Below are 278,948 nucleotides of genomic sequence, written 5' to 3'. Positions count from 1 at the left end.
ACTGTAATACGTTTTACACATTGAGCACTTTGACTCTCCTCTGTTAGGTCATCCTGCCCAACAGTATCCAATGTAATATACCTGTTGTTGAGGGGAGATGGCCACAGAGGTACCCTGCACTGGCTCCTTAACCCCTTTCCCCTTCCTGACTGTCACCCAGTTTCCTGTGTCCCGCACTTTGGGTATAACTACCTCTCTCTATATATCCTATCTATCACCCCTTCAGCCTCCCGAATGATCTGGAGTTTTATCAAGTTCCAACTCCAATTCCTTAACACTATTTGTTAGAAGCTGCAGCTGGATGCACCTCTCACAGTCATAGTCGTCAGGGACACTGTAGATCTCCCTAACTTCCCACATCCCACAAGAGGAGCATTTCATGATCCTGCCTGGCATCTCTACTATCCCTAGCCAAGCAGGTATAAAGAAGAGAAGGAAAAAAAAGTGAACTTTTCTTTCCTTTGCTTTCTCTGAGTGAAGCCTCTCTTCACTGAAGCCCTGAAGAGTTAAAACCTCAAGGTTACCACTCTAACTATGCCCACTCAGTCAACAGCCACTGTGCTTGCCCCTTGCTACTTTTAATTTGCTCTTCCTCATCAGTCCCAGAAGCCGATTGGTTGTTATTACACGTTGATTGATGTAGCTGATGTTATTACATGTGGAATTGAATTAAAGTTAGCAGGGAATCTTAATGAACTCATTCCTAGAGCATCCTATCCATCTGAAATTTTGACAGGTACATGTGGTTATTTTAAAGTGTTCTGAAAGAACTGGTGATTTATTCCATTAGCACAGCACATAATTTCAATATTGAAGAACATTTTTTGAAAAGGCAGAGTGAGATGAAGTTACTAGCCTAGAAATTCGTCCCCAGTTAATCACATTAAACACACACAATATTTTCACAGCAGTGAATGTTTCTCTACATCTGAAATTCATACTGTTGAAGACAATATACTCCATCGTGGACATGTCTCTTTGTTAGCTGTTGAATTTTAGGCTTAAGAGAATACCCACTTTCTTTACTGCACTCCCCAAACATCAAACTTGCTACTTCAGAAAGATTTGCATTTACAAACGTTTCACAATCACAGGATGTCTTAAGTGCTCTACAGCCAATACATTTAAAAGTATAATCAGTGTTTAAGAATAGAGGGAGTGAGCGAGGCCTCCGGCGGTCAGGGTCAACTATGGTTGTTGTGTCCTAGCTGTCCAAATACACAAGTCAGGGCAGTACGGTTGTTGCCCATGGAGTAAGCTCCCCCCTCTCCATGCATCTGATGAACCCAAAGGAATGGTAGAGACTGCTACAATTTGGTACCATCAGCATCACAGGAGTTGCCAGTCAGCGTTGAACTCAATGTAGGGACTTCAGCTCTAGATTTTTTCCCCTCGGGGTTTAGTCCAGAAGCCTTCCCCATGAGTGGGTATAGCAAGTCAGCAGAGGTTTGAAAGCAGAGTTTTCCTTCTCCTAGATGAGTTGCCAGCCACGGCTGACGAGCCCCGTCTGCCAGTGGAAAAAGTGCATACAGCACAATTCATAAAGATCAAGACGTGATATACTTTTTTTTTTGTCTCCCCAGACTTGAGCAGTTCTGGCAAGATGTACGGTGGAGAGCATTCTGACTGGCTGCATCACTGTCTGGTATGGGGGCAGGGGAGCACCTGCACAGGATCGAAGCAAGCCATAGAGAGTTGTAAAATTAGTCAGCTCCATTACAGGTGCTAGCCTTTGTAGTATCCAAGACATTTACAAGGAGCGATGCCTCAAAAAATGTGGTGTTCATCATTAAGGACACCTACTACCCGTACATTCCCCCTTCTCATTTTTACCGTTAGGAGGGAGGTACAGAAACCTGAAGGCACACACTCAGCAATTTAGAAACAGCTTCTTTCCTTAACAATCCAGTTCCTGAATGGATATTGAGACTACCTCACCACTATTTTGTTTCTGTTTTTGCTCTGTTTGTTTAATTTAACTGTTTGAACTACTGTAATTCACCGTCTTTTTCTATATTATTATGTATCGCATTGTACTGCTGCCACAAAGTTAACAAATTTCAAAACATATGCTGGTGAATTTAAACCTGATTCTAAATGTATTGCTCCTGAACTAACGGCTTGCTGATGGTTTTAAAAATCAGTTAGAATACAACAAAACAGTAAATTATTTATTAGATTGCATTTATTTGTCACTTGTACATTGAAACATACATTGAAAAATGTGTGATTTGTGTCAAATCAAATCGGCAAAGATTGTGCTGGTCAGCCCGCAGGTTTCTTCATAGCATATACATAGCGTATTCCAAAATAGCATGCCCTCAACTTATTAACCATAACCCATGCATCTTTGGAATGTGGAAGAAAACCAGAGCACCCGAAGGAAACCAACACAGTCACGGAGAAAACATAAAATCCTTACCAACTGTAGCGAGAATTGAACCCTGATCTTATAGTTGGTTGGTGTAAAGAGTTGAAATAACCGCTGTGCTGCTGTGCTGCCCATTTTCACATGTACTGAGGTATAGTGAGAATTAGTGCTTAGCACGCCACGTCTTGCTCTAATTTCATTACAACATAGGATGGTTTTGGGGTCAGCAGGCCACACCAGGCAACGATTCACCGTCAAGAGAAAATCTGCAGATGCTGGAAATCCGAGCAACACACGCGAAGGCCTGGAGGAATTCAGCAGGCCAGGCAGCGTCTATGGGAAAAAAAGTACAGTCGACGTTTCGGGCCAAAACCCATCGGCAGGACTCAAGCAATGATTTCCTCCATTGAAGGACGTCAGTAAACCAGTTGTTACTTCATGGCAATCTGGTAGTATTTAATATGTAAACACGAGGAATTCTGCAGATGCTGGAAATTCAAGCAACACACATCAAAGTTGCTGGTGAACGCTAATGCCCCACCTCCCCCTCGTACCCCATCTGTTATTTATTTATATACACACATTCTCTCTCTCTCTCCTTTTTCTCCCTCTGTCCCTCTGAATATACCCCTTGCCCAACCTCTGGTCCCCGCCCCCCCCCCCGGTCTTTCTCCCCGGACCTCCTGTTCTAAGATCCTCTCATATCCCCTTTGCCAATCACCTGTCCAGCTCTTGGCTCCATCCCTCCCCCTCCTGTCTTCTCCTATCATTTTGGATCTCCCCCTCCCCCTCCCACTTTCAAATCTCTTACTAGCTCTTCCTTCAGTTAGTCCTGACGAAGGGTCTCGGCCTGAAACGTCGACTGTACCTCTTCCTAGAGATGCTGCCTGGCCTGCTGCGTTCACCAGCAAATTTGATGTATTTAGTGTGTCATTGCTAAACCTGTTTGATGTTTACTTCTAAATCCTGCTAATAATCTGGATATTAAATCCAATTCCCACTGGGGGATTTGAAATCTGGTGAGATTATTAGTTCAGGACCCTGAATTACTAGTCTGGTAATTTAACCATATCACAACCATTCCATCATTCAGTGCTAAACACAAGAGATTCTGCAGATGCTGGAAATCCAAAGCAACACACACAAAATGCTGAATGAACTCAGTAGGCCAGGCAGCATTTATGGAAAGGAATAAGCAATTGATGTTCCAGGCCGAGACCCTTCAGAATCAGAATCAGGTTTAATATCGCCGGGATATGTTGTGATGTTTGTCGTTTTTGTGGCGGTAGTACTTTGCAATATATAATAAAAACTGTGAGTTACAGTAAATATATTAAATGGTTAAAATTAAATAAGTAATCTGAAAAGGTAGTGAGGTAGTGTTCATGGGTTCAATGTCCATCCAGAATAGCCAGAGTCATAGTCATAGTTATACTTTATTGATCCCGAGGGAAACTGGGTTTCGTTACAGTTGCACCAACCAAGAATAGAGTATAAATATAGCCACATAAAACCATAAATAATTAAATAGTAATATGTAAATTATGCCAGGAAGTAAGTCCAGGACCAGCCTATTGGCTCAGGGTGTCTGACCCTCCAAGGGAGGAGTTGTAAAGTTTGATGGCCACAGGCAGGAATGACTTCCTATGACGCTCAGTGTTGCATCTCGGTGGAATGAGTCTCTGGTTGAATGTACTCCTGTGCCCAACCAGTACATTATGTAGTGGATGGGAGACATTGTCCAAGATGGCATGCAACTTGGACAGCATCCTCTTTTCAGACACCACCGTCAGAGAGTCCAGTTCCATCCCCACAACATCACTCGCCTTACGAATGAGTTTGTTGATTCTGTTGGTGTTTGCTACCCTCAGCCTGCTGCCCCAGCACACAACAGCAAACATGATAGCACTGGCCACCACGGACTTGTAGAACATCCTCAGCATCGTCCAACAGATGGTTAAAGGACCTCAGTCTCCTCAGGAAATAGAGACGGCTCCGACCCTTCTTGTAGACAGCCTCAGTGTTCTTTGACCAGTCCAGTTTATTGTCAATTCGTATCCCCAGGTATTTGTAATCCTCCACCATGTCCACACTGACCCCCTGGATGGAAACAGGGGTCACCAGTGCCTTAGCCTTCCTCAGGTCCACCACCAACTCCTTAGTCTTTTTCACATTAAGCTGCAGATAATTCTGCTCACACCATGTGACAAAGTTTCCTACCGTAGCCCTGTACTCAACCTCATCTCCCTTGCTGATGCATCCAACTATGGCAGAGTCATCAGAAAACTTCTGAAGGTGACAAGACTCTGTGAAGTAGTTGAAGTCCGAGGTGTAAATGGTGAAGAGAAAGGGAGACAAGACAGTCCCCTGTGGAGCCCCAGTGCTGCTGATCACTCTGTCGGACACACAGTGTTGCAAGCACACGTACTGTGGTCTGTGTGCTGATGGCAGAGGGGAAGAAGCTGTTCTTGAATCACTGACTGGGTGCTTTCAGGCTCCTGTACCACCTGCCTGATGGTAGCATTGAGAAGTGAGCATGTCCTGGGTGATGAGGGTCCCTAATGCATCGCTCCTTGAAGGTGTCTTGGATGCTACGGAGGCTAGAGCCCATGATGGGGCTGACTGAGTTCACAACTTTCTGCAGCTTATTTCGATCCTGCGCAATAGCAACCCCCACTCCAACAACCCCCCCCCCCCGCATACCAGACGGTGATGCAGCCAGTTAGAATGGCAGTCAGGACTGGAAAGGAAGGGGGAAGAATAAGAAAGTGGGGAGAGGGGAAGTTAAAAAAGTGGTAGGTGAACCCAGGATTGCGAGGGAGGGGTTGAAGTAAAGCACTGGGAGGTGGAAAAAGTAAAGGGCTGGAGAAGAGGAAATCTGATAGGAGAGGCGGCTGGACCATGGGAGAAAGAGAAGGACAGGAGGCATCGGGAGAAAGCAATAGTGAAAGTGAACCTGGGCCTTAGCACTCAGATCTGCAGCTGCATCTTCAACTTCCTCACAGACAGGACCCAGGCTGTAAAAATAGGGGACAAGCTCTCCTCTACAATCACTCTGAGCACCGGTGCCCCACAAGGCTGTGTACTCAGCCCCCTGCTGTACTCACTGTACACCCGTGATTGTGTGGCCAAGTTTCCATCAAACTCAATATATAAGTTTGCTGATGACACAACAATTGTAGGCCGTATCTCGGGTAATGATGAGTTTGAGTACAGAGAAGAAATTAAGAACCTGGTGGTATGGTGCGAAGACAATAACCTATCCCTCAATGTCAGCAAGACGAATGAATTGGTTGTTGACTTCAGAAGGAGTAGCGGACCGCACGACCCAATTTACATCGGTGGTGCGCAAGTGGAACAGGTCAAAAGCTTTAAGTTCCTTGGGGTCAATATCACAAATGACCTGACTTGGTCCAACCAAGTAGAGGCCACTGCCAAGAAGGCCCACCAGCACTTTTACTTCCTGAGAAAAGTAAAGAAATTTGGCCTGTCCCCTAAAACCTTCACTAATTTTTATAGATGCACTGTAGAAAGCATTCTTCTAGGGTGCATCACAACCTGGTATAGAAGTTGTCCTGTCCAAGACCGGAAGAAGCTGCAGAAGATCATGAACACGGCGAAGCACATCACACAAACCAATCTTCCGTCCGTGGACTCACTTTACACCGCACGCTGTCGGAGCAGTGGTGATGGGATAATCAAGGACACGACCCACCCAGCCAACACATTTTTTGTCTCTCTTCCCTCCGGGAGAAGGCTCAGGAGCTTGAAGACTCGTACGGCCAGATTTGGGAACAGCTTCTTTCCAACTGTGATAAGACTGCTGACCCGGATCTGGGCTGTACCCTCCAAATGTCCGGACCTGCCTCTCGGTTTATTTGCACTAGCTTACTTTCCATTTTCTATTTATGATTTATAATTTAAATTTTTAATATTTACTATCGATTTGTAATCCAGGGAGTAGGAAGCACAGAATCAAATATCGTTGTGATGATCGTACGTTCTAGTATCAATTGTTTGGTGACAATAAAGTATAAAGTAAAGTATAGTTGGGTGAGGAGAAGAGAAAAGGTAAGGGGAGGGCCAGAGTGGGGAATTGAAAACAAGGGAAGGGGGCGGAGGAAAAAATATCAGAAGTTAAAAAAATCAATGTTCAATTTGATGCTGTTTGGTGCAAAGTAAAAATTCTCAAAGAGAAAAATCCTCCAAAATAGTACTACCATTTGTTTTAGATATTCATTTGAGAAGGCAGAGGGATACCAGTTTAATACTTAAAGATGCTTCCACCCACATTTATTATTTCTTTTATACTTGGTTTCCTCTCAAGACTTCTACATTTTGAGACATGACCTAGTACTTCTAAAACTGCCTTCACTATTTCTTCTAAATGTTTAAGAAGTGACAATATTTTTGGGAATGACTATCCTTATAACTCAAGTTACTAAAATGTACAATGTTTTAAAACTTGTTAATATTTCAAAAAGTTTTTGAGAAACAGCACTGTACATGTTATTTTCAGTCACTTATATTCCAAAATTATCTCTTATAAGACTTTACAAGCAAAAATAAAATAGCAATGAGCATCCAGCGTGAAATTGTTGATGAATTAATAGGTTCATGAATATAGCTGACACCCAAGGTGAAGAATCATTGTCTCTGCTGCTGACACAGAAGCCAGCTGCTGAGGTTGGTGAAAATTTTGCAATTATGTCGAGCAATATTGCAACTGGTAAATGTCCCTTCCCGAGTACACCACCAGTAACTTATTGATGCATATACAAGTTGCTTGAACTGACTGGGCGAGAAGACTCCAGATTTATTTTTCAACAGGACTATTTTTGTCATGAACTTCAGTGCCTTCAGTGTTCTAAATGGAAGGCACCTTAAGAGTCAATTGCTATCAATATGTATGTGCTCCAGATACCAGTTATAAAAAGAGATAGGAGATAAGCAAGTGGTGCTGCTGGAGCTGACAGTCCCATGGGAAGATAGCTTGGAAGAGGCCTTTGAAAGGAAGCTCTCCAAGTACACAGGACTGGTCAGCAACTGTCAGCAGGCTGGATGGAGAGCGAGGTGTCTCCCAGTGGAGGTTGGTTGTAGGGGATTCGTAGCCTGTTCTTTAGTTAGAGCCTTCAGCATTTTGGGCATTGAGGGAGAGAGGAAGAGGAGAGCCATCCGCAGTACTACCGATGCGGCAGAGAGGGCCTCAAGATGGCTGTGGCTCAAAAGAGGGGAGCCATGGAGTCATAAGTAGCTAGCCATCTGGACACAAGCTGGGGTCTGATCAGCCCCGGCTGGGTCACCTGGAGGAGGTTGTATGATATTGAAAGACCCAAAACACCCGATGATTCCAGGAACATCACTGAAGATCGTCCAGAAGCATCAATAGATGTATGGACACAGTAATCTATGCATTTTAGCCCAATCATGAAGCTATTTAATATTCCATGCATTTTAATGTGCAGCAAGATGCTTTAGTATTCCTAACGAGTTCATGAGGAGACCTCTGAGAGGACCACAACCCTGTCGATGGGTTTTGAGGCTTTCATGTCTCAATGACCTAGAGAGCGATGTTGGCTGGAGTCAGGGTTTTATGCTTTGGCACCCATGCCAATCAGATCAAAGGGTAGAGACTAGATTACAAGTGGTCCACTGGTCCTCCAGTTTCGAGAGTCCAGCACAAGGCTAACAACCCTGACTGCTTAAAAAAAGTTGTTATGGAAACAGCAATGAAGAATCCTACATCTGAGTGTGACGGTATTCCTGAGTCTCCATCCAGGACTTGCTTGGCTGACAGTAGTGAAAACCGAGAGGAAGCTACCGACATGATGAAGGAAGCCTTGAACACCACCAGAGATGGAGGCCCTTCACTGCCGCCCTAAACGCCAGCGGTGTAATGGGTAGTAAGTAAATCATAAGGAGAGGCGTTCATTGTTAGTTTGTCCTGACTGAAAGTCAAAGGCTTGTTCTGCAAAAAAAATAATGATACTGAAAATTACAGAGAACCACCTTTGTCTAGATGATTAATTTGATGTTCTTCCTGAATGTTGGATAAAGCCCAGTCCGTCAAAGAATAAACCCTCCTCACCAGTGAGCACATCTACAAGAAGCACTGCAAAGAAAGCAGCATCCATCATCAAAGAACCCCACATCCAAGGCCATGCCCTCTTCTCACTGCTGTATCAGGAAGGAGGTCCAGGACCTTTACATCCCACACCACCAGGAATAGTTATTACTCTTCAACCTTCAGGCTCCTGAAGCAACGTGGATAACTTCACTCACCTCAATTCTGAACTGATTCTACAACCTATGGACTTACTTTCAAGGACTTCGCAAGTCATGCTCTCAGTATTAGTTATTTACTATTATTTATTTATTTATTTATTATTATTTGTTTTTATATACGCACAGTTTTTCTTCTTTTGCACATTGTTTGTTGGTCAGTCTTTCGTTGTTCCTATTGTATTTCTTTGTTTTACAGAGAATGCCTGCAAGAAAATGAATCTCAGGGTGTCGTATTCATACTTTGATATTAAATGTTCTTTGAACTTTGAATATCTGTTTCGAATTCAATGTAATTCTGTAAATACTCAGTATATCAGTCAGTAGATGTACAGGAAGAAACATCTGATATTTCTGGTGGATGACCTTCGAATACTGATGAAGGGTCTTCACAATAAACTTGAACTTCCTCTCTCTACCCCACCCCCATAGGTTCTTAAGCATTTGCTGTTCCCATTTTACATAGAACATAGAATAATACAGCACAGTACAGGCCCTTCAGCCCACAATGCTGTGCCGACCCTCAAACCTTGCCTCCCATATAACCCCCTACCTTAAATTCCTCTTTATACCTGACTAGTAGTCTCTTAAATTTCACTGATGTATCTGCCTCCACCACTGACTCAGGCAGTGCATTCCACGCACCAACCACTCTCTGAGTAAAAAAACCTTCCTCTAATATCCCCCTTGAACTTCCCACCCCTTACCTTAAAGCCATGTCCTCTTGTATTGAGCAGTGGTGCCCTGGGGAAGAGGTACTGGCTGTCCACTCTATCTATTCCTCTTATTATCTTGTACACCTCTATCATGTCTCCTCTCATCCTCCTTCTCTCAATTTTGGATTATTGTCCATTTTATTTTGTGCAGCTTCCTTTTATCAATTCTGGTGAGACATGGCCTCTGTTTCCCTTCAAAGATCTGTTTTATATTTAAGGGCTTCTGGCACTGATATCAGTTTCAAAGTACATTTGCATGTATGCAGTATACAACCTGAAGTTTGTCCTGTTCTCAGACATCCACAAAGCAAAGAAACCCCATGGAAAGATATAAACATCAGAGCCCCAAAGCACCCCTTCCATTTGCACAGGCATTGACCTCCCCTCACCCCCCACCCCCCACCCCCCACCCCCAGCCATGCCGGAAGCACCAACACTCCCCACCACGCAAGCAGCAGCAGAAACGCCAACGAGTCCATTGATCCAGAGTCCATCAAGCTACAGGTCATAAGCCAGCACTTCAGTACTTCAGACCGGCCCTCTCCCTCTCCAGTGAGGAAGAGACAGGCTGCTCCTACAATAACGAGAACGGAGATCAGCACCCTGTTGTTCCGATGTTACAACCTTCAGCGTCGCTTCTCCAAGCCCACCCATACCTCCCCCCCCCTCCCACGCCCCACCGTCTCGAGGACCAACAGGCTGTCACTCTCCATCAAAAGAGAGAGAGGGGAATTACTCGAGTACAGATTTACTCTTCTACTTTGGAGAAATAACTTTGCAGGAAGTGTAATTCTTGTGTTGACTTGTGGAATGCATGATAAACATTGCAGAATTTGATACATCCCTCTGTTGTCTGAAAAACCATCAAACTCAAACTACAGCAACACACATCAAAGTTGCTGGTGAACGCAGCAGGCCAGGCAGCATCTGTAGGAAGAAGTGCAGTCGACGTTTTAGGCCGAGACCCTTCATCAGGACTAACTGAAGGAAGAGTGAGTAAGGGATTTGAAACAACACACATCAAAGTTGCTGGTGAACGCAGCAGGCCATATATTTACCATTACAGACGGCGAAGAAAGTGTCCCGAAGGTGTGGAAGGGTCTGGGATAGGGACACCAAGTACCTCCTCATGGGATTTGAAAGTCGGAGGGGGAGGGGGAGATCCAAAATGATAGGAGAAGACAGGAGGGGGAGGGATAGAGCCGAGAGCTGGACAGGTGATAGGCAAAAGGGGATACGAGAGGATCATGGGACAGGAGATCCAGGAAGAAAGACAAGGGGGGGGACCCAGAGGATGGGCAAGGGGTATATTCAGAGGGACAGAGGGAGAAAAAGGAGAGTGAGAGAAAGAATGTGTGCATAAAAAAAAAGTAACAGATGGGATACAAGGGGGAGGTGGGGCCTTAGCGGAAGTTAGAGAAGTCGATGTTCATGCCATCAGGCTGGAGGCTACCCAGACGGAATATAAAGTGTTGTTCCTCCAACCTGAGTGTGGCTTCATCTTTACAGTAGAGGAGGCCGTGGATAGACATGTCAGAATGGGAATGGGATGTGGAATTAAAATGTGTGGCCACTGGGAGATCCTGCTTTCTCTGGTGGACAGAGCGTAGATGTTCAGCAAAGCGGTCTCCCAGTCTGCGTCGGGTCTCGCCAATATATAAAAGGCCACATCGGGAGCACCGGACGCAGTATATCACCCCAGTCGACTCACAGGTGAAGTGTTGCCTCACCTGGAAGGAGTGTTTGGGGCCCTGAATGGTGGTAAGGGAGGAAGTGTAAGGGCATGTGTAGCACTTGTTCCGCTTACACGGATAAGTACCAGGAGGGAGATCAGTGGGGAGGGATGGGGGTGACGAATGGACAAGGGAGTTGCGTAGGGAGCGATCCCTGTGGAATGCAGAGAGAGGGGGGGAGGGAAAGATGTGCTTAGTGGTGGGATCCCGTTGGAGGTGGCGGAAGTTACGGAGAATAATATGTTTGACCCGGAGGCTGGTGGGGTGGTAGGTGAGGACCAGGGGAACCCTATTCCTAGTGGGGTGGCGGGAGGATGGAGTGAGAGCAGATGTACGTGAAATGGGGGAGATGCGTTTAAGAGCAGAGTTGATAGTGGAGGAAGGGAAGCCCCTTTCTTTAAAAAAGGAAGACATCTTCCTCGTCCTAGAATGAAAAGCCTCATCCTGAGAGCAGATGCGGTGGAGACGGAGGAATTGCGAGAAGGGGATGGCGTTTTTGCAAGAGACAGGGTGAGAAGAGGAATAGTCCAGATAGCTGTGAGAGTCAGTAGGCTTATAGTAGACATCAGTGGATAAGCTGTCTCCAGAGACAGAGACAGAAAGATCTAGAAAGGGGAGGGAGGTGTCGGAAATGGACCAGGTAAACTTGAGGGCAGGATGAAAGTTGGAGGCAAAGTTAATAAAGTCAACGAGTTCTGCATGCATGCAGGAAGCAGCGCCAATGCAGTCATCGATGTAGTAAAGGAAAAGTGGGGGACAGATACCAGAATAGGCACGGAACATAGATTGTTCCACAAACCCAACAAAAAGGCAGGCATAGCTAGGACCCATACGGGTGCCCATAGCTACACCTTTACTCGAACTATCCATTTTGCAAGTATTTCAAATTGTTATGTATACGACAAAGTCACTTTTAAGAAGTAATTTGTGGTTATAAAGCGCCTTTCACACATCCAAGATGTCCCAGAGAACCTTGTGTTTGATGAATTAATTTTGAAGTGAGTGGTGTCGTAAAGACAAATACAGCAGAAATTTACATACAAATAGATCCACACACAGGAAAGGAAAGAAGTTAAATTTGTTTGCAACAAAGATGTTGCTGGGACTTATGGAAATGAGTTATAAGGAAAGGTTGAATAGATTAGGACTTTATTCACTGGAGTGCAGAAGAATGAGCGGAGATCTTACAAAGGTATACAAAACTATGAGGGGTACTGACAGAGTGATGGCACGCGAGTGTTTTCCCCTCAGGTTGGGCGAGACTAGAACTGGAGGTGAAAGGTGAATCCTTTAAGGGGGAATTTCTGAGGGGAAAACTCCTTCCCTCAGAGGGTGGTGTGGCTGTGGAATGAATTGCCAGTGGAAGTTTGGATAGGTACATGAATGGGAGGGGCTTGGAGGGATATGGTCCAGGTGCAAGTAGATGGGACTCAGCTGATCAGGCAGCATGGATTGGGTGGGCCAAAAGGCCTGTGTCTGTGCTGAAGCACTCTATGACTCTATGTAGATAATTGAAGGATGAATGCTGGCCAGGCCTTCAAAATAATTGATTTTCTATTCCTTCAAATCGTAACATAGAATCCTTCACAAATGTGACAGATTAATTTTCTGGCCAATCATTTCCAATAATTCATAATTACTCTACCTCCAGTCATATGCTTCATTATTAACTAGTGGCATTTTCATCCCCTTTCATTTAGCTCTATTACCACCTCTTCTTCCACCCTCTGATGACTGCACCCTTTTGTTCTCTCTGCTTGGTTGCCTCTCTGACTGGAGACCTGTGACTAGTGGAGTGCCACATGGATCGGTGCAGGGTCCATCGTTGTTGGTCATCTATATCAATGATCTGGATGATAATGTGGTTAACTGGATCAGAAAATGTGTGGATGACTCCAAGACTGGGTTTGCAGTGGACAGCAAGGAACGTTATCAGGGCTCGCAGAGGGATCTGGATCAGCTGGAAAAATGGGCTGGAAAGTGGCAGATGGGATTTAATGCAGACACGTGCAAGGTGTTGCACGCCCACTGGACCAACCAGGGTAGGTCTTACACATTTACTGTTGTGTTCATCACTGCTCTCTACATCCCCCTGAGTGTGAACACCAAGAACGCATTGGGCGAGCTTCACAGTTCTCTGCAAAACAAATATCCTGATAATTGCAGGATAATTCAATCGTGTTAACCTGCAGGATATTTGACCCAAATTCCACCAACATGTCACCATGGCCACTAGGGGAATAAACAGACTGGCCCATGTCTATACAAGTAGATGCAGTGCTTACAGAGTGACTCCATACTCACATCTTGGCCTCTGGGACCACATCTCCATATTGTCATCCCAGCATACCGACCTCTGCGGAAAATAGAGAAACTAGTCAAGAGATCCCTCACTGTACGGCCAAAGGAGGGAGGCAAACATTATGCCTTAGGGCTGTTTTGACAACTGGCAGATGTTCAAGGAGGCTATCACAAATGGAGTGAAGACAGACCACGAGGAATACGTCTCATCTGTCATCGGCTAACATCAGTAAATGTGTTTAAGACGTTGGTACCTCAAGAACGGCTATCTCACGGCCCGACCAGAAGCCGTGGCTCAATGCAGAAGAGTGCTCCCTACTAAAAGCCCAAGACGCTCCCGGTGACAGAACAGCTCTTAGAGCAGCCGGGAAAAGCCTCATCTTCGGCACCAAGAGGGCAGAGACTGCCTCTGCACAAGAAGTTCAAGAACACCTGTCTGATATTGGTACCCAGCGTACGTGGATGAGCATGAAGGGTATTACTGACTAAGCAAGGAAAAAGAGCGTTGACTGTACCAGTAATGCCTCCCTCTCTGAAGCTCTCAACAACTTTTACGCAGCCTTCGAGGCATGCACCACAACATAAGCCTCCTCACTCCCTCTGTCTGTAACAGCAGCAGACATGATAAGGACTCTGCAGAGAGTCAACACACCCCCACCCCCGGTAAGGAGGATGGGCCAACCAACATCCCATGCCGAGTATTCGGGGAGTATGCACACCAGCTCGCTGACGGCTTCAACACTTCAACACCCAAGCTACTGCCCCCACATGTTTCAAATCAGCCACCACCATCCCTGTACCAAAGAACTCTGCACCATCGGAACTAAATAACTACAGCCTGGTGGCATTGAGACCAGTCATCATGAAGTGCTTTGAATGGTTGATAATGGCACATAACAAAAATTCCATTCCTGCCACACTGGACACTCACCAATCTGCTTACCGACAGAACTGCTCTACAACAGATGCCATAGCTTCTGTCGTACTCCTGGCCCTGACACACCTAGAAAACAAGGACATTTACGTCAGAATGCTTTTTTCTGGATTTCAGTTCGGCATTCAACACTATTGTCCCATAGACCTTGGTAAACAAAGTCCAACTCCTTGGTCTATATACACCATCTGGGTGTTGGACTTCCTAATGAACAGACCTCAGATAGTCAGGATACACAACCACTCCTCCCTTCCTATCATCCTAAACATGGGTGCTCCCCCAGGGCTGTTGGCTGGACACTCTGCTTACACACGTCTGCACGGCCAAACGCACAAGCAAGCACATTGTGAAGGTCGCTGACGACGCTACAGTGGTGAGGCTCATCACCAATAATGATGAGATGACTTACAGAGCTCAAGGCCTGTTGCCAGGCCAACAACCTCTTCCTCAATGTCAGCAAGACATCGACTTCAGGAGAACCTACACCACTCACACTCCTCTTTACATCAGCAACACAGCAGTGGAAACAGCAAGCAGTTTCAAACTCCTGGGAGCACACTTCACACACAACCTCTCATGGTCCCAGAACACATCCGACACAGACAAAAGAGCTCACCAGTGTCTCTACTTTCTGAGGAGACTGAAGAGAGCTGGACCTTGCACATCAATACTCATGTCATTCTACAGATGCACAGTAGAGTGCATTCTAACAAGCTGCATCACTGCTTGGTAAGAAACTGCACTGTGGCAGACAGGAAACCTCTACAATGGGTAGTCAAACTGCCCAATGCATCACTGGCACCAGCCTATCTACAATCAAGGACATATATACAGAAACGTGCTGGTAAGGACTCAGTAACCCTCCCAGCCTGCTCATGAACCGTGGATCCCACACCCCTTATCTGTTGGAACTATTCCAGAGCCTATTTCATTGCATTTAGGCAGAAATCAATCATTTAGCTAATTTATAGTGGAAATTAAAGAGTCTGGTCCTGGTGTGGGCACTGCACAGTTTCCTCCCGTTAGGGAGGAAGCTAGCATTCACGCCAGCCCTAGACTCAAAAACACAGTTACTTTCCCCAAGCAGTAAGGCCGATCAACATCTCCACCCATTAACTCCACCACTATTTTATTATTTCCCATCAGTCACCTTGTGCACAGCCTAGCATCACCCCATGGAGAAGCAATAATGTATACAGCCTGTCTTATGTATTTATATTTATTGTGGGTGATTTTTATGATTATTATTTTATTCTTTATCTTTTGCACTCTCCTTTTTTAAATGCTGCATCAGATCTGGAGTAACAATTATTTCATTTTCCTTGCACTTGTGTGCAGGAAGTGACATTAAACAATCTTGAATATATTCTGCTAGAGCCCCAAGTCATCGATGTAGAACTGCTACGGCCCTAGCATTAATCCCTATGACAACCCACTTGCCAGAGCTTCCCAACTCAAAATGTGATCCTTTAAATCCAGCTTTGTTTTCTATCCCTTGACCAAACTCAATCTATGCTGATTTATGAGGTAGTGCAGACTAATTTTATTTAATTGCATATGTCATTGTATCAAAAGTCTCTTGAAATTCCACATCAATTCGTTTGGCTTATTTATTCAATCGTCACAACCTCAAAAAAAACCTCCAAGTTTGTCAGATATGATTTCTCTTGCACAGATCCAGCTTAGTTTGTAATTTTCTAAGCTATTACCATTTCTTTCATAATCAATTCTAGCCTTTCCCCTGCTATTAACATCATGCTAATTGGTTCAGCGTTTTTTCCCCACATCCCTTATCTGTTGAAACCATTCCAGAACCCGTTTCAATGCATTTAGGCAGAAATCAATCATTTAGCTCATTTATGTTACTAGTTTGAGGACTCTAAAATGTATAGTGGAAATTAAAGAATCCATTGTGAAAAGGTGAGGTGCATCACTGAAACTGAGCTAATAAAGTATTCTCTGGGCAACAAGATATATGGAAGTGAAATTTAGACTTTGAATACAAATAAGATAACACCTGGCGGCACTTGAATTATCTTGGGTAGATGCAGGGCGAAAAATGAATTAGGGGGATGATTAATGGATGAGTCCTTGAAATAATACAGAAAGGGAGACGTGAAGCTAGGTTAATGATGATGATTGCATATGGGGATTATTTGAGAATTGCAAAAGTTCGGTAGTATAAGGGTCAAGGATAAGTGAATGGTAATGAACCAAGAATCAAGTGTGCAAGATAAGGGGGTATGGTTCAATCCACTTCTGCAAAGGAGAATAGGGGTGGAGGACACTGGGTATCAATGTCCAAAGCAAACAAGGAAAGGTGTGATCGTATTATGTCTCTTGATTCGTAGTCAAGATTGTGAAGTTTCTCATCCTCGGTGCAGTTGGACAGTTCTGGTGGTGACAGACCTGAACATTACTCCACGATCATAGCCCAGGAATCCGGATGCTCTGAACATGTTACCATCCTACTCAGATCCATCAGATTAATGATCATCTCATGACGAATAGAAGTAACAACTTCAAAACAGATAAATCAAAAACTTAGTGTAGATTTAAAACAGTTATTCTCAATAATAATAAAATTCCTGTTCATTAACAGATAAAGATCAACAGACCCATCTTTATTCAGACAATAATTAAATTGCTTTCCTGGCTTCGTTTCTACAATATTATTAAGCCATAGGTCATGAAACCACAAAGACTCCCACCATCCAGTCCATGCCCTCTTCTTGCTGCTACCATCAGGTACAGAGGAGGTACAGAAGCCTCAGATCCACACCACAGGGTTCAGGAACACTACTTTAACTTTATTCACCACTTCTCTTCACTGATTGTATGACTTACAGACTCACTTTCAAGGACTCTTGTTCTTTCAAGAACAACTCATGTTCTTGGTATTGATTTTATTTGCACAATTTATCTTCATTTACGTTTTGGTTGTTTGCCAATCTTTTTTTATGTGTAATTTTTCATAAATTTCTATTTCGTTTTTTTTCCTGTAAATGCCTGGAAGAAAATAAATCTCAAGGTAGTGTATGGAAAAATATACATGCGTAGATAACAAATTTACTTTGAACTTTGAACACAAGTGAAGCTAAAAGAAACTGATGAACTCTATAACATCTGGTTGATGTTCTCCAGAAGTTTGTTCTTTTGAGCATTTGCAGTTCTAAATTGCATAAATACTGGTCAATGGAATTCTTCTGTATACTCTTTAATAGATCTTAAGTCTTTTGTATACATTAAGGTCATTCTGTTAAGGCAGAAGATCTCTATTAAGGGTAGTTTCTCTTCCTCTGTCTAGTTAGACAATGCTGGTAGTGACAGACCTGAACATCACATCCACTATCAAAACCCAGGATTTCAGATGCTCTGATACATATCACCTACCCGACTCAATGGATTGATGAACATCTCATCTTTCCTCAGTTCATCCTAGTATGGAACCAACACAACCCAACCCTAGAAGCTCCAGAAGGAGAACTCCTACCCATGTCACAAATGGAGGCAGAGTGAGATTCCTGGGTGACCTCAGTGCCAGCCTGGGTGGACACAATCATCTGGAAATGCATGGTTGACAAGGAGGGAATATGAAACTTCCAGTTGTGGTCTTCTGCTGACAGAGTATTTTGGAACATGCTCATTTCCTAATCAAAGACCTCAAAGCAATACCCCAACGTGGGCACTAAGACCAGTCAGATTATATCATTATAAGAGTCACCACAAGGAAGTCTAAACCACTTAGTCCTTCCAAAATCCCACGACTCCATCAGTTGAGTGGGACTGTGGAGCACCCATCTCAAATGTAGCTGTCCTCAGAATTTCTATCATACATGTGAATGGCTTGTCTACCAGGATCTTAATCAACAGATCCAGAACAGACACAGTCTCAATGTGGAATGGTACCATGTCATTGCTTATACAAATCACAAATCCCTCCTGCTGCAGAGGATAACTGCAAAACCAACCCAGTTGCACAATCACATCCCCTGACAATAAAGGTCCACCAAGAAATCCAGGGAAATGTGGACTAGTTTACCTTGGGAGTTACCTCTCAATGAGACCAGAACAACAATGATGAAATTTATCATCACCTATAGCACAAAGGCTCAACACCATCCAGGACAAAGAAGCCTATTTGATTGGCACACATTCAGTTGCCTTAAATATTCGTTCCTCCACCACCAGCACGAAGAGACTGCAATACGTATCATCTACTGTGTGCATGCCAATTACTGATAGTGATGCTCAGTAGGTCAAGCCTGACCATTTGGGCTTCTCTAGCATTTTTTTGTTTGCTCCAGTGGGGCGGCACGGTAGAATAGTGGTTAGCACAGCACTTTACAATACAGGCAACCCGGGTTCAATTCCCACCTTTGCCTATAAGGAGTTTGTATGTTCTCCCTGTGACCGAGTGGGTTTCCTCCCAGTGTTCCAGTTTTCTTCCACAGTCCAAAGATGTACTGGTTGGTAAGTTATTTGGTCATTGTAAATTAGCTAGCATTAAATTGGGGGATTGCTGGGCGGCATGCCTTGAAGGGCCTATTCTGCAATGTATCTCAATAAATAAATAAATCTACAGTACTTTCAGTTCCTTGTGGCTATATTGTAAATACTTTCCCTTGACTATTCAGACATTGGCTTCCAAACCCATGACATTGACTATCATAAGAGTGCAGAAGCATGGGAAAGCATCACTTGCAAGCTCCCCTTCAAGTCACACACTGCACTATTGTGAAAATATAATAGCTGGTACTGAATTCTCAGACTTCCCACCCAAACTCGTTGTGGGAGTATGTACACCCAAAGGACTACAGCATAAAAGATGGTGGTTCACCACCTTCTCAAGGGCAGAACTGAAGTGGAAGCAAGTCATCCTGGAGCCCCCAAGGACCAACTAAAACGAACGCGGTGTTCAAATCACAAAGCACCTGAAGTACATTAAAAGGGATTTGAATAATCTGAAGTTGTTGCATTGTCCTGTTCGCCTTACTTGCACTAAATTCCTGTCCTTCAGTTGACCTTGCAGTGCAGAATAAAAATTTGCTGCCTGCGACAGGCATCTCATCACACATGCGGCTGGAGTTGTGTCTGCAGAGGAACTGTTGAAGCTGGAAATGACTGCATGATAAAAACTCGCACATTACAAATGTCGTATTAAATCACTCTTAGCAAGTGGTAATGAGGAATGAAAAATCATTCCATGAGGAGGTAATTCCAACTGAAATGAAGAATTATTCTTTCTTTAAAATATGTTTCATTTTTAGAGTACTAAACTGCACATTAAGCAATACAGAATATGTAAATGAGAAGAACTGACAAGGGAATAACCCAAACATAAGCTTCAGATGATGTAATAAGACGCAAGTCTGAATGTCAAACAACATGCAATCTTCTCTGGAAATGGAATTAATTGTTGTTATGCACTGTTTTGCTCAGCATGGTTAGAAGGCTTGAAATGTATCAGATTGAACATAAATACCACAAGGCAATAATAACTACATTCTTTGTTGAATGAAGTCTATCTGTAGAGGAATACCGTGTAATTTGTGCATGAGACAAAGGGTAATAAGGTTGATGTTATTGCTCATAGGGAAGGGTACTGTTAAATCCACTGTAGTGTTACAAGATTATGCTTTAAGGCAGCAATCGATTTAACATGAAAAGTGAGGAAATATTGAAAAAGTCAGAATGCTATTAGATCTCATTAAAGTTTAGTAGTAACCTTAACCCCCAAACTGTAGTATTGCCTTTGACAACTTTCTACTTTTGACAAAGGTTTGTTAGAGGAATCTCAACCAAAAGATTAAAGTACTGCAAACTGTTTCTGTTCACACAGTTTTTTGGCCCATACTTTCACTATTGTATTTAAATAATTCCTAGTGAAAAAAAGGACTATAGTTGATCATATTTATGGAATTTTTTTTAAATGGTCCCATTGTCCCTATGAATGACACCGTAGCATAGTGGCTCGCACACTGCCTTACAGTAAAGATGACCCAGGTTCATTTCCTTCTGGTGCCTTTAAGGGGTTTGTATCCGTGACAGTGTGAGTTTTCTCTGGGTGCTTTGATTTCCTCCCACAGATCAAAGATGTACCTGTTGATAGGTTAATTGGTCATTGTAAATTGTCGCATGATTAGGCTTGGATCAAATCGAGGAATTGTCAGGTGACGTGGCTTGACGGGCTGGAAGGGCCTATTCCATGCTGAATCTCAATCAATCAATCAATAAATAAAACAACCATAACAATGCATAAAGCACCCAAGAAGGGTTTTGATTTGCTAAGGCAACATTTGATTCCATGGTTTATTACCTTCTGCTCTTCACTTGTACAGGAGTGCATGTTATGAATATCTGTGTCATTGGCAAGTTACCCCTGTGATGGATTTTTCAAGTAAGGCACTTAGTTATTCATTGCCATTTGATATTTAAGATTAAATAGATAGATTTCAAGTTTCATTGTTCAATTTCTCAAGAAAGAAGTAATGCATTTTAACAAGTATCGGTGACTCATCTCTTGTAGTGTACAGTTTAATTCTACTCAACTGGGAATTAGATCAGATGTGTAGGTCCAGAGTATCACAGTGTCCTCCACATTTATAATGAGCTGGTAATGTGATTATTGCCATCTGGACAGAAATACAATTAGGGATTTATTTACTAAATGACAACAAACCAGAATTTATTGTAAAATTAAATGCCGTTGAGGCTGAGAGACTTGTAGGGAAGCACAAGGGCACCACCAGCAAAGCTGCTCTGTCACGGTTCAAGTTCAAGTTCAAGCTTGACTTCCAGTGCTGCCTGTATGGAGTTTGCACGTTCTTCTTGTGATCATCTCGATTATCGAGCACAACTGCCCCCCACACCCCACACACACACACCCACATCCAAAGACTTGCAAAGTCTGTCACGAGCCTTGTGGCCCATCAGGCCGGTGCTTGTGTGAAGCGACTGAGAATACAAGACTCCCCCACCACCCCAGATAGGACACCAGTCTATCGCGAGGTTAACCCCCAGCATTTTTGCCGGTACCCATTCTCAGCTGGGTAGACTGGAGCAGTGTGTGGTTAAGTGCCTTACTCAAGGACACACACGCCGCCTCAGCCGAGGCTCGAACCCACGACCTTCAGAACACAAGTCCAACGCCTTAACCACTTGGCCACGCGCCGCAAAGACTTGTAAGCTGATAGGTTAATAGGCTGTGTAAGTCAACCTAGTATGTAAGTGAGTCGTAGAATTGTGTGGGAGTGGGTTGAAAATAGGGAGTACATGGGAATGAGCGGAAAATAGAATGGGAATAGCATTAAACAGAATTAGCATAGGATGAGTGTTGGGTGCTTGAGGGTCAGCATGAATCTGTTTTTAGTCGAAGGTGCCACATAATTCAACAGGAAGCAATGTTAGTGTAACAGCCAATGCTGGGATACGCTTTGTCTCCTCTACTCTTTGCTGAGCTACACCTCACGTGTATTCCAGTTGTCAAGTCATCACAATGCCCAAGAAACAAATTCCTATGGATGACCAATCACTCTGACTCTGTTAGGAGTGGCTCATCCCTACCTCCCAGCTGCAGTAGCTTTGTGCCACTGCCAAATATTTTAAGTGGGAAAAGCTCCCGAGAGGTAGACATTTAAAGTACAAGTGTAGACCGTGATGGAGCCATGGAGCAATAGAGTACAGATACAGACAACTTTGCGGTATCAAATCTCTGTTGAAACTCGCCAGTTGTCAATATTTTACAAGATTGTGAGGACAATGTGCAGACAGGCGAGGATTCTCCCTTCGCCACAGTGTTAGCGAACATTCAGGTGACAAGACTCCTACTATGGTCCTGTTTCTTTCGTCATGCAGTCGGAGCCTTTGAGAGTTCATGTCTCTCAAAGCATTTGGGAAGAAGAACCTCAATTTTTCAACAAGTCCCTGGAATATGTCACAAACCGCACAATCCCTACTTAGCCACTCTTCCATCCCTGTTAATATGGTCATGTTGGTTCCGCTTTCCACAGGTATTGCTACATTTGAAGGATAGCTACGCTGGCAGGTTACAAAAGGATATTGACTGGATGTAGAGCTGGGCTGAAAAGTGGCAGATGAAGTTCAATCAGGAAAAGTATAAAGTGATTCACTTTGGAAGGTCTAACTTGAAGGCAGAGTACAAGGTTAATGACAGGATATTTAAGTGTGAATGAATAGAGGGATCTTGGGGATTCACATCCATAGATCCCTCAAATTGCCATGCAACTTGATTGCGTGGTTTAAAAGACATGTGGAGTGTTGGCCTTCATTAGTTGGGCCATTGAGTTCAAGAGCTGGGAAGTAATGTTGCAGCTCCACCAAACTCTAGTTAGCATGCTTGGAATGTTGTGTTCAGTTTTAGTCTCCACGTTAAAAGGAAGAGATTAGGAAGCCTTAGAGAGCGTGCAGAGGAGATACACTAGGATGTTGCCTGGATTAGAGAAAGTTTTTATGAAGATAGCTCACTTTTTGCGGACGTAGACATAGACTGTTTTCACAAGGCAGAAATAACTAACGGAAGAGAGCAAACTTTAAGAGTTTGGAAGAAAGTATTAATGGGGATGTCAGAGTTTTTTTCCTGCACACAGAGAGTGGTACTTGGTACATGTTGCCAGGGATGGTGGTAGATGTAGATGGATTAGAGATGTTTAACAAACTCTTAGATGGGCACATGAATGAAAGAAAAATGGAGATCTATGTGGGAGGGAAGTGTTATATTAATCTTGGAGTACATTGAAGACTTGGCATAACATCATGGGCTGAAGGGCCTATACTGTTCTATGTTCTATTGCATTGTTCCTGCATTCAGAAAGTCATTTGTACTCAATACTCTAAAGTCCATATCGTTCACACTTCCCCTCTCTAACTTATCCAGATTAATGAGATACAGTACAAATACACATTTGGTAATGTTAACAATTGGGACTGTCAATTAATCACAGTTGACATACATGATAAACCAATCACAATACAATGTAGTATGGAACTAATGGAACTATTGATCGGTGATGCTTAGATATCTGAATCACTCACTGGCAATTCCACCATAGTAACTGAAGAATTCAAACTCTAATAAATCCTGGAATTAAAAAACAACATCACTAACATTGATCATGAAACCACTGGACTGTCAATAAATCTTTCCTGCTTCAGCTTTCTCAGGGTTTTTCCGTCTCCTTTACACAATCTGATCCATATACAATATCAAAGTGTCTGGCCCTTAACTACATCGCAATTGGAGACTGGAGATAGACACTGGTATTTCCAATAACAACCATATTTCATTTCATTGGCTTTGTATCTGTACTCGGCACAATGACAATAAAGTTGAATCTAATCTAATCTAACCTAATTATGTAAATGAATAAAAACAATCAAAACATTTTTTTCATTGGGTTAAGTATATGCTTTATCAAAATAACTTACTTTCTATAGTTTCCTGTCCTGGAAACCAAATCCATCCTGAGCTTCACTAAGAATGTTTTGCAAGCACCTGAAACCACAGTAACCCAATAATGTGCCATTGCTTCATTGGACCATTCAAAAAGAAAAAAAACATTTTCATGGGTAATTCAGATTACAAAGGCCAGCTATGTCAAATTGGTTCATTGAAAAGGGAAAAGCATTTCTATTCAGTATATTTAAATTGAAGGTAAAGTGTCTTCCACCTTTTGATTTTCAAGTTAAATTATTTTTATTTCACTGATAATTTACTTGATTGTTCGGCAATCTTGCACAGGTTATGGCACCTACTTTCGTTAAAATATCTCTTTGATTATGAATAGTTCAGAGACAGCTGTTCTTTAAAAGATCCATTTAAGAATATTCTGATATGCAACCTGCAACAGATCTGTTTTCAAGTTAAAAGTTCAAAAGTAAATTTATCACCAAAGTATGCATTTGTCACCATATACATTCATTTTCTTGCAGGCATACTCAATAAATCCGATAGCCATAACAAAATCAAAGAAAGACCACGCCAACCGGGCAAACAACCAATGTGTAAAGGACAAACAGTGCAAATACAAAAAGAAATAAATAATAATAATAAATAAACAAACAGTAAATATTGAGAACATGAGATGAAGCATCCTTGAAAGTAAGTCCATAGTTTGTGGGAATAGTTCAGTGATGGGCAAGTGAAGTTCAGAGAAGTTATACGCTTTGATTCAAGAGCCTGATGATTGAGGGATAATAACTGTTCCTGAACCTCATGGTGTGAGTCCTGAGACTCCTGTACCTCCTTCTTGATGACAGCAGTGAGAAGACGGCATGGCCTGGGTGGTGGGGGTCCCTGATGGTGAATGCCACTTTCCTGCTACACGCCCAGTGCAGTTGTGCTCAATGGTGGGGAGTGCTTTACCCATGATGGACTGGGCCATATCCATTACCTTTTGTAGGATTTTCCATGCAAGGGCATTGGTGCTTTCACAGCAGGTTGTGATGCAGCCAGTCAATATACTCTCCACCACACATCTATAGAAGCTCTTCAAAGTTATAGATGTCATGCTGAATCTTTGAATACTTCTAATGATGTAGAGGCACTGCTGTGCTTTCCTCATAATTGCACTTATGTGCTGGGCCCAGGACAGGTCCTCTGAAATGAGAACACTGAGGAATTTAAAGTTGCTGACCCTCTCCACCTCTGATCCTTCGTTGATGGACTTCCAATTTCCTCCTCCTGAAGTCAATAATCAGCTCCTTGGTCTTGCTGACGTTGAGTGAGAGGCTGTTCTTGCGGCACCACTCAGGCAGGTTTTCAACCTCCTTCCTATATGCTGATTCGCCACCTCCTTTGATCCAGCTACAGAAGGACCATTAAAATTTGCCATTTATATTTATTTTAAATCAACTGGATTCAAAATTGAATATTACACCATTTCTTCCATAATTCAAAGAGACTGAGAGAAGTTGGCTTTAACTGTCACATGTACATTGAAACATCGAAACATACCATGAAATCTGCCGTTTGCATCAAATGAAATCACACAGATTGTGCTGGGCAGCCCGCAGATGTTGGCATGCTTCTAGTACCAACATAGCATCTCCACAACTTACTAAACCTAACTCTACGCCTTGTGTCTTGACCAGGGCAAGACATAAATCATGATCAGTCCCTGCACAAAATTACTCAAGTCATCTTTGGTACCTTTGCCAATCACCTTAAATCTGCCCTTTGGAACCTGTTTATCTTCTCTTAAACCTGACACCATTTTAAATACCTCCATCAATTCTCCACTTAACCTCCTCTGCAGCAGGGGAAAAAGAAGCAAGCCTTTCTAACCTTGTACCATCAGTGTCTGGAATCATTCTGGTGAATCCTTTCTGATTAACCCTTCTGCACCCTCGTTAAAGCCTTCAAATGTACCAAAATTATTAGGTCAAATGAAGATGCTCTACAGATTTAGCATAATTCTGCTGATTTTGTTTTACTTGAAGGGCTGTTTATAAAACACTTTGTTAATCTGTCTCGTCCTCTTACATAGATTTGTACACAAGTATTACTTACTTACTACTCATTACACCACTGGCATTTGCTGCAGCAATGGAGGTCCTTCATTTCTGTCTGTACTTGACCACTCAGATGCTAAAATGGCTAGCACAAGAGGGCACGGTTTTAAGGTGCTTGGAAGTTGGTACAGAGGAGATGTCAGGAGTAAGTTTTTTACACAGAGAATGGTGAGAGTGTGGAATAGGCTGCCGGCGATGGTGGTGGAGGCAGATCTGATAGGGTCTTTTAAAAGACTCCTGGATAGGTACATAGAGCTTAGAAAAACAGTGGGCTATGGGTAACTCTAGGTAATTTCTCAGGTAAGGACATGTTCAGCACAGCTTTGTGGGCTGAAAGGCCTGTATTGTGCTAAAGGTTTTCTACGTTTCTGTGTTTCTATACAGAAGGACTTTTTCTTGCTTCTTCCAGAACAATTTTGCTTTACCATTTGGTGTTGTTAGCCTGAGGACTGGTGGACCACTCTTAGTCTGGCTTCTACCCTTTGACCTGTTTGGCATGGGTGACCCTACCAAGAACCAAAGCATAAAGCCCTATCTCTAGCCAGCATATCTCTCTGGGTCATTGAGGTACACAAGCCTCCAAACCACGACAAGGATGTGGTCCTCTCGGAGTACAAAACACATACAAAAAATGCTGATATGAGGAATTTGATATAAAACAGAAGAAGTTGGAAATGCCCAGCAGGTTGGGTAGCATCTGTGGATGGTGATGTGGAGTTACCATTTCATGTCAATAATGTTCTTTCTCTGGAGATGCTGGCTGATCTTCTGGGTATTTCTGGAATTGTGTCTTTCTTCTTCTTCTTCTTCTTCTTCTTCTTCAGCCTATCACCCCTACTGGGGCACAGGCCATCAACAGCAGCTGGCCAGAGTCCTCTGGCCTGGGCCAGTCTTTCACGTCCAGGTGTAGCCCATCTATACATCTCTCAGGCAAAGATCCTTCCTCACGCAGATATGAGGTCTTTGGAGTTACAGGTGGCATTTCTGTAGCAGTGGGTTTTTACAAAATAGGGTTGCTAGCCCCTTGCCCAACCCTTCTCCTTTTGCAGCTGGGTTCGGGACCATCAATGGCAGAGTTATTTTGTCTTTATTGGTTCACAGATACTTCTATATTTTTCTGTTCTTGCACCCTTTTTAAAAATGTGCCATTTAGTTAATGATGATGCTTCTGCCTGCATACCCACCCATTCTCTATCTAAAATCCTCTTAAATGCCGCTATCTGCTTCCACCACTACTCCTAGCAGGAAAATAACACTCTGTTAAAAAAAACTTGTCCGGCACATCTCTTCTAATCTACGCCTCCCACTTTAAAGATATGCCCTACAGAATTTTACATTTCTAACCTGTGAAAACCCTTCTGACTGTCTACACTGTCTATGCCTCTCATAAAATTCCATCAGGTCTCTGCTCAGTATCTAGTGTTCCAAAGAAAGATACCAAGTTGGTCTAACCTCTCCTAAAATAAACTAGTAGCATCATGGTAAACCTCTTCTGTCTACACCATTGCAAAACCTTCACAACCTTCTTACCATGAGGCAACTAGAACTTTGCAGTAAACTACAACCAAAATATGCCCAAACAAAGTTTTTTGTACCTGCAACATGACTCCCTGACTCTTATACTCAATGCCCCAACCATTGAAGGCAAGCATACCATGTGCCTTCCTTATCAAACTACCTACTTGTGTTTCCACTTTCAAGGAGCTATAAAATTGGACCCCAATATCAATGCATTAATCTTGGACCCCAGTATCAATGCATTAATCTTGGACCCCAATGTCAATGCATTAATCTTGGACCCCAATGTCAATGCATTAATCTTGGACCCCAATGTCAATGCATTACAATGAATTTGGACGTGATATATCAATGCTGTAAAGGTCCTGCTATTTACTGTATACCATCCTCTTACATTTGCTTGGATTAAACTCCATCCGTTCTTTCTCCACCAATATCTGTAACTGATCTTTATGTCCAGGTTTATAAAATCCAACTTCACTTGCAATTAGCTAAGCCTGTGTCATAAGTTTTTGTGCTCATCCACTAGAATCATCTACTAAAGGAAATACTTAGATCCTATATATTTTTCAATTGCCTTTCGTGTTTAATTATATAGGTTTAGTTTTAGCACCTGACAATATAATCCAAAAGTGTGTCACTCAAGAATATTTAGTTTCACATGGCACCCCCTTCGTAAATTCCACTTCCTTAATCAAATTTTGAATGCCCCTTCACATCATCTCGTTTTCTGTTCTGTGCCTATTTGGGTTGTATACATCACACAAAACCTGTAAAATATTTAAAATTACCAGACTAAACTTGCACGCTATGTAGAAACTGAAGCAATCTCATTCTAAGTTTCAAAGTAACTTTATTTTCAAAGTACATATATGTCACCATATACTACCCTGAGATTCATTTTCTTGCAGGCATTCAAAGAAATGCAATAGAGTCAATGGAAAACTTCACACAAAACAAGATGGACGAATGACTAATTTGCAAAAGACAACAAATTGTACAGGAAGTAAAACAAAATAATTATAACAATAATCAATCAATAAGCATCCATTAGTCTCATGAGACCATGGATTTGCGCCTTGCAAGGTTGTATGGAAGACCAGCAGTTGCCCATGCTGCAAGTCTCCCCTCTCCACACCACCGATGTTGTCCAAGGGAAGGGCATTAGGACCCATACAGCTTGGCATCAGTGTCGTCCCAGTGTCGTCGCAGAGCAATGTGTGGTTAAGTGCCTTGCTCAAGGACACAACACGTTGCCTCAGCCAAGGCTCGAACTAGTGACCTTCAGATCACTAGACGAATGCCTTAACCACTTGGCCACGCGCCAACACTAATTATAACAAATAACTAAGTAACAAACAGTACTGAAAATATGAGTTGTAGAATCCTTGAAAGTGAGTCAATATGTTGTGGAATCAGTTCAGTGCTGGGGTGAGTGAAGGTATTCATGCTGGTTCAGAAGCCTGATGGTTGTAGGGTAATTACTGCTCCTGAACTTGGTGGTGTTAGACCTAAGGCTCTGGTGCCTCTTTCCTGATGGCAGCAAAGAGAAGCAAGCATATCCTGGATGGTGGGGGTCCTTAATGATGCTGCTTTCTTGCTGTAGAGCTCCAGTGCCACTGCTACACTGGCCAGGTTCCCATTAACTGGCCACTAGGCCTCCATTTTCATTAATCCAAGCCTTTCCTGTGGTTGCTTGTGAAACCATACATAAGAAGGATTTGCTTCTATTTTACAAAGAGATTAGATTAGATTCAACTTTATTGTCATTGTGCCGAGTACAGATACAAAGCCAATGAAGTGCAGTTAGCATCTGACCAGAAATGCAAAGAATAGTGTTATTTACAAAATAACTGCAAATAAAAAGTAAGTGTTACAGCACACAAATATAAAAGTACTGAGACAGTACAATACGGGTGCAATACTGCTTAGCGCTGTGATGTGAGGTTCAGCAGGGTCACAGCCTCAGGGAGGAAGCTCTTCCTGTGTCTGCTGGTGCGGGAGCGGAGGCTCCTGTAGCGCCTACCGGATGGGAGGAGAGTAAAAAGTCCATGGTTAGAGTGAGATGCATCCTTGATAATGCTTTTCGCCCTGCCCAGGCAGCGTTTGTGGTAGATATTTTCAATGGTGGGCAATTGGGTGCCGATAATCCGCTGGGCAGTTTTCATCACACGCTGGAGTGCTTTTCAGTCCGATATGGAACAATTGCCATACCACACTGAGATGCAGTTTTTTTGAGTATGCCCTCAATGGTACAGTGGTAAAAGTCCGTCAGTATCCTGGGACAGAGGTGAGCTTTCTTGATACTCCACAGGAAATAAAGGCACTGTTGCGCCTTTTTGATCAGGATGGAGGAGTTCAGGGACCAGGTGAGATCCTCGGAAATGTGGACACCAGGGAATTTGAAGCTTGACTACAGCTCCGTTGATGTAGATGGGGATGTGAGTGTGGCTCCTAGCATGCCTGAAGTCCACAATGATCTCCTTGGTCTTCTGGGTGTTAAGGGCCAGGTTGTTGTCGGCATACCATGTGGCCAGGTTCTGGACCTGGCATTAGACTTCAAGAAACAGTCATGCAAAATAATTTTAACTTGCAGTAATTTAGCTACGCAATGCTCAATTATTTTAATCTGATGTCTTCAACACAGGTAAAAATATTTGTCACACTAATACATACAGCAATTACCACATTAGCATCTTGAATAACAAAACTGGCAGGATGTTTCTGAGAATAAACATAGAACAATTCCCATTAAAAGTTGGAGATAATTTTATCACAGTCAACATCTCTGGCAGGTATATAATTGTAACTTAAGTGTTGAACTTCTCACCTTTTCCAAACCCCCACTCCCACAGCACATTAACCACAAGGCTACATCCCACCCACATACTTTGCTCCATTCGCTTCGCCCAGACAGAATCAGAATTTTTCTCTCAGTGTGAGAAATATTTTATCCATCTTTATCCCATGAGTACATAGAGACTAAAGACAGCAAAACACAAAATAATGTTTAGTGTGCCTCGTGTTTTTAAGTGAGGTGCAGTGGAGAAAGGGAGACCAAAATATTAAACCATAAATACAGATCCAAGAACAAACTGACAGCTTAATACTTCAGAAGTCGACCTTATCTTAATGCTTCTGCAACGCACAAGACACTGGAGGAACTCAGCAGGTCAGGTAGCTTCTATGGAGAGAAATGGAGAGTCAATATCTTGGGTTGAGATCCTTCATCTGGACTGGAGTTCCTCCAGAATTTTGTGTATGTTGCTCCAGGTACAAGCACCTGCAGTCCTTTGTGTCTCTGAAAGAGTACTTATGTAAAGTCTTGCCCTTAAACATCGACTGTTCATTCCTCTCCATAGATGCTGCCTAACCTGCTGAGTTCCATCAGCATTTTGTGCATGTTGCTCCAGGTAGATCTGCTGCTTCTGTAATATTAGCTCAGATTTTGTCTTTTTCGAGATGCTGCTCCTTCTGCTGGGTATTTCCAGTATTCTCCTTTTGATTTTAGGTTTCATTTAGAGCTCTGTCTTACTTTTCACAGTTGTATGTTATGAGCCCCGCAGGCCCCTGTAGCTTGTCCTAAAACTTTGAGCTTTCAGGGTTCTCAAGCATCTGTATTTGCTAATTGTTATCTTAACTAGAGCCATGAAGCCCTTGTGTGTTGGGTTTAATCTTGTCAAGTTAATAGTACGGCCTTTTCCTCATTCTATGATTATTTAAAGAGGATTCCTGTTTAGTGCCTGAGCAGAATACTTGTGTTGAAGAGAATGATTTGCCTCATGGTGTTACTCCGTCATTCCTCTGAGATACTGTTCATATTCCTATGTCTAGCCTCTTACTTTCATGTCTTCGTAGGGATTGTGCTGCCCTCCACTCCTGGGGCTGAGTCATTGTCAGTGGTTCCCATGACTGAGACCACCTTCCGTCACACCTGGGTTGAGTTGATGGCACAAGTACCGTGACAAAGAGAGCCTGTCATTCCTCCACGCTTGGGTCCAGCCCTGTAAGCACACTGTGAAAGTCGTCTCTGCTTCTGCACCTGCCTTTCCTCTCTTAAACCTCCCTTGATAACAGATTTACAAGATGATTCTAGAAACTGGACATCCCTGACTTTACCCTGTTGAGGAGATTCACTTTATCATACTAATCACACTCCCAGCCTCACTGCAACTTCAAACTCTCTCTTCTCTCCTCTTTTGAAGATCTGATGAAAGATACCTGAATTATTTTTTGTTCCATAGATAATGCCTGGTCTGCTTTTTCTGGCCACTTCTGTTTTTATTTGTAGCATATGCAGTTTTTTTAAAAAATGTATCTTCAGAGAGAGATGTAGACAGACAGAAACCTACAACCAAGGAACATGTATAACAAATAGGGGCTGGCCTTGTTAAAGACATTGAAAGTTAAAGGCAGTTTTGTAAGAAAGGCGATCAATCCTGTTTGTTTCTCCCCAGATGTTGAGTGTCCTGCTGGGAATTTCCAATATTTCCTGTTTCTCTCTGAGGAATAAATCGAGAAAACAGTTCTACGCATGAAGGATGATGGCAACCTGGAGATCATCTAAAAACAGCATGGTACTAAATCAATTGTTAATTTTACATCCAAGGTTAATCAATTTAGTTATCCAAAGATATATAGTTAATAGACAGCTTGACTGAGTGGGGTTGCAGATTAGTGGAGATCTTAGTGTCACAGAGTCATAGAAGAGTACAGCATAGAAACAGGCCCTTCAGCCCATCTTATTAAATGATGGACAGTCTTGAGGCAAAACCTCTCCCTAATCCCTTTTCTTTCTTATATCTTCAATCTTGATATTGATTTCTGAACTCTCAACCACTGCACAATGGAGTGGACTGCCAGACTGAGTGGTAGCATAGCGGCTAGCAGAATGATTTATAGCGACAGTGATGGGGTTTCAATTCCCTGTAAGGAGTTTGAACATTCTCCCCGTGACCGCGTGTGTTTCCTCCAATTACGCAAGTATCCTCCCATGTTCCAAAGGTGTATGGGTTAGGGTTAATAAGTTGCAGGCCTGCTATGTTGGCACTGGAAGCCTGGGGAAATTTGAAGGATGCCCCCTGCACATCTTTGGATTGTGTTGGTTATTGACGCAAACAATACATTTCGCTATATGCTTCAATCTACATGGTATTTTTTTGGTTGCATTTTTCCCACCTATCCTTGGTTGCAAACATGTCAGGAATTTGAAACATAGTATGAATTCCACTTTGAGACCGAGGGACACAACTGATAACTTAGTAGTTACCCCCAATTACTCAGCAAGTAAATGTATTGGCTGGAGTATTGACAAACTAAAACTAGAAAATACCAAGTTTGATTCTAGTTGTTTTATCATTTATTTTCCTTTATCAGCTTATTTAATATACATGCTGGTTATTAATAAGCTGAATAAATACAAAATGTCTGAAATACTACCTTGAGCTTGTGATTGCATGATCTGTACCTGATATTTGGCCTTGAATATTTTTGAGTGTAAATATGAGAAAGGGGACTTAAGTACAATGGATAGCAATTAAAAAGCCAGGTTACCCTGAATTATACTCATATTGTGCATTTTCTTACAACATAGAAAGAGGACATGCAAGCTATCTGTGCCTATTTTTAGAGTATTTCCTGTTGTGCTTATTATGAGGGATAGTGCAGAGCACACCAAGATGCCCGCATGCAGGAAACTCAACTATACATATCCCTGCTTGTACAGTATGCGAACTCCTCCCATGTAATAGTGGCCAACTACATGGCAGAGGTATAACACAATTAACTACCACTACATTCCCAACAGTCCCAGTCCTTGACATGGCCTAAGTTCATATAAATGCAACTAAAAGGTACTTTACCCACCTCCCTCCCCCACCCCGTTGGATCCTGATATTTTTGCAGTTCAAATGTTCTTCAGTAGTTAAGAATGAGACCTGAAACTTGTTGCTTACAATCTTTTATTAACTGATACAAGAGTAAGGAATAGAATGCAAGAAACATGGTGAGAGACAAAGACAACAATGGACGAAAGTAATGTGTCTTCTCATACTGGACTACTGATGATAGAAATTCCATTGATAACATTAACCAATAAAATAGCCAAATTCAATTAATGTGACACCCACTGCTGAAACCAAGACATTTCTAGAAAGCACAGAGGCAACTGTAACCACTGGAAAACTCACAAAACAGACAAGTGTACAACATATGCAGTCAGTGGCCACTTTATTAGGTACAGGAGTTGAACCCTGTGTGTTCTCCTGCAGCTGTAGTCCACCCGCTTCAAAGTTCGACACGTTGTGCCTGCAAAACTGCTACTCACTGGATGTTTTGTTTTTTGCACCTTTCTCTAAAAATGCTAGAGACTACCACATGAAAATCCCAAGAGACCAGGAGTTTCTGAGAGATACTCGAACCACCCTTTCTGACACCATCATTCCATGGTCAAAGATCACATTTCTTCTCCCATTCTTACGTTGGCCTGTAAAGCAACTGAACTTCTTGGTCATTTCTGCATGCTTTTTATGTATTGAGTTACTGCCACATGATTGACTGATTAGATATTTGCAATAATAAGCAGGTGCACTGGTGTATCTAATAAAGTGGCCACTTAATGTAATTTAGAAATATTAGATTGGGCAAAGACATCCACAGGAAAGCCTCTAAACAGTATTTCATGGCATCTGGTGGAGTTGAATGTTTTTCATGCTTATTGCTTTTGTTGCTGCTAAACCTGTTGGTTGATGATAAGTTAATGGATAGATTGGAAATAGCTAATCTAATCCTTTAGACCTCCAAACAGGTAATAGAACATAGCACACGAATTCTGCCCACACTGTTGCAATGGACCAATTAAATTAGTAATCAAATGGCTAACTTAACTATACTCTTCTGCCCACATAATGTCCAATCCTTCCATTTTCCACAAATGTAAGTGCGTATATAAATGTATCTTAAAAGTCTGTAATGTTTCTGTCTCTACAACCACCTGCAAGTAGTGCATTCCATGCATCCATCACTCTCTTAGTGAAAAACTTGCCTCTCACATCTCCGTTGAAATTCTTCTCTCTCACTTTACCCTCTGATATTATATATTTTAACCCCTGGAAAAAGATATTGACTGTCTACTGTATCTATGCAGTCATAATTTTATAAACCCTCTATCAAATCTCCCCTCAGCCTCCACTGCTCCAGAGAAAACAACCCAAGTTTGTCCAACCTCTTGCTAAAGCACATGTCCTCTAATCCAGGTGGCGTTCTGGTCGTAGGTAAAAGCAGCAAGACTTCTGAGAAGAAAATTGCCTTGAATGCCTAGTAAAACCATTTGGAAGCACCACTGTTGAAGCTTTAGTTATGGGAAAAGTTTATTTTTCTATTATTGTCTTTTCTAATGTTGTCAATGAGGTACCTATTGCAGAATATTAGATTGGTGAGCTTGGATTGGATAAGCATAATAAAAGTATGAAAAATCTTGCTGAAGCAATAGATAAGAGATTCAAGATCGATATGCTCAATTTCTATGCTCAAATCAGTTACAGAAAGGAGGAGGCAAAAAATTGATTTTTATTGCTATCATTGAAATTGATCTAATATTTGAAAGGGAAAGCAAGTTTGAAAGGCTGGTTTAAGTTTTAAGGAAATTGCATCTGTTAGGGTAAAGAATATGGCATAAGGGGTGAACAAAAACAATGTTACGGTGAAATGCAATAAAGAATTTTAAAAGAATCTTAGGAAAGAAATTAGAAAAGCTAAAAGAAGATACGAGGCTGCTTTGGCAAATAAGGTGAAAATAAATCCAAAGGGTTTCTACAGTTATATTAATAGCAAAAGGATAGTGAGGGATAAAATTGGTCCCTTAGAGAATCAGAGTGGACAGCTATGTGTGGAACCAAAAAAGATGGGGGAGATTTTGAACAATTTCTTTTCTTCGGTATTCACTAAGGAGAAGAATATTGAATTGTGTAAGGTAAGGGAAACAGGTAGGGAAGTTATGGAAACTATGATGATTAAAGAAGAGGAAGTACTGGCGCTTTTAAGGAATATAAAACTGGATAAGTCTCCGGGTCCTGACAGGATATTCTCTAGGACCTTGAGGGAAATTAGTGTAGAAATAGCAGGGGCTCTGACATTAATATTTCAAATGTCATTAGAAATGGGGATGGTGCCGAAGGATTGGTATATTGCTTATGTTGTTCCATTGTTTAAAAAGGGTTCTAAGAGTAAACCTAGCAATCACCAGCCTGTGAGTTTGACGTCAGTGGTGGGTAAATTGATAGAAAGTATTCTTAGAGATGGTATATATAATCATCTGGATAGACAGGGTCTGATTAGGAACAGTCATCATGGATTTGTACGTGGAAGGTCATGTTTGACAAATCATATTGAATTTTTTGAAGAGGTTACTCGGAAAGTTGACGAGGGTAAATTGGTGAATGTTGTCTATATGGACTTCAGTAAGGCCTTTGACAAGGTTCCACACAGAAGGTTAGTTAGGAAGGTTCAGTCATTAGGTATTAATATTGAAGTTGTAAAATGGATTCAGCAGTGGCTGGATGGGAGACACCAGAGAGTAGTGGTGGATAACTGTTTGTCAGATTGGAGGCCAGTGTCTAGTGGTGTGCCTCAGGGATCTGTACTGGGTCCAATGTTGTTTGTCATATACATTAATGATCTGGATGATGGGGTTATAAATTGGATTAGTAAGTATGCAGATGATACTAAGATAGGTGGAGTTGTGGGTAATGAAGTAGGTTTTCAAAACTTGCAGAGAGATTTAGGCCAGTTAGAAGAGTGGGCTGAAAGATGGCAGATGGAGTTTAATGCTGATAAATGTGAGGTGCTACATTTTGGTAGGACTAATCAAAATAGGACATACATAGTAAATGGTAGGGCATTGAAGAATGCAGTAGAACAGAGGGATCTAGGAATAATGGTGCATAGTTCCCTGAAGGTGGAATCTCATGTGGATAGGGTGGTAAAGAAAGCTTTTGGTATGCTGGCCATTATAAATCAGAGCATTGAGTATAGGAGTTGGGATGTAATGTTAAAATTGTACAAGGCATTGGTGAGGCCAAATTTGGAGTGTTGTGTACAGTTCTGGTCACCGAATTATAGGAAAGATGTCAACAAAATAGAGAGACTACAGAGAAGATTTACTAGAATGTTACCTGGATTTCAGCACCTAAGTTACAGAGAAAGATTGAACAAGTTGGGTCTTTATTCTTTGGAGTGTAGAAGGTTGAAGGGGGACTTAATAGAGATATTTAAAATTATGAGGGGGATAGATAGAGTTGATGTGAATAGGCTTTTTCCACTGAAAGTAGGGGAGATTCAAACATGAGGACATGAGTTGAGAGTTAAGGGGCAAAAGTTTAGAGGTAACATGAGGAGGAACTTCTTTACTCAGAGAGTGGTAGCTGTGTGGAACGAGCTTCCAGCAGAAGTTGTAGAGGCAGGTTCGATATTGTCATTTAAAGTTAAATTGGATAGATATATGGACAGGAAAGGAATGGAGGGTTATGGGCTGAGTGCAAGTTGGTGGGACTAAGTGAGAGTAAGCGTTCGCCATGGACTAGAAGGGCCGAGATGGCCTGTTTCCGTGCTGTAATTGTTATATGGTTATATGGTTATATGGAAAATAACTATGATAAGCATTAAGCAATATTTTAAATATCAACATAGCATTTCACCATATAAACAAAATTAACAAGCTTGGGCTTTGTTGCCTTGAGTGTCTTGCACAAGGTTGCGGAGCACTCAATCTATCTTATTGTATAACACCACATTTTCGTTGTTTTAGTTCAAATAACTGCTAAAGTTAATGTGATTATAATTTTACAGAAGGAATTCTGAATGTTCATCTATAAGTCATTTTGAAATAACCTTATTGCCATCCAGACCAATCTGTGTTCATTTTTTTTTAAGTAGAAATGTGAGAAATAGAAAGGGAAAAATTGGCCCCAGATTTTATTTTCCTCTGTTCCCAGCAGGGAAACTTAGCTGTTGAAATTTCTTTCAAATCTGTAAAATTGATTATGTACAGCTCTGAGTAAAATAGTTGAAGTTTTATAAAGTGTTTCATAGAATACTTAGAACAGTTGATAACTATTTTCTGTAGTTAAGGAAACATTCCAAAAGGTGCTAGCAATTGGATATTGCTTCAAAATATTCTGTGTAACCCTAACCACAGATGGAATTTTATTAAGAGTCTGAAGATGGAGTAGACTCAAACTGGTAAGAATTTGGAACTTCAAAATTTTATTTCACATGTACTTAGCTATGAAATGTCTCTTCAGCCCTCCTCCAGCTTACCTAGAATCAGGCTGATAATAATCCTTTTCTTGATCCAATTTCTCATGGGGAGAAGCTTTAAAGAGAAATTTATGAGAGCACACTTTAATACAGTGCTAATGTGCTTTTATGTGGAAATATTGTCTTCCAATCCAATTTCTAGGCCATTGTCTTCCACTTTGAAAGAAGTATGAATAAACTTCAGATCCATCTGTAACGTGTTTAGCAAGAATGTTCCCAACCTTTTTTTATACCATGGACTCTTACCATTAATCTAGAGATCTGTGGATCCTAGGTTGGGAACCCTTGGTTTAGACCATTTAAAGTATTGGTTTGGAATATAGAACATTACAACATAGTACAGGCCCTTTGACCCACGATGTTGTGCTGACCATTTAACCTACTTCAAAATCAATCTAACCCTTCCCTCCCACAATATCCTCCATTTTATTTCATCCACACACCTATCAAAGTGCCCCTAAAGTACCTGTGTCCACCACAATCTCTGGCAGGGCGTTCCATGCACCCACCATTCTCTGTGTAAACACTTACTTTTGACATACCGCCCCACTCCCTCACACTTTCCTCCAAACACCTTAAAAATATGGATCTTGGTATTAGCCATTCCTGCTCTGGGGAATAAAGTCTCTGGCGATCCAATCTATCTATGCCTTCTATCATCTTATACATTTGTATCAAGTCACCTCTCAGCCTCCTATGATTTTGTCTATTAGTCACTCTGTCTTATATGTTCTAACCAACGTTCTCTTGTGATTTACATATTGTTTTTTTTATATTATATCTTCTGATTCCCTTTACTTGATTTCCCTGTGCTTTTCAATAACTGCAAAGGTGGATAGTTCCAGAAAATCACAGAAAGTGCAGATGCTGGTAATTGGAATGAAAAAAGAGGAAATGTTGAAAACACTCAGGAAAGAACCTGAGCTAACAGTTGGAGACAAAGATTGAAGGAAGGTAAAGATAAAATCAGAAATTTTAGGTAGCAGAGAAGGACGGATAGGACAAAGGGAATTTCTGTGGTAGATTGAGGCCGTGGTTGCCATAGAAATGAGTTCTACCTCTGCCATTATGGCTGTTCTACTGGATACCAAGGGGCAGTGGAATTTCTCATCAAATTTACATGCATGTTTGGAAGTGCACTTTGTATCTGTCAGGCACTTTGTTGTACTGTGATAATAGGGAACAGGAAAATGATGTTTACCCTGCTTCCTGGCATTAATAGATGAGGGAACTGAAGCACCTTGCTCTCATTACAAGGATATTTGTCTGTAATTCATGCCATGTATTTAAATTCTATAGATGAAACCTGGATTCTCAATTTTAATCACTGCGGAGGGCAAATTGTTTCCTCTCTAGCTTATAGAATATGTAATTTCAAATTGACAATCAGAAAAAAATGGTTTAAAGAAAATCAGAAAACATGAAAATATTCAAATGTCTCAGCCGTATTGAGAAATCCCCAGGTCTTAGACAAAGTGTTGAAACACAAAAACCTCTGCCGGCCCTCACACCAGAAGCAGATCTGTCTCAGAATCCACATTAAAGGTGTTAACAAAGATGGTCTGTCTGCCACTCTACAGCATGTCAGCACATAGCAGTTCAGCAGAGGATTTTCAAGAGGCATAAAAAGAGAGATTTCTAAGAGAAAGCCACAACAGGACTAACACAATGCTCCAGTGCATATGTCTGAAGACTTATGAAGGTCACAAGAACAGCAGCCATCCTTGGAGGATTAATGTCAGCTACTGTAGCTTCAATGTGACCTAGTGCAATTCCTGCCTTGAAGTTATGGCTGATTTTTTCTTTCACAATGGCACGTGGGGTAATTACTTTACAACCCAGTATTTTGTTTTGTAACATAAACACAGTATGGCAATCGAATGAAATGTCTAATTTGTGAAGGGTGCCACAAACAAAAATAAATGAATACTTGAATGTTCTATTCACAATGATATAGATTAAAAAACGTAACAAGATTAGTGAGATGCTTCCTATCAATTCAAGTTGGTGAATACAGTGTTTCTCAAGGTGTTGGATGTAGTTGCAGTTCTGAGCAGAACCACTGGTATTCAGCCATCTCATACTGCACTTCCTCAAATGTGGACATCTCAGATGCACTAAGTAACAGTAATCTGCCAAAAAATAAAATAGGATCACAAGAAACTAAGATGATAGAAATCAGTAAGACAAATAGAAAACACAGGAAATACTCAATACTCAGGCAGTATTCATGGAGGGGGAAATCACGAGTTATCAAGCTCCACATCTGGTGTCCATGTGGAATCTAAGATCTGAGCCAGGGATTCAATGATTCCAAGGCATTATACTGGAAATGAGGAAGAACTCGTTATTCGGAACCAGCAAAGGGTCAGTCCTGACAATGGATCAAAAACAACAGGAATTCTGCAGCGGAACCAGTGCTACACATGCCCTTACACTTCCTCCCTTACCACCATTCAGGGCCCCAGACAGTCCTTCCAGGTGAGGCGACACTTCACCTGTGAGTCAGCTGGGGTGATATACTGCGTCCGGTGCTCCCGATGTGGCCTTCTATATATTTGCGAGACCCGACGCAGACTGGGAGACCGCTTTGCTGAACACCTACGCTCTGTCCGCCAGAGAAAGCAGGATCTCCCAGCGGCCACACATTTTAATTCCACATCCCATTCCCATTCTGACATGTCTATCCACGGCCTCCTCTACTGTAAAGATGAAACCACACTCAGGTTGGAGGAACAACACCTTTTATTCCGTCTGGGTAGCCTCCAACCTGATGGCATGAACATCGACTTCTCTAACTTCCGCTAATGCCCCACCTCCCCCTCGTACCCCATCCGTTATTTATTTTTATACACACATTCTTTCTCTCACTCTCCTTTTTCTCCCTCTGTCCCTCTGACTATACCCTTTGCCCATCCTCTGGTTCCCCCCGCCTTGTCTTTCTCCCCGGACCTCCTGTCCTATGATCCTCTCATATCCCTTTTGCCAATCACCTGTCCAGCTCTTGGCTCCATCCCTCCCCCTCCTGTCTTCTCCTATCATTTTGGATCTCCCCTCCCCCTCCCACTTTCAAATCTCTTACTAACTCTTCCTTCAGTTAGTCCTGACGAAGGGTCTCGGTCTGAAACGTCGACTGTATCTCTTCCTAGAGATGCTGCCTGGCCTGCTGCGTTCACCAGCAACTTTGATGAATGGATCAAAAAGCCCATTTATCTCACTGGGAATTTAAGCATGTAGATTAGGAAATCAAGAGGATTTTTCCCCCAATTGTCATGTTGTTGTTTAATGCTGTCAATTAGTACAAAGTTTTTTTTGTTTTAATTAACTTTATTTTTCTTTTTTAAAATCAGAAATTATCCTGAATCATGTAATCCAAGTTTAATAACTTTTAAATATCTTTGAATATTAGTTATGACAAAAGGCAAATATTGCTTCCAACTTTGATGTTCATTAATCATATTCATGAGAGAGCTGAGATCAAAGATGCAATCATTCACCACCCTGAAGCTAGGTCACTACTGTGATCTCACTGTTGGCTTTGAGGCTGCTGATATCAGTCCTCTACACATCACCCATGTAAGTATGGGGGGCGGGAAGGGGGAGTGTGCAGGGGCACAACTATGGGTGCCAAGCCATTTTCCATACGATTCAGCCAATTGGCTCATCTGTAGGATATTACATCTTGCAGTGCAAATTTCCTTAATTATGAGGTCGTTCAGTTGGATTGTGTGGTTTGAACACAGGAGTTTCTGGCTCATGGACAAGGGAGTGATCATATGAATGAAATGGATGATTTGTGGCTAATGTTCTGCAATTGTTTCATTGGAAATTTGGGGTTTTTATCTGTCTAGATGTTGATAAAGTCATGTCATTGCCATATACACAAGTACAAACACTTGCAACTACATCACAGACACTTAGCATCATATAAGCAGCATTCACAGAAAACATATAAATTAAACATAAAGGATGCATAATTTTTACAAGAGAGAACACAATTAGAACAAGAGAAGTTGGACGCTTGATGTCACAGTTTACCTCGTTGTGATTTTGCACCTGCACTGCTCTTTTTCAGTAGCTTTATTCTGTATTGTCATTGCTTTACCCTATTCCAGCTCAATGCACCGTGTAATGATTTGATCTGTCTGAGCTGTATATAAGAAAAACCTTTCATTGTATCGCAGTGTATGTGACAATAATAAACCAACAGCAATATCAATAACAGAGAATTGCCATGATTAGCATTTTTTGGTTGGTTTAGGAACCAAATGGTTGAAGGGAAGTAGCCACTCTTCAATCTGGTGGTGTGTGTCTTCAGGATTCTGTACCTCCTGCACGATGCTAGTTGCAGAAAGATACCATGACTCAGATGATATGGATCTTTGATAGATGTTGCCATTTTGAGGCAATGCCTCCTATAGATACGGGTATGTAGAGTTTCAATACTCAATGTCTCCACATTGCAAGTAACATAGGCTCATTCATATTACAATTTCCTGCTGCTGAATTGTCATTTCAGACAAATTTTGGTGACTAACAACCAAGTGCTGGGGAGGGATGCACCAGTGGTGTATTGCGGAAAGCCTACTACACTCTACAGCTTTTAATGTTCCTGGGCATTCGAATTGCATGGTACATTCAATAGTACATCTGTAGAAGTTGCTTATGTAATGAACCATATTTATAAGACATATTGACCAGAAGTCTGCTCCTTATGCACCAGAATATGATTTAGGAAAATTAAGTTAACCTGTCCTGAAGAATAGTCTCGGCCCGAAATGTCGACAGTTTACTCTTTTCCATAGATGTTGCCTGACCTGCTGAGTTATTCCAGAATTTTGTGTGTATTGCTTTAAGTTAATTTATTTGTCCATAGGTACATCTGTCATTTAATAAGAATACAACCAAGAAATGATTCAAAGTTCAAAGTATATTTATTATCTCATGGGCAGTCATGAAACAAAGAAGAACCATCTAACTAACCTGCTCAAAGAAAAACATCAAACACCCCTAACCCCTGAGGAAAATAATTTGCACGAACAGCAACAAAAATAAATAATCAAAAACAGAATATAAAACTCAAAAGGCATATTTCAGTACAGTTCTGAATTGTACTGAAATGATTCTTCCAATAATGTATGGTTAGTTGACCATAAGTATTAAAATCTGCTTTTGAGAAATTATTTGGACCTTTGCAGCAAAAATTTGAATGAATTATGCTGTTTAAAGTCAAACAGGGATGGCATGGTAATTTTTTTGTGCCTGTTTCATATTTAAGATCTATGAAATGTCAGTTGACTTCCTTAATTATGAGACAACATTGTTATAAATTGCTGGATCATAGCAATCATTACAGTTGTGAGCGATGAGCAGTTAGTTAGTGATAACACACAGTTAATCTATTTCAAGTCACCCAAGAATGTCAAGGTGAACAAAGCAATGAAACACGCAATTGATGTGTTAATCTCCATCTTTCATTATTTGTTGAAGTTCAGATTTGTCTGTCTGTGATTATACTAAATGACAAAAAGAACAATTATTAGATTGAAATTATGAGATATGGATTTATTAATTAATGTGTTATACATGTTAAAATGTTAAAATGGCCGAAATTTAACAAAGTGATTTCAAATTAGTGCACAGACATTTATTTACATACTGTTTGGTTTCAGTCCTACACAAAAGTTATATACACCTGCAATATTAATACTGGGAATGAAATTTTATAAAGTTCTGTTTATAAGTATGAACTGAACATAATTATAACCTACACTCAGTGGCTACTTTATTAGATGCCTGTTGTACCAAATAAAGTGGCTACTGATTGTATGTTTGTGCTTTCAGAGATACTCTTCTGCACACCACTGTTGTAACACATGGTTATCTGAGTCACAGTCGCCTTCCTGTTAGCTTGAACCAGTCTGGCTATTCTCCTTTAACCTCCCTCATTAACAAGGTTTCTTTGCCACAGAATTGCTGCCCACTGGACTTTTCTTTTGTTTTATTCATCATCCTCTGTAAACTCTAGAGAATGTTGTGTGTGAAAATCTCAGGAGATCAGCAATGTCCGAGTAACTCAAACCATCCCATCTGGCACCAACAATCATTCCACGGTCAAAGTCTCTTAGATCACATTTCTTCTCCATTCTGATGTGTGTTCTTGAATAACAATTGAACCTCTTGACCATGTCTGCATGCTCTTATGCATTTAGTTACCATCACGTGATTGGCTTATTAGATGTTTGCATTAACGAGCAGGTGTACCTAAAAAACTGCCCTCTGATAGGATGTAGCGAGGCGATACATTTCAGATTGTACATTCACGTAGTTTATTACAAAGCAATACAAAGTTTATGATATCAATGACTTCAAATATTTGTTGACTTATTTCAGATTTGAATTTCATTCATTGTGAGTCGACAGTCATGGTACAAGCTACTTTCAGATTAGAATGAACAAGACAAAGGAAGTGGAAGGTGTGACAAAATTCAATATGGAGGTATACAATGGATGTTGAGCAAGACTAGTTATTTTTGATGTATATTAATGACATGTTGTTTGACACAGTCTGCAGATGACACAGAACTTGAATAGTCCAAAGTTCAAAGAAAATTTATTATCTAAGTACATATACTGTATGTCACCATATACAAACCTGAGATTCATTTTCTTGGAGGCATACTCAATAAATCCATACTAGAATAATAACCATAATAGAATCAATAAAATATCACACCAACTTGGGCATTCAACCTGTGTGCAAAAGACACAAGTTGTGCAAGTATAAAAAGAAAGAAATAATAATAATAAATTAACAATAAATACCGAGAACATGAGATGAGGAGTCCATAGGTTATGGGAACATTTGAATGATGGGGCAAGTGAATTTGAGTGAATTACCACCTTTGGTTCAAAAGTTTGATGATTGAGGGGGTAATGACTATTCCTGAAGTTGAGAGTGTGAGTCCTGAGGTTCCTGTACCACCTTCCTGATGGCAGCAATGAGAAGAGAGCATGCACTGGGTGGTGGAGCTCTCTGGCGATGGATGCTGCTTTCCAGTGACAATATTTGGTGTAGATGTGTTCAATGGTGGGGAGGGCCTTACCTATGATTGACTGGAAGTATCCATTACTTTTTGAAGGATTTTCCAATTAAGGGCATACCAGACCGTGATGCAGCCAGTCAATATACTCTCCACTGCACATCTATAGAAGTTTGTCAAAGTTTTAGATGTCACGCTGAATCTTTTCAAACTCCCAAGGAAGTAGAGGTGCTGCTGTGCTTCCTTTGTAATTGGTGATAAACAATGAGGGAAAAAGCAATATAAACTTCAGGAGGACATGGATAACGGGTGCACACATAGCAATGAATTACTTGAGCCTAGAAGAGCTAAGCCTTTATATGAACTGAGTAGTTAAGATATGGAATCCACCTGTTAGGAGGGGTGGTGGATAAAGATTCAATAGTAAACTTCATAAAACAAAAATACATACAGAAGAAAAGGAGGAAAGAATGGGAGAAATGGCTTGAATTGGATAGTGTTTTGTATGAGTCAGCACAGATTCAATACACCACACGGCTTCCCTGGCACTCTGGAGTGGTTTGATGCTTGCCTTTCAAAGAAAATTAATAAAACTAGGACTTGTCATTAAGCATTTTTGCACACGTACTCCTTGTGATATATGTGACCTACCCCGGGGCTAAAGTCTCAGGCTCACCTTGTGTTGTCAGTCTAATACATCCCAAGAGGTCGTCTGAAGAACTGGCACAGGTGTGATTAAAAACAAATGTTTTGTGAGGCTTACAATACATTGCTTTGAATTTTTTTTTGACTTCCAATGTTTTGAACTGAGCCCGACTGTAATGAAGGAACAAATCCCTATTGAGAGCGATCTCACTTACTGAACCATATGTTGAAGGTACTGAAGACAAGAGCTGGATTATCATCAGTTTAATTTTATCTTTTCTTTTATATTAACTACTGTATACTATCCCAAATTAGGGACATGTCTGTTCCAGCATGCAAAGTCAGCCCCAGCGGGGCGGGTGGATGAGATCTACAGTGAGATCCAATGGCCAGGGATGCTCCGTGGAGATCAAAGGGCATGACAAGGCATTGAAGATGCCATGGTCATCCACTGCAACCAAGGAAGACCCCAGTTTGTGCTACTTGCTCATACCACTGGACTCAGACGTCTGAGGTCAAGAGAGTGCAACTGCCCCAGTGCAACGGTTTTTCCACTCGAAAAGCTGTCCCGCACATTTTCCCTGTCATTATCGACGTGACAGACAGCCACCAGTGTCCCAAATATAGCAGCTGTTGCAGAGTAGTTACCACCGATGACTGAAGTAAATTAGAATTGGTGAGAATTCAATGTAATCTGGTGATATCTAGATTGTAACCCAACAGAGCAGATCATCAAACAGTTATGGAAATTCCCTTGTGTTTAATCTTATTTCTTCACTGGAGAGGCCATTCAGGCACATTCTAAAGATATTGAAAGTATTAATTCACTGTCTTGATTTAGGTCTGTTGATGTTCAGAAGCCTATGAGAAATGGGTTCTGCAGTTTAAATAGACAATAGACAATAGGTGCAGGAGTAGGCCATTCGGCCCTTTGAGCCAGCACCGCCATTCACTGTGATCATGGCTGATCATCCACAATCAGTATCCAGTTCCTGCCTTATCCCCATAACCTTTGATTCCACTATCTTTAAGAGCTCTATCCATCTCTTTCTTGAAAGCATCCAGAGGCTTAGCCTCCACTGCCTTCTGGGGCAGAGCATTCCACATATCCACCACTCTCTGGGTGAAAAACTTTTTCCTCAACTCCGTTCTAAATGGCCTGCCCCTTATTCTTAAACTGTGGCCTCTGGTTCTGGACTCCCCCATCAGTAGGAACATGCTTCCTGCCTCCAGCGTATCCAATCCCTTAATAATCTTTGTTTCAATCAGATCCCTTCTCATCCTTCTAAATTCCAGTGTATACAAGCCCAGTCGCTCCAATCTTTCAACATATGACAGTCCTGCCATCCCGGGAATTAATCTTGTGAACCTATGCTGCACTCCCTCAATAGCAAGAATGCCCTTCCTCAAATTTAGAGACCAAAACTGCACACAATACTTCAGGTGTGGTCTCACCAGGGCCCTGTAAACTAGGAAAACAAGTTTCAACGTGACGGCGTCAATGTCTGGGTAGTGTCCAACTTGACGGCATGAAAATCGATTTCTTGAACTTCCAGTAATGGCCCCCACCACCAAGCCCACCAGTCCCCATCCTCTTTTCCTTATCTCGTTGTCTGCCCATTTCCTCCTCCTGGTGCTCCTCCCCCTTTTCTTTCTTCCATGGCCTTCTATCCCCACCTATCAGAGTCCCCTTTCTCCAGCCCTGTAGCTCTTTTACCAATCAACTTCTCAGTTATTTTCTTCATCCCACCCCCTCGTTTTACCTATCACCTTGTGTTTCTCTTTCCCCTCCCCCTCCTTTTAAATCTCCTCATCTTTTTTTCTCCAGTGCTGCCGAAGGGTCCACTTCTTCTCCATAGATGCTGCCTGGCCTGCTAATTTCCTCCAGCATTTTGTGCGTGTGGCAAGTTTCAACAGTGTGTTGTGGATCAGACTGACATGGTCACTGCTTAGAGGCAAACACCCTGAGGTAACAAAACAGCAGCAGCGTTCACATGGTGACCAGGACAGAGGCCACAGAGAGAGGGAAGGAGTCACCAAATTTAGTGAAAGGGATATCGACAATCGGTATAAGACAAGACACTGGCCATGGTTAGCATTCATACTGTATGGTAGAAGATGCTTCCAGTTGGCTCCTCAAGGTATGAGCTACAGAAAATATTAGCTTTATTTGTGAGATGTATATCCAAGCATACAGTGAAATGCACGATTTGCATCAAATCAAATCAGCGAGAACGGTGCTCGGGCAGCCCACAAATGTCGCCATGTTTCTGGTGCTAACACACTAACACTTATTATGTCTTTGGAACATGGTAGGAAACCAAAGCGCCCAGAGTAAACCAACTCGTGTCGGGGAGAACGTATAAACTCCTTAGAGAATTACACCATGATCAGTGATCACTGAAGCTGTGAAGCAATTGTGCTAACTGCTATGCCTTACAAACCATGTAAAGCAGTTGAGACAAGCCACCAGATCAAGGATTCATTTATTGTGTCCTACCATTCCGGTGACTGAGCCAGTGGCCTATGAGGGATCATTATATTTCATCTGCATCCCTGCCTGGTTATTGGTAACCATTATAGTGCAGAGAGGGCCACCTAGTTAACACAGGAATCTATAAATCTGAGTGGTCTTTGTGAGAGTGCCTCTCTGTCGGGGAAAGAGTTGGCTCCTCTCTGTCAGGGAGTTCCTTCTATTGTGCATGAAAAATGCTGGCACCTCTGTTCAGCTGGGAGCCGAGGCTGAGGACATTGAGCAGAGACATTTCCCAGTAACCCCTCTTCTTTCCCATAACTCCTGCTGCTCTGAGGTTTTGCCTCTTGTTCCAAAGACTCTGAGTCCATCATTACTCTTCCCTCCACACTGGCTACTCTGTTTTGTTGGGTAGGCTCCACCAGGCTGAGATCACCACGCCCGGCCGCCACACACTGCAGGGCACCCACAACCTGGTGCAGGTAACTTTTGATGACCATTGCTGTTTCCTGCAATGATTGTGGGGTCGGCTTGTCTCATGCTGTTTCGACACTCAGCTGCTGTGGAGGGATGGCAAATTGGCGAATGACTCCAGGGAAATAAAGAGTAGCCCTTGACAATAGGATGGGGGGGGGGGATTATGAGCATGATGGACTCCTCTGTCATAAAGAAATTTGAGAAAAGTGATTGTGAACATTACAAATGAATATTAAACCTTCACTTACAGTAGAAGACCCCAGTCATTTAATAATGTTATGTTGGTGGTTTTCTTCCTGGAATAAATTTATTAGTGATGATCTCAGTTATTGATTGAGCTCAAGCCATAGATGTCCTCGTTAGTTCAGGAGCACTGACTGATATTGCTGCGTTTCAGTAGATGACTGTAAAAGATCTCAAAACAACATTGGAAGTCCATCAAAATTACGTTGGTTGGTTTATCTTTATATTACTGTTTACCAAGCAAAGGACTCGTTGACTGTGTAAAACAGCTGGTCATGCTGAAGGCACAAAATCTGATTCGTTGCAGTTTTCCTGTCTCTGTTTCTTCAGAAGAGGGAATCCCAACCTATTTTATGTCATGGACCCTTAACGTTAACCGAGGGGTCCGTGGACTCCAGGTTGGGAACTCTCACATTAAAACAAAAGCTGTGGAAATCTAATTGAACTGTATTCAAAAAGAAGGTTTCTTCTTTTTAAGGACAAAGTTAAAATTTCTCTAGGCTAACCTTGCTCCTCAGTAGGCTTGATATGGTAGTGGTTCGCCTAATACTCTGGGAATAATTCCAAAATCTTGATGAATAGCTTTATTATAAAAACTAAACATAATGCCTACTGGGCTTGTGTGCTTCAGTGAGTTTAGTAGGAAAGGATAACTATTAAAAAAGGTTCAGTAAGGACACTGCTAGGGGCATTCATCTGAAAAGTGTGTCACCTTGGAAGTTTCTGTATTTCATTTTTGTTTAAAAAAGTATGTACATTTGTACCTGCCAGCAATCTCCTAAATTGGACAAAGACAAAAAAACCTGCAAATGCTGGAAATCCGAGGAAAATGCCAGAGGAACTCAGCAGACCTGGCAGCATCTATGGAAAAGAGTAAACAGTCGACATTTCAGTCCTGATGGAGAGTCTTGGCCCGAAACATCGATTGTTTACTCCTCATTTTGAATGACCGGTTTAAAGCAAAATTGCTACTGATTCTACCATCATTGACTTTTTTGTTCATGTACTAAGCCAGGAAGTTTAATTTCTTATGGCATCTCAGTGAACAATAGGCTGGAACCAATCCCACTGGGAAATGTGGAATGAAGCTCCATAATGTGTGGGGATGATGGTGACATCTCTGCATCCATATTACCCAAAAGGGTTCAGATCTCGACCACACGTGGAGACGTTTCCATGACAAAGTTGATGCCGACATGCAGAAATGAGTTAGTGGATATAAGGCAACATCTTCTTGGTCTCACTGCAGAACCAGGGGACCATGGATGCCATACATTCCCCTTTGCAAGGATTTGTTAGTAAAATTCTTTACAGGGAGTGCAAATGAATGCCTTGCCAAGTTTTTCTTCTGATCCTGATTAAAGTAGAAACTCTTTCTCTTTTACACAGGAGCATTTTGACACTCTGGAAGTATGGCATCCGACCACCAGGGAGTAGGGTGACGTGCGCATTCAACAGAGCCATGTCACAAGTCAGCATATCACCATTCCAACTGAGTTGTGAGATGCTATTCATAGTGGATTTTTGGTCTCGGGGGAACCACAAACAGCAGCTGGCTGATGTCCACGAGCATAGAGCAATCTGTGTGACAGCAGGTCGCTCTCCTGCATGAGCAGAGATTCCATACATGGGCAGGTTGCGTCCCACCGCAGTGTTCCAGCACCAAAAAGAGAGCACGCACAGATTTACCTTTCTTCTTCAGGAGCAGATACGCTCCTCTCAACAGTTCACCACCCTGACACTCATCTCTCTCTCTCTCACACACACACACACACACACACACACACATCACCATAGGCTCAGCCCTGCGAGGTACAAAGAGAGCTGACAGGAGACTATCTGTACTGTAACTGTCATTCCAATGAATGGCTCCCTGAACCTGTAACTGAACTGCCTTGAGAACACTCAGGTGTATTCCCTGGTGAAAGTCACCTTGCTTAAAGCATAGTCTTTGCACAAAATGTACTTTCCTTGTGTCAACTCCGCTTCGCAGATCTAAAGATTGATTGAGCTCTTGGCTAAGTTCAGCTGCGTAGAATGCACAAAAATGAACTGTGTCAGCAAGTGTTTGTGCCAGTTTCCTGAGGAGCACTATTTCCACCTGGAAATGATCACTGGGAAAACCTAAACAGGGGCAAATGACAATTCACACATAAACTGTGGGACATAGGAGCAGAATTAGGCCATTTAGCCGATTGAGATTACTCCGCCATTCCATCATAGTTGAAATCTAATCCCTCTCAATCCAATTCTCCTGCCTTCTCACCGTAACCTTTGATACGCTTACAAATCAAGGACCTATCAACCTCTGCTTTAAATAGGATGTAACTACAACTACAGGTATAATTGGATCGTATTTTTAGGTGCCCAGAAACAAACGAAGAATATCCCAAGAACTGAGACATACTTAGGAAGGGACATATTTTGCTGGAGGGCTTGCAGAATTATTTGAAAGGTGATATGTTTGACATTTCAGATTTTTAGGCGTGCTGATTTTTTAGGTTACACTGGCCAAATATTAGCAGATGATTTTTACATCCTAGTGTTTGTTTTCCACTCCAGAAGGTAATGAACTGTGGCCGTTTGTTTAAGTTGTGCATCTCCTATGATTTAGGACTAATGGCTCTGAAATTTTAACATTGGAATCAGTGAATGAGATTATGTTTTTTTCTCTTTCTCAGATGTTCTTGTACTGAAGGATGTCCGCTGGGGAAGTCGAACCCCAGTGTCTGTGAGACCAGGCCCAAGTCATCTATGGAGGCTGAAGATGGCCTGTCCTGGAGTTGGAGGACAGTGTGTGTACATGAGTGGGTGGGAGGGAGGAACGGGCTTGTTTTGTTGTTGTTGTCTTGTCAGTGTTGTGTTCTGTATTGTTCTGCTGAGCATTGTGGACAGGTGATGCTGGTACCAGACAGAAACACTTGTGGGCTGTCTCCAGCACACCCTTGGGTTTGTTGGCTTTTAACACAAGTGACACATTTCAGGAGGAAATCTGCAGATGCTGGAAATTCAAGCAACACACATAAAAAATGCTGGTGAACGCAGCAGGCCAGGCAGCATCTATAGGAAGAGGTACAGTCGACGTTTCGGGCCGAGACCCTTCGTCAGGACTAACTGAAAGAAGAGATAGTAAGAGATTTGAAAGTGGGAGGGGGAGGGGGAGATCCGAAATGATAGGAGAAGACAGGAGGGGGAGGGAGGGAGCTAAGACCTGGAAAGTTCCACGTCCCATTCCCATTCTGATATGTCTATCTACGGCCTCCTCTACTGTCAAGATGAAGCCACACTCTGGTTGGAGGAACAACATCTTATATTCCATCTGGGTAGCCTCCAACCTGATGGCATGAACACTGACTTCAGTAACTTCCATTAATGCCCCACCTCCCCCCCGTACCCCATCCCTTATTTACTTACTTATTAATTATTATCTTTTTTTTCTCTCTTTTTTTCTCCCTCTGTCTCTCTCACTATAACTCCTTGCCCAGCCTCTGGGCTCCCCTCCCCCTTTCTTTCTCCCTAGGCCTCCCATCCCATGATCCTCTCCCTTCTCCAGCCTCATTTCCCTTTTGCCAATCTACTTTCCAGCTCTTGGCTCCATCCCTCCCCCTCCTGTCTTCTCCAATCATTTTGGATCTCCCCCTCCCCCTCCCCCTTTCAAATCTCTTACTAGCTCTTCCTTCAGTTAGTCCTGACGAAGGGTCTCGGCCCGAAACGTCGACTGCACCTCTTCCTATAGATGCTGCCTGGCTTGCTGCGTTCACCAGCAATTTTTTATGCGTGTGACTTGATACATTTCAACTATATGTTTGGATGTACAAGTACATAGATACCTAGAAAAGTACAGCACAGGAAAAGACCTTTCAGCCCACAATATTGTGCCAAACCAGCTAAAAAGCAAATCAAAAACACCCAAATACTAATCCCTCCTACATGTCCATATCCCTCCAACTTCCTTACATCTATGTGCCTATCTAAACATCACTTAAAAGCTTCCAATGTACTTGCCTCTACCACCATACCAGGCAATGCATTCCAAGCATCCAGCACTCCCTGAGTAAAAAACATCCCCCTCACATTCCCCCTTGAACCTACCCCCTCTCACCTTCGATGCAAGCCCTCCTGTATTATACACTTCAACCATAGGAAACAGAAATTCCCTGTCTGCTCTGTCTCTGCCTCTCACAATCTTATAAACTTCTATCAGATCCCCCCTCAGCCTCCAATGCCCCAGGGAAAACAACCAAAGTGTGTCCAGCCTCTCATGATGGCACATGCCCTCTAAACCAGGCAGCATCCTGGTAAACCTAATTTTCACCCTCCCCAAGGCCTCAATGTGATAAATAGATTTGAATCTTGCATCTTGAAAGTCAATCAAATGCACCTTTCAACAGGCGGCGAATGCAGAATGGTTTGGGCAACACTCACAACACGCTGGAGGAACTCAGCAGGTCGGGCAGCATCCGTGGAAACGATTGAGTCCTGACGAAGGGTTCCAGCCCGAAACGTTGACTGATCGTTTCCATGGATGCCGCCCGACCTGCTGAGTTCCTCCAGCGTGTTGTGAGTGTTGCTTTGACCCCGGCATCTGCAGATTATTTTGTGTTGCAGAATGATTTGGTACTTTCGATGTTCCCATATCTTAAGTGAGGTGAAACCAATACAGATCAGAAAGGAACAAAATGGATTTTTGAATAAAACAATCCTCATGCTGTTCACCATATTCTGCGACATGGTAACGGACTGACTTGCTACAGTATTAAGAAGCACATCTGTGGATAATCATTGCAACATTAGGCCATCTAGCCCATCAAGCCCATTCCATCTTTGTCAGATGGCTGATCTGAACTTCAACTTTATTCACCTGAATTTTTATCCAACAAGTATCTATAGCTTTCAGTGTAAACAAAGAATCATCTGTGTGGACACAGTTTAGATCACACCATGTCACCTTTCCCCAGTGCAGAAATCCCTGAAGAGGAAATTCTTCAAGTGCGAAGCCCTTATACAATTGTCCGTCTGGAACATGCTTGGGGATCTCAGCAGGGAGGAGAGAGTGCACCTAACTGGACAAATGCTGGAACAAACAAAAAGTTTCTTTGATAAACTTTATCTGTCATATCGAGAAAAAACCCTTTTATGTCAAATCAAATCAGCCAGCATTCTGCTGCGCAGTCTGCAAGTGTCACCACACTTCTGACATCAACAAAGCAAGTTCACAGCTCACTAACCCTAACCATATCTCTGTGAAATGTGGAGGGAAACTGAAGCCCCTGGAGGAAACCCATCGGTCACGGGGGAGAAGGTACAGTTCCAAACAGGTAGCCTAGATGTAATCTTTAAGGTCTTACCCTGCAGCTTATTCCAACTTACTAGTGATCTAGCTCCTCCATAAGCTGCCCTGGTGGGGAAGAGATCTTCACCACCTCCTGGAATACACCTTTGTTCAAAAGATCTTCAGAGGTGCACTGAAACCTGCTCCAGTTCGTTCCTACAGTTCAGTATACTTGACCCTTCGATCCGCAGGGTGATGCTGCTAAAAAAAGCATGAACTCAGTGAAAAAGGAACTTGTAGTCCTCACAAAACCTCCGGGTCTTCTCGTGAAAGGAACCACGTGTTACCTAAGCCTTACTGATCTGCATGCTTCAAGATCAGGAGAATCTAAAGCGGGGGGGGGGGGGGTAACCCACATGAAGAATCTCATGGAATCATAGAATTATAGAAACACTCACAACACGCTGGAGGAACTCAGCAGGTCGGGCAGCAGCCGTGGAAACGATCAGTCGACGTTTCGGGCCGGAACCCTTCGTCAGGACTGAAGAGGGAAGGGGCGGAGGCCCTATAAAGAAGGTGGGGGGAGGGTGGGAAGGAGAAGGCTGGTAGGTTCCAGGTGAAAAACCAGTAAGGGAAGCAGGGAGGTGACAGGTAGGAAAGGTGAAGAAGGAATAGGGGAAAACACAATGGGTAGTAGAAGGAGGCGGAATCATGAGGGAGGTGATAGGCAGCTAAGGGAGGGGGCAGAGTAAAATAGGGATAGGGGAAGCGAGGGGGAGGGACATGATTACCCTCCATACTCAATGCCTGCAAGGATATTGCTCAAGTCCTTCAGTTTTAAAGCAATGGGATTATATTATGTAAGAATTGGACAGCATTGACTGTGAAAAGTGTCAATTTTTGTCTGTTGCCACAAAAGCTAATTTACATATATTCTGTGAAATTTTCATTGAAATAGAATATTTCATTTTATGAAAAATCAAACTGAATTTTCTTCCATCTCCATGCCAGACAAAAAAAATGCAAATTATACAATACATTCAAGATTATATCAACATACAGTACTGTGCAAAAGTCTTATATATATATATATATACTGTATATGTGTGTGTGTGTGTGTGTATATGTATGTGTATATATATATATATAGACACACACACACACACACACACACGTATATGACTTGCTAGGGTGCCTCAGACTTTTGCACAGTACTATAGCTCTGAAAAATAATTCTCCTCCTTTCTCCTTAGTCCTTTGTCAACTATGTTACATTTGAAATAATGGCAGAAATTGGTGGAGATACTGATCAAATCAACAGCATTGGTTGAGTTTAAGTCACAGATAACCTTTCATCAGAACCTTAAATCTGAGTTTCGTTGTTACCAACTATCAAGCAAGTTGAAGGAGTTCCTTCCTGTTTCCTCTCATGGAAATTTTCAGGTTGTTGGCAGGGTTTAGAATCTGGGGTGTGAATAACTGAGCTTTCTAAGTGCTGTTTAGAAAGTGCCAATATAAATGATTGGGTTCTGATGCTAGTGATGAAGTACATGAATGAGTAAATTACCAAAAGCTGACTCATAAATTGAGAAGATAACAAGCTATTCCCTTCCCCAACCATATCACCAAATCATTCAGGAACATCAAATAAGCATGGGAGTTGGAGGTTGAAGGTTTGGGAGAGGGACCAATGGCCTAGAAATTTGAATTATGAAGACATAGAAATGTATGGACCAACTGCAGGTAAATAGAGTTAACATGGATGGAGGCTTGATTGTTGACTGTGAGCCCCTGAGAATATTTTTGTTCTCTATGACTCTAAAGTTGGATGCTCTGTCTTGGAACTTTTCGCTGTTGCATGCTTGAATATAACTTCTTTTCTGGAGAGGAATATGATCACAGTGATTTCTAGGCTGAATCACACCACTCTATAAAGTCACGATTCTGGCCACCAACAACCGGTACGCAGATGACACACTTTCCGAGACAGGCACATCTAATAGTGTCATTCCCTATACAATGCTCCTTTCAGGCACGGCATGACATTCATCCACCTGATGCATCTCATTCAGGTAAATCCCATTATAAAGGTACAACACAATAGGAGCCCTACAGCCCAACTCTTTAACCTACTTCAAGATCAGTTTAATCCTTCCTTCCCACAAAGCTCTCCATTTTTTGTTCATCCATGTGCCTATCTTAGAAGCTTATAAGTGTCCCTAACGTATCTGCCTCTACCACCACCTTGGCAGCACATTCCATACACCCTGTGCAAAAAAACCCTACCTCTGACAACTCCCTATAATTTCCTCAAAACATCTTTAAGTTATGTCCCCTTCCATTAGCCTTGGGGAAAAAGTCTCTGTTTGTCCACTCCATCTATGCTTCTTATCCCCTTACATACATCTAGCAAGTCAACTCTCATTCTCCTCTCCTCTCATTCTCCTTTGTTAATATCCTTTCCTTGAGCTTTCCACCATCCACCTTCCTGTTTTAACCACATCCACGAAGCACCAACCGCGGACAAGTTCTCCCATGTTTATAATCTCTCTTTCCTGGCCTTAATCTTCTTGAACTAGCTACTCTCCTCTTGGGCTGCAATCTCTGGACTGTGTGGCAGTGATGCCTTAAGACTTGGGACAAATGCATTTTCCAGTGACATTCCTAATTGCCATTAGAACCTCACTCAAGAGTGACTTGCTGAACATCTGCACCAAATGATAATTTTCTAGGACAGTATTTTTCTATGAGATAGGGGTGAAAAATACTTTAATTCTTGATAGAACAGTTTGCTTTGGTAAAATCAACTTGCTACTCATACTGCAATAAACTTTGGATCGAGTGATCATAAGTCCATTAGTTTTCAGATAACTATGAAAAAGCATATGTCTCGTCTTTGTGTTGAGATTCTATACTAGAGAAAGACCAAATTTGATACTATCAGAAAGGATATATCAACTGTGGATTGGGACAGGATGTTGTCTGGCAAAGACAATCTTGGTAATGGGGAGGCCTTTATGGGAGAAGACAGAGAGTGGTAGTAGATGGTTGCCTCTCTGACTGGAGACCTGTGATTAGTTGGGTACCACAGGGGTCGGTGCTGGGTCTGTCGCTTGTCATCTATATCAACGATCTGGATGATAACGTGGTAAACTGGATCAGCAAATTTATGGATGACACCAAGACTGAGGGTGGCAGGCAGAGAGGTAAGATACCAAAGTTTGCAGTGGTACCTGAACCAGCTGGAAAAATGGCAGGTGGAATTTAATGCAAATAAATGTGAGGTGTTTCACTTTGGGAGGAAAAACCAGGGTAGAATTTACAAAGTGAACCGCAGTGCAATATGGAGTGCTGTAGAACAGAGGGATCTGGGAATACAGGTCTATAATTCCTTGAAAGTGGTGTCACAGGTAGATAGGGTTGTAAAGAGAGCTTTTGGCACAATGGCCTACATAAATCAAATAACTGAATATAGGAGATGGGACGTCATGTTGATGTTGTATAGGACATCGGTGAAGCCTAATCTGGTGTGCTGTTCTGGTCACTCATCTACAGGAAGGTTATCAATAAGAGTGAAAGAGTGCAGAGAATATTTACAAGAATGTTGCTGGGACTGAGGAACCCAGTTACAGAGAAAGCGACTAGGTTTGTACTCTATTTTCTGGACTGTAGGAGAATGAGGGGAGATTTGGTAGAGCTACATTAAATAACGAGTAGTAGGGTACATGCAAGCAGGCTTTTCCCACTGATGTTGGGTGAGACTAAAACTAGAGGTCATGGGTTAAGGGTGAAAGGTGAAATATTTAAGGGGAACATGAGGATGAACTCCTTCACTCAGAGGGTGGCGAGAGTGTGGAACGAGCTGCCGATGTTATGCAGTTTCAATTTCAACATTTAAGAGTAGTTTGCATAAATATATGGACGCGAGATGTGTTAGGGGCTATGTTCCAGGGACAGGTCAATGGGACTAGGGAGAATAATAGTTTGGCATGGACTAGATGGGCCAAAGGGGCTGTTTGAGTGCTGTAGTGCCCTATGACTCTACACAATCTGCTGAAAGGAGCACAGCAGATTGAGCAGCATCCATGAGGAAGGAGCGAACTTCTGATGTTTCAGATCACAATCCAGGGATTTGGCACAAAACATGGACAACTTCTTGGCTCCCGCAGATGTTGCTCAAACCACTGGGTTGCCTCAGCTGTTTGTTGCTCCAGATTCTAGGACCTCCAGTCTCTTTTCTCCAGACTACTATTTATACTGTTTGGCTAAATGTTTCGTGGCCGATAAAGTCGTGCATGCATGCTCACTTACTCTCCAGCTAAGTATAATCAACCTTTCCAAGGATTAAAATACACATTTACTTCAAACTGTTTACATGCAAATATCTTGCTTCCCTCCATCCCATTAGTTCACGGCTGAAGACGTTTACTGAAGAAATTAAGGTGTATATTAAAATTGAGCTGGAAAAAAATGAATACTAATAAAGTAGTGCATGTTGTTACACTTTATTTTTCTTTGGAATTCTCAATGGGCTTTTAATGAGTGGTTTAATCCAGTACTATTATAATCGTAACACCATTGACATACTGTACTTCAGGCACACACCAATCAGCAGTAGGAATCTGCGCCAACACATTGAGCCAAGCATTTATGGAAGGAGAAATGATACATTATTCCAGTCAAACAACAATCATATGTTAACACAAAAGCTTTTGAGGGTAATATCCACATATTTGTGAATGTAAAATGTTTGTGATACAGATACAGCAAATAATTGGAAGTTCGTTAGAAAAACTACATTACCATGTATGATAAAACAATTCAGGAGCTAAAGTTTGACCCAGAGTCGTATGCATATTTCATAGCAATCTGCTTTACTGTCATACTTATTTCCAGGGAAACTCCTGTAGTTCAAGTTCTAAAGGATTATTTATATTCTACTATATTGCTTTTTGTGGTTACCACATTTCTAATAATACAATAGTGAATATGCTTCAAAAAATACTTCACAGACTGTACAATGCTAGTGGACGTCCTGAGGTCATGTTGAATGATAATTAGATGCAAGCCTTTATTGCATAAGATCAAATTTCCAACATATCTACCTATTTATTTACTTAGTTATACAGCACGGAACAGGCCTTTCTGGTACAATGAGCCACACTGCCCAGCAACTCACCTATTTAACCCTAGCCTAATCACAGGGCAATTTACAGTGACCAATCGACCTGCTAACCCTTGTGTCTGTGGACGGTGGGAGGAAACCGCAGCACCCGGAGGAATCCACACGCTCACGGGAAGAACGTACAAAATTTCTTACAGAGGACCCCAGGATTGAACTCACTGCTGCCCCATGCTGTAATAGTGTTGAGCAAACCATTACGTTACCATAGCACCCCAATGGCCTATTACATTACATGCTTTATCTATTTGTGTAATTATTATATTCCAATTAAAAAAAGGAAATTAACATATCATTTTTTTATGTAAATGATAAGATCCATAAGATTTAAATCAGTTAAATCCTGGGTATGAAGGTGTTACTTATCACCAAAGATATAACTATATAATAATTAATGAGCTGAAACAAGTTTTCCTTTCAGCATTTTCTTAATAATTGTAATTTTCTCCTCTCTAAAGATTATAACCTTATTTTTACCAATCATTTGGGAGGACAATATAGATTAACTACGTTGCTGCAATTTGCTGTCAATACCATTGTAGTCAGCAAGGAGTAAGGTAGCTTTATAAAATATTGATTGGCTCTGTTGATTTTCTGTTAATAGTCTCTGCTGTAATGCCATGCTCTATTTAGTCAGAAAGAAACAAAGCTATCCTATAAACAATTATGCTAAGTAAGTAAGACTTACAACATTAGAAGACTGAAAGTTAACTATTCTTCTCCTAAAACTTGGCACCACGGTGGTGTAGTGGTTAATAGAACACTATTACAACTCGGGGTGTTCCAGAGGTTGTAACTCTGGTGCCATTCTGTAAGGAGTCTCTGTACATCCTCTCTGTGGAATGCTTGGGTTTCCCCCGACTGCACCGGTTTCCTCCCACAGTCCAAAACAGGTAGGTTAATTGGTCGTTGTAAATCGCCCTGTAATTAGGTTAGGGTTAATTGGGGTTGGCAAGGCAATGTGGCTCGAAGGTCAGGAGGGCCTACTCCACACTGTATCACCAAATAAATTGAAATAACATTGAACTCCTGAGGCATCTTTTAAAACTAGATTCATTACAAAGGCAGTTTCAGAGTGGGAACTGTTGCTTTAAAGTACAGGTCCTTTGTTTATCAGCAGCTTTCATTCCCTGATCCACAAGCAACATCAACTCAGCTGTTATTATGTTGTAGAATGTAAGGAATAGCTGTGGGTGTCAAGATTTTCCAGATTCTGAGACTTTGCTGGCACCACAACTAGGGCATAATAACATTGTCAGGAATGGGAAAAGCCTGTTTGGTCCAACACTTTGGATAAAACTTAATATTAAAAGCAACGTTGATGATTAGACTGAATGGGAGAACCCTATGGTAGTGTAGCAGTCAGCTCAATGCAATTATAGCTTGGGACATTACGAAGTTCAGAGTTCAATTCCAGCTCTGTCTGTAAAGACTTTGTACATTGTCCCCATGAACCACGTGGGTTTCCTCCGAGTGTTCTGGTTTCCTCCCACAGCCCAAAAGTCTACCAGCTAGTACGTTAATTGATCATCGTAACTCTCCTGTGATTGTAATAGTATTAAATAAGTGGACACGTTGGGCTGGAAAAGTCTGTTCCACCTTGTATCTCTAAAAAGAATAACAATAAATTAAATAATCATATTCTGCTATGACTCTGATATTAGGACCACAGCTCCTTTGGATTTCAATTAATGACAATGTTATGTTTAGAAAGGACAAAAATAACAAACTTTGTCATCTTCAGGAAAATATGCTTCCTTCTATTACACCACAGCAAAATTAAAAGAATAAAACATGCATACAAACACTGGATCAAATTCAGCAATGTTAACCAAACTAAATAATTACAAGACACCCAGTTAGAAGTGTGGTTCAGGTAGACCTTTCATAAACAGAATACTGAGGAGGCAGGAAACCTGAACTAAAAGCAGAACCATGCTGGAGATACTCAGCAGGTCTGACTGTGTCTATGAAGAGTAAAACATTAACACTACATTTCCCCCCCATGCTACTGCTTAACTTGTGGAGTATTTCCGACACTTTTGCCTCTATTTGAGCTTCTGTTAAGTAAGTACTTGCAACTGGTGCAGTTTTACCGCCTTGGAAACATAAAATACAGCCTTGAAAGATGAGGCATCTTTCCTGCAAACTAGATTCACCACATTCGATACATCTACGTCACTGACAATAGTTTAAAGCGGACTTCGTTAAAGAAGCTTTACCACGAGGTCCTGATGCAGTTTTTGTCTCAATTCTGATTTTGCTAGGCACTAACGCAGTCCATAGAAATGAAAGAGAAATTCAACACCGAGAAGCAAGACGAACACCTGGCATTTTATGTGCAGAGAAATTTGAGAAAAATAAATTACTCGTATGTTTTTCATTTCTGCCAAAGATTGGAAAACTCTGACTAAGGGATGTAAATTTACTGGAACCAAAGGACCATAAGTTTATACATTATTTTACAATTGAAACATAGAGCACTAAAGAATTGCATTTTTATATTTTAGGCATTGATAATATAGATAAGCAAACTCTTTCAAACTTCCTTAGATTTATGTTACAGACAACTCACTACTTGACATAGTATAGATAATATTGGACACCTGTATGGCCAACTTAATAAGTGCAAGAAAATACATTCTATTCAGTACACATATTCAATAACAAAAATGCAAGTCTTACAATGTCCCAACCTGCATTCTTCGCTGCGAGGGAGAGAATTAATTTTATTGAATGTCAGTGCAACTCCTGAGCAGGCTTTAATATTGAATGCTGCACAATTACAAAACAATAGATCACAGAGCACACAGGGGAAGCACAGAACCTGCAAAAAACACTTGTCACGGAGGAATTGCCAGTTTAAAACATTTAATAAAACCTCTATCATCTTATGTACCTGAAGTACATATATGGTGCTATATATGGATTAACATTGTAAGGCTAAGTAGTTGCAATAGGTGATTAAAAAGCCTGTTCTCCTGAAACAATTAATACAATATTAACATCCATCTGCTATTTAGTCAGGTAAGGAATTTGCTTTCAGCATACTTGCATAAAAGCAGATTGACTGCATTAAAATGAAATTGAAATTTCGCAAGGTCAAAAATGAAGTCATCAGTTTGAAGTATTTGTACCTCAAAAGATCCATTCAACCAATTGGTAAATAAAAATGAATACATTTTAAAATTTAAATAGAAATGTTCGGTGAGATAGCAGCTGCAGATACTCATGGTCCACATTTAGGAGGAAAAATTCAAAGTGCGGTCTATTGCTAAGGTAAATGAGGTGATAATCATACATTAGTGCAGTCAAGAATTCAATATTCTGGGTATAAAATAAAAGCTTCTTGGTACTTTGGCATTCTAAGCTTGGATAAGATTGCCAGTGATATATTAATTTTCACATGTATAAAACCTCTTCTACATAAAATAAATCAAATTGGTTAATATATATTTGAATTATTATACAAATAAATTTACTTTAAGTTGGAAATAATTTTTATCTTTATTCTATGATTTTTGAACTTGATAATGATAGAATTCAAAGTCAGATTGTGTAAGATTTGTAAATGAATGTCCATTAAAATGATCACTGGCTAATTTACAAATATTAGAAATTGTAAATTCAATAATAATGGTGTGCTATTTCATTCATAATTTTTATGACAAGAATTTACATTAATTTCACTGCAAGTGAAGCCTTGGTTATTTGAACTGTTTTCCACACAGGGTATGAATAATTACAACAAAATGTATAGCTTTAAACCTATTCATTGGGATCCCTTTCATTGTTTACAATGAAACATCATACACTCTTTCATATCATACACATTAGCTGCCTATTGATTTAACATTAATTTCTTAAGGTTTCATCTCAAGCCAGTTCATGTTGTTGAGAGCTATGACTGAAGAGCATTCTATTTATAATACATACAGTTTATGATCAATAATGTTATAGCTGGCAGCACATTATAGATTACTGAGGACAGTACCATAATGACTTTACTGGACAATCTGTAAATGTGACTTTTCCCAGTACTATAGAGAAGCACCAGAAAAGTGATCTACACTTTCACATTTATTGCATAAAGGCTGCTAAAAATCTATTATGCTACCAACAATTTACTATTCTAAAAAAAACAAATTATGTTAAAGCTTATCTTTCATTTTCAGGCATTGGGCAAACTTTGCCCAACTTTGTTTATACATTCAACAAAGATACCTACCAGTTACATTTTCTTTCTACCCTAAAGATATGGCTGCAATGATTATAGACTCCTTAGTTGTGTGAGAAAAGCTAATATGATAGCTTCGATAAAAAATACAGCTTAATTCTTCGTAAAGGCCTTAAATAGCGCAGTTGGATTATAAGTTACAATTCTTCAGAATATGAACTCAATCAGAAACCAGAAATATCTAAATACTTCCCAAAAAGTTTTAGTTTCATGGTGTTAATGTGGGAAGAAGTTGTTTCTCTTCTGTTACAGTAAATTGATTTTGGATTCCATGTGTTTTTCAAGTTCAAGTTTAGTAAATATTTGCACCATGTAATGCAATTATTATAAGAGTGTAATGGAATGCAATTGGATATCTAAATGCAAAACGTTTGAATCAAAAATACAACTCAAAATTATATGTTTGTCTGGTTGCAATTTTTTATGGATGAACTATTATGATGTTTATTCTGTCGAAGAAAATAACTGAACAAGCAATACCTTGGATTGCTTGGATTGGATCTTACATCATCCCAAAGAGGTAAAGCAACACACCGACCTATGATCTAACGGCTTCGGATGGTTGTTGGGGTATTGGAAATAAAACAGATCTCCATGGTTACAGTTGTGCTCTGCATTTAAATGTATAGAACAGTTGTTAATGTTGTACAAATAGTGCTATGCTAGCAACGAGCTTCATGGGAAGTATTCGTGAACTAAGTCAACACTCTTATTGCAGAGAGGTGTGCCTTTTCACCATATATACAAAATGGATGACTCCACTAACTTGTTCAGTTGTTACTATTGCATGTTAGAGAAAGGGAATATACCAAGTTATTGTTCTAACTTGTTCATTCTGCCACTTGTACACTAAACAATCACTTGAACCTGAATGGATTGTTGGGTGTTGTTATTACACCATGCACTAATTCAATAAGGAAAATATCAGTTACTTATCAAGTGCATTTTACTAATCAAAAACCACCAGTGCAATTTTCCATGCAGTTTCATTTGGAACTGCTTTTGGTCCTAATAATACACACATTTAATCATTTCCGTTTACAGTAACATCAGCCTTTTTGTCTTCACATAGGAACCCATCAACTCTCAAGGCTTTATATATATTCAAAAGTGTCAACAGAAACTTAATAGTTGATTTAATGTCCTATAGCCTGCTGTGCATCAGTAGATTGCCAATATTGACTGCTTCTGCTACATTGTACAAGGAAAGCCATAACTCCTTTGTTAATATTAAAATTAAATATGCTTTAGCACAGATATCTCCAAAAAGGCTAAAGTTTGTCTGCTTTGCCGCTTTATGGCAGCAACAATTTCCTAAGACATTAAAATGTATTGGGGTAACTACTGATGCCTAATCTTACAACAGCACATAAAGAAGCAACACTGTAACACCAAGTGCCATAAGACATTATTCTGAAAACAAAAGAATCACTAATGCCTCTAACACAGACAAATTGTTAAAAGAAATTAAAGCCGGTAACTATATCAAAGAACTTTGCGTTTATGTACACTTGTCATATATTTGACTTTGAAACACTTGCACAGACTTGGAGTTTCTGTACGATAGGAATAAGGTGTGGAGTGTGCAATTAGTTTAAGATGAGCAGTAACCAGCAGCAATTCTTTTCTGGACCACATAACTACCTGTGAATTCTTCTGACACTATAAACCTCTTACTACCACCAAAAAAAAAGTATGGTGCCTCAAATATCACAAGTTGGAGGAAAGCCTTGATTTGCCTGTGTCCGTATCTGTAACACATACAACTGAATCTTTCTTGGGAATACTTGAGTCCTGTTGTGCACCTGCTGTCCCAGTTTGGAATAGTGCACCTGTGGACATTTGGTGAGTCAGGGTCATCCTTGGCGGGACAGGTCCTCGGACTGATCCTTGGAGACTTCCTGTGGTGGTTGGTTGCACAGGTATCTGACCTCCCATTGACGATGTTGATTCTCTGGTCGATTGTGGTGGACTTGAGGTTATTGACTGGGAAATATTATGAGGCAGCGAAGGTTGCGAAGCTGACAGCGGTCTTGCCTCTTGGGATAAGCTGCCTGTATGCAACGCTTGTGTACTCTTATGAGTGGCACGACGTTGAGTTGGGCTGGGGACTGTTTGCTGCGTTAGTGATAGCTGTGATCCAGATTGTACCTGTGATCCGTATTGGAAAGTTCGATTCGTTAATGGACTTTGGTTTGGAGGACTGGAGACAGCAGAAGGATAAGGACATGGAGAAACAGAAACCCCTTGTTGCTGTGCCTGCAGTGGTTGACCAGGGGACACTGAAAGTGGGCTTGCTGCACTCTGAACAGGCTGCAACCGTCTGACTGTCCTGGGTGATTGCACACCTACAGATCCAATAAAAAGCCCTGTAGATGGAGGACAGAAGCTCATAGCTACAGCCTGCTGGAGAGTAGCAATTGCCGAATTGTTGGCAAGATGACCTTGAGAATTAAACATGGCTCCTCCATGAAATGGAGGAGTATGAGACATGGCAAGAGGCCTTTGAAGTTCCACTTGCTGAACCATCTCTCTGTCATACTTCACAATCTCCTGAATGATCTCATTCTCGCGATTGTTGAAGACACCCGAGTTTAAATCATGCTGAACTTTGTGCAGCAAAAGAGAGTTTTTCTTCCCTGTGGAGAAATAAGAAGTTACATTTTAGAACATTTTGACGAGGTTAAGTATGGAATAAACAGCTTGCTCTGAAACAGCCCCTTCCACTCTGCTGCCAAAGAAGTAGCCAGTTTGCACAGAGCAAATTGCCTCAGAGAGCAGAGTGATAGTGGTCAGCGGGAGGGAGGAGAAGGGCTTGTGCTGCTGCTGTTGTTTTGTTTCACCGCTGTTATTTTGCTGTTGTTGCCATTACTTGTGTTCTTCTGCTGAACACTGCGGGCTGGCTATGCTGGTGGCGGGAACGTGTGGCGACACCTGCGGGCTGCCCCCAGGGCGTCATCAGGTGTGTTGGTTGTTTCTCTTTGGAGCGAAGGAAGGCGAGAGGTGACTTGATAGAGGTGTGCACAGTGAAAGGAGGCATAGATATAGTGGACAGCCAGAAAATGTTTCCCAGGGCAGAAATGGATATAACCAGGGGGTCCGTAATTTTCAGGTGATTGGAGGAAAGTACAGGGGAGATGTCAGTGTTGGTTTTTTTTTACACAGAGAGTGGTGAGTGCGTGGAACACACTGTCAGGGGTGAGAGTAGAGGCAGATACCTTGGGGGCATTTAAGAAACTCTAAGATATGCACATGGACGATAGGAAAATGGAAAGCTATGAACAGACTGCATTTGAACTTTATGCTTCGTGACAGAATTTCTTGGCACCGTTAGGTAAGATTTTCATTTTTGTATAAATTCAGAAGCAAGCGAAAATGTGAAGGCATCTAAGTAAATTGGCAAATGCATTAATGTTTTCTGTCTTGCTTCCTAACATTACATTAAGAAAATATTTCATGCTCTCCCCTGTCAGTTCCACGCAGAGGAGTGTTAATATTCACTACCTGGCATGTTATTTGAGTAACATCAAGGCATTGACAGCTCATCTTGCTGACAATTGAAGCACTTCATCCTGTCATTCAGAATCACAGAGACATCTCTGCCCATTATCTTTGTGAGATGATTCATATTTGCCTAATTTGCTATATATCCTGACAAAGTTCTCTCCTCTTTTACCCTTAATCAATATTTTGGGAAGATACTGTCAGTCAGTAATAGGTACCCTACATTAGACTTTCAAGACCACGATATAAGCCAATCTTATGTTATAACTTGTCAACAATATTAGAAAACTGAAGGAAATTATGACAGATTTCCTGGGAAAATATAATGTTAGGGTACAAAATCATAAAAAAGAGGTTGTTAAACTATAGGTTTCTCTACAGCTGAAAACATTCCCATTCAAAATCCCTTCAAATGATTTCCCCCTCTTCTGCTGATGAAAATATAGCAAAGTAGTATAAGATTTAAATTATACAAAATGGTGGAGGATTTCACCAGGTCAGACAGCATCTATGGAGAGGAATAAAAAGTCAATAGTTTGGGCTGAGACCCTTCATCAGGACCCGAAACATTGACTGTTTATTCCTCTCCATAGATGCTGCCTGACCTGCTGAGTTCCTCCAGCATTTTGTGTGTGTTTCTCTGGATTTCCAGCCTCTGCTGAATCTCATGTTTATAAATTGCAAACGCTTTTGTTTCATTTTAAATGTTACTGAAACATACAAAATTCATAAGGCGTGACAAAGGAGATGCAAAATAGTTCTGTTTTCTCTGTCTGAGGTGCATAGGACGAGAGGTCACAAGCTCAGAGTAAGCGCCTGCCATTCAAGAGATGGATAAAAAGATCTTTTTTTTTTAACCAACAGATAGAGAAACTTTGGACCTGTTAGGATGGGAAACAGCTTCTTCCCCCAGGCCGTGAGTCTACTGAACTCCCTGCCATCACCCAAGACTCATCACATAGGAAGTGCTAGCAGCGTATACTGTTTACTTTATCAAAGTTCAAAGTTCAAAGTAAATTTATTATCAAAAGTACATATATGTCACCATATACAATCCTGAGATTCATTTTCCTATGGGCATACTCAGCAAATCTATAGAATAGTAACTATAACAGAATCATGTCAGAGTGCAGAACTTGTGATGTAAGTGCACCTTATTATTTGTTAATTTATTTGTGGGTAATATTACCTTACATGTTGCATATGAGTTATATGTACTGTGTTGTGTACCTTAGCCTGGAGGAACATTGTTTTATTAGGTGGTGTAAATGTGCACGGTTGAATGACAATAATCTTGAACTTGAACCTTTCCTGCCCAAAGGATTGCCTCAGCCAAGAGTATCTAATCTGGAAATGCCAACTAGACGGCCTGTTAACTTGACGAATAATTGTTCTTACAGTCCTTCCCTAAGAAATAATAGGATAAAGAGGGTCACCCTGACAATAATAAATTTAATCCTTCTATTTATTATCGTACTCTGATTGAGAAGATGCAGAACCTGGGCCTCTGTACCTCCCTCTGTAATTGGATCCTCGACTTCCTAACCGGAAGACTACAGTCTGTGCGGATTGGTGATAACATATCCTCCTCGCTGATGATCAACACTGGTGCCCCTCAGGGGTGTGTGCTTAGCCCACTGCTCTATTCTCTATACACACATGACTGTGTGGCTAGGCATAGCTCAAATACCATCTGTAAATTTGCTGATGATACATCCATTGTTGGTACAATCTCAGGTGGTGACGAGAGGGCGTACAGGAGTGAGATATGCCAACTAGTGGAGTGGTGCCGCAGCAACAACCTGGCACTCAATGTCAGTAAGGCAAAAGAACTTATTGTGGACTTCAGGAAGGGTAAGACGAAGGAATACATACCAATCCTCATAGAGGGATCAGAAGTGGAGAGAGTGAGCATCTTCAAGTTGCTGGGTGTCAAGATCACTGAGGAACTAACATATTGATGTAGCCATAAAGAAGGCAAGACAATGGCTATATTTTATTCAGAGTTTGAAGTGATTTGGCATGTCAGCAAATACACTCAAAAACTTCTATAGTTGTACCTTGGAGAGCATTCTGACAGGCTGCATCACTGTCTGGTATGAAGGGGCTGCTGCACAGGACCGAAAGAAGCTGCAGAAGGTTGTAAATCTAGTCAGCTCAATCTTGGGTACTAGCCTACAAAGTACCCAGGACATCTTTAGGGAGCGGTGTCTCAGAAAGGCAGCATCCATTATTAAGGACCTCCAGCACCCAGGGCATGTCCTTTTCTCACTGTTACCATCAGGTAGGAGATACAGAGGCCTGAAGGCACACACTCAGCGATTCAGAAACAGCTTCTTCCCCTCTGCCATCTGATTCCTGAATGGACATTGAAGCTTTGGACACTACCTCACTTTTTTAATATACTATATTTCTGTTTTTGCACATTTTAAAATAATCTATTCAAAATATGTAATTTACTTGTTTATTTATTATGTTTTATTTTATTTATTATTACTATTTTTTTCTGTCTCTGCCAGATTACGTATTGCATTGAACTGCTGCTACTAAGTTAACAAATTTCACATTATATGCTGGTGACAATAAACCTGATTCTGATTCTGATAAGTTTTTCTTATTTCAAATTTATTTGGTCCAAAACACAAATTTATCCTCTTACTTAATCTCAAATATAAACTCCAATGCTTCAAGTCAAAGTATGTAAATGTTTACAGTACTGTGCAAAAGGCTTATGCACATAGATATAGCTAAGGTGCCTAAGAGTATGGACAGTACTGCATTTGTCAATGTGGAGCAGATAGGGAGTCTGTACTCTGGCGGGAGCAAAGGATGTTGGGAATGGCGACGGTAGACCGCCACAGGAGGGATGTGGAAAAAGGTGTCCGAGAAGGAGTGCCGGGGGCGGGGGGTGGGTGGCGCAGGTGAAGACACACCCAACCTTGAGACACCAGGCAAGGTCATTTGATTCCAAACAATTTTTTTTTGATCACTACAGTATGTCTCTCTGGCGCTTCCCACTTCCCCCACCCTCTCCCTTCCCCTTTTCCCAACCACGATTCCCCTCTCCCTGCCCCCTTCCCACTCTCAGTCCACAATAGAGACCCATATCAGAATCAGGTTTATCATCACTCACATATATCATGAAAATTGTCTTCTTCTGTGGCAGCAGTACAGTGCAATACATAAAATTACTACAGTACTGTGCAAAAATCTTAGGCACCCTAGCAATATATATGTGCCTAAGACTTTTGCACAGTACTCTATGTAGTCATTTATAGGAAATGATAGAAATTCAATATAATTTATGAGAAACAATAAAAAAATAAAGACTGACAAACAACAAAGGTGCAAATAACAGAAGTAACACTGAGAACATGCATTGTAGAGTCCTTGAAAGTGAGTCCATAGGTAGTGGAATCAGTTCATAATTGAGGTGGGTGACACTATCCATGCCAGTTCGGAGCCTGATGGTTGAATGTTTAGTACGTTATCAAAGCTGATGTTTTATAAAATGTGGTTAGCGATCGCCATACGTGACAATTCAATCTAATGAAGTCAGAAACTTCAAATTGAAAGTAATCAACTGGTTAAAAGGGGAACTATTATTTTTTTTTTAATTGGCAAGGTGCTTGGGGTCGGATTGGTTGTGAGAAAGTGAGCAAGACTAAGAAAGCCGCTCTGAACTACCACAGTATTGTGTTGCACTAACAGTGGCAGACCTTCATTTAATAAACGGATCAACAAATTCATTTCAAAGTTCGAAGTAAATCCATTATCAAAGTACCTATATGTTACCATATACCACCCTGAGATCCATTTTCTTGCAGGCATTCACAGTAGAACAAAGAAATGCAATACAATCAACAAAAAATGAAATTGTTTTAGTAGATGTCATAAACGCAAATAAAATAATAGAGAAATACAGAAACGTGGAAAGGAACAAATACTGGCTGCAGGCTGTAAGTAAAGAATACAATGTCTTAATTTGCTTGTTGTTTTGCAGTTGCTCCTGGGAGTAGAAATGTCCATCAGGGTTAGGTAAATCAATAGGATTGTGGACATCGGCACCTGTGGGTTGTCCCTACTGTTATTAAAGGGCTCCATGCTCAACACAGCTGCTAGGTACTGGCTTTGTCTTCACAACAGTCTAAAAGGCACGGTTGTATTTAAACCCACAGCCTTTGTCATTTCATCTAAGTTTACCTTCCCCAACACTGACAGAAAGAGCAGCAAATTGTCATTAGTTACATCGATACCTTATGGTAGAGAAAATTATTTCCACGTGTGCAAATTCGAACACTCTAAAAAGCTAGAGGTTTAGCAAGTTTAACACTCCATAATTAGTGAACAAATTGGATACTTTTCTGTGTGAATCATTCCATACTATGGTGGTGCAAGTATTATATAAAAGCAAGTCATTGTTTTACAATTACGTAGAAGTTTAGATGTGAGACCTTCATGAGAATCACACCCTAGTCGTGGTTTGGAGGCTTGCGTGCCTCATGACCCGGAGAGCTATGTTGGCTGGAGTCAGCACTTCATGATTTGGGTCTTGGCGGGGTCACCTATGCCAAACAGGTCAAAGGGTAAAGGGTAGACTAAGAGTGGTCCACCGGTCCTCCAGGTTTGGGGGGTCAGCTCGGGGCTAACAACCTTAACTGGTCAAGCAAAATTGTTAAAGAAGCAGCAATGAAGAATCCTTCTACGTCTGAGTGTGATGATATTCTTGGACTTGCATGACTGACAGTAGTGAAAACTGACAGGAAGCTACTGACATGATGAAGGAAGCCCTGAACACCACCAGGGATGGAGGACCTTCATTGCTGCCCTAAACGCCAGCAGTGTAACAGGCAGTAAGTAAGTAAAATCAATGTGAAAATGAAAACCTTGGAAATGCTTCTCAGAATATCTTGATATAAGTCCAAGAATATGTAACTGGTCATATGTTAAAAAGGAAAATTGAAGCTAATTGCAAAAAGGATTGCATCAACAATAGTCAATTCAAAAAAGTGACAAGTTTTCTATGAGGTACTATTTAGTTAATTGAAGTTTGAATTCATGCTATATAATAATAGCAATTATGTTTATAAATATGTATGAAAGTCTTTTCTATTTTAGTCATGCATATGTGCACAGCCTGGTGACTGTGCTATATTTGGAGGATCTTCCTCATCTACATGTCTCATCAGCTTCTTCTGTCTGGATACTATCAATCAATACAGGTCATTCCAAAGGTTGGTTGTCAGAATCTATGCAAATGGCCAAATGAAGAAGTGTGATCTCCTCGCAGGAGTGAAAGCAAGAACTTTCAAAGAATAGCGAAAGGCTATCAATAACTGTTGAGTAAAAGGGTGCCAACAGGTCACTGCTATGAGTTACCCATAAATCAAAGCATCAATCTCATCTTAGATAAATCAAGGCCCATGTCAGTAACCACAGGCCAACATGGAGAAGGATTTTTGCTTCAGTTAAGGAGCTTAGAGATGATATACCTTGATATTTACATGATGTACAGATGCTACCAAATAAATATTGAAGTTCACTAATCATTGTTATATGGAATCAACTTCTATGCACCAAGGTCCCACACAAATCCCAATTGCCCAGTTAGTTTACTTTCACTTCAGGGAGAAATGTTGATTGGATCGCCAGAAGAATTCAACTCTACTTTTAAAGGGTTATTATTAACATTTCATTCCAAAGATGGAACTTTGACGAAGCACCGTCACTTGTCCTCATTAACCTGAATTGTTCTGGATTGTGGCTGGAGAGCTAAATCGGAACCAAGCCAACATCTTATTAGCTATCAACAGACAAATATAAGAAAGAGTGATTTCATCCACAAAAGTACGGTCTTTACATATAAGGTAGAAATATTTTACGTGAAATCTAATCCCTTTAAGTCAGTATTTCCCAACCTTTTTTATGCTATGGACCAATACTATTAAGCAAGGGGTCCGTGGACCCCAGATTTAGAAACCCTGTTTTAAATAAAGGTGAAATACATGGTGATAAAATCACCTCTCCCCTCAAAATAGTAATTTTATCTAGTTAACATTTTATTGTTCACTGTTAGGAAGGTGAGATCTGGAGAGTAAATTAGTAATCTTCCATCCTTGGACTCACTTTACACCGCACGCTGTCAGAGCAGTGCTGCCAAGATAATCAAGGACACGACCCACCCAGCCAACACACTTTTCGTCCCTCTTCCCTCCGGGAGAAAGCTCAGGGGCTTGAAGACGCGTACATCCAGATTTGGGAACAGCTTCTTTCCAACTGTGATAAAACTGCTGAACGGATCCTGACCTGGATCTGGGCCGTACCCTCCAAATATCCGGATCTGCCTCTCAGGTTTTTTGCACTACCTTACTTTCCATTTTTCTATTTTCTATTTATGATTTATAATTTAAATTTTTAATATTTACTATTTTTTTTACTATTTTCAATATTTTGAATATTTAATATTTGTAATCCAGGGAGCGGAAAGCGCAGAATCAAATATCGCTGTGATGATTGTACATTCTAGTATCAATTGTTTGGTGACAATACAGGAAAGGAATGCAGGGTTATGGGCTGAGTGCAGGTCGATGGGACTAGGATAGGGTAAGAGTTCGGCACAGACTAGAAGGGCCGAGATGGCCTGTTTCCATGCTGTAATTGTTATATGACTATATGGTTATAATAAAGTATAAAGTATAATCAAATGGGCTAGCAAGTCATAATCTACCTTTTGGCTAATCAATGAATATAAACATTCAGTTTTCAACAGACCTTTGCAATCTTATATGAAATATCCAGTTGTAATACTTGTATGATACCATCATACAGTATAATATTCATTGGTATAGCAAAGTTAATTTGTTGTTTAAACATTCATTGGAAGATGATGTGATTTAAGAAGGTGATGTCCTTGTAAATAGTTTTTTTTCTCTATGACGACTAACTGTTGCTAGGATACAAAGAATTTTAAAGGGCATAGTTGAGAATATATATTCAACAAAACCAAGTGGTGATTTTTTTTTACCTACAATGTAAAATCAAAGTTGATATCTTCATGAGCAATTATTTGTAGAAGATTAGAAAGAAGACATTGAACAGACGCAGGGATTTGATACCATACCTATTCTGTCCAGTCTGTCGATGGCAACTGTCTCAAAGGCTCGACGCATCATTGGGTACTCTTCTAACACCTCATTAAAATGATCCACCGAGAGAGAATACAAACGACAATAGGTATCAGCCCGTACACTGGCAGTTCGCCTGCCTCTCGTCAACAAACAGATTTCTGCAAATTAGAAAAGAATTGAGCACAGTTGTAGCTCGGGGAAGCAACCATAACTGAGCTGATGCCCTATTTCATGTGATGAAGATGTTACAACAGTATTTTTGTTCACAGTTTGTTTTCACTCGCTATTAATTATTGCTGGTTATGTGTTTTGGGGGGACTTTCATCCCCTCAAGTCTGTACCCCATTCAATATAGCATGGTTTATCTATATATTGTTCCCACCTTGACCTAATGAGAGAAAATAACTTCAAATGGAACATTCTCACATTTCACTGTCAACAGGATGTCTTGATTAAAAGTGGATTCATTCTCACAGTCATTAGTGATCACTGGTTCTAGAAGACACTTTCAGTGATAGTGTAGGAGGCAGAGTATTAACACCATTATACAGAGTGTTTAAAGTTGCAGATCAAGAAACAATTGCTAGACACTGTAATTATCATTCTGTTAATCATCAGTGACAAATTCCTATTCCAAAGTAGAACTTTGCTTAACAAATTAATTGACTGAACAGTAATCTGTAAATATGTATCAGTAAATATTTCAATCATGCAAAATAATCACGTGATTTTTGAAATGACAAATGTAGAAAAGGAGAATTTATACTGGGTAGTTTCATTTTATTTCATCTCAAATGCTCCAAGAAATTTGAAGGAGCAGTGTTAATTCTTTGAGAAATTATTTTAATATATTTGTAACGACACACACTTCTCAACTGTTAACACAGTAGTTTCTCAGCTATGTTATTTATTGATTGATTGATTGACTGATTGAAATACAGTACAGAATAGGCCCTTATGGCCATTTGAGACGTGCCACCAAGCAATCCTCCCATTTAATCCTAGCCAAATCATGAGACAACAACCAATTAACCTACCAACCAGCATTGTCTTTGGACTGTGGGAGGAAACTGAAGCATTTGGAGGAAACCCACGTGGTCACAGGCAGCAGTGGGAATTGAACCCGGGTCACTGGTACTGCAATGCGTGCTAACCACATGCCACCAACAAATCAACAAGTTTTTTTTACATTTGTTGATTTTTAAATATATCAAAGTCATTAAAATATGAGGGTGAGCTGTAAAGTACATGGAATATTAAAACCTAGCTAATGGTCAAAATTCAAAAGTTCTAAGTAAATTTATTATCGATGTACGTGTACCATACACAATCTTGAGATCCATTTTCTTGCAGGCACCAACAGAAACATAAAGGAATACAATAGAATCCATGAAAAATGTGGAGCATTCTGAACAATATCCTGGAAATAATATCAAAATTGTGAGACTAGCTAAAATAAAACAGTTCTTAACAAAAAGTGATATATCATTGCTGAGAAATTGGACTGCACTTCTAAAACATCACTGGGTGTAATGCTAATGGCTGAGCAAATCTCTTTTAATTAATTGCAAAATTGGTTAAAAATAAGAGAGCAACCAAAGATTTGTTGAATCATGACCTGTGTGGGATCCAGTGGGATCAATATTACCGAGATACATTTTCTGCCTCTTTGTTACTGATGTTCAGTGATGGTCATCATCCCCCTAAAGGCACACTCTCCATGACGGGCAGACGCCAGTGACCCACGGGATGCCAAAAAGGTGGGGTGTGGGGGGGGGGGGAGAGACTTGTTGCAAGCCTTCCCATTTCCATGTTTATTCTCCACAAAGCATATGTTAGACTGGACACAGACTGATTACATTGGAGTTTGTCTGGGCGTTCTCCGGTGAATATTGGATATGTTTTGAGAAGTCAACAGGGTTGCCCTTTATGTGGTGCCTTAATGAAGAATATAACGCTCCTTGTTTTCTAGTCATTGTTAAATGAGTGATGCAACTTCTGGTAATTTCTTCCCCCTCCTCCATCTCTCCTTTTCCAAACCTCGTTCTGGTTCCCCTATCATTCCTCCTATTCTCCGTGCCTGCCCATCATCTCCCTCTGGTGCCCCTCCTCCTTCCCTTTCCTCTGTGGTCCACTCCTCCCCTAGCAGATTCCTTCTTCTTCAGTCCCTTACCTCTTCCACATCACCTTCCGGTTTCTTACTTCAATCCCCCTCTGACCCACCCACCTTCAACCTCAGCTGATCTCGCCTATCACCTGCCAGCTCGTGCTCCTTCCCCTCCTCTCACCTTCTTATTCTGGCTTCTGCCCTCGTCCTTTCCAGTCTTGATGAAGTCTCGGCCTGAAGAGTTGACTGTACATTTTCTATCCATTGATGCTGTCTGATATGCTGAGTTCCTCCATATTTTGTGGATGTTGCTCAAGATTCCCAGCAAATGCAGAATCTCTTGTGTTTATGCGGCTATTTGAGCTGCTGCCTCACATCTCCCCGGTAACCTGTTTCAATCCTAACCTGTAGTGCTGTCGCTGTGGAAGTTCTCCCTGCGACTGCACAGGTTTCCACAAGTGCTCCCAAAGATGTAACTTGGTCCATTGCTGTTATATACTGAGGTACAGTGAAAAACCTTGTTTTGCTATCCATACAGATTATCTCAACACGTCAGTACATTGAGGTCGTGCAAGGGAAAAGCAATAGCATCGTGCTCTTGTGTTACAAAGAAAGTGCAAGCATAGTAAGGTGCAAGGTGCAAGGCCATGATCAAGTAGATTGTGAGGTCAAGAATCCATCTTTTAAATTTCCTGCAAGATGGTGGTGCACACAGATGCAGCTGCTTCTATGCAGCCAAGCAAAAGTGTTACTGTATTTTTTAAACACATTTGTTATGATTGCAAGACCCTGTTGGACATGAAGAATTTAAAGATCTGCAGGTCTACTTCACCAGCGAGTTACTCTTTGACAGAAAAACTGAAGGAGCTGGACTTGGTGCGGACCATGTTGCTGCCTATGACAAAGAGGTGCTGGTGAATGAGGGAAGTGTGTAGTCAAACAGCGCGATTGGCTGAGTCGCTTTACTTGTGATCGCAAGATCCTGTTGGATGTTAGAAATGTGGAAAGCTGCAGGTCCGGCTCACTGGTTTATTGATGAGTCCGATGGTGTGGGAGCTGTGTGGCGAGGATGTGGCCTCTGTCATAGCGAGGACCAGGCCTCAAGCCACAGCGTCGCCTGTTTGCAGCCTTCCAGGAGAGAGATGTCAGAGTCAGTGCCAGTAGCTGTGTGACATCAGTGCTGCTCTCCAGTGTTCGCTCAGCAGAAGGCAAGTTGCATTGTGTTCCACTGCAGACTGCTGTAACATTCATGGACTCAGGAACTAAGACAATAATTTAATTTTGTGACCGCATTTTACTGCTATTTTATATGTGCTATACGTGGCTTGTGCTGTGTATGCCTGTTGGTACTGTGTTTTGCACCTTGGTCCCAGAGTAACATTGTTTTGTTTGGCTGCATTAATGGGTGAAAGGCAATTAAACAAACCTACTTGAACTTATCTTATGCAAGAGGACGATTCAATAGTCTTACAACAGCAGGGCTGAAGATATGATACATGCTTTCGTGGTTTTGTACATTCTGCATGATGACAGGTGGGAGAAGATATCACAGCTAGGGTAGGTAGGGTCTTTGATGATGTTTACTGAGGCAGTGAGAAATGTTGACAGAAATGTAGGCAGATGTGCAGGTTGGTGGGTAAAACAACACTGCCTTTTATTGTTGAATGGATAGATTCTGGGGATGCGCTGATGGAAATGTGGAGAGAATAGAATGGTTTAGATAGGAGTTATGTAAAAATGTGTGCTTGAAGGTCAGCAGGGACTAGATGGGCTGAGTGGCTTGTTCCTCTGCAATCTGACTTCATGTCAAAGATAGAGCTATTTCCTAGACATAAGAGTTCTGATATATTTTGGAAGGGGTAGAAATATTTTTTGCACTTCAACTACCATATGACTATAAGAGCATAAAGTATAGGAGCAAAATTAGGCCATGCGGCCCATCGAGTCTGCTCCAATATTCCATCATGGCTGATTTATTATCTCTCTCAACTCCATTCTTCTGCCTTCTTCCTGTAACCTCTGACACCCTTACTAATCGAGAAACTATCATCCACCACTTTAAATATACCTAATGACTTGGCCTCAACAGCCATCTGCAGATTCATCACTCTCTGACTAAATAAATTCCCCCTCATCTCTGTTCTAAATGAATGCCCTTCTATTCTGAGGTTGTGTCCTAGGCTCCACCACTATAAGAAACATTCTCTCCACATCAACTCTATCTGTGCCTTTCAAATTTCAATAGCTTTCGTGAGATCACCCTTCATTTTTTGGAACGCCAGCAAATTATCTTCAACGAATGCACATTTGAAGCAGAGAAAACGTTGAATGTTTGTGAATCACCATCAGATATTCCTGGTCTAGTTCTGGGGTTGACGTTTCTTCATATGGAAATGATCGCAAACATGATTTATACTGTACGTTAAAATTAGGTTTTCATTCAACTTCAAGACAAATTTACTGAAAAAAATAATGTTTTATATTGTACGTTTAAATGGACAAAATTTATTAACTCGTGATAATACTTTGTACTTACTGCATGCTCTCTAATTATCTGGCTTGGAAGCACTTATATAGAAAAACAGATAAATAAATGGCCTGCAATTCTAACCTAGCAAGTTAACAATTCTTGACTCTTCATTAACTATCGGTAGTTGGAACTGAAGAAGTCTAACTTCATACTTTGGATTTACAAGCAGTGCTAATATTCTTTCAGGGAGGTACAAGAGAAGGATAGGTGAGATATATTATTTGCCAAACATACTGCGGGTGAGAACACTGTTTCAGTACAGTGAAAGGGGAAAAATCTAGTTACACTGTCCCACAATCAGATTTCCTTTCATACTTTATTGAGTAGGAAGGGTGTTTCTTGATTAGTAAGGGAGTCAAAAGTTACGGGGAGAAGGAAGGAGAATGGAGTTCAGAAGGAAAATAAATCAGCCACGATTGAATGGCAGAGCAGATTTGATGGGCCAAACAGCCTAATTCTGCTCCTATGAATTATGGTCTTTCTTCCTTATAAAATGGGAGGTCTACCTATGCCATATTCATAAAATCATAAGGCATAGCAGTAGGAATAGGCCATTTGGTCCATCGAGTCTACTCCACTATTCTATCATGGCTGATTTATTTTCCCTCTCAACCTTTCTCCCTGTAACCTTTGATGCCTTTACTAATCAAGAACCTATTAACCTCTGCTTTAAGTACTCCCAAAGACTTGGCCTCTGCAGGCATCCGTGACAATGAATTCCACAGATTTACTACCCTCTGGGTGAAGACATCCCTCCCCACATCCTTCTAATTTGACACTGCACCAGCATTCCCTCTAGTTTCTTTTTACAACTGGCTGGACCAACCATTGCTTTAAGAAGGAAATACTTACATGGTCTAAAAACTGTGCAGAACTTTAATAAAACTATGGGAGCCTTGCATCTGATCTTTATCTGCGTTGTATTCTGTGTTGCGTGTTTATTATGGTAACTAGTGACATGAGTAGGGACATGGTAAAAGTGAAGGAATAAGTCACGAACTTGAACTTTGTTCATTGCAGTTTGTAGTAGCTGGGGACCAGCGGACATTATATCTTTTGCTGACCCTTGAATAATAGTCAATTATGCTTAGCTTACACCTGGGTACGCTTAAGTTTCATCACTTCAAGATTGTCTGTTTACCAAATGCTAATAAAGGACTGAATACATATCGTCAACTTTTGGAACAATAATTAATGGAGTGAGGATGAGTCATGCAAGTATAACAAATCTGTAGGGTTGCCAGCAGTGGCAATTACTTTGGTTTTGGTTCTGCTGCTACAAAAGCGTTATATACAAGAGAATTCCACCTGTGCAGCAACGAAGTCTATGTGCACGGGAGCATTTCAGTTACTGTGTGGCCACGCACCCATGCATCTTAGGGGGAACCATGTTGTTCACAACCTCCTTCAATCCCATTGCACCCCCCCTATTTTCCCTGTAACCAATTTTCCTCGAAGTGTCTCCAATGTCTCCCTCATTCTCCCTACCACCCACCTACACTAGGGGTGATTTACAATAACCAGTTAAAGCCTCTGGGACAAGGGGAAACCCACGTGGTCACAAGACAAATGTGCAAACTCCATGGAAGTTCAAGTTTAAGATTGTGCCCTGGTCGCTGGGACAGTGAGGCATCAGCACTGATTGCTGTGGGATGAATTGTGCAAGGTGTCATATCAGTAAAAGTCTCAAAGGATTATGCAGATCAGTCAGACTGTGGCCAAATGTCACAGGATGCTTTTTCCTGTAATCCGCCCCCACAGTTTCCATTGCAGGATTTCACAATCCCAGAATCTGCTCAAATCTATACTGTGCCATATTTTCCCTGTTTTCCAGGTCAGACCTATTTCTAGACGCTGTGCATCTCCCTTATAAAACATGTGGTTTAGTTTGAACCAGAGATAGCCACACAAGATATGGTCCCCTTCTGATCCCAGAAAACCATTGCGGTCAGTATTGGGCTGGATGTAGAAATCATTAGAATGAATGAGAAAGCACAGCAATCATGGATGTGATTTAATTGTATAGCTAAATCCTGCACCTATTTTGGTCAGGCTGTCGAGTGTAAGTCTCAGCATGTCCTAGCCAAAAGCAAGTGTTTTCAGAACTGCTTTTTTACTTCCAAGTGAACATGTAGAGAACTGTTGATGTGTAATGCTAATTATCTTTATGACCTATTTTGTCCTTTGCAGATTAAGTTTATTTTCAGTGATGTTTTCATCACAGTCCACACTTACAGGCTGTTAATATTGAATCAACAATTATTTTGAGAGCACTTTGAACAAAATTAGCTTGAAGCATCTGGAGTCACAAGAGCCTCCTGAATTGAGAAGGTCTCTGGCAAAGCTTAAAAGGCCACTAATCCTCAACTGAAGCAAAATAAAAAACTTGAACAATTTAATATGGGAACCACAATTGCTGCAGAAAAACAAAACTCAGAAAGATATTTTATAAGATTAAAATCAATTCTGAAGAACAGCAAAATTGGGGCAAAAGTCTTTTCACTCCCCATGCCCAAATCAAAATGTGTTTGCAGTTGAGGGCATAAAATGTCAAGAAGGTATGGAGTATCGTTAAGTATCAGCCAAAATTATGCAGGGTAGTACAGATTGATGTTATCTAGTTTACAGATGTCCAGCTAATACCTTCTGGGTTTGTGAGTCTGCAAGTCCACTTGGCAATTTTGAGGCTGAGGTCTGAGAGTCCAGGAGTCAACTGGAGGCCTGGAAGTGGCCTGTCCTGGGATTGGAGAACTGTCTGTGCATGGAAGGAATGGGGCTTGTTCTGGTGGAGTTGTTTTTTTTGCTGTTGTTGCTGTTGTTGTGACTTGTGTTGTTCCGCTGAGCATGGTTGGCATGCCACGTTGGCGCCAGTGCGTGCGGCGGCACTTGTAGACCGATCTCAGCACATCCTTAGCTTGCATTGGTTGTTAATGCAAGCGACACCTTTCACTGTATGTTTTGATGTACATGTGATAAATAAATGAATCTGAATCTAAATCAAAACTGCCAACTTTATGATGTGAAGCTTGCAGGAGTAAAGTTTCTCTTTCTTGCTTAATAATATATTCAGTAGTCTTCACTCAATTCAAGTGCTTGGCAATCCATTTAGATTAGTGTAACATCCAGTGATATAAAGCTAATTATCCCACTGTTTAAAGGTCTGGGAGCAGCCAAGCATCAGCCTGGAAGTCCCTAGTTAGGACTGTCAGAACAACTGAAAGGATCACAGGGGTCTCTCTACCATCCATTGGGGACATTTATCGGGAGCACTGCATACACAGGGCCCTTAGTATTATCAAGGATCCCACCCATCCATCCAGCACCCTCTTTGACTTTCTATCATCAGGCAGGAGACTCCGATGCATAAAGACATTAATGGTCAGAAAGGTTAAAAAGCCTCTTCACTCAGGCTATTAGATTTCAGAGCTCCCTGTCATATCACATTTGAAGTGTCACCAGATAATTTGTACTGTACTCTACAATATTTAATTTATACACTTTACTTTGTCTATGTGTAATTCATTTGTTGAGTTAATTCTTACTTTTTGAAGCTACTGTGAGCTATACGTGTGTTATATGTACGACTGTGCTTTACATCATGGTCCATAAAAATGTTGTCTCTGTATATAGTTAAATAACAATAAACTTGATTTGACTTGACAATTAGGGTACTTGGCAATTGATTTCTGTTAACTTCCAGTGATAAAAGCCTAACTATCACACTGTTTTCTCCTTTTAAAAAGAAACATTCAAGAAACACTAGAGACCGAGGAGACTAAGATCTGGAGTGAAAAGCAAACTGCTGGAGGAACTCAGCAGGTCAAGCAGGTTCTGTGAAGGATAACATTTTGGGCTCTGCTGCAGGGTCACGTTCCAACATGTCAATCGTCCCTTTGCCTCCACAGATGCTGCAGCTCAAGCAGTTTTTGCTTGTTTTGGATGCTTACATCCCTTCTCTCTACTTTTTGTCCAGATTTTTCATATTCATTGTTACTAAATCCCATCTAACCTTATTTAGCTTATCAGCATACTCAAATCCCATTCAATTTTGTCAGCTGGCCATATAATAGCAATCTAATCCACGATTCACAGCCAGTGACTAGTGCCGTTCCTCAGGGGTCTATGTTGGGACCACTTCATTTACATTACATGTCAATTCTTTAGATGACAGAACTGATTGCTTTGTGGCCAAGTTTGTGGACGATATGAAGATAGTGGAGGGGAAGGTAGTGTTGAGAAAGTAAAAGGGCTACAGGAGGACATAGATTAGGAGAATGGGCAAAGAAGTGGCAGATGGAATACAGTATCGGGAAGTGTATAGTTATAGACCATAAGACCATAGGACATTGGAGCAGAATTAGGCCATCATGGCGGATCCTTTTTTTCTCCACTCCTCAGCCTTACTCCCCAGTCTTCTCCCCGTAACCTTTGATGCCATGACCTATCAAAAACCTATCAATCTCTGCCTTAATTATACCCAACAACCTGGCCTCCACAGCTGCCTACAGTAACAAGTTCCACAAATTCACCACACTGTGGTGAAAGAAATTTCTCCGCATCTCTGTTTTAAATGGATGCCCCTTTATCCTAAGGCTGTGCCCTCTTGTCCATGGGAAACATCCATTGCACATCTACTCTGTCTAGGCCTTTCAACACTCAAAAGGTTTCAATGAGATCTCCCCTCATCCTTCTAAATTCCAGCAAGTACAGGCCCAGAGCTATCAAACATTCTTCATATGATAACCCTTTCATTCCCAGGATCATCATTATGAATCTTTTCTGAAACCTCTCCAATGCCAGCACATCTTTTCTTAGATAAGGTGCTCAAAACTGTTCAGAATTCTCAAGGTGAGGCCTCAACATCACATCCCTGCTCTTATATTGCATTTGCCTTCATCACCATTGACTCAGCCTTTCGGGTGTTCTGCACAAGGACTCCCAAGTCCCTTTGCATCTCAGATTTTTGGATTTTCTCCCCATTTCGAAAATAGTCTACACATTTATTTCTACTACCAAAGTGCATGACCATGTATTTTCCAACATTGTATTTCATTTGCCATTTTCTTGCCCATTCTCCTAATCTGTCTAAGTCCTTCTGCAGTCTTCCTGTTTCCTCAACACTACCTGCCCCTCCAACAATCTTCGTATCATCTGCAAAGTTGGCAACGAAGCCATCTATTCTATCATCTGAATTATTGATATACAATTATTTTTGAAAGATCATTACTAATGCCTCCACAATCTCTACTGTTACCTCTTTCAGAACCCTAGGGTGCAGTTCATCTGGTCTGGATGACTTATGTACCCTTAGGTCTTTCAGCTTTTTGAGCACCTTCTCCCTTGCAATAGTAACTGCACTCGCTTCTCTTCCTTCACACCCTTCAATACCTGATACACTGCTAATGTCTTCCACAGTGGAGACAGATGCAAAATACTCATTTTGTTCATCTGCCATCTCCTTGTCCTCCATTATTATTTCTCTGGTCTCATTTTCTAAAGGCCCTAGATCCACTCTCAGCATTCTTTAATTTTATATACTTGAAAAAGCTTTTTCTATCCACCTTGATATTGTTTGCTAGCTTGCTTCCATATTTCATTTCTTCTCTCCCAATGATTCTTTTAATTGCTTGCTGTGGGTTTTTAAAAGCATCCCAATCTTCTATCTTCTCACTAAGTTTTGTTGTTGTTTGCCCTCTCTTTTGCATTTACATTAGCTTTGATTTTCCTTGTCAGCCACAGTTATACTATTTTGCCATTTGAGTATTTCTTTGTTTTTGGAATACTTCTTTCCTGCACCTTCCTCATCTTTCCCAGAAGATGTCAGCATCTCCTTCCAATTTACTTTGGCCACCTCCTCTCTCATACCATTATAATTTCCTTTACTCCACTGAAATACTGCTAAGTCAGACTTTACTTTCTCCCTATCAAATTTCAGGTTGAACTCAATCATATTGTGATCACTGCCTCCTAAGGGTTCCTTTACCTTGAGCTGCCTAATCACCTCCAGCTCGCTACATAACACGCAATCCAGTATTGCTTATGTACTTTGGTAGAAGAAATAAAAGTGTAAACTATTTTCCAAATGCAGAGGAAATTCAAAAATCCAAGGTGCAAAGGGACTTGGGAGTCCTTGTGCAGGATTCTCTAACGGTTAATTTACAGGTGGAGTCAGTGGTGGGGAAGGCAAATGTGATGTTAACATTCTTTTCGAGAAGACTAGAATACAAAAGCAAGGATGTAATGTTGAGGATTTATAAGGCACGGGTGAGGCCTCACTTGGGGTACTGTGGGAAGCTTTGGGCCCCTTAACTAAGAGAGGATGTATTGACAATGGAGAGGGTTCAGAGGATGTTCACGAGAATGATCCTGAATGAAAGGGTTACTATACGAAGACCGATTGATGGCTCTGGGCCTGCACTCTCTGGAATTCAGAAGAATGAGGGCAGATCTCATTGAAACCTATCAAAGGTTTTAAGGCCTCAATAGAGTGGATGTGGAGAGGATGTTTCCTATGATGGGAGAGTCTAAGACTAGAGGACACAGCCTCAAAATAGAGGGACATCATTTAGAACAGAGATGAAGAGGAATATCCTTTGCCAGAGAGTGGTGAATCTGTGGAATTCATTGCCACAGGTGGCTGTGGAGGCCAAGTCATTGGGGATATTTCAGGCAGAGTTTGATAGATTCTTGATTAGTCAGGGCATGAAGGGTTAAGAGGAGGAGACAGGAGACTGAGGCTGAGAGGGAATTAGATCAGCCATGATGAAATGGCAGAGCAGATTCAATGGGTCAAATAGCCTAATTCTGCTCCAATATCTTATGGTCTTATGGTCAATCAACCATTTGGCTCACAGTCATGTTTACAAACAATACATAGAAAATGCTGGAAACAAAAAGCTGGCCAGGCAGCATCTATGGAAAACAGTACAGTCGACATTTCAGGCTGAGACTCTTCGGCAGGACTGGAGAAAAAAAAGATGAGGAATAGATTTAAAAGGTGGCGGTCTCGGCCTAAAACATTGAGTGTACTTTTTTCCATAGATGCTGTCTGGCCTGCTGAGTTCTTCTGGCATTTTATGTGCATTGCTTGGATTTCCAACATCTGCAGATTTTCTCTTGCTCGTATTTACAAACAACAATGTTTATTATAAATACATTAAAATTGTTCAATTGCAGTCACTGTCAAGACATTAATCTCTATATGTTCAAATTTTGTCTCATTGTTTAATATTTATGAATTGCATTTTGTCACATATTACATGATCAGTTGTTCAAACCTGGCCAGGAAAAAAAAATCCCTCTTTGAGCAACGCACACAAGATGCTGGAGGAACTCAGCAGGTCAGGCAGCAGCTATGGAAATGAATAAACAGCCAATGTTTTAAGCCAAAACTGTTCATCAAGACTTCATGAATCCTGATGAAGAGCCTTGGCCCAAAATGTCAACTGTTGAATCCTAATGACGAGTCGCAACCCAAAACGTTGACTATTCATTCACTTCCATAGATGTTGCCCGGCCTGCTGAGTTCCTCCAGCATTTTTCTGTGTGTTGCTCAGAATTCCAGCATCTGCATATCTCCTCATATCTGCAAAATCTCCTGTGTTTATCCCTTTTAGGCCTTGTTAATGAAAGAAAAACTAAAACATCCTGTGTATGGAAAGCAAATTTCTCTACCACACTTCCCTTTTACCTGAGCAATGCTAATCTCACCCATTGTTGTTAACAAATTTTAATGATCACTGTTGTTGCTGTTACCAAGGGACAAAGAAACCATTACTTGAATCACTTGTTAGCTGCTAAGCTGTTGCTTATGAGGGTATATTTTGTTCTGGGACATAATATTTCAAAGACGTGTTAACTAGATGATCTGATTGCCATATTTTTGAGATAAAGAAATCAATAATGATAATTACTACTTATTTACAGATAACAGGCCTGCTTTAATTTTCCCACAATTGCATAGTTGTGGGTCAGATGGCACAGTGGATGAATTTTTGAGTAATTTTATAATTGACCAACATTAGAAAATTGTCTGAACCAGAATGTGAACAATGATATCACTCTAGTGTCATAGGACACATTTGACAACCCTTGAATGATCTTGGTTTAAAGTAATACACACAAATGCTGAAGGAACTCAGCAGGCCAGGCAACATCTATGGCAAAGAGTAAACAGTCAACGTTTCAAGCCAAGGCCCTTCGTTAATCCTGATGAAGAGTTCACTCTTCCATAGATGCTGCCTGGTCTGCTGAGTTCCTCCAGTACTGTGTATGTATTACTTTGGTTTCCAGCATCTGCAGACTTTCCCTTGTATGGAATTTGGTTTAAAGTTAGACACAGACCTCCAAAATATGAACCATCTGACAGTTTCATTTCCTTGTTGCCCTTTGTGTGGACGCTGACCACCCCGTGTTGGATAAAATACATCTTTTTTCCAATGGTCCCCTCACGAATTATGTAATCTCCGGGCTGAAACACTTCGAACTTTAGCTTGGTCAGCATTGCCGTGACAAAAATTGGATCCGCGTTGGCAAAGAGTGGCATGGAGGCCACCAGTTTCCTGCAGTTGAAGTTCACTATTTCCTGCATTTGAAAACAAGAAAATAGCAAGTGAGTCTTTCTGCTTTCATCTTCAGAATAATTACACAAAAAGACCTCTGCCTGACAAACCTGCGTGCAGAATTGCCTCACTGGCAACCATATCCTTTAACTCATGTTCACGTTAATGAGCAAAGTTGATCCCTGATGTGATGCCAGTTTCACACCTGGCAGCCATCCTAATTAGTCTCCAGTCATCTACTGAAGAGACTGCTACAGAAAGCTACAGATTAGAGCGACGGGTGATCTTGCTTTAATCAAGTGGCTCATCCGCTGCTGTTGAAAACATTATTTTTTTAAAAAGCCATAGAGGCATAGAGTCATACAGCATGGAAACAGGCCATTCTGCCCAAATGGTCCATGCTGACCAAGATGCTCCATCCAAGCTAGTCCCATTTGCTCTTCATCTTCCAAACCTTTCCAATCCATTTATCTTCCCATCTGTCTCTTAAATGTTGTACCTGCCTTGACCACTTCCTCTGGCAGCTCATTCCACTCTTTATGTAAAAACTGTTAGCCCTCTCGTTCCTATTTATAATTTTAAATGTATGTTTTATACATGCATAATATAATATTTGAACACCAGCATGTTATATGCTTTAATTTTTTGAATTCATTTCAAAGATGGTTAACTGCTATAATACGTTATGCTATTAATTGAATATTGCGTGTTCTCATTGCTACATCAAGAAGGAGGTACGGGAGCCTGAACGATTCAAGAACCTCTTCTTCCCCTCTGCCATCAGATTTCTGAATGGACATTGACCACATGAACACTACCTCACTACTCTGTTGTTTCTACTTTTGCTTCACTTATTTAATTTAACTATTTAATATATATTCTTACCGTAATTCACATTTTTTCTCTCTATTATTATCTATTGCATTGCGTTGCTGCCACAAAGACAACAAATTTCACGCTGTATGCTGGTGATACTTAACCTGATTCTGATTCTGATGCAAACAAGTTTAAGGAAAAAGTCACCCATATCACTTGTTTATATTAGATAGAGCCGACATTCAAAAGTGCTCAGTGTCCCTAATAATGAGCACTTCGATCATTTTGTATTTAGCCATAGAGAATATGTATATAAAAACTCATGCATATTCAGAAGCTGATGTCCATATTAAAAATAGTTAATATTCCTGAGATTCCTGGGCAGGAAATTCTGGGGCTCGGGCCCAGTCAAAATCCCTGCTCTTCATCTCCACCATATCAATCAGGTTCAGATCAAACACCTGAATGAAGGAAAAACATGTCACCATTTATTCGATGATTTGGCACAGCTGTTCATTGGACCACACAGCAGCAGATCTTTGAGCACCTCATGTTAATGTTTTGATGTTTAATCTGTGAGCATACCTGTATATTTTCATTCTTAATTTATATAGCATTATAAATAACAGGTGATGTATAATCCTGTACAAATACAGCTCATCCTTGTTAATTTTAATCTTAATAACTACATCCAAATAGGATTTGCTGGAGTTAATATGCCTCGGATGTTATTGAGATTAATTTTCTAAATATCTGATATGAAAACACTCAAAAAGCTTTCAACCAAATGAAGTTTAATTTCAATGCTGCTGAGATACACCCTAGGTTGTATTGGGACATATCATTAGTGATGTAACCTGAGGTCATCGGGGGTTTCAGGTCTTTCAACATCAGACACTCTCTCTCAGGTGACCCAGCCAGGGTTGACCAGGCTCTGTGATTTATGTGATTTATTGCATTGGTGGAAATAAAAAGCATTCAGATGAATGCACAACATCGAGCACAAATACATCAGCCATGATAGAATGGCAGTTTGTCTTGATGGACCGAATGCCCTTATTCTGCTCCTATGTCCTGTGGTCATTTCCTCCTCTTTGGAATGTGATGCTGAGGATTTATAAGGCATTGGTCAGACCACAACTGGAGTATTGTCTGCAGTCCACATACAAGGAAGAATGTGCTGGCATTGGAAAGGGTCCAGAGGAGGTTTACAAGAATGATCCCAGATATTAAAGGGTTAATCTATGAAGAGTGTTTGATGGCTCTGAGCCTATAATCACTAGAGCTTAGAAGAATGAGTGGGGGATCTCATTGAAACTTATTGAATACAGATGAGTAGAAGTCTGGTGAGCTGCTGTTGGCTGTCAATGCCTCAGTAGAGGTGAGGGGTGTAACTAACAAACTAGAGTGGATGTGGAGAGTCTGCTTCCAATAATGGGAGAGTCTAGGACTACAGGGCACAGCCTCAGAATAGTAGGACAGACATGAAGAGGAATTTTTTTAAAACAGATGCGGGTGAATATGTAGAATTGGTTGTGACTGATGGCTGTGGAGGTCAAGTCATTAGGTGTATTTAAAGTCAAGGTTGATTAGTTCTCTATTGGTAAGGACATCAAAGGTTACAGGGAGAAGGCACGAGAATGGGGTTGAGAGGGATAATAAATCAGCCATGATGGAATGGTGCAGCAGACTTGATGGGCCAAATGGGCTAATTCTACTGCTATATCTTATAGAAATATAGAAAAACATACATAAACCTACGGCACATTACAGGCCCTTTGGCCCACAATGCTGTGCCGAACTTATGAAATGTTGGTTATTCTTTGGTGCATTTCCATCATTTTCTGTCTTCCAGTAATTACAAATCTTCATCACTTGTGCTTATTGTTTTCTGATTTTAAAACTTTATCCTCTCATTATGATTGCTCATTCGGTTGGTATTAGTCAGAATCCAGCAGGGCTGACTCACCCTCTGGGTCAGGTGAAAAGAGTACCACACTGTGGGAACTAACAGAGAGCAGGGCTCCCTGGGGAAAGTCAAGGTGAGGTCTTGTTGTATTATCATAAAAGCATTCCTGACTGTCAGAACTGCCTTACACATACAACCACTATGGATGACTTCCTTTCTAAACTTAAGACCATTTGGCCCATCAGCTATGCCCTGTCATTTCATCATGGCTCATCTATTTCTCCCTCAGCCTCAATCTCCTGCCTTCTTCGTATATACCTTCATGTCCTGACTATCAACCTCTGTCTTAAATACACTCAATGACTTGGCCTCCACACCAGCCTTTGGGAGCAAAATCCACAGATTCACCACTCTCTAACTAAAAATATCCCTCCTCATCTCTATTCTAAAAGAACATCCCTCAATTCTGAGGCTGTCCCCTCTGAGACTCTCCCACTATAGAAAACATCCTCTCTACCTCCACTCTACCGAGGCCTTTCAACATTTGATAGGTTTCAACAAGGCCAGTCATCATTCTTCTGAATTCCAGTGAGTACAGGTCCAGAGCCACTATACACTCTTCATATGACAAGCATTTCAATCCTGGAATCATTTTTATGAACCTCCTTTGAACTGTCTCCAACATCAGCACATCCTTTCTTAGATAAGGGGCCCAAAACTGCACACACCACTCCAAGTGAGACCCCAACAGAGCCTTATAAAGTCTCACCTTGCTTTTATATTCGAGTCCTCTCAAAGTGAGTGCTTAACTTGTCAGAGTTTCATGCGATATACTGAGTTGAATATACACCTAATACATACTAAAATAGTTACCAATCATTTAAAAGGTTAATAAAAATCAAAATATATGACATGCTGACAAATTTTAACTTACTTCTCTGAGTGGTTCGTTTAGTTCCCCCAGTATGTTATCTTCATCAAACATTTTCCCCTGGTATCGATGTTCATAATAGTCGTGAATCTTTTGCCGGAAGTCCGCAGGTAACTTGTGAAAAGACATGTACTGTTCCACTTGCTTGTACTGTACAGAAAGAAAGCCTGTCATTGGATACAGCATAGTTTCAGTCAAGCTGAAAATAGTGCTAACTGGGAATGTAAAATTATTGAGCACAAAACACTCTTACTTGGGGACGGGTATGTATTAAACAAGATGAATCTATGATAAAAATGATTTGCAACCAACAAGTGTATAATAAGCAATTTACTCCATTATACCTTGGAGAATTTAAATCTAGGTCAGTATTCTATATTAATGGCAAACTATAATATTCAAATGTACATTGTAAGTAATCATTTTAAGATCGGAATAAAGTGAACACACTTACTTTTAAGCACTTAGACTAGTGGTTCATTATTCATCTCTGAGTATTCTGCATCTGTTAACTTGATCTTATTTTACGCGACTCTAACTTTTGAATATTGTAATTTATAACAGAGTCATGTAAAATAAGTTCAAGTGAAAAGGTGATGGTATTCAGACACCAGTGTGAACATTAAGTTTTAAATACTGTAATTTATAATAATGTTCATACTGTTGTCGAATACCATTTCCCTCTGTCTTCTATTACCAAGACAATTTTGGACCTAGTTTTACAAACTCAAGAGAATCTGCAGATGCTGGAACTCCAAAGACCATTCTTCAGGACTGGTAAGCTATTGAGTCCTGATGAAGGGTCTCAGCCTAAAACGTCGACTGTTCACTCTTTTCCATAGATGCTGCCTGGCCTGCTATGTTCCTCCAGCATTTTGTCTGTGTTGCTTTGGATCTAGTTTGTCAACTTGCCCCAGATCCCATAGGTCCTAACCTTTTCAACCAGTCTCACTTGTGGGCCCTTGTCAAAAGCCTTATTAAGTTTATATAATTCACATCCACTGCCCTACCCTCATCAATACATTATGGTACCTCCTCAAAGACCTGAATCAATTTGGTCAGGATGGATCTGCCCGATTAGTCACTAGCCTTCCAAGTAATCGTTAATCCTTTTCCTATAATATTTTTCTAGTGCTTTCTCCACCACTATTGGTAGGCTGGCAGGTAAATAGTTACCAGGCTTTTTCCTTGCTTCTTTTCTTGAATGTTTGCTGTCCTCCAGAAACCAGGTACCTCACCTGCGTCCAGTGAATATTTAAAAATCTCAGTCAGAGCCACAGCAAACTCCTCCAAGGATTCCAATCCAGTGGTAGCTTGGGATAAATCTCACTCAAATCCCCTAAGGAATTGAGTACTAAGGTATTTATGGAATCCTGTACTGGACTTTCACCTATTCCTTCACTGAATTCTCCAAATAATCCTAATTCTCCAAATTCTCCTGAATCTATTTCTTTTTTGAATATAGTGAAAGTATTCATTTAGGACTCACCCATCCCAACTGGCTCCATTTACAGTTAGCTCATACTCAAAGTTCAAAATACATTTTTTTATCAAAGTATGTATAGGTTGCCATATGCCACCCTGAGTCATTTAATGATCGTATTTTTCACTTAGTAATCTTTTGCCCTTAATATACTCATAGAATAATTCTGAATTTACCTTAATTCTGTCCGCCAGAGATTTTTTTTGCAACCCCTCTTCACCTTCCTGCTGGTATTTACCATCTTTGCTATAGATTTCAGCAGATGACAAGATATTGCCCATGGGGCAATAGTGCCACATTCAAATAATATCATAAAATGACTGACCCAACAAAAAGGGTAACATTCCTAGTCATGCCAGCAGTGAGAAATCTTGCCTCTACCACCAGCCTCATACATAGCTTTTTTCATTAATAACTTTTTTTCACACCCACCTTGTCAGCTGGAATAATGATTCTGATCATAATATACACACCACAAGTCAACAAAGATGAGAAAAATGGACAGGGACCTAAAAGTAATCATTAAGCTTATTTCATGTTAAATGAAGGACTATTTACAGAAGTATCATGTCTCATATCACAAATTCAAAACTGGTTATTGCGCCAGACATTTCATTCTTCCATCATTTCAGCAGAAAGGTTTAAGTTCTGAACTTTGCAATTTCTGAATTACAGGAACAGCAACGTTCCTGTAAAGGAGCAGAATAACGTTAGCCATTTTGCTTATTGAGACTCCTTCACCTTTCAATCATGGCTCCATTCTCCTACCTTTTCCCCTAGCCCTTAACCCACTTACCAACCAATAAACTATCAACCTCTGTCTTAAATACACTCAATAACCCGACCTCCAAAACCATCTGTGACAATTAATTCCACAGATTCACTGAAGAAATTTCTCCTTATCTCAGTTTTAATGGGAAATTCTCTAATCCTGAGACTGTGACCTTGGGTCTTTTTAACAACATGACAGTAACTTGTAGATAAGTTACTTAGTGAATAGAAATCCATAAAACTGGTGGATTAGTTTGAACCAAGTTGCATGTGCCCACCTGAATAAATGGTAACATCTACATAATTTAATTTAATTTCAATATAATTTAATTTAGAGATACAGCACAGTAACATGCTCTTCCAGCCCAATGAGTCCACACTGCACAATTACATCCATATGACCAATTAACCTATGTGGGAGGAAACCGGAGAACCTGAGGGAACCAACATGGACATGAGAAAATCTGCAGATTGTGGACATCCTCTCTTCTGGTTTCACCTATCCCCACCACCTTGTATTTCTTCCTCTCCTCCTCCCACCTTCTGAATCTGAATCTTTTTTTCCAGTCCCTGATGAAGGGTCTCAGCCTGAAACATCGACTGTTTACTCTTTTTGGTAGATGCTCCCTGGCCTACTGGAAACCAACATGGTCACAGACAGAACGTACAAACTCTTTACTGACAGTGGCGGGAAATGAACCAAGGTAGCTGGTGCTGTAACAGTGTAACGCTAACTGCGTTTGGTGCTGTAACAGTGTAACGCTAACTGCGTTTGGTGCTGTAATAGTGTAACGCTAACTGCGTTTGGTGCTGTAATAGTGTAATGCTAACTGCTACGCAATTAGCGTTACACTATTTGACAGTAACACTCACAAAACGCTGGAGGAACTCGACAGCTCAGGCAGCATCAATGGAAAAGAATAGACCCTCCATCAGGACTAAACAATTGGAATTGAGATTGACTGGTTGGCATCTTAAAATAAATTTATGTTTACCTTCTAGAGAAACAGCCTTTACAAGCATTCTGATTTTCTCACACTTGGTACCTTATGGCAGGTAGAAAATTAAAAATTATTTCCTATTTACATTAATTAGCTTGGATGTGAAAATTACATTTGGATCATCTTGAGGTGATAATAATGTGTATTTTTTGTTCTGTCCTTTCCGAAATGTCACTATCTATTCCATATTATAAAAAGGAATCTTGTTTGAACAAAGACTTTGGTTTGGTTCATTGCAATGGGCTATTTTTATACCCATTAAACTTCACTGAAACAAATTTATTGTCAAATACATTCTTCACGCAAATAAAGAGGCTAAGCCAGAAGGCAAGTTGGGCCATAAGAAAATGCATTTAAGATAATACAAAGGACTTGGTCACCAGTCCTAATTAATTGCTGTGACATTCGCTGTTTGCATAATAATATGCCCACTATTTGAACCTGATAAATTCAGCCTGTTGACATTAGAATAGATGAGATTAAAGGCATGAGCTCAAGTGGGCCTGAGGCCAAAATCGGATTGGCAACAATCCTAAATGGAAAAGCGGGCTCGAGGGGCCACATGGTTTATCTTTGCTCCTATTTCCAAATTGGTAACAGGTTTATTATCACAGACATATGCTGTAAAACTTGTTGTGTAGTGGCAGCACTGCAGTGCAAAATACAAAAAAGATACCATAAATTACAATAAAACCATAAGATTTAGGAGCAGAAGTAGGCCATTCGGCCCATCGAGTCTGCTCTGCCATTCAATCAAGGGCTGACCCACTTCATCCAGTCATCCCCACTCCCCTGCTTTCACCCCATACCCTTTGATGTCCTGGCTAATCTATCTCTGCCTCAAATACACCCAATGATTTAGCCTCCACAGCCACTCGCGGCAATATATTAAAAATTAAATCAAGTAAGTAGTACAGAAAAAGTGCAAAAGTACTGAGTTATTTTTCATGGGTTCGTTGTTGTTCAGAAATCTGATGGTGAAGGGAAAGAACTGTTCCTAAAATGTTGAGTGTGTGTCTTCAGGGTCCTGTACCTCCTCACTGATGGTGGTAAAGAGAAGAGAGCATGTCCTGGCTGCTAGGCGTTCGCAATGGCGGATGTCACTTTTCAAGGCATTGCCTTTTGAAGATGTCCTCCATGGTGGGAAGGCTAGTGTCCACGATGGAGCTGGCTGAGCTTACAACCCTCTGCAGCTTTTTCTGATCCCGTACAATGGCCCCTCCATGCCAGGCGGTGATGCAACCAGTTAGAATGCTCTCTATGGTACATCTGTAGAAATTTGCTAGAGTCTTTGGTGACATACCAAATCTCCTCAAACTCCTAAAGCCAGTGGATTGCTTTCTTCTGTGTTTTATTCCTCTTTAAATTACACACTTGTTCCTATCTGGGCAGGATATGAAGAGCCAGGCCTGGTCCAGAACTAGATACCCAAAAGACAATGTTCGCCCCACAGACTTTTTGAGCCTACAGTTTTTCAGTCAGGTCAATGCTCAAGTTCCTGTTGAGGAAGATGTTGCATGGTTCTCCTGTCTTGAACTTGTAGTCCAGACACAGCTGTAAAGTTTGTGTTGAGTATTGCCACAACAGATCTATAACAGGTGCGATCTCTTTGGTTCTTCATGTGGACTTGATCACCTGGACAATATTAATGCTTATGTCAGGACACTCTTTATTGACTACAACTCAGCGTCTAACACAATCATCCCTGCAGTACTGATCAAAAAGCTCCAAAACCTGGGCCTCTCTACTTCTCTCTGCAACTGGATCCTCAACTTCCTCAACAGAAAACCACAGTCTGTGCGATTGGAAATAACATCTTCACCTATGGAGGGCGGAGCTTAGGAGGGATGGTGGCGCCTAACGGCCACTCCTTTCCTTGCATCTTCGGAAACAGCTCTATTTCTACCTTTAATATCTTTATTTTTCCCTTTCAGAATTCCTTTGAAGACCCTGACCTGGAGTTACATGTAGGCTTTGTTTTTTTGCAGGAATGGGACCTGTTCTTCGGGTTCCACGGCTGGCTGTTATTCGACATGTCAAGGGTTTGGCCTGAGAATCACGATCGTGTTTGGAAGCCTAAGATCTTGAGGCTCGGGAGACAGACGGATGGAGGGTCGGTGTCACGGCAGCCAGGACATGCACTCTTTTCATTGCTACCATCAGGGAGGAGGTATTCTTGAATCGTTGAGTGTGTGCCCTCAGATCCTCAGAGTCTGATCCAGACTCAATGATTCAGGATTAGCTTCTTCCCCTCTGCCCTCAGATTTCTGAATGAACGTTGAAACCATGAGCACTACCTCACTACTTTTTTTTCTCTCTTTTTGCAGTAATTATTTAATTTATCTTTTTTAATATATTTTCTGTAATTTACAGTGTTTTAATATTATGTATCACACTGTACTGCTGCTGCAAAACAACAAATTTCACAACATATGCTAGTGATATTAAACCTGATTCTTATTCTACATTCGGGCAGAACACCTGCAGTATAATTCCATTTTACGGGCATGGCCACATCAGATCCTGCCCACAAATTAAAATGACAGTTCCAACAAAGCCATTCCCACAGCTCCACCAGAACGGTTCAACTTGTTAATGCACCGAATACTTCTCATAGTTGAAGATGTATAAAAACGTCCAAAAATGACAAACTCAAATGACAAACTAATTAAGAGTAGGTTAGTGGAAAATAAGCAGAATGGGGAATAAATTATTTATGGCAGCAGAAGGGACTTGCAATCAGAATACAACCTGGATCTCGAGCTGCAAGAGGGCAACATGACCAGCTCCATTGTGTCTGTACCTCACTCAGCATTAACAATAATAAACCTCTTGGACAAAACTCTGAAGGTGAGGAGTTGAGAATACTTTTTAACTATAAGGACAGTCAGCCTTCCATGTTGTCACCTTCTCAGCTTCTTCTTGTTTTGCCAGGCCAGCCATAGATAACCCTCCTCAGATTATCCTCATCGCCCCTGTCCTCTTGCTTTTCCATATACCCACTTCTGGCCTTTTTCCTTCTAAACCTTACACGTTTGTGTTTGGGATGTTTAAGTGAAATGCAGGATTAAAACCTTTTACTTTCCCTGAAATCCTTTAGCAGGAGTCAAATTTGGGGCCGGGCCAAGACTAGTTTCTAAATTTTCAAAGCTCTGATATATGGAGTTTAGCTCCAATTAAGATTGTTACAAATATTTAAACATATAAAACTTTTTTTCATTCGTTGTGTCCCGTGTCATTTGACGTGGGCAATCACGGTCTTTCAATGACTATGATTGTCCTTAGCAAATTCTTCTACAAAAGTGGTTTGCTATTGGATTCTTCTGTGCAGATTCTTCACAAGACGGGTGACCCCAGCCGTTATCGGTACTCTTCAGAAAGTGCCTGCCTGCATCAAGTGGTCGCATAACCAGAACTTGTGATAGGCACCAGCTGCTCATACACATACAACCATCCGCCATCTGCTCCCATGGCTACGAGTGACGCTGATCAGGGGGCTAAGCAGGTGCTACACCTTGCCCAAGGGTGACCTTCAGACTAGCAGAGGGAAGGAGCACCTTGCACCTCCTTCCACCACACCACATTATAAGATATTTTGAACTTAAAAATAATTATGAGAACCATATTAGAGTACTACTAACTAATTAAAACCATTAAATCAATGTAAAAATCAATAACAATATATAAACTGTATTTATCCTTTCCTAACTAACAATCAGGAAATCCCATTCAAGTTCACAATGATTCTAATCCTATGACAGCTTTCGGCTTTGCTGTTGGACCCTGCTTGGAAACCAGCAACAGAATGGAGTGACAGGTGTACTGACACTTATCACTCAGCTCCTCTCAGCCTTACAGCAGACATGCACGAGCCAAGATGTACATAGCCAGAAGCAGCACAATGCCAGTAATTCCCACAGGCAGCTCAATCTGGCCCTTAGTTTTGGACTTGGAAACTGATTATAATGTATTCTTGCCCAGGCCTCCCTAATATATTGCTCTACATTAGTAATTACTCAGAACCAGTACTGCAATCTACAGCAATTATTGGCAAGGGGAGCCTCTGACGTGTTCTTGGCACAATATTCAGTACTACAGTATGTTGAAGCGTCAGTTTTGACACATCAAGTGCCTGGAACCATTTTACTCTTTTTAAGTGCTGGCAATAGCTCTAGCTTTTCATTGCAGATGATAACATTAGTTTCCAGCATGGCATAACTGGTCAATAAATGTTTTTTTAAAATTTTGTCGAAAAATACATTGTGCATAACAACTCTCTTGTTTGCTGCTCCCGAGGGAAGGACTCTGTGTTTGAATGGTCTCTCTGTCTCTCCCTCAATGCTGTTGGAGGGTGGTGATGAAGTTCTGAGCCTGCAGTTTGCAGATTGGACTGTAGTCTGATAGGATCCTTGATTTTGTGTTTTTATATGTTGTGTTTTCGCTCGTTCTTTCTTATTGCTGTTTGCACGATTTGATTTTTTTCCACATGGGTGTTGATTTTCTTATTGCTGTTTGCACGATTTGTCTTTTTTTCACGTGTGTTGTTGATGTTATTGTTGCCGTTTGCACAATTTGTTTTTTTTTTGCATGTGGGGAGGGGATGATGTTGTGGCTGCTGTTTGTGTAATTTGTTTTTTGCGTGTGTGTGTGTGTGTGTGTGTGTGTGCGTGTGTGTGTGTATGTGTGCGTGTGTGTGCGTGTGTGTGTGTGTGTGTGTGCACGTGTGTGTGTGCGTGCGCGTGTGTGTGTGCGTGTGTGTGTGTGTGCGTGTGTGCGTGTGCGTGTGTGCGTGTGCGTGTGTGCGTGCGCGTGTGCGTGTGTGTGTGTGTGTGTGTGTGTGTGTGTGTGTGTGGGGCGGGGGGTGATGTTTTTCTTTGAATGGATTCCAGGGTTTTCTTTTTTTCATGGTTGTCTGTGGAGAAGACAAATCTCAGGGTTGTATACTGCATATATACTTAGATCATTAATATACTTTGAACTTTGTAATGCAAACACACACCAACAAAAGCACAATATTATTAGCAGAGGGAAACATGTAACGGACACACCTAGTGGCCACTTTATTAGGTACACCTATACAGACTACAGTGTCAGTTTTGTGCATAGTGGTTGATTCAAAAACTAATAATGCACAAGTTTGTGATCTTGAGCCTATTTATTATCACTGACATATGTTATGATTTTTTGATTTGTGGTAGCACTACAGTGCAATACATTAAAAAAATTACCAAAAAGCGTGAGCAAAAAGAGAGGTAGTTCATGGTCCATTCAGAAATCTTTTGCTGGAAGGGAAACTGTTCCTAAAACATTGTGTGTGTTTCTCCGTGATGGTAGAATTGAGAAGAGGGCACATCCTGGATGTCGAGACTCCTTAATGACGGCTACCACTTTCTTGAGGCACTGCCTACTTAAAGATGTCCTCAGTGGTGGGGAGTGAACTGCCTATGATGGTGCAGAGTTTACCTCACTCTGCAGCCTTCTCCGATCCTGTGCATTGATGCCTCAGTTCCAGACAATGATTCAGAATGCTCTTCAGGGAGTCTTTGAGACATAGCAAAAGAATGAAATGTAACCACCATTTAATTCAAACAGTGGTTCTGTTTGTAAGGCATTTTAAAAGCAGATAATATAAAATGAGCCATCCTTTTATTCCAGGACCCACAAGTAAGAATCCAGTTTAGGCCAGAGGGAAGAAGGTTTTAATTGTTTGTTCTATCACTGACAGCAGAGAATTATTCATGGTGTTCTGACTAATGTTATCACCAATGATAATTATTAAAACAGATTATCTAGTTTTAAAAATGACTTTTTGTCAGATCTTGCTGAGTGAAATTGATTGTCACACTGTCTTTCAGTACAATAGTGACTGAAAGTATTTCATTGGACGTAGAAAGCTTTTGGATGTCTAGAAGTCATAAATAAAATGAGAAAATGCTGGGAGGGCTCAATAGACCAGGCAAAGCAAATCGAGTTAACGTTTCAGACCGGGAACTTTCCATTGGAATAGATGAGTTCCAAGGAATGATCTATTACCTATTAACTTTCTGCACAGATCCTGCAAGCCCTCCTGCATATTTCCAGCAATTTATTTTGATTTCAGATGCACCGCCAGTATTTTGCTTTTGTCTTGAAGTCACATATAGGGGACCAGATCAATGTACACTTATTTATCTATTCTGTACCTGGCTATTACATTATGGCTTTAAGCAATTGCAAATACATGTACAAACGTATATATCGGGGGCTGGGTGTGCTCCCCTGCACAACGTTTTGCGGTACAGGCATCCTGGTTCAATTCCTGCTGCTGCTGCTTCCCAAGTCCAAAGACCTACTGGTTGATGAGTTAATTGGTCAGTGTAAATTGTCCTGTTATTAGGCTAGGATCATTGAGCAGCTTGAAGATCTGGAAAGGTCTGTTCCGTGCTGTATGTCAATAGATACTGTAGAACATTTTAACAATATTCACCATCTGAACGATAGATCAATAAAATAACTGAATTTTTAGCTTCATGCTGAATTAATTGCATTCACTGACTCCTTTAATTTTGCTTCATGATTTTATGTGAAGAGATTATAAACTAATGTAAAACAACAGAGATTTATAATCCTCCCTGTGGTATATGCAGGGTCCAATCAGAACTGGTTTGATTCAGTAAACAAGGAGAAGCTGGTTGGAGAGATTAGGATTTTGCTGAGTTTATTATATAAAATCGCAGGCAGGATATCGTAGGAGGAGAATATCACGACTACTTTTCCTGATTGCAAAGGACCAACTTTCTTTGCACTGGCTGCCACAGTGGATTGTGAACAACTGCTCCCTGAGTAGCTTTCATCTCAAATTGATAGATGGAAGCAATGGCATTGTTCAACATAATAGGCAGAAATAAATCACCACTGTCTTGGGTACAGAGATGGCTGAAAGTAAAAATAGCTTTAAATAAGATTTCTCCAGATTTATATTCCGTGCTTTTAACGGTAAACAGATGGCTATTTTCTGCATTGCACTCATTCCAGCTCAATAAACAAGCCCCAAAACACATTAACTGTCTTCTAGCATACATGAGAGGAATGCCTAAATGTCACAGTCACAGAAAGTCCATGAAGTCAAAATTGGAAGCTCTATTACACATTTTCACAAGTTAGTTGATGCTTAATATTTTGGATTTCCATTTGGATGTTCGCAGATACAAGAGATCCTGCAGATGCTGATAATCTTGAGCAAAGCACACACAAAGTGCTGGAGCAACTCAGCAAGTCAGGCAGCATCTATAGAGGGGAATAATAGTCATATAGTCATAGTCATACTTTATTGATCCCGGGGGAAATTGGTTTTCGTTACAGTTGCATGATAAATAATTAAATAGTAATAAAACCATAAATAATTAAATAGCAATATGTAAATTATGCCAGGAAATATGTCCAGGACCAGCCTATTGCTTCAGGGTGTCTGACCCTCCCAGGGAGGAGTTGTAAAGTTTGATGGCCATAGGCAGGAATGACTTCCTATGACGCTCTGTGCTGCGTCTCGGTGGAATGAGTCTCTGGCTGAATGTACTCCTGTGCCCAACCAGTACATTACGTAGTGGATGGGAGACATTGTCCAAGATGGCATGCAACTTGGACAGCATCCTCTTTTCAGACACCACCGTCAGAGAGTCCAGTTCCATCCCCATAATATCACTGGCCTTACGAATGAGTTTATTGGTGTCTGCTACCCTCAGCCTGCTGCCCCAGCACACAACAGCAAACATGATCGCACTGGCCACCACAGACTCGTAGAACATCCTCAGCATCATCCGGCAGATGTTAATGGACCTCAGTCTCCTCAGGAAATAGAGATGGCTCTGACCCTTCTTGTAGGCAGCCTCAGTGTTCTTTGACCAGTCCAGTTTATTGTCAATTCGTATCCCCAGGTATTTGTAATCCTCCACCATGTCCACACGAACTCCCTGGATGGTACATTCTGGGCTGAGACCCCTCATCAGGACTGGAAAGGGGGCAGAAGCCAGAATAAGAAGGTGGGGGAAGAGGGAGTGGGGGAGGTCAAGCTGGCAGGTCATAGGTGAGATCAGTTGAGGGGGAAGATGGGTGGGTGTGGAAGGGGGACGTTAGGAGAAGCTAGGAGATGATAGCTGTAAGATGTAAAGGCCAGAAGAAACAGAAACCTGATAGGAGAGGAGAGTGGACCATGGAATGAAGGGAACAAGGGTGGAGAACCAGAGGGAAATGATGGGCTGGTCATGAAGACAGGGAGGAAAAGAGGTGAGAGGGTAACCACAATGAGAGATGGGAGGATAGGGGGCAAAACAGAGAAGAGTAATTACTGTAAATTTGAGAAACTGATATTCATAACATCAATTTGGAGGCTAGCCAGATGGAATACAAGCAGTTTGCTCCTCTAGTAACAGTGGACAACACACATTAAGAAGAAAACCCTGTCCAACAAAAGAGTGCAGATTTATTGGAATTCTACCTGGATTCCAGGGAAGAAGTTATATAAAGAGATTAAGTAAAGAAAGTTTGCTTACTATTTCCATGGTCCACTTTCCTTTCTCATCATATGCCCCCTTCTCCAGCCCTTTACTTCTTCCACCTATCATCTCCCAGTTTTTCACTTCATTACCCCTGCCCGCCCACCCACCTGGATATTATCCCACTGTCAAAGTCACTTAGGTACATTTCTTCCCCATTCTGATGTTTGGTCTGAACAACAACTGAATCGCTTGACCATGTCTACACGCTTTTATGCATTCATTTGTTACCACATGATTGGCTGATTAGATATTTGCATAATTGAGTAAGTGTACAGGTGAATAAGTTTAATAGAGGGAAAATGTTTCAATTGAATAGTTTAGAACACTGGGCTGAATATAAAAATTAGACCCATGCCATTATTATTAAACAGTGAATTACAAAATGTTATTCACTTCCATAGGGTGGTGGGGTGGACATACTTCTCTACCAAAGGAGGTGTAAGACTCTCCTTCCTTCTGCTAGCTTGCAGGTCACCAATGGGGCAAGGTGTAGCACTTGCTTAGCCCCCAACGCCCCAATCAGGGTCATGTAAAGCCGTGGAAACAAGTGGTGGATGGTTACAAGAGCAGCTGGAGCATATCACAAATTCTGGTTACGTGATCGTGGACACCAGGCAGACCATCTCTGAAGAGTATTGATAATGGCTGGGGTCATCCATCTTAAAAAGACACTGCCCAGAATGGGCAATGGCAAACTACTTCTGTAGAAAGATTTGCCAAGAACAATCATGATCATGGAAAGACCACGATTATCTATGCCATAAAACGCAGCACATGATGATGTTCACTTATATGATTTTAAAATGTTAATTAAATCATTCATGATTACTATTATATTTGATCCATCAAATGGTAGTAAGAGAGTTTTATGTGAAATAGTACAACCGTGGCTGACAAGGGAAGACAAAGCCATTGTAAAAGCAAAAGAAAGGGCATACAACAAAGCTAAAATTAGTGGGAAGATACAAGCCAGCAAATAATGTCAAAGTGGATAGTAGAAGTTTTTTAAGTATGTTAAAAATAAAAGAGAAATGAGAGTGGATATAGGACCGCCAGAAAATGAGGCAGGAGAGATAATAACGGTGGACGGGGAGATGGCTGCTGCTCTAAATGACTATTTTGCGTCAGTCTTCACTGTGGAAGACACTAGCAGTATGTCTGATGTTGTAGTGTGTGGAGGAAGAGAAGTGGGTGCAGTTACTGATACAAGAGAGAAGGTGCTCAAAAAGCTGAAAGTCTCTTGAACTCAATCCTCTGACTAATGCAGGTCAATATATCATCCATCGTCTTAACCACACAATCAACTTGCATTGCATTTCCATTTTTACACGGTCAACGGTTCTACACTTATCTGCATTATATTCCATCTACCTATCCTTATCAGTTCACACAGCCTGTCCACATCCTCTGAAGCCTCTCTACCTTAAGCTATTATCTCTAGTTCTGATCTCAACGGACCAATGGGGAAAAAGCCTACATGTATATACCCTTGCTATAAGACCATAAAACATAGGAGCAGAGCTAGGCCATTTGGTCCATTGAGTCTGTTTCACCTTTCCATCATGGCTGATTTATTTTCCCTCTCAACCCCATTCTCCAGCCTTCTCCCCGTAACCTTTGAAGCCCTTACTAATCAGAACCTATCAACCTTGGCTTTAAACATATCCAGTGACTTGGCCTCTACAGCTGTCCGTGGCAAAGACTACCACAGATTCACCACCCTTTGGCTAAAGAACTTCCTCCTTACCTCTGTTCTAAAAGGATGTCCTTGTATTCCGAGCATGAACCACCAGGCCACGGTACTGTTCCTTCCTTTATCGTTAACCAAACTTGGTCAAACTAAAGCTTTGCACTGGAGTAGTGCAAAGTTTATTCCTTCATACTCTGGGTATAAAGGCCCAAATTCTATTAGCCTTTGTTATTATTGTCCTCACTTGTGCATGGCTTTTGGAAAGCATGCACCCCAAGCCTATTGGATGAGAAATGGACATTTACGTAGTTACTATGTTACATCAATTTGTTTAAAATTGGATTGGGTGAAAACAGGTAGACAGTTCTATAATCTAAGATGACATTTTTGGCAGTCACTTTATTTAGAGCAAATAAACAGTGCTATAATTGACTTGCAGAGAGCAATTTCACTAGAAGGGACACCATGCGCCTGCTCTAATGAAGAAATGGTTATCTTAACGCACTGTGCACTCTTGAAAATTGAACAGATTGTCTGTGATTCAACCATTAAGGAGAACACTGATGTCCTATTCGCCTATCAAATATAGACGTTTAAAGTAAATCCCCAAGATTTGTTTTCTTGTGGGCATACTCAGTAAATCCAAGAAACATAATAGAATCATTGAAACAGGATGGACAAACAACCGCTGTGCAAAAGACAACAAACTGCAAATACAAAAGAAAGAAAATAAATAAATAAGCAATATATATTGAGAACCTGAGATGAGGAGTCCTTGAAAGTGAATCCATAGGTTATGGGAGCCGTTCAGCGATAGAGCGAGTGAAGTTATCTCCACTGGTTCAAGAGCCTGATTGATGAGGTTTAATAACTGTTCCTGAACCTGGTGGTGTGGGTGCTGAGGCTCCTGTGTATTCTTCCTGATTGCAGCAGCGAGAAGAGAGCATGGCCTGGGTGCTGGGGGTCCCTGATGATGGATGCTGTTTTCTTGCAACCGTGCTCCATGTAGATGTGCTCAGTAGTGGGAAGGGCTTTATCCATGATGGACTGGTCCGTACCCACTAGATTTTGTGGGATATTCCGTTCAAGGACATTGGTGTTTGCATAGCAGGCCATGATGCAATGAGTCAACATACTCTCCACCACACATCTATAGAAGTCTGTCGAAGTTTTAGATGTCATGCCAAATCTTCACAAACTTCTAAGGCGGCAGAGGTGCTGCCGTGCTTCCTTCATAATTGCAATTATGTGCTTGTCCCAGGACAGGTCTTCTGAAATGATAACATTGATAAAGTTGCTGAGCCTCTCCACCTCTGATTCCCCAATGAGGACTGGCTCGTGGACCTCCAGCTTCCTTCTCCTGAAATCAATAGTCAGCTCCTTGGTCTTGCTGACACTGAGTGAGAGGTTGTGGTTGTGGCACCACTCAGCCAGATTTCAGTTTCCCTCCTATATGCTGATTCGTCACCGCCTTTGGTTCGGCTAATGACAGCGGTGTTGTCGGCAAACTTAAATATGACATTGGAGCTGTGCTTGGCCTCGCAGTCAAAAGTATAAAGTGAGTAGAGCCGGCGGCTAAGCACACAGCCTTGTAGGGCACCTGATTGTGGAGGAGATGTTGTTGCTAATCTAAACTAACTGGGCACTACAAGTTAGAAAATTGTGGATCCAGTTGCACAAGGAGATATTGAGGTCAAGTTCTTGAAGCTTATTGATTAGTTTCGAGGGGATGATAGTATTGAATGCCCAGCTGTAGTTGACGAAGAGCATCCTGATGTATGCACCTTTGCTATCCAGGTGTTCCGGGGTTGAGTGAAGAGCCGATGAAGGGATATTTGCCGTGGACTTGTGACAGTAGGCAAATTGGAGCAGATCTAAGCACTACATCAATATGTTCCATCGCCAGCCTCCCAAAGCACTTCCTCACAGTGGATGGAAGTGCTACTGGATGATAGGTCATTGAGGCAGATTACCTCATTCTTCTTAGGCAATGATATAACTGAACCCTGGTCGAAACAGGTGGGTATCTCAGACTGCCGAAGTGAGAGGTTAAAGATCTCAGTGAGGGTCTATTTCAGGAACACAAAATACTCTGCAGATGCAGGGGTCAAAGCAACATTCACAACACACTGGAGGAACTCAGCAGGTCAGACAGCATCCGTGGAAACGATCAGTCAACGTTTCGGGCCGGAACCCTTCGTCAGGACTGAAGAGGGAAGGGGCAGAGTCCCAATAAAGAAGGTGGGGGGAGGGTGGGAAGGAGAAGGCTGGTAGGTTCCAGGTGAAAAACCAGTAAGGGGAAAGATAAAGGGGTGGGGGAGGGGAAGCAGGGAGGTTCTAGGCAGGAAAGGTGAAGAAGGAATAGGGGAAAACACAATGGGTAGGAGAAGGAGGTGGAACCATGAGGGAGGTGATAGACAGCTGGGGGAGGGGGCAGAGTGAAATAGGGATAGGGGAAGGGAGGGGGAGGGAATTACCGGAAGTTGGAGAATTCAATGTTCATACCAAGGGGCTGGAGACTACCTAGACGGTATATGAGGTCTTGCACCTCCAACCTGAGTTTAGCCTCATCATGGCAGTAGGGGAGACCATGTATGGACATATCCAAATGGGAGTGTGAAATTTCAGGAATATTGAAAGGCCAAGATAGAGTGGACATGGAGAGGATGTTTCCTATAGTGAGTGAGTCTAGGACCAGAGAGCACAGCCTCATAACTGAGGGATGTTCATTTTGAACAGAGATGAGGAGGAATTTCTTTAGCCAAGGAGTGGTAAGTCTGTGCCATTCATTGTTACAGACATTTGTGGAGGCCACAACATTGAGTATATTTAAAACAGAGGTCAATAGGTTCTTAATTAGCAAGGGCATCAAAGGGTACCGACAGAAAGCAGGAGAGTAGGGTTGAGAGAGATAATAAATCATTCACGATGGAATGGCAGAGCAAACTCAGTGGGCCAAATGGCCTAATTCTGCTCCTATGTCTTATGGTTTTATATTTAAAGCAGAGGCTAACAGGCTCTTGATTAGTGAGGGTGTTAAAGGTTATGAGGAGAAGGCAGAAAATGTGATTAAGAGGGATAATAAATCAGCCAAGAGGGAATGGCGAAGCAGACTTGATAAGTCAAGTGGCCTACTTCTTCTCCTATGTCAAATCATTTTATGGTGTGTCCATTTGTAAAGCTATTCTTGTAGCATTTCTTGAAAAAAATATCAAACAAAGTTTGTTAGCTTGTTCGAAGGCTACTGTCACTTTAGAACTAAACCTAACAAATATTCTCCACCTATCAACAATTCCTGATACAATCTATTACATTTGAGTTTATAATTAGGTCTCTGTCAAGTGCCAAATAACTTCTGCAAAATAAATAGTACAGAGAGAAAAAATATCTATTGCGACAGTTTTATTTACCATTGATAGACTATTATTCATTGTTCAAGAAGAAGACAACACTGAGCTGCTGCAGTTCTTCTCCCTCAATTCATAGATTTAGAATCAGCAAGGGTGAAGACTGATTCCCACAGCTATCTTGACTGTACCTCTCTGGAATCAGAATCAGAACCAGGATTTAGAACCAGCAAGGGTGAAGACTGATTCCCACAGCCATCTTGACTGTACCTCTCTGGAATCAGAATCAGAACCAGGATTTAGAACCAGCAAGGGTGAAGACTGATTCCCACAGCTATCTTGACTGTACCTCTCTGAAATCAGAATCAGAACCAGGTTTAATATCTCCAGAATAAGTTGTGAAATTTGTTATCTTTGTGGCAGCGGCACATTGCAATACATAATAATAGTGAAAAAGAACAGTGAGTTACAGTAAGTGTGTGTGTGTGTGTGTGTGTGTGTGTGTGTGTGTGCGTGTGTGTGTATAAAATAGTTAAACTAAATACGTAGTGCAAAAATAGAAATAACCAAGTAGTGAGGTAGTGTTCATGGGTTCAATATCCATTCAGAAATCAGAGGGAAGGAAGCTGTTCCTGAATTGATGAGTGTGTGCCTTCACATTTCTGTACCTCCTCCCTGATGGTAACAATGAAAACAAGGCATGACCTGGGTGATGGGGGTCCTTATGAGGCATCATTCCTCGAAGATGTCCTGGATTTCCAGCGTCTGCAGACTTTCTCGTATTAAGGATGAAGACCTGATGGTTTCCTCCCAAGTTACATGAAGGGAACCTGAAGGTGGGGGCATTTCTTGTGTCTGGAATCCTTGTCCTTCATGATAGCAGAGGTCATTGTTTACTCAGCTCAAAGCAATGTGGGTGAGTAACTGCTGCCATTTTGTAGGTGGTATACACTGCAGCCACTGGACATCAATGGTAAAGAGAATGGACGTTCATAGAGGTTGATGGCATGCTGATCAAGTTGCTTTGTCCTGGACATCGTTGAGATCTTTGAGAAATGGGAATGCATTTATCCAGGCAAGTGAAGAGCATTCCACAATGTTCCTACCTTTTAGATGGTGGAAAGGCCATGGATTTTCAGGGGATAAATACATTCACTACAGGATACACAGCCTCTGACAAGCTTATGTAGTCATGGATATTTACTAAGCTTTTCCAGTTGAATTTCTGATCAATATTGGCTTCTGGTACAGTATATCCATGATGGATGGTAATGTCACTGAACATCATGCAAGTGGTTAGACTTTTTCTTGTTAGAGAACACCAATTCTTGGCACATATTTGTTGAGAATGTTACTTGCTATTTATCAGTGCAAGTCCAGATCTTGCTGCATGAGATGTTTCATTTTCTTTTAAGACACAGAGACTTGAAAATTGTGGAAACATCAGTGAAAATAAATAGATAGATAGATAGACAGAAAGATAAATAAGTCTCTCCCTCTGACATTATAATGGAAGGAAGTTCATCGAAGCTGCAGCTGAGATTGGTTTGACTCATCACGAATTGTTTAAACCCCGGAACTTTACAAGTTGTTTTCTTGCTTTCTGTTAACATGATGTTATTCTACCAGTAACGTTTAGCTCAGGTTACATAATCTGGTTGTAGAGATATTCTTGCAGCATTTTAAAACATGAATTAAAATTTGTTAGCTTGTTCAAAAACTGGTGTACCTTTGGAAGCAATCTTATCAACATTATCTGCAACAATGTGTTGTATTTTGGTTTATCATCATCTCTCTATCAATTGCCAAATAAATTCTGCAATAAATAAATAGTACAGAGAAAAAAAAATCCATTGTTCAAAGGTTCAAAGGTTCATTTTATTATCAAAGTATGTATACAGAATACAACTCAGAGATTTGTCTTCTCCAGATAGCTATGAAATACAGTAAAACCAAGGAAGCCATTGACATCAACCACACCTCCTCGCATGAAACAGAATAAGAAATAAAACTCACAATCCCCAAACCCTCAACCCCTCCCTCACACAAAAATTAACAGATCACCCACCCAGAAAACGGCATATAGAACATCAAACCCCTAATACTTAAGACCCTCCCACACAGAAAAAATGCTGTCCTCTCTTGCGTACAAAAAAACTAACAACCACAGCCATGCTCCTTTGTGCAATGTATGGCTGTAGTTTTGAAGTGTGGTCCCCCCTTTATGGTCATTGGTTTGAGTTTTAACAGGGTTCATTGATACCTCACCCATTTGAATGTCAAGAGAAGGCCCTCTTATCTCACCTCTGGGACTCAACTCGTTGGCCTAAAGCTGTGATGAGATTTAGAGCCGTGCGGTCCAGAGGAAACCGAATCTGGGCATTACGGAATAGGTTATTGGTGAGTAATAGTCATTTGAAAAGTAATGTCAACAACAGCTTCGATCACGTATCATTGAGAGGCTTTGGGGGCTTTGCTATTTCTTGCATGGTGGTGCTGAAGCAAGTGGGGGAGGGGGAGTGGTTAGGGTTGATGCCTTTGCTGCTGTATGTGCATGGCAGGGATTTTTGGAGTTCTAACGTTTTCTGCCATTGATTCTTTTGTTTTTTTTCTGTTTTGTGGATGTCTGTGAAGAGTAAGATTTCCAGATTGCATACCGTATACATTCTCTAATATTAAATTGAACCATTTGATTTGAGATTGAACAGACTGGATTTGATACACTTTCTATAAACAGAACATACTTTAGCAATTGTGGAGTGCCAGTATTATAATTACATTGGAATAGCTTTGCACGTGGCACAGGTTTTCTGAATTATAGCCTGTTGTTTAGTTGTGTAGCCTTTACCACATCCAAAGCACTTAGCAGTTTCTTGATTTTATGTGGAATTAATTGAATTTATTGAAGATCCTCTGTGAGCCTGTGGATTTTCTCAGCAAGCCTAACTGAAAATGCTGCAACCTTTCCTTTAAAACAGGGGTTCCCAACCAGGAGTCCACAGACCCCTCGGTTAATGATAAGGCTCCATGACATAAAAAAGATGGAGGACCGAAAGAAGCTGCAGAAGGTTGTAAATCTAATCAGCCCCATCTTGGGTACTAGCCTACAAAGTACCCAGGACATCTTTAAGGACCTCCAGCACCCAGGGCATGCCCTTTTCTCACTGTTACCATCAGGTAGGAGACACAGAAGCCTGAAGGTACACACTCAGCGATTCAGGAACAGCTTCTTCCTCTCTGCCATCTGATTCATGAATGGACTTTGAAGCTTTGAACACTACCTCACTTTTTAAAAATATAGTATTTCTGCTTTTGCACATTTTTAATAATCTATTCAATATGTGTAATTTACTTGTTTATTATTATGTTTTATTTTATTTATTATTACTATTTTTTTTTCTGTCTCTGCTAGATTATGTATTGCATTGAACTGTTGCTGCTAAGTTAACAAATTTCACGTCACATGCCGGTGATAATAAACCTAATTCTGATTCTGATTTAATACCAATATGCTTCAAGACTCAGCCAGCTGGGTCAGTGACAATACCAAATCACTCTTTGTGATGGGCACTCAGTCCCCCAAATGGAGCTGGACTAACTAATTAGCTTTGGGAGGACTATGCAGAGTAATCAGGAGGAGAATTCCTTCACCACTCTTGACAAACTATGGTGAGATTTCATGGGGTCTGGAGCCATTGTTTGGGACTGCAAAGATGATTCCCTCCTGGCTGTATATCATAACACTGCCACCTCAGATGTGTCAGTCCTGCCAGTGAGACAAGACGTACCCGAAATTGTGATGGAGGATGTGTAGAAATATGAGAGAGTATCGATGAAGGGGTTCAGCTCTAAATGTCGCTTTTTATTCCTCTCTTTAATGCTGTGGGACCTCCAGAGCTCCTGCAGCACTTTGAATATGTTACTCACAGTTTCCATTCTGCATAGAGTCTCTTACGTTTATATTTCTCTCAGTATGAAACCTGTGGTTGTCAAGATTAACCTACCCGAAGAACCGGACACTAGAATTTGAATGTTTGCAAGAAGAAATTAGCAGAGTGTTCTGGATTGGGAGAGAGCATCCATGTCCAAATTTAGATTAGATTAGATTAGATTATGAGGACACGCAGTCCTCTTTTATTGTCATTTAGTAATGCATGCATTAAGAAATGATACAATATTCCTCCGGTGTGATATCACAGAAACACAAGGCAGACCAAGACTGAAAAACTGACGAGAACCACATAATTATAACATATAGTTACAACAGTGCAAGCAATACCATAACTTGAAGAACAGGCCATGGGCAGGGTAAAAAAAGTTCAAAGTCTCTCGAAAGTCCCACATCTCACGCAGAGGGGAGAAGAAAGAAAACTCTCCCTGCCATGCCTGACCACAGTTCGACTCTGAGTCGTCCGAAAACTTCGAGCCTCCGACCAGCCCTCTGACACCGAGCACCGAGCACCATCTCTGCCGAGCACTTCGACTCCAACCCTGGCTGCCAGCAGCAGGCAAAGCCGAAGATTTGGGGCCTTCCCTCCGGAGATTCTCGATAGCACAGTAGCAGCGGCAGCAAACCGGGCATTTCAGAAGTTTCTCCAGATGTACCTCCGTGCTTCAAACGGCTGTCTCCATCAAATCAGAATTGTGCACGGCCGCTATTTAACAAATACGATATCATTTCACCGGAGAGGCTGCGTGCACTACATCATGTCGCCATCTTCTCCTCCCGCCAAATTTGATGTCTAGGTTGAGGCTAGATGTCCATCTAATTTAATTCCTTCTCTGTTTAATCACTATAGTACCGGTACATCTTGGGTGGCAGGGTGGAGATCTCTCTCTCTCTCTCTGGCTACCCATCCCATAGGATGAAGGATGATGATGGTTCCTTTCAGTCAGTTAGTGGGGCGGTACCCCACTCCTCAAAAAGGAACAGTGTGTGCGTGAGTGGATTTTAGGTGAGTAGGGGGTTGCACAGGTCCAGACCCACCCTCTCGACATCCCCTCCCGGATCCAGCGGCATGGTGGGGTCCAAGACGGCTGGGGGATGTTCTGTGGCAGTGAATGGCCAGACCAAGCTTCGATGCAAGGGATGCCCTTTCCACGCTTCACGGCACGTGTTTGCTAGATGGCCGTTGACCCTGCGAGAGGGTTCATCCACCTTTTGACAGGTCTTGTCTTACATCCTGCAGGGTGTCTAGCCACCCTCCTCACCAGGCAAGCCTGGTGGGGGAGCCGGTTTAGTCGCCGACCACCCGACCATGCGACAGGTAGTACTGGGTTACATGGTACCAGTAGCACTCAGACCAGTGACCTGACCAAGACAGAGTGGAGATATGTCTCTACCAAAGGAGGTCTAATGCGCTCCTTTCCTCTGCTAGCCTACAGGTCACCCTTAGGCAAGGTATAACACCTGCTTAGCCCACTGATCAGGGTACATGAAGCCAAGGGATCAGGTGGAGAATAGTCATATGAGCAGCTGGTGCATATCACAAGTCCTGGTTATGCAACCACTGAGGCCAGGCAGATAGTCTCTGAAGAGTATTGATAATGGCTGGGCTCACCCATCTTGTAAAGACAGAAAAATGTAATGGCAAACCACTTCTGTAAAAAAAATTTGCCAAGTGCAATCATGGTCATGAGATCATGATCGCCTATGTCAAATGACATGACACATAATGATGATAATGATGACTGGCACAACAAAATGGCTTACCAAGCTATCCCTTAAGGGTTAATCACACATGGTAAGAGTTCAGTCACATACAAGCCTGATCAGATTTTAGGTGACAGATTTTCTCTCCTTAAAGACATTAATGTATTTTTTTAAATAACCAGGTGATAGCTGTTACAGTTGACATTACTTAGTGTAGTGGGTTCTTCTGTCAAGTTCTCTACCAATATCTGAATTTTTAAATTCCATGGGGACCTGAAGGTATTTGAACTCAGGACTCTGGATTGATAGTCTTGGTCTTTGGATTACTAGTCAAGTAAATGAACTGCTGCACTATCATCCAACTGATTCAAGATTTGGATCTATTTTTCCTTTATAGAGATACAGCGTGGAATAGGCTCTTCTGACCTTCAAGGCACGCTGCCCAGCAGCTACCTATTTCACCCTAACCTAATCACAGAACAATTTATATTGCCCATTTAACCTACCAATCTTTGGACTGTGGGAGGAAACCAGAGCACCCAGAGGAAACCCACGTGATCATGGGGAGAACGTACAAACTCCTTGCAGGCAGCGGTGGGAACTGAACCTGAGTCATCTGTACTGTAAAGCGTTCTGCTAACCACTCCACTTCTGTGCTGCCCTAGATTAACAATTTAACAATAGAAACACAGTTGCACGAGCCTTGTCATTGTGCAATGTGCAATGGCCAAAAATAGAGATAAAAATTAAGGAACTAACCATAACAAAAGGCAGATGACAGAAATTAAAAAGAAAATGCCAGAAACTCTGAGCAGTTCAGTCTGCACCAGCTAAGGAACTGTTCTGCAGTAAGTGTATAATATACATCTCATTGAGCAACGGCAGGGTAAACAAAAACAAGGTGAATCAGGACAAAAGCATCAACTAACCATTTTTTATTTTAACATATCTAGCAATAATTTAAGTAATGCGTTTCTATTGTGGGAAAAGCAGCTATTTTCAGTGTCTCACTTGCAAGCCAAATTTACTTAACAAATAATGTTAGTCCCAGTAACACTGACTATTTTAAAATGTGTGATACATTGGACGATGCACCTCAACAATCAGGGTTAAATTCACTGGAATAAAATTGCAAACAGTTCCCGATGAGTACCACTGCATGTGGAAATATTCCGTGCACGTGGTCGGAACTGTCCACAGTGTGTGCTTTGCAATTCAAAACCATCAAGACATCCTACAAGAGCAAACCACTGAAACATAAAATGAAGCCTTCTCTTCGGATTAGTGGGTAAAGATGTGAAGAGATGCATATTGGCTGTGAGCACAGTGTGAACCTGTGGGTTAGCTAAAAACAATACAGCCCATCCCAGGATTATGAACACCTGTACATAAAACCAAGCACTTAGGAGATCAGCAGGGTAGGTGGGGATGGTTTTGCCAGCTGCTGCAAAGTAACAGTCATTTTTGTTGGGTGGGAATAGGGAATTCCCTCATGTCTTCTCCCTGTCGCCTCTCCCAAGCCACAACAATTGGATCAAGTTGAGCAGAGCAGAGAGCACTGAGCAGACTCACTCACTAACTCAGAATCAGTGAAGGCAGCTGACCGCTGCCCCTCCCACACCTGCTCTCTCTCCTAATACCGCTGTTTCTGTGATCCTCTCCTACACATGGTTTCTGTTCATTCCTGATTTACAAGAAATGTGGATCATGATCAGATTACAGGAATAGAACCTTGTAACCCAGTGACTACCTATACACAGACTATTGTTATTACAAGAATAGGGATTTGTATCATTATCAACAGATGTTTATCATTTATATGATACATCATGTCACATTACCCAAAAGTATATTATATTCTTTATAGAAATAACACCGTGTACCTCAAGGCATTAATGGGGCATGTAATCTGAAAATAAGCAGCATGTAAGAGTCTTCACTATCATTTGGAAATGTAGTTTTGGCAACAATAAAGCATAATCTAGTCACAGTGGTCTATTGAGCAAATTTACTAAACATATGGAAGCTGTCAAAGATTAATTTGAATCTAAAAAATAAATCTGCATAAAGCTGTGGAGGTAGCCCATGAAAGATGCCTGCATAACGATGCAGTTCCAGCCTCTGATGAGCTGAGAGGCCAAAAACATCTTGAATCCTTTTCGACTGCAAAGAGACAATGGGAGACTCAACCTTGCCTTATCATCACTGTACCTCCTTCCTGTTGGTAGCAATGAGAACAAGGCATGTCATTCCGTTTTATCTATTGGCTATCTATCATGTTACTTCCACTCCTTTAAATAACTTGTATATCAACAGAAATAACCGAATTCAAATCTCCAACATAAGAGTACTTCACATAGAGCAGGGATTCCCAACCCGAGGTCCACAGTCGCCTTGCTTAAAGGTATTGGTCCAGGGCATGTAAAAGTTTGGGAATTCCTGACAAAGACGGATGATTATGTTCATGTAACATTTTATCATTCAAGTGATATCATGAATGATGTTTTAAGACGCATGATCATTAAGAATAAAATTTACAGTACTGTGCAAAAGTCTTATGCACCTATATATGTAGCTAGGGTGACTAAGATTTTTGCACAGCACTGTCGTAATTTTATATATTGCACTATACTGTGACTGCAAAAACAAACCAAACTTCATGACATATGTGAGTGATGATAAACCTGATTCTGATATGAGTCTCTATTGCGGACAGAGAGTGGGAAGGGGGCAGGGAGAGGAGAATCATGGTTGACAAAAGGGGAAGGGAGAGGGGAGGAAGCAGGAAGAACTTGGGAGACATTCTGTAGTGATCAATAAACCAATTGTTTGGAATCAAATTACCTTAGCTAGTGTCTCAGGGCTGGGTGTGTCTGCATCCACGCCACCCCTTGCCCCTGGCACTCCTCAGCCACCTGTCCGACACCCCTCCTGTGGTACTCCACCCTCGCCATTCACAACATCCTTTTGCTCCCGTCAGACTTACAAACTCATCCTCCGCTCCATGTTGTGCAAAAGTCTTAGGCACCCTACTTACATATTTCACACAGCGCTCCAAATTTTTTAGAAGATCATCCAAATTAAATGTCTCAAGAAAACAAAGGAAACAATTGTTCAAAAAGAAAGTGTACGTATTGCAAGAAAAAATATGAATCTATGATAATAAGGCTCAAGCACTCTATTAGTACTTATTGTACTCCATTACTCAGTAATGCCCAGTGTTCTGGGTAGAAATCAAATAGTGTATTTCTTGTCAGAGCATGGAGAACAGTCTGAAAGTAAACAGGATGTGAGTCACAAATTGAAGACTTAATAGTGGAAAAAATAAGACGCACCACAGCTTGAGTTTTGCAATTAAGTGTCAGTCATGGTTCAGTGGTAGCTCACTGCCCTCAAAGGTTGCAATGGTAAGCACCACCCCTGAGATCTCACCATATAATTCAAGTTGAGGCTTCAGCAAAATAATGAGAGAGAATTCTGCATTTCTGGGGCCTTTTTTAAAGATGAGATGTACAGCAAAGACTACATCCCACCAATATTAGGATGCAGGGAAAATCTCACAGCACTACTTTGGAGAACAGCTCGGGTTCGATATCTGTGTCTCGCCTCATACTCTACATCGGCTTATCTCTTCATTAGCATTTTGATTTTTGTGGGACCTTAATGTGCCACCGAATTCCTTACATTGCAACAGCAATTCAGATGTATTTATTGTCTGCAGCCCATTTTGGAATTCCCTTGAGAAACGTAAAACAATCAAGTCCTTCTGTCTTATTAAGAAGCATTCGACATACAGTAGGAGCAGAATTGGGCCATTCAGCCCATTGAGTCTGCTTCTGCATTTGATCATGACTGATTTATTTTCCCTCTCAACCCTGTTCTCCTGCCTTCTCCCCATAACATTTGATGCCCTTAATAATTAAGTATCTATCAACCTCAATTTTAAGTATACCCAATGACTTGGTGTCCACAGCCATCTGTGGCAATTAATTCCACGGCTTCGTCACCCTGTGGCTCAAGAACTTCCATTCTAATTCTGCTCTAAAGGAACGTCCCTCTATTCCAGGGGTTCCCGACCTTTTTTTGTGCCATGGAACCCTACCATTAAGCAAGGGGTCCGTGGAACCCAGGTTGGGAACACCTGCTGTGTTCTCTGATCCAAGACTCTCCCACTATTGGAAACATCCTCTGCACTTCACTCTGTCTATGTTTTCCAATATTTGGTAGGTTTCAATGGGATTCCCACCTCCCCCATTCTTCTTAACTCCACTGAGTACAGGTCCAGAGCTATCAAACACCTGATAAGTGGTCAAGAAATGTCATAGTAGAGAGGGTCAAAAATCAAGAGATAACATTCTATTTTATTACCTGGGAAGTCCTGTGGGGAGGCAATGCTGGGAGCAGGAAAGGCTTGGCTACAAAGTATTCTGAAGTATCAGTGATATTTCCACATCACTCAGCAACATGCATGAAGAACAGATATTTGGCTGAGGTGTACGAGAATGAAATGTTGCCAAATCCAGTGGGAATTGAGATGACAGAAAGCAATTGTACTCAGTTGTGAAGCTGCAAAAATAGAGCAACGTAAGTTTTATATTTACATTTAGATTTAGCGATACAGCGTGGAAGCAGGCCTTCCCAGCCCAACAGGCCGGAGCTGCCCATGTGACCTATTAACCTACAAACCTGTATATCTTTGCAGAGCAGCGAGATTCCCCGATGGTTGTCGCATACTTGTCGATTGCCCTTCCTCTTGTAGAGGTGTACGGTGGATGCATCTTTAAGTTCCTGAGGAATGGATCCTTGCTTCCAAAAAGACTGAACAACTTGGTGAGCTGCTCTATAAGTACAGGACCACCGGCTTTGTAGATCTCTGCAAGTATGGCGTCTGCCCCTGGGGCTTTGCCACTGGATAGCTGGCTGACAACTTTCATGACTTCAGCTACTACTGGTGGGTCATCCATGGCGCTGTTGATGTCGAACTGGGGAATCCTATCTATCATCTCATCCTTAATAGATGACGGCCGGTTGAGGACGGCTTCAAAGCGTTCATCCCATCTCTGCAGGATCGGAGCCTTCTCTGTAATGAGAGTTGTACCATCTATACTCAGGAGGGGGGAACTCCCGAGAGACTGAGGTCTGTAGAGAGTGTTGAGGGCTTCATAGAATCGTTTCAAGTTGTTTCTGTCAGCGTATCCCTGTATTTCATCTGCCTTGGTGCTCAGCCAGGCATCTTGCATTTTACGCAGTTTATTCTGAACTATCCTGCGAGCACTGGTAAAGGCGTTTCTCTTGGCAGCTGATGATGGGTCGTTCTGATGGGCACGATGAAGGCGATGCTTCTCAACAAGTAGAGCCTGTATCTTCTCATCATTCTCATCAAACATAGACTGCGCTCCACTGTATGGGAACGCCGAGAAATCAGTCCAGCAACAAAACTGAAGGTCTACAGAGCCGTGGTACTCACTACCCTCCTGTATGCCTGTGAAATGAGGACTGTGTATCGAAGGCATGCAAGGCAGCTCAACCATTTCCACATGACTTGTCTTCACAGAATATTAGGCATCAGATGGCAAGACAAAGCACCAAACACTGAAGTTCACTCTAGAGCAAGTCTACCATCAGTCCACACACTGCCGATGAGAGCACAGACCCGGTGGGCAGGTCATGTCATCCGCATGCTGGACGAGCGCATACCCATGCAGCTCCTTTTTGGGGAACTCTCTGCTGGAAGACATTCACATGGAGGGCAGAAGAAATGTTACAAAGACACACTAAAGATCTCCCTGAAGTCGCTTGACATAGACACGACCACCTGGGAAACGCTGGCACAAAACCGCCCTACCTGACGCGGCCTCATCCACAAGGGCTGTCAAGCTTACAAAGCAAGGCGCGTTGCTGAAGCACAACATGAGCGCGAGCTGCGCAAGATCAGACCCACCAGCGCAACAACTGCAGTGCCTACACATGTCTGCCCAACATGTGCCAGGACATTCTGTGCCCAAATTGGCCTGACCAGTCATCTTTGGACACACAACATCCAGTCTCAAAGTGACTAATGGTGTTAAGGTCTTCATCGACGACGACAATGGACGAACAACAACATCTTTGGAATGTGGGAGGAAACCCACAGGAGAACATACAAACTCCTTAAAGACAGTGGCAGAATTAAACCTGATTTGCTGGTGCTGTAGTAGCAATATGCTAAACGCTATGCCACTGTGTATTTACCCAATGGCAAATATTCTCTGTAATGGGAAAATATTCTGTGAGCCTGATTTAATTGTCACCACTCCCGTACATGACCACATCAGCAAGGCCACATATGAAGTTATGTGAAACAGTTGTGAATTTTCAGAGATTAGATGTTATCATGAATCAAAGTAAAATGCAAATGGAAAGTACAGAAGTTTCTAGAAATTTGAAATAAAAACAAAAATTGATCTTAGTTATCAGCAGGTTAGACAGCATCTGTGAAGAGACATAGCAATCACGTTCCCATGGTAACCAACATAATAATCAAATGTGAATATTATTGAGAACTATTTTATCAATCTCCAATAGAATTTTGGAGCCTTCTACGTCCATTCAATGAGGAAGTTGCAACCTCAATCTGAAAGACAATATTCTGAGAATGAAATCTCAGTGTAAATGACAAAGGTTCAGGAACAGTTACTGCCCTTCAACCATCAGGCTCTTGAACCAAAGGGGGTAACTTCACTCAACTTCACTTGCCCTATCATTGAAATGTTCCCACAATCAATGGACTTACTTTCAAGGACTCTTCCTCTCATGTTTTTTTAAAATATTTATTGCTTACTTATTATTATTATTATTATTATTATTATTATTGCTGTTGTTTCTTCTTTTTATATTTGCACAAATTATTGTCTTCAGCACTGGGATTGGGCAGTCTTTCATTGATTCTGTTATAGTTATTATTCTTTAGATTTGCTTAGTATGCACACAAGAAAATGAATTCACAGCATTGTATATGGTGACATATATGTACTTAGATAATAAAATTTACTTTGTACTTTAAAAACGCAAACATGAGGGATTCTGCAGATGCTGGAAATTCAAGCAACACACATCAAAGTTGCTGGTGAACGCAGCAGGCCAGGCAGCATCTCTAGGAGGAGGTACAGTCGATGTTTCAGGCCAAGACCCTTCATCCCTTTGACCCTTCCTGACAAAGGGTCTCGGCCTGAAACGTCGACTGTACCTCCTCCTAGAGATGCTGCCTGGCCTGCTGTGTTCACCAGCAACTTAGATGTGTGTTACTTTGTACTTTGTTCTTCTATAGAGTTCTAATTGTGTTTTAGATAGAAGGTTGCTGAGGCTTTACAATTGATGGTACAGTCCTATATTGTTACTTCTTTTAAATTATTGTGCTTAGTTTACCCTGGGATTAGAGTCCACAAATTTCACCACTCAGGTGAAGCAAGGTTGCTACCAACACAGCTGCAGTAGATGTCCAGGAGCAAGAGTAGTCATTCCTACTTCTAGAGATTTCTCTCTCAGTCAATTATCTCACAAGTGATTCATATATTTCCTACCTCAGCATTAAATCCTTCAAATGTCCTACCCAACAAAAAATACCCATGTCAGTCCCAAATGATCAAACATTCACTGGGGATTCTACGTTTTTTACAGTAATACTGTCAGAGTGTTCCCTGATTTCCCTTCCAATGGACTATCTCGAATTTTCCTTCATTTTGTCTTCCGTTCACCCACCAGAGGAAGTCAATTATATAAACAGAATGTTCTAGAAACACTCAACAGATCAAGCAGCACATGTGGAGAGACAAACAAAGGTACTTGCATAAGAAATTTGATAATCTATTGTTATGAACCTTATTAAATCCAACAATCATTCTTAAACCTTGATCAGATTATCCTTTAGTATTCTATGGAGGAGAAACAAGCCAAACATATTCACCCTGAACTCATAATTTAACCCACTTTACCCCAAGATCATTTTGAAAAATCCTTCAATCAAGGACTAAAACATCCTACTGAGGTACAACACCTAAATTAGACATTACTCCTGATGAGGTCTGACCACAGATTTCTTCCCCCTCTTTTCATTCAACCCACTTATGGTTTAAAACAATTCATCAGTCTTTTTGATCATTTGGTTGCACTTGATTTAAAATATTTACCTCAATACTGTTGGAAAACCTAAAACAATTAGTTCCAAACAACACCCAATTTGATTGATATAGCAGACTAATGTAAATATAAAGAGATTCACTTTATTTGTCACGTATGCACCAAAATATCACACCATACAGTAAAAAGCATTGTTTGGGTCAACAACTAACGTACTTTGAGATGTGCTGTGGGAAGTCTGCAAGTGTTGCCCTATCTCCAGGCCAACACAGCATGCCCACAACTTACTAACCCTGACTCACACGTCTTTGGAATGCAGGAGGAAACAACAGCACCCTTAGGAAACCTATGCATATCCTTTTAAGACAGGGGTTCCCAGACCCCTGGGTTAGTGGTAGGCATCCTTGGCATAAAGAAAGGTTGGGAGCCCTGCTTTAAGAAAACAGTTTGATAAGATTTGTCAAGATGCTGCATATCATCACAGGTCAGTTATACTTGTGAAACTGGCAATTTCAGTCTTGTCTGTAAATTGAATCTCCTTCCTTTCTTGATATTTACTTTTATTTCATTTTTCATGAAGTTGTAAAATGGTTGTGATTCCCTTTATTTCTGGCCAGGGTTAAAATGGACACAGGTGAGACAACGAGGAATTTGTTTCAAAGTTCAAAGTGAATTTATTATCAATGTACGTATATGTACATATGTACAATAGTTGTGTTTTACTATTTATTGTTATGTTTATTATTTAGTGTTGCGTTTGTTCTGCTATGATGGCACTGCTCCTGGGAAACGCTGTCTCATTCTGCCCTGCAGAGCTGATGTACGGTTAGAATGACAATAAAGTTTTTTGAATCTTTGAATCTTGAATGTCACCATATACTAGACTGAGATTCATTTTCTTGCAGGCATTCACAGAACAAAGACATAAAATAGAAACAATGAAAAACAAAGCATGAAGACTCACAAACAGCCAATGTGCAAACAAAGACAAACTGCAAACATGAGAAAAATAATAAGTACAAAGATACATACATACATGATTCCAAGAACTTGAAAGTGGGTCTGTAGGTTGTGGAATCAGTTCAGAATTAAGGTGAGTGAAGTTATCCACATTGGTTCAGGAACAAGATGGTTGAAGAGTAATAAAACCTAGTGGCATAGGACATAAGGCTCCTGTACCTCCTTTCTGATGGCAGCAGCAAGAAGAGAGCATGACTTAGACGGCAAGGATGTTGGTAATTGATGCTACTTTCTTGTGGCAGGTCTCCTTGTTGATGTGCTCAATGGTGCTATCCACTGCTATTTGTAGGCTTTTCCATTCTTGGGCTTTGGTGTTTTCATACAAAGCATGATGCAACCAGTCAGGATACAAGAAAATTCTTTCTTTTCAAATCTTTTTATTATTATTATCCAAAATTAACAAGAGTACATCGAAGTAAGCAACACTTACAATGTCTCAAGTAAAAAAAAAAATTATTTTAAAGATTGAAACATTTTGGTGATTTAAAAAAAGAGAAAAAAAACTCTACTAAGCAAGAAAAAGTGAGAAAAAAAAACCGATTAGGTGTTCAACCCCGGAGCCATGTGTCACAACAAAAAGCTTCTAGAGATAAACATCAAACCACCAGCAAGGAAAAAAAATGTACCAAAAATTTACAATTAGATCGTGGAGGAAATCTATCAATTAACTCAAATGATAATAACGAGCAAATGAATCCATTCTTTTCTCAAAATCAAACATAGGTTCAAAGGTTCGACTTCTAATTTTCTCCAAACTAAGACATAGCATCACTTGAGAGAACCATTGTGACAAAGTGGGAGCCGATGAGGGTATGAGAAAATTATTCTTATTGCAAGCCTGAAGGAGTCGCAGTGTCTTATACAGTAAAAAAATAGATGAACTGGATAGAAAGGAACTGCTCTTTGCTATAGTGCCTCATTTTCCTCAAATGACCAAAGTAATCTGCCAATGAGGGCATTACCAGTTTGTTGAATGTTTTAATTCATTCATCAGAATTGTGATTAGTGCATTTTATATTGTGTAGCTTACTGTAAACTGGTGAAAATATTCAATAAAAAGGCAGATAGTATAGCCTGTACCAGAAAGGGCAATGACATTGAGTAATTTACTTTGGTATGTCACAAAGCCATCTGCCTCTCTCTCAGCTATTGATTTTATATTGAACTAGTGCTAATCAGTCTTGAATTTAATGAAACACAGTCTAGAAGGGTAATAAGATAAAATATTCTTCATCTATTATACCACATCACTTTCAAACAGCTGAACAGTTGCCATTGTTTCATTATTGAGAATTATTTACTTATGCAAAAATAAACAATATTCTGCACACCTTGCATGATCCTTGAACTACTCTGTCAAATAATCTACTTGCAAACTGGTGTATATGAGCAAGACTTGGGCTTTCTCTCAAGCACATAACCCAAGGAACTGCTGCACTGGAAGAACTTCCTGATTTCAAATAAAAGAAGGAATTCCAATTTGGCAGGATTGACAGTTTAACGATTCAGGGACAGCTTCTTCCCCTTTGCCATTCAACTTCAGAATGGACATTGAACCCATGAACACTAACTCATTACTTTCTTATTTCTATTATTGCACTACTTATTTAACTATTTAACATATATTTTTACTGCATTTCCTGTTTTTATTATTATGTATTGCATTGTACTGCTGCCGCAAAGTCAAATTTCACGACATATGCTGGTGATATTAAACCAGATTCTGATTCTGATAATGGAATGTAAAATGAAGCACTGGCAGTCCTTGCCAGTTTTGAGTGGGAATTATTCTCAAAAAGAAAAATAAATTCCTAATTTACCGTCCCAGAGGTTAAACTAACATGCATCCTTCAAGCTGATTTCATATTCATTATGCACATTTGAGTTTGTTTAAAAAAGCTATAAAAGAAGCCTCAGTTCCTTAGCAACTCAAGAAATATATAAACTTTGATTTTCTATGAATTGTTTGAATTCAGTATCCCTAGCAGTAGGACTACTGAGGGAAGTAAAATTGAATGTGGCTAGAGGAATTATATACTATATTGCACATTATCAACCAGGCTGCTTATGAATAACACCCAGAATCCTATACACATCAATGTAAGTTTTTGTGTGTTTAAATCTGTTAAGGTTATGAAAAAACTATGACATTTTTTCAATAATGCATTTTTTCATAGTTAAGTCTTCACTTTATATTGCATTTTCTTTCAAATGAAAACCCTGAGGAGATATGATTATTGGGAAGGACCAATCAAAAGAAAACTAATGTCCATGAATACAGACACACTGCAAGTATGATTATTCAGTCTCCATGTCTTGAGATACTATTAGGTATTTCATATGTTCATCTTGCACAACCAATTTCAGAAGCAGTTCTTGAATAAGCTCCAGTACTGTGCAAAAGTCTTACCGAGCTAGATTTTTTTTACATGATTTCTGATGGTATGCCCCGATCTCAACATCATCAAGGCTGTCTGGGATTACCTGCAGAGGCAGACGCAAGCTGGACAGACAAAGTTTTCAGGAATACTGTGGCAAGTTCTCCAAGATGCTTTGAACAATCTACCAGCCGATTTTCTTATACAACTGCACGACAGCGTACCTAAAGAGAATTGATGCGGTTTTAAAGGCAAAGGGCAGCCACACCAAATATTGATTTGATTTAGATTTTTACTGCTTACTGTTCTTCATAGTAATTTGTTAATATTTAGAAAGTTTTCAAGCTTCTTCACTTTATAGAATTGTTTTTTACATGCACCAAAGACTTTTGTTTTGCACAGTACTGTAAATCAGCAATAAAACACCATCTGCCCAGATATCAAGTTTTGTTGTCCAAAATAAATACAGGAAAATGTACTTCCTGAAATTTTACCCCATGATTATTTGACCCATACAGTTAGTCACTAAAATCTACATTATCGCCCATCATTCCACCTCTGGCTAGGGTTCTAAACTCAGCTAGCTCCATCATAGGCAACAGCCTCCCCACATCACGGACATCTTTAAAAGGTGATACCTCAAGAAGGTGGCATCCACCCTTGAGGAACCCACCACTCAGGACATATACGCCATCTTCTCATTACTACCATCAGGAAGGAGAAGACACACATACTCAACATTTTAGGAACATCTTCTTCCCCTCTGCCATCAGATTTCTGAATGGTCCATGTAGAAGCCATGCGTCTATTCTCTACCTGAACCCGTGAACATGAGTACTATTTTGCTCTCTTTTTGCACTACAAATTTCTTTTTTATATTTGTTATTGTGAGTTATAGTAATTTTTTGCTTCAAAATTTATCGCCCTTTCTCTCAGAAAGTCCCCTGAGCTGTTTGCTTTGTTTCTTCTTTTTTTACAAAAAATAATTCATTATAAATTCAAACCACTGCTGCCTATCCTGCACATGTAGGCACCTCCCAGTCTCCACCCAGCTAGTTTCTACCTTATCATCTGCAGCCCGTTAAAACCCAGCTCTCAGCCACTGTCCTTGTTCATTCACTGAACCAGCTGATTTCAACCAGTTGCTCCTAGCCTTCAGTTACCTTGTTGCCTGTTGTGTTTAGTGCTGTCTCTCGTTTTGTGGCCCCTTGCGACTTGTATTTTGCAGTCTATTATTAAAGCTATCAGTGAACGCTAAATGGTCTCTGTCGCTCTGCTTTTGTCTTAATCCTTCTCTTCATTTCCTGACAGCTGCAGTACAATTGTAAAGTCACATTACAAGTAAAAAGACAAATCATGACCTATACGTTCCTATCCTCACTCAGGGTGGCATTTATCCCCTGCGGTGCCCAATGGTCTCAAAATACCTCTAGTTTGCTTCCTCGCGGGTCTAAGTGAATTAATTGGAAGCAATTATTCATTCATTTTGGGATCTCTAGTTAGGCATGGAGGTAGCCCTCAATAAGGAATTCAAATAGCATTATAAATTGTGACAACAGTGAAAGAACAGCTTCTGACTATTATCTGGAAAGATTCATGTTAGATTGGATCATTGGACACTCTCAAACTTCCGGCATACTGCTAGTGTCTTCCACAGTGAAGAGTGATGCAGAATACCTATTCAGTTCATCTGCCATTTCCTTGTACCCAATACTACCTCTTCAATATCCTTTTCCAGCAGTCCAATATCTACTCTCAACTCTCTTTTACTTTATATATATATATATATATATATCTGATAAAACTTTTGGTATCCTCTTGATAATGTTGCTAACTTATTTTCATATTTCATCTTTTCCCTCCTTATGACTTTTTAGTTGCCTTCTGTTAGTTTTTGAAAGCTTCCCAATCCTCTAACTTTCCACTAATTTTTGTTCTCTCTTTTACTTTATATCGATTTGACTTCCCTTGTCAGCCATGGTTATGTCATCCTGCCTTTAGAGTACTTCTTCTCCTTTGGGATGTATCTATGCTGCACTTTCCAAATTGCACCAGTAACTCCAGCCATTGCTGCTCTACTGTCAGCCCTGCTAGTGTCCCTTCCAATTAACTTTGGCCAGCTCCTCTCTCATGCCTTTGTAATTCTCTTTATTCCACTGTAATACTGATATATTTGACTTTAGCTTCACCCTCTCAAATTGCAGGATGAATTCTATCATATTATGATCACTGCCTTCAAATGGTTCCTTTACCTTAAGCTCCCTAATCAAGTCTGGTTCATTACACAACATCCAATCCAGAGTAGCTGATCCCCTATTGGGCTCAACCACAAGCTGCTCTAAAAAGTCATCTCATAGGGATTCTACAAATTCTTTCTCTTGGCATCCAAAATCAGCACTAACTTCATTTTCCCAATCTACCTGCATATTGAAATCCCCCATGAATATTATAACATTGCCCTTTTGACATGCCTTTTCTATGTCCTGCTGTAATTTGTTCAGACGCTTATCGGGGTCTCCTTACCCTTTCTGTTTTCCTTAACTCTACCCCCACAATTCTACATCTTCTGATTCTGTGTCACCTCTTTCTAAGGATTTGATTTCATTTTTTTTTATCTCCAAGCCACATCTCCTCCTCTGGCTACCTGCCAGTCCTTTCGACACAAGTTGTATCCTTGGACGTTAGGCTCCCAAATATAATCTTCTTTCAGCCACGATTCAGAGATGCTCTCAACATCATAGCTGCCAATCTTTAACTGTGCTACAAGATCATCTAGTTTATTCCGTATACTGTGTGCACTCAAATATAACACCTTCGGTCTTGTAATTCAGCACCCTTTCCGTTTTTGTCTCCCTGTTAATCTGCAACTCATCCCACTGACTGCAATTTTGCCCTTTCATCTGCCTGTCCTTTCTGACAGTCTCACTACATACTGCCTCTGTTTGTATACCAGCTGCCCCATCCTCAGCCCTATCACTCAGTTTCACATACCCCTGCTAAATTGTTTTAAACCCTCCTTAACTGTTCTGTTAAATCTGCCTGCAAAGATGTTGGTCTCCCTCGGGTTCAGGTGTAACCTGTCCTTTTTGTTCAGGTCGTACCTTCCGCAGAAAAAATCCCAATGATCCTAAAATATGACATGTAGCCTCTTGCATCAGTTTCTCAGCCATGTATTCATCTGCCAAATCATCTTATTCTTACCCCCACTGGCACGTGGGACAGGCAGCAATCCACAGTTTACTACCCTGGAAGTCCTGCCCAATTCCCTAAGTTCTCTCTTCAGAAACTTCTTCATTTTCTTACCTATGTCATTGGAGCCAATATGTACCAAGACTTCTGGCTGCTCATCCTCCCCCTTTACAATGCTGTGGACCTGATACAAGACATTCCTGACCCTAGCGAGGCAATATACCATCCGGGTGTCCCTATAGTCTCCACAGAGTCTTGTCTCTACTCCTCTAACTATGGAATACCCTATCAATACTACAGTGTTCTTCTCCCCCTTCCCTTACGAGCCACAGTTCCAGACTCAGGGCCAGAGACCTGGTCGCTGTGGCTCTCCCTTGGTAGATCATCCCCCTAAACATTATCCAAAATGGTAAACTTATTATTGGGGGAACTCTGTACTGGCTGCCCATTTCCTTCCCCTCTCCTGACAGTCACCCAGGTACCTGTGTCCTGCAAATTAGGGGTGACCTGATCCCTGTAGCTCCTATCTGTCACCCCTTCAGTTTCCCGTATGAGCCAAAGATCATCAAGCTGCAGCTCCAGTTCCTCAACATGTTCTACGAAGAACTGCAGTTCAGTGCACCTGTTGTTATCTGGGAGGCTGGAGGTCACCCAGAATTCACACACCTCATACGACAACACAACACAGGCCCTGGGGCCATTGTCATTGCTCTAACTCTGCACTAACAACCAAAGAATGAAGAAGAATCTTACTGGCCATGCCTATTTTCGCCAAAGCCTCCCCACTCTGAAGCTGGTCCACTCCAACGATGGCCGCTCTGCGTGTCCTGCCCTTGCTTTGATTGGGCCGCTGGTAAAAGCCTGTGAACACTACTTTTCAAATCTCTTTCACGGACCTTTGAGTTGCCTCTTCTCTGGCTCCTCATTCAATTGGGCCACCAGAAAACCACCAAAAGCCCCCAGACACTCCTTTTTAAATCTCAGTCACAGATCTGTGAATCGCCTCCTTTCCCACTTCCAATTGAATTGGGCTTCTGGAAAAAAGTGCCCTTCTTTTCTGCTATTAATGTTGCTGATGACATTCCCATGGCACTTTAGACCATTTTCCTGCTGATGGTAGCTTATTGTGTTAAACTTGTTACCTCTTGCCAGCACTTCGTCATTGGAAAACAATGACTTTCACAAAAGGATAGCTGTGATATTGTTACAAAAATAATGCAACCAGAAATAACCCACAATTAACTCAAAGGGATATAAGTCTTTAAATTATGTCAATGAAAGCCAGTCTGAGAGAGATGATACAATACAGGGTTCTGATTATGACATAAACTGCTCCCAACTAACTGGTCAGTCAATATAAAATTCCCTTGTTTACACCATATTACTAAACAAACCTCATAAGCTCATAACATACTCAATCCACGTAAAACACTGTTATTAAATCATGTCTTTTGTAATTTAAGGCTTGAGTGAGGTAACTGCTTGGTAAATTTCTTGTCCTTCATTCTTCATTCTTTGTCTGTTAGTGCAGAGTTAGAACAGTGAGAACGGCTTCAGGGGCTGTGTTGTGTTCTTTGTGTGAGATGTGGGAATTATATGAAATGAACAAAATTTTTTTTCTTCGGTTTGAGTTAACTGCCAAGCCAGTTCATTAAAAAAAACATTTGAACATTGGTTTATAATTCCTGTATTTCAGTTTTAAGCTCAATTTAGTTTTGAAAAGCCAGGAAAGCATAATTTTCTTGCCTGTTGCTATTGTTGACAGCGGAGCTTTTGGTTCTCAAATACACCAAGAGGTCCAAACTGAAGTTTTTGGCAGCAAAGCTTTTGTATGACTCTTTAGTAATGTTCCCTCTGATTTTTTTTTACAACTGTGCAGACCAACCATTGCTCTGAGCAGGATTTTTTCTACATGGCCTGAAAAATGTGCGGCACTTTAAATATATTTTTGTAATATGTATACTATGAATATTTAGAGCGCAACTTGTAAAATCACATACTTTTGAAGTCATTTGAAGGGTATAACAAAATACAGAACAACAGAGAAAATCTTTCACGTTTTAATAAACATTTCCTAGCTGCGTCTAAATTCCAGCTGCGCAGCAACAAAAGGGAGTATTTCAATTACTGCACAGCTTAGAGGGAACAGTGCTCTTCAGATGTACTACTACTGCATAAATAAGCTTCAATCAGCAGGAAAATTTTAACTACTGTTTTAATATATGCTTCCTGTAACCTGACTATTGTTAGAGCTCCATTACTGTACTCTTCTTGTAATTTATATACTCCTCTTGTACTCTCACTTCTTTCTCTGGAGGCCAGCTTTAAAGCCTAGAAGCTTAAGCTTCTGAAACTGACAGCGAAAGCTTTTGAAGTACAAAAGAAGCCAAACAAGAGAAAATCTTGGGATGCTGGAAATCAAAGCAGCAAACACAAAATCCTGGAGGAACTCAGCAGGCCAGTCAACATCTATGGAAAAAAGTACAATCGATGTTTTGGGCCAAGACCTTTCAGTAGGACTGTCCCAGACCTGCCGAAGGGTCTCATCCCGAAATGTCGACTGTACTTTTTTCCATAGATGCTGCCTGGCCTGCTGAGTTCCTCCAGCACTTTGTGTGTGTGTGTTGCTACGATTAGAAGCCACTTTTTTAGGTACACCTGTACACCTGCTCATTAATGCAAATATCTCATCAGCCAATCATGTGAGAGCAACTCAATGCATAAAAGCACGCAGACATGGTCAAGAGGTTCAGCTGCTATCCAAACCAAACAGTATAATGGGGCTAAAGCGTGATATAAGTGACTTTGTTGGTTTGAGTAAATCAGAAACCGATGATCTCCTAGGATTTTCTTGCACAATAATCCCTAGAGTTTACAGAGAGTGGTGTGAAAAACACAACAATCCACTGAGCAGCAGTTCTGTGGGTGAAAATGCCTTGTTATTTTTATCCTTACCTTCTTAAGTTATTGTGTGTTATGCGTACTACTGTGCTTTACACCCTGGTTCTGAGAAACGTTTTGTTTCTATATATGGTTATAAGTGTTCTATACATGTATATAGTTCAATTACAATAAACTTGACTTGACTTGAGGTCAATGGCCAGGCTGTTTCAAGCTGACAGGAAGGCAACAGTAATTCAAATAACTATGCATTACAATAGTGGTGTGCCAAAGAGCATCACTGAATGCACAACACGTCGAACCTTGAGGTGGATGGGCTACAGCAGCAGATGACCACGAACGTACGCTCAGTGCCCACTTTGTTCGGTACCTGAGATACCTAATAAAGTGGCCACTGAGAGTAGTTAACATGCAGATTGACAAACTGATAATCCGCTGCAGTTTAAGACCAGGGTTCGCTCATGCAGTATCTCAAGGTATGCTTGTGGCCAGCCGTGATACCTGATCCTTGAGACTGCAGGCCCTTAAGCAAAGTAGAACAGAAAATAAAGCTGAAATTTTTGGAATTATTCAACACATCACCTAGCATCCGTAGAAAGATTTTAAAAAGTTAACATCACTGATAAAATGTTATCAACCTGAAGGATTGATATATCAGCTCCTTCAGCTGACAGATCTCCCAACAACCGGTTCAGTTTTAATTAGTGATATTGGTATTGGAATTGGTTTAACATTTCACATAATCTGAGATAACGCGAAAAGCTTGTGCTGAATTCTGTTTTGTACAGGACCGTCAATGCACTGTACAGTTGTCACAAAACAACACACTTCATGACATATGTCAGTGATAGTAAACCTCATTCTCATTCTGTTCACACAGATCAAATCATTAAGTAGTTCATTGAGGCGGAACAAGGTAAAATACTAACAGTGCCGAATAAAGGGTCAAGGCTACTGAAGAATTGCAGTGCAGTTAAACAATAATGTGCAAGATCACAGATAGGTAGATTGAGGTCAATAGTCCACCTTATTGTACTAGGGACCCATTTAGTAATCTTATTACAGCTGTGCAGAAGCTGGCGGTACATGCTTTCAGGCGCTTGTAGCTTCTGCATGGTAGGAGAGGGGAAAAGAGAGAATGCTGGGGTGGGTGGGGTTTTTGAGAATGCTGGCTGTTTTACTGAGGCAGTGAGAGCTCTCAACATAGTCCATAGAGATGAGACTGGTTTCCGTGATGTTCTGAGTAGTCCTCAAATCTCTGCAGATTCTTGTGGTCACAGCCAGAGCTGTTTACCATACCAAGCCATGATGCATCTGTTCTATGGTGTATCAATAACATTTGGTGAGGGTCAAAGGGGCCATGCCATATTTCCTTGGCTTCCTGAGTTAATACAGAATTTATCTTGTTGCCTTTGACGCTCACCATTTTTATCCATGCACCTTACAATGTTCAAAGTTTAACTTTGAACTTTAGAAAGCATCCCAAGACTATGATTTCCTGGTCTGCTTCACTGTTGTTACGCCATTCCTTGGGCAAATTGTATTGACTATGGCCATCATTTCTAGAATGTACTGTACCTGTCAGTGATCCATCATCCTAACTGAAGTTAGCTGCTGTATGCTCCTCCATAAACACCCTGTGAGCCCAGGACTTTACAAGAGATCCACAAAGCCAAGTCTGCCATCTTGTTCTGGTGTTTGAGTCTAGTGTCGGGGTACAGTTATAATGGTAAGCCCTCCCCACTATTGAAAACATTGACATGGAGTGCTGCAAACAATCAGCATCCATCATCAAAGACCCCCATCTTCCACCCATGCTCTCTTCTCGCTACTAGCATCGGTCAGAAGGTACAGGAGTCTTAGCTTCCATACTGCCAGGTCCAGGAACAGTTCTTATACTCTATAGTATTTATTGACCATAGTACTTTAGGCTTTAGTACTTCTTGACTATAGTACTTATTGACTACAACCTTCAGTCTCCTGTACCGATGTGAATAATTTCACTGATCATAGCTCTGAACTAATTCTACAACCTACAGACTCACTTTCAATGACTTTTTACATCTCATGATCTCAGTATTATCTTTCCATGACCATGATTGTTCTTGGCAATTTTTTGTGCAGAAGTGATTTGCAATTGCCTTCTGCTGGGCAGTGTCTTTACAAAACGAGTGACCACAGCCATTATCAATACTCTTCAGAGATTGTCTGCCTGGTGTCAGTGGTCACATAACCAGGACTTGTGATATGCACTAGCTGCTCATACGACCATTCACCATCTGTTCTCATGACTTCACATGACCCTAACTGGGGGTCAAATCACTTCTCAATCACTTGCTGTTTGCCATACTCTATCTTCGTAGAAGATGACAGCTATATTGTCCTATAGTTCAAAAAGTACTTTATTGACTAAAAGGTGCTTTGGATGATCTAGTGAATGATAAAAATGGAGCTGCTCATTGCTTGAGTCAGTTTCAAAGGAGAGAATCTTAGAATCTCATATCCCAATGATTTCTAGAGAGTTGGGGTATGTTGGTCAGGCCCGCATTAGGAGGCTTAGATAAATTCGAGTTACTTTCTTTCTAATGTAAACTACTTTGCCAAAATATTTTTAGTTATTTATGTTTTAATTAACTGTGATACTTAATTTCATTGTACAGTCATTTTTATTAAATTATTTGTATCATTTTAAATTTTAATTTTAATACAGAAACATTTAAAGCCAGCAGCGGCTTTCTAGGAGGGGTATTTCAAGGCCGAGGCCTCTTCTCTGCCTCTAAATCCACATCATGTGATGCACTCACTGTGCACAGCTCCACACTGGATTTTAAGTTGCAAGAAGCCAGCAAGAGCCTGCATCTGACCTTGGTGAGGGTGGTATAGAATACCATAGTGACTCCAGGCAGTGGAGCTGGTCTATAGTCATATTTTATTGATCCCGGGGGAAATTGGTTTTCGTTACAGTTGCACCATAAATAATTAAATAGTAATAAAACCATAAATAATTAAATAGTAATATGTAAATTATGCCAGGAAATGTCCAGGACCAGCCTATTGGCTCAGGGTGTCTCACCTTCCAAGGGAGGAGTTGTAAAGTTTGATGGCCACAGGCAGGAATGACTTCCTATGACGCTCTGTGTTGCATCTCGGTGGAATGAGTCTCTGGCTGAATGTACTCCTGTGCTCACCCAGTACATTATGTAGTGGATGGGAGACATTGTCCAAGATGGCATGCAACTTAGACAGCATCCTCTTTTCAGATACCACCACAATCCAACACCTTTACTTTTAGGCAAATCCAGTTACTCTGAGGGCCAATGCAAGATGATGGCAGCAATAGAAGGGCATAAATCTATTTTCTTAAAGAACAGTGCCACATAGAAAGCCAATGCCATTCTGTCATCATTCTCTTCAGATTACAGAGGCTTATTTGTATAGTATGGATAGTAAATGATAATCCTAGAAAAAAGTATAATCAATCAGAGGTGAGAAATGACATTATAGGCACATTGTATTTTAAAAATTACAAAATTTGGATGTGGGTTAATTTGCAGGTTGAGTTGGTAGTAAAGAAGCCAAATGCAATGTTAGCATTTATTTTGAGAGGACTAAATTATAAGCACAGGGATGTAATGATGATGCTTTTTAAGATATCAGTCAAACCACACCAAGAGTATTGTGAGCATTTTTGGGCCCCTTATCTAAGAAAGGATGTCCAGAGGAGGTTCATGAGAATTATCCCAGGAATGAACAGGTTAACATATTAAGATCATTTGATGGCTCTACCTGTACTTACAGGAGTTCAGAAGAATGGGGGGGGGGGGCGGGTATCTCGTTGAAACCTATCAAATAATGAAAGGCCTAGATAGAGTGGACATGGAGAGGTTGTTTCCTGTAGTGGGGGACCACAGGGAACAGCCTCAGAATACAAGGACATCTCTTTAGAACAGAACTGAGAAGACATTTCTTTAGCCAGATGTTGGTGAAGTCACCGGGTATATTTAAAGTGGAGGCTGATGGGTTCTTCATTGGTAATGGCATGGAAGGTTATGGGGAGAAGGCAGGAGAACAGGGTTGAGGGGGAAAAGAAGTCAGCCATGATGGAATGGTGGAACAGACTTGATGGGCCTAACGGCTAAATTCTTCTCCTATGTCTCGTGGTCATTCCTGAATAAGATGGACTCCCCACTGCTGAATAGATTAGATTTTTATAGTGAATAATTTATTTGCTATGTTTTGTGGCAACATTAATTCCTGAAAGATTGGTTTGCATCCCTCCCAACAGAAGACACCATCCTATTTTCAAACCCAAATAAAAAACTACACTTTAACACACTATGCACTATCAACTCTGCTCTTAAACACATCTCCCCCATTTCACGTACATCGGCTCTCACTCCATCCTCCGGCCACCCCACTAGCAATAGGGTTCCCCTGGTCCTCACCTACCACCCCATCAGCCTCCGGGTCCAACATATTATTCTCCATAACCTCCGCCACCTCCAACGGGATCCCACCACTAAGCACATCTTTCCCTCCCCCCCCTCTCTGCATTCCGCAGGGATCGCTCCCTACGCAACTCCCTTGTCCATTCGTCCCCCCCATCCCTCCCCACTGATCTCCCTCCTGGCATTTATCCGTGTAAGCGGAACAAGTGCTACACATGCCCTTACACTTCCTCCCTTACCACCATTCAGGGCCCCAAACAGTCCTTCCAGGTGAGGCAACACTTCACCTGTGAGTCGGCTGGGGTGATATACTGCGTCCGGTGCTCCCGATGTGGCCTTTTATATATTGGCGAGACCCGACGCAGACTGGGAGACCGCTTTGCTGAACACCTACGCTCTGTCCGCCAGAGAAAGCAGGATCTCCCAGTGGCCACACATTTTAATTCCACATCCCATTCCCATTCTGACATGTCTATCCACGGCCTCCTCTACTGTAAAGATGAAGCCACACTCAGGTTGGAGGAACAACACCTTATATTCCGTCTGGGTAGCCTCCAACCTGATGGCATGAACATTGACTTCTCTAACTTCCGCTAATGCCCCACATCCCCCTCGTACCCCATCTGTTACTTATTTTTAAACACACATTCTTTCTCTCACTCTCCTTTTTCTCCCTCTGTCCCTCTGAATATACCCCTTGCCCATCCTCTGGGTCCCCCCCCCCCGTCTTTCTTCCCGGACCTCCTGTCCCATGATCCGCTCGTATCCCTTTTGCCAATCACCTGTCCAGCTCTTGGCTCTATCCCTCCCCCTCCTGTCTTCTCCTATCATTTTGGATCTCCCCCTCCCCCTCCAACTTTCAAATCCCTTACTCACTCTTCCTTCAGTTAGTCCTGACGAAGGGTCTCGGCCTGAAATGTCGACTGCACCTCTTCCTAGAGATGCTGCCTGGCCTGCTGCGTTCACCAGCAACTTTTATGTGTGTTACTTTAACACACTTCAGATCACCAAAATAACTCCACAGCCAATGAAGTACGTTTTTTTTCCCAGATACAAGTCAATGCAGTAATCCATCAAATTTCAACAAACAGGAGAGAAAAAAGTTGAGCAGATAATTCACTTCAGTGATGCTAGTTGACCAAGTCATCAACTGAGCTACTCCACAGCTGGTACAATAGGATCCTTTCCATTCAGCTGACATAGCAGTCTAGACCACAAAAGACGGCTTCATCCAAAAGAGAGCCATTCTGACAGTGCTGAATCCTCAGTACCAAAACACTATTTCCTCAGATCTCTGGAACAGGAACTTAATGTTCCACCACTTAGCTAAACTTGATACATCAGCAATCCAGTATTGAAAAACAGAGTATAATAACCTTGGTGACTACATAAAAACTCTTTGAGGATCTTCTTGATCAATGACAGTACTGAAAGCCACCTTATTATCCAACTACTGTACAAACTCAAATTAACTTATTTATACATTTTATAAATGCTATATTAAATAAAGAAATTCATTAAATCCATCTATTCTCTGCCAAGAAGAGAGTCAATATTAAATTCAGCTGGGTGACATCCATTTAAAAAAATCTGGAAGCAAAATGCAATTATTTTTGGAGGTTTGTTCTGGTGGATTTTATTGAGTTAGCTGAAATGTGATCGCGAGTTAGATTCAGCTGTTTACAATATTTCTTGGCAGACAAACATGGCATTGAGAGTACAATTAAACTATTGGACCAGGCAAAGGAGTGAAGTTCTCATTGGATGCCAAGTGAAGGGCAGATGCAATGACACCTGGTGAATCAAATAGACTCAGTTAATAAAGAGATGCTGGATAATCTCTTTCATTTGTGATTCAGCAACTTTAAAATTTTGACTTTGAAAAAGAATTGAGTTAAGCTTCCCTTCATATTATATCTGTCTCTTTGCTTTTTGACCCTCCTGTCCTGATGACAGATTTGACAAGAACATAAAGAAAATACCTGCAGGTTCATGGAATCTGTTCTCTTTTTAATAAGATCTTGGCAGAACCTGACTATTTTAGAATACCATTATCATATCCTCCTACAGAAAATCTATCATTCAAGTCTTGAAAATACTTAGCATTTAAGTCCTCTGATGAAGAGAATTCCAGATTCTAATTAAAACAATTTCTCTTCACTTCTGGACTAAACACCTGCCCTCATACTTTGAGACTATGCCTCCTTGCTGTCACTGCTCCAGCTTAATAAACCTATATCTCAGCATCTTTCCCAACAATCCCTCACAGAAAGTCCTGGTTAAGTTTTTAAGTTTTCAACATCCAACAATAGCCAAGTGTCTTAATCGTCTTTGTTGTAATTGGGCCAATGGAAGCCTTTTTAATGTTTGAAAAGACTTTTAAAAAGAACCCTATGAGCCCCCCCTCCCCAGTTCCACATGGTGACAGAAGGCATTGCAGTCAAGAACAACGTGGCAATCATCTCATATACACCACATAGATGTTATGGCTGAGAAAGCATGCCAGCACCTCTAGTCCCTCAGGAGGCTAAACAAATGTGACGTGTCCCCGTCAACCCTCACCAGTTTTTACAGATGCACCGTAGAAAACATCTACCTGGATGCATCACAGCTTGGTATGGCAATTACTCTAACACAGGACTGCAAGACATTCCAGAGAGTTGTGAATGCAGCCCAGGGCATCACGCAAACCGGCCTCCCTTCCATGGACACGATACTTCCTGCTGCCTCGAGAAAGCAGCCAACATACTCAGGGACACTCACACCTCAGACATTTTCTCTCCTCCTCCTTTCCTTTGGGCAGAAGATATCAAAGCTTGAGAACATGTACTGTATCTGATTCTTCCCCTGTGGTCTTTGAATATCAGAATTGCCGTTGGATTGTAACCAACTCATCAACCTTTCATAGTTATGTAGCCTCCCCTGGCCACCCTCAGGGTTGCTCGGCTCGCTGTCGTCTAGGGAAGCCTCAGTCCCGCCAAACTGGGTAATAGTTTGTGTGGATGCTGTGTGAGGTACCCCACCCCACCCAAATAACAGACAATACACCAGATGCAATTAAATGATATACAGTTTATAGATATTACTGGAACTATATAATTAAGAGAGAATAGAATATAAAAGGAATATAAAAGGCGCCACACTTATCAAAGTTCAATCTCTTCGTGCACAAAACAGTTGGAGCTCAAGGGCCTTCTTCTTCACCCTGCGACCCCTTGGACCACCTCGACCGGCCGCCTGGGACCAACAACGGTGGTCGACCAGACACTCCACACGAGTCCATCTCCATCTCCTCACCAAATGCCCTCCTTGGGGTCCGACCCCGTTAGCAGACATCACAGAACATCGTCCATCCTCTGTCTTGCTCTCCCGCCTTCTGCCCCAAAACCCCGCGCATACAGTATCTTCAAATACACCAAAACCATAACAATTATCCCAATTGGTTCATAGCAGCCTCTTATCACCCTCTAAACCAAAACAAGCTGCTAGCGCAAACTTTCTCAGCGTTTAACACAACAAAGCCGCATTCCCCACATTAATATAACAAAGACGCCATTTTAGTTAGCCTCTGCAGTAACATAGAAGTCGAAACTCCCTTACAGTTATAATACACTCAAACTTTATCTCGATCAAAACATTTTATTTTGCCAATGATCAGACATTACATATTTATTAAATTTGTATACCTGTATATGTATTTTATTTGCGGCATATGCTCTGTTTTAATACATTTTAGAAGAGTTCTGGTTTGTGTGTTGTATGAACCTTGTTTTAACCCACACAAAGGGTTCATACCAACTCCAGACACACACATAAAAATGCTGGAGGAACTCAACAGGTCCAGTAGCATCTATGGATATGATTAAACCGTTGACATTTCAGGCCGAGACCCTTCTTCGGGACTGGAAAGGAAGGCGAAGATACCGGAATAAAAAGGTGGGGGAAAGGAAGGAAGACTAGCAAGAAGGTGATAGGTGAAGCCAGGTTGATAGGAAAGGCAAAGGGCTAGAAAAGAAGGAATCTGATAGGAGAGGAAAGTGGACCAGTGGGGAAGGGGAAGAAGGAGGAGTAGCAGGGTGAGGTGACAGGCAGGTGAGAAGAGGTAAGAAGCCAGAGAGGAGAATACAAGAGGGAAGGGGGAAGGAAGTAAAAATTATCAGAAGGAGAAATTGATGTTCATACTATCAGGTTGGAGGCTACCTAGATGGAATATGAGGTGTTGCTCCTCCTCCCTGAGGGCAGCCTCATTGTGTCAAAACAGGAGGCCATGGGCTGACATGTCAGAACAGGAAAAAGGATAGATATTAAAATGGTTGGCCACCGCAAAATTCTCCTTTTGGTGAATGGAATGGCGTTGCTCAGCAAAGTGGTTCCCCAATTTATGTCGGGTCTTACCAATGTACATAGAGAAGGCCACATCGGGAGCACCGGACACAATAAGCAACCCCAACAGGTTCACAGGTGAAGTGCTGCCTTACCTGACAGGACTGTTTGGGCCCTGAATTGGAGGTAAGGGAGGAGGTAAATGGGCAGGTGTAGCATTTCTGTCACTTGCAGGGATATGTGACAGGAGGGAGATTAGTGGGGAGTGACAAATGGGCAAGAGAATCACAGAGGAAGCAATCCCTATGAAAAATGGAGAGTGGGGGGGGGGGAGGTAAAGGTGTGTTTGGTGGATCCAAACACTTAAGCGACAGTGAAAGAAACAGTTGCCTACATTACACATTTCTCTTACTCTATCCTGCCAAGCAGAACTAAATGGTTAATGTTCATTGGTGATGATGTAAATTAAATTCCTTTAGTTTACAAAGTACCCAAATCATCCAAGAAAATCTCTGCTCACATTTCATACATGGTTACATTTCAAGTGGTGTCACGCTGAAATTACTGATTATTACATCTGCAGGGGAGCCCTGCTGATTTAGTCTAGTCTCAGTGCATATTCTGTCTTCAGACTTTTACAACATACAAACCAGTCTGCAGCTTGCTAATTGTGTAATATGAATATTCCATTTAATATCAATGACCTTTCTCTTTGTCTGAAAGACTGACATACCTTATTTTCATGCCTATATGCCTGCTCTCCACCTGCTACAGGTAGGATTTCCCAATGGTCAACCATGTTAATTCCACTGCCCATTTCCCTTTAGGTATGTTGGTCCACGGCATCCTCTATTGCCAAGATGAGCCTCCAACCTGACAGCATGGAACATCGATTTCTCCAATTTATGGTAATTTCTTTCCTCTCCCCCTTCTCTACTTTTACAGTCCCAATTCTGACTCCTTTCTTACTCCTTCTCGTCTCCTCATCTGCCTATCACCACCTCTCTGGCGCCCTTCCTCTTTCCATTTCTCCCATTGTCCACTCTCCTCTCCTATTAGATTTCTTCTTCTTCAGCCCTTTACCTTTTCCACTTCCATGCTTGTCACTTCACCCCCCTCCCCCACCCACGAACCTTCCCCCTCACCTAGCTTCACCTATCACCTTCCAAATTGTACAGTTTTCACTCCCTGCCTTCTTTTGCTGGCTTCTTCCCCCTTTCTACCCTGATCTGATGAAGGATCTCACCCTGAAACATTGACTTTTTATTGCTCACCGTAGATGCTGCCTAATCTGCTAAGTTCCTCCAGCAGTTTTGCGTGTGTTGCCTATATTTCTTTCTTATTCACTTTATTAAGAGCACTCAAAAGGTTAGTCCAGAGGCTATTCTCTCTGTAATTTCCATGATCTGAATGCCTTCAACTGGACTCAGTGTCTAGAAATGAATGAAAGAATCCTCATTGCAGAATTCCAAATTAGTAAAACGTCTACTTGGGTGATTAAGAATGTAATTTTGTCAACTTCTATTAATTCCTAATGTAGATATTTCAGAATTCACTTGGTTGAAGACCTTTCTTGAGTCGTTGGTAATTCCAAAATTCTCCTGACTTGTAGACCATTCGCATTGCTTTATAGTTAAATGTTCAGTTTTCTCTATTATACATACACTAATGTTTCTCTTATTCACCTATATCAAAGTCAATATTAAACAAGTTTTGATACATTAATCATCTTACTTTAGGAGTTAAATTCTAACATTTCTTAATTTCATTCCATCATATAGTTTACCCGGATCATTTTGTAAGCTACTCTCTTGAGTTTTAATTGTTCCTCTCTAGCACTCCAGTATCATATGTTAACATGAAACCTTTGCATTCAATTCAAGTCATGAGTGAAAATGCTTCCAGTGATACCTCTGCTCCAACATAAAAATGGTCACCAAGTATTGTCTGTCTGATTTTCAAACTATTTTACATCCATTTTCAATCTTGTTAAGGGACTGGTATTCATGCAAGATTCAAAGTAAATTTATTATCAAAGTATGCATACGTCAGCATATACTGTCCTGAGATTCATTTTCTTGCGGGCATTTGCCGTTAACAGAAACACAATAGAATCAATGAAAAACCGCATACAACAAAGACGGACAAACAACCAATACGCAAAAGACAACAAATTGTGTAAATACAAAAATAAGAAATAAAAATAATAAGTAATAAATAAGCAATAAATATCAAGAACATGAGTTGTAGTGTTTTTTGAAAGTAAGTAAGTGGTTTCTGGTCATCTCATTACATTACAGGAAGGATGTGGATGCTATAGAGAGAGTGCAGAGGAGGTTTACAAGGATGTTGCCTGGATTGAAGAGCATGCCTTATGAAAATAGGTTGAGTGAACTTGGTCTTTTCTCCTTGGAGCGACAGATGACCGATAGAGGTGTATAAGATGATGAGAGGCTTTGAGCGTGTGGATGACCTGAGGCCTTTTTTCCCAGGGCTGAAATAGCTAACACAAGGGGGCATGGTTTTAAGGTGCTTGGAAATAGGTACCGGGGGGATGTCAGGGGGAAGTTTTTCACACAAAGAGTGGTGGATGTGGGGAATGGACTGCCAGTGAAAGTGGTGGAAGCGGATACAATAGGGTCTTCTAAGAGACTTTTAGTTAGGTACATAGAGCTTAGAAAAATAGAGGGCTATGTGCCAGAGAAATTCTAGGCAGCTTCTAGAGTAGGTTACATGGTTGGCACAACATTGTGGGCTGAAAGGTCTGTAATATGCTGTAGATTTTCTGTTTCTATGTTCATTGTTGTGGTGAATGAAATTATACCCTCTGGGTTCAGGAGCCTGATAGTTCTGTAGTGATAACTGTCCCTGAACCTACTGGTGTGGAACATGAAATTCAAGATGCTTCTCATATTGAAGTCAGACAGGATCTACAAGCTGACAAACTCTGTTCACCGCTAGGTATCCATTTACTTATCATGACATAGAAAGTCATTCAGCCTGATGAATGCCAGCTTCCAGCAGGGTAATCCCATCAGTCCTATTTCTCTCTTTACCTCTGTTACCCTGCAACTTATTTTCTTTCATCTGCCCACCAAGTTCCTCTTTCTCATTCAAAGTACATTTATTATGTATACATTATGCAACCCTGAGATTCATCTCCTTACAGGCAGCACAAAACAAAGAAACCTCAGGAGAACTCATTAAAAAAGACCAGTCCACTGAGAAAGAGAGAAAAAGAAACAAATCATGCAAACAATAAAAGCAAATAACTTCAGAACTGAAGTTTTATGAAAGAGACAAAGCCAGACATCATCGGCATCAGAGCAGGCCACAGGCTCAGTTCAGCACAGAGATGTGATTCCCTTCCCACTTACCCTATACTAAAAGGCAATAGCCACAATTTGGAATGTTGAGCAGAAAGTGAGGGGAGCCTTTGCAATCACAGAGAGAATGTGTAAACACCTTTCATACAGCCCACAAAGGTCAAGATAAAATCCTTGTCTCTGGAGCAGTCAAGTGGTAGCAGTAACTGCTACAACGTTATACCACTCAATTACTAAGTTATCATTAAAATAATCTTCCAAAGTACAAGACTCTCAGTCATTGCTTATGCATAATACATTGGTAATGGTGAGTTTAACAGAAGACGGTGGCACAACCTCATTACACACCAATGAAAATGTGTGATGATTGATGCTGTTTCATCAAGGCTAACTCTGCTCTCAGCTTATAATAGGCAGAAGAAATGTACATATGTATTGTATCAAATGTGGATAGTTCATAGTGGGGACCTCCAAGCTAGGCAAGTCAAGGTGCTTTAAAGAATTATATTGCATCAATATTTTCAACTTTGGCAGAGATCATTTTGACTGATCTTCATCTATGCACTCAGCAGACTTAAAGGAAATAAATAATCTTCCTAAAGGACAAAACTCACTCTCTACCTTTTCGGCAGGGGTTCCCAACCTGAGGTCCATGGACATCCTGGTTAATGGCAATGCTCCATGGCGTAAAAAGGGTTGGGAACCCCTGGTTTATTGGATTGTGTTAGTTGAGGTAAGGCAAGGGTTAACATAATGCCTGGGTAAGGATAAATTGCAAATAGAGTGCAGACAGCCCAGGTAAGAAAGGTCTTTGAAGAGCATAGCTTCTCTTTATGGAGCAGATTCCCAGAGCCATTTCCGCTTACTTGCGATGAGACAGGAAAATAATGAAAGAATATGAAATGCACAGGTAAACGAAGGGACAAGTGCTTTACTAACTTCAAAGTATCATTGGTTGTTAGCTTGTAGTTTCTATTGACTTTTACACTCCTATGTTGAATGGTGATTGATCTTGCAAGTAAGGAATTCAAACATACCTTGTTTACCAAATAGTTAATATCTATAAAAATAATGAAGGCATCCGTTAGACTTGCGAGACCATGGATCAGCGCCTGGAAAGTCTTCACTCTCCAGGGCGCAGGCCTGGGCAAGGTTGTATGGAAGACCAGCAGTTGCCCATGCTGCAAGTCTCCCCTCTCCACGATACCAATGTTGTTCATACAGCTTGGCACCAGTGTCATCGCAGAGCAATGTGTGATTAAGTGCCTTGCTCATGGACACAACACGTTGCCTCGGCTGGGGCTCGAACTCACAACCTTCGGGTCACTAGTCCAATGCCTTAACCACTTGCCCAACATCTATAACAGCCACTCAATTCTGTATAAAAATGGCTATTTTTCTGTTCTGACTTCAGATCAGTGTGGGTGACAGGGGCCATGCTGTTCTCCTTGTGCACAAGTAAAATAAAGTATAATTGAGGAATGAGTGCAAGTTTTCAGAGTCCAGTTAGTTGGCAACAACGTTATGTTATGCTGTTCCATGTGTAGTATTAAGCGGACATTACCATTAGTTGAGCTGCTTTGTATAATTATCCTACCTTTTCTTGGTACTGGCGGCGCGATGAATCCAAGGACTGGATGAGCGCAGTCGCATGACCAATAAACATGGCGTAGCAGGTGGCGCCCACTATCATGCTGAGCATGGTCAACCAGATGTCGGACATGCTTTTGGGAGCTTGGCGGCCGTACCCTATACAGAGCATGTGGCTCATTGCTTTAAAGAGCGCAAAGGAATAGAGCTCACTCCAGGAATCATTCTGTCGAGGAAAGAGTCAGGAAAATAGGCAATCAAAATAAAAGCATTTGAAAACATATATTAACTACAATGCGCCAAAATTTAAACATTTAATTACAATGATTACCAAGAAAAATCACAGCACAAAATTTCCAGCCCGTTCATGCTGTGGAGAGTACCTTAGGTTGTATTTTGTGCGTGATTACAACTGCACTTCGTTTTCAGTTGTCTTTAAGTCTTCAGCAGATTGGCCAGAACATGTCCCACTTCCTGATGTAAACATCAACCCATTCTTGGTATCATCATGTGTTCACTTATTGGTTCAAGAACAACTATCCATCTTGCCTTCCTACCCTCTCCACTGCCTATTATGAAATGTCACATTGTCCACCTTTACTAGCCTTCCCTCAACCCTTAAACTCAACATTGGCCACCCGCCCCGTTTGGCCTTGGGTCATCTAAGTTGCCGCTGATCTCACTACTATGAAATTTGGGGCTTTGCCCACTCATCTCAGACTACCTTGTGGCAGCCATCACTGCTATTTGACATTATCACTCCCCAACATCTTGAACGTCCTCTGATATCAAGATGAAAACTCCTGACGTTATCTGGATCTTTTGATAATCTGAGTCACTCATGGTATAAATTGAAGCACTGAAGGTTTAATCTGAAGCAGTTGTTTTTTTTTTGAAGAAGTCTCTCAGGAAAACTAAAACCACTTAATCAACAAATCACAATAACATTGTACATCAAATGCAGAAATAAATTGCAAAGGACATTGCATATTTTATCATATGTAAGTACAGATTGTTTTAACAATGACCTGGAGTAACTTGCTTTTTTTTAAGATGCTAGGGTAAAATAACATAATGAATAACACAAACATTTTTGAAATTAAGCTCTTTAAAGCTTTATGTCTAAGAGGCTTACAGTGACTTAATAGCATGAATTTCACAGCTTTAATGATATGAAAAGTGGAAAAACTCTCAGCACTGTTGACACAACGTGTAATGGATAACAACCTCTGGATTATGGACATGGCCAATGAAATGCACAAATCTAAAGGCCGTTCTCAGAGCTGCCCTGTTCCTACACAGCGTATGTTTGCTGCTGCCTTCTATAAGGTAGCAAATGACTTCACTTGAAAAGGCATACACAGTTTATCCTCACAGTAAAATTTCACAGAAATTCTGTCCTTCCCAGTACGGAGTCTAAATGAATATTGTAAGGGCATACTGAGTGACAATTACTGATTACCAAAGTTTTTGATCCCAAACAAATTAATTTTATGTAGGTGTATCATGGTTGCCTTGCATAAAACTTTAGAAGTTCAAAAAAGTGCACGGTATATTTTATTATCAAACTACATTTATGCAATCCTATACAGCCCTGAGATTCATTTTCTTGTGGGCATACTCAGCAAATGTATAGAGTAGTAACTATAACAGGATCCATGACAGATCTACCAGAGTGCAAGAGAAAGCAAACTGTGCAAAGGCAAATATAAATAAGTAGCAATAAATATTGAGAACATGATATAATGAGAAAAAGAGCCCTTGCATGTGAGATTGTTGGTTGCAGGAACATTTCAATGATGGGGCAGGTTAAGTTGAGTGTAGTTATCCCTTTATTCAAAAGCCTAGTGGTTGGCGGGTATTAAGTACTCTTGAACCTCGTGGTGCCAGTCCTGAGGCTCTTGTATCTTCTACCTGTTGGCAGCAGTGAGAAGAGACCGTGACCTAGGTGGCGGAGATCTCTGATGATGGATGCTGCTTTTCTATGCCAGTGTTTTATGTGGATATGCTCAGTGGTTGGGAGGGTTTTACCTGTGATGCACTCGGCTGAATCCAATACATTTGGTAGTTAATTTTAGAAGGATAAATATTTTTATTTTGTAGTTTTATCATATTTCTGTTTCTATCTATTCTATTGGATAACTGCATATCCCTGGACCTATATTGTACTCAACGGGGTTCAGAAGGATGAGTGTTGATCTCAAAGAAACATACCAGACAGTAAAAGGTCTAGATACAGTGAAGGGGACGTTTCATTAATAGGAGAGTTTAGGATTCAAAGCATAGCCTCAGAATAAAGGACCATCCCTTTATAACTGATATGAGGAGAAATTTCTTCAGTCAAAGGGTGGGAATCTGTGGAATTTGTTGCCATAGATCTCTGTGGAGATCAAGTTATTGGGTACATTTTAGGCAGATACTGCTTGGTTCTTGAGTTTACAAATTATGAGGAGCCAGCAGGAGAACAGGGTTGAAGAAGATCAGCCATGATTGCACAGACTTGGAGGGCCAATTGGCCTAATTCTAAAATGGTTTTATGTTTTAATCTTTGCTTTTGTAACATGTTTAAAACACCAATTAAACATTGTGATTACACTGAACAACAAAGATTTTGCTTCCTGAATATTTCTGGGTGTACCTTATAGATTTTGGGCTGCTGATCATGAAAACCACCATGAAATTTCCCTAACACACACCAGTTTTTTGAAATTGCCTATATATTTTTTTACTTCAATTCATAATTCAAGTCAATTAAAATGTTGCCCACAATGTAAACTGAAATGTTTTCTATTTTGTGCAGGTATGCCTGGGCATGCTTAGGGAGGGTGAATGCTACATGGCAGGACAGGTTTTAGAAAGACTATAAATTTCCATGAAGGATTTTGATATTTGAGACAGATGTTTCCCAGAATAACTGATGCCAAGATGAAGGAAGGTATATTTGCTGGTCCACAAATCAAACAGGACATCAATGATAGGCAATTTGAAGAACTTCTCGTGGGACCACAAAATCACATGGAGGGCATTCAAGGGTGTTGCTGAAAACCTTCCTGGCAGCTACAGGGCACCAAGTTACGTGCAGCTGGTTGACAACATGATTCAAGCATACAAAACCATGTTTTACCAGGATATTGTGGTCATGGAGAAATGGTATTAGGGCAACTGGAATCCATCAATGCTGACAGATTATTGATGAACACTTAAGTGAGAAGCCTCAGACACTGAATACAAATGGAAATTATCAACAAACATTTTAGCTGTTGTTAACCTAAGTTCAACTATTGGAAAGCGTCAGCACCATTATGTGATTAAATGCATTATATTCAATAAAAGTTAATTTCTTGTTTCTCCAAATTCCTATGTGATACAAATAGTCTGAAATTATATTTATGTTCAACTTCAAGCAGTCCATCATAAACAAAATAAAATTTCTGAGGAAGCAAAGCTTTCAAAAAAAATTACTGAGTGCAATTTTCCTAGTCTGTGCAAATCCTTCAATATGACAAGCTGTTTAATTAGTCTGAAGGGATCACTGGTTCTGCATACCAGATATCTCTTTGAACTAATACTAGGCATCAGGAAAAAATAGATCACGGAACAGAAATTCAAGTGAGTAGCTTTCTCCAAAATCATTGCAAAAGGCACCACTGATTGCAAAGTGTGGGCTTTGGTTTAATTTTTGATGATCTAAATTGAAAATGTCTTTTAAAATTATGTTTGATATTAACTACTCAATGGCTTTATTGAATCAGATAGAAATAGTTTAAATGAAAATGCAGAAAAGCTCTGTAAGGGAATAAAATAAGTGAAAAGATTAATGCATTTTAGTTAGCCTTACAGTTAAAACTCTACGGACTGCACTCAGTGGCCATTTTATTACGACCACCTGAATCTGCTCATAAATGCAAATATCTAATCATCCAATCATATAGTATATCAATGCATAAAACATGCAGACATGGTCAAGAGGTTCAGTTGTTGTTCAGACCGAAGATCAGGATGGGAAGAAATGTGATTTAATTGACTTTGATCATGGAATAATAGTTGGCGCCAGGCTGGCTGGTTTGAGTATCTCAGAAACTGCTGATCTCCTGAGGTTTAGAGGTGCAGAGGGACTTAAGAGTCCTTGTGCAAAACTCCCAGAAGGTTAATTTACAGGTTGAGCCTGTGGTAAAGAAGGCAAATGCAATGTTGGCATTTATTTCAAGGGAAATAGAATATAAAAGCAAGGAGATGATGCTGAAGCTTTATAAGACACTAGTCAGGATGTATTATCAACAGTTTTGGGCCCCATATCTTAGAAAGGATGTGTTGTCATTGGAGAGAGTCCAGCAGAGGTTCATGAGGATGATTCCAGGAATGAAGGGGTTAACATATGAGGAGCGTTTGGCAGCTTTGGGCCTGTACTCACTGAATTTAGAAGAATGCAGGGGGATCTTATTGAAACCTACCAAATGTTAAGAGGACTAGGTAAGGTGGATGTGGAAAGGATGTTTCCTACTGTGGGGGTATCCAGAACGAGAGGGAACAGCCTCAAGTTTGAGGGGCAACCTTTTAGAACAGAGGTTAGGGGGAATTTTTTTGCCGTAGAGTAGAGAATCTGTGGAATGCTTTGCCATGGACTGCGGTGGAGGCCAAGTCCGCGGGTATATTTAAAGCGGAAATTGATAGTTTCCTGATCTGTCAGGGCATAAAACGATATGGCAAGAAGGCAGGTATGGTGTTGAGTGGAATCCAGGATCAGCCATGATGGAATGGCAGAGCAGACTTGATGGGCTATTTCTACTCCTGTGTCTTCTGGCTTTCGTGCACAACTGTCTCTCGAGTTTACAGAGAATGGAGCAAAAAAAAACAAAAAGCATCCAGTGAGTGGCAGTTCTGCAGGTGAAATTGCCTTGTTAATGAGGGAGGTCAGAGGAGAAAGGCCAGACTGGTTCAAGCTGACAGCAAGGCGACAGTAACTCAAATAACCATTACGACAGTGGTGTGCTGAGGGGCATCTCTGAATGCTCAACACGTCGGACGTTGAAGTGAATGGGCTACGGCAGCAGAAGACCATTGTGAGCATTGAAGGCTGGAGTATACAATGATAATCACACTGATAGAATAATTTAGGCTGCAGCCATTATGAAAAATGCTCTGAATGACTTTATAAACAGGAAATGAGTCTGGGCAATATACTTATGGTATCATGGGAGTATTACTGATAGGTGCCACTCATGCTTGCAATACATTTAATTTATGCATTATTCTGAAAAGGCATGCAACATTTCTATGGAATATATAATTAATTTTTATTTTACAGTTATCAAATTAAAACCCTCTTCTGCTTGCATGTATTAAAATTTGTAGGACAAGACAAAAAGCATTACATGTGATTGACTTCTCAATCTGCAACAATCTCTCAGTCAAATGGGATAGACGGTGGGACTTCAAAATGGAGGTAGAAATAGGAAAATGATCCAGTTCTTGGATCTTGGAATCAGAATCACTGACAGTTGTTGTGTGGCAGCAGTAGAGTGCAAGACATAAAAGTTACCACATAGTATATAAAAAAGTAAATTGTACAAGCAAGGATTAGTGAGCTAATGTTCATAGGTTCATGGACCGGTCAGAAATCTGATGGCAGAGGGGAAAAATCTGTTCCTAAAATGTTGTAGTGTAACTTTAAAGTTAAAACTATGAGGTAGAGATTATCTTCACTATAATGTGAGTACTGTGACCCTAAACAAGGAAATTTTTTTTTTAAAATACAGTGACTAGAAACCTGAAATAAAAGTAGAAAATCCTGGAAAACCTCTACAGGACAGGCAGCCTCTGCAGAAAGAGTAACAGAAATTTCAAGTCAAGAACCCCTTACTGGTTTCCCCTTAATTCTGTTTCTTGTTTCGCGAGTGCTAGCTGAATTGATGAGTGGTTCCATTAATTTTAAAAATAACAAAAGTCTGAGGATAACATAATATTCATAATACTCAGTCTAATTTACTGGCAATTCTTTAAATAGCTTAGGAGTCGCAGATATCCTTAAAGCAATGTTGGAGTGGTGAAATCCAACCTGAGCCCGACAACAAAAAAAAACAGGGTGGCCCGGTGGCATTGTGGTTAGCGTAACACTCTACAGCACCAGAACCAGGTTCAATACCAGCCACTGCCTGTAAAGAGGTTGTACGTTCTCCCCATGACCGCATGGGTTTCCTCCGAGTGCTCTGATTTACTCCCACATTCCAAAGACCTACAGGTTTGGGTTAGTAAGTTGGAGGCAAGTTATGTTGGTGCTGGAAGCTTGTCGGCAGTTGTGGACCGTGTTGGTCTTTGATGCAAATAACACATTTCACTATATGTTTGGCTGTGCATGTCACAAGTAAAGCTAATCTTTAAATCCTTAAGTCTTTAAAAATCCAAAAAGAGTTCATGGAAAGAACTATTGATATTTAATGGTGCCAAGACTACTTTAGACTCCAAAGAAATAAAAGTAGTATGACTGATGGGTTCTTCTGATACTGGATGGAATATACAAGCAACATACTCTAAAGTGGATTAAGCAAGAAACTGCAGTTGCTGGAACTTAAAGCAACAAACAATCAGCTGGAAGGTGGAGGAAAGGAACTGATAATACTTCAGACTGAAATCTTTCATCAGGACTGAGAGTGGAGAGGTGAGAAGAAGGGAGATGGCAAGAAAGGAGTCTGAGGCAATTAGTGGACTGAGGAGGGGTGGGAGATGATAGGTGTTGTGTAATTAATATTTCAGTAACACTTTAGTAATATTGTAAATATATTGTTTGATTAAGCATTCTCATTCATTTAAGTAATTCATTATGGGTTATATGTAAAAAAATGTGAATTACACACATAATAATCAGGGGTAGCAGCCAGTGCTTGGGACAAGATGACACTGAGCTGTGATGTCCATTGATGTCATAGCTCAGACTTCGTTTTTCTTGTGGGGAAGGTTCTGGGGATAGCATGGGTCATTAGGGGTCAAATTAGGGCTTATGGACAGGGATGAGGGAGAATGCAAGAGCTGGTGTTCGGAGTCCTGGTAGGAATGCTTCAGTGATCCCAAAGGTCAGGTCAACAGCCACTGAGGAGACCAGTCATTACCAGGTCAGCGAACCCCAAGTTGGAGTTCTGTACGGGCAGGAGTCACGAGGGCTGCTGACTGGGATTGGACATCCATGTGAGTCCGGATCTAGAGGCCCAAATGTCAGCCCCGTGTTTGGCAAGTTCTGGGGTTGATACCTGGAAGTTGGGAAAGTTGGGAGGGGAAATAGAAGGTCGAAATTCAGAACTCAGCGAGTCCAGATCTTGAAAGCCCATAGGTCGAAGACCAAAGTCAACGAGTTCAGGGATAAAGGTCCGAAGGGCAAGTCTGCAAGTCTGAGCCAGGTACTGAAGGTTGGAAGCCAGGCAACTGTGAGACCTGGGCCAAGGTCTGGAGGCCCAGAGGCAGCTGGTCTTGTGGTTGGAGGCCTACTTGTGTGTGTGAGGGGATAGATGGCTGGAAGGGTTGGAAAGGGGCTTGTTTTATTTTTGTTTTGTTCAGTTGCACTTTTGCAGCTTGTGTTGTTCTGCTGAACATTGTGTGTATGCTATGCTTGCTCCTAGCACGTCCTTAGGGTTGTGTTGGGGTGTTAACATAAATGACATACTTTTCTGCATATTTTGATGTACATCTGATAAATAAGTAAACAAACTAACAAATAAGTAATTCTGAATCAGAATCAGGAACACAAAATGCTACCAGTATTGGACTTTGACAAGTAAAGGGGGTGAGAACACGAACCAACAGGGGAAAGATGAATACAAATTGAATCAGAACTTGATAGAGGAGAGGCCAGGTTTCTTTTGCATTTTAAATAACCCCACTGTCTGACACGAGGGGTTGCTTTGCCCTTCTGCCCTAGGCCTTTGAGGAGAAGTAGAAAATCCTCAGAGATGAATGAAGCTGAAAGCCAGCTGTCAGCGTTTTCAGCTTAGCCAGAAAGAAGCCTCCAACCACAGCCCCTCCGAGTTGATCATTATTTTGTTGTAATTGGCTTTGATCTTGTGCTCAGGCAAACGTGGGAGTAGTGTAAGCGGGTGAATAATGGTTAGCATGGGATCAAGGTCCTGATTCAATTCCACATCTCCCTGCCACTCCATGAAAGACACAAGCCAACATTTAGAAATTACCCATCAGCTGATTCATCAATGATCTCCACAGGGACATCCTAATCATGGAAAATAATGGAAATCAAAAGTAAGAGCAAACGAGAGTAGACAGAATTGCTGATGTTAGGAACCAGGGTAGTTAGAACTCAGAAGGAACTCTTTCTAACTATTATGCCCATACAAGAAGAGGCAAATTTATATTTAATGTAATGTTACATGAAGTCTGAGCTGCAGTAGAGCATAACATCTGATTAAATTACTCTAATGATGCTAGGCTAAGTATCCTCAACCTTCACAGCATGGGTAAGGATGAATTATCTTCTTATTAGATAAGGCAAAACATCCTGTAAAGAAAATATGGATTGGTGGTGGACACGGGTTTGATTTCAACAGCTAAGAGAAGTTTGGATGGGTACATCGATGGGAGAGGGTATGGAGGACTCTGGGCCGGGTGCAGATCGATAGGATTAGCCATAATAATAGATCGGCATGAGCCAGATGGGCCAAAGGGTCTGTTTTTGTGTCGTGCTGTTCTATGACTCTATCTCTCCAATTGCAGTCTAACCACTGTAGCTGTTTAAGCCACAATGTACAAGCAAACTGATCTGCTTTCTAAGGTGATATTCTCTTTTCGAGAACACATCATACATGAAAGATTGTTGGAAGTCATAGGTCTGCACAAGAAGTATAGCAAGTACATACACTCAGAGCCACTTAATTAGGTATGCTTGTACCCCTGTGCATTATTGCAAATATCTAATCAGCCAATCATGTGGCAGCAACTCAACGCATAAAGCATGCAGACATGGTCAAAAGGTTCATTTGTTGTTCAGACCAAACATCAGAATGGGGAAGAAATGTGATCTAAGTGACTTTGACCATGGAGTGATTGTTGGTGCCAGATAGGGCGGTTTGAGTATCTTAGAAATAGTAGCTAATCTCCTGGGATTTTCACGCATCACAGTCTCTAGTGTTTACAGAGAATAGTGTGAAAAACAAAAAAAAAATCCAGTGAACAGCAGCTCTGTGGGTGAAACTGCCTTGTTAATGAGAGAGGTCAGAGGAAAATGGCCAAACTGGTTCAAGTTGAAAGGAAGGTGACGATAACTCAAATAACCACGCAGTACCACAGTGGTGTGTCGTGGGTTCGAGTCTCGGCCAAGGCAGCGTGATGTGTCTTTGAGCAAGGCACTTAACCACACACTGCTCCAGTCCACCCAGCTGAAAATGGGTACCGGCAAATGCTGGGGGTTAACCTCGCGATAGATTGGCGTCCTATCCGGGGGGGGGGGGGAGTCTTGTACTCTCAGTCGCTTCACGTCACAGAAACCGGCATAAGCACCGGCCTGATGGGCCACAAGGCTCGGGGCAGACTTTAACTTTTAACCAACCACAGTGGTGTGCAGAAGAACATCTCTGAATGTGCAACATATCGAACCTTGGAGTGGATGGGTACAGCAGTAGAAGACCATGAACATACAGTGCCCACTCTATTAGGTACGTCCTGTAGCTTATAAAGTGGCCACTCAGTGTATTTTCAAACATTAATTTGACAGAAAATGAGTTACGTACATATGATAGAAATGAATTACATTATTGAAATTAGGTAGAGCTTAAGAACATAAGAAACAGGAGCAGGAATAGGCCATTTGGCCCATTGAGTCTGCTCTGTCATTCAATAAGATCATGACTGATCTGGCCATGGACTCACGTCCACCCTACCTGCCTTTTCCCCATAACCCTTTATTCCACTACCATGCAAAAATCCATCCAACCTTATATTAACAATGAGAAGAACTGATTGTACTACTGGTTACTAGCTGCAGAGCACAAGTCAGTGCATTCAGTACATCTGTAGATGCCAGTACAACTCCTGAGTACAAAGTGGTGCGTCTGAACTTAACCTAATTTTTTTTTTATTAATCAAAATAAATATTCATAAGAAACAAATTTACAAGAATAAATCATGGAATGCCTTTTCATTCTTACATTGCTGGCCAACCCTTTAAGCAGTGTACTATTACATTCCTTAAAGGCAATAGGACTGGTGCCACTCATGTGGCCCCCTGGGATGGTATACTATTGTAATGATTAAGGGGCTTCCTCTGCCAACCTGGCCCCTGCCTCTCCCTCTCCAGCAATGGAGGAGCCTTTACTGGGCCCTTCCTACCAAGCCCTTAACTCTACCTAGTTTTATTTCTCAAAATCAACTTTACTCATAATTTTTAAACTATTTACAAGACTAAACAATGCCTTTTCATTCTTACTTTCACAGTCAACACATTAAGAAATATTTTATTACATTCCTTAAAACCATTAAGACTGTTAACACTCCACCTATTTTTTTTTTGCCCTGACATCCTTGGCATCAACCCTCTCTTCCTTCTCTCTAAAATCCTGAAGTCCCTGATTGTAATTACACCAGTGACGTGAAATGTCTATCCCTGCCTCTGGAGTTCCATCTATGTTTCCATGATGTGGCTGTGCTGAATTTTGCTCAACTCATTAAGTGTCTTGAGAGGCCACTTCACTTAATTACCCTGACTCAGCACTGGGTTTGCTAACACCCCGAGTGTGGGGCTAGATAAAGTCTGGCCCCTCAGCCTTACACTGACCATGCTGGTGTAGCTTATACGACCACATTCACTTGAATGGAGTTACTGACCTTCAGAAGATAATTTGTTGCTTGAGTTTCCTTCATTTCAATAATATTAGTATTTATTTACATTCTAAATGGGTGCAACCACCCCCTCCCTCAAGGATATCTTCTAGAGGTGGCGCCTTAAGAAGGTGGCATCCATCACAAAGGACCCTCACCATTTGGGACATGATCTCTTCTTGTTACCGCCATCAGGGAGGGGGCACACGATTCTGATAACCCACACTCAACACTTCAGAAAGAGCCTCTACCCCTCCGCCTGCAGATTTCCGAACAGTCCAAGAACCCATGAACATGACCTCATTATTCCTTTTTATTTTGCTCTATCTACTTATTTTTGTAATTTATGGGGTTTGCTTTGTCTTTGCACTGTACTACTCCTGCAAAACACTAGATTTCATGTCATTTGTCAGTGATTAAGAAATGAGACTCTGATTCTACTATGTGGTTTAAATAAATTTACTTCTTTAATTATTTTTAAAATCTTTTGAATTACGTTAACTTTCAGAAATAATTTAAATGTATTGCAACTGTTTCTAAATAAAGAAATTATAGGATATGTCAGACCCAAGGTGGTCCTTTGGTCCTGGCGTTAATGTCAACATTTCTCTCCACATGAAACACTTGGATTTAGTTTCCAGATGTCTTTCCAAAAAATCTATCTACACTTCCTAAAATATTTCCTGTAGTTTGCTTAAAGATCAGTTTTGTAAATTGTATTTATTTTTCATAAGTATGTGCTCCCCCACCACCACTCTCCCACATCTCTAGACTAAGGCTAATACATTATAATGTACTAACCATAACCGGTTGTAGTCATAGAGTCATAGGTTATGGATATGGACTCCTTGATCATGCAAACCAAGATTGTCATCTATGTTAGTCCCAATATCCCTCTAGTCCTTTTCTACCATGTACCTGTCCAAGTACATTTTATAAGCTGTTAATGTAGCTGTCTTAATTACTTCCTCTATGCAGCTTATTCTTTATACTTCTAAGCCTCTTAGATTCCTATTAAACCTCTCTCCTCTCTCTGTCTACGTATGCCCTCTCATTCTTCATTCCCCAGTCCTGAGAAAATGTCTGTGTGCATTGAACCCATGATTAAAAATCAGTTTTTGTGAAATAAAGATTTTAGTTTCTTAAATCTTTGCATGTGCCCAACATAATGAGTGAAATTGAAAATGGAGAAAAATATTTGTAGACATATTTCTAATGTCTAATTCCTTGGAAGTAATAACATGAAGCAGAAGTGTAAGGCGTGTACAGGCTGATTTGTGGCGGCAGGGCCCAGGCCCAAGAGCAGAAATGAGCCAATGTTTGGCCATTGCTGGAGCAGACTTAGAGCAGATATGATGGAGCAGAAGCGAGTGGAGGCAAGGCTGAGTTGAGGCGGCAGATCTGGGAGCAAGGAAAGACCCAAGGTTTGATCGATTTAAGTGCTGGGTCAAATTGGAAAGGTCAGGTACAGGCTGAATCGAGGCGCCAGAGCCCCGGTCCGAGAGCGTAACAAAGCAGCAGGGCCAAGGGTGCGAGACAAAGGAAAGACCTGAGGCCATTTAAGCACCAGGCCAGATTGTAAAGGTCAGAGTGTGGGCTAGAAACGAGGAACAGGCTGGTCCAGCTCACTGCTCTATGAGATTTACTCATCTCTGCGCTAAACTGAGGCTGTGGCCTGCAACTAACGAGCTATTGGCTCAGCTGCAGTGATGACTGGCTTCGTTGATATGGACTCACTTTTATAAACTTCAGTTGTTTGCTTGGTTTTGCTGTTTGCACAATTTATTCTTGTCCGCACATTGAGTGTTTGACGGTCTTTTTTTAATGAGTTCTTTTGGGATTCTTTGTTTTGTGGCTGCCTGTAAGGAGACAAATCTCAAAGTTGTATATAGTATACATACTTTGATAATAAATGTACTTTGAACTTTGTTGGTGAAACAATAAATTCCAGATAACTCAATGATGCCTCACATTAAAGGATACTAATTTTGTACTTACCACCATGTTATTTAAAGACACCCAACAATCACTCGGAAAGTCTTGAAGCAATGGCACAAGAAACTGCAGGCATCCATCCCAATGGCACAGGAGCAGCATCATTCCAATAAGATTAAATATTCTCATCACTGCACTGGCAAGGTCATAAGTCATGTGGAAGATCTTTTGACAAGAGAGGGAAAAAAAAGCGTAGTTATAATTACATTCTTTGCTCTTATCTACTGTACCTTTTCATCATGAGAAATAATTGGGAAATAGAATGCAAATGTGAAAATCTGACAAACTGACATCCATAAACTAACTAAAATTAAGAGGCGGCAATTATCATCCAAGCCCTGCAATTATTTATCTGTTTAAATTAATGTGTGTTCTATTCATGGAAATAATAATAAGCATTTCTTGGTTTCAACAAAATCAGGTTCTAGAACATTACACAAAATAAAAAGCTTAGCAGATTCCATGCACAATCATTTGATAATATTACATGAATGGGGTGAAGAAATGATAGTCAATAAATCGATAATATGTTTCTAATTACAATTCAATGAAGTTCTGTCTAATCTATGATTTAGAAATGATGCAGAACTAATATTAATCTATTACATTCATTGCAATGATAATTCTAAATTGTTATAAAATTAGTGTTAGGTTTGCCTCTTAAATATCTTAGCATGGAGAAGAATGCAATTCTTACAAAATCCTACAAAAAGTGGTAGGTTTGGCCCAGTACATCATGAGTAAAGCCCGCCCATCCATTGAGCACATCCTCATGAAATGCCATAGGAAAGCAGCATCCATCATCAAAGACCCTCACCATCCAGGCCATGCTCTTTTTTTGCCGCTGCTATCAGGTAGAAGGTTCAAGAACCTCAGGACTCAGACCACCAGGTTCAAGAACAGTTACTACCCCTCAACCAGCAAGCTCTTGAACAAAAGAGAAAAACTACATTCATCTACTGAGAAGTTTCCAAAGAAATTATCTCACTTTTATCTTGTTATTCTATGCTCTCATTATTTATTACTATTTGCATTTGCATAGTTTGTTGTCTTCTATGCTCTATCCTGTTTATAGTTACTGTTCTATAGATTTGCTGAATATACCCGCAGGAAAAAGAATCTCAGGGTTGTATGTGGTGAGATGTATGTACTCTGGCAATAAAAAAAAATACTTCGGGCTTTGTACCTTGAATTGGTTTAGCGTCATTAGTTCAAGTATAAAACAGTAGATCAGTAAGTAGATAGATAGATAACAGAAAAGATACATACAGATATCTTGCCTAATATTAGTAAACTGGTAGATTCTTATGTATTGATTTTTCCATGATAATTACTCGGTCATGATCATGATCACCCATGTCATATGATACAGCACATAATGAACAATTATTTGTATAACCATAAGACATAAGACATAAGAGCAGAATTAGGATATTTGGTTCATTGAGTCTGCTCCACCATTCAATCATGCCTGACTTATTTTCTCTCTCAACCATTAAATGCAGTTCTCCATGTAAGTTGTTTATGTGCATCAGTTTGCTTTGCAGTTTAATTAGAATCAATTTTTCCTCTAATGATTTCCAGCAGATCTCTCACTATGATATATCTTTATACTATCAAAAATATCTAAGTGAGTGTTCCAGTGTTAAAATAACATCGCAAGTAAAATTAATCAAATGTATAAAATGTGCTTATTTTATACTGCAGTTATGAACAGATACTTTCACATGAGGGACAGATATCATTCAGAGAACAATATTCAAATTAGGAAATGCAACCAGTCCAGGAATTAAATGAAAGTATTTATATTTTCTGGTACATTGACAACATTATCCAAACAATCCTAAAATTTATTATTTGACCTCATTTCGAATTCAATAACCCTTTTATTGGTTTTGGTTGTGAATAGATACATCACTTTCTATATTAACCAACATAATCTCACCTCAACACAAGCCACCAGTAGGCAGCCGACACGTTATTGTAATTTGGCAGATCTGAGCAGGCACAACGTCAGGCAGGCCGACGACTAAGTTAGCTGATGGGAAGGGAGGTGTGATACGAGAACAGAGATTTTAAAGCAATGGAAGTCTAGCATAGCAATGAACACTTCTCATTACCACAAATATCATTTCAAAAGCTTCATCATGAGGACTCATTTACAGGATCTTCTTCAAAAAATTGGCATATCCTTGTTGCTTAGCTTTCCAGAAAGTTGTAATCAGGAGACACAAGACACTGCAGATCGTAGAATCCATAGCACTGGTTAGGTCAATTGGTCATTGTAAATCATCCTGTGATTAGGCCAGGTTAAGTAGGTGGGATTCTGGGTGGCGTGGCTCATTGGGCCAGAAGGGTTTGTTCCACACTGTATCTCTAAATAAATAAGTAAATCCCAGAACACCCTGTGGGACTAACTTTACCAGGAGCACTGCAGCGTTTGAGAAGACTGCTCACCATTACTATCCAAAGATCAGTTACGAAAGGGCAGCAAATGTCAGCCTTGCTATTCTGCCCATATCCTGGAAATAAATAAATAGGAAAATAGTTCCTTGTTTGCCAATCGCATAACTGGCCTTGACATTTTCATTAATCTTCAAAATACAACTCAGCTGATATTAGCATATAAATGATGAATGGAAGCTAATGAAATTAATTTGAGCACTATTTAAAGCTAATTATTTTAAACAATTTCAATCTCTCTGTTAAAATATTAAAGAAGGTTCTACAGTATTATTTGAAGGTAGATAAGAATGAAGGTTTGCGTGTGATTTCCCAGATCAGCCAAGTTCACATTTGAACAAGATGGTGCTGGCAATATATGGAGACGTTTTGTAGGCAGCTCACAAAATCGCTGGATATTCTTCAGCATACTGTTTGCCTTCTAAACCATGTTCACTGCAATCTGCAGCCTGTAACTTTCCCTTAAGAATTGTGCTTCTGAACTGTCTAAGTGAACTAGTGATTTTATGACCTCCTGAAGGATCCAGCGAACTTGATTCTTTGGAATGCAGTTACTGCACCCTTGAAGTGGATGAAAATCAGCCACAGCTGGAGGAGTGCTGGGATGGGCATCAAGCTGGATTAAAGCATCGAAGCCTGAGAGCGGAAATGAATCCTTGTTTAGCCCATTACTCCATGCCATCCAGTATCATCCGCCCCCCCCCCCAGTGCCTTTCCCATCTGCCTGCGTTTGACCCATTTCCCCTCTCTTCTCTCTACTACCATTGGGAAGAAGCCGCATGAGTCTTGGGTCCCATGCCCCTCAAGCTCGGAGCAATTGCTGCCGTACAACCATCAGGCACGTGGACCGGCGCGAATGGTTCACTCGCCTCGCCTCAGCACTGAGCTAAGTCTGCAGCCTTTGGATTCGCTTTCAAGGGCTCTGCAGCTTGCTCTCAGTGTCATATGATTACTTCTTTATCATTTGCAAGATTTGTCCACGTTTGCACATTGGATCTTTGTCGGTCTTTGTTAGGTGTGGTTTTCCATAGATTCTATTGTATTTCTTTATTTTCCTGCGGGTGCCTACAAGGAAATGAATCTCAAAGTTGTACACACTATACACACTTTAATAATAGATTTACTTTCAACTTTGAGGATGTAAATTATTTCTGCAGCATCTGAGATGACAACTGACAGCCATCGAGTAAACAGTTACTAGCAACAGGGAACACTGGTGATGAGCTTGATAGAAATTCTGTATCTAACCATCTGTGCTCAATGTAAAATGCTTCCTGTCATGCCATCCATTCCCCAGCAACAACAATCACACCCAGAGTCTCAGAATCAAGATCACATCACACTGATTACATTAATTGTATCAATAGAAAGGCATAATTTTGCTATATCAATATAAAACATACTAGCCAATTTTGAGTACAGAGATAACAGCACTTTACACACAAATGTGAAAAAAATGGGCCCCCAGCTACAGAGGGACAGGAGTTCACAATAGCTCTGCTAAGCACTGCACAGGATCAAAGTGCAAACTTGTCAATCACTATAATGGTTAAAAATGACCGTTGTTATTCTTTGCATCATTTTTATAAAAACACTACATTTTTTTTCATGGCACTCTACCTGGCAGCAGTAACAGAGATGTAAAATGCAGAGATAATGTGCATGTGGGGTGGAATCTCAGCAGGACTGGAAACTGAAAAGAACTGAGGCGGAGGGCGTTACAGAGACTGGAGTGGGGAGAATTGGTGGACGATAGGATGTGGATTTGAAGCTCGGCTCACTGCTGCCATCAGTCAGCTGTCAGGCAATGCCTGATGAAGGTGTCATGTTTCTCAGAGAATACATTGATGCAATTACAGAGAACTGATTGAAAAGAAAACAATAGCTGAATTCTTTTTGCGCGCCCGAAATGACGCAATGCCTTGATCAAGGCAGTGATACTCCAACAGTGGTTTTGATCACGGATTAATCAGTTCAACCTTCAGGCCAAATCTACAAGAAGAGCTTTGCATATTGTTACGAACATACCACATACTGTTAAAGCTGTAGGTGTGCTCAGATTCTCAAAACGCTTTGTAAAGATGAAGATTAGCTTTATTTGTCACATGTACACCATAACATCAAAACATATAGTGAAATACATCGTTTGCGTCAATGACCAACACATAAGAATATGTGCTGGAGGCAGCCAGCAAGTTTCGCTGCGCTTTCTGTACCGAAATAGCATGCCCACAATGGCTAACCTTTACCCATCTGTACATTTTTGGTTTGTGTGAGGAAACTGGAGCACCCAGAGGAAACCCATGCAGTCATGGGGAGAACATATTAACTCCTTACCGACAGCTGCAAGAACTGAGTGCCGTAAAGCATAATGCTAGCTGCTGAGCTTAAATATTAAGGAGCTTCATATAGATTCAAGATTGCTTATTTTAGTTCTTTTGCACGAATGTACAGGAGAATGAAATGATTGTCAGTCCAGATCCGATGCAGCATTAAAGTAAATCACAATAAGTATAAAGAATACAATAAAAACACAATAAATATAAATATTAAAGCAATTTTCTAAAATGCAATGTACAAGTAAGTGTTATACAGTATACTGAACATAGACAGATTTTATGTACTGAAATGATGCCAGCTGAAGTATATATAGTGGTCATGGGTGGTGGTGGGGTGGGTTAATGGGTTGTAGTAATAAAGACTCAAAATTTAAATATTTTAAAAGTCAATTAAACTAATGTAAATAAATGCTAAAAACATAACTACCATCCCTTCACCAGGAGTCGTTGTGTCTCCTTCATTTTTTGGGGAAATGCATTCCTATTTTCACGTTTAAACTGGGACAGCCCCAGCGGGGATATTCCCCAGTCTGAAAGTCTGGGACTCTGTGGAAGGTCACACTCTACAGTACTTCTGGAGTCCTCGAGAAGTCTAGAGGGCAGATGCAGGAGGTTATAAGATGCCAGCATGAATCATGGCCAGCACCAGCTCTAGGAACTGGTACTTCAAGAGGCACACCCTCGTAGGTTGGGGATTTAGTGCTAGTGTTGGGGCTCACTGTGCACCATTTTTATTCCAGCAATTGATTTTATTGACTTATAACTATATAACAATTACAGCATGGAAACAGGCCATCTCGGCCCTTCTAGTCCATGCTGAACGCTTACTTTTACCTAGTCCCACCGACCTGCACTCAGCCCATAACCCCCCATTCCTTTCCTGTCCATATAGCTATCCGATTTTACCTTAAATGACAATATTGAACCTGCCTCAACCACTCCTGCTGGAAGCTCGTTCCACACAGCTACCACTCTCTGAGTAAAGAAGTTCCCCCTCATGTTACCCCTAAACTTTTGCCCCCTAACTCTCAACTCATGTCCTCTTGTTTGAATCTCCCCCACTCTCAATGGAAAAAGCCTATCCACGTCAACTCTATCTATCACCCTCATAATTTTAAATACCTCTATTAAGTCCCCCCACAACCTTCTATGCGCCAAAGAATAAAGACCCAACTTGTTCAACCTTTCTCTGTAACTTAGGTGCTGAAATCCAGGTAACATTCTAGTAAATCTTCTCTGTACTCTCTCTATCTTGTTGACATCTTTCCTATAATTCAGTGACCAGAACTGTATACTTGTTTGCCAAGAGTGAACATCATTGGCAATACCTGCATTTATTGCATATCCCCAAATGTCCCCAAACAAAGGAAGTGGTTAACAGTCAACCTGGAAATATACATTGACTAGGCAAGGTAAGAACAGAAGATCGTCTTCCCTGAGGTCATTATTGAATTTTGCTACTGTTGTGTATTTAGCATTTCACTAATATTTGAGTAATATTGGAAATATATTGCTCGATTTAGCATTGTTGTTTACATAATTCCTTACGGGATATATGTAAAAGTATGTGATTAGTATACGTCATTACACCACCTCATCATAAATGCGCGCCTCGATAAAGAACCAGGTATACACATTTATCCACAGAACTCCCGCGTTTTTCTTTTTAGAGTTACAAAACATAACAGTGGCGATGAGTACGAACAAAACTGAACCCAAGGTAATTGTTGTCTCAGGTCTATGGCCTGTTAAAGTACAGCGAGACGTCTGAGTTTTTAAAAAGTGCAGCACTTACTTTGGGAAGAGACAGAGATAGTCGAGTTAAAAAAGAAAGCAAAAAAAGATGAAATTCACAGGTTCATAAACAATAATATTCATAATTTTTTTAAAAAGCAGAAATAGCTGGCTACATCAGAAAGATTGACACATTTGATTGCACAAGAGATAACTGATTGATGTACAGTATACTGATAGAATAGTGCAGTACTTTGAAGCAAATGAAATAGCCAATGGAAAGAAAGTGCCAGTTTTGCTGAATGCACTAGGTGGAAAGTTTTACAGTTTGCTTAGAAGTTTGACTGCTTCAACCAAACCAGCTGAAATGAGCTTTGCTGATATTGTGAAAGCAATGCAGGAACGTCTGTTGATTGCAGAATGCTTTAGGTTTCATAAGTGGAATTAAAAGGAAGGGGAGTCTATTTCAGCCTATGTGGCTGAACTGAAAAAGTTGTCTGAGCATTGTCAGTTCGGTGATGGGCTTAATGAGGCACTGAGAGATCACTTAGTTTATGAAATCTTACAAGAAAGCATTCACAAATGGCTTCAACCTGAAGCACAACTCACATGTAAAAGAGCATTTTAAATCACTATATCAAGAGTAGAAAGAGACGTAATTGAATTGCAGTCAGGAATGAAAGTGAGAGTGAGCAAAATTGCAACATCTAAACGGAAATCTGCTTGGACAAATAAATGGTTTTACTGTTGTATCACATACACCACAGCATTGCAGTTCTAGTGGCAAAACTTGCAGAAAATGCAACAGAGTAAGACACATACAAACAGCATGTCAGGCAGACAAAAATAAATGGAGTGCACAGGGAAGAGAAAAAGATAAAAAGTCAAGTTGCCATTTCAAAAAGAGCACTAATCAGCATGCAGTTGATGAAAAATTTGATCATGATGAGAGTGACAGTACTGAATAGCCTGTGATTTACTATGTGAAAACTAACAGGAGACAAGCAATATGGCTTACAGCAGAAGTGAACGGCAAATTAATTAACATGGAATTGGACACCGACTTGGCTGTTTCAGCCATTGCACAAAATGAGTTTGAATGGCATTTCAAAGACACCGAACTGAAGCCTTCAGATATCCAGCTAAGGACTTATACTGGAGAAAAGATAACTCCTCTGGAAATGAAACTTGTAACAGTGAAATACAATAACCAAGAACCCACATTGGGCTTTTACGTGGTAAAAACAGGAGGGCCAGCAATGTTGGGCTCAGATAACTACAACTTATTTGGAGAACAATCCGCCATTTGCACGCCACATCCCCTGCAAAAGAGTCAACTAAAAGACAATGAAGGAAGGTGCTGGATGATACCACAGCAAAGTTCAAGTATGGCACTGGAAAACTCAAACACATCAAGTGTAAAATAGCGTTACATGCATATACCACACCCGAGTTTTACAAAGCGCATTCAGTTCTTTATACCATCCGTGATAAAGTAGCCAGCAAGCTACAGCCCATGGAGGCTCAAGGAATTCTCTCCAAGGTTGAGTGGAGCTAAAAGGTAATGCCAGTGGTCACAGTAATGAGGAAGAATGGACCTGTTAGGACCTGCAATGATTTTAAAGTCAACATGAGCCCAGTATCGAAAATCAATCTATATCCTCTGCCCAGTACAGAGAATATCTTTGCAAACCTTTCTGGAGAAAAACACTACAGCAAATTGGACTTAGCTGAGGCTTACCTACAGTTGGAGATGGAAGAAGAGTCCAGAACTTTTCTCACCACAAACACTCACAATGGGCTTTATCACTATAATAGGCTTATTTTTGGCGTAGCATCTGTACCTGCACTCTGGCAAAAAAGCTTTGGACCAGGTGTTGCAAGGCTGTCCAGGTAATCAATGTTACCTGGATGACATCACTGTTAACAGTAAGGGCGACAAGAAACATCTCCAAATCTCAAGACAGTGTTAAAAAGATTAGAAGATTAATGGCTCAGCGCATAATAAAACACGAGTGAACTCTTTAAACCAAGCATTACTTTTTGTTGTCGCACCATCAACAGGCAAGGATTGCACAAGTCCTTCTGGTTAATATAGGTACAGTCATTGCACATGTGATGGAAATGAACACCACACAGCCTTTGCATCATTTTCCCTTACAGCTGCAGATAAAAATTACACACAGAGAGGCTCTGAATCTGGTTTGGGGTGTAAAATGTTTCAACCGGTACCTGTAAGGGAGAGAGTTTACCCTCATTACTGATCATCAACCACTATTTTCAATCCACAGTAGGGTGTTTTACTAACAGCACAAGCACAAATGCAGAGATGGGCTTTGTTTCTTGGAGGACACAATTACAATATCGAATTCAAGAGGACGACTAATCACGGAAATGCTAATGGATTGTCCAATTTACCCTTGGGAAAGGAACTACCTGAAAAATTTCCAAAAGACGACACTCTTCTTGATGTATTCTCCCTAACACAAATTGGAAGTCTCCCTATTATAGCAGAGATGATCCAAAGAAAACCAGAAAAGACTACACACTGCCTCAGATCTACATTGCCATGCAAAATGCTGGAGCGTCCAGCAGAAACTCCAGTTCCTCCATTTTTACCAGTACCAGGTTGAACTTGACCTTGACCTTGATGGGGGTTTCCTTATGTGAGGATTGAGAGTTGTTGTACCATCCAAGCTGAGAGCTAAAGTGTTGGAGGAGTGAAATGCCAGTCATCTTGGTGTGATCAGAATGAAAGTGTTGGCTCAAAGCTTTGTCTGGTGGCCTGGGAAAGATCAGCAGATTGGGCAGCTTGCCATGCACTCTTTGAGATGCCAACACATCTAGAAAATGCCAAGGGCAGTGCCTCTCCATCCCTGGGAACGGCCTGCATTGCCCTGGCAGAGGATTCTCTGCCTGGAGAAGGTATGGACAAGGGAAGCACAGGAGCACTTACAGGACCGGTTTGAATCACTGGACTGGACTGTATTCAGGGATTCATCTTCAAATCTGGATAAGTACGCCACAAGCTGTTGCCAACTTCATTAAAATGTGTGAGCATGTGAGTGTGCCTATGAAAAGTTGCCGTACATTCCCAAACCAAAAGCCATGGATGAACCAGAAGATTCTTCACCTGCTGAGGGGTACATCTGTGGCACTTAAATCTGGAGACCCAGGTCTGTACAAGAAATGCAAGTATAACCTGTCATCCAGCTATGACAAGAGTGAAGAAACAATTCTGAGTAGGGTTGGAGGTGAAATCAGATGCACATCAACTTTGGTAGAGTTTGCAGGACTTTACTTCCTACAAAGTGAAACCCAATAGCATGAACGGCAGCTATGCTTCTCTACCAGACAAGCTTGTCACCTTTTATGCTCACTTTGAAAGGAAAAATATAACTACAGCTGTGAAGATCCCTGCTACACCCGGTGACCCTGTGATCTCTGTCTCGGAGGCCAATGTCAGGCTGTCCTTTAGGAGGGTGAACCCTCACAAGGCAGCAGGCCCCAATGGAGTCCCGATGGAGAGTAAGTTTTTTATGCAGAGAGTGGTGAGGGCGTGGAATGTGCTGCTGGCGGCGGTGGTGGAGGCGGAAACGATAGGGTCTTTTAAGAGACTCCTGAACAGGTACATGGAGCATAGGAAAATAGAGGGCTATGGGTAAAGCCTAGGTAGTTCTAAGGTAGGGACATGTTCAGCACAGCTTTGTGGGCTGAAGGGCCTATATTGTGCTGTATGTTTTCTATGTTTCTATGAAAGATGTTACAGAAATTTGTAAAAGTTAGTCAGCTCCATCTTGCGTACTAGCCTCTGTAGTATCCAATACATCTTCAAGGAGTGGTGCCTTAGATAGGCAGCATTCACTATTAAGTAACCCCATCACCCAGGACATGCCCTCTTCTCATTGTTGCTATCAGCAGGTACAGAAACCTAATGGACACACTCAGTGATTCAGAAACAGCTTCTTCCCCTCTCCCATATTCATAAATATTCCTAAATATTCATAAATGGATATCGAATCTATGAACACTACCTTATTTTCATTATTTCTGTTATTGTACTATTTTTAATTTAACTATTTAATATACTTGTTTGTATATATACTTACTGTGATTGATTTACTTACTTACTTATTTATTTTTTTCTTTCTATATTATCAGACCCCATGAAATCTTATTGGATTCAACCAATTACTCTCCTATTCTTATAACTCCAGCAAGTATAAACCAAATCCATCCATTTTTTTCTTATATGGTGACCCATTCCAAGTATCAATCTGGCAAATCTGCTTTGAGCTGTTTCCATTCCAGGTATCAGGCTGGTAAACTTTCTTAGAGCTGCTTTCAATGCATTAGACCATATATCCATAAGACATCAGAGCAGACTAGACCATTTGGCCCATCTAGACATTCTCACCATGAACACTTTGGTTTCCTCCGGAAGCTCTGGTTTCCTCCGACAATCCAAATGAAACCCCTTTTTTCTGGGCGTCTCTGGAAACGCAACTCGTTAGCCCCTCGCTGACAGCCACTGAACTCTGCGGCGAGGAAAACACCTTTTCTCAGGCTCGGTACGTCTAGGGTGTACACGACTTAGGTCCCATCAGACACGTGAGATTGGGCTGTCTCGCCCACCTAAACCCCGGTTTGTGTGAATACTGTGTGATGTATTGCCCCCTCCCCTCTGCAATCGCAGGTCGGCAAGAAACAATAGATCAGACACTGCATACAATTATAAAGGAAGTATATTTATGAACTTTAACTTAACCAAAGAGATATTAAAGGAAAAAAAAGCAAAAAAAAACAAAGAGGGACCATGTTAATTAAACAGCCAAATGTGCACATAAGTAGGAGCTCATCTTGAAGTTGTCTGTAACTCATGCACTGGTCCCTCGGTCTGCACAAATTCACACACCGGCTTCCGAATGTCACTCAAATTCCATCATGAACAAACGGGCTCTCCCACAGGAGTATTGGCCCTTCCTCTTTGAAGCCATCCATCTGCACAAAGCAATGGGGACAGCATCTTCAGCCACCTTCCCTCCTGTCTTCCCCCAGCTCCTGGCAAAAAGACCTCGACCCACACCAGTGACCCTCACAAAATCCTCTCTTTCCAGCATTCTCTAGAACTTTCTCCCCATTCCACCATCCTGATTGGCAGACACCATATTCCTAAGTTGAACAAAGCCCCTGATCTCAGCTCAAACCTGAACAGGCTGAAAGCAGAACAGACTGCTCTTACAGAACTGTTAAAATGAAATACCTGCAGCACAGCGTAAAAATCTTAACCAGGGCATTACACAAAGATGTACCGGTTAGTAGGTCAATTGTCCATTGTAAATTTTCCTGTGATTAGGCTAGGGTTAAATAGGTGGGTTGCTGGGCAGTGGGGCTCGTTAGGCCAGAAGTGCTTATTCTGCACTGCCTATAAATAAATAAAAGACTGGGCAAACTTTTATTGAATGGTGGAGCAGGCCTGAGGGGCCAATTAGCTGACTTTTTCCTTGCAAGAATCTGCAACAAGACCCTTCGTCTGGTTCAGGAGGAATGCCGTGTTCCTGGTGAATTCATTATCCCCCTCAACATCATTCTCCTGCCTTCTCCCCATAACCTTTGACACCCTTACTAATCCAGAAACTATCAACTGCCACTTTAAATATACCCAATGACTTGGCCTCCATAGCCATCTGTGGCAAATAATTACTTCTTTCCTTAAATAAGAAAATCAGCAGTCCTGATGTTGTGTTACCAAATATCCTGTATAAATGAAGAGCAGATTCATTAATTTTTGATTCCATTTTCCAAACCCTACATGATAATTCTTGTCAGTTCTAATGCTGTACCTGCATATTAGCCTTCTGTGATTCATTTACCAAGAAACCTAGAGTCCACTGTATTTCAGAACTCTGCAACCTCTTGCCATTTACATAAGATGCTTTTTTTTTATTTAATGGAAGAGAAAGTATAATTCAAATGATCAATTATATCAAATATCTTAGAAAAGGGAATAAGGAAAAAGTTGTGACATGTTTTTTCTAATTACAACAGCAATTCTTTAATGCATACTTACAGGCTGCAAACCTATTTTTAGACCAATGTTTCATGAAAATTTTGTTGTGCCCATAAGTCAGTGTGACATTTTGGTACCTGACTCATTATTTAACATTAGTTGCTATACGAGAACAGGTACCTAATTTCTCTGTGTGCTCCTTTCACAGAGACTGAATGCACAATTTTATTAGGCATAGCATACAGAGGACATATTCCAGCAGGGGCTGGGGGAAAGCAGTTTATAATTGGGAAGCTAACCTTGAAACTGACCCGAAAAAGTAAACACCTTAGTGAATTTAAAAACACAAATATGAGGAAATCTGCAGATGCTAGAAATTAAAGCAACACACATAAAAAATGCTGGTGAATGCAGCAGGCCAGGCAGCAGCCATAGGAAGAGGTACAGTCAACGTTTCAGGCCGAGACGTCAGCTGTACCTCTTCCTATAGATGCTGCCTGGCCTGCTGCGTTCACCAGCATTTTTTATGTGTGTTACCTTAGTGAATTTCTCAATTTTAAAACTAAGAACTATAATTAACTTATTTCCCATTTACAGTTAAGTGCAAGATCACGGGATCACATGCTCTCTGACGATCCAGGTACAATTCAAACATGGCAATGGTTCACCCACTGTTACCACAAAGGAAGTATACAAAGCCGATGTGTCACCCTCCAATAACAATTTGTCTTCCATAGCATGGCTACTTTGGCAAAACATCCATCATTCTTCTTAATACACACTGATGAAGAACTTCATAAGAGACAGTATGACAAAAGAACAAAAACTTTGTCTAAGAGAGGTACCAACAGAGGAGACTGGTGTCAAGGATTTGAAGGAAAGATAAATCTACGATATGGTAAAATGCATTGTTTGTGCCAATGGCCACCACAGCATGAAGACGTGCTGGGGGTAGTCCACAGGTTTTGCCGTGCTTCTGACACTAGAACAGCATGCCCACAACCTGCTAATGCGTACATCCTTTGAAATGTGGGTGGGAGCCAGAGCACCCGAGCAAAACCCACGCCATCACAAGCAGAACATACAAACTCCTTACAGACAGCAACGGGAACTGAACCCCGATCTTCCGATTGCTGGTGCTGTAAGGTGTTACATTACCATGACACCATGAGGAAACATTCAGAGGAGAGGACATTGTACATGCCTGCCAAAGCTCCAGTAGGTTAATTTTGGGAATGATCATTAAGCCTTATTACCCTTCAGCCTCCAGACTCCTGAACCAGTGTAAGTAACCTCAACTCTGAACTGATTCCACGACTGGTATTGGGAGGTCACGGTAGTGTAGTGGTTAGCACAGCACTTTACAGTACCAGAGAGCCGCTTTCAATTTCTGCCGCAGCCTGTAAGGGATTGCTGGGCAGTGCAGCTCAAAGGGCCAGAGGGCCTGTTCTGCACTGTATCTCAATCAATCAATCAATATAAAATAAAAGACCTATGGACTCACTTTCAAGGAATCCACAACTCATGCTCTCAGTATTGTTTGTTTGTTTATTTATTGGTATTCGCACAGTTTATCTTCTTTTGTACATTGCTTTCTTATCAGACTTTGTGGTACTCTTTCACTGATTATATTATATTACTTTGATCGACTGTGAATGCCTGCAAGAAAATGAACCTCAAGATGACATACAGTACGTAGTTTGAAAAAAGAATTACTTTAAACTTTGGACTTGAACATAAGCTAGAATTTGAAGTTGCACATATTTAAGAGTGTTATAGTGTTGGAGCAGTTGGAAAGCCAAGGTAACAGAGGGGGTTGAAAACAAGATTGTTGGCTTTAAAACTGAGCTGTTATTGAACCAGGACTCCACTTAGGGTCAAAATATTGGATGAAAGTTTGGACACTGGCAGTAGAATTTTGGATGGTAAACCTAAAGCCAAGCAAACTCATGGAGAGTGCAATGAAGGACGTTATCAATGTATCCACTGGAATGGACAGGTCTAGAAGGAGGAAGTGCATAGAAGAATCAAACCAAAAATCAAGCAGAAAAAGAAAATAGTTGGCTTGAGTCTGTTTATTCATTTATCAGGATAATAAAAAGGTGACAAATGAAAATGAGACAGGAAACTGGTACAGATATCATTCTTCTCTCCAGGTACACTTCATCCTGATTTATATCTCACTGAATAAATAATTATCCTGGCAGTTTGTTTAAGATGCCATCTTCCCCTCTTCTGTTACTCATTATTGCTTTTGCCCAGTTATTTAATGATTCACCTTACGTTAAAGGTCCACTATATACAGTGATCACTAACATATCACAAAAAACAAAAAGGGAAAATCCAGTTCCTATTATTTTTGATGGAAGAATGGTCAGGGAAACTAAAATGGATCCACAAAGATGAAACAAATAATTGGACAAGTCTCGATCAGTAACACAACAGTAACCAATACCCAATGGTCCCAAAAAGGACCTGATACAAATGATCTTCTTTCCGCTATCTGCTACCAGAATGGGTTTAACTCCAGATCCCAAAAAAAGGAAATGAATGATAACCAAAACAAAATTCTTGTGAAAATTCTTGGACTGACAAGAGTTGGACTAGTAGCGATGGCACTGAAGAATGATACAAAGAAGGTATAACAGCAGCTATATTTCATTAGGAGTTTGAGGGGATTTCTTATGTCACCAAAGACCCTAACAAATTTCTATAGATGTACCTTGGAAAGCATTCTAAGTGTTTGCATCACCATCTGGTATGGAAGGGCCATGGTGCAGGATCAAGGGGTTGGAAACTCATCCAGCTACATCACGGGCAATAGCCTCCGAACATCAAGGTTATCTTCAGAAGGCGATGCTCAAAAAGATGACATACATCATTAAGCACCCCCGTCACCAAGAATATGCTCTCTACTTATTAGAAACATCAGCAAGGAGGTACAGGAGCCTAAAGGCACACACTCAATTTTTTTGGAACAGCTTCTTCCACTCCTCGATCAGATTTCTGAATGGAAAGTGAACCAACCGATAAACACTACCTCACTATTTTTGCTCCCTTTTTGAGTACTACTTACTTAATTATTTTTTTTATTTATTGCTTACTGTAATTTATAGCATTTTTAATGTATTGTGCTGTATTGCTGCCACAAAACACAAATATAATGACATGCATCAGTGATACTAAACTCCATTCTGATTCTGGATGGTCAAGAGAGGTTCAAACAATCAAGAGAAAATAAAATAATATTGCCTGGATAAGAGGAGGGAGAGATCTCTTCCACAGAGAGAATTCAAGGAAAGAAGAAATAGATGGAGAGCAGGTCAATGTTGCAGAAGATAGGGAGGCAATAATAAAATTGTGACCTACTCTGAACCAAATAACTGAAGCCATCAGAGAAAGGAATTTATTTTTGCCATCAACAGCATGAAACCATGATTGCCTATATCATACAACATGACACATAATGATGACTCAACAGCATTATGAAGACAGGGTGACTTTGGAGAATCTGTCAATATGTGTGACGATACTGTATGATGTTCTTAATTGTGTATTACTGTGTACATGTTTTTCATTCGTTATGTGCCGTGTAGCATGATGTGAGCGATCATGACCAAGATTGTTCTTGGCAAATTCTTCTCCTGAAGTGGTTTGCCTTTTCCTTCTTCTGGGCAGTGGCTGTACTAGATGTGTGACCTCTGCTATTATCAATACTCTTCAGAGATTGTCCGCTTGATGACAAAGGTTGCATAACCAGGACTTGTGATAAATGCCAACTGCTCATACGACCATACCCTACCTGCTCCCATGGATTCACGTGACCCTGATTTGGGGGGGGTGGTGGTGGTGGCTAAACAGGTGCTACACCTTGCCCGATAGTGATTTGCAGGCTAGCAGAGGGAAGCCGCACCTTACACCTCCTTTGGTAGAGATGTATCTCCACCCCATCACATGTACCACCTCAAATCAATCAGCAAAACTTTATAGAGTTTTCCGTGTTCCCCCACAACATTACTCATCACATACCATATGTTACCTCAAGAAGACCCTACAACGATACATCCATTACAGGCACTGGGAATGAAAGTGTAGTTTGTTTACCCCTCATTTCAATAAAACTGATTCTGGCAAAGTTTTCCGGCAAGTTTTCTACTGCCAGCTCTTCAGGTTGAGATGGCTGAGAGCGTCCAGTTCCTAGAAATGAATATCACCTGTTCTGGGCCAATCATGTAAACATCACAGCCTTGAAAGCTCACCAACATTTCTACTTCATAAGGAAGCTAAAGAAATTTGGCATACAGTATCCCCATCAACTCTCAGCAATTCTTATCAATGCACCATTGAAAACATCCTATCTGGCTGAACAATAGCTTGATTTTGCAACTGTTCTGCTCAGCATCTCACAGAAACCAACCTCCCCTCTGTGGCCTCCATCTATACTTCTCACTACTTCAGTAAAACAACCAGCATAATCAAAGACCTCAGCCACCCTGGACATTCCCTCTTCTCTTCTCTTCCATCTGGCAGAAGATACAAAAGCCTGAAAGCCCAGACCACCAAGCTCAAAGACAGTTTCCACCCGGTTCATATAAGACTATTGGTTAGTTCCCTAGTAAGATAAGGTGAATTCTTGAACTCACAATCTACCTTATTATGACCTTGTACCTTATCATCTACCTGCACTATATGTTCTCTGATGCTGTTACACTTTATTCTGCATGTTATTGTTTTACCTTGTTCTTCCTCAATGCACTGTATAATTATTAAATCTGTATAAACTGTATGCAAGACAAGCTTTTCACTGCATCTCAGTACGTGTGACAATAATAAACCAATTCCAATTCATTGTTAAGATCTGGGCTTGGCAGAAAGATAGATTGAGCTTGATGCGTGTATTTAGTTTCAATATCAAGATACCTGACAAGTATTTTCTTCAGTTAAGCAATGCCTCTATTTAAAGTCTTTTAGAAGTAATGAGTACAAGGTCGTTTATATTGATTATTTTAACATGAAGCCTAGATGAGATGCTAGTTCTCATCCACGGTTTATATAGTGACAAATATTACACATAGTGGAAATTGAAAATCACAATTAAGACCATAAAGCAAAGGAGGAGAATTAAGCTGGTTGGCCCATTGAATCTGCTCTGCCATTCCATCATAGCTGGTTTATTAACCCTCTCAACCCCATTTCCCTGCCTTTTCCCCTTAACCTTTAATGCCCTGATTAATCAAGAATCTATCAGCCTCTGCTTTAAATATATTCAATGACCTGCCCTCCACAGATATCCATGGCAATGAATTCCACAGATTCACCACACTCTAGCTAAAGAAATTCCTCCTCACCTTTGAAGCTGTGCCCTCTGGTCTTAGATTCACTATCTCCACATCCACTCTATCTAGCCCTTTCAATATTCGATAGGTTTCAATGAGATCCCCCTCATTCTTCTAAATTCCAGTGAGAACAGGCTCCTCACCCATTAACTCTTTCATTCCTGGAATAATTCTCATGAACCTCCTCTGGACCCTCTCCAATACCAGCACATCTTTTCTTAGATAAGGGGCCCAAAATTTCTCTCAATACTCCAAGTGAGGTCTGACCAATCCCTAATAAAACCTCAGCATTACATCCTTGTTAATATTTTTTGGTCCTCTCAAAATGAATACTGAGAATACATTTGTCTTCCTTACCGCTGACTCAACCTGCAAGTTAACCTTTAGCTAATCCTGCACAAGAACTCCCAATCCTCTGATTTTTAAAAAAAATTTCTGCCCTTACTAATCAAGAACCTATCAACCTCCACTTTAAATATACACACTGTACTGGCCTCCACAGCTGTCTGTGGCAACGAATTCCACACCCGGCTAAAGAAATTTCTTCTCATCTCTGTTCTAAATGGATATCCTTCTATCCTGAGGCTATGCCTTCTGGTCCTAGACTTCCCCACTCTTGAAAACTTTAGGAAAATTAGGCCTGTGTCTGGAAGAGTAATTATAAAGTTAAACTATTTGAAATGGGTGCAGTCCAATTATCATCAGAAAATGGGATTTGTACATCCTTTTGTGAGATATAAAAGCACACATATTACTTTTATTTCCACACTCAGCAAAATGACACTCGGCCTAAACATCAGTGGAGCTGGCAGGGAATCAGACCAGGTACCCTCTACATTGCTGTCACCCTAGTGTCTGACATACATTAGTAATTATTTCAGGTGTAAATGTGCATGGATCATCCTGAAATATCAGCCTTGGTGTGGCTTCAGAGCCAAAAATTAACACAAGCCCTGATCTGGGTCTTAAAATACACTGCAATGCTAAGGAGAGAGGTCTGTTTCAATGAACAGGTCTTTGATTAAGATGCAAATCCAAAGTTCTTTCAACTCCATCAGGTGCATGTAATGGATCTTGTGGCTTTATTGGGAAATAGTCATAGTCATAGTCATAGTCATACTTTATTGATCCCGGGGGAAATTGGTTTTCGTTACAGTTGCACCATAAATAATTAAATAGTAACATGTAAATTATGCCAGGAAATAAGTCCAGGACCAGCCCATTGGCTCAGAGTGTCTGACCCTCCAAGGGAGGAGTTGTAAAGTTTGATGGCCACAGGCAGGAATGACTTCCTATGATGCTCTGTGTTGCATCTCGGTGGAATGAGACTCTGGCTGAATGTACTCCTGCACCCAACCAGTACATTATGTAGTGGATGGGAGACATTGACCAAGATGGCATGCAACTTAGACAGCATCCTCTTTTCAGACACCACCGTCAGAGAGTCCCGTTCCATCCCCACAACATCACTGGCCTTACGAATGAGTTTGTTGACTCTGTTGGTGTCTGCTACCCTCAGCCTGCTGCCCCAGCGCACAACAGCAAACATGATCGCACTGGCAACCACAGACTCGTAGAAATAATAGGAGGATTTACCTGTTCTATTGGCAAACTATTTATTCCTCCATCAAAAATGGATAGTTTATCTAATGGCTGTTTGTGAGGCCCTGCTAGATGCAAATTTGTTGTCGTGTTTGCTTATATTGCAAGGGGCTATATGTCAAAGTAATTCATTTTCTGTAGGTTCTTTTGGAGTATCCTGCATTTTGAAAGACTTGACAAGTTGTTTCTTTTTCATTATATCATCTATATAAGAAAAAAAACATTATAATGCAAACAAATTAAAAGAGTTTTAATAAAAATACCAGTTATCTAATTTTACCAAATGGCAATAACATTTATTTTTGGGAAGTATTTTTTTGACTGAAAATTAACATAATTTTTCTGCTGAATGGTATTTCTGGATTATATTCCACTCCAATCAGGCCACGATGCAGCAAAGTCAATGCCATCCTATGTGCTTGCAACAAAGGTATTCTGTCCCTCCTTATCCTTTTTTTTGATCTGATGTGGCCTTTGGCAATAGGTGGCCACACATCATCCTCCTCCAATGCCATTCCATTATCAACTACCTGGCTGGACCCTGTCATAGCAAGGGAATTATCTGTCGTGGCTTCTCTTTCTACAACAAAGATCCCCAGAATCTATTCTTGGTCACTAATTTCACATCCAGATGTCTTCACTCAGCTTCATCTTTCAAGGGCTGCACTGACCAATACCAGAGCACATGTAGTTAAGTTGAGTGGAGGAAAGTTTAGTGTACACGTCAGATATAGCTTACTTTACACATGATGTGGTAGGTGCCTGGAACACACTGCCAGGGATGGTGGTGGTAGAGGTTGATACAATAGGGACATTTAAAAGACACTTAAGTAGGCACCTGGATGTAAGAAATATGGAGAGTTACAGGCTGTGTAGGAGGCATTGGTTAGATTGGTCATGGAGTAGGTTTATATATGTAAGTCTGCACAAGATTGTGGGCCGAAGGGCCTGTGCTGTGTTGTACCATGTTCCATGTTCATTGTTCCAAAGCCAACCGGAAGTATTGTAGCTTCTGATGGCATCTAGATCTACTTCATCACTACCTCTATTGGCCTTTCTAAAGCCTCCTGTCTAATTGTCAATCTATTTGTCCATCGTCACATACTGGACGAGTACAAATTTCCTCCAATTAAGTTTCTGGGATAATAACAAACTGATAAAAGCAGTTCAAATAGGCTAAAACTAGAGGGCATAAGTCAAGTTTGAAAGGTCAAATTTCTAAGGGGATTGTGAGGGGGAACTTCTTCAGTCAGAGGGTGGTGAAAGTGTGGAATGAACTGCTGGCAGAAGTGGTGAATAGCAGTTCGATTGTAACATTTAAGAGTAGTTTGGCAAGTATGTGGATGGCAGGATTTGAGACAGGTCAACAGGATTAGTCAGAACAACAGTTGAGCACAGACTAGATGGGCCAAAGGGCCTGTTTCTGTGCTGTCGTGATTTATGACTCAATGACTTGAAATAGATTTTAGGTAATTATATATTTTGATACATTGAAGAAGGCTTTCTAAAGTAAAGATATTCATATATTTCACCATTGTTTTCAAATTTCTGTGTACCTTTGTTCTCATTATCTCTAACCATGCAACTATCTGAAGTATCCAGATTCATTCAGACCTAGTCTCCAGGTGGCAAATGAATTTATTTGCTCTGCTGTTGGTGACAAGAGTTCGGTGACGGCCCGAATGCTGAGGTAGAGACACAGACATGGACTGAATAGTTCACTGAGCTTTAATAAGAACAGTACTGAACTAAATAAAATAATAAACTCTCAGCCAACAGGCTGCTAACTAAAAACTCTGAAGTAAACTAAACATGAACACTGTCACTGAGGCTCGAAAGCAGTAACCTTGAACTCGATTGAGGTCGTTTTTTTAACATCTGTCAAAATCACTAATCTTCTTTTCCGGTGCAGGGAATAAGGGAAGGAGAGACTGTTGTCGCTGTGCTTCGATCAAGACTTGACAAGGCTGAAGCAGAAGGAGGAGAGTTGAATACCAATGCAACGCATGCCTTCTCACGAGTGTGATTACTGCCTTCTTTCAGCTGCCCGCCTGTGACAGCGTCCAGACCCTATGGCAGTGACTGCAGTTGTTACAGCGACCCCTCCCTAGGTGCAGCTCCCAAGGTGCCAGAGGGCTGTGCCTGCTGCAAATCCCGGATGACAGACTTGTCAATCTGGAACCCAAGAATGTTCCTCTAGACCATAACCCCACCCCACACCCAAATCAGCGAGGTACTGGATGCTACCTCTCACCCAGCAAGATGCCAGGAGGTGCTGCATTGAATAGAGCAGGGACCCATCCATCAAGTGGGAAGGAGGGAGAAGGGGTGACTTGACCAAGTGGGGGAGGAAGTCACCAGCTTGAGCTGGGAAACATGGAACACTGGGTGAACCTTCATGGATGACGGTAGGTGCAGCCGACAGGAGGCTCTGTTGACAGCCTTCTCCGTAACAAATGGCCCCACGTAGCCTGGGATCAACTGGCGGCTCACTACTCTCAATGGGAGATGTCTGGATGCCAGCCAGACTTTCCCCGACTTGAAAGGTCTCACCTGTTGGCGGAAGCGATCAGCCTGCCGAGGATATTGTTTCTGGGTGCGCTGCAGAAAATCCTTGGCCCATCTCCACATGTGCTTACAGAGCTCATCGTGCAGAGAACATCTGGACAGCAAAGATGCATACATCAGGATGCTCTTTATTGACTACAGTTTGGCATTCAATACTATCACCCCCTCAAAACCAATCAATAGGCTTCAAGACCTTGGCCTCAATATCTCTTTGCAATTGAATCCTTGACTTCCTCACTTGCAAGCCCCAGTCAGTTCAGATTGGTAACACCTTCTTCTCCACAATCTCCATCAGCACAGGTACACCGTAAGGCAGTGTGCTTATCCCCCTGCTCTACTCACTTTACACTTATGACAGTGTGGCTAAGTGTAGCTCCAAAGCCAGATTTAGTTTGCTGACGGTACCACTGTCATAGGCCGAATCAAAGATGGTGATGAATCAGCATACAGTAAGGAAATTGAAAATCTGTCTGAGTGGAGCCACAACAACAACCTCTTACTCAGTGTCAACAAGACCAAGGAGCTGATTATTGACACCAGGAGGAAATCAGAGGCCTGTGAGTCAGTTCTCATCAGGGGATCAGAGGCGGAGGGGATCAACAAATTTAAATTCCTTGGTGTTATCATTTCAGAGGACCTGTCATGGACCCAGCAAGTAAATGCAGTTCCGAAGAAAGCACGGCAGGATCTCTACTTAGAAGATGTGATGATTCAGCATGGCATCTATAACGTTGACAAACTTTTATTTATTGAGTGTTGGAGAGTATACTGAATGGCTGAATCACAGCCTAGTATGGGAACACCAATGCCCTTGAACAGAAAATCTAACAAAAAATAGTGGACACAGCCCATTCCAGCATGGGTAAAGCCCTCTCCACCATCGAGCACATCTACACGGAGCATTGTCGCAGGAAAGCAGCATCCATCTTCTTGCTGGCATGAGCTCGGTGATGGCGCAAGTGCAGAGGGAGAGACAGACACAGAGTGAACATTTCACTAGCCTTTAATAAGCACTGTACTGAACTTAAAGAAAAGAATAAATGCCACTGTAGTGCAGTAGTTGGCGGGAAACTATTATAGGCATCCGTTGGTCTCATGAGACCATGGATATGCGCCTTGGAAGGTTTCCAGGGCGCAGGCCTGGGCAAGTTTGTATGGAAGACCAGCAGTTGCCCATGCTGCAAGTCTCCCCTCTCCACGCCACCGATGTTAACCAAGGGAAGGGCATTAGGATCCACACAACTTGGCAATGGTGTCGTCGCAGAGCAATGTGTGGTTAAGTGCCTTGCTCAAGGACACAACATGCTGCCTCAGCCAAGACTCGTACTAGCGACCTTCAGATCACTAGACTAACGCCTCAACCACCTGGCCACGCGCCAACACATGAAACTATTAGAGCTCGCGATATTGGAGTTCTATTTTGACATTATCTATAAAGAGTCTGTATGTCCTCTCCATGGAATGCATGGGTTTTCTTCAAGCACACTGGTTTCCTCCCACAATCCAAAGACGTACCGGTAGGTTAATTGGTTATTTTATACTGCCCCACGACTAGGCTAAGGTTAAGTCGGGTGTTATTGGGCGGCATGGCTCAAAGGGCAGAGAGGACCTACTCTGTGCTGTATCTCAATAGATAAATAGGCTAACAGGGCTGCTAGGTAAAAAACTCTCAAATTAGCTAAACACTAATGCCATCACTGCGGCTCGAAAGCAATAGCCTTGAACTAAATTAATACAGCGTCTATCGAAGTCACTAATCTTCTTTCCCAGAACATGGCAGGTTGCTTTATTATCGCTGCATTATGATCAAGACTTGACAAGGCTGAAGCAAAAGGAAGAGAAAAATACCAATACAAAGAAATCCTAATAGGCTGGAAAGCGTTCATCCTCACGTTCGTGATTGCCACCTTCTTTCAGCTGTCCATCTGGACTCGGCGGCAGTACCCTCAATTGTGACAATTGGCAGCTGTCATCTCAGTAGCTAGTTTATAAAGCTCTGGAATTCTTTAACCTTACCATCTCTCTTATAGGGTAATGCTTAAAATCTTTCCAATGGACCAAGCAAGCATTTGATCATTTGCCTTTGTATCAATTTATGTGGGTTCCTGCCAAACTTTATAAAAGTCCAGTGAAGCTTTTTTTTTTGTTTTGATACATCAATGACAATCTGTAATTGCGAGTTGTAATTGTCTTGAAAATTGATTTCTATGCATCACATTTTATTGTGTATTTGTGGTAAACCATATATATATATATGTTGTAACTGGGTTACATGTCTGGACACGACCCTCTGCTGACTGCTCCTGTGGCTCCTCCCACAGAGCCCTGAAAAAAGGTGATTGCGCCATTGCTCCTCCTCTCAGTCCAGGGGCAGATACTCAGCATAGTCGAGGTCCCATTTTACTGTTAATAAAGCCTTTCAGTATTTACTCTATTTCCAGTCTTTTGGAGTAATTGATAGTGCATCAGTATTGACCTAGAATTTACAGTCAGCAGAGAAGTATTGGTGCTTAAACCTAATTGCAGGAAACTGCCTACAAAGATACAGCAAAATCTGTGACATGGAATGTGTTGGTGTGGTGAAGATCAGCGAGAGGAGTTCCCTGCTAACCTGCTACTTATCATTTCATCAAGTTGACTGAGCAAAATAAATCACTTTAAAGATTAATTACAGGTAGCAAACATGGAAGAACATATTTATATTTTACATAAATTTTTAAACATTCCATAAAAGCTGTAGAAAGACAAGAACATACATGTAAGACTAAAATAAAATCTGAAATATTATAAGCAAACATTACTAAAATTTTTAGAAATATGAAGAGCATTATATTTTTAAATACCTAAGTATAGAAATACATACACAAAACATTACATTAATCAACCGAGTATGCAAAGCAATAAAAGCTTGGTATAGTACCTATAACTAATTTACACTTTGTAATAATATTTTCAAGACAATTTACATAAAACTAGTTCAGAAATACCTGAATCTCTCACCAATCCAATGCAACTATTTTTTCTTGATTGTAGTGGTGATGGTTTTAAAACAATTTTACTGTGAAAGGTGTAGATTGCATCTTTGGGATTTCCACTTCAATTCATGTACAAAAATCTCAAAGATGTCATTGCATCGCTTCAGAATTAGAAACAGGTTTAATATCACTGGCACATGTTGTGAACTTGTTGTTTTGTGGCAGCAGTTCATTGCATGCATAATAAAAAATAGCAAATTATAATAAGAAAAAATGTGTAAACATGTAAATTAAATATATAGTGCAAAAAGGGAGCAAAAATAGTGAGGTAGTGTACATGGATTTGTTGTCCATTCAGAAATCTGATTGTGGAGGGGAAGAATCTGTTCCGAAAATATTGAATGTGTTCCTACACTACAGGCTCATGTACCTCCTCCTTGATGATAGCAATGAGAAGAGGTTATTTTCTGGATGATGGGTGTCCTCTATAATGGCTGCCACCTTTTTCAAGCATGACCTTTAGAAGATGTCCTTGATGCTGGGGAGGCTACCAACCATGATGGAGCGGGCTAAGTTTACAACCCTCTGCAGCTATTTCACAATAACTGCAATCACATAGTTTCAGTAATTTCTTGAGCTGTTTTCCACCACATACTTATCGCGTGACAAGAAAGTTCTTGGAATGTAAATAAGTATTAGACATGTAACTTAGTTATACATGCATTTCACTTTAATTATATAGATTTATCAGCATTGGTATTTCACATAGAAAATCTTTGCTTGCAATAATAAATATTTCTACAGAACTATATCTAAGGGATATATTTTGGTGAGGAGATTGCCTTAAATGAAAATAGAGGTGACTAAATGTGTAAAAAAAATGAAGAAAAATCAACAGATTTATTTGTCTTTTATTATCAATAAACTCAAAGACCAAGTCTTGACTAGTTGACAAATTCACAAAGTTGACTTAGATAGTCTATATGGAAGCAAATCGGTTCCAGTTCTGCATTTCAGGAAAGGATTTGGAACGGATTCTGGACTAAGAAATATTTGCCATTCCTTCACAGTTTGCATGAGTCAAATCTCTTAACAGCCAACTCTCTAATTAACAACAGCAGGAGAGCAGTTTCAATACTTGGGATGCAATGATCAAAACTCACCTCAACACAAACTCTTCAATAAATGCTGGCTTCATCTGTGATCCCCACATTCATTAAATGGGTAAAATAATAAATTATGTTGCTATGTTTTCAATAAACATCAATAGCCTCAATCACCTGATGACTCTTTAATACCATTGCGCTTCAGAGTAAAATTTAATCCATCAATAAAGTGGTAGAATTCAATATAAAATTCCTCTATAAGTAAAACCTCTTTAATTGTCCTCAACTCCCTCTGCAAAATCTTCAAAGTAGTATTTAGAAAAATATCAAACTAATAGGTTCGACAAAACAATATAGTGCTCTTCAGTTGAAAATAGTTGTGTAGGTATTGGATGCAAAATCCTAATTAAAGGATGTATTACATATTTACAATTAAAAACCAACATTGCAATTCCTGCAATTTGCAATTTCCAGAAGTCTGGTCAATCTAATTTGAAATGTAATTATGAATTACTGCTAAATTTGCGATTATACTACTGTTCCATCTCTGAGATTATGTTTTCCATTACAGCTAAGCTCACTGACGTCAATTCTAGGCCTGTGCTGATCTTTGGCTGAGTTTGACAAGTTACACATAGACAATAAATTGAAGGACAACTTCCTTATATCTATTGGATATTGAAACATTTAGCCATATTTCTGATTTGTGTTTTTTAGAAAACAGTTAGACCATGGTCTGGCCTATCTCTATTGATTGCCTCAAACGGTAATGGAAAGCTTCATCTGTTGTGAAATCAGCTACCTGTGTTCTTTGGAAATAGGTACAGCTGTATTAGTTAAATAATAAAGTAATTCAACTCATTCAGAATGCACTGCTAGACTTTTACCTAAAACCAGGAAACATATCACTCCCATCCTACCTACTCAGCATTGGCTTCCTGCATCTTTTAGATTTAATTTTAAAATTCTCTTACTTGATGTTAAAGCTCTTAATGGGACCGAAGTACATCACAGAATCATTTTCATTTCATAATCCTGCTCGACCTCTCAGATTTTCCTCCACCAGTCCATTAAACTTAAACACTCTCCCTCGGAAGATAATTGGCAAGTCAGCTTTTTGGAATGACAGTCCTAAACAGTGGAAATGAATACTTAAAACTAGAAAGGATGCAGACTCAGTTGACACTTTAAACACCTGCTCAAAACCTATTTATTTAACCTTGCCTTTTGTCCTGAATTTTCATGTTTATTTGTTTTGTTCTTATTTTTTATTCTATTTTATTTTCATTTCACTTTATCCCATTGTAAAGCCCTTTGAACTACATCATCTGTATGAAAAATGTTCTACAAATACATTATTTTTTTTTCTCAGCTCAAGCTGGTAAAGCTGAGGTACAGGCATAGCCAAGCACTCTCATTTCTCAATTGTTAGGAACTTTCGGATTATTCTAGTGGGGTTCAGTATTGTAGCTTTCTGAAGATTTACATAAATATTGCTATGTAGGCCTAATTGTTTAATACTATTATGTAGAGACTTTGGGGTAATGCCAGTTGTAGATATTACTATTGATGTTATAATATCATATATTATTATTATTATTAGCTGCACTGAAAGAGGCCACCTTACCAATAAGACTAGGATAAACAGGCTGAGAGGCAGCTTTCTTGATTCCTAAGTCAATATTGAAATCAAACATATAGGTCTGTAATGAGGGTTGTATATCATTCCAAGGTTCTGACCTAGCTGGTCTTGAGTGTTCAGTTATAAGCACTAAGACTAAGATAATTGGAAGCTAAAGAAATCAAGGCATTTGGGAACTGAGTGAGAAAATGGATTTGATGCATAGGATCGGTCATGATTTTAAAAGGGAGGAAGATAAAGAAGTAAAACAAGATCTTGTGATTTCTCTACAGCACTGTTGTAGATGTACAAGTATCATATACATGTGTCAGGGTGCTCAGTCATCCTTCTGGAACTTGGCACCATCTGCTAAAGTCCCACTGCATATCATCCCACGCAACTTGATAGGATCATCTATTCTTCAGTGATATCTCAGGTGACCATATTTCATAATACGTATTAACCAAATGCAAAACAAAATATCCTAGGATTTCTGTAATTAAGAGTTACAATTACTTAAATATCAATTTTCCACACAATGATACATGCTATGCAATTTTTAATAATGGAAGACAATTATTAATATTATATTTCTTATATGGACAGACAGAGATGGAGAACCTTAATTGCTGCCTTAAACGGCAGCGGTGTAACAGGAAGTAAGCAATTTCTTATATATAAAAAAAATCACTGGGTGAATGTACCAATATTTCTTCCACAGCTCCTCCCCCAACTATATCTTCTGATTTTTACAAAATGAACATTTTAATGTCTAAGTGTCAGCTACTACTTCAATCTACAATAAAAAATAAACAGCTCCTGTTTAGACAGTTAACGATTTTCTATTATGACTCAATAAAACACAACGAGAAGATGAAGAAATTAAATTGATATGGATAATCCATCTTTCATTTATTTTCTATGTTTCTAGATGAATAAGTATAATTGTCAACAAATGTTCTGTGGTGTTTCCCACTACAGGTCATATGTCTTCAACTCCCTTTTCAAATTTTTGTAGATATTAAATGGACAATGGGTCAGATTTTGAGGGTGCTTCTCCCAACTTTGAAGACCAATCTTGCTGATTTGAAGCTTCAAAGTTCCAAGTTTGACACCTAAAAATGTCAGAGTAATTATTAATGTTTAAATGTCTCTGCCATTCACAGACATTTAAACCTATTAATATTGAAATAATTAAAAATACAAGATATATTTCAATAAATTATTTTTAAAACATTTGAAACCAATATAAGTAATTAAAGACATTAAAAGAAATTATTTAAAAAATAACTTTCTTTTCCCTTTGAAGAGAAATGGACAATGCATCAGGTCAAGACCCTTCACCAGTACTGATTGCTTGAAATCAAATGGCCGTGCTTGGTGTATCAAGGCTGGGTGTGTCTACACCCATGCCAACCCCTCCCCTGTCACTCCTTCTCTGCCATGTTACACACCCCTCCCATGGTGCTCCATCCTTGCCATTCTCGACGTCCTTTGCCCCCGCCAGATTTACAAACTCACTCTCTGCTCCACGTTGACACACACAGTACTGCACTGAAGTCTCCAGCATCCTGGCTATATTTATGTGCCCAAGGACTATGGCACAGTACTGTATGTAATCATGCCCAAACAATGTAGGTTGGTAACCTCATTTGAGGGGGGGAGTATTGAGCAGGCAATTAGGTATGAGCTCTCCTCCCATTTGCTTCAATTAAAGTTTTGTTCCCCACTGGAAGTCTTCAACTTAGTAGCTGATCTGAAATAAGTTACTTCTGTCAGTGCACCAGGCTCTTAGCTCTGACCTATACAATCAGCCTCAGTGTTTTTGTTCATGTCTCTGGAGTAGGACTTGAAATAACAACCTTCTGACTAGGAAGTAAAAGTGATAACCAGCTGAGCCTACTGATTCATTGCATTCATAGCCAATTCAAATAAAGGTGAATGTACCTTACTTAAAAAAATTTTGACTTAATATTTTTAATTATTTCTAGGTATTTTGTATGTTTTATAATACATAGTTTTAAATGTTGATAATTTTATATTTTTAAATGTTCCAAGTTTTTAAATGTCTCAAAGCATCAGAAGGGTTTAAAATTGTTAAAGGTAATGTCAGGTTTGCAAAAAAAGATGAGCTCCATTCCGGCTTTGCCTTCTGTTGGCCAGAGGCAATTTAGAGCTGTTATTTAATTTATTTACTTAATAAATGGGTCAGCCTTCCCTTGATACAACGCAAATGGAATTAGGTGCAAATGGAATTCTATAGGAATACACTTATACCTCAGATATCCTAAGAAGTCAAATGAGTCATTCAGCAGACCGAACAGTGGGCTGCATTTTCAGTCAGACTTTTACTCATAATCGGGAAATTTGATTTACTGTGATAATATTATAACTTTGACGTACAGGCTACTGGTGAGATCACACTTGTAGTATTATGCACAGTTTTAATTTCCCACCTATAGGAAGGATGTCATTAAGCTGGAAAGGATGCATAAAGGATTCACAAGGATATTACTTGAACTGGAGGAATTAAGTTACAAGAGGAAGCTACAGTAGATCAGCTGGGAATATTTTTCCCTAAAGCACGAAGGTCATAAGAGGATATAGAAGAAGAATGGGGTTGAGTGGGAAAGTAGATCAGCCATTATGAAATGACGATAGTCGATGGGCCAAATGGCCTAATTCTGCTCCTATATCTTATCGTCTAACATACGATAAATATTATGTTATTCTGTAAATCAGAGGTTCCCAGCCTTTTTTACACCATGGACTAATAATATTAAGCAAGGAGTCCATGGACCCCAGGTTGGGAAACCCTGCAGTGTCAATCCAACTTGATGAAAGTAAATAATTCAAAAAGTTGTTATAAATAATGTCACAACTTCCTAAATCAGTGGCTTTGCACTTCAACCTGTATTGACACGTATTTTTATCTACACAAATGCTGCTTAAACAGTGATTTAAATTTTTAATATCTATTTCCAGGATACGGCTCTTGGGCTGTATTCCCTGGAGTTCAGAATGAGGGGGAATCTCTTAGAAACATTCCAAATATTAAAAGGCCTGAAAAAATTGGATATGGCAAAGTTATTTCCCATGGTAGAGGATTCTAGGACAAGAGGGCACGACTGCAGGATTGAAGGACATCCTTTTAGAACTGAGATGCGGAGAAATTACTTTAGCCAAAGGGTGGTAAATCTGTGGAATTTATTGCCACAAGCGGTGGTGGAGGCCAAGTTATTGGGTATATTTAAGGCAGAGATAGATAGGTTCTTGATTAGCCAGGGCATCATATTGTATGGGGTGAAGGCAGGGGAGTGGAGATGATTGGAAGAATTGGATCAGCCCATGATTGAATGGTGGAGCAGACTCGATGGGCCGAATGGCCTACTTCTGCTCCTATATCTTATGGTCTACACAACCCTATATATCTTAATGTTTAATCCTTATTGTTTCTAAAGTGCTTTGCAGTTTTGGCACATTACGTCTAAATTCTGAGCCTTCTTCCTATGGAGTCCCATGTGCCTCCCTTGATTTTCCATCCACTGTACCAAAACTTTCCTAACCTTTAATGATCATCTTCACCTTTAATCTCAGTTTACAAATGGAAGCTGTGGCACAGGGAACATGGAACAAACATAACTTTGCATACTGTGCTAGTATTCTACCAACTGCTAATTCTCGACATTTGCTAAACAACTCCTAATTTAACTTAGAATTCAAGAAACATTCATAATTAACTTGAAGAAATAACGAGAAATTCTGCAGATGCTGGAAATCGGAAGCAACACACACAAGCTAATAAAGGAACTCAGCAGGCCAGGCAGCATCAATGGAAATGAATAAACAGCCGACGTTTTGGGACCAAGTAGCCGACAAAATCAATGTGTTGCCAAGAACACAAACCAATAGTCTTCTCATAGTATTCATGTGATTATAAAAAATATAGTAATATAGCTCAGAAGATCTTCATTTAGGTCTTTTTTCCCCTTTTTTCAAGGAAATCTATGCTGACCTTAAGCATAAACATAAAGGAAATAAAATTACATTACAAGGAAAATGTAAAAATAGAATGGTTTTGTTACTAGTTGACAGAGTAAATCATGAATATTGAAATGAATTGTAAATGTGAGGGGAGGAGAAGACGGCGGCGTGACGCAGCGCGCGCGGCCGCTCCGGAATGCCATCTGTATTTGCTAAATAGGGTACCGTGCACAATCCTGATTTGATGGAGACAGACGTGAGAAGCACCGAGGAACATCTGGAGAAACTTCTGAAACGCCCACTTCACTGCCGTTGCTACTGTGAGATTGAGAGTCTCCGGAGGGGAAGGCCCCAAATCCTCGGCTTTGCCTGTTGCCGGGGACGGGGTCGAAGTGCTCGGCAGAGATGGTGCTCGGTGTCAGAGAGCTGGTCGGAGGCTCGAAGTTTTCAGACGGATTCAAGAGTCGGCAGTGGTCAGGTGCTTCCAGGGTGCTGCATCGGCAATTTTGTGGCGCTGGAGGTTCATGGCAGGGAGAGCTTTTCTTCCTTCTACCGTCTGCGTGAGATGATAGGACTTTTGAGAGACTTTGAGACTTTTTTTTACTGTGCCCATGGTCTGTCTGTTCTTTATCAAATTACGGTATTGCTTTGCACTGTTGTAACTATATGTTATAATTATGTGGTTTTTGTCAATTTTTCAGTCTTGGTCTGTCTTGTGTTTCTGTGATATCATACACATTGTATCACTTCTTAACGCATGCTTCTTAATAAATGACAATAAAAGAGGACTGCGTGTCCTCATAATCAAAAAAAATGCAATTAAAAATCTCTACATCGTGAGCACAAGTACTTGCTAAAGAAAATTCTAAAGTTGTCTCCATGGTTTTTATGGCTTACCTCATAGTGCTTTGCATATAGTGTCGGATACAGCTAGATTCAGAAATACTGCATTGGTTAGGAAATATCTATGAGCGTACTGTATGATATAAGGAAAGGTGATGCATAACAGAAATTTAAGACATTATTAAAATAACACTCATTTACATAGCACTTTTCAAAATCTGAAAATCACAAATTGTTTTAAAGCAAGCATTGTATATATTTCTTTAAATATTGTCACTTTTGTAATGTAGGAAACAGTAGTACAAGTACTTAGAGCAAGGTCTCACATAATGCATGGAAGAGATGATCTGATCATTTGATTTAGTGAGATTGTGTTAACAGAAAGTACTTTTCTGAAACGTCTGATCTTCTCTCAATTTTGCAGAATCTTTTCTATCCATTTGAGATGGAAAAATGTCTCACTTTAATTTGAAAGATGATATTTTCAACTATGCAACACTCTACAAAGTTTAAAATCTACAGTACATTATATATTCAAGTTTCTAGACTACACTTAAAGCAATAACATTTTAAGGAATAACCAAGAGTTATTATTTCTTTAATTCATATATTAACACTCTCTTTTGCCTTTTAACTTAAACCTTCCTGCCTCCCACTCTATTACAGGTCTTTCCATTTATTTTTTCTGCCCTCTGTTGTTTTGTTTGCATCTAAAACTTCTTCATCTTCTGAAACATTAATATTGTTCCACACTGACCTGCTAAATATTTCAACATTTGCTTTTCATGCCACTAACCTTGTATCCCTTAACACAAGAATGCTGGAAATGCAAAGCAACACACACAAAATGCTGGAGGAACTCAGCAAGTCAGACAGCATCCGTGGAAATTAATGAACAGTCGATGCTTCGGGACTTCAGGAAGGGGGGAGACGCCAGAATAAGAAGATGGGGGGAGGGGGAGGCAGTAGGTGAAGCCAGGTGGGTAGGAAGGGTAAAGAGCTGGAGAGGAAGGAATCAGATAGGAGAGGAGAGTGGACCATAGGAGAAAGAGAAGGAGTAGGAGACCCTGGGGCTGGGGGGGAGGTTATAAGCAGGTGAAAAGAGGAAAGAGGTCAGGATGGGAAATAGAAGAAGAGGAGAGGGGAGGGAGTTTCTTTAGCAGAAGAAGAAATTAATATTCTTACAATCAGGTTGGAGGCTACCCAGTTGGAGAATAAGGTTTTGCTCTTTCACCCTGAGAGCAGTCTCATCGTGGCACAAGATGACTGACATCTCTGAACATGAATGTTTGGCCACAAGGGAGTTCTGCTTTCCGCAGATGGAGCAGAGGTGCTTGGCAAAGTGATCCCTGAGTTTCACAACGGGACTCACTAATGTAGAGGAGGCTGCATTGGGAGCACCTGGCACAATAGACAACACCAGCAGATTCACAGGTGAAGTGTTGCCTCACCTAGAAGGACTGTTTGGGACCCTGAATGGAGGTGAGGAAGGAGGTGAATGGGCAGGTGTAGCATTTTGACTGTTTGCAGAGATAAGTGCTGGGAGAGAGATAAGTGAGGAGGGACAAATTGTCAAGGGAATCACGAAGGGAGCTATCCAGGTGGAAAGCAGGGAGAGGGAGGGTAAAGATATGTTTGCTTGTAGTTAGTTCATGATTGCTGCTGCCCTCATCCACATCTCCTCCATTCCCAGAACATCTCTGCTCACCCTATCTTCCCACCACCTTAACAGTGATAGTTCCTCTTGTCCTTACCTACCAGCCCATGAGCCTCTGCATCCAACACATCATTCCCACCATTTATAAATGGATCCTACCACCAAAAGTATCTTTACTCCCCCCCCCCCAACTCTCCACTTTCCACAGGGATCACTCCCTCCATGATTCCTTTGTCCATTTGTCCTACCCCACTAATCTCTCTCTCAGCACGTATCCCTGCAAGCGGCCAAAATGCTACACCTGCCCATTCACCTCCTCCCACACCTCCATTCAGGGCCCCAAACAGTCCTGCCAGGTGAGGCAACACTTCACCTGTGAAACTGCTGGGGTTATCTATTGTGTCCAGTGATCCTCCTCTACATCAGTGAGAATCTTCATAAATTGGGGAATCACTTCGTTGAGCACCTCTGCTCCATCCGCCATAAGCAGAACTTCCCAGTGGAATTTTAATTCTAATTCCTATCCCAAAATGTCGGTCCATGGCCTCCTCTTGTGCCATGATGAGTCCACCTTTAGAATAGAAGAGCAACGTCTTATATTTCATCTGCGTAGCCTCCAAACTGATGGAATGAATATTGACCTCTCCTTCTGGGTAAAAAATAATTCCCTCCCCTTCCTCTCTTCTACTATTTCCCATTCTGGTGTCTTCTTCTTCTCACCGCCCACCCTGGGTCCCCTCCTCCGTCCCTTTCTCCTATAGTCCACTTTCCACTCCTATCAGATTCCTTCCTCTCCAGCCATTTACCTTTCCCACCCACCTGGCTTCAGCTATCACCTTCTAGCTACCCTCCTTCCCCTCCCCCCAACTTTTTATTCTGGCGTCTTTCCATTCCTTTTCTGTCCTGAAGAAGGGTCTGGGCCCAAAATGTTGACAGTTTATTCATTTCCATAGATACTGCCTGACTTGCAGAGTTCTGCCAGCATTTTGTGTGTGTTGGTTTGGATTCCTTAGTCACAAAGGCCAAGCAATAATTCAGCATTTGCTCTTTTTATGAATTTTGTATTTATTAGGTCAATTATGCAAAAAGTTCATGCATATTTCTAAATGATTTCTAAACACACTGCATTGATGAAAACCTGGAAAGATGCACTACTTACCGAGGAAGCGTGGGAAAAGAGCTGGGCTGCTGGTCAGATTGAAGCTAAGGGGCTTCAGGGTCCCTATGCCCACCATCCTACTGGCTAATGTGCAAGCCATAGAGAACAAGGCAGATGATCTTAAAGGGAGACTCACTTACTGTAGGGAGATGCAGAACTGCTGTGTATTCTGTTTCACCAAGACCTGGCTCTCCCCTGCCACCCCCGACTGTGCCATCCGACCGGAGTGATTTTCGATCCATTGGATGGACCGCATGGCGTCTTTGGACAAGACGAGGGGAGGTGGTGTCTGCCTACTGATCAACACTGCCTGGTGCTCGGACACAGTGGCACTGACAAGCTCCTGCAGCCCGGACCTGGACCACCTGTCGGTGAAGTGTCGTCCTTACTATCTGCCACGGGAATTCACCTTGGTCATACTGACAGCAGTCTATACTCCCCCCCCCCCAGGCGGACGTGGAGTGTGTTCTGAACATACTGTACGCCAACATCAGTGAACTTGAGACCAGGTAGCCGGAGGCTTTGCTCATTACATCCGGGGACTTTAACCAGGCCAACCTCAGAAAGGCACCAAAGTTATACCAACATGTCTCCTGCCCCACTAGAGGCCCAAATATACTTGACCACTACTACACAGCAGTCAATGATGCCTACCATTCCGTCCCACGACCTCACTTCGGAAAATCAGACCATCAGGCCGTACTCCTCTCCCAGCTTACAAACAGAAACTGAAGCGGGAGGTCATGGTGTCAAAAGTAGTGTCGCGTTGGACGGAGGAAACGGATGAGGTCCTCCATGACTGCTTTGAATCGGTGGACTGGTTAGTATTCAAGGACTTGGCAGCTAACCTCGATGAGTATGCCTCAGCTGTCACAGACTTTATTTGGAAATGCATGGAGGACTGTGTGTCTTGCAAGACGATCGGGTATTCCCTAACCGAAAACCTTGGATGAATTATGAGGTCAAGTCCCTTTTAAAGGCTAGAGTTGCGGCTTTTAGGTCCGGGGATAGCAGTCGCTACACGGAATCCGGGCGCGAACTCCGGAAAGCCATTAAGGGCGCCAAGAGGCAAAATCGAGCCAAGTTGGAAGCCCAGGCTAACCAAAGGGATGCCAGTAGACTATGGCAGGGTCTAAATGAGATCACTGGGCGCAAAGAAAAGGCTGGGAATATCAATAACTGTGGCGCTTCTCTTCCTGATGAACTTAACGTATTCTACGCAAGATTCGAACAGAAGAGAAGCGTCCCGCTCCCTCCGGATGAACCGGACCTGGTGGAATCCAGATTCATCGTCACTGAGGAGGACGTTAGAAGGGCCTTCCTGAAGATAAATCCAAGGAAGGCGACAGGCCCAGATGGCGTCCAGGACGGGTTCTCCGGGCCTGTGCAAGCGAGCTAGCTGGAGTGTTTGCTGACACCTTCAAATGCTCCTTGCTTCAGTCTAAGATCCCCTCGTGTTTTAAGAAGGCAGCGATAATCCCAGTGCCGAAGAAGAGCAAAGTAGCATGCCTGAATGATTATTGACCTGTGGCTCTGGCATGAATTGCTATGAAGTGCTTCGAGAGATTGGTTATGGCACACATCAACCACTGTACCGGTCAACCTCGATGCTTTGCAATTCCCCTACCGGAGCAACAGGTCAACGGCAGATGCCATCTCTCTGGCCCTACATTCCTCCTTAGAACACTTGGAGAATAAAGACTCATACGTAAGGCTCCTTTTCATTGACTACTGCTCTGCCTTTAATACCATCATTCCAAATAAACTAATTCCTAAGCTCCGGAATCTGAGCCTTAGCACTCAGATCTGCAGCTGGATCTTCAACTCCCTCACAGACAGGACCCAGGCTGTAAAAATAGGGGACAAGCTCTCCTCTACAATCACTCTGAGCACTGGTGCCCCACAAGGCTGTGTACTCAGCCCCCTGCTGTACTCACTGTACACCCATGATTGTGTAGCCAAGTTTCCATCAAACTCAATATATAAGTTTGCCAATGACACAACAATTGTAGGCCATATCTCGGGTAATGATGAGCTTGAGTACAGAGAGGAAATTAAGAACCTGGTGGCATGGTGCGAAGACAATAACCTATCTCTCAACGTCAGCAAGACAAAGGAATTGGTTGTTGACTTCAGAAGGAGTAGCGGACCGCACGACCTAATTTACATCAGTGGTGCGCAAGTGGGACAGGTCAAAAGATTTAAGTTCCTCGGGGTCAATATCACAAATGACCTGAATTGGTCCAACCAAGCAGAGTTCACTGCCAAGAAGGCCCACCAGCGCCTTTGCTTCCTGAGAAAAATTTGGCCTGTACCCTAAAACCCTCACTAATTTTTTATAGAAGCACCGTAGAAAGCATTCTTTTAGGGTGCATCACAACCTGATATGGAAGTTGTCCTGTCCAAGACCGAAAGAAGCTGCAGAAGATCGTGAACACGGCGCAGCACATCACACAAACCAATCTTCCGTCTGTGGACTCACTTTACACTGCACGCTGTCGGAGCAGTGCTGCCAGGATAATCAAGGACATGACCCACTCAGCCAACACACTTTTCGTCCCTCTTCCCTCCGGGAGAAGGCTCAGGAGCTTGAAGACTCATACGGCCAGATTTGGGAACAGCTTCTTTCCAACTGTGATAAGACTGCTGAACGGATCCTAATCCGGATCTGGGCCGTACCCTCCAAATATCCAGACCTGCCTCTCAGTTTTTATTTGCACTACCTTACTTCCCAGTTTTTCTATTTCCTATTTATGATTTATAATTTAAATTTTTAATATTTACTAATTTTAACTATTTTTAATATTTGTAATCCAGGGAGTGGGAAGCACAGAATCAAATATCGCTGTGATGATTGTACGTTTTAGTACCAATTGTTTGGCGACAATAAAGTATAAAGTATAAAGTATGACTGTATGGGCAGATTTGTAATGAGCAGTCACCAGTGTTGAGTAACAAAGTACCCCACCAAAATGTAGTTATGCGTTGGGCTTACGTAGATTTGGTTTCCTCCCTGCTAACACATGCATTTTTTAATGTCTACTGTAATGGCAACTTGAACAAACCAATGCCACTGCTGGAGACACACAGGTAGTTATCCTTGTATGACATGTCATCCAATCAATTCAGTAATAATGTTCCAAAAAGTCAAAGAAGTATATTCGATCCTTTATTACCAACTAGCAAAACATACAGTGTAGAAATGATGAAACTTATGAAACTAAAACTAGTGTTACTAAATGCACTTAAGTAGATTTAAGCAGTCAGCAAAAGATGTCCAGCAGTCCCAACACTAAACTACTGAGAACAAAGCTTTACTACGTAACGAAAACCTTTGCTTTTACCACACCCCGACCCAAATGACTAGTTGCCATAATAAACATACTGAACGTGCATCACAGAATACCAAGCAGATAGAAAACAGATGCATGACTCCTACATCCTATAATGAAAAGTTTGTACTATTCAATTTCCAACCCATCAACCTTAAGTTACGGTAGCTGTAGTTATGTATGAAAACTGAAACATCAGCTGTAGTTATGTACGAAAACTGTAAAATCAGCTGTAGTTATGTATGAAAACTGAAACATATGAGCTGCAGCTATGTATGAAAACTGAAACATATGAGCTGTAGGTATGTACGAAAACTGGAACATACGAACTAAAGTTATGTTTGAAAACCGGAACATATGAGCTGTATGAAAAGATATGTATGAAAACTGGAACATATGAGCTGAAAAGAATTCAATAGAAAATAGTCTTACCTCCTCCCATTGATGGATGTACCTAATTAGTCTTGAGAGCCTCAGTAATCGTAGAAGGCTGAGAATTTTTGTAAAACGTACAATCCGTAGAGCTCGGGCTGTTTTATAAACTTCTGAGTCAATTCCTTTTTCTACTATCAAAAATATATAATCCACAGGGATTGAGGAGATAAAGTCGACAATAAACCAGCTTTTTAAATAGGTCTTCTTAATTTTCTGTGGATCCAGTATGATCTCAGTGTTATCTTCTATAACAATTCCAGTCCTGAAGTTTAAGACTAAATCCATAAGGAAAAAGGTGTCAGACACAACATTAAAGATAATCCAAGGAGTTGTGGTTTCTTCCTTGAAAAAAGTGATTCCTACTGGGATAATTATGAGATTTCCAACCATAAACAACAACATTGTGAAATCCCAGTAAAACCTGTAAAAGAGAAATAAAAATATAATCAAAAGCCTTAAAAAATCAAACCATGGTATCCTTTTAAAATCTGAACATTAGGAATAGAAAATCTGTAAATATTCATTTGAGAATCATTGAATCTCATAACTTCAACTTTTAAACAACTAATGATAACAATCATATTTTAGAAAATCTATAATTCCACCATATTAATAAAAATCAAATTCTATAACCATCCTTTTGGTAATGGAAATAAATGAGTCGATATTATATACAGTTTGATTTCCACTTTAACCTCATTAAGCTACTTGGTCGATCATTCCAAAATATGTTACTCTTCAAATAAAAAATATCTTATGCTGAAGTCATTGTTTAATTTTCCTTCCCCTTATTTTAAACTTGAATCTCATGTCCTATTGGCCTGACTGACAGAATAATATTTGATCTAATTTGTTTTTGTCATTTAATATTTTCAGAAACACATGAGATCTCACTCTAACCATCTTTTCTCTGAACTGCTGAGGTCAAGGTTCTCAAATATTCTATTTGGCATCGTCTTGTTACTCCTCACTAGCTTCTCTCAAGGACACATCCCTTACAGACTGTAGTGAAAGAATTGTGTACTATACTTTAAATGAAGTCTGTGCTTTTTATTATTAAACCTCACCATAACCTCTTTGGATTTAAGTGCATGATGTTCAATCTTTGTTCCAGATGGAATATTTGCATTGCTGGTATTAAATTTCATTTACTACTTGGCCTTTATAATCACACAGTAAATCTCATTCCTTCCATAAACTCTCCATTTTGAGTAGAAATTTAAAAAGCTCACACATATTTCTGCACTCTAGCCATTTATATCGGTGAGAAACAATATTGATTAGTAATAGCAAATTATTTGGACTATGTTACTAAATTTTAAGAAAGGAAATATGTCTTCTCACTGTATCTCATTCAATCATCTTCCTTTATGATGCTGGAGTAAAGAGTTATAGGTATTGTGGAAGCAACCATTTTCTACCAAACCCTTTGCTATGACAACATGTGATTTTACCTGTGATATGAATAATGGCAAAGACTGCCCACATTCTAGAAGACATCTAACTAAAATTGTCTGCGGGAAAATGAATCTCACAGTTGTAATGGTGACATGTATGTACTTTAATAATAAAATTTACCTTTTAAGAATTCTAAATCACTGTCACAAAGAGAATTGAGATACACCATTAGGTGTAAAAGATTATTCTATAAAAATTAGTGGATTGAATACATCTACCTTGATAAGTTAACCTGGCATAAAATAATTATCACAGACTGAATGCAATAAATCCAGAACATCATTTTCAAAACATGATTATGCTTTAGAAAGTTCATTTGTTGCTTTAATAAAGATACCCAGTTTAAGTGGCATACATAGATTCTCCTCTGAATAAAGGATTTGTGAATGCAGATGAATAATCACCTGCAAGGCCACGTTATTTCATTAACACCAGTTCTACAGGTAGAACTGTGTTGATATCTGTGAAATAATACTTACTCTCTTCAGTTTATTACTTTAAATAATTTATTAAAAACCTCAATTCACTCAATTTGTGAGACACTTAAAGCAACTCAACATAGAAAACAAGCCCTCAGTCCATGCAACCAAGTTCCATAAAACCATAAGTCATAGAAAAATAATTAGACCATTCAGTTCATTGAGGCTTTCCATCATGGCTGATTAATTATTCATCTCAACCCTTCTCCCTGTAACCTTTGATGTCCTGACTAATCAAGAACCTATCAACCTCCACTTTAAATATACCAAATGACTTGCTGTCTGTGGCAATGAATTCCATAGGTTCTCCACTCTCAGGCTAAGGGAATTTCTCATCACCTCTTGTATTCCAGACATCCCACCTCTCCCGGAAGTTCCAGGAATTTCCCGTATATTAATAGCAGCTCCCTGACGCCTGCAAATTATATACAATATCCCGGAAATGAGAGGGAGAGGGAGAGCGGGAGCGGAAATGAGCATCCTGATTGGTCTCTCTTTGTGCTAAGTAAACCTATCAGTTTTCTCTCTGGGCGAGCTTTACAGTCAAACTCTGTCTCTCCATCAGTTCAGTTTAGTGTCCTGCACCGCCATGGCAGAGTGTTTCAAAAAAAGAAAATATAAAACGCACTTCTCCCCAGACTACACTAAAGTGTACCCCTGCCTAATAGGGGTCAAAATAATGACAGTGTTGCTCGCTGCACTGTTTGCAACAGTGACTTTTCTATTGCCCATGGTGGGTTAGGACTGTAAAAGACGTGTTGAGGTGAGTTTAACAGGTGTCATTCGTTCATTAGCATAGCTAACGTTATTTAAACTAGCTGGCTAACTGCTAAGGAGCTACTCTATTGATGTCCTATGTGATGAGGCCAAACTCCCTGTAGACGTGCTTAAAGTTGTAATAGAATTAAAAACGACTCCATGATAAATACGTACATATTTTAATGTCACATTTTCTGCATATACCCAGTTTACAGATTACAGATTGATTTACAGATTAGACAGTCACTAAACAAAGTATTACATAATCAGGGACCACAATATATTAGGGAGGCTAATCGCAGGGAAGGCTACTCAAGTATTTCACAGTCCTTTTCAGCAGAGCCACATCACAGTACAAGGAAAGTTTGCAAAAGAAATAGAAAAGCTATTTGCATTAGCATTGAGATTGCCAACAAAATACTCGACAAAGAATATATATATATATATGTGTGTGTGTGTGTGTGTGTGTGTGTAAAATAGTTTCAATATGTGTCAAATAAATTGTTGTGTTCTTTCATAATCAAATGTTCTGTATACATGCGCCCTTGCAGGTTGATGGGGGCGGGGGGGGGGTGCGTGGATGCTACCTCCCTGAAATGGTGGTGCTACCTCCCTGAAATGAGTTTTTGCAGGGTGGGATGTCTGGTATTCTGAGGCTGTTTTCTCTGGACATAGACTCCCCCACTATTGGAAACACCCCCACAACATCCACTCTGCTGAGACCTTTCAATTATCAATAGGTTTCAATGAGATTCTCTCCTTATTCTCCTAAACTCCAACTTGTACAGGCCCAGAGCCATCAAATGCTCCTCATATGTTGATCTTCTCTTTCCTGGAATCATTCTCATGAACCTCCTCTGAACCTTCTCCACCAGTACATTCTTTCTTAGATAAGGTGCCCAAAACTACTCACAATACTCCAAATGTGGTCAAGCTACTGCCTTATAAAACCTCAGCATTACATCGTTTTCTAAATGAATGAATCCCACTTGTCTGCTTTTAGTTAATATCCAGATAAATCTTTCTTATCCACACTACTGCTAAGATTACCCATGTAAACAATTTCCTTTAATGACTATCAATGCCTTAATTTCTATGGTAATTGTTCACCAGCTGTTACACCAACTATTTTTCATTAACTAAGTACTGCAGTCTAAACTTCTTTTACATCTATTCCATTGTTTCAACAGAAAATTAAATCTATTTTACTTCTTACTAGGAAAGCTTACTAGTTCTCTCTATCACAAACAAGAGAAAATCTGCAGATGCTGGAAATCCAAGCAACAGACAGAAAATGGTGATGGTGAAGGAGTTCAGCAGGCCAGGTAGCATCTGTAGAAAAGAGTACAGTCAAAGTTTTGGGCCGAGACCTTCAGTGGGACTCTTTTCTATAGGTACTGCATGGCCTGCTGAGTTCCTCCACCATTTTGCGTGTGTTGCTTTAGTTTCTCTCTATGTAAGATTATTCTTAAATAAATAACAGATGTTATAAAATATTAGTCTGAACAAAATACTTCTCACGTTTTACATCCACTTGTTTTTGGGATTGAAAATTATTTATAAAAAACAGCATGAGCAGAAATGTTCAGTTGTGCCTGTCAGTGGATTGTGTGTCACCCGACTGAATTAGTCATTGTGATGATTTTATTGTATTACTTTTGTCAAGGCCAAGTAAGATAAATTATTGGTGGGAATTTTATGCCCTTAACACTTTTAACAATGTTAAAAAACTAAGGTAAGTATACAATTCTGATTACATAGAAGTTTATTAGAAATGTGAACTTGTCTAAAACATCTAAATGACAGACTCAGAGTATTAGCATAAGGGCTTAATGTGGCAATGTTCTTTTGCAACATATCCAAAGCCAATACATCTATTTTATGAAACTAACATTAGTATATAGACTCAGGGGCTACTTTATTAGTGACACCTGTACACCTGTTCATTAATGTAAATATCTAATCAGCCAATTATGTGGCAGCAACTCAATGTATCAAAGCATGCAGACATGGTCAAGAGGTTTAGTTGCTGTTCAGATCAAGCAGAAGAATGAGGAAGAAGTATGATCGATATGACTGACCATGGAATGATTGTTGGTGCCAGATGGGGTGGTTTGTGTATCTAAGAAACTGCTGAACTTCTAGGATTTTCACACACAGTAGAATCTAGAGTTTACAGAGAATGGCGTAAAAAAACAAAAAAAAAATCCAGTGAGTGGTAATTCTGTGGGCAAAAATACAACAGAGTTCAGAGAAGAATGGCTGGACTGGTTCAGGCTGACAGGTAAACAACTGTAACTTAAATAACCATGTGTTACAACAGTGGTGTGCAGAAGAGTATCTCTGAATGCACAACCCATCAAACCTTGAAGTGGATGGGCTACAGCAGTAGAAGACCACAAGCATACACTCAGTGACCACTTTATTAGCTATAGGATTATTAATATTACTATATTTATTTAAGAATAATGTCTTGTCTTATTATCTGGGACTGATAACAAATGAACTCTGTCTTCCCTTAACTGAATCACATAACTTGAACAGGAGAGGTGGTGTTCCATCAATTTGTAGAGCAGTCATATGAGATTTGTCTTAAAACTCATATTTAAAAAATCATTTGCATTGTTGGCAAGTATTGAATTCCAATAATATCAATAACATGATTGGCTCCTAGAGCACTAAAACACAATATGAAGAAAACAAATATATGGCAAATTAGAGAAACAGCATTTAAAAGAAGAGAACAAAAAGAATGGGAACATGAACATGGAAATTGGGTAAAGGTATAAATCTAGAATAATGGAGAACATCATAGCAACTACTTGAAACCAAACTAAAAGTCTAAGTGAGGGAGTATTGCACTGTATGACGCAATTTCTACTCACCCCCTCCCTATGCTGCCAAGGAGGCAAACTGGTGACTATATTCTTTTATTTTAACCATCAGCTGATGCCATGCGCCACCCACTAACCGCCGCCCAAGCCAATGTTACAAATTACCTTAATCCAAAGTGAAGGTGCACAGCACAAGTACAATATAGACAGACAACAATAGATGCAAAGGTCCTACAAACCTTATAGGATGAGGGTTCAGCCAGATGAATGAAGAGTAGACAGTGGGTTCATAAAGCAGACCAAGAATATCTCAAATGTAATTTAGAAAGAGCATTATATATTCCGCTAGTCTTGCGAGACCATGGATCTGCGCCTGGAAAGTCTTCACTCTCCAGAGTGCAGGCCTGGGCAAGGTTGTATGGAAGACCAGCAGTTGCCCATGCCGCAAGTCTCCCCTCTCCATAACATCGATGTTGTCCAAGGGAAGGGCATTAGGACCCATACAGCTTGGCACCAGTGTAGCTGCAGAGCACTGTGTGATTAAGTGCCTTGCTCAAGGACACAACACGCTGCCTCGTCTGGGGCTCGAACTCACGACCTTCAGATTACTAGTCGAATCCCTTAACCACTTGGCCACGTGCCCACGAGATATATTACTCTTATACTATCAGAATGATCATGTCATATCACATTTAGTTTAGGGAAAGGGCACGCATGGATATTCTTCCTTGGAAAATATGCAGAGTTCTGCTCTGCCTAGGTGACAGATTTAAATCCAGCAAAGAGTGAACTCTCATGTAGGCTCCAGGCTGATATTAATATAATATAAATTAATTTCTGGAATGAACCATTTGAGAATTATTCACATTTCACATTTCACCAAGGGCAGTCAAATGCAACCATTGTGAAGTTAAGATCATGAGAAATTACCTCCCAAAGATGATTCCTGGATACAGTTTGGGTGATTTCACTGGCAATCCCTGGTGACCTTATTGCTTCAGTATAAAGTCTGCAATACTTCTTAATTTATAATGATGTAAAAATAACCTGTACAATTATCACAGTGGTGATATGGGAGAGAAACAAAAGGTAAAAGGACGGCTAAGTTCATTGCCACAGACAACTGTGGACACCAAGTCACTGAGTATATTTAAGGCAGATGTTGATAGGTTCTTGATTAGTCCGGGTGTCAAAAATTATGGGGAGAAGGCAGGAGAATGGGGTTGAGAGGGAAAATAAATCAATCATGATGGAAAGGCAGAGCAGACTCAATGGGCTGAATGGCCTAATTCTGCCCCTATGTCTTACGGTCTTATAAAACTCAATAAGAATAAGAAAAGAGTAATAAGAAATATGGAAATACAAAATAATGAATAAACGAGTCATTTAACCTACATGAAAAGGGGCAAATCAAGATAGGGTTAGTTAAATCCAAGTAAAAAAACATACAATGCAAAGTATTTTTGCTCCGTCATTAATTCAAATTGTCAGTTATATCATGTCTTTAAGTTTTGTCTTGTTCCTTTTGCAATTTTGGTTGATTTAATTTATTTAGTTCACTAAATTCTTTAAATTATGAATGAACTGAATGCTAGGTAGAAAGGAACCGAACAGAAGAAAGTAAATGAACAGGGTATGGAGGGAAAGCAGAAAGAAGTCATTTTGGTGAGTGCTTCAATTAATTCATGGAAAAGTACATGCAAATGTCAGATTTTTATTCAGTCCGCAATCGGAACTGCGGTAATGAGATATTGAAAGAAATAACCGTGATGATTATGAAAATGTAGATATAATGCTGCCACAAAGAAGAACTACTCCAGTTAACAGTGGTGTCAAAGTGGCAATAAATCTCTAACAAGTTGTGGGTGACACCATCGATTTAAGGTCACCAATATACTCTAGCTCTACTGGATCAGGTGACAGTGTCTCCTTGCCCGCAAGGTCGCCACAAGGAGAGACAGACTGCGGGTGAAGCTCATATAGAGTGGCCAGACTAGTGGAACATCTGCAGGCTTCTTTCTGAAGAGCATGAAGTACCTGTATTTTAGACAGAGGAGGGTAATGCATCTGTTCTTTGAACTGTAAATTGCCTTGTCCATCAGTCGGGGGCTCCCATCTCAAACTGCTGAATCCGATGTGATGAATATTGCTCGCTATGCCTAACAATCAATCCTAAAATAACTGATTAAAAATAGCCAGGAGCTGAGAACACCAATGGACATCTTTGCTGCATTCAAACAGTAGAAAATACAAGACTCTCAGTTTGACTGCATAGATTTGATTCTAGTTTCCATTATATAGATATGCAACAAATATAGACAACAGTTAATAACTGTCTACTGTTGCAGCATCAACGCTTTTAAGTGGGGTCTAATGTTAAAGCATGTTCAAATACCAGCTGCTATACCCAAGTTATTATGCCAGCAAACATCATGTTTGTGGTTACTTCCTTGCAATGGGGTTCTCTACCACACCTTGTAAATGAAATAAAGTCTAACTTAAAAATGTAATTATTCCATGAATAATATAGGGGAGGGAATGTCGACTCAGACCATGAGAGGCCTGCGTCGGGCATTTTCATGTCTTACAAGGTGCAGATTGGAAGTCTGTGTGGGGCGCCACTCCCCGCACAGACTACAGCAATGTGTGATTAAGTGCCTTGCTCAAGGGCACAAACACGTTGCCACAACTGAGGCTCGAACTAGCGACCTTGAGGTAACTAGACAAACGCCTATGAATAATATAATTAGGGGTTAAAATGGTTTAACTAAAATTGACAATCTGAAACTACACATTTAAAATAAATATATATACAAAATCTCATTAAATATAGTTCTCTAAGTAGGTATACACAATGTGTAAATTTCCTTGATCTCAATGTTCTTTTTAATTTGGCGTAAAATCATGTAGATAGCTTTTATTTCTAGTCCTGGTGTACCCACGTATAGATGACCATGGGGTATGCACTGAGTTTTAGAAATAAGGCCAACAACTTTTTGTGATTGTCCTTGCACCTTTTGATTCTCAGTGCAAAATTAACTGTTACAGGGAACTGAAGTCCCTTGAATTAAAAACGTGGATCAGCTGGAATAACTGGCATTCAATAAATGAAGATACCTTTCATGACAGCATTATCAGTTATTATTACAGCCTCAATTGTATGTGGCAGTAATGTCTGAACTCATTGTCTTGTGCTAATGTGAATCTAAATACCTGAATAACATGATCGGTGCTCCTTTTAGTTCAAAATAATGTGATGGTATACCAGGTGGTGTCCGGGAGTGTCACGGTCCGGATCGGGGTCCCTTTAAATTTACCTTGTTTATGTTACGATCCGGACCGTTGATTCCCTGTTTCCCGTGTCCCTCGACTTTGGTGGTTAGAGGCAATTAACGCTCGGCTGAACCGGTAGGTAATAGTCTCCAGCTTTCAGCCGTTTGGCGTGAGGGCCGGAGTGTGGGCTGCTGCTGGAAGCTGGCTGTGTTTTGCTTGATGCGTGAGTGTGTTTTGGAACCTGTTGAGGGAAAGAGAGTGGGGAAGGAACGGAAATTGCTGGGAGGTGGTCGTGTGGGTCCGGTAATGGCGGACAAGATAAGAGGTGGGGTTGAGGGAAAGAAAGTGGAGAAGGAGAGGGATAGAGACTTGGGACCAGAGGTAGGCAGCTGGGGAGAGGTGGATTATTGTGAAGGGAGAAATAAAGGGAATGAGGAGGTAGTGAGGGGTCGGATGAATAAAAACCAAGACAAAGGGAATAAAAGAATAAGAAATGATAGTGGAGAAAGCTCTGAAAGTGAGGAAGATGAACAAGCTCAGAGAGGAGGTGTTGTCATAATTAGGTTTAATGAGAAGGCTCAGGGACATATGAAGAAAATTAACCCGTTTGTGCTAACAACAACTCTGACAAATAAGATAGGGGAAATAGTATTTGCAAAAGTCCTTAACGATGGCAACTTATTGGTAAGATGTGTGAATGAGGAACAACTTGAGAAAGCACTCAAGCTAAAAGAGATAGGAAAATGCAAGGTGGAATACACTGGGAGGGTGGGAGCACAAAACAGTGGTTGTAAAGGAGTGATCACGGGGATACCAATGAGTATAAATATGGAGGAGATAGAGGAATATCAAAGGAGGGAAAGTAATGAATGTTCAAAGACTGAAAACAACAAAGGAGGGAGTGAAAAAGGAAAGTGAATCAGTATTGATTGAATTTGAAGAAGAAAGAGTGCCAAGGAAGGTGTTCCTGGGTTTCATGAGTTACCCAGTAAGGGTGTATGTGCCAAAGCCATTGAGGTGCTATAATTGTCAAAGGTTTGGACACATGGCTAAAAACAGTAAAAGGCAAAGGAGATGTGCTAGATGTGGGGGTGATCATGAATATGGAAAGTGTGGAACAGGAGTTCAACCAAAATGCTGCAATTGTGGAGGAGCTCATAATGTTGCATATAGTGGGTGTGAGGTTGTGAGATGGGAGACTAAAATTCAAGAAATAAGAGTGAAAAGAAAGATCCATTATGCAGAAGCTGTAAGAATGTCAAGAGAACAGAATAATGCTCCTAATGAACAGGGAGCAATAGGGATACGAGAGATGCAACAAAGAACAAATGACAGGATTTATGTAAACAAAAAGGCTCTAGTAACATTCATTGCAGGAGTGATTAATAGTACTGCTGAGGTAAAGTCAAAAAGTGACAAAATTCAGCTGGTGGTAAAAGCAGCAGTAAACCATTTAGGGTTAGTAGGACTGACATGGGAGGAAGTGAGGGAGAACCTCAGTAATCAGTCAAGCCAGGAAGTGTCATGTGTTGGTTAATACTAATTATGGTGATTCTTTTACAATGGAATGCAAGGAGCTTACTGGCCAATAGCCAGGAATTCAAGCACTTTAAAGAAATGGTTGTAAAACCGGATGTAGTGTGTATTCAGGAAACTTGGCTGAAACCAACTTTAGACTTTGTGGTATATGGGTATACAATGATAAGGAAAGATAGAGATCTAGGGAGAGGAGGGGGTTGTGCTATGTTAATCAAGCAAGGTATACCATATAGGGTACTGGAGAAAGGAGATGATCAGGAATACATAGTGGTGGAAGTGTGGAAGAGAGGGGAGGGAGTGGTTATAATTAACTACTACAATCCATGTAAACGGTTGGATTTGGACAGCCTATTAAAGATACAAGGACAAAATAGACATAAAGTAGTGTGGTGTGCAGATTTCAATGCTCATAGCACAATATGGGGGCAACATACATCAAAGTTGCTGGTGAACGCAGCAGGCCAAGCAGCATCTATAGGAAGAGGCGCAGTCGACGTTTCAGGCCGAGACCCTTCGTCAGGACTGACGAAGGGTCTCGGCCTGAAACGTTGACTGCGCCTCTTCCTATAGATGCTGCTTGGCCTGCTGCGTTCACCAGCAACTTTGATGTATGTTGCTTGAATTTCCAGCATCTGCAGAATTCCTGTTGTTTACAATATGGGGGGATCAGATTACAGATCCAAATGGAAAGGTAATTGAAGATTTGATGGAAGAAAGGGATTTGGTGTGTATGAATGATGGTAGCGGCACAAGGATAGATATAACAACAGGAACTGAGTCAGTGTTAGATATTACGTTAGTGTCTAATACCTTGGCTGGCATTAGTAACTGGGGAGTTTGGACTGCTTCAACAGTAGGCAGTGATCACTACCCAGTTTTGTGTTCAGTGGGTGAAAGAGTTGAAGTAAGACCAGGTGGCGGAACCCCCAAAGTGGGTGTTTGAAAAAGCTGATTGGGGCAAGTTCCAGAAGTTGAGTGAAGAAGGGTTGACAAAGATTGATATTTCTGGAAATGTAGATGAATTAAACAGTCAGGTGACTTCAGCAATTATCATGGCAGCAGAAGGGTCTATACCTAGGAGTAAAAATAGGATGAATAGAAAACTGGTACCATGGTGGACAGAGGAATGTTGTCAGGCTGTAAAAAAAACAGAAATAGAGCATTCAGGCTAGTTAAAAGAACCCATAATATGCAGCATTTGGTTCAATATAAGAAAGCACAGGCAGTGGTGAGAAGAACTATACGTCAAGCTAAAAGGGCAAGTTGGAGGAGTTTTTGCGACAAGGTAGGAAGAACGACACCTGTGGGAAAGATATGGGGAATGATTAAGAGGATGGGAGGAGATAGAAGGGAATGGGAATATCCAGTAATGATATCTGAGGAGGAAACTACAGTCTCCAGTAGGGATAAGGCTGAGGTCATGGCCAAGTCATTTGTACTGATACACAGTTCAGAAAATTTGTCTGAAGAAGGGAGAAGGAGGAGGGAAAGAATAATGAGCCAACACCCAGGTGTGTTAAGCAGGAGGGAAGGAACAGATGATATAATTGATGATCCATTTACATTAGCAGAAATGGTGAGAGCAATAAAGAGATCGAGACCAACCTCCCCAGGGAAAGATCTGATGTGCTCTGTGATGCTAAAAAATCTAGGAGAAGGAGCGCTCTTGAAGTTGCTGCATTTTTATAACAGAGTGTGGGAGGAGGAAAGATTACCAAGTGCATGGAAAGAAGCAGTAGTAATTCCAATACGGAAGCCTGGCAAGGATCTGTCAAAACCCACTAGCTACAGACCAATTGCATTAACATCAAGTATATGTAAGATAATGGAAAGGATGATAACAGAAAGGTTATCATATGAGCTTGAGAAAAGGGGAATGCTGGCAAGTTATCAGAGTGGTTTTAGAAAGGGAAGGAATTCCATGGACTCAGTGATTATGTTAGAGACTGAAATAAGGAAGGCCCAGGCAAATAGAGAGTTAGTAGTGGCAGTGTTCTTTGACATTGAAAAAGCCTATGATATGATGTGGAAGGAAGGATTATTAATTAAACTGCACAAGATGGGGGTTGGTGGGAGAGTTTTTAGTTGGATTAAAGATTTTTTGTTTGGTAGAAAAATTCAAGTTCGGATTGGATCAGAATTATCAAAACAGTACATAGTGGAAAATGGCACACCTCAAGGTAGTGTGATTAGCCCATTACTTTTCATGATTATGATCAATGATGTCTTCACAAAGGTACCAGTGGATATAGGTAGGTCACTGTTTGCGGATGATGGGGCCTTGTGGAAAAGAGGCAGGAACATGGACTATATAATCAGGAAACTACAAGAAGCAATTGATGAAGTGATGGAGTGGGGTTATGATTGGGGATGTAGATTTTCAGTAGATAAAACTCAAACTGTTTTTTTACCAGGAAAAGGGTTGAGGTAGGGAAGAAGTTAAGGATGTATGGGGTTGAATTAGAAAGGGTTGCATCAGTTAAATTTCTGGGAGTTATATTTGATTAACGATTAACATGGGCAGACCATATCAGGAAAGTTGAGGAGAAATGTAAAAAAGTAATAAATGTGATGAGATGTTTGACTGGTAGGGAATGGGGAGCAAGTTGTTCAGCTTTGAAGAGAATGTATGTGGCTTTAGTAAGATCTGTATTGGATTATGGAAATATAGTATATGGATCAGCAGCTAGGTCTCTTATAAGGAAACTGGATGTGATTCAGGCTCAGGCCTTGAGAGTGTGCAGTGGGGCTTTTAAAACGTCACCAGTGTCAGCCCTACAGGTAGAAATGGGAATAATGCCTTTGGAACTAAGAAGGATGCAACTGATGGCAAACTACTGGGCTAACTTGCAGGGGCACAATGATTCTCACCCTACTAAAGGAGTGTTGCAGGAGTGCTGGGAAAATGGGAGGTTTCAGAGGGATACCTTTAGTCGGGTAGGGAATGATATCACGAAAGAATGTGGAGTGTTTGATCTGAGGATAAGTCCTTCAGTAGTTTATCCGGTTGTAGCTCCATGGAAGCTTGTATGGCCTGACATAGACTGGCATTTGTTAGAGGTAAAAAGGAAAGAAAGATATAAAACAGATTTGGTAAATGCATTTAACTGTCATGTGATGGAAAAGTATAGTGATTATACTCACATTTATACAGATGGTGCGAAGGAACCTGAAACAGGAGTGACAGGGTTTGGGGTGGTAATACCAGCAAAAGAAATTGGAATCAGCAGAAGAACATCTAATAAGTTAGGGGTGTTTACAGTGGAGATGCTGGCAGTGTTGGTTGCGTTGCAATGGGTGCAGAAAGCCAGACAAGCCAAAGCATTGATATGTTCAGATTCATCCTCAGTTCTAGCAAGTTTAAGGTCTTTTCACACAAACAGTCGGCAAGATGTACTTTATGAAGTCCTTCAGTTAGTTACAAGAATTGCAAATCAGGGAGGTCAGGTAAAATTTCTATGGGTTCCAGCACATGTAGGGGTGAAGGGGAATGAGAGGGTGGATGAGTTGGCAAAGAGGGCGTTAAAGAAAGAAAATGTGGAAATGCACATTAGTATCAGTAAAGCAGAGGTTAAGTGTGTAATCTGGGAGAAAGTCAACCGAATGTGGCAAGAAAGATGGGACAGGGAGGGGACAGGGAGGCATCTATATCAAATACAAAAGAGTGTTGCAGTTACTAGGGTAAGTAATGGAAACAGAAGAGAGGAGACTGTGTGGACTAGGTTAAGGCTGGGACACTGTGCATTAAACAAAACATTGAAAATGATAGGGGAACACCAGACAGGATTGTGTGAGGAATGTCAGGAAGAGGAGTCAGTAGAACATGTAGTTCTGAGTTGCAGGAAGTATGGGATACAGAGAGATGATGAGAATTAAACTAAGGGAGTTGGGGATGCAGGAATTCACATTAAAAGGGTTGCTGGGCATGGGTGAGAGAGCACAAGTCTGGGTATTTTTAGTGTTTTTAAGGGGTACAGGGGTTTTTTATAGATTATGATGAATAAACAGGAATAGGATACTAAGATGGTCAAAGATGGGGGGGGGGGGGGAAGTCAGTCAGTCATCTGGCCAGAGCAAGCCTAGTCTCTACCAAAGCGTGTGCCAGTTCCTCGCCTTTCCTCATTTCCTCACCGAGGTGGGTCCGTCAGTTAACCCGCCGGAGGGAATCAAGAACCGCTGTATACTGTTCCCGAGCCGAGTTGAGAGCTCGCCACTACCCAGAGGCTCCAAGTTAAGTCCTGGCCCTGGCGGTCTGTGATTCCTGTCCTACCCCCTTGTCTGAATCCCTTCTCTGCCCCTCTCGCCTCTAGCTCTCGTCTGCAGCCCCCGCCTGCACTTCGGTCTAGTTCCATCACCGGAGCTAGATAGGTACTGTCTGGTGTTCATTCGTGTTGGTCTTGTCTTGTCCTGTCCTGTCCTCGCCTCCGTGGGGTAAGTCAAGCCGTCTTGCCATTGCCCTGTGGGGGGTCATATCTCGTCGTGTCTTGTCCTCGCCTCCGTGGGGTAGGTCAGGCCGTCTTGCCGTTGCCCCGCGGGGGGGTCATGAGTCCCGGCCCTATGTCCTGTACCCAAGGAGGGGTCCCGGCCCTATATCCTGTACCCAAGGAGGGGTCCCGACTCTGTGTTCTGTGTATGTGTCCATGGTTCGGTGTACCTGCTCTCCTGAGACCGAGGCTCTGTTTTCCATGTTCCTCCTCTCCCTAGCCCATGTCATGTCCATGCCTGGTTCTGGGGTCCAAGCCAGAGGCAAGACCCAGGTACTGGGTCCTCACCCAGTCTCTGGCTCGGAGTCCATACCCTATCCTCCTCATGTCTCCTCTAGTTCTGGGAGCCGATTCCGAGTACAAGCCCAGATCCTTAGTCCCAGTCTAGTCGTAGTCCTGAGTGCCTGTCCAGTTTGCTACTCCTGCTCCTGTTTTGCTCTCCTGGTATCGAACAATAAACTAAATCTAACTAACCTCACAGGATGAGTCTTGCATTTGGGTCCACCCTTGCTCCAAATGCCCCCACCATTGTGACAGGGAGTTGAAAATTAAACAGGAAAATGTTTATCACTGTCTGTCGCCGTCAGTGGATTTTTTATTCTAAATGTTGTCCACGAAGCTTTGAAAGAAGGTCCTCGCTGCATTATGTTTTGGTGCAAAAATTGCTCTTCATTCAACTACTGATAATTCAAAGAGTTTTGAGTGACATTTGGGAAAGCAGCTTGCATCAGATCATGAAGTGATGTAACAATTTAGCCCAAGTGTTTCAACAAGGTCATTCCTGATGCTTACTTCCCCCATTTCCTGATCTGAGGAAATTTGAAGCAAACTGCATTGCAAATAGATCACATGCCAAAGGCACTCACATAGTTGTAAGCGTTTAACTTTTTTCCCAAATATATGTGCTTTGATATCATTTTTCTGTTCATCTGTTTTAGTATCTCATGGAATTACTGGTAATATTTGATGGAAACATCCAATCAGCACTGAAGCAGCAACTCTTCATCGATTGCTGAGCCTAAGATCCAATGTATCAATAGTTGCATTGTGAGCCATTGTACCTTCATCCAGGTTAATGAGTTTTACAGTTTTTCAGATCTTGTTCTTTTGCAGTTCCCCAACCAAGGTTACATATTGGAACCTCCATATTTGACAAATTTAAAGGGAGCTTAAGAGTCAAATATGCAGGTCACCCAACCCATCAAATGTTTTGAAGCCATGCCTGATGATGGCAGGCAATCATGTTTATCTTTGAATTTTAGCCAAAATTAGATTAATCAAAATTTGTTCCTGGGTGTCAATATCGCTGAGGATGTACTCCAGCCCCAACATATCTATATAGCTACAAAGAAGGCACGACAGCAGCTATGATTCAATAGGACAAAGACATTTGCAAAGTTCTACAGGTGTACTGTGGAGAGCATTCTAACTGGCTGCACAGGGTTGAAAAAAGTTGCAGAGAGTAGAAAACTTAATTAGCTCCATCGTGAGCTCTAGCCTCCATTGTATGCAGGACATCTTCAAGGAGCGATGTGCCAAAAAGGTGGCATCCATCATTAAGGAGACCCATCACCCAGGACATGTCTTGTTCTCATTGCTACCATCAGAAAGGAGGTACGGAAGCCTGAAAGGACACACTCAATGATTCAAGAACAGCTTCCTCCCATCTGCCATCTGATTTCTGAATGGGCATTTTCATGATACATGCCAGTGATGTTAAACCTGATTCTGATTCTGATATAAGGGAAGTTCTTCCCATTCCACCAGAATAGAGGGGCATCTAATACCAGTGGTTAAAGATTTAATGAGATTTAAGAGTGAAGATATTTAATGGGAAAGGTTTTCATAAAGCTGGTGGTGGGTACATGTATGGAACAAGCTGCTGGAGGAAGCTGTAGATGCAGGTACAATTGCAATAATTGAATTTGGACAGGTACATGGATAGAAGAGGTTTAGAGGGATATAGTCCAAAGGCAGGCAAATGGGACTAGCTCAGATGGACATCTTAATCACTTTGGACATGTTAGGCTGAAGTTCCTGTTTCTGTGAATGTATAACTCTATGAATCTTTGGCTAAGCATCCAAAAATTAATTCGTTGCTCATTGAAAACATTCTCTGAAATAGCATCTAAGGCATTTCTTTGTTTCTCACTGAACCTGATTCTTTCCCTTGGATATATTCATCCTGGATATAATCATAGCTGGTCTCCCACAAAAAAAATACTCAGTGCACAATTTTTCAGCTTCTCCTTGTGGTCCAGCTGGACCAAAAATACTTGGGTAAAATCCAAGCAAATATTTAGTACCTCAAAAATAGATCTGAAAAGAACAATATCAATTTACAATGAGAGAAATTAAGAGTAGTTACCATTGGACAACAGAGAGCTGGCTTTGTGAGGGGTGCATTTACAAAAACTCAGAGTGTGGTACTCATCTTTATGAAAACCAAACATTCAAAATTTACAGATTTCTAGATTGTTTTGTTACTATGTGTAGGCCACACTGGCTTCTTATTTTATACAAAAGAAAGTCTTTCGCAAAGCCCTGGTCATCTACTTTCTGCAATTATTGCACTGTTTAAGTTCGCAGGCACTGAGAAAAGCCACAACAAGTAATGAGAACCCAATAAAAAAATCATTTAAAATGTTGACTTGTCAATAGATTTGTTCAATGTTACTAACATTAGCTGCAAAATCTATTAACTAAATAAACAAGATTTGCACTGACATTTAAAAAGTTGTGGAAATTCTGTTGGGAAGGAAAGTATGTGGAGTGAGAGGCAGACGAGAGGGAGATGGGATGGATTGGGAGTATGTCTTTTGGTATGTGGATAGGTTTCAGCACTACAAACAGCTCCTTTGTGGAGCAGGCTCACAGGTTGTGCTCTTGAATGGTACATCGCCAAGAGAGCTACTGGGAAATCCCAAACTCCCTAGGCGGGTGAGGCTATTCCCTGGACAATCACTATCATGAGACTGTGAAGGAATTGAAGAGAATACTGTGGGCAAGCCTGCATCTCATTCTCGATGCCTCACTGTCATGATTTAACAGAACTCACACCACCAAAATTCCACTATGATGCACCATAAGACACAACTTTGGAGAGAAAATAAATACATTACATTTTTCTCTAGTTTCTTATCTCACTGTGGGAAACACAGTATTTGCTCCTACGGGAGTGATTGTTACAATTATAAACAAAGCAAAATATTTTAAAAATCTGTGTGACTGGCAAGTTTTATCCCTACCAGCAGAGAGTGTGAGAGGTAGGAAGGAAGAATTTAATTCTTATTTTGTGAACATCTGGTTCATCAAGGTGAAGAAGGTTAGTTCTGTGAAATGTAGTACTTTACAATTTTTTTAAACCTTCTTGCCTTTTGAATTACATTGATTTCCTGTAGAATTAACATTTTTGTGTTATGGTTACATATCAGCTAAAAGCATTATTGCATGTGGGCCCTGACAGATGCATTGCTCGTTCTGTCAATTAGAAATGGATTCAAACCCAGCTGGTTAGATAAAGTACCAATTTCCAGACTTCACCGCCAGAAAATGTAACTGAAACTTTTGTTGTATAACTGTACTGCTACTCATGTTTTATCCATATACATGTCACATTTTGCTCACAGGTTCTGCAAGTTTGTGCTAACTTTGGAAAATATCCATAATGACTTTGCTTGCATTAACCTTTGAGAGTACTTGTTTCTATCCACAAGACAAGCAATGTTAACTAACCATTAAAATATTCGTATTTGCTCATGATAGCTCACATGAAGAAACGAGGCCTTGCTAGATTACTCATAATATTCCTGGATTAAATTGGCACTATACACCATGTGGTTCCTTAAAATTGACATAGCTGGGGGTGGTAGTGGGGATATGCTCCCACTATCTATGAAATGTTGCCCATGGAGTGTGCTCAAACAGCGACTGGGCTTGTATACTCTGGAATTTAGAAGGCTGAGAGGGGATCTTATTGAAGCATATAAGATTATTAAGGGATTGGACACGCTGGAGGCTGGAAACATGTTCCCGCTGATGGGTGAGTCCAGAACCAGAGGCCCACAGTTTAAGAATAAGGGGTAGGCCATTTAGAATGGAGTTGAGGGAAAACTTTTTCACCCAGAGAGTGGTGGATATATGGAATGCTCTGCCCCAGAAGGCTGTGGAGGCCAAGTCTCTGGATGCTTTCAAGGAAGAGATGGATAGAGCTCTTAAAGATAGCGGAATCAAAGGTAATGGGGATAAGGCAGGAACTGGATACTAATAGTGGATGATCAGCCATGATCACAGTGAATGGCGGTGCTGGCTCGAAGGGCTGAATGGCCTACTCCTGCACCTATTGTCCATTGTCTATTGTCTATAGCCTCTGACAACCAAGTCCAACTCCTGGTCTTCACGTGTGGTTTAGCTACTAAGCCCATCAGAACCATTTCTACCGGAAGGGGGCAAAGATACCTTAAAACCAATGCCAGTTGGTCAATTTAAGTACACAGGTAATCTGACCAGCAAGTCCAACCACATAGCCAACTAGAGTTTAAGATGAGTAATTACATGGATAAAGGCCCAGCAAGTGTGAGATTCAGGAAAGCACTCGCCAAATCAGTCCCTCCTTTCAGTAATATAAGTTTTATTTGCACTTTTTCAAGAATTTTATTTAGGAAACCACCGATATTCGTTTAGAAGACAAATATCGTATGGCCCAAGTTTGCATACTGGCTTGCATGTCGTATAGACAGCAGACACACAACATTCTCGATCCCAACCAATGGAGGGTCACACATATAATATGTAATTCTGTCTCTTATTTATTTACTATCCATTACATCACTTGCGTTTATGGCAGCAATCTCTGTCTAGATCAGCAGTCTCTGTCTAGATCAGAAATCTCTGTCTAGATTTAGTCTCAGATTAGGAAATAACATTATGATTATGTTGAGAAGCATTCTCATTGAAGAATTTCATCCGCTGCGTGAGATACAAATTAGCAGGTCTGCATATAATCCCACACACTCTTGTATAGGCATGAAGAAAGAAGTTAATTTAGAAATATTCCCTTGTCCACTTCCAAGTATTGAATACCTTATATATTTGTCTTCTAAATGAATACGGGTAGTTTCCTAAATAAAATTCTTGACAGTGCAAATAAAACATATATTACTGAAAGGAGGGACTGATTTGGCGAGTGCTTTCCTGCATCTCACACTTGCTAGGCCTTTATCCATGTAATCACTCATCTTAAACTCGAGGTGGCTATGTGCTTGGACTCGCCAATCAGGTTACCTGTGTACTTAAATCGAGCAACTGGATTGCAACGGCATAATGCTTGTAATCTCCGAGAATGGATATTCAGCCTCTGGAGAAAATTAACATTCTACCTCAGTGTTATTGTGTGAATTAGATTTCCACAGACATGTATTTAAGGTGAGGAGAGGAAAGTTTAGGGGGATGTGATTGGTAAGTTTTTCAGCAGAGGCCAGTGGGTACACTGCCAGGGTTGGTGGTAGAGCAGGGGTTCCTAACCTTTTACACGATGGACCAATATGCAAGAGTCTGTGGACCCCATGCTGGGAACCCCTGTGGTAGAGGCTGATACAATAGGTACATTTAAAAGACTCTTAGATGGACACGTGGATGTAAGAAAAATGGAGGTTTTAAAGGCTGTGTGGGAGGGAAGGGTTAGGTTGAGCATGGAGTAGATTTATTTAGGTTGATACAACACGGTGGGCTGAAGAACCCATACTATGGTGGACTGTTCTATGTTCTATTGCTAAAATGACATGACCAGTGTAGGACTTTCAATTGGGAACTATTACTATATTGTTCATCAATATCCTAACACTAAATATTATAAGCATTAAGAGCTATGTAATGTGAGTGTGTGTATGAGAGAAAAAATATAGATGCCACTGAATGCAAGTTTAGTCTCCAGTAAAATATTTTAATTCAAAAAGTGTATTGCAGTAATAATTAATATTTCTTTAAAATCAAGTTAAAGACTTTCATTGCTTAGCTCTTAAAAGAAATTAAAATACAATTAATTAGTAATAAAATACATGAACCTATCTAGCTGGTGGAGCAGATAAGAAATAATAAATTGCTGAGCAGTCAGTTGTTGAATGCTAAGCTGGTGAACATACATTTTGCTTTAACCTGGAATGGAAGAAAGGAAGAAAGTTATATTTCATTCTTTGCATCAGTCTTCACTGTGGAAGACATAGGAATATGATGGAAGTTCCAGGTGCCAGGGGGCATGAAGTGTGTGAAGTTACCATAACTAGACAGGAGATCCTTGGGAAACTGTAAGGTCTGAAGATAGATAGGTCACCTAGACAGATGGTGCACACCCCAGGGTTCTGAACGAGGTGGCTGAAGAGATCGTGGAAGCATTAGTAATGATCTTTCCAGAACACTTGATTCTCGAATGGTTCCGGAAGACTGGAAAATCGCAAATATCACTCCACTCTTCATGAAGGGAGAAAGGCAGAAGAAAGGAAACTATTGGTCAGTTAGTGGACCTCAGTGGTTGGGAAGATGTTGGAGTTGATTATTATGGATGAGGTCTCAGGGTGCTTAGAGGCACATGATAAAACAGGCCATTGTCAGCAAGGTTTCATAGAACCATAGAAACTACAGCACAGAAACAGGCCTTTTGGCCCTTCTTGGCTGTGCCGAACCATTTTCTGCCTAGTCCCACTGACCTGCACATGGACCATATCCCTCCATACACCTCCCATCCACGTATCTGTCCAATTTATTCTTAAATGTTAAAAAAAACCCGCATTTACCACCTCGTCTGGCAGCTCATTCCATACTCCCACCACTCTCTGTGTGAAGAAGCCCCCCCTAATGATCCCTTTAAACTTTTCCCCCCTCACCCTTAACTCATGTCCTCTGGTTTTTTTCTCCCCTTGCCTCAGTGGAAAAAGCCTGCTTGCATTCACTCCATCAATACCCATCATAATCTTATATACCTCTATCAAATCTCCCCTCATTCTTCTACGCTCCAGGGAATAAAGTCCTAACCTATTCAACCTTTCTCTGTAACTGAGTTTCTCAAGTCCCGGCAACATCCTTGTAAACCTTCTCTGCACTCTTTCAACCTTATTTATATCCTTCCTGTAATTTGGTGACCAAAACTGAACACAATACTCCAGATTCGGCCTCACCAATGCCTTATACAACCTCATCATAACATTCCAGCTCTTATACTCAATACTTTGATTAATAAAGGCCAATGTACCAAAAGCTCTCTTTACGACCCTATCTACCTGTGACGCCACTTTTAGGGAATTTTGTATCTGTATTCCCAGATCCCTCTATTCCACTGCACGCCTCAGTGCCTTACCATTAACCCTGTATGTTCTATCTTGGGTTGTCCTTCCAACATGCAATACCTCACACCTGTCTGTATTAAACTCCATCTGCCATTTTTCAGCCCATTTTTCCAGCTGGTCCAAGTCCCTCTACAGGCTCTGAAAACCTTCCTCACTGTCTACTACACCTCCAATCTTTGTATCATCAGCAAATTTGCTGATCCAATTTACCACATTATGATCCAATTTACCACATTCTGGGGAATTCAATTTACCATTCCTCAGGGGAAAATTTTTCCTGACAAATCTGTTGGAGTTCTTTGAAAAAACAACAAGCAGAGACAAAGGAGAATCACTTAATGTTGTGTACTTGAGTTTTCAGAAGGCCTTTGACAAGGTACCACATATGAGGCGGCTTAACAAGCTATGAGCCCATGGTATTACAGGGCAAATTCGAGCATGGATAAAGCAGTAGCTGATTGGCAGGAGGCAAAAAGTGGGAATGAAGGGAGCCTTTTCTGGCTGGCTGCCAGTGACTAGTGGTATTCCACAGTGATCTGTGTTGGGACTGTTTCATTACATGTCAATGATTTGGATGATGGAATTGATTACTTTGTTGCAAAGTTTGCAGACAATATGAAGACAGGTGGAAGGACAGATAGTTTTGAGGAACTACAGAGGCTGCAGAAGGACTCAAACTGATTAGGAGAATGGGCAAAGAAATGGCAGATCGAATACAGTGTTAGGAAGTGTATGGTCATGCACTTTGGTAGAAGAAATGAAAGGGTTTACTTTTTTCCTAAATGGAGAGAAAATACAAAAAAATTGAGGTGCAAAGGGACTTGGGAATCCTAGCGCAGGATTCCCTAAAGGTTAATTTGCAGGTTGAGTCTGTGGTGAGGAAGGCAAATGTGATGTTAGCATTCATTTCGAGAGGACTAGAATATAAAACAAAGGATGTAGTGTTGAGACTTCATAAAGCACTGGCGAGGCCTCACTTTGAGTATTGTGAGCAGTTTTGTGCCCCTTAATTTCTAAAGAACGTGCTGAAACTGGAGAGGGTTCAAAATGATTCCAGGAATGAATGTCTTGTCATATGAAGACCCTTTAATGGCTCTGTGCCTTTATTCACTAGAATTCAGAAGAATGAGGGGTGGCTTCATTGACACCTATCCAATGATGAAAGGCCTTGACAGAGTGGACGTGAAGAGGATGTTTCCTATGGCGGGAGAGTCTCAGACCAGAGGACACAGGCTCAGAATAGAGGACTGTCCTTTTAGAACGGAGAAGAGGAGGAAACTCCTTAGCCAGTGAGCAGTGAATCTGTGGAATTCTTTACCCCAAGCAGCTGTGGAGGCCAAGTCTTTATGTATGTTTAAGCCAGCGTTTGATATATTCTTGATTGGTCAGGACATGAAGGGATACAGGGAGTTGGCAGGAGATTGGGGCTGATGGGGTAAATGGCCTAATTCTGCTCCTATATCTTATGGTCTTAATTATTTCAACCAAATATTCCAGCATAAAATTGTCAATGTTCCTAACTGGAGATAACTGCTAATATTACTAAAATATGTAAGAGTAGATTTGTTGAAACTCCTGAGAAACTCTCTTAACTTGGGATTACAGTGAGGTTAATTTAAAAAAATAAAATATATAAATTCTTGGCATTAAGATGAAAGCCTTTATCATGTTCATCTCTGCTTCTGCATGAATGTTGTTTTATACTTGAGCTATCTTGGTAACTCAACTTATCCTGTGCATAATTTAATCACACTAGGCCTCCACTGCCACATTTCTATAGAGCAAATGAGCATAAAATCAGTGATTGATATATTAATGTCACAGTTGTTTTTGTTCTTATTTAGGGAATCCTTTAGATATCATGTGGTCTGGAACATCCAGTATAATAGATTTATTTTCAGTTTTGTTTCTGAAATGCTTAATAGGCAAACTTAATGTAAATACGTGAAAAACAATACCACAACAAACTCTACTCTATAGGTTGCCATGCTGCTATTTATTACGCATCTTGTGCACATACGCTCAGTAGATATTATTTTTTGGTGCCTTTGGTAAAATATTCCCAGAGCTGCAAATTGCAATATGTCATTGTCAAACACGGTGGCAACAATTCCATTGGGACTTCGCTGGAGTTGAAACATGCATTTAGCTGCATTAAGTGCTGCAGATGGTGTATCTATCTTGCTTTCTCCCTCTGTCTCTGTCTCTCTCTCTCTCTCTCACACACATACACACAAAATCACATTGCATAACCCACAATATACAAGAATACTCCCTGCAGCCACTGCTATCAAAATAGAAGAGCAGAAAACAATTCATATTTAATTGGTGTAACTTAGGGTAAACATGACCCTATTGAATGCATACCTCAGCACCAAGCATTTTCTAAACGAGATAAAATTCACATTAATTTTCATTTTAATTAGCTGCCCACCTAACGTAAGATCTTTTCCATAAAAAATGACCATAAATCCAAGCTTTCTCAAGCCCCAGTCAACAATGAAGTCTTAAAAAGATTAGATCCAAATGGGAGAATGGTGGACTGTACAAAGCAGCACTTTAAAACAGATAACAAATGAGGCACTTCCGAATAATTACTAAAGGCATAATTCAAAGAAATGGAAAATTGAAAGGGGGCATAAATTTAAGGTGATTGGAGGCAAGGTATGACAGACGTAAGTTCTTTACACACTGAGTAGTGGGTTTTTGGAATGCTGTACCAGGTTTGGTGGTAGAAGCAGATACATTAGGTCCATTTAAGAAACTCTTTAATAGGCACGTGCATGATAGAAAAATGGAAGAGGGTTATATAAGAGGCAATAGTTAGACTAAGCTTAAGGTATGATTAAAGGTTGGCACAATGTTGTGGTCTGAAGGGTCTGTACTGTGCTGTAGTTTTCTATGTCCCCATTTCCAAAATAGGGAAAAATATATTTAGTTGAACGCATAGTATGCGTGCAATCTATTCTATACAAACTCTTTGGAAAGGAATTAGTTGAAACATCCGATAAATTGGATGATAGCATTATTAATGGAAAGTACAAGTATAATAAGGAAAAAATTACCACAACAGAGTTCCAATATATGGACAAACAGTGTGGATGTGAGATGTGGAAGATGACTCAATAATTCTCACGATTGTAAACAGAAATTGCAGCATGGATTAACTGATATGTATGACTAGATCCAAAGAAGAATTGTATATAGAAAACATCCAAATATTTGTAAGTTGAGTGTTAAGGATACTGTTATTCTGCATCTTGGTAAGTCACTGGTTATTAGTCTATTTGGTCTATACCACACTCCGGTAACACTTCTGCTGCTAAGTACCAAAGCAATGGAAGTTCAACTGCAGTTTTTTGCTGACATTGTATGACATTATCAGCCATCAGATTGACGGCGGCCGTTGTTTCATAGGGGCAACTGTAAAGCAAATAATCCAATAAGAATGAGAGCTGAACAATGCCAAGAATAGTATCAATGAGATATGAATAATTGTTGGCTGTTTTATTCAAATATTCTTCACTTATGTCTCTGAGAACGAAAATATATCATTACACTGTGAGAAATGGGCAATACTACCTAAGCATAGTCTATCAATAATAAAATCTCAAAGCGTTAAAATTAACAGAGGCGTTTTTTAACAATGAGAAAGATATGTTATAATTTCAGAGACGTGAAATAAAGTGCCTTCAGTATTAATTACAGTGTAACTCCGGCTGTGTTCTTTAACTGGTAAAAAGGGGGTACTTCCATTCAGAGAGGAGCCGGTTGCAGTGCACAGGACTGTAAACAGTAAAGAAGGGTCTCGGCCCGAAACGTCGACTGTTTATTCATTTTCATAGATGCTGCCTGACCCGCTGAGTTCATTCAGCATCTTGTGTGTGTTGCTCTGGATTTCCAGTATCTGCAGAATCTCTCGTGTTTATGCTTTGCTCTTGGACGTTCTGTTCTAATAAAAGCGAAATTGCCTGCAGCGGTGATAGCAGAAGGCATTTTACTCCCCGCCGCCCTCCCAGAAGAATCAAGTGCCCGCCACTCCGTTCCACCATCCCCTCGCATCCCTGGAGATGTTGGTGATAAAGTGCTTCGTCTGCTCAAGGGGCGGGATGATATGATAACGCTGTCGCCAGCCGCCACACGGCCCAAGGACATAGAAGCCTCGGAAATGCATCAATGTCAAAAATAAATTCTCCGGTCACCTTTATACATTGTACCACAGTACTTTGCCCCAAGTGATAAAGGAAACATCCCTTCAGAAAAATAATTTCATTAAGCAATGTGCTTGGTATGCACAAGATTAAAATGCAAGCATTTATTAAACAGCATAAATATGCTTCAAGGAAATTGTTACAAATGCGGCAATGCCCCTAAGCTCGTATGTGATTTGTTTCACTAATCAGTGGCTCCCGAGAAGTTGTCTTCTTTTCGCTAGGACCACCTGAGCCGTTAGCTCGTCGGAAGCCGAGAAATAACACTTCTCCAGAACAGAGGACAGTTTCTTATCCACTGCAGTTGTGCGGCGTCTCTCACACAGAGCTGAAACCAAATTCACTTCGAAAAACACACCCTTACTCTCCGAGCCGAGCAAAAGGAACGGGGGTTCAGCCTCGCAAACTGGAGGGACTGCCGCATTTGCGACTTCTAAAAGGATCTTTGTTAACTCGTCATCAATTTAAAAGTGCTTACAAAGATTAGCAGGCATCCCAATCGAGCAGGCTAGAGTCAATCGACCTTCAATATTGCAGGTGGCAGCCGACACACAATTGGTGATATTGGGGCTTGCAATCGTTTTGCATAATTATATGCATCATGTTTAACGTGTGAGGAGTAGTTTGCATACAAATATATACAAGCAAATACAATACGTATGAATCACGTTTAATGTATGAGGAGTACTTTGTGTACTATTATATACAAGCTGATAGTGTATGTCTGTCGTTTTTAATGCCTGAGGGGTAGTTTATGTTCAGTTATATACAAGCAGATACAATGTGTGCGCATCATGTTTCGTGTCTAAGGGCAAAGCCCCCATTGCAGAACTCACCGAAAGTCACTGTAAGGGTGGATAATCCATGCTCCAGCCGATTTCACTCTCTCCTGCTCCCTTTCCACAGCCTTCTGGCTGCCAAACATTCGCAGGGAAAACTTGTTAACCCCCGGCTGAAGCATAGCCCCAAACTGCCTCTGCATGAAGCTGGCCTGGCTGCCGCTCTGCTCGCCATCCTCGGCCAGGATCTGCTCGGCGCCCTCCGACATGAGAAAGCTCACGGAATTCCTCTCCTGCTGTTGAAGCTGGGACGATTTCCTGCTTGGAGCGGCAGAGAAAGCCACTTTGTTCTCTTTCTTCTCTTCGTTCTGCAAGGAGCCTCCTCCTTCCATGTCTGGTTTCTTCTCCTCGCCCCTGTCGTGTTCAGCCCTGTTGATGGAGGACTGACTTCCTTGGGTCATCCTAATATCACCGTTCGTGTTGCATTTCATGTTCACGACCGTCTCTGCCTCTCCCCGGTTCGGCTCCCCTTGCTTACTATCGTTATTATTATGTCCTCGGCTGCCTCCCCCTCCTGGAGTTGACGACATTGCCTTCATCCTGATGCTTTTGCTGCGAGTATCCTCCTCGTTGTCATCCTCTTCGTCCATGATGCTCGATTTGGGACCTATGTGCTGAGGTAGGCTGTACAGCCTTCTTCGCATAGTAGGACGCAATTTGTCCATGGATGCTGATATGGTTGGAGAGGTATGCTTTGACGTCTTATGAGCTGGGTGTACGTGACATTTTTGCTTAAGTGGCGCGTGAAGCCAGGGACGTGGTGTCCTCGTCCATACTTCTCGAGAAGGTGAACCGACCCACCAAGCTACATCTTACATCGCCCCCGTCCCTGCCCCTGTCCACCTTAAGGTGCCCATTTAAAGTTAGACGGGGAAGCGCGTTGACATTTTCGTTCCGGGCGGTCACAATCTTGAGAGCCGGCCTTCGTGCGCAAATTGTCTGCAACACTTCGCAAAGGACGATTTGGGATTACCTGGTGAGGGGGGGGGCGGCTTTTTTTTATATATATATAAAAAAAATGCCTGTATTTATGTAGCGCCCTCAAGCGCCTGTTTAATACTGGCCGCGTTTCACAGCGGAATCCGGTTTCAGTTACCCGGTGTTCCTTAGACGCTTGTTAATGCGCGAAATGAACCTCGAGGCTGGGCGGGAGGAGACGTGCGCACAGCGTGACAAGCTGTCGCCCAGAAGCCCTACAGGGGAACCTAGACGGAGAATAGCGATGTTAGGTTTGTTTCGAAATCTAATCCACGTATAGTAAACAGAAGCAGGGTAACGGAGTGTTCTTTTTTCAATCATTTGCCTGTAACTGTTGGTAACAGTTGTGATTTGATAGCGTTCTGAGATTTGAAGGGCGGAGAACGCCTAAGTAAAATCTTGATTGAAATCACGGTGTCTGAAGTTAAACAGGAATCAGTGGAGGGCAGCGGTAACCGAGAGTAACAGCATTACTGTTGAGTGAGTGCAGTGGATTCTCTTTAGGTCGCTCAGGTCGAGAAATACCTGTTTCTGAGATGGTCCAGCTATCTACTTTAAGGATTCACATCTAGTCATTTCCAAATAAGCGCTTGCTTTATGTCTCTGCGGGTGATGGAGCCCAATCCAGTTCGTATACATTGCAGCAAGCAGCCGATGAACACCCCAGTCTCGCCAAGGCAACGCTGTACAGTACTTCGTGGCGACGTAGCAGACTGCGCTGTACCTGGTACAGGTTCACAGACATCGGAGACACCACGGTTATCCCATTTGTCGATTTGCCAGAAAAAAAATGCTGTTGGCCTTACTTTCTCATTTTATTACGGTCTAGTTTCATTTCGTGCCGCTTACTGAATAAATTCTACAAGGCCAGATGGACCATTGAGCACCCAATAAACAAATATGTTTTGTTTCAGTATTTTGTTTTGAAGCCAGATGAATAGCTTGAACCAGAATATCAAAGTAGTATTATATGACATATTGGACTTTAAGGATTTGAAATATTGCAGTACTTTTCCATAGAAGTCAAATCAAAATATAAGCTATACTGTGGGATACTGTGAAACTTATTTGATTATTAATTTTTGTAATTATGTAAATAATGCATTGCTTTATCAAAATTGTGTTAGTCTATGTCTGGTTCAAGCCACTTGATAACTGTCAACTTGTAAGAATATTATTCCTTATAATTCAAATTGAAATTATTTTTAAGGAACAAATCTGTATGTGTCAAGATAAAATGTACTCTTTAAAATTCCAATATTTATTTTGAATAAAATCAAAATGAGTAACAATTTTAAAATAAAATACTTTGAAGAGAAACACGAGAATACGGTGGAGATTTTTTTTTAGTTTAGGAACTACTAGAACTTGGCTTAAAGTCAAATTATTTAAATATATATACAATGTCCAGAATTAGGTATCTTAGTTAAATTCACAGTTTGCCATTTGTTGCTTGATCATTGATGGCATCATGTGTTTTCATATTTTACACACATACAGTACTGTGTTCTCTAGAGAAAATCCTCCACTACAATGTATGTGAAAGAATACTGCTTAAAAAGTTTCAGAATTTAGGTATACAGCTTTGTTCTTATTTCATTCTATCTGACTCTCCTCAAAAATCCAGGACCTCAACCCCCAGCTTCTTCCTCACACTAGTTCAATCAATTTGAACCTTATTGAAGTAAACTCAATTTCCCAACTGATGCTGGCCTTAGTTTTGAACTTCAAAATGTTGCAACCACCGCCAGAACAACATCTCTGAAATCGACTGCTCCTGAGAGAGCAGTTTGTATATTTTATGAGGTTTAAATTCTGCATTTTTTATTTAATAAAATATTGAGGTTTCTATTTGCTTATTTATATGTTTGGTAACCAAAATTGCACTTCAGCATTTATGAATTCTAACTTCCAAGTGTATGCCATACAATTTTGATAGGGAAATAAAAATCTATAAGATTCTTAAGCAAGGCTAGACAAGGTAGATGTTTTCTATTGCAATTGAATTGTGACATATTTTTCTAAATGTGTAAAATTGACACATTCAGAAAATAATTACAACACACACACACACACTACTGGGGGAATAGGTGAAATCTTTGCAATCTGCTCCCATTGATGGAAGAGCATTTGTTAATACTAATGAGCACTGATCCTAATCCTGATCATATGGAAGTTGCCATTCTAATTTAAATTGAATAAATCAGGCAGAATATCTGAAGCATAGGAACAAAAGCACACAACATGGAACACTAGAGCACAGTACAGGCCCTTCAATCTATGTCATTGACCTGACCTTCAAAGATCAATCTAATGCTTCCCTCTTACATTGCCCTCAACTGGGCGCCATAGTAGTACAGCAGTTACCATGATGCTATTACAGCGCAGGGAGTTCCGGAGTTCAGAGTTCAATGCCACAGCTGTTCCGTAAGGAGTCTCTGTAATTCCTCCCTGTGGAATGCGTGGGTTTTCTCCGGACCCTCTGGTTTCCTCCCAGTCCAAATGCATACTGGGTAGTTTAATTGGTCATTGTTAATTGTTATATGATTAGGTTAGGGTTAATTGGGGTTGCGGGGTTGCTGGGGCAACATGGCTTGAAAGGCCAGAAAGGCCTATTCCATACTGCAGTGCTAAGTAAATTATTAAAAATTTCTATCAACCATGTATCCATCGAAGAGTTTCTTAAATGCCCCTAACGTACCACCATCCCCAGCAGGGAGATCCCACCACTCTCTGTGTAAATCAGTGAAACAGAAACAGCAATAGCTATCTGCTAGGCAATATTCCCATATCCCACGCATTTTGCATTTTCTTATGTTCAGTTTAAGCCATTATGGAATATAATTGACCATTTCGTCATGATTTAAAACTATGTCAATTATTCAGTTAATGCAAATATGTTGCGTGAAGTTCAAATGCACAGCGTCTCCTTAATGTCTTTTATGTCAATGAATCTATAATTAATTTGTATGTGTATGGTCTATTGTTCTTAACTGTTCAGCTTTTCACATTGTAATGTACATTATAAATGATTTATTGCTGCTGATACTATCATTTCTTCTTCATCCCTGAAAGAGAAGGCATTAGGGGTCAACCACATTGGTATGCTTGGATAGACTGGATAAGAAACAGTGATTATAAACACAAGAGTACTCAGGGAGTATATATATATTTTTTTTTAAAATTTTTTTCTCTTCTATATTATTTATTGCATTGAACTGCTGCTGCTAAGTTAACAAATTTCACGTCACATGCCGGTGATAATAAATCTGATTCTGATTCTGAAGAGATGCTGCAGATGCTGGAAATCCAGAGTTAGACACAAAAACTACTGGAGAAACTCAGCATCTATGGAGAGGAATAAACAGTCGATGTTTCAGGCCAAGGACTATCATCAGATGGCAGATTTCCTTCCCTGAAGGATTTCAACCAGATTGAAGTATTACTTTTACTGTTTTTAAAATTACAAACTTATTTAATTATTTGAATTTAAATTCCTCAGCTTCTTAACTACAAGAGATACCTATTAAAGTGGCCACTGAGTGCACTTTTGTATGTTCATGGTCTGCTGCTGCTGTAGCCCATCCACTTCATGGTTTGATGTGTTGTGCATTCAGAGATGCTCTTCTGCATAGCACTGTTGTAACATGTGGTTATTTGAATTACTGCCACCTTCCTGTAAACTTGAACTAGCCATTCTCCTCTGACCTCACCCATAACAAGGCATTTTCTCCCACAGACTGCCACTCACCTGATTTGTTTTTTTTTTGTTTTTTGTACCATTCTCTGTCAACTCTAGAGACTGTTGTGTGTGAAAATTGCAATAAATCAGCAGTTTCTGAGATACTCAAAACACCCCATCTGGGGCCAACAATCATTTCACAGTTAAAGCCACTTAGATCACATTTCTTCCCCATTCTGATGATTGGTCTGAACAACAACTAAACCTCTTGACCATGTCTGCATGCTTTTATGCATTGAGTTGCTGCAACATGATTGACTGATTGGATATTTGCATTAACGAGCTGGTGCACCCAATAAAGTGACCACTGAGTGTATGTTTTCAGAATAATTTCCCACCTACTCATACTGTAAAATTTCTACTGTGCTAATAAAAATTATACTTTACAATGTTTAGAATTGTCCATAATTTCCTAGATAGCTTCAATAATATATTAATACCCATCTCTTGTTCCCCCTTTCATATTATAAGTTCTCAATGATGTTTAGTTTGGTAGCATTCTAGCAGATTAGAAGGATGACATGCATATACAACAAGCATTTTAGCACTATGTGATAAGGCTATTATTATGGGTTATTCAATCAGCACCAAGTCTAACTCGATTATGCATTACTAGGTAGCAATCCCTTTGAACGAACGTTAATCTTTTTCCCCTATTCATTTCTTCGGCACTCTTTTCTAGTTTAAAAGTCATTTAGATTTCTCTGATTGAGTGAATGGCAAATATGCTTCCTGGTGTAGAACAGGGTATCGTGGAACAGCTTTTAATGGAACAAGAGATTACGGTATTCCTTTTTAATAGAAAAGCTTGTTTGATTATGTTCACCGTACATTAGTGTGCTTTAATCACCTTGGTCTAACGTTTGATATGAAATTCAGCTGCTAAATCGCAATCACATTTAATGTTTATTTCACTGTTCAGTCCATACCTATTTTATAAAGAATTGTTTGGAGAATAATATTAAGCAGCACGGTAGAATCGCAGTTAGTATGATGTTATTACAGCTTGGGGCATTACGGAGACTGGAGTTCAATTCTAGTGCCATCTGTAAGGAGTTTGTATACTTATACTTTATTGTGGCCAAACAATTGACACTAGAACATACAATCATCACAGCGATATTTGATTCTGCGCTTCCCACTCCCTGGATTACAAATCGATAGTAATTATTAAAAATTTAAATTATAAATCATAAATAGAAAATAGAAAAATGGGAAGTAAGGTAGTGCAAAAAAACCGAGAGGCAGGTCCGGATATTTGGAGGGTATGGCCCACGTATGTTCTTCCCATGACTGCATAGGATTCCTCCAGGTGCTTGGGTTCTCTCCCACATTCCAAAGATGTTTGGGTTAGGATTAGTAAATTATAGGCAAGTCTCATCGGCTCCAGATGCATGTTGGCACTTACGGGTTGCCCCCAGCACATCCTCAGACTGAATTGCTCATTAACACAAACTGGGCATTTCACTGTGTGTTTCAATGTTTCAATGTATGTCAGAAAAATAAAGCTAATCTTTATAAATCTCTCTTCATCTAACACATAAAATTAACATATAAATATAGTCAAGCACTCACTCTGTTAAATTCTGTTACAACTGTGTAAATTCTAATCATTCTACAGGATCACACAAAATCCCTTTAGCTATATAATCAACTTCAATTTTTTAAAAAAAGCTACAGATACAGGTGAACTGATTCATCCAAACAATTATACTGCAGGTAGACAGGCACCCATGCCATCCAGTTCCCATTCAAATCAAACCTCAAAGACCAAGAACAATCACACCACTTTGGGCTTCAAACATTCATTGCTGTTGTTGCAAACACAATCATACCAGAAACCTTAAATACATCTCAAAGAACCATTTCAGTGGCTTCATGAACTGTAGACACCAATTATATCGGTATTTACTCTACTTCTAGTCTTTTGGAGTTATTGATGATGCTTCAGTAGCTTACAAAGTTCAGAGCAGAATTTATTATCAAAGTACATGTATATCATCGTATACAACCCTGAGATTCATTTTCTTATGGGCATATTCAATAAATCCATAATAGAATAATAACCAAAATAGAGTCAATGACAGACCGCACCAACCAACTTGGGTGTTCAACCACAGTGCAAAAGGTACCAAAATATTACAAGTACAAAATGAAAAAAATAATAATAATAAATCAATAAGCAATAAACATTGAGAACATGAGACGACAAGTTGTTGAAAATGAGTCCAGAAGTTGTGGGTAAATTTCAATGATGGGGCAAGTGAAGTTGAGTGAAGTTATCCCCTTTGGTTCAGGAGCCTGATGGTTGAGGCTTTATACCTTCTCCTGAACCTGGTGGTATGAGTCCTGTGGCTCCTGTATCTTCTTCCTGATGGCAGCAGTGAGAAGAGAGGATGATCGAGTGGTGGAATTCCCGGATAACAGGTACCGCCTTCCTGTGCTTCATGTAGGTGTGCTCAATGGTAGTGGGGAGGGCTTTATCTGTGATGGACTGACCGTGTCTGGTATTTTTTGTAGGATTTTCCTTTCAAGGGTATTGGTGTTTCCAAAGTCAATATACTCTTCACCATGTATCTAGAGAAGTTTGTCGAAGTTTCAGATGTCATGCCAGATCATTGCAAACTCCTAAAGAAGCAGAGGTGCTGTCGTGCAGTCTTTAAAATTGAACGGGCAGGTACTCTGAACTAATAACACTGTGGCATTTAAAGTTGCTGATGCTCTTCACCTCTGATCCTCTGATGAGATCTGGCTCTTGGACCTCTGGTTTCCTTCTCCTGAAGTCAATACTCCGCTCCTTGATCTTACTGATACTCAGTGAAAGGTTGTTGTTGTGGCACCACTCAGCCAGATTTTCAATTTCCCTCCTGTATGCTGATTCATCACCACTTTTGATTTGGTCAACAACAGTGGTGTCGTCACCAAACTTGAATATGGCATTGGAGCTGTGCTGAGCCAAACAGTGCAACACAAGTAGAGCGGGGGGCTAAGCACACAGCCTTGTGGTGCATCTGTGCTGATGGAGATTGTGAAGGAGATGTTGTTGCCAATAGGAAATGACTGGGGTCTGCAAATGACAAAATCAAGGATCCAATTGCACAAGGAGATATTGATGCCAAGGTGTTGAAGCTTATTCATTAGTTTTGAGGGGATGGTGGTATTGAATGCTGAGATTTAGTCGATAAGGAGCATCTTGGTGGATGCATGTTTGGTGTCCAGGTATTCCAGGGTTGAGTGAAGAGTCAATGAGATGACATTTGCTATGGACCTGTTGCACCAGTAGGTAAATTAAAGAGGATCCAAGTCAGGCAGGAGTTGATACGTTTCATCACCAGCCTCTCAAAACACTCCATCGCGGTGGATTTAAGCGCTATTGGACGGTAGTCATTGAGACAGGTTGCCACGCTCTTCTTAGGCACCAGTAACAGTGAAGTCTGCTTGAAGCAGGTGGGTACCGCAAACTGCAGAAGTGAGAGGTTAAAAATCTCATTGAACTCTAGGGGGATGTCCAGAACAGAGAGAAGGAGGAATTTCTTTAGCCGGAGGGTAGTGAATCTGTGGAATCCATTGCCATGGACAGCTGTGGCCAAGGTTGATAGGTTCTTGATTAGTCAGGCACTAAAGGATACAGGGAGAAGGCAAGAGACTGGGATTGAGAGGAAAATGATGGAACGGCAGAGCAAACTCAATGGGCTAAATGGTCTAATTGTGCTCCTATGTCTTATGGTCTAAAATTCCCTGACCAGAGCTGAACAACAAAACAGGCTCAGATTCAAATGTATTTATCACATGTACATCAAAGCATACAGTGAAGTGTGTTGTTTGCATTAACAACCAACACACCCAGGATGTGCTGGGGGCAGCTTGTAACTTTTGCCACACATTCCAGTGCCAACATGGCATGTCCACCATATTCAACGGAACAACTCAGAAAGCAGCACAACAGAACATCCCAAGTGGCAAAGCAATAACAGCAAAACAAGCCCCATTCCTCCCTCCCACTCTTACTTACTGGCGTTCAGGGCAGCAATGAACGTCCTCCATCTTCTGCAGTGTTCAGGGCTTCTTTCACCATGTCAGTAGCATCCTCTCGGTTTTCACTACTATCAGTCGTGCTAGTCCCAGCTGGGGACTCAGGAGTACTGTTGCACTCAGATGTAGGATTCTTCATTGCTGTTTTGTTTTACTAGTCAGGGTTGTTAGCCCTGAGCTGAATCCCTGAACCTGGAGGACCAGTGGATCACTCTTATTCTGTCCTCTACCCTTTGATCTGTTTGGCATGGGTGACCCTACCAACAGCCAAAGCTTAAAGCTCTGACTCCAGCCAACATAGCTCTCTGGGTCATAGAGGCATGTAGGCCTCCAAACCACGACAAGGCTGTGGTCCATTTGGAGGTCACTCCCACTCACCTGAGCACAAACATTGTCCTCTACCCCCAAAACAGGAATACATATCCAGACTGTATTCCCTACCACTGAGATAATTCTGGTAGCTGTTCTCTTCCACATAAAGAAATAGATGCTTGCTCAGTTCCTAATTTTAAACCAGAGCTTCATAAACATTTTGCAACTAAAGGAAATTAAATGGTATGAAGACATGAAAATTAATAGAGATTAGAGAGGGATAATGGTATAATCTTTGTCATATTCTCCCAAATTGAACTCTGCATTACTATGCATTCTGCCATCCAGTGGCAGGACTGAGAAGGAGCAACATTTATACCCCCACTATCGATGCTGCCTGACTTACTGCATTTTGTTTGCATTGCTCAAGATTTCCAGCATCTGTAGAATCTCTTGTGATTAATATTTCCAGTGGAATTGTCTGGGCCTTAGACATAATTTACTGGAGATATGCTGTTGCTTGTTAGACTACTTTGAAACAAATAAAATGAATATGGAGAATGCTTCATTGTACCTGTTTTCAAAACAGTAATTTTATTTTCTGAAACAGCAGTAATTCAATGTATGTGTCAGCATTATGGACAAGCAGGTCACCTCTACATAAATTCTTCCAGGTCAGAGTTGCCAGCTGAATTTTAAAAGTATCAAATTCATTCATATATTTAATTTGATCAAATTAAAATTCTAGTTGAGCATTCTTCCTGAAAGCAATTACTAAGTAAACAGTGACTGTACATTTAAAATTTAAAATCTTGGATACCCACTGTATAACCAGAGGGCATAGGTATAAGATGAGAGATAGGAGACTTGGAGCAAATTGTTTTTCCCTCGGAGTACGTCTGAAATATGGAAAGTATTGTCGGAGAGGTTTGGAGGAGGCAGATACTCTCACAACATTTAATAAGTGTTTAAATGAGCTCGAGTCAGAGAGTCATACAGCATGGTAACAGGCCTTTCAGCCTAACTCATCCGCACCAACTGTGTTACCCTGTCAGCTAGTCCCATCTGCCTGCGTTTAACGCTTTGCCCTCTAAGCCTCTCCTATCCATGTAGTAGTAGTGTGATTATTTGAGTCCAGTATGCTGTTCTCCTAAGAGCTTGAGCTTGGTGGCTGTAGCAGGGGTTCCCAACCTGGGTCCTTGGACCCTTTAGTTAATTGTAAAGCTTCATAGCATCTTCCTTCTTTATTAATCTTTTTTATTGATTTAAAAGGAACATAAACACGAACAAGAGGAGAATTATCTCGGATATATATATCAATAACAATACCAACCGAGATTGATATAGACATTATCAACATCATACATAGTGTTAAGCTAGCATATAATATATAATAAAGAAAACAGCAATTCTCTTCTTATCAGTTCATAAAGAGGAAAGAAAAAACTTTGAACTTTAAATGAAGAAAAAAACCACTACACTATACAAAAAAAAAACAAAAAAAAAGGTCTGGGCAGTCCATTCTGAGGATATGAGCAAAAAAAAAGAAAAACTTTCTGATCAAATCAAAACCTTCGAAAAAAAATTGTAAGTGTAATAAATCAAATTAAATGAAAATATTGAATAAAAAGTCACCAGATTTGTTCAAATTTAAAGGATGTATCAAATGTCGGACTTCTTATTTTCTCTAAACTTAAACAGGACATAATGGAGGAAAGCCATTAAAAGACCATAGGTGGATTAGAATCCTTCCACTTCAATAAAATAGCTCTCCAAGCTTCATAGCATCAAAAATGTTGGGAACCCTTGCCTGGAAAGGATGATCTAGGATTGCCACAGGACCACTATCACCATGATGATAGGTTGTATTGCCTTAGTGGAGAACGCCTGTGCATGACTTTATTTAATGTGAGGAGGCTGATGCACAGGCAGCCAATGTATGGTCATTGACTGGTTGGAGTTAGGGTCCAGTGGCATGGGGACCTTTACTGCTGCAGACTTCCTCCATCTTCACTGCTGTTATGAAGTGCCATCAACTTCCGCCAGCTCCACCATTGAGGTCTTGGTTGGATGGCTCTTTGACTGGAACCTCTCCCTTGACTTCATTGCCAGGAGCTAAGCTCGCAAAGCATTGCTCTCAAGATCTCAGGAACTCACAAGCTGCTCCACCATGACAAGGTGAAGATCCCCAGAGAAGCCTATGCATGTACTTATTTAGCTCTCGGAAAACCATGGCAGAGGATGCTGGATAATGGGATTAGTATAGAGATATGATAGCCAGCACAGGTGTGATGGGCTGAAGGGTCTGTCTCCATGTTTTACAAGCCTATGACTCTATAGGGTAGCAGGGTTTCCACCAAAGGAGGTGCAAGGTGCTCCTTCCCTCCACTAGCCTGCAGGTCACCCTTGGGCAGGATGTAGCACCTGCGTAGCCCACCATCCCCTCCAGATCAAGGTCACGTGAAGCCATGGGACCAGGTGGTGGGCAGTTGTATAAGCAGCTGGTGCATATCACAAGTCCTGGTTATGTGATTACTGGCGCCAGGCAGACAATCTTTGAAGAGTATTGATAATGGCTGGGGTCACCCATCTTGTAAAGACACTGGCCAGAAGAAGGCAATGGCAAAGTCTGCCAAGAACAACCATGGTCATGGAAGAACCATGATTGTGCACATCATACAACAGGATACCTAATGAATGAATAAATGACTCTGTATTTTACAGCACAGTTTGCAGGGATGGATCTAATGAAGTGAGTCATCATATACTGACCAGCAAGGGGAAGTGAGGGGTTTGACAGAGATGAGGGCTGAATCTATGGAACTCTTAAGCACATCATCACCCAGTTTAATCCTGGCTTAATCACAGGATGATTTACAATGACCAAGCAGCCTACCAACCAGTATGACTTTGGACCGTGAGAGGAAACCGGAGCACTTGGAGGAAATGCAGCTGGTCACAGGGAGACCATACAAGCTCTTTGCAAACAGCAGCCGGAATTGAACCTGAGTCACTGGTATTGTAAGGTGTTGTGCTACCATTACGGTCTTGTGCCGCCCCATAACTTAATGGGGTTTGGGGTTTGGGGTGTGGGAATGGATCAATCTGGTACAGAAACCCATTTTAATTCCATTTCCCATTCCCATTCCAATATGTCCATCCATGGACCCCTCCACTGTTGTGATGAGGCCACACTTAGGATGGAAGAACAACACATTATATTCCGTTTGGGTAGCCTCCAACCTGATAGCATGAACATTGATTTCTCAAACTTCCGTTCATGTCCCCACCCCCCACTTCACTATTTCCCATCCCTCACCTTATCTCCTTGCCTGCCCACCGCCTCCTCTGGTGCTCCTCCCCCCTTTTCCTTTCTTTCATGGCCTTCTGTCTCTTTCACTAATCAGCTCCTTACTTCATCTGTCCCCCTCCAAGTTTCACCTAAGGCCTTGAATTTGTCTCTCCCCTCCTCCCCCATCTTTTAAATCTACTCCTCAGCTTTTTTGTTCTTTAGCCCTGCTGAAGGGTTTCGGCCTGAAACGTCAACTGTACTTTTTTTTCATAGACGCTGCCTGGCCTGCTGAGTTCCTCCAGCATTTTGTGTGTGTTGCTCGAGCTTCCTATGCATTAGAACTCTGAGTGTACATTCACCAGATTGACTGCTGCAGCTCAAGATGGTAGCTTATCACCTTTTCAAGGACAATTAGGAATGGGCGATAAATGCCGGCATTGCCATTAATTCCCATTCCCTGAATGAAAAGTGAAATGAACATTGAAGTCCCTTATATTCGTCTGGTATCTTAACAATTATTTTGTGCCCTGTCTGGGTTTTAGTTCAGTGAAGCAGTTCGAACTATTTGCTGTTCTCTATTTTCTGGAGGCAATGCTTCTTTCAGCCTCTTGCTGTTTGATCTTTTTGGCAATGAAAACTTAGAGTCTAGTCTGAGTAAGCAATTAATCTTCGAGTTTCTGCAGACAGAGGTTAGAGAAAGAATAAAAATCCTTTCTTCAGTCTCTTGATGTGCTGTAATCCTGTGAACCATTATTCAACTGTGAGCGCTGTCTGAGAATTAACTCTATTTCAGGCATTTTTTTTTCAGATAGAGTGCAAAATCTGATGCATTCCCCATCCAATTGCCTCCAAAATCTGGTGCTGATCTGCTACCGTACTTCCTAAATTAACGACCAAAGATCTAACATTTGTAAGTCTGATATAGTCACGAAAAACAGAAACAGGGCCTTTGGCCCAGCTCATCCAGGCCATCCAAAATGTCTATCTGAGCCAGTTCCATTTGCTTGCATTTGGCCAATATACCAATAAGGCTTTACTATCCATTTGTCTGTCCAAGTGCCTTTTAAAAATTGTTGTTGTACCTACCTGTGAACTTCTTCTGGAAGCTCATTCCATGTATCCTCTACAGGAAAAAATTAACCCTCTGATACCTTTTACATTCCTTACCTCACCGTAAATCTATGTCCATTAAGTTTTAGACTCCCCAATCCTGAGGAAAAAAACCTGAATTTCTGTGGAGGATCAACACTTTATATTCCGCCTCAGGTAGCCATCAACTTGATGGTGTGAATATCGGTTTCTCGTTCTGGTAACTTTTTTTCTCCCCCTCCTCTCTACTTCTATTCCCCACTATGGCCTTTCACCCATCACTCCCCTTGGGTCCCCTCCTCCTTCCCTTTCTCCTATGGTCCCCTTTCCACTCCTATCAGATTCCTTCTTCTCCAGCCCTTTACATTTCCTATCCACCTGGCCTCACCTCTCATTTTCTAGCTAGCCTCCTTTCTGTCCCCCCACCTTTTTATTCTGGCATCTTCCCCCTTCCTTTCCAGCTCGGAAGAAAGGTCTCGGCCTGAAACGTCGACTGTTTATTAATTTCTATTGATGCTGCCTGAACTGCTGACTTCCTCCAGCATTTTGTGTGTGTTGCTTTGGATTTTCAGCATTTGCAGACTTTCTTGTGTTATGATTCTTATGAGTTTGCTGCATTATTAGTGACAATGAAGTAGGAATTAAATATCTAAGTTTTTGCCTCACTAGGTAAATTCCAACAAGTTAGTTCTTATGTTAAACATACAGAAAATTTCTACTGCTCACTTATTATGTTGTAACAACAAACACACCTGCTCCAACATACATGGTGTCTTCAAATCAAAATGCAAGCTATTCATAGGGTGGATATCATCATCATCATCATAGCTTGTCAGCCACTCTGGTGTTGTTTGGTTGATGTTGAGCAGGTCAGTGTCAGCTAACTCAGGTGAGAGTGGGCAGTTGCGCAGAACCTGTTCAATGTTCTGCACCCTTTCGCCACGCTCACAGTGTAGTGTTCTCGTGCAGTGTGTTGAAACCCTGACCAAACACCAAGTTAAACCGGAGCCAATGAAGGCAGAGTCGTAGTAAGTTTAACCATTTACTGTTCACTCTTCCACATTAACATCGTATGGTGAGAAGGCGTTGCTTCTGTGATGTTTCTTTGTGGGTAGAAACGGAGGTCTTCAAGATCATGCTGCATGCATGGCACCCGCCTTTACACCTTCTCCGAACCGGAGGTTACACATAAAATGCGGCGAAACCAGAGGTGACATCATCACATGCCACGATATACCACAGGCAATGGACTTATCTTTGTTATACTGTAACTTAATTATCAACCTTTAACTTTAACTAGAAAATAGTTACAAACAAATCATTTAAAACGTAGACCCAACAAAGTCAAATAAATGCCTTAAGGGCAACACAAACAGGATATCATAACATAATGGGATGTATGGGGTGTTCAGGAAGGGGTAGCACCTCTGGTAATGGGGCTTGTCATGCCCATTCACGGGCAGCTCACCCACTGATCTGCAGCTCCAAGTAGTTGTTTGCATGTGACATTGGCCACACCTCTGGTGTACTGCTTCAACAGGCAGGCTAAACTAGGTGAGGGTAGCTGGCAGGCCTTATGCATCAGAGAGATAGGGACAGGCCTGTCCCAGCATGCAAATTCAGCTCCGGTGCACTGGGCAGATGGGTTCAACAGAGAGATCCAATGAACAGGAAAATGGTTCTGCAGTGCTTTGTGGAAAGTGAAGGGCGCGGCAAGGCACAGAAACAGTCAAGGTCATCCGCTACAACCAATGAAGACACCTGTTGTGACGACCACCCATGTCATTGGACCTGAACTTCCAAGGTTGAAAAAGTGGAACAACTCCAGTGCAACAACTTCTCCGTTTTAAAAAAGTCTCCCACAAAGGTTTTGCTGTCATCTGTGAATACAATAGACAACCTGTCATAAGATAATAAACAGCAGTCTGTGTAGGATGATGAGATTTCAATAGTACTACTTTATAGCTGGGTGCTTTACTACACAAATTAACTTGGTATTCATCATATATCTGTGGCACTTTGCTATGCACAGAAAGGTCACTGCATTTTAAAACCTCACAAAGAGTCTTAAAATACTCCTGACAACAGTGACAGGGTGCTGTAAAATTGAAGGCTTTGCTTTGTCCTGCTGTTTTGTTCATACACGTATTACAAGCCTGGATTATAGACAATGTTGCATTCCTCACCTTATCCTCAGCTCAGGAAAATACACTTCTATTTGTAATAAAATAATTATTTGCACTTGCATACATCCCTTTGACATCACTAAACATCTCAAGTTGCTTCACAGGAATGTTGTAGTTTTGGGATAGTATCTTACTTACTCTTCATTATACTTGCCAGTGTTTAGGGCAGCAATGAAGGTCCTCCATCTCTGTCTGTCCTTGGCCGCATGCAGATGTAGAAGGATTCTTCATTGCTGTTTCTGTAACATTTTTTCTTGCTGACCAGTCAGGGTTGTTAACTCTGAGTTGAACCCCCAAACCTGGAGAACTGGTGGACAACTTAGTCTGGTCTCTACCCTTTGACCTGTTTTGCATGGGTGACCCTATCAGGAGCTAAAGCATAAGGCCCTGACTCCAGCCAGCATAGCTCTCCTGGTCATTGAAGCTCATAAGCCTCCAAACCATGACATGGTTGTGGTCGTTGTGGAGGATGGGATAGTAAGTAAAGGAATAATGGCTCAACATGTCTGATTACTTCATTATCTATCTCATTTTATCCTGAAGTCTCCATATCTAGCATAAACACAAGGGATTCTGCAGATGCTGGAAATCCAGAGAAACACACATGAAATGCTGGAGGAGCTCAGCAGATCAGGCAGCATTTATAGAGAGGAATAAATAGTGGATGTTTCATGCCAAGTCACTCCATCAGGACTGGCAATAAAGGAGGAAGAAACCAAAATAAGAAGGTAGGGAGATAGGTGGAGTACTGGTGCTTCTCCTCCTTCCCTTTCTCCTATGGTCCAATGCTCGCTCCTATCAGATTCCTTTTTCTTCATCCCTGTACCCCTTCCACTTATCACCTTCCCAGCTTTGTAATTCACCTTCCCTCTCCCACCCATACACTTTCCTGCTTGTTCTCCTCCCCCTTCCTCCAGGTTTTTATTAGGGTTAGGGTTCTTCCCCTTTCCTTTCCAGTCCTGATGAAAGGTCTCTGCCTGAAACATCGACTGTTTATTCCTCTCCATAGATGCTGCTTGACCTGCTGAGTTCCTCCAGTATTTTGAGCGTGTTGCTCCATATTTAGCACTCACCAGACTGCTCTCATGAAAGTGATGAGGGTCCCCGATCAATGTCCTGGCTTCAATTATCACTGAATGGGCAAACCCTTTGACTTCATTACTCTGTGTACTAGTTACATGGAGGTGGCTTTGCTACAGGATGGTGCCAGAGGAGCTTTCAGTTCATATTTATGATTTCCATACCCATATTTTTTGTTTTTCAAAGTCAAATCAATTATCACTCACAAATGTCATGAAATTAGTTGTTCTCTGTTGCAACAATACAGTTCATTCATTTAACACACTTCAAAGTTGCTGGTGAACGCAGCAGGCCAGGCAGCATCTCTAGGAAGAGGTACAGTCGTCGTTTCAGGCCGAGACCCTTCATCAGTTCATTCGTTTGTTATGTGCCATGTCATATGACGAGGGCCATCACAGTCTTTCCCTGACCGTGATTTTTCTTGCCAAATTTTTCTACAGAAGTGGTTTGGCATTACCTTCTCCTGTGTTTTCAAGATGGGTGACCCCCACCACTACCAATACTCTTCAGACACTGCCTGGTATCAGTGGTCACATAACCAGGACTAGTGATATGTACCAGCCACTCAAACAACCTGCTCCCATGACCCTTATCGGGGGAACTAAGCAGGTGCTACACCTTGCCCAAGGGTGACCTGCAAGCTAGCGGAGGGAAGGAGCACCTTACGCCTGTTTTGGTAGAGATGTATCTCCATCGCACCGCCCCAGCAGTGCAAGACATAAAAAATTACTATAAGTTACAATAAAAAGTATATAGTTTAAAAGAGGACTAATGAGGTCGTGTTCATGGATTTATGAACTGTTCAGAAATCTGATGGGAGAAGAGAAGAAGCTGTTCCTAAAATTTTGACTGTGGATTTTCAGTTTCCTCTACCACCTCCCTCATGGTAATAACAAGAGGGGATGTTCCAGGTGGTGAGGGTCCTTAACGGTGAATGCCACCTTCTAGAGGCACTACCTTTTGAAAGTGTCCTCAGTGAGGGTGGGAAAGGGGGAGGGAGGCTTATGCCCATAACAGACCTCTGACAGATAAAAACAGGCAATTTGTATAATAAGTTCTGGTACATATTCTGGTCGCCAATCATGTATGACTTTGGTCAACAAAAGTCAGTCGGACATTCAATGGACACCTCTCATATGCAAAGGATGCTTTCTCCAAGTACCATTTTAAAAGTGTTAAACCAAATCCTGAAGGAGGTAAGGTTAAATTTTAACAAGTTATTCTTAACCTCTGGATAGATCAAACATAAAGTACAACACATAAAAGTAGTGCAGAATCCTTGTATGTTTTGTACTTCTTAGTATTAAGTTCTTTTTCATATAGCTAAGGATACTTAGTTATATAATTTTACAAAAATGCAATACCATCATAATTATTTATTATTGAAAATTAAAAGCAGAAAATGCAGGATTTATTTGGCACCACTGGAGAATAAAACAAAATACTTTTTTTCTGATCAATTCATTGGAATCGGGAAAAGTTAGTGATGGGCAAGTTTTAAGATGTGAAGGGAGGAGAAGGAGAACTTAAGGAAATGTTTGTAACGGTATGAAAGTTGAAAGAAATTAAATGACAAAAGTGGTGATAGCGCTAGTTAAAAGTAAGTAAACAAGTAGATGAACAGAAGATCAGACTGGAAGCGATGACATTTGAGGATGGAGAATTACAAAAGTGATGAGGGCTGGATATCTGAACTAACAACAAAAAAAAATTGGTCCTCTTCTGTGATGGTATTTGGTTGCTATCCATGAAGTTCTAAACTCAAATGAAGATCTTAAGCCCTATCCTATAAGGTAGCTTCAGGTACCCTCACCAAACGAAGGTTATACTGTAGCCACCTACACTTCAAAGGCTAAATCATGTCCCTGTTTATCTTCCATGGCAAGTTTAGCTGCCAATACCCACCATCTGAGAGGTGGGATCCCTCCTACCAAGGAGGAGATATTTCCAAACTACCATATTAGTTTAAACACAGTTCATTTATTTTTAATAATACACATTTAAATTTAGATGAAACTCTTAAAACACAATTTAAAACTCACAGAGGTTTTCTATCTTATAAAAGATTTCCAAATTACAAATGATTTCCAAAACACAAAGCATTTCCAGTGCATGGGTACAATTCCTAGAAGCTAAAATGACATACCAGCAAGTTACAGACAAATGAGTCATCCATCACAGAAATCAGGGGCAGAGGAACGGATTCTAGTCACCCAATTTTTCTGTCATTCTTCTTGTCATCACCTGACCATTCCTAACTACGCTCTTACTGTTTTTTGTTACTTGATGACTTCACACACATGATTCTTTTTTTCAGATACCTTTGCTGAGAACTGCAGACAGGTGGTCCAAAAATTTTTTGGGTTAGAGATCCCAGACACCTAACATTAATGCTGTGAGGGCTGACTCTCCTAGTACACAAATCTCCCAACTATTAATAGGTCAGCTATTTGATGTGGTCAGTGACAGTATCAGTCTAGTCTTCAAGCTTCCTTGAACTAAGTAACTTAGCCAGTGTTGTCTGGTTAAATGTAGGCCCAATTATCATAAACCCATTGTCTTAAATTGTATCTCTTGAGTGGCCAGGCGTGTGCTGTGAGCCAGCAGCCTGAGTTCTATAGAGAATGTTGTTTGTTTGCAAAGCTGTCCTTCTAACTTTTGACTGATTATTGCTTGGCATTTACTTTAAGAACTGAAGACTGGTTCTTGTTTATGCCATGAAGCTGAGCAAGAAATATTGGTTGATAGTTTAACCTGCTCAAAAACAAATCTTTGACCCCTGGAGGAGTCAGCTACTGTATTAGAAAGCTGAGCATGGCCTTGCCCACCACCCCCCCCCCCCCCCGGCCCTGGACAGTGACTATCCATCACATTTGTTATGATCTGATCTTCTGGATTCAACATGAATTTCAACAAATACAAATCATGAACATTTCTGCTGTTTTTTTTTCAGATTTACTCCATCCACAGCGTTTTGCTTTTAAATCCTTAGATTAATTAATGTCTCATTCAGGTCTCACTGAACTACATTTATAAACTCAATAGCCAAAAAAGGTAAAACATGTATTCATGCTAATGCTGTTAACTAATGGGAAAACATGTATTCATGCTAATGTTGTTAACTAATGGGTTTCCTCTTTGTTTCATGGTTGCACAAGAACAATATTAAGCACATGAATTAGGAAATAATAATGGATTCACTTTGAACATTGTGCACACTTTACTTTGGAAGGTTATGGGTGGAAAAGATCAAGTTACAGAAAGTATCAGTCGCACATTGAAAGGTGATCATACAGTATTTCTGGAATATGTATTTGAAAGGATCTGGACTGTATTGATTTTGTTACATGTTTATGGTCAATTTCACAATGTAACTTTATCCCAGCAAGCTAATGTTACAGAATAGTTTGCTTTCAGCATGCAGCAATGAAAATAACTCAATACAGTTACAGTTATATAGCACCTTTATCATAAGAAAAGATCCCAAGCCACTTCAGTGTAATCAGACAGAAACTGATACTGGATCAAATGCATTGATAATGGGAAGTATGATGATGAATAGCTTGCTAAAAAGAATTGACGAAAATCCTAAGAAATATTGCACGTGCTTCTTTGTTCTGAAACCTCAATTAGAGTGAACAGTAAAAGCTAACAATATACATACATTCTCCTTTCCCCCACCACCTTCTTATTCTGGCTTCATCCCCTCTTCCTGTCCGGTCCTGATGAAGCACCTCAACCCAAAATGTTGACTGTTTATAGACCTGCTGAGCTCCTCCAGCATTTTGTGTGTGTTGTTCCAAAATTCTCCTTCTGATCTTTTTCTCTTCCTTTTCTGAAGGCACTTGACTAATATAACTGTTGACTAATATCTGTTATCTGTCAAGAAGGGGACCGTGCACAATTCTGATTTGATGGATTCTGGCGTGAGAGTACAGAGGAACATCTGGAAAACTTCTGAAATGCCCGCTTTGCTGCCACTGTTACTGTGTGGTAACCAGAATCTCCTGAGTAGAAGGCCCCGAAATCCTCAGCTTTGCTTGCTTCAGCGGTTGGGGCGAGGTCGAAGGCACTCGGCAGAGGATGGCGCTCAGGAGGCTGTATCCGAGGGGCTGGTCAGAGGCTCGAAGTTTTCAGACAGATGGACTCAGTGTCGGCTGTGGTCGGCTGCTTCCAAGGCATCGGCAAGTTGACGGTGCCTGGAGGTTCATGGCAGGGAGTTTCTCCTTTTTGCCGCCTGCTGTCGGGACTCGGGAGTCGATCGACTCGGGGACATTTAAGACTTTATTTAACGTGCCCATGCTTTGTTCATCAAATTATGGTTTTGTTTTGCACTGTTGTAACTATATGTTATAATTATGTGGTTCTGTCAGTGTTAGTCTTTGGTTTGTCCTGTTTTCTGTGATATCACTCCAGAGAAACATTGTATCATTTCTTGTGTGCATGTATGCATTTCTAAATGACAATAAAAGAGGACTGAGTGTTCTCATAATCTAACATATGTAAAAATTTCAATGTTGCCGGGAGTTTTTAAATTCCCTAATCGTTTCTGTGACATTAAAGTTTTAAAAGGATATGGGGCTAATGCAGAAAAATAGTGCTAAGGTAAAGCATCGGCCGTCATCTTATTGAACATTGGAGCAGATTTGAGGAACTGATTGGCTTAGTCTTCTTAATGCTTCTTGTGTTTTTCTGTTCTTTATCTGCATATCTCAGAACCAGATTTAATATCATTGACATATGTTGTGAAATTTGTTGTTAAGTGGCAGCAGTGCATTGCAATATATAATAATGAAAAACCGTAAATTATAGCAAGTGTATTCAGCATATATATATACTAAAAACGGGAAATAAATTGCAAAAAGGGGAAAAAAGTAGTGAACATGAGGAAGACTGCAGATGGTGGAAATTCAAGCAACACACATAAAAGTTGCTGGTGAACGCAGCAGGCCAGGCAGCATCTCTAGGAAGAGGTACAGTCGACGTTTTGGGCTGAGACCCTTTGTCAGGACGAACTGAAAGAAGAGATAGTAAGAGATTTGGAAGTGGAAGGGGGGAGGGAGAGATCCAAAATGATAGGAGAAGACAGGAGGGGAGGACAGGAGTGTAATAGTGTCCATGGGTTCAATGTCCATTCAGAGATCTGATGTCAGAGGGGAAGAAGCTGTTCCTGAATCGCTGAGTGTGTGCCTTCAGGTTCCTGCACCTCTTTCCTGATGGTGACAATGAGAAGATGGCATGTCCTTACTGCTGGATGCCACCTTTTTGAGGCTCCTTGAAGATGTCCTGGATTGTATGGAGGCTAGTGTCCATGATGGAGCTGACAACTTTTTTCAGCTTATTTCGATCCTCTGCAGTGCCCCCACCCCCAAACTAGAGGTGCTGCAGCCAGTTAGAATGCTCTCCACGGTACATCCATAGAAATTTGCGAGTGCCTTTATCTCCTCAAATTCCTAATGAAATATGGCTGTGTCGAGCCTTCGTTGTAACTGCATCACTATGCTGGATCCAGGATATTTCCTCAGAGATAGAACATAGAATAGTACAGCACAGTACAGGTCCTTTGGTCCACAATGTTGTGCCAACCCTTAAACCCTGCTTCCCATATAAGCCCCCCACCTTAAATTCCTCCATATACCTGTCTAGTAGTCTCTTAAATTTCACTAGTGTATCTGCCTCCACCACTGACTCAGGCAGTGCATTCCATGCACCAACCACTCTCTGAGTAAAAAACCTTCCTCTAATATCCCCTTTGAATTTCCCACCCCTTACCTTAAAGCCATGTCCTCTTGTATTGAGCAGTGGTGCCCTGGGGAAGAGGCGCTGGCTGTCCACTCTATCTATTCCTCTTACCATCTTGTACACCTCTATCATGTCTCCTCTCATCCTCCTTCTCTCCAAAGAGTAAAGCCCTAGCTTGATGATGTGATATTATCCACATTGGCTTGAAAGTGTTGTTAGACTTTATCCCATTCCTGTGGTCAGTTGAATCCTGATTGTAGATCGATCACCAACTGGAACACAGTTCCAAAGATTCAGGTAGCCCGATAGGTCCCTTGATTCATGGCCATTGATGAGCCTGGGCAGGTTTGTCACATCTGTACCTGATTCTTTTCTCATTCACACTTTCCACCTCTATGTTTTCCAAAAGGAGGGTCAATGAAAAGCTATTGTATGCTTGGAACACAGATTGATTCCTCCACTCTGTACCTGTAGATATATACCAGGCAATAAATTGCAATACTGTAAATGAATTAACAGTCTTAGATTACAATCTAAATTGAAAGAGAATCAGTTTTGACTGTGGGGTAAATAGCAGATGATCAATAAAAGCAAATAGAAAAAAAAACAAGTGATTCTGCAGACGCTGGAAATCCAAAGTAACACATACAAAATGCTGAAGGAACTCAGCAGGTCAGGCAGCATGGAAAGAAATAAACAGTTGATATTTCATGCTGAGACCCTTCCTACTTTCCACTTGTAAATTTTCCAAGAGACAAGGTAATAAAAAGCAATTGTATGTTCAGAACACAGACCGAACTAGCCAGGTGGGTAGGGGGAGGGAGGATGAAGCTGGGAGGTGATAGGTGGAAAAGGTCACGGTTTGAAGGGGAAGGAATCTGATAGGAGAACAGATTTTCCTATCATTGGAGATGTTTTTTTTTATGGTCCCCAGGTGAGGATAAGAGAAAGGATAAAGGGGAGACAAAGTGGGGAATAGAAAAAGAGGGAAGGGTTTGGGGAAATCAAATTGATCTTTCCATTTATTCTAGGTATTGCATAATGTTATTTCAAAGAAAATTGTCATGTGTTTGTGCACATTCTATCCTATTAGTTGACGCAGCTTGTGATAAGCATTAAGGCATCCGTTAGTCTTGCAAGACCATGGATCTGCACCTGGAAAGTCTTTTCACTCTCCAGGGCGCAGGCCTGGGCAAGGTTGTGTGGAAGAGCAGCAGTTGCCCATGCTGCAAGTCTCCCCTCTCCACGACACCGATGTTGTCCAAGGGAAGGGCATTAGGACCCATACAGCTTGGCACCGGTGTCGTCGCAGAGCAATGTGTGATTAAGTGCCTTGCTCAAGGACACAACACGTTCCCTCGGCTGAGGCTCGAACTCACCACCTCCAGGTCACTAGTCCAATGCCTTAACAACCTGGCCACGTGCCCACAGGTAAGTTAGCTAATAATATAAAAAAGATACCAAAAGCTTTTTTTTCAGAAGTATAGAGAGAGACAAGAGCGGACACTGGACTGCTGAAAAGTGCTGCTGAAGAAACAGTAATGGAAAACAAAGAAATGGTGGACAAACTCAATAAGCATTTTACTTCAGTCTAAATAGTGGAAGACAGCAAGAATGTGCCAGAAATTCGAGTTGGGGTAGGTAGAAGTAGTTACTATACTACTAAGGAGAAGGTGCTTCAGAAGCTGAGAAATCTAAAGGTGGATAATTGTTCCAGAGGATTGGAAGATCGCAAATGTCGATTAAGAAAAATAAGAAGAGAGGGAGACATAAGACAAGAAGTTATAGGGCCAATTATCTTGACCAGTGATTGGAGTCCATTATTAAGGCTGAGGTTTCAGGGTACTTGGAAGTACATGATAAAACAGGCCCAAATCAGCATGGTTTCATTAAGGGGATATGTTGCCTGACAAATCCGTTGGAAGTTTTTGAGGAAGTAACAAGCAGGGTAGACAAAGGGGATCAGTGGATGTTACTTACTCGGATTTTCTGAAGGCCAGTGACAAAGCACTGCAGATGAGGCTGCTACATAAGAAATGAGCTCATGGTAATATGGAAGAGGTCTGAACCTGGATGGAAAATTGGCTGATTGGCAAAGAGAAAAAGAGTGGAAATAAAGGGAGCTTTTCCTGTTTGACTGCCGGTGACATGAAGTTCTCTCCAGGGGTTGGTGTTGATCCTGCCACTTTTAATGTTTTATGTTAAAGATCTGGATTACAGAGCTGATGGCTTTATAGCCAAGTTTGCAGATGATACAATGTTAGGTGGAGGAAGTGTTGAAGAAACAGGGAGTTTGAAGAAGGACTTGGGCAGGTTAGAGGAATGGGCAAGGGAGTGTCAGAAGGAGTATGGTGTAGGGAAGTGTACGGTCATGCATTTTAATAGAAGGAATAAAGGCATAGACTTTTCTAAACAGGGAGAGAATCCAAAAATCGGAAGTACAAATGGTTTTCGTGTAGGATTCCCTAAAGGTTACATGGTAGCAGTGGTACAGAAAGCAAATGCAATGTTAGCTTTCATTTTGAGAGGACCAGAACATAAATGCGAGCATGTAATGCTGAAGCTTTATAAGGCATTCTGTACTTTGTGCTTTGTGAGCAGCTTTGAGCCTTGTATCTAAGGTAGGATGTGCTTGTGTTGGAGAGGGTCCAGTGGAGGTTCACAGAAGCGATCACAGGAATAAAAGAGGTGAACACATGAGGAACATTCGATGGTTCTTGGCCTGTAGTCATCAGAGCATGGTAGAATGGTGGGAGTGTGAGAGTGTGGGAGATGTCACTGAAACCTACCAAATATAGAGAGGTCTGGATAGAGTGGTCATGGAAAGGATGTTTCCAGTAGAATAAGAGGACACAGCTTCAGAATAAAAACACATTCCTTTAGAACAGATTAGGATGAATTCATTTCGCCAGAAGGCGGTGAATTTGTGGAGTTCATTACCACAGATGGATGTGGAGGCCAAATCATTGGGTATATTTAAGGAAGAGGTTGATAGATCCTTGATAAGTAAGGTTGTCAAAGGTTACAAGGGGAAAGCAGAAGTATGCGATTGAGAAAGAAAGAAACCAACCACGAAAGGTTGAGCATGGTGCGACCACTGTCCTGAGCTGAGTAAATTTCAATGCAAGAAGTATTGTAGGAAAGGCAGATGATAGTGTAGCTATCATGGGTAGCTGTTTTACAAACAGAGGCAATGCATAGTGAAGAGAGACTGTTGATAAGGCAAAACTGCAAACAACAGGATGAGTTGCAGTGTAAAAGGCAGACAAAATCAAAACGCGTGAATACAGGACTGAAGGTATTATATTTGAGTGCGTGCAGTATAAGGAATAAGGTAGCTGACCTTGCAGCACAGTTGCAGATTGGCAAGTATGATGGTGTAGGCATCACTGAATCATGGCTGATTAGAAGATTATAGCTGGGAGATCAATGTCCAAGGATACATATTGTATCGAAAGGATAGGCAGGAAGGCAAAGGGGGCAGCATTGCACTGTTGTTTAAAAAATGAAATCAGATCATTAGAAAGAGGTCACATAGGGTCAGAAGGTGTTGAATATTTGTGGATAGAGCTAAGGAACTGCAAGGGTAAAAACAACCCGATGGGAGTTGTATACAGACTCCTAAACAGTAGTAAAGATGTTGTCTACAAATTACAATGGCAGTTAGAAACTGCATGCCCAAAAGGCAATATTACAATAGTCATGGAGGATTTTAATCTCCAGGTAGATTTGGAAAATCAGGTTGTACTGGATTTGGGGAGGGGGAGTTTCTAGAGTGCTTATGAGATGGTTTTCTAGAGCAGCTCATGGTTGAGCCCAGTAGGGGATCAGATATTCTGGATTGGGTGTTGCGCAATGAACCAAAATTGATTTGGGACTTTAAGGTAACAGAACCCTTAGGGGCCAGTGATCATTATACGATAGAATGCACACTGAAATTTGAGAAGGAGAAGCTAAAGTCAGATGTATCAGTATTACAGTGGAGTAAAGGGGATTACAGAGTCATGAGAGAGGAACTAGCCAAAATTGATTGGAAAAGAACACTGGCAAGAATGACGGCAGAGCAGTAATGGCTGGAATTTCTGGAATGGTTCAGAAGGTACGGAATATATACATCCCAATGATGAAGAAGTATTCCAAAGGAAAACTGACACAACTGTGGCTAACAAAAGAAGTCAAAGCCAGCAAAGAAGCCAAAGCAACACGCACAAGATGCTGGAGAAACTCAGCAGACCAGGCAGCATCTATGGAAAAGAGTAGAGTCAACGTTTCGGGCTGAGACCCTTCACCAGGACTCATTCTGGAACAAAGGGAGCCTTTTCTAGTTGGCTTCTGGTGCCTAGTGGTGTTCCACAGGGGTCTGTGTTGGGACCGATTCTTTTTACATTCTATGTCAGTGATTTAGATGATGGAATTGATTACTTTGTTGCAAAGTTTGCAGATGATAGGAAGATAGGTGGAGGGGCAGGTAGTTTTGAGGTCATAGATAGGAAGAAGGATGTCAACAGATTAGGAGAGTGGGCAATGAAGTGCCAAATGGAATACAGTGTCAGGAAAGTGTATGGTCATGCACTTTAGTAGAAGAAATCAAAGGGTAGAATATTTTCTAAATGGAGAGAAAATTCAAAAATCTGAGGTGCAAATCTGAGGACTCCTTATGCAGGATTCCCTATAGATTAATTTTCAAGTTGAGTCTATGGTAAGGAAGGCAGATGCTATGTTAGCATCCATTTCAAGAGGACTAGAATATAAAAGCAGGGATGTAATATTGAGACTTTATAAAACACTGACAAGGCCTCACTTGGAATATTGTGAGCAGTTTTGTGCCCCTTGTCTTGGAAAAGATGTGCTGAAACTTGGTGAGGGTTCAAAGGAGGTTCACAAAAATGATGCCTGGATTGAATGGCTCGTCATACTGTGTTCTGGGCCAGTATGCGCAGGAATTTAGAGAATGATGGGTGACTTCATTGAAACCTATTGAATGGTGAAAAGCCTTGCTAGAGTGGATGTGGAGAGGATATTTCCTATGGTAGGAGAGTCTAAGACCAGAGGGCACAGCCTCAGAATTAAGGGATGTCTCTTTAGAACAGAGATGAGGAGGAATTGACTGTGGAGGGTATATTTGAAGCAGAGGTTGACAGATTTTTGATTGGACAGGGCATAAAGAGAATCGGGGCATGAATTGTCATAGGGAGAAGGCAGGAGATTGGGGCTGAGGGGAAAATTGGATCAGCCATGATGAAATGGTGGAGCAGACTTGATGGGGCCTAATTCTGTGCCTGTACCTTATGGTCTTATCACCGAACGGTGGAGCAGACTCAGCGGGCAAAATGATTTAATTCTTCTTTGTCCTATAGTCTTGGAATGTTGGAGATACTTCACAGGCCAGACAACAACTGTGGAACGAGAATTAGAGAACTTTCGTCAGAGATGTTAACTCTGCTCTGGTTTGCTGATTTTTCTAACATCTCCTGTTTTTATTTCAGATGTCTAGGATCTTCAGATTTTGTTTCATTTTCATTCACAGAATGTTCAGTTACCTGCCCATAAGTGAGTCACATCGCTCCACCAGGAGGTCTCATAAACCACACCCCTGTCCCAATTCTAAAAGTCCAGTGAAACTTGTATCTGTGTTAAATGGGAAGTTGTGCCAAAGTTATGGTTCTGTTTTCTCGACTTCGGCATAGTTGAAACTGAGAACCAATCTAGGGTTGTTTGACAGGAAACAAATGTCGCATAAGTGAACAGATGTCTTGTGTCTTTTGCATTTTATGTTCTGCAGGTGAATAATTGGGTATACTCTATGTAAGATCTAGGATATTTTCATTTGCCCAGTTTTCTTTTGCTGTTCAGTCTATGATCCAAAATAATATCAAATATAATTAAAACCACAATCCCAACGTTTTCATACATTCACTATTCTGTCACTATTTTGACACTTCATATTTGGTGGATTTATTTGATTTATTTTTATTTAGAGATACTGCACAATAAGGGGCCCTTTTGGCCCAACGAGCACACCCCACCCAATTACACCCATGTGACCAACTAACCTACTAACCAGTACATCTTTGGAAGATGGGAGGAAATCAGGGCACCCAGGGGAAACTGACACAGTTATGGGGAAAACATGCGAACTCTTAACAGACTGTGACGAGAATTGAACCCCTGTCGTTGAATGCTAGAACTGTAAAGCAATGCTCTAACCATTATGTTATCATGCTGTCACCAAAGACTAACAGACTACCTCAACTTACAGAGCTAATATAAAAAAGACCATAAGACCATAAGACCGTAAGACAAAGGAGCAGAAGTAGGCCATTCGGCCCATTGAGTCTGCTCCACCATTTTATCATGAGCTGATCCATTTTATCCTATTTAGTCCCACTGCCCCGCCTTCTCACCATAACCTTTGATGCCCTGGCTACTCAGATACCTATCAATCTCTGCCTTAAATACACCCAATGACTTGGCCTCCACTGCTGCCCGTGGCAACAAATTCCATAGATTCACCACCCTCTGACTAAAAAAATTTCTTCGCATTTCTGTTCTGAAAGGGTGCCCTTCAATCCTGAAGTCATGCCCTCTCGTACTAGACTCCCCCATCATGGGAAACAACTTTGCCACATCCACTCTGTCCATGCCTTTTAACATTCGAAATGTTTCTATGAGGTCTCCCCTCATTCTTCTAAACTCCAAGGAATACAGTCCAAGAGCAGACAAACGTTCCTCATATGTTAACCCTCTCATTCCCGGAATCATTCTAGTGAATCTTCTCTGTACCCTCTCCAACGTCAGCACATCCTTTCTTAAATAAGGAGACCAAAACTGCCCACAGTACTCCAAGTGAGGTCTCACCAGCGCCTTATAGAGCCTCAACATCACATCCCTGCTCCTATACTCTATTCCTCTAGAAATGAATGCCAACATTGCACTCGCCTTCTTCACTACTGACTCAACCTGGAGGTTAATTTTAAGGGAATCCTGTACGAGGACGCCCAAGTCCCGTTGCATCGCAGAACTTTGAATTCTTTCCCCATTTAAATAATAGTCTGCCCGTTTATTTTTTTCTGCCAAAGTGCATAACCATACACTTTCCAACATTGTACTTCATTTGCCACTTCTCTGCCCATTCTTCCAATCTATCCAAGTCTCTCTGCAGACTCTCCGTTTCCTCAGCACTACCGGCCCCTCCACCTATCTTCGTATCATCAGCAAACTTAGCCACAAAGCCATCTATTCCATAATCCAAATCGTTGATGTACAATGTAAAAAGAAGCGGCCCCAACACTGATCCCTGTGAAACACCACTGGTAACCGGCAGCCAACCAGAATAGGATCCCTTTATTCCCACTCTCTGTTTCCTGCCAATCAGCCAACGCTCTATCCATGTATGTAACTTTCCTGTAATTCCATGGGCTCTTATCTTGTTAAGTAGCCTCATGTGTGGCACCTTGTCAAAGGCCTTCTGAAAATCCAAATATACAACATCCACTGCATCTCCCTTGTCTAGCCTACTGGTAATTTCCTCAAAAAATTGTAATAGGTTTGTCAGGCAGGATTTTCCTTTGAGGAATTCATGCTGAGTTCTGCCTATCTTGTCATATGCCTCCAGGTACTCTGTAACCTCATCCTTGACAATCGACTCCAACAACTTCCCAACCACCGACATCAAGCTAACAGGTCTATAATTTCCTTTTTGCTTCCTTGCCCCCTTCTTAAATAGCGGAGTGACATTTGCAATCTTCCAGTCCTCTGGAACCATGCCAGAATCTATCGACTTTTGAAAGATCATCGCTAATGCCTCCGCAATCTCCATAGCTACTTCCTTCAGAACACGAGGGTGCATTCCATCTGGTCCAGGAGATTTATCTACCTTTAGCCTATTCAGCTCCCAGAGTACTTTCTCTATCGTAATTGTGACTGCGCACACTTCTCTTCCCTGCCACCCTTGAGTGTCCGGTATCCTGCTGTCTTCCTCAGTGAAGACCGATGCAAAATACTTGTTCAGTTCCTCTGCCATCTCCTCATCTTCCATTACAATTTCTCCAGTATCATTTTCTATCGGTCCTATATCTACTCTCACCTGTCTTTTACTCTTTATATACTTGAAAAAGCTTTTAGTATCCTCTTTGATATTATTTACTAGTTTCCTTTCATAGTTAATCTTTTCTCTCTTAATGACCTTCTTGGTTTCCTTTTGTAAGGTTTTAAAAACTTCCCAATCCTCTGTCTTCCCACTAATTTTTGCTTCCTTGTATGCCCTCTCCTTTGCTTTAACTTTGGCTTTGACTTCTCTTGTCAACCATGGTTGCATCCTTTTTCCACTCGAAAATTTCTTCTTTTTTGGAATATACCTGTCTTGCACATTCCTCATTTCTCGCATAAACTCTAGCCACTGCTGCTCTGCCGTCTTTCCCGCCAGTGTCTCTTTCCAGTCAACTTTGGCCAGTTCCTCTCTCATGCCACTGTAATTTCCTTTAATCCACTGAAACACCGACACATCAGATTTCGGCTTCTCTTTTTCTAATTTCACAGTGAACTCAATCATGTTATGATCACTGTCTCCTAATGGTTCCTTCACCTCAATCTCTCCAATCACCTCCGGTTCATTACACAATACCCAATCCAGTACAGCCAAAAAAAACTGCCTATACAATTTTAAATATGTGACAAATTACTATAACTTTCCATTGAACTATTTAAAATCAAACTAAGGAACTGCTGCACTGTCTTTCAGATGAGATATTGACTCAGATGAGTTCTTAATGGGATGTCAATATTATCCTGGTGTCCATATATTCCTCACTGCAAGTGTTAATACATCAACATTGAAGCTATTTGAAATTCATGACATGTGATGAATAAGAGCAAATTCTTTCTGACAGTCTAATCTTATTTCATTCTTCCCTCATTTTTAACAACCAGAGACAATTTACAGCAACCAATTAACCTGCCTACCCACACATCTTTGGGATGTACCCTGAGGAAACTTAGGTGGTCACAGGAAGAATGTAAAAACAGTCAAGATTAAAGCTGGGTCTCTGGGACTATGAGGTTACACCTGATTAATTGTAAGCAACATCAAACAATGCAATGTATTTTATTAATCACTATTCTAAGCTGTCTACATTTCTACATCTCTCCTGCAGGAATGCATAATATTAGGTCATCATTGATAATGCTGTTGTGGATTCACAACCTGACTAAAATGCTAAAAGGTGGCTGTTAGTCATATAAAAATCCTTGCATGTTCCCCTTCAGGGTGCACATTGTCCTGATAAAGATGTATATCACTGATCCTCTGTTGTTGCCGAATCTAAACCTGACTCCCTATTCTGCAGTACTCTAGACTTACACTCCCCGGGACAGCCTCAGTGGTTCGAGATCGTTCACGACCATATTCTCAGGAGCAGTTACTGATGGGCAATAGATAAATGCTTACTTCGTCAGCCGTGCCAGCTTGCTGAAGAATGAATGAAAATATATTTTTAAAATGTGCAAACAGACTGATACATTTAAAAATCTGTGACAATGTACAAAAACAGAAGATGTGCATTTTCCAGAAACATACGTCACTCAACTAATAAATTCTGTTAATGTGAATGAGCAGAATGACATCTTTTGAAGCATTGAGTAAATAAAATTGAAGTAATTTTTGGATCAATTTTTATACATAATATCCCGACTTAAAGTTTACATTTTAATGCATTTTGATATATAGGCACCATCTTACAAGATATTTGATAAAGAAAGCAACAAGAAGTACTGGTCCTGCAGAAATTCAAATTTGAAAGACACCTGCTTCAGTCAAAATGTTAAAAAATGGAAAACCTGTTGAATTCCAGGTAATTGTCCCAGATTTTCATTTCAGTCACTGACTTGTACTGTACATTACAGTTTAAAGATCAATTGCCTTCCCAGATTTATATTTCATCAATAAAATGGATCTCTTAGAAAAGTCTTTTAAAGAAGAAAAGCAACAGTAATCTCTTCAGCACTATCACCTTGCAGAGAACAGATTGTGGTGTTATGCAGTTTTAATATCCAATATCTGCAAAACGCAGCAAGTAACAATGACAGACAACCACTTTAAGTTCAAGCAATATTGTATAAATGGCTTGGCACAGACACTTTGGGTTTAACAGCCTCTTTTCATGACTCTCCCCATGACTCTCACAGTTAGATAAATGTGAGCAGTTTTTTATTCAACAGATTTGTAAATGTACAATTCTATCAGCCCAGGGAAGATTTAGGTTCAATTGATAGCATTTGTCTTTGAGCAAGTTGTGAATTTCCAAAATCACATTGACTCTCCAGTGCAGGAGTGTTGCACAATAGGAGATGCCAACCTCCACATGAAATAACCAAGGCCATTGACAATATCAGTGGCAAGAAATAGTTGGATTGAGGTGGTAAAATTGTTATTTTTCTCATGTTTTCCTTGTAATTTAACTATCCTCTGCTTGTTTATATTTTTATGTGATCATCTATATACACGTAATTGTTTTGTGATTTTTAAAATAATTATGTTATTGCTAGAGTATGCACCTGACCTCGCCAGCCTCCTGGATATAGATGCTCCAATTCTCCAGTGTGTGGTAAGTTGGCATGGTCCCTTTAAAGATTCTGGCCCACTCTGCTAATTGGCAGCCGTTTGTTTTGTGCCAAGATTTGGATACTTAAAGAGCATCTGAACCCAGGTTTGGTGCTCGATCATCAGCTCAACTTTTGTTCGGTCTGTGATTGCATTAAGGATTTCTGTCAGGTTTGGATTCTTGCCTAGTCTTGTCAGGTTCTTGTCTAGCATCTAGTCAAGAACGCTGTCCTCATGATGGTCTTGATTCCAGTCTTGGATACTCCAGCACTTGTGTCCTTACCATCTCACCAAGTCCGCTTGTCATAGGTACAGTTGCTTCTGTATCTTTCTAGAAGCTTCCTAGCTTTCTCTAGCAGATGTCACATCACTTGAATCAGGCTATTTTATAGATTAATTGTTGTCACTAAAATTTTATTATCTCTCGTCCATATACTAGTCGACCAGGACTTCTTTTTCCTTTCTCTTTGTTCATTCTTTCTTCTTGTAATAAACCTGCATATTATTAACATTATTTATGCCTCTCTTTTGACTTCTGAAGAACCTTTGGATTGCAAAAATACTGGGATCCAACAAAACCTTGGACATAGACTACAATGCACGGTCACTATTATACTGCATATAATTCAGGATAATTCCTATCCCCTCACATTTTTACTGTAAATGTTAATTTCTCGTTGGAGCCATGAAAAATTCTTTGAAGATGATCATGATTTCAATGAATGTAAAGTCATTCCCTATAGTAATTTAAATTTGAGAGGCTATTGGGAACTTGCTAATGTGCAGGCACCTGCAATCAGTGGCCACTATACCTTGCATACCAATTAAAGTGGCCATTAAATGTATGTTCACGTTCTTCTGCTGCTGTAGTCCATCCACTTCAAGGTTCGATGTCGTGTGTGTTCAGATATGCTTCTCTCACAAAAAAAACCTCCACCAGTGGTTCGGTGAAGACCCAGCTTGTGCCCTGTGCCTGATTCGGGCAACCCTCAAGCATATCCTGGCAGGCTGCAAAACAAGCCTCACACAAGGCAGATACACGCGGCGTCACAACCAGGTCTTGAAGATTCTGGCAGAGCAATCAAGATCAAGAGGATAGCAACCAACTCCTCCCTACCCCCCTCCCCACAGAACGACTAACGCTCTCACTCCAGCAACATTTGTCCAGGAGGGAGGGAAAAGATCAACTAATCTCCCTCCTAAACCAGAAACAGGACAGATGGACATGGCCTGTGACTGGAAAATGCCGGTGGGTGTCAATAAACAACTCACTTTTCCACTGGAAATTGCTTCTACCAACCTTAGCCCAGGCTTGGTTCTCTGGTCCAATTCATTACAGATCATTTACATCGTGGAACTCAGAGTCCTGTGGGAGAATTTAGTGGCTGAAGGCTTTGAACACAAGAGGCTATGCTATGCAGATCTAGCAGCTGAAGCTCAGCGATGGGGCAGGAGAACCAAAGTTTGTCCTCTGGGAGTGGGTTGTAGGCGATTTATAGCCACATCCCCCATCAAACTGCTGAAAGAGCTGGGGATCCATGGTCAGACTCTACAGCAAACCATCAGAGCCACATCAGAGGCAGCAGAAAGAAGGAGTCACTGGTTTTGGATCAAGTGAAAAGACCTCTTCTGGGCTCCAAGATAGCATCAAGAATGACACAATGGGGGGTGGGGGGTGAGTGACTCTGGGATGCCAGAAGTCATCGCCAAGCCCTCCGGAGATGCAGTGGGCTAATTGATGAACCATCGAGGAAGGAGGGTGCCCACTTGAAACCCCCTGTTTGCCAAACCTATGCTACTCCCAACATCAAGGCCGTCTCAGGCAAGTTCTCAAGAACCATTGGCATGAGGGATATTAACATCTTATCCTGTGTTTTTTTTGATTTTTCTGTACACCACTGCTGGAAAGCATGGTTATTTGTGTTGCTGTTGCCTTCCTGTCAGCTTGAACTAGTCTAGCCATTCACCTCTGACCTTTCTCACTAACAAGACATTTTTACCACTGAACTGCTGCTCACTGTATGTTTTTTGTTTTTTTTTTCAGACTTTAAACCCTAGAGACAATCATGCGTGAAAATCTCAGGAGATTGGCAGTTCCTGAGATACTTAAACCACTCTGCCTGGCACCAGTAACCATTTCACTGTCAAAGTCACTTAGATCACATTTCTTCCCGATACTGATGTTTGGTCTGAAAAACAACTGCAGGTGTTTGCATCTTTTTATGCATTAAGTGGCTGCCACATGACTGGCTGATTACATATGGCAGCATGGTAGTATAGTGGTTAGCACAATACTTTACAGTACCAGCGACCTGGGTTCAATTCCTGCCACTGTCTGTAAGGAGTTTGTACGTTCTCCCCGTGACCATGTGGGTTTCCTCCGGGTGCTTCAGTTTCCTCCCACAGTCCAAAGATGCACCATTTAGTAGGCTAATTGATCATTGTAAATTGTCCCATGATTAGGCTAGGATTAAATTTGGGGATTGCTGGACAGCATGGTTTGAAGAGCTGGAAGGGCCTATTCTGCACTGTAGCTTAATAAATAAAATTTGCATTAAAGGGGAGGTATACAGGTGTACCTAATAAAGTGGCCACTGTGTAGTTATAGGATGGAAATGAAAAAGCAAATCATTCTCAAAGAGTCATTTGACTTCTGGCACTAATGCAATTGAGCAATAGCTATTAAATATTGCCCAATTCTCATTTATACTGTGGCCCAAGGCAAGTATTGATAAAAACTTGATTTATATCCACCTGATGCAAATCTCTTGCTTTGTAATTCAAATCTGTTTCTAGATTGAAACTGTAAGATTGTACTCGACCTACAAATCAAAAAGTCTGACTAATGTTCTGCAATGCATGGGATTTAAAGTACTTTGGTTGCAATAATGGAAAAACTAATAACTCTCAGCACAGATAATTCCGTTAAGGTGTCAATTTATTTCAATTCAGATTTCCCAAGAATTGCATCTGTGAATTCAATCTGCTAATATATTGATGAGCTGCAGCATAAATTAACTTTAACTCTCTACCCCAGAGAAATTTTATGTTCAAAATGTCCTCCCTCGGGTAAATCATTAGCACAATAAATGGCATACTTTTGTAATTCTTACCTGTTGTTCATTCACAAGGCATGGGCTTTGAGATAAGGTCTACTTTCTATCCACAACTGGCATCCCTAGTACACACCCCACAATGCTTTAAACTGAGCGACTTGCCGGGCAATTTCAATCAGCCTCATTGGTGTAAGATTGGAGTCGCATATGGGGTCATAGTTTGAGTAAAACAGAATCAAAATCAGGTTTAATATCACTGGCATAAGTATGTCATGGAATTTGTTATTTTGCAGCTGCAGTACAATGTAATACATAATAAAAAGTATTAAATTACAATAAGAAATATAATTAGATAAATTAAATTAATGCAAAAAGAGAGCAAGAAGAAAATTGAAGTAGTGTATATGATTTCTTTTTTCTTATTGACGTACAGCACAGAACAGGCCCTTTGATTCAGCGCTCCCCCTGAATTAACCCTAGCCTAATCACGGGGCAATTTACAATGACCAATTAACCTACCAACTGGTATGTCTTTGGACTGTGGGAGGAAACCAGAGCACCCGATCGAAATCCACCTGGTCATGGGGAGAACGTACAGGCCCTTTAGAGGCAACAGCGGGAATTGAACCCAGGTCACTAATATCGTAAAGCGTTGTGCTAACCACTTTGCTACCATGTCACCCCAACCCGTTGTCCATTCAAAAATATGACAGGGAAGAAGCTGTTCCTACAGCATTGAGTGTGTGTCCTTAGGCTCCCGTACGGCCTCGTTGATGGTGGTAATGAGAAGAGGTTATGTCCCAGGTGATGGGGGTCCTTAATGATGGATGTTGTCTTTTTGAGGCATCGCCTTTTGTAGATGTCCTCCATGCTGGGGAGGCTAGTGCCCACGATGGAGTTGGCTTTTTGTCCTAAAGTGCATTGGTGAACCAGGTTTGCCTTCATCATGATCAATACGTTTGTTGTTGCAATTACTGTAATTGATTTTGTTCCAGATTTTTATTTAATTAGCTGAATTTAAATATCCCAATGGTATCAGGGCAAAATATAAGCTCTTTATTCCTCTCTGTAGATGTTGCCTGATCTGCTGAGTTCCTCCAGCATTTTATATGTGTTACTCTGGATCTTCTGCAGCTGTAGAATCTCTTGTGTTTAGCGCTGGATTTGCACACAGAACTGCAGGTAGTTCAGGCAGGCTCTTGAACCACTGATCTAGGAACATGCCACATTAAACACTATAGCTCAAATGTCAAAAATAGCTCCCAAAGAGAAACCTCTGAATGTGTAATTCGTACTGTAAAGGCACCAATTCTAGATTTTAAAACCTATCATATATAGGGGGAAATTAAGTTGTATAGGAGAAGTGTTGGTAAATATGATCCCAAAACATGCATTTACTAAATGCCATTCCAATCTCCAGCATGAACCCAGACATGGTTTTCTGTTGAGGAGCATCGGGGCCCAGAAGGACACAGGGCCTCTTTGATCAGATGTGATTAGCTCCACCCCGAGAATGGCTCTGATTGCTGAAGAGAAGCCATGTCCTACACCCATCAGCTGTCATTGCAATTGAAAGGAAACATCTCAGACTTCTGCAAACATTGAAAATCACTCAGGAAAAATACATGCGAAAGAAACAAAGACATTGATGTGATTATCAAGCTTACTTGACAAAAGAATTATCCAAAATTGAAGTTGTATAAGACATTGGTGAGGCCTTGTTTGGAGTATTGTGTGCAGTTTTGGTCACCTACCTACAGGAAAGATGTAAATAAGGTTGAAAGAGTACAGAGAAAATATACAAGGATGTTGCTGGGACTGGAGGACCTGAGTTATATGGAAAGATTGAAGAGGTTAGGACTTTAACCTTGGAACATAGAAAATTGAGAAGGAGTTTGGTAGAGGTATAAAAATTATGAGGGGTATAGATAGGGTAAATTCAAGCAGGCTTTATCCACTGATGCTGGGTGGGACTACAATCAGAGGTCATGGGTTGAAGAGGAAAGATGAAAAGTTTAAAAGGAACCTGAGAGGAAACTTCTTCACTCAGAGGGTTGTGAGAGTGTGGATTGAGCTGCCAGCTCTAGTGGTGCATGCACACTTGATTTCAACGTCAAGAGAAGTTTGGAAAGGTAAATGGGTATGGAGGGCTATGGTCTCAGTGTAGGTTAATTAGAGTAGGCAGTTTAAATGGCCTAGCATGAACTAGATAGGCCAAAGGGCCTGTTTCTGTGCTGTACTTTCCTATGACTCTGTGACTTAAACATCTCCATTCTGGTTGGCTATGATATTGTCACAATATACACACTTGTAATAAAGGCACTTTTAAGACATGCTGATTTTGAAGTTACACAGATTTAGTTTGTTGTCTTACATAGAACTCTCACTGAAGCCGTTCTGTGGCACATCAGTGTACCATAGACCTCGCAACTTCTCTTTCAGGAATTAAATTCATGGACAGGCCTCGCAAGACAACTTACAGGCCAGGAATTGAAGTGGTAGGAGGTGCAGGAGCCAGGTTGTTTGGGGAAGATCTAGTGGAGCTTTATTTATAATTAAAGTTAAATCATACAAGGTACCACTTGACATGTCCCATACGTTTTGCACACTGTGGCCACCTTATTGGGTACACCTGTACAACTGCTCTTTAATGCAAATTTCTAATCGGCCAATCTTGTGGCAGCAATTCAATGCATAAAAGCATGCAGACATGGTCAAGAGGTTCAGCTGTTGTTTAGACCAAACATCAGATTGGGCGAGAAATGTGATCTAAGTAACTTCAACCACGGAATGATTATTGGTGTGAGACAGGGTGGGTGGAGTATCGTAGAAACAGCTGATCTCCTGAGACTTACACACACGACAGTCTCTTTAATGTTTACAGAGAATGGAGCAAAAAACAAAAAAAAAACATCCAGTTCAGTGGAAAGGTCAGAGGAGAATGGTCAGACTGGTTCAAACTGACAGGAAGGTGCCTAGCAACTCAAATAACCATGCTTTACAACAGTGGTGTAAAGAAGAGCTTCTCGAAACACACACATGTTGAACTTTGTAGTGGACGAGCTACTGCAGCAGAAGACCATGAACACACACTCAGTGGCCACTTTATTAGGTACAGAGGTACCTAATAAAGTGGCCACTAAATGCATGTTGAAATGTGCAACCTATCAAATTCAAATAAGCATTGGTGGCCAATGAATCAATGTGGTGAACAATCTGCTAGGACAACACCTTGCTCTGTATCATTTCATTTGCCTTAGATTGCTTAATAATCTTTTCAACATGTCCAAACAAGAGCTAAGCATCCAACTATCCGCCTCAAAATAAATGGCAAATCAAACATGTTTCAACAGGAGATCAGCAGAGCTGCGAGTCTGAAATAGTGTTTTTAATGTCAAAATATGTAACAACAATGAAATTGTTTCAATAAGGGAAAGCTACAAAACCAAGCTGGAAATAAGTAATCTTTCGTGCACTGGAAGTACTAACACTGTAGGTTATTGACACCCTGGGAACACATACGGGTTTAAAACAATCATGCGCAGAAGCATACCTTGTTCATTGAAGGCATGTGGCATTGCTACAGATGTGACCTTTCAGAAGTCCCATCTAGTGGACATAAAGAGAATCTTTGAACTAAACAAATGAGAATAGATATTTTTCTCAATGTTATATATTTATTTATCTATCTATCTCTCTACCTATTCCTATCTATTTATTTATTATTGCGATACAGTGCAGAATAGGGCTTGCGGCCTTTTAAGCTGCCCAACAATCCTCCAATTTAATCCTAGCCTAATCATGGGACAATTTACAATGACCAATCAACCGACCAACCATAATGTCTGCGGACTGTGGGAGGAAACCGCAGCACCTGGAGAAAACCCACAAGATCACAAACTCCTTACAGGCAGTGGCGGAAATTTTACACGGGTCACTGGTACTGTAAAGCGTTGTGCTAACCACTATAATCATCTACCAATACCTCTAAAATCTGCTCATTCATTCATTCGCCGTTGGCATAAGCTTGCTGTGCATAATTTTGCCATAATAGTTAAATTAATGCTCTTCAAAGATATTCATTAAATTGCTTTAGTGTTTCCAAAGGAATGAATAAAATGCATTATGAATTCATTTTACTGACTGGAAGATTTCACCCATTTCTATACTTTTAAAATTCAGATGTAGAATTTAGTTACTTCTAAGCGTTACCCATCCTCAATTGTCCTTGTCAGGTGCCTGTGAACATAATTCTTGAACCAGTGCACTCCTCATGGTGGTATGCTAAACCTGCAAGAAAATGAAGAAACACAATAATTCCATGTCACAAATGTGGTGCACAACTTGGAGGTGAATTTTGAAATGGTAGTATTTATGCATGCTTGTTGGAAACGCTTTTGTGTCAGGAAGTGTTTTGCCTTCAAATATCCGTCAGTGGTTTGGTCTTGTAGCTACCATGATGTGGATTTTGTGATCAGTATTGAAGCAGCATATTCTCTGCTGACTGTGAAGACAGAGCTAGCTGCCACTACGGCATGAATTTCACATCTTCCAGTGTCAATTACTGTCAGGCATCAGTTCCTGGGGATCTCTCGACGCTAGCAACTGTAATCCCATCAAGCCTTCTGAAATCCAATCATATTCAAAATTCCAACAGACAGCAAAGCAGGAATTAAAAGCTACAATTTTGACACAATTTATGGAATATAAAATTAGTCCCTTCAAAATGCTGAAAGGAGAGGGAAGAGGAAGATATATTTTGTGGTGGAATTCTGTTGAAGGTAGTATCAATTACAGAGGATTAACTCTGGTGTAGAGGCTGGTTGGTGGAAACTGAGGACGAGGGAACCCTTTCCCTGATTAGTTTTGTTTCAGGAGGCCTGAAAACATAACTGCAGGAAATAGAGGAAATATGGTTGAAACTCTGTTGACTATGGTAGAGAGGAAACCATGATTAAGAAATTTCTTCCATGATTTTATGTATAGACTTTAAATTATCCATTGGTACAACTTGACATCTTCTAAAATGCATGAGATTCACAGTGAATTGGCCATTTGGATTCAGCACCATTGAGAGAATCCTGAAAATATACATCTCCACTGGTTAATCTGTTCCAGTGTAATATTTAATATTAATGCACTTTAGTTTGTTATTTATGTGTGATTCATCTGTAGATTTTATCCTTACCTTCATAAGTTATTGCGTGTTATGTGTACTATTGTGCTTTACACCCTGGTTCAGAGAAACATTGTCTCGTCTCTATATACGTTATATGGTTATATATGTTATATACATGTATATAGTTAAATGACAATAAACTTATCTTGACTTAAATTGACTTGCCTGTAGAGGGTAGTGACCAATGGGACTTATTCTAATTAGAGCTCTGTGACTAGTGGTGTTCAACAGGGATCTGTACTGGGACCTCCACTGTTTGTGATGTATATAAAAGATCTGGATGAAAATGTAGACAGGTGGGTGAGGAAGTTTACAGATGATACAAAGATTGATGGTGTTGTGGGTAGTGTAGAATACTGGCAAAGTATACAGTGGGACACAGGGCAGTTGCAGATATGGGTGGAAAAATGGCAGATGGAGTCTGATCTGTGTAAGTATGAAGTGCTGTACCTGTGTGAGCACATGGCCAAGTGGTTAAGGCATTGGACTAGCGACCTGAAAATCGTGAGTTTGAGCCCCAGCCAAGGCAACGTGTGTGTGTCCTTGAGCAAGGTACTTAATCACACATTGCTCTGCAATGACACTGGTGCCAAGCTGTACGGGTCCTAATGCCCTTCCCTTGGACAACATTGGTGTCGTGGAGAGGGGAGACTTGCAGCATGGGCAACTGCTGGTCTTCCATACAACTTTGCCCAGGCCTGCGCCCTGGAGAGTGAAGACTTTCCAGGCGCAGATCCATGGTCTCACAAGACTAACGGATGCCTTTACCTGTACTGTGTTAATGGCAATATGGCAAGATCCATAAGAGTGTTGATGAGTGAGGCATCTTGGTGTCCAAAGTCCATTTCTTCCTGCAACTGGCTACTCAGGTTGATAGGGTGATAAAGAAAATAGTGTGCTTGCCTTTATTAATCAAGACATTGAGTTCAAGAATTAGAAAGTTATGTTGCAGCTTTATAAAACTCTGGTTAGGCTGCGACTGGAGTACTGCATTCAGTTCTGGTTGCACTATGAAAGGAAGGAAATTAAGGCTCTGGAGAGGGTGCAGATGAGATTCGCCAGGATGCTGCCTGGATTAGACGGCAAGTATTATCAGGAGAGGCTGGACAAACTTAGATTGTTTTCTTTGCAGCATCAGAGGCTGAAAGGAGATTTGATATCTATTCCATGCTCTAAATTGAATAGATATTGCGTTAAAAAGTGCAACTTATCAACTTCAAGTAAGTATTGGTGTTCTAAGCAATGAATCAAGCAGACTTCACAAAGACAGCATCTGGCAGTGTGTAATTTGTCTTAGATTAGTTGGGAATCTTTCAACATGTCTGAGCAAGAGTTAATCATCAAACCAGAACTTTCATAGCAGACTAAACACATTACAACAGAAGAGAAGTATATCACTCAGAGAAATAGTGCTTTTCATCAGCCGAACAGATCAACAATGTATGCTTTTGACTAACTTACAAATATTTATGGCTTTAGAACTCTACTATGTATATGAGGGTATCTCTTGGTTGAAAGCTCAGGCAACATTCAAAGGATGTCACATTGTTACAAGGATGACCTTACAGAGGCCCTACCTGGTGGAAATAAAGAAGACCCCTTGAGCCAAAGAAGCCAGAGCAAGTATTTTTCTCAACGAGCTGGCATATAACTCTTCATCAACTAACACTACCAGTAGGTCACATATTCATACATTTTCTGTTAGCACATTTTTAGCATAATTTAGCTAAAATGAATGCACTACAAAAATTAATTCATTATTTGCAAAGTGCTTCAGGATAGATAGAGAAATAAACAAAATGCAATATTAGTTCATATTTCTTCATAATCTTACAGTGCATTGCTGCCTTTAAATCGGGGTATTTTTAGAAAAGGTTTCTGACATCTGTATTCTTTTTTCACATTCATACACAAGTTGCGGGCATTTTTGACAGGGCCAGCATTCATTACCAAACTTCAATTGCCCTGTTGTTAACCTACTTATTGAACTGCTATGGTCCTCAAAGTGACGGAGCTCCCACTGCTGGCTTGGGAGTTAGAATTCAGAACATGAGTAGTACAGCACAACACAGGGAAAGGCGCTTCAGCCCACAATGTCTATGCTAACCACGATGCCTACTTAAACTGCACGTCTACCCATGGTCTATATTGCTCCATTCCCTGTTTATGCACCTGTTTAGATATCCATTTAAGGTTGCTATTGTATCTGCTTTCACTGCTTTCCTGCTCCAAATATCTTCTTGCTTCCTGCCAGGCAACTGCAAATCCCAGCAAGCTTTCTGAACAGCCAGTCACATTGAGAATTCTCATAGACAGCAGATCAGAGAGTAAAAAACTAAAACTTCTAGCAAACTTTTTAAGCATTTTGCAGAATATAACATTAATATCAATGCATGTAAGATTGTGGATGAAAATGAAATATCAGAACCAAGCTTTACAAAAGTAAAACAACTTCATATTTGAAAAGCTATTATATTTTAGAATACTTCTCAGAGAGCATTGCAATTCACACATTAAAATTGGATCGTGTGTTATTGGGATTATTACTGAACAATAAATAACTATCCTCCATCACAAAATATTTTGAGAGGCTGGTCATGGCACATGATAACCCCAGTCTTCCAGACAACCTCAGGTCAATGCAATTTTCCCCCTGCCGAAACAGATCTATGGCAAATATCATCTCCCTAGCCCTACGCTTATCTCTGGAGCATCTGGATAGCAAAGACGCTTATGAGAGATTATTGTTTATTGACTACAACTTCACCTTTATTACTCAAGTAAGCAGATCTCCAAACTCCTCGACCTGGGACTCAATGCCTCTCTTTGCAACTTGATCGCTGACTTTGTGACCAACAGCTACAGTCACTGAGATTAGGCAGCAACATCTCCACCGTGATTATTCTAAACACTGGTGCCCAACAAGTCTGGGTCCACAGCCTTCTCCTCTGTTCCTTTTACACTCCTGATTGTGTGGCCAGATTCTGTTCTAACTCCATCTACAAGTTTGCAGATGATACTACGGTAGTGGGCCATATCTCAAGTAAAGAGTATAGGAAAGAGATAGAAGGCCTAGTGACATCATGTCATGACAACCAACGTCAGCAAAGCAAGGGGACTGGTCATTAACTTCGGGAAGGGGGACTGTGCACATGCATCAATGGTGTTGAAGTTGAGACATTTGAGAGGCTTCATATTCCTAGGACTGGACATCATCCATAGTCTGTCCTGATCCCACCACACTATTGCCACAGGCAAGAGAGTTCACCAGCACCTCTGCTTCCTCAGGAGGCTAAAAAAAAAAATTTATCCTCGCCAACTTTTATTGATGCTCCACAGAAATCATTTTATCTGGATGCATCACAGCTTGGTATGGCAACTTCTCTTCCCGTGAACGCAAGAAATTGCAGAGAGTTGTGGATTCAGCTCAGCATTTTACAAGAAATAACCTCTCCTCCATAGAATTTGTCTGTACTTCTCGCTGCCTCTGTGAAGTAATAGGCACAATCAAAGATCTCATCCATCGAGGATATTCTCTCTTCTGCGCCCTTCCAGTAAACAGAAGGTAGAAATCCTGAAAGCATGTGTCACCAGACTCAAGGACAGCCCATCTCCTGCTGTTATAAGACTATTCAATGGTTCCCTGGTATGATAAGATGGATACTTGTCCTCACCCTCTACCTTGTTATGATTCTGCACTTTCTCTGCAACTGCAGTGCTTGATTGATTTTCCTTCTTCAATCTCAATGCACTGTTGTTTTGAAATGATCTGTATGAACAGCATGCAAGTTTTTCACTCTACCTTGATACACATGACAATAATAAAGTAATTTACCAATTTAAATATGCTTTCATTTAAAATAGTCACTTTGATTTCACTTGCTTAATACACATGGACATTCTGGTCCATGCTGGCTCCCAGCACAGCAACTCCATCCTCTCTGCTTATATCCCTCCTGGTCTGCAACTTACCACCTCACATACACATCAATTCCTCTTTCGATTATTTAGCCACTTGTCTGCATTCAGCTGCCAGTCACCGGAGAACCCACCATCATGTCTTTGGAATGAGACATGACATTGGAGCGGTTCAAAGTAAATTGAAGCAATTGCATAGAGACCTTTGAGAGAATACCTGAGTTAAGGAGAAAACCTCTGCCCTGTGAGACGGCAGCACTAACTGCTGCAGCAAAACATGCTCAGAAAAGATGAATATTTTCAGGGTATTTTAGTTTGAATGCTGAAAATTATTTTGATGAATACAAACAGCAACCATGAGAAGAAGTAGGAAATCTCTGAAAGCAATTTCATCCGCCTTTCTTTATTCCCCACTCTAACTTTTATCTCCTCTCACCTGCATATTACTTCTCCTTGGTTCCCTTTCTCCTATAGTCCACTCTCCTCTCCGATCAGATTCTTTCTTTTCCAGCTCCTTACCTTTCCCACCCATCTGGCTTCACCTATCACCTCTCCTTCCCCTTCCCCCTTACCTTTTTATTCTGGCATCTTACCCCTTCCCTCAGTCCTGAAGAGGGGTCTTAGTTTGAAACACCAGCTATCTATTCATTTCCATGAATGCTACCTGGTCTCCAGCATTTTGTATGTGTTGATTTGGATTTCCAGAATCTGCAGGCCTTTCTGTGTTTATAATTTTTTGGATTTCTATATTTTCCAAATCTATAAGCACAGAAGCTGTTTGTATTCCCTGCAGAAGTGTTTCCGCCCGAAACGTTGACTGCTTATTCCCTTCCATAAAGTGGTGCCAGCATTTTGTTACTGATACTCAAAAGTTTCCAGGGCAGAATCTCTTAAGTCTCTGCATTTTTGCAGTAGACACTTTCTGCAAGTCCACTGGAGGCGATAAGTCTGGAGGCAGCCTGTCCTTGGAGTAGAGGACTCTGTGTGCATGTGCGGGTGGGTGGGAGGGAGGAATAGTACCTGTTTTGCTGTTGTTTTGTTGCCTTTGTTCTGAGCTTTATAGTGTTGTTTGTGTTGTTCTGCAAACATGACGATGGGCAGGCTATGTTGACACTGGAATGTGTGGTGGCCCCAGCACATCCTAGGGGTGTGTTGGTTGTTAATGCAAATAGTGCATTTCTCTGTAGGTTTTGGTGTATATGTGATAAATAAATGAATTTGAATATTGAATTGCAACATAAGAGGAGGCCCAATGATTCCGTCTGGGTAGCCTCCAAACTGATGACACAAATATAATTTTCTCCTTCCGGTAAACAAATTCCGCCCCCCCTCCCCCCCACCATCTGGCCTTTTACCTCTTCTCAGCTGCGTATTACTTCCCCCTGGGTCCCCTCCTCCTTCCCTTTCTCCTATGGTCCACTCTCCTCTCCTGTCTGGACTTATTTAAACTGCAGCACTGCATCCCTTTGACGTCAATGGGTTTTGAAGTCCATTTTACCTGCAAACTTCAACAATCACAAGATTTCAGTGAGAGGCCAAGTGGACATTTCACACATTTTTGATGGTTCTTTATGGGGAAATTAATGGTTTTCAAACCCACAAGGGTATAATTTGAGCTCTCCTGTTAATCTCTCCTCTCCTATCAGATTCCTTCCTCTCCAACCCTTCACCCACCTGGCTTCACCTATCACCTTTCAGCTAGCCTCCTTCCCCTCCCATACCTTCTTATTCTGGCATCTTCCCCCTTCCTTCTCAGCCCCAAAGAAGGGTCTCGACCCGAAACATCAACCATTTATTTATTTCCATCGATATTGCCTGACCTGCTGTGTATGTTGGGTGTGTTGTGTTGGATTTCCAGCGTCTCCAGATTTTCTCATGTTCATAATCTCACCAGTCTCTTCCTCTTGCATCAGAGGTAGCTCACAATGTGTTAGTAAACCACCATCGAAAGTCTCGAGGATGTGGAAAGAAACCGGAGTCCCCTGGGGAAACAAGACACAATTTGCAGAGTCCACAGAGGTAACATTTGAGATCATCCCTGAAGCAGACAGAAGTATGGTGCAGCAGCACTGCCTATAGTACCACAGTGCTGCCCATTAGGCTGACAGTTATCATCCTACAACCATCAGGCTCCTGAACCAGCATGGATAACTTCATTCACCCCAACTCCCAATTCCATAACCCAATGGACCCAGTTTCAAGGACTCTACAACTCATGTTCTCAGTGTTCTTTCTTTCTTCATCTATCTTTTATTTGCACCATTTGCCTTCTTTTGCATGTTGGTTTTTTAATCAGTTTTTCTGTGTGTAGTTTTCTGTTGATTTTATTGTTTTTCTTTGCTTTCCTGTGAATGCCTGCAAGGAAATGAATCTCAAAGTAGTATATGATGATATATATACTTCATTAAGAAGTTACTTTGAACATTGTTATAATCACAATTACAAAGCGTAGACAAGTATTTATGTGGCTGCTTCAATTAAAGACAGATCAAAAGTGGGGAAGTACTCACAAATTGCATTCTGAGTGCAATAGTTACTCAATTTTCCTAAAATTCTAAAAATAATCGTAGTCACACATCTTTCTCCTTATTCATTGATGTGAATTACCCAGCAGAAGTCATAAATGTTTAATGCAGAGCTGTCAAGTATGTTTAAAGACAAAGGATATATTTGGAGGAGAATACAAACTGTTTCCTTCCAGGAAAAGAACTAGACTTTTATTGTTCAGTCGAATTACATGGAAATGTTTTTCAGTGTTTTGAAGTCATGCAGTGATGATAAGTCATGATTTAGCTGCTTTAACAGTTAAAAATATCTTCCTCATACTGTGCCACTTATCAACAATTGACATTCAGCTAAATATGTTAACTGATTAGCACACAAGAATGTAAGAAAGGCTCTAGATTTTCTCTGTAACTTTCAATTCCCTGGCTATTTTCACCACGGATGTTCAGTTCCTATACACTTCAATTCTCCATCAAGAAGGCCTCAAAGAGCTCCACTTCTTTCTTACCAGAAGAACCAACCAATTCCCTTCCATCACCACCACCCTCCTCTAACTGGCTGAACCAGTCCTCACCCTTATTTTTTTTTATATATTTTTTCTTTTGGCTCCTCCCACTTTCTCCAGACTCAAGGGGTAGCCATGGGCACTCTAATGGGCCCAAGCTATGCCTGTCTCTTCATTGACTATGTAGAGACAGTCCATGTTCCAAGCCTTCCCTGGTAATACTCCCCAACCTCTCCTCTGCTACATTGATGACTGCATTGGTGCTGCTTCATGCACCCATGCTGAATCCGTCAATTTCATCAACTTTGCCTTTAACTTCCACTCTGTCATTATATTTACTGACACCTCCCTCCATTTTCTCTATCTCCATATCTGGACACAAACTGTCAATCAACATCTTTTATAAACCAACCAATTCCCACGGTTATCTCACTGTACCTCTTTCTACCCTACTTCCTATAAAAACGAGACTCCCTTTTCTCTGTTCTATCACCTCTGCCGCATCTGTTCCCAGGACATGGTTTTTCTTTCCAGGACATCAGAGATGTTCCCCTTCCTCCACAGTTGACGCTGCCCTCACTTGCATTTCCTCCATTTCCCAAACATCTGCACTCACTGCATTTTACCACCCCCTGAACAGTGATAGAGTTCCTCATGTGCTTACCTACCAATCCATGAGCCTCCACATCCAACATATCATCATCCACAACTTCCACCAACTCCAAAGGGATCCTACCACTAAACATATTTTTACCTCCTCCCCCTGTGATTCGCTTGCCCACTCATCCCTCCCCACTAGTCTCCCTCCTGGCACATATCCCTGCAAGCAGCCCATTCACCTCCTCCCCCACCTCCATTCTGGTCCCCAAGCAATCCTTCCGGGTGAGGCAACACTTCACCTGCGAATCTGCTGGGGTCGTCTATTGTGTCTGGTGCTCCCGATGTGCCCTCCTCTTCATCGGTGACACCCGTCATAAATTGGGGGACTGCTTCATGGAGCATCACTGCTCCATCAACCAAAAGCAGATCTTCCTCGTGGCTAAGCATTTAAATTCAGTTTCCCATTCCAACCCGTCAGTCCACTCAGAGTGGAAGAACAACACCTTACATTCTGTCTGGGTCGCCTCCAACCTGTTGGCATGAGTATCAATTTCTCCTTACAGTATTTTTTCCTCCCCCTCCCCTCTTCTTCTATTCCCCACTCTGGCCTTTTACCTTTTTTCACCTGCCTATCACTTCCCTCCTGGGTCCCTTCCTCCTTCACCTTCTCCTGTGGTCCACTCTCCTCTCCTATCAGATTCCTTCTTCTCCAGACATATGTCTGTGAAGGTTCTCAGTCATCCTGGTCATTGTACATCAAGCAGTTGTAAGTCAAAGCAACTCGACTTGCTGTGTTGTCTAGAAGACGTATCGCCACTCATCTGAAAGGCTTATTCAGTTCTGATGAATGGTGGGTAGTTTTCCAGCTTATAAACTCTGAGTCGTTAAGGAGTCATAGAGATAATGAGAGCCCTTTACCTTTCCCACCCACCAGGCTTCACCTATCACCTTCCAGCTAGCCTTCTTTACCACCACCCCCCTTCCCTTACCCCTACCTTTTAATTCTGGCATCTTCCCACTTCCTTTTCAGTCCTGAAGTAGGGTCTTGGCCTGAAACGTCAACTGTTTATTCATTTCCAGAGATGCTGCCTGACCTGCGTTTTGTGTGAATTGCTTAGGATTTCCAGCATCTGCGGACTTTATGTTTATTTAAGAAAGGTGTAACTGATGGAGAGAAGAGTGACAAACTTGTACCATTTTCCAATTGTTCGTCCCATTTTATTGAAACTGCTTCAGGTAGGTGGTTGGTGATTTCTCACTGACAGCCCAGAGATAAAATAAAAACATTTTTTTTGGAAACAGAATTGTTCTGGGCACAAATGGGCTGCCATGATAAAAGTCCTGCTTGCCCCTGGGAGACTTTGGTTCTCTGGCTTAAAAGCACTCTCTCCAGGAGAGACTCAAAATCCTCTTTACTCCAAAGGCACTTCAAATTTTGCCTCTCGAACTATTTATACCTGTCTGAATTCACAAGGAGTTACCCATAAAAACAAGGACTTATTTAAATTGCATCATTACATCCCTTTCTGACATCAATGGGTTTTGAATCAGAATCAGGTTTCCCATCATCGGCATATGTCATGAAATTTGTTAACATAGTGGGCAGCAGTAGAATGCAATAGATGCTAATTTTGGATTAAAAAAAAAGTAAATCAATTACAGTAAGATACAATATATGTATATCAAATAGTTAAATTAGTCATAGTCATAGCCATACTTTATTGATCCCAGGGGAAATTGGTTTTCGTTACAGTTGCACCATAAATAATAAATAGTAATAAAACCATAAATAGTTAAATAGTAATATGTAAATTATGCCAGGAAATAAGTCCAGGACCAGCCTATTGACTTAGGGTGTCTGACGCTCCAAGGGAGGAGTTGTAAAGTTTGGGCAGGAATGACTTCCTATGACGCTCTGTGTTGCATCTCAGTGGAATGAGTCTCTGGCTGAATGTACTCCTGTGCCCAACCAGTACATTATGTAGTGGATGGGAGACATTGTTCAAGATGGCATGCAACTTGGACAGCATCCTCTTTTCAGACACCACCGTCAGAGAGTCCAGTTCCATCCCCACAACATCACTGGCCTTACGAATGAGTTTGTTGATTCTGTTGGTGTCTGCCACCCTCAGCCTGCTGCCCCAGCACACAACAGCAAACATGATAGCACTGGCCACCATAAATTAAAAATAGTGCAAAGACAGATAGTATAAAAAATGAGGTAGTGTTCATGGGTTCAATGTCCATTTAAGAATTGGATGGCAAAGGGAAAGTAGCTGTTCCTGAATCGTTGAGTGGAGTGAAATACTACTAAGAGGCCTGGTGGACATTTCACACATTTTTAATGGTTCTTTGTGGGGAAATAGGAGCAGCTAATGGTTTTCAAGACCCCACGGGTATAATATGAGCTCTCTTGGTAATCTCTGTTTGTTTCAAGGGAGTATAATTATAGGCCCCAGAACCTATGAAGTAAAAATTTAAATCACAAAAAAAGAGAACATCTGTAGATGCTAGATATCCAAGCAACACACAAAAATGCTGGAGGAGCTCAGCAGGCCAGGCAGCATCGATGGAAAAAAGTACAATCGACATTTTGGGCCGAGACACTTTGGCAGAACTCAAGATCTACTATAGGTGTTTCCCAACCCTGAGGTCCTGCCGAAGGGTCTTGGTCTGAAACACTAACTGTACTGCTTTCCACAGATGCTGCCTGGCCTGCTGAGTTCCTCCAGCATTTTCTGTGTGTTGCAAAAAATTTAAGTACTGAGGTTTTACTTAATTGTAAACATCTTCTATACTCTAATTTGTTTGGAGTTTTGACATTTCTTCAGTTGAAACGGTAGCCTAGGGCAGAAAGGTTAGAAATACTCACATCTGTTACCATCAGCACTGCAGAAGAACCTGCAGTGTAATAAACTTGTTAAGTTCTGGTGTATACTCAAGTTAAATTATTCTTTTCCTTCAATTACCTGTCATCTTGTCTAAGTCTATGGATTTTTCAGTCAGACTTTAACTGGTTCTTAATACAATTTGCACTGGAATTTCAAAAGCCATATATCATGCCACTGGAGAATTTTCCATGTCAAAACTCAAAAACAAGTGTTCACTGGAGGCCCAAGATACTGCAGATGTTGGAAGTTATCAATGGGTCATACAAAGGTCAGGGTGTCGGGACCAGAGGCGGGGGACGAGCCAATTCTGCTCGCTGCTCCGTGATGTTTACTCTTCTCTGCTTTGAACTGAGGCTATGGCCTGCTCCCGCAGCAGTTATGCCTGGCTCTGTGGCTGTGGACCAACTTTCACAAAACTTCAGTTCTGAATGCTATTTGCATACTTTAATTGTTTATATGATTTGTTTTCCCCCTCTCTCATGATGGATGTTTGATGTATTTTTAAATATGTTCTTTTGGCTTTGTTTTGTGACTGTCTGTAAGGAGATGAATCTCAAGGTTGTATAATGTATATATATTTTGATAATAAATGTACTTTGAATGTTGAACTATTGGAGTAAGTAGACAGTCAACAAGACAGAAAGATACAAGGGAGATTTCACAGTATAGAGAGGTGAAGTGAAGGAGTGGAGCAAGAACTGAAAGTGATAGGTGGGTCTTTTCAAGATCTACCATAGCGGTTTCCCAGCCCTGAGGTACCATGCCTGGATTCACATACGGGCCAAACTGGACAAGGATACCATATTTCCATTTCTAAATGACATTAGTGGTCAAAGTAGGATTTTGTAATTTGATACTTTCAGTTCACTTTCATTCAGATAAATTTAATATTCACGTTGCTTAGCTGCCATGGTGGGATTTGATTTAATAGTTTTACATTATTAAATCTGGTCTTTGAATTATGGCCAAGGAATCATGGTGAAACTGTAACCTCTAAGAAAGGGGCACAGCTCCCAACTCGTGTGCAGTCTATGGCTAAGCAATAGCAGAACAGAGGCTAATTCATTGCTATATTTTAAGGCAGGACTTCTCAACCATTTTTTGTGCCACAGACCATTAAACTAAAGGTCCATGGATCCCAGGTTGGGAACCCCTGTATTAAGGACAAGTATTAAGTGTTTAAGATGAGAGCTACTTTTTTTTAAACTTATCCACAATTGCCTCTGAACAGGATTGTTTGCTAAGAAATTTAAATGTCCTAAACTACATATTGAGATTAAAGACAGCAGATTTCCTCCTTTAAAAGAGAACAGTAGTGATCCACTTTGGTCTCTATAATAATCAGATGGTTTCATGGCCATTATTGTGACAGATATTCACTTCCTAGAGCTTGAGAGGATTATCGCCAACCTCAATTTCCTAGCACAACAGCATGACCTTTTGTATTCCTTGACAGAAGGCGCATTGCACATCCAGCACTTTCTCCCATCGCTAAACAATTCAGAACTCAGATTTGTGTTTGTTTTTGTCAGGCCAAAGTGTTAACAGTTCTAAGGTTTATGGGCTAGTAAAAGTGTAGATTGATCACAATCCAACTGAATGGTGAAAAACAGCTGAATGATTGGTATCTGTTCAGGTCTGCCTATGGACAACAGCTAATGAAGGATAAGGATATGTTAACATTCTCTGAATCCTATCCCCAAAATTAACTCTTTTTATATTTCAGATTACTTTGTCCTATATACCAAGATGCAATGGAATCCTTTCCTCACAGTAAACAGCACACATGTTAATAACTACAAAAGTGCGAAACAGAATGACCAAAAGATAAACTTAAGGGTAAAGGGAACAGAATGTGAAAAAAGGTGGATGTTCAGAGTCTAATAGCAAAGAACATTGGTCATCTGGGCTTTCAAGTTCCTGCAACTTCTTACATAGGAACCCTACAGCACAATACAGGCCCTTCAGCTCATAATGCTGTGCCGAACATGTAATTATTTAGAAAGTACCTAGGGATACCCATAGCATTCTATTTTTCTAAGCTCCATATACCTATCCAAGAGTCTCTTAAAAGACCCTATTGTATCCACCTCCAACACAGTCGCCAGCAGCCCATTCCACACACTCACCACTCTCTGCGTAAAAAACTTGCCCCTGACATCCCCTCTGTACCTACTTCTAAGCACCTTAAAACTGTGCCCTCTTATATTAGCCATTTCAGCCCTGGGAAAAAGCCTCTGACTATCCACACGATCAATGCCTCTCATCATCTTACACACTCAACCTATTCTCATAAGGCATGCTCCCCAATCCAGGCAACATCCTTATAAATCTCCTCTGCACCCTTTCTATAGTTTCCACATCCTTCCTGTAGTGGGGTAACCAGAACTGAGCACAGTACTCCAAGTGGGGTCTGACCAGGGTCCTATATAGCTGTAACATTACCTCTTGGCTCTTGAACTCAGTCCCATGGTTGATGAAGGCCAATGCACTGTACGCCTTCTTAACCATACAGTCAACCTATGCAGCTGCTTTGAGTGTCTTATGGACTCTATCCCCAAGATCCCTCTGATCCTCCACACTGCCAAGAGTTTTACCATTAATACTATATTCTGCCATCATATTTGACCAACCAAAATGAACCACCTCACACTATCTGGGTTGAACTTCATCTGCCACTTCTCAGCCGTTTTGCATCCCATCAACATCCCACTGTAACCTCTGACAGCCCTCCACACTATCCTGAACACCGCCAAACTTTGTGTCATCAACAAATTTACTAACCCATCCCTCCACTTTCTCATCCAGAAGGAAGAGAGAGAAGGAATGGCCAGAAAGGCAGACATAGAAAATAGGTGCAGGAGTAGGCCATTCGGCCCTTTGAGGCTGCACCCCCATTCAGTATGATCATGGCTGATCATCCAACTCAGAACCCTGTACCTGCCTTCTCTCCATGCACCCTGATCCCTTTAGCCACAAGGGTCATATCTAACTTCCTCTTAAATATAGCCAGTGAACTGGCCTTAACTGTTTCCTGTGGGAGAGAATTCCACAGATTCACCACTCTCTGTGTGAAGAAGTTTTTCCTCATCTTGGTCCTAAAAGGCTTCCCCTTTATCCTCAAACTGTGACCCCTCGTTCTGGACTTCCCCAACATTGGGAACAATCTTCCTACATCTAGCCTGTCCAGCCCCTTTAGAATTTTATACGTTTCAATAAGATCCCCCCTCAATCTTCTAAATTCCAGAGAGTAGAAGCCTAATCGATCCAGTCTTTCATCATATGAAAGTCCTGCCATCTCAGGAATCAATCTGGTGAACCTTCTTTGTACTCCCTCTATGGCAAGAATGTCTTTCCTCAGATTAGGGGACCAAAACTGCACACAATACTCCAGGTGTGGTCTCACCAATTCCTTGTACAACTGCAGTAGAACCTCCCTCCTCCTGTACTCGAATCCTCTTGCTATGAATGACAGCATACCATTTGCCTTTTTCACTGCCTGCTGTACCTGCATGCCCACTTTCAATGACTGG

General features: G+C 41.0%; 1 protein-coding gene across 1 annotated transcript; it reads right to left on the bottom strand.

Annotated features, from left to right (window-relative positions):
* Window positions 1-58,350: 58,350 nt before the first annotated feature.
* LOC134337335 (potassium/sodium hyperpolarization-activated cyclic nucleotide-gated channel 1-like) lies at window positions 58,351-224,376 on the bottom strand. Its single transcript, XM_063032249.1, has 8 exons — window positions 223,709-224,376; window positions 196,496-196,919; window positions 157,338-157,499; window positions 144,535-144,753; window positions 90,762-90,908; window positions 86,885-87,125; window positions 73,898-74,062; window positions 58,351-65,912 (listed from the first exon to the last, which is right to left on the bottom strand). The coding sequence occupies exons 1-8, from the start codon at window positions 224,374-224,376 to the stop codon at window positions 64,984-64,986; spliced, it is 2,955 nt and encodes a 984-aa protein (XP_062888319.1). The 3' UTR covers window positions 58,351-64,983.
* Window positions 224,377-278,948: the final 54,572 nt, after the last annotated feature.

This window comes from Mobula hypostoma, chromosome 24 (assembly GCF_963921235.1).
Source record: "Mobula hypostoma chromosome 24, sMobHyp1.1, whole genome shotgun sequence".
NCBI lineage: Eukaryota > Metazoa > Chordata > Chondrichthyes > Myliobatiformes > Myliobatidae > Mobula > Mobula hypostoma.
The sequence above is the reverse complement of the archived record's forward strand: the minus strand, read 5'-3'. Positions and strand labels throughout refer to the sequence as shown.

Excerpts from the sequence above, each read along its gene's own strand:
- LOC134337335 (XM_063032249.1), bottom strand. The coding sequence starts at position 224,376 with ATGGACAAATTGCGTCCTACTATGCGAAGAAGGCTGTACAGCCTACCT. Across the intron at positions 144,754-157,337 it reads TGTCTTTAAATAACATGGTG|AATGATTCCTGGAGTGAGCT; the intron begins GTAAGTACAAAA and ends TTTCCTCGACAG. Across the intron at positions 90,909-144,534 it reads GCCGCCAGTACCAAGAAAAG|TACAAGCAAGTGGAACAGTA; the intron begins GTAGGATAATTA and ends CTTTCTGTACAG.